The 288358-nt window shown below is 37.5% G+C and overlaps 2 long non-coding RNA genes across 2 annotated transcripts; both read right to left on the bottom strand.

Annotated features, from left to right (window-relative positions):
* Positions 1–19993: 19993 nt before the first annotated feature.
* Positions 19994–86577, bottom strand: LOC128627901 (uncharacterized). Its single transcript, XR_008392197.1, has 6 exons — positions 86526–86577; positions 85629–85687; positions 57082–57152; positions 46295–46451; positions 20681–20863; positions 19994–20085 (listed from the first exon to the last, which is right to left on the bottom strand). It is a non-coding gene; the product is annotated as an uncharacterized LOC128627901 (long non-coding RNA).
* A 3190-nt stretch (positions 86578–89767) lies between these two features.
* Positions 89768–168444, bottom strand: LOC128627882 (uncharacterized). Its single transcript, XR_008392177.1, has 3 exons — positions 168375–168444; positions 167116–167208; positions 89768–90777 (listed from the first exon to the last, which is right to left on the bottom strand). It is a non-coding gene; the product is annotated as an uncharacterized LOC128627882 (long non-coding RNA).
* Between the last annotated feature and the right edge of the window lie 119914 nt (positions 168445–288358).

Consider the following 288358-nt stretch of genomic DNA (forward strand, 5'->3'; position numbering starts at 1 on the left):
TCTGAATGAGAATTTACATTATAACAGGGGCAAGATCCGCAGGTGAACATCTACACACAAGGAAGTTTAATAGACCCTTCTTCTAAGCCATCATATTTATCAATTTTTATTCTTATTGTTTATGCTGTTATGGTTGTTCCTGCTTTTTCCCCTTATCCCCACCTCTGCCCAGATTTTTTAAGAAATTAAAAAATTAAATGTTTGCTAAAGAAAAGAAAAGAAAACATAAACAGGAAACTACTTCCAAACATTTTTCAGAGATTTATCATTTAAATTCTAAGCCCCAGTGGGAAATGTTTCAAAACTCAGCATTCTTCTTCATTAAGTGGAAAAATAAATAGATAGATGAATCAATACAAAAATAAAAAATGAACATTTCTCTACGACACCACTCAGAGAGGAAATCGCCGAAAAGATTTTCTCCTGCCACTTACACCATTCTAAGAAACAGTGAAAGTGAGTGAGGTTGTCTTGGGTTGAATAGAAGCCTTCCTCAAAATCATGTCCATTCAGAACTTTGGAATGTGACCTTACTTAGAAATAGGATCTTTGCAAATGTAATTAGTTAAAGAACTTGAGATAAAATGACTGTGGACTTAGGTGTGCCCTAGAACCAATGACTTGCAAGAAGAGAAGAGGGCACAGGGATACACAGGAAGAAAGCGATGGGATGGTAGAGACAGAGCAGAGTGTTGCTGCCACCGCCAGGGAGAGACAGAAGCCACCAGAAGCTGGAAGAGGCAAGAAAGAATTCTTCCCTACAGGCTTCATAGTGAGCATGGCCCTGCTGCCATCTTGTTTGGACTTCTCACCCCCAGCACCGTGAGAAAACAAATTTCTATTGTTTTAAGCCTCCAGGTTTGTGGATATTTGTTATGGCAGCCCCAGGAAGCTAATACAGAAGGCAATGACTTCATCAGTTATGTTCTTATGTCACCAGGGAGATGACCTGTCTTCCACTCTCACTACCAGATCCTCACCTGCATGGATGGGTATCAGCAGGTGCCATTGGTCAGGCTGAACCAGTTGTTCGTAGCAAACCCCCACTGCCATTGATCAGCGCTCAGCTGCTAAGTAGGACAGGTGTCTTAAATATCATCCCTGCTCCCAGGTATAAGAGGGATGCAATACTCAGTTACGAATGAATTACGCAGTTTAGCTACTTATCTATGATTGTGTTTGATATGAATGGACTGGTGCTGGATGGAACCAGCACCCATCTGGGTCAAAAATAAAAATGTTAGGTGAAAAAATTACATAGTAAAGACTTGGGTAAAGTTGGTGGTCTCAGCAGCAAAGGTCCCAGTAGATCATGATTACTTTTACTTTTTACCTTTGCTACAAAACAAATGTGAAAGACAGGAAGTGAGAAAGAGCTATTCCAGTTTATGGAAGGAGAGAGGAGGTAAGGGTTTTTTTTTTCTGTTTATGTGTTAAATAGATCAGGATCAGGATCATGGTTCAAAGGGTCTTCTGAGAACTCTATGAATTGGGGGAATTAATTAATATTTGAAGGAAGAACAAACAATAAATAATTTTTACATACCTCTTATCTTATTAAAATCATGATAGGCTATACTGGAGTGGGTGATCCTAGAAACTGAATTAGTTGGTAAGTTATAAAACATTGATTACATATAGGGGAGTTGGAGGTACAAATGTCTTGCAGGGCCCAGGAATATCCTGCCTTTCTTCCTTTTTCTTCCTAATTCCTCCCAAGTCACCAGTATAAACAGCATCTAACCAGAGATATAAGAGGGATAAAGAACCTTGAGGGGCTGTTGGGAAGAACAATAAAGCTTAACTATTATAAAACCCTAGTATTTAACACTCTTCACCTAGCTGATCTTGCAAATATAACCTAAGGCCCCACCTCACATATGTCATTCCCTGCAAAATGCAAGCAAGAGAAATGGAAACAGGTGTTCCCCATAAAGACCTGGATCCTTAGGGCACCACCTGTGTCCACATAAATCCAAGGCAAACAACATCTAGCCAAGTTGTGAGCAAGGTTATAGGTTTCATCACGTTGCCCTACAGGAAATGAGGACATGTAAGGTGGCCCTTTTAAACACAAAAGACACACTGGCAAATACACAGACGGGGACAAAATTCTCTTCCCTCCTGAAATTCTTCAGGAAAAGAAGTGGGCCTCCTGGCCAATACAAAATGAAACTTCTGAAGGTGCATTAAAAATATCAAATAGTTCTGAGTTCCAGTGACTCTACTCCATCACTTATGTCATTTAAGAATATGATAAATTATACACACCAAAAACCGAGACACAGCTCCAGGAATGGGCATATCGAGTTCCTGGTTGGTAGTTTCTATTTCACAGGACCCCTTCATCACCAGGGTTCATGGCAACATCTTCCTTTCCTTGGCAACAGACCTATAGGAAAAGTGGAAGGTCAAGTGTAGCCTGTATTTCTAGCTTCAGTAAGAGGACCCCGTATGGAGACATGGCAAAACTTCTTCTTTCCTGAACACAGCTTTGCAGCCTGAAGCAGGAAAGCACATAAATATCGCAGAGCAGGGGGCGGTGGATATGCAGGAAAGACTGGTTAATGGAGCTACAGGGTGGAGTGTGTCTGATCGGCCCCCAACAACTGTCTCAGCATCAACTAGAACTATTTTTTTCTCTTAAAGAAGACACACTCTATTAAAAGTCAATATTCCTCATAGTATTCTAGAAAGTTACATTTATGTACCTAACTTCCTTAGAGATTTTGCCTTCACTGAGTGAAAGCAAGATGTATTGTATCTCAGGCTGCCTGCTGAGCAGTTGCTTGGGTGCTGCAAATCTAAAAGCCTAAAAGGGGGATCATTATTTTAGTCTATAAAGAGTGCACGACAAATCTAGACATGCTAAAAAAAAGGCATTTGGAAATCACACGAAAAGCCAGAGCTTCAGCGAGAACACTCTGGCTTGGTGTTTTTGGATTCTGGCTACTACAAGTTAGAGTTATAATGTCCTAGGAGCAATATTTCTTATGAAATACGTCATTTCATTGATATTTTTGCATGCTAGATGACTGACATAATGCTGGACCTAACACCTGAGCCTCACTAACCCCATCGTGGCAAGGGTTAGTGAGTGCTTTACCGTCTTTGTTCATGTAAGGTGCCCCTCCATGCACACTCCTTGTACAGACCACACTCTCTGGGCCAGGTCTTCTGTATGTGGGGTGTCCCGAGGCCTGTTAGTGAATGCAAATGCTGTGCGACATAGTCAGACCCGGTGGTATAACACAAGAGTAGCATGTCCAAATTTTAGATGCCTTTTAAAGCCTTTTTAACAGTTCGAATCTGTGTTTGTATATAAAATATTTAATGCATTTTGTTCTTTACATTTATTTAACTCAGCAATATTTCATTTATTTAGATCATTTCTTGGCCTGCAAAATCCCCTTAAAATATAAATAGTCACAGTTTTATTTTTACAGAATTAACTTAGTTACAATGTCTATTGTTGTTTTTTATGGATTTTTAGGCAGCTCTTTCCCATAACAAAATGTCATCACATAAAACAAGCAGGCCAATGGTTTTCAAAGGTTTTGTCTTCGAGACCATAAATGATTTCTCATAGCACTTTAAAAAAACAACACTTGGATGATGACTTCCATGGCATATACAATTTACTTTGTGAAATGCAATTAAAAAACTAAGAGCAAAATGTGCTTGCCAAAACGATCACTGAATATTGCAAATTTAAATGTACAAGAAATTCAAGGCACTTAATATAATCAAGCAGGAGTGTCGTTTGTCGACCCCACTCCCACAGACTAAATGGCTAAAAATCCCTATTTTGCAAATCTGATTTCTTGCCCACAATGCTGCTAATAACCGGCTCCTGGGCTGGCATGCCCATTGAGATGTATGAAATGGCTGTTGGTGATATTTTGATGTCGAAAAGGGTCTGTCAGGTTTTTCTTCCCTGCAACCACTCACTTTCTCTTTGCCTCTTGTCACTCCCCCTCCCTTTCTCCTGCTCATTTTACCCACATTAAAGCTGTAAGTAAATAAATGACAGGCTGTGGCCTATCATCAGGTGACAGATCATCCTGCATTGGCTCTGAAGAATGGAGACGTTGTCATCTGTCTGTTCCCCTCACATTCCCTGTCAGCCTCACCGCATCCGGGTGGCATGTCACAGTCATCAGAGCAAGATGAATACAGCCGTGTAAACATCAGCCTGGGAGTCCAGTCAATCAAACACGTGACTCCAACTGCACCGAAGCCCTCACGCTGCCGGAGCAGGGAAGCATGCAGACAGAAACAAATGCCTTTTCGTGGCCCGCTTCTGCTTAATTGGAATTATTTAATTACGCGTAATAGTGTTTGTTGTTTTCAAGCTCAGGGGCAAAAGTCGTATTTCCCCATATTGAGAGTGAGGGGCATAACACAAATCTCTCCATTCTAGAGAAAATCAATAATTATTGAATTTGCTTAGTCATCCACAGAGGGGACCAATCAATGTCATGGTCCTGAAGCGCTCTCAGAGCTTATGCCCTCTCCCAAAATCCAAGTTCAGCCAAGTTCCAACGAGTGACACCGGAGGAGACAATGAAACATCTCATTGGCTGAGTCAACGTGGCACTTAGAAGAACTTTTGTGAGCACTGTTCCTAAACAAATAATGAACCACGCACCAAAATAAACAAAGTCATACCAAGATCACAAAGAATGCCACATAATGATTTCCCGGTGGGGGAAGAAATTCAAAAAAGGATAATGAAACCTCTTCCTAACAGCTGGCTCTGGCTCTCCCCCTGGATTTTCTATCTTCCCCCTACTTCCATGTGAGAAGCTTTCTGGTACTGCCACTTTAGAAGACCTCGTTCTGAAAAATAACTAAATAAAATTAATTATTTAAAAAAAGACAAAAAACTGTACTTGAAAAATAACTAAATAAAGTTAATTATTAAAAAAAAAAAAAAGAAGACCTCGTTCATGGCACACGAGGAACAAAACATAGTGGAGTGTTCCCCTGTTCCACTGAAAAACTCTGTCAGCCACGGCGTGGCTCTCCAGTGTGTTTGTGGTAGTTGGGGTGGGTACAGAAAGACTACCACAATGACAGCTACCTTCTGCTGTGGTCTCCTGGACATAGAACACCCTGACCCTCATGCTGAGCACATCATTTGAGGTCATTCAGTCAAGTGATGATTTCTGAAAACTAGCTAGTTTTGTTGTTTATCAAAAGCACTTACATAACTATTCAATAGTATAAAGCACCAAAGCTAAAGCACCCAGTGATTCCGAGGGTAGAAATCTTGCAGAGTCTATCCACTACATCAAATTAAAAGCTATTAAACACTGAATGCTAATATTCTCACATTCTTTGATCTACCATTAAAGAGTCTGAAAATTCTGGTTCTATCTTAATTTTTCAGCCATATTTTTAAAACTTTCATTTCTTTCCCACTGTGGTCTGAATGTTAGTGTTCCCTTAAGATTCATATGTTGAAATCCTAACCCACACTGTGATGGTATTAGCAAGTGGGGCCTTTGGGCTATGGTTAGGTCACGAAGTTGGAGCCCTCGTGAATGAAATTAGTGCCCTTGTTAAAGAGACCCCACAGAGCTCCTTAGCCCCTTCCACCATGTGAGGACACAGCAAGAAGGGGCCAGCCATGAACCAGGAAGACAGCACAGAATCTGCTGGTATGTTGATCTTAAACTTCCCAGCTTCTTGTAGGGAAATAAAGCTCTGTTGTTTATAAGCCACCCAGTTTGTGGCATTTTTGTTATAGCAGCCCAGGCAAACATCTTTTACCTTATTCTTCAGGCAAAGCATAACGGCCATTACTATCCCCAGTGACCAGCTCTTTCCCATGTCTAGGCTGTTTCTTAGGTTCACATATGGATTGACCTCAAAATTTCATTTCCAAAATTCATCACTAAGAAAAGGACTTTGTTTCAAGGATTTTCTTATCAGCATGTTTATAATAGAAAAAGCCCCAACAACCTAAATTCCCAACATTATCAGATTAGTAAATCATAATACACCTATAAGCAGTGTATATGGTATTTGGGCAATAAAAAACAATGCTATGGATTAACACTGATTTCCATGAATAATATTCATAGTAGTGTCTGGTAGAGAAAATGAGGTCACAAAACCAACATATACAAAATGGTTCTGTTTTTGTAAACAGAAACAGCTAATGTATGTATTAATTTACAAGTATATTTATACTTATAATTATATTCATATTAAAAGTCTAGAAACACAGACATACATATACACACAGGTTATCTATAAATTAGAGAATTATTTTGTGTGTCTCTGTGTGTATGTATACAGCTTAAATGTATTATATAATCTTTCTTTTTAAAAATATTTATTTATTATTTATTTTATTTATTTATTTATTTATTTATTTATTTATTTATTTATTTATTTTTTAGAGCGAGGGGAAGGGAAAGAGAAAGAGTGGGAGAGAAACATCAATGTGTGGTTGCGTCTCATGTGTCCCCTGCTGGGAACTGGTCCAAAACCCAGGCATGTGCCCTGACTGGGAATTGAACCATGATCCTCTCATTCACAGGCCCACACTCAATCCACTGAGCTACACCAGCCAGGGCTGTATTTTATAATCTTTCAAAAGTAAACATAGATTGCTTTGGTATTAAAAATGATTTTAGTGTGAAGCATACTTCAAACTGCAGTGCACTTTTACCACCCAAAGCTTTTCTCAAAACGTTGAGTTTTTGTTCTCAATTCTATCTGTGTCAATTTTATGTTGTTTAAATTTCAGCTTGAGTTACAGACATTTGTATATTATTAGAATATAAACTACATGAAAATAGAAGTTTCTAATTTATTTTTGCATACATGTTTGTAGCAAGTATTTAACAAACATTTTTGTATGAATCAATATTTTTGTCCTATTCAGTAATTCTATATTTAGTGGCAAATCAGAATTACTTGGAAGGTGCTTTTTAAGGGTACACAGAGTGCCAGGTTCATCCATACTGTGCCAAGGACACCAGTCACGCTTTGGGTCAGAAGCGGTCAATTTCAGTCCTCAGGCTACTCCTGGATTAATCAAAGCATCTCTCCTTCAGCCAGGCTTGCTCATTCTACCTGTCCACATATTGGGACTTTGGGTTGTTAATGCCCTGAATTAATTCCCAACCTTGTGAAAAGTGTATAAACATCCATTAACTGATCAGACTTCATAATCAAGGTGCGTGGAACATGGTAAATATTTAATGAATGTTTGCTGGAGAATGGTTATGTTCTCCTGTCATGTTCCTAACCTTCAGAACCTGTAGATTCCCTGACTTCTGACTTCTGCAGGGAGCTCTCTATCTAATTGCCTTGACATGCCCCTGTTCTGTCTCCTAGATATTCATCTCATTGTCTCCCTGAGCGCGGGCTGATTCACCTCTTAGTCTGATCATAACATTTTTGTAAGTACAGGTTTTTCTGCCAGCACAGCACAGGAAAATTAGAAAAGTGTGCACAACAGGGATGTATCAAGATCAGAACGAAAGGTTCTTGGGTGGGGAATAAGATTTGTGGTTATGAATATTTGGTAATGGACAAAAACCCTAATCTCAGAGGTGAGTTTAGGGCAGATAATGAAAATCATAATGTGACAGTAGGCAGATGGGAGGAAAAGTAAATTCACACTTGTATATTCCAACAGCATTAATTTAAGGAGGAAGCTGCACAGTAGGCAAGCAGGAATTCCATTAAGGAAATTACAGTAGGAAGATAGTTCAGTGAATTCTGCCAGATACCTTCTGTACCCAATACAAGGCCCAGCTAAGTGTTTGTCACTGTCACCTGTTGTCACTGTTGCTTATCAGCTTTGTTCTTTATTCACCATTTCTCCTAACCTTTCATTTGTTGGTCTTATATCCCAGCCACCCATCTGTCCTCTGTCATTGCAAGTCAAGGGCCAGTCCTGAGAGTGACTGTGTGTTTCTGACCAAAGAGATGACTGTTGAGGAGGAGGGTAGGTACAGGAAGAGACAAATATAGAATAGAACAAGAATTGGTCACTTAGACTATTGCATTGCTATAAACACCCTGTGTGACCATTATATTTAAACAATATAGCTAATAGAATATTATTGAGTGTAATGCTATCAGACTGCAAATTTTTCTCCATAGAGGTCAAATTTACCTATTCTGGATACGCATGAACTATAGGTTTAAAAAGCTACCATTAGCTTTACTGTCTGAATTTTTCTATTTGAAACCAATATCTATGGTAAAAAATAAGTGTCGATTTTTATTCAGTGGCAACAAAGAGTATAATTTGGTAATTGGAATGTGTGTGGATGTGTACTAATATCATTAGCACAATTTTTGCTTTCCAAAATTCCTGGTTTTAGTAGAAAAGAAACAGCTAACACACACTTAAGAAATCAGTTTAGAATACTTTTAAAGACACTTTTTTCATTAAAAAAGCTGAGTGCTATTATCATGATTTAATTATTTTTAAAAAATAAATTCTAGTAACTGTTAGATAAATGAACTATTTTAATGTTTCCAGAGCCTCTCTCTTCAACAGATTATATGGGAAATAATGTGTATAGACCATCATCCTCAAGATTTTTTCTTTAGCATGATTATTTGTAATTGATAGAAAGATGTGAGTTTCTCCTTTAAAACTTCAAATATCTACCTTAAATTATCCTTGGGTGCTTTCTCACTGTAGACCCCTTCTCTTGTATGAAGCCCCTGACCTTGATGAAGTGTGTGTTTGTGTGTACGTATGTGACAGAGACAAAGAGACAGAAAGACACACATGAGATGGGCAGAAAGACACAAAGAAAGAGAAAGAGACAGAAAATGAGAAAAGTGGAGAAAGAGAATATAGCATACGCATCAACATGAAATCCAGAGGACCTGACTAAAACTCAGGTCACACTGAAAAATGTGCTAGTTAACACAGTGTGCTCTCAGGCCTGGGGTCCAAAAAGAGGAAGCCCAAGAGACAATGCTGGTCAGTGAAATGATTTTTGCACAATTATAGAGACACTGGCTTAACATTTTGACCATGTTTTTCTTTCTTCTGCCCACGCTTACCTGGTCTCCATCCACACACACATACACACACACACACACACACACACACACACACACACAGAGTTAATACCTCAGAATAACAGAGTACACCTCCTGCATTTGGCCCACTTCCCATAAAATGAAGGACAATTGGACATGAGGAAACTTTCAGATCCGAGAGTTTCCTACTTTAAAAAAAGTCTATTATATAAAAATACAACTACAAAGTGTATATATTTGGAAGTATCTGATGACTGTATCCAAGAATTCTTTATATTTCAGGAGGATCTGTTACAGAATTCCCTCTAAGAAATAAATATTATGAGATTGTTTAAAATAGCTTTAATTCAAAATATATAGTTATACTTTATTTTTACTTATTTTTTCATTTTTGTTTTTCTTTATTATAGTTGACATACAATAGTATATCAGTTTCAGGTGTATACCCCAGTATTAGACATTATATACCCTACTAAGTAGTTGTCCTTATAAATCTCGCACCCATCTGACACCATACATGGTTTTTAGAATAGTACTGACTATACTCTCTATGTTGTCATTTATATCCACACCCCCCCAAATAAAGTAAAATAAAATAAAATTTCATTTAAAAACGACTTTAATGAAAACAGTTCATAAATCCAGACATGGCTTTCCACCTGTTCAGAGCACCTTCACTTTTAAATCATATTTCTCTCTAATTTTATAGAAAACCATGCAAAAGTTAACTCCAGGGGTAATGACACATATTTTTATAAAAATTCTCAAGTGTCTGTTTCAAATAAGTATTTTGACTCTATTCTGTCCTAGTGTAAAGATGTAAAAAGCTTACTCTGATAATTAAAATACTTAAGAGAAAAAAAAATTTTAAAGAACTTTCCTAAGGAGTAGCATATGTATGACTTCCTATTACACCCCGAATGAGTTTTCCACATTGTCAGAGTTATTTAGGCTATAATTAATTAACCAAAATTTCAAATTGAAGCCTAAAAAGTGTGGATGCTGCTCTTCTGTGTTGGCACGCAAAATTGAGCCTGCATCTGTTTCCATTAAAACAACGCCTCAGTGGGCACTTTACGTTGGCTCACTTCATAAGTAATTCAGAAGGTGGAACAGCAAAAGTATAAGAGGGTTCATTAAGTGATTGGAGTCACTGGAATTGAGCATTTTTCATAGCAAAAGATTTCAAGGAGAAAATGAGACTTACGGGTCATTTGGATACATAGTTTTTAATGTTAGGGGGAAGGAAGAGGTTGCAGTTAAATTAAGGAGGATTCTCAAATATCAGTTTGAGCAGCCAAGATTCATTTTCACATGAAACTTTCCAAAGTCTCCTGGGACTAGTGACAAAGACTTTGGAGCTAAACGTTTGATCTAAGAGTACTGGAATTGGCAGGAATAAAGAGACACTAAAGATTCCACAGCTTCTGTTCACATAGAAAACTTGCATCATGAATGATGCGTAGCCTCAAAAGATAGTTCTTCTGAGTTTGACAAGAGGTATCTTCAAGCAAGTGTGTCTGTCTTCCCACCCTGGCAACATATGCTCACTTCTAAACTCTTGTAATTACCAGTGGGAGAGAATTTCTTCTCCACCAGGGCAGCAAGGGTAAGGGGCGGCGCCTGCCGAGAGGCAAGATGTATTCAGTGACTTCTGCAACAAGAGGGAAAGGACTAGATATGTACCTGTGTATCTCAATTTTCACCATCCCATGAGTAAATTTATACACAAATCTCAGTGCTCTTGAGCTTTCCTTTCCTTAAGGAAGTTTATTACTTTAACAGATATTTCCTAATTTGTCCCTAAGCACCACCCAGGGGCCTGTGAATCATGTGTCAGTCCTATCTTTTGTGTATAGCTGTGGTTGATCACGTCAGGACTCTGTTGCCTGAGGATTCAAGTCTTTGCCAAGGAGGCTGGGCTGCACTTGGGATTCTTTCCTCACTGCCTAAGAGGCTGTCATCACTCTTGAGTAGGTGAGGAGAAGCTAGATAGTTATCATGGCTCTAGCTGATGAACCTGACTTCAAATGCTCCAAGGCCATTGTGAGTCAGAACATCACTGCAATTCGATGCTAGCAATCTTAATGATAGAGATTTGTACCATTGCTTTTGTGGAAAAAAAGAGTGCATTTTCTCTCTTACAGTTAGTAAGAGACCCAGAAAAAGCTGTTCAAGCCCCAGAACATGACAGAAAGCTAGTTACACAATAATTTTGACCCTGGGGTGGAAAATGTTCTTAGAAGAACTGAGTCAAAAAATTTTTATATTTTAATCATACCTCTGTACCTAGTATCACCACTGTCCTCTAACTGGGGATAAGGAAAATAACCGAATGGCCCAAGGTACAGCAGTATGGTATGTATATATTCATTCCCAGGAATAAACTCAGTAGACTGGAATTCAGAAATAGTGCTCAATACTCACACTGATCAATTTTTTTTAAAGAATATCTACCAGACAGAAAAATCTGGAAAGAGTCCAGGCAGAGAAATGAGACAAAAGACACAATTTTACTTAGGCTTTGTTCTCTGTCTAGCCCTACAGTTCCCAAACTATGTGCTGAGGCACCCTGGTGCTGCAATGAACTCACACAGACACTGCGGGATATTCTTCATTTTGAGGGAAATATGGTGTCATTTACCAAACACCACACGAGCTATTACTATAAAGCTAATTGCACCTTAGTGGATTTAGTAAAGGAATTTAGACATAAACTAAATAGGACTATTAGATATTTCTTTTGACCTAGGAACACTTTTAAAAAACTGCTGCAAAACTAGGGTGCTGTGCACAGAGTAAGTTTGGAAACCTCTGATCCTGCCAGTTGATCATGGCTGGTACTCATGAGGAAGAAAGACAAAAACAGCAAGCTCTGGTCTTCAGAATGGTTTGGAAGTAAGGTAATGCTTTTGAAAAAAGCTGCTTTTTCTTAATATGAAACATTTTTATTTACTGAATTGCATATATGCATTGAAGAAATATTTACCTTCTGTTTCAGCGGATAGGTAATACCTTCCATGGGTGCTGCTTCTTTTTTTTCCTTATTTGGTGAGTTAGAACTCAGAAACAGGTCAGAGTTCAAAGGTTGCCTAAATATTTTCTTTATTCCTCTTCCAAAAAAACTGGTAATTCTGTACAATGGTAGTATGCAAGAAACATGTATACCAATGAAAAATTGTGTTTCTTTGTATAGTAGGCCATGGTAGAAAGAGATGTCTCAGAGCATACAATACAGAATATTAAGAATCACCCACCTGAAAACTTGAAATATTACTCCACAGCCGTTTTTGATACCACCTGCTAACAATGAAAATACTATATAAAAGTTGAGAGTGTCAGTGAGGCTATTGAAAATATCCTAAAATATTACCATTATTTCTAAATTAAATCTTTCCAAGACATTTTTTTTATTGTAGGGGGTAATAATATAGGGTAGAAATATAATTTTCCTATAAGATGCCTCTGTCCACTCTGTTAAAAAACCATGGGGGATTGCAATGAGTCAAGATGAATAAGCATGAACTTCATTTCCTGGACTGATCTTCCCTGTGTGGTTCTGCGTAAAGCTAGAAAAGGAGGAATTCACATGAGATTTGGAAGCAGAAATGAAGCAGCAGCCACTGCTCTCTGAATGAAAATCATCGTGATCAGATTGGTGTGGGAAGTTGCAGATGCCAGCAGATTCCAGTTTATCCTCATTCTCCTCCATTCCGTGTCTGGTGAGTCCGTCCAAATTGACCCTGCTGACCAACAGGAGCCTGAGGTCCAGCAACAAATGCTGGGCAGCAAACCCACAGAGGCCTCGGCTACACACACAGGCAGGGTTCCCCAGCATTCCGTCATCTGCCTGGGTGTCTTGTGACACCTGGCTTCTCCCTCTGCTCCTCCAAGTCCCCTCTGGATGGGCACCAACCCCCACACTGTGGAATCTCTAATTCCTGTACTAAATCCCTTATCCCACAACTCACAGTACTTCAGCTTTTCTGACTAATACAAGCATACTATAGACATGCCAGGTGACAAAGAAAACATGGGAAAAATTCTCCAGTAAATATGATTTTTCTAGTAAATGATTTTCCTATGGGGACACTGAACAGTTAATCAATTCTGTTTTTAAAACATCCTAAACTGTTCCCCTTTAGATACTTTTTTTAATACAAAAAAAGCCTTAGGAGTGAAACATACAGGTATGGATGTATTGTCTAAAATGCATTAAAGTTACTCAAGTTTCTCATGGACCATTCTCTCAGAGGCAGAAGAAAATGTTTCCACAGTCAGGGAAATAGGCCTATTTGGTGTAGCTTTCTCTTTCAGTTATCCAGTTTCTCTCCAGATTTAATAAACAGCTTTCAAAAGGGGTATAAAAGTGTCTGCTGAAAAGCCTGCAGTCTGTTTTTTGTGGAAGCGCCTGTGGATTCACAGACCTGCTTCCAGAGGAGTGGATTATCATCTTGTGATAACTCGTTGCTCAGCACTGAGCAATACAGTTCTGTGGGCAAACAAAAAAGCCACTCTTTTTTTGGTGACAAAAGATGAAGCTAGTTATTAGCAATTTGATACAAAAGAAGTGAAAAGCACTGGAAATGAGGAGTCAAGCCAAGTTTGGCATCTATTATTCACACAAAACCTGCTAGTAATGACAACTACCCAAATCATAAAAAAAAGCCTATTCATAGAACACTTTTCTTGCCTCGTTGTCAAAAGTATAGATGATAGATAACTTCCAATGACTGTCAAAATTAAAATCAAATCATTTTTAATGAAAGAAAATAGACTACTTCTGTGTGTTGGTTCCAAAGAAAATGTACAATGATGAATTTCTAAAGTCTTTAATTTATCATTACACCCTGAAAAGAATCTATTTTTACAAACAATACCTCTCAATGCTGTCGACATCCTTTAAAAAAAGTATCTCTGCTTAACTGTTGAGCTCTATTTCTGAACTCTAGTCTGCTGGGTTTATTTCCAGAGATTTTTTCTATAGTATCTCATAGTTCCAGGCTTCATCAAAGGTCATCAGAACTGCTGATTTTTGTCAAAGTACCCCATGTTACTTCATCTGACAAATTGTAATGGGTGATTGGCCTTTTGAAATTTCAAAGGATGACAAACAATACATATAGTTTCCAGAATAAAGAACAGCAAATAAAAAATAGTCAAAACTCAAACAAAAAACAAAAGGAAAACATTAGAGTTCATAATTCAGAAGGTTTAATCTTACTTAATATTTCTATATTTCCTTTATTTCATCTTCAAATGAACATAAGACCCAATTCTCACCTCTAAATTGCTAACACAGGGAGTCCCAAACAGCATGTGTGATCATTTTCATGTGAATTTTTAAAACATGGATTTCTCTCATACCACAGGGATCACACACTATTCACAAACCTTGGCAGGCCGGGGCCATCATGCCTACATGAGATGTATCTTAGTATTCTTTTCAGTATTTCTGCTTAATTGTATGACACTACCATGGTCCTGAAGAACTCTAAAGGCCATGAATATATAGAGCATTTTTCTGTTCCTTGAAAACAAAACCACAGGATGACTTTGTATTGGGTGGCTGGATCCTCTCTTTGTTAGATACGCTTTATCATAGCTCATCTGAAGCCTAAGAAGCATTTTATTTATTAGGGATCATTATATCATTCAGGCTAGTACAACTCCAGGGCTAGGAGTCCAGTGCCGTCACACTCCCTCAGTATGTGTGATTGCCATGGTCCGAACCACATCACAGGCAGTCATACATACACACGTAGTGGCTCATAGAATGGATCAGAGAGATGCAATAACAAAAATAAACTAATTTGACCAATACCCCACATTGCCCTGAACCATCTAAGTGTTTTAAGTTTTCAAAAGGGTTTGTAGCATGTTCTTTAATAACTGCATCATTCTATTTCTATATACTCTCTTTCCCTGAAGCTTCAGACGACCTCAGAAGCTGCTATATCCTGTGCCTACATTGCTTACATTAAAGATGTAAGAAAACATTTGACTAGAAGGTGTTTTAGAAATAATTTATGAGTAAATATATACTCTAATGTATGTGTGATAAATTTTTTTTATTTGTTAGGAGTCTAGCAAGGGCATCAATGCTAGTGATTTAAAGACCTTGAGCTGCAGAAAGCTCCTATAAATCTCTAAGGATGACACTAGCACTTTGGTAGGAAATGGGAAAGGTTATTTGTTAATGGATCAGTTTCTCAGGAGGAGAAAGTACAATATAGTTTCTATGTTATTTTTCTATGTGGAAGTTATATAGAGAATTAAGGTCATTTTTATCATTAATCAAGATTGCAAATAGAATCTTGACATATTATTGAATAAGAAAGCAAAATTTTTTATTTTCTTCTTTGTTTCTCATTCATCCCTTTATTTTTTAATTGCTACAGAGAACCTAAGTTGGTTCAAATCTTCTGAATAATTGTTTAACAACATATACCCAAATCTTTCAAATGTCTATAATTCATGTGAAAATGAGCATTCTAATACACTATTAGTGGAGTATAACTTGTAAAAGGACAATTTATAAATAAATTTTAGTATTTAAATGTTTATGGCTACTGACTAAGTATTTCCACTTATAGAAGTTTATCTAAAAGAAGTGTCACAAATGTGTATAAATACATATTGGAAAATATAACAGCAATCTAAAAATTCATTATTAAAGGAAGTATTAAACTATAGTTCATCTATAGAATGGAATAGCAATATATCATTATGAAGGTGAAATACAAATAAGGATATTGATGGAAAAGTTGACCAATATATAAGAGGACAATTTATATAACAGTTTGCTAAATATAGTCTATTTCTTAAATTTAATACTAATAATATGTAATAGCATTTCTTCTCTGTAACATTTAAACTTTTAGCAAATTATATTTTACTTATAGTCAAGAGAAAATACATATACATGTATATGTGTAAATTTTTCACTCAGAAATTACATCTCTATAAATTTTCCCTGATAATAAATGATATACCCCCATTAAAAATAATGATTTAAATAGAAAATTAGCTCAATATTGCATGCATATACACAATTAAATTTTATTCAGTATATTAAAATGTTTAAAGGTATATATTCAATTTATTTTTTAAATTATTTTATTGTTGTTCAAGCACAGTTGTCTGCATTTACCCCCCACCAGTCCCCCCCACCCCAGTCATCCTCACTGTCCTCCCCTGCTTCCATCCATCCTTGGTTTTGTCCCTGTGTCTTTTATAGTTGTTCCTAAAACCACTTCCCCTCTCCCCCCATCCCCCCATCCCCCCAACCCCCATTATCCCCTTTCACTTCCCCTCTGGTTACTGTTAGATTGTTCTTAATTTTTTTTTTTTAATTTTATTTAGTTATTTTTCAAGTACAGTTTTTTGTCTATTTTTCCCATCCCAGATTGTTCTTAATTTTAATGTCTCTGGTTATATTTTGCTTGCTTATTTGTTTTGTTGATTAGGTTCCACTTTAAAGTAAGGTCATATGCTATTTATCTTTCACTGCCTAGCTTATCTCACTTAACATAATGCTCTTCAGTTCCATCCATGCTGTCACAAAGGGTTGGAGCTCCTTCTTTCTTTTGGCTGTGTAGTATTTCATTGTGTAAATGTACCACAGTGATTTGATCCACTCATTTGCTGATGGGCACTTAGGTTATTTCTAGCAGTTGGCTACTGTAAATTGTGCTGCTATGAACATTGGGGTGCATAGTTTCTTTTGAATTGGTGTCTCAGGGCTCTTAGAATATAATCCCAGCAGTGGAATTGCTGGGTCAAAAGGCAGTTCCATTTTCAGTTTTCTGAGGAAATTCTATACTGTTTCTACAGTGGCTACACAAGTCTGCATTCCTACCAACAGTGCACTAGGGTTCCCTTTTCTCCACATCCTCACCAATACTTATTTGTTTGTTGATTTGTTTTTGATGTCCATTCTGACCAATGTGAAGTGGTCTCTCACTGTGGTTTTAATTTGCATCTCTGATGGCTAGTGATGCTGAGCATCTTTTCATATGTCTCTGGACCCTCTATATGTCTTCTTTGGAGAAGTGTCTGTCCAAGTCTTTTGCTCATTTTTTAATTGGGTTGTTTGTCTTTCTGGAGTGGAGTTGTATGAGTTCTTTTAAAGGTATATTTTTGAATTAAAAATTTTTATGTCTTTAAATTTAGGTGAGTTATAAACTTTACGTGCAGTGCAACCTCACTTTGGCAAACAACTTCTAAAAATGTTCCTTATGTTTGTAAGCAAAATATAGAAATGAATACAGACTAACGTATGCACATATGCAAATAAGAATTTCTGGTAATATTTTTTATTGTTGTTCTGTTACAGTTGTCCCAATTTTCCCTCATTTCTCTCTCCTACCCAACCTACCCACACTCACAGTGAATCCCCCCTGTTGTTCATGTCCATGGGTCACATACATCTGTTCCTTGAATAGACCCTTCCCCTTCTTTCCAACCTTATCCCCCTCCCTGTGCCCCTCTGGTCACTGTCAGTCTCCTGTTTCCATGTATCTGGTTCTATTTGCTCATTTGTTTGTTTTGTTCATTAGGTTTCTCTTATTAAGTGAGATCATATGGTATTTGTCTTTTGCCAACTGGTTTATTTCACTTAGCATAATCTCTCCAATTCCACCTGTGTTGTTATAATAGGTAGGAGTTCCTTCTTTCTTTCTTCTGTGTAGTATTCCATTGTGTAAATGTACCATAGTTTTTGATCCATTCATCTACTGATGGGCACTTAGGCTATTTCCAACACTTGGCTATTGTAAATAAGCTGCTATGAACATAGGGGTGACTTAGGTTATTTTGGATTGGTGTTTAAATGTTCTTAGGATATAATCCCAGCAGTGGAATTGTTGGGTCAAAAGGCAGTTTCATTTTCAGTTTTTGGAGGAAATTCCATAATGTTTTGTACAGTGGCTCCACCTGTCTGCATTCCTACTAATAGTGCACTAAAGTTCCTTTTTCTCCACATCCTCACCAGCACTTATTTTTTATTGATTTGTTACTGGTGGCCATTTTGACCAGTGTAAGATGGTACTTCATTGTGTTTTTAATTTGTATCTTTCTGAGGACTAGTAATGTTGAGCATCCTTCACTATGCCTCTGGGCCCTCTGTATGTCCTCCTTGGAGAAGTGTCTGTTCAAGTCCTTTGCCCATTCTTTAATTAGATTGTTTGTCCTCCTGGTTTTGAGTCATATGGGTTTTTTATATATTTTGGAAATCAAACCCATGTCCAACTTATCATTAGCAAATATGTTTTCCCATATTGGTTGGTTCCCTTCTCAATTTGATGATGTTTTCTTTAGCCATATAGAAGCTTTTTAATTTGATGTAGTCCCATTTTAAAATTTTTTTATTTATTCTGTTGCCCTAAAGGATGTATTGGCAAAAAAATGTGATCTGCTTTGACTCCCTGTCTTCATATTATGAACTTCTGTGGTAGGAGACCTTTGGGACTCAGCAGTGAGTCTCCTTGACCTTCTGAGCTAGATTCTCTTGGTTGCCCTTTATGCCCTTTATGTGGGCTTTCTGGTTGTAATAGCATTTTGGTTCTTGTTGGGTCATTCTTTGGTGTGTCCTTCCCTCTGGCTCACTGACTGAGAGTCATTCCACCCACCATGTTTCGTGTGCTGCCAGAACAAAACCAAACAGCTCAGGAAACAAACCCATACCCATAAAAATAATCCCCAGCCACAACCAAAGTATTGAAAGCAAGTGAGACAATATTAATAAAGGTGTAAAGAGGTTAAGAATATTATAAGAAAGAAAAAACAAATATGAAATGACTAAAAAATGGTTTTGAGAGAGTACTGAGAAGAGCAATGATTAAGGAATAGAGACAAGGAAAAGAGAGAAAGAAAGTAAAATTTACATCATAAATAAAAAAATAAAGGGAAGAAGGCAGACTGGAATAAGAGATGGTAAGCATGTAGCATTGGGTTTAAGCAGAAATTAAAAATATACAGTAAGAGAGAGAAAAAAGTAAGAACCGAATGGAAGAAAAACATCCCCCGTGGCACTATCAACAACAAATTAGCAAAGATTAACACAGTTGGGATTGGAATAAAGGGGAAAAGGAAAGAAAGAAAAGCTTAAGAGGTATCTAGAGGAAAGAGAAGTGACTTTGAAAGGACAGAGGGGCAGGAATACTAAGAGTGAGGAATGAAAACCAGGCTAAAGCAGGGGAAAATTAATATTTAAAATTAAAAAAGGAAAGGGCAGGAAGAAGGTAACATGGAAGAAGAGGTGAATGATAAAATCTGAGATTTGAAATACAAAAATGGTGAAGATCTAGAAACAAAATTGAAGAAACGCAGCAATCACCATGTCCACAACCAACAAGCAAAGATGAATGAAGGTGGAGAGAGAATAAGGGTATTTTAAGAATGGGGAAAAGAATGTGAGATTATTAATGAAAAGAAAAATGGTTTTGAGAGGCTGGAGGGGGGAGAAATAGTGAGAGTGTGGAATGGAAATAAGTCATAGCAAGAGAGAAAATAAAATTTAAAATGAAAATAAAAAGAGGAAAGAAGGTAAAATGGGCCCTGCCTGGGACAGCTCAGTGGATTGAGTGCGGGCTGCAGACCAAAGGGTTGCAGGTTCAATTCCCAGTCAGGGCACATGCCTGGGTTGCAGGCCATGTACCCAGTGGGGGCCACGTCCCCAGTGGGGGCCACATGAGAGGCAACCACAGGTTGATGTTTCTGTTTCTCTCATTCTCCCTCCCTTTCCCTCTCTTAAAATAAATAAATAAAAATCTTTAAAAAAAAAAAAGAAAAAGAAGGCAAAATGGAGTAAGAGAAGGGGGGCAAAATATGAGATTTGAAATAAACTACAATATAAAAACTAGTGACCTAATAGGCAAAAACTTGAAGGATAAAAAAGGAATGTTAAAAGCTTAGAAGAAGAGAAAATAACACAAATCATGAAGAAGACCATGGTGGAATTCATCTCAGTATAATCTAGTGTTTACCACTTTCTTCTCTTTCTGGATCCACACCTGGTGATGTCACATGGTGTCCCCGTCTGGTGATGGCAGCCTGTTGGAGACAAACGTCAATCTATGGACTGTGGCTATTTACCTCAGTTGTTAATCTAGTCCATCTATAATCTGCAATCACGTTTAAGCACCTCAGGGTGGAGCAGAGTAATTCCTGCAGGTGAGTTTATTGCTTCCCCTCAGGCTGATGCCACTTAGAGGGGACTGCTCTGTCTAAGAAGATGGCTCCTGCAGTATGGGGACTCAGCAAAGGGGTCCTGGTGGCTATTCCCTCAGTTCTCTCCTCAAAGTCATCATCCCCAGACTCCCTTCAAGTGTCTCTACACCATTCTGCCCCCACTTTGCCTGAGCCCAGGGAAAGTGGCTGTGAATGAAATTTTATGCATTGGCCCTTTAAGAGGTTCTCTGTGTCTCCAGCCATCCCTTCCTAGCAGGTAGAAACGCCACCACTTTTCACAGATGGATGTTATCTGGGTTCCTTTCTGGCTCTGGTGCTGTAGGCTGGGGGAGTTAAGCTTTGGGTTTAGACCCCCCCACTTCTCAGGGGGAACCTCCCAGGCACTGAAATTTTCTTCTGGCACTTCAGCTGTGACCCATGGGTCACAGCCCTCTCATGTCTCCTCTGCACTCCATACCAGTCACGCTGTGGTGAAGTGGTTTCTTCTGTCTGTCCGTTGTTATAAGGCTTCTCGCCAGCTAGTGTTCAGTTAGTTATTCAGGATGGTTTCTCTACAATTTAGTTGTAATTCCAGGTTGGTCCTGGGAAAAGGATAGCATAGTGTAGCTTCCACTTACTCCTCTGCCATCTTGGATCCTGCCTGACAATATGTTAACAGTAGTTAATTTTGTATTATTGAATTATAAGTTTTTTCTCTCTTTAATGATAATTCTATTTTTCCTCAGAAGGCATATACAGCTTGACAATATAAAATACATATATTTTAAACTATATGTAGAAACATACATAAAAAGTAAAACTGGACCTGCCTTATGACCCGGTGATTCTACTTCTGGAGATTTATCCAAGGAAACCCAAAACACTAATTAAAAAGAATAAATGCACCCTTATATTCATTGCAGTGTTATTTACAATAGCCAAGATATAGAAGCAACCCAAGTTCCCATTAATGAACAAATGGATAAAAAAAGCTATGTTACATTTCCACCATAGAATATTACTTGACTATAAAAAAGAACAAAATGTTATCATTTGCAATAGCATAGATAGACCTAGAGGGTATTATGCTCAGTGAAATAAGTAAGTCAGAGGAAGACCACTGACATATGATTTCACTTATATGTGGAATCTAAAGAAGAAAATAAATAAACAAACAAAATTGTACCAGACTCATAGACTTAGAGAGTGAACTGGTGGTTGTCAGAGGGGCAGGGGTTTGGGCAACTGGGTGAAAAAAGTGAAGGGATTAAGAAGCACAAATTAGCATTACATAATAGCCATGGGGATGTACGTAAAGTAATGGGAATACAGTCTGTAATACTGCAGTAACTATGGATGGTGTCAGTTGGGGTACTGAAAAGACTGAGGTGCAGAATACTATGCAAAATATATGACTGTCTAACCACTAAGCTGTACACCTGAAACCAATACAAAATAAAATTGAAAGAAAAAAAAACTATGTATAGAAACTGACAATCACTGTAATAGAAATATGTATGTCCAATAAACAAGTAAAAAGGTTTAGACTCGTTAGGATAATCAAAGATGTATAAATTTGAAACACTAATGGAATGCACATTTTCACTATTAAACTAGCAAAGATTTTGAGAGAAGAGTCCCTGGGGCCAAGAGGTAAGAGATGGCTCCTTTATTGTTCATGAAGAATATGTTGGTGTGACCTTTTGGAAGGCAATTCAGCAGTAGTTAAGAACCTTAAAAAGGCTCACAATTTGGTCTAGTAACTGGTTCTAAGAATATATTTCAAGAAAGATATCAGAGTAGTAGTAAAGATGTCTGTCATTTGCCACTTAAAATTATGAAAAATAAAAGTATTTATTCATGGGAGAAATAATTAAACCACATTAATAATCATGTCTACAATATAATGAAGCCATTTAATATTATGATTTTAATAAACTAGAAAGTGCTCATGCTATATATAGTATGAGGTGGAAAGATAAAAGAATCGGAATGCTGAATTATATACATGGCCTAATTCCAAAGGAGAAAAACTCTAGAGAAAATATATAAATATGTAATACTTTTTAACTGTGAGAAAACTGCAAGTAATTTGCTTGCTTATCTGCATATTGTTTTCAGTTTTTTTAAATGTATATTTAAAAATTACTTAAAAATATGTGGAATAAGGAGCATAGACAAATTACAATATTTAACACATGATGCCAGCCCAAGAAATGGACAGCTGGGGGGCTTCCATGACACACACTGGCCCCTTGTAGAGCACCTCACAGATTTTTAGCAGAGTTGTGAAGGGAAGAATTAGTCAACAAGTAAGAAGAGCCCAAAGTTTCCCATTAAGTTTACAGCGTTGCTCAGTGGTTCTCGAAATGTGGTCCCCGGACCAGGAACATGAGCATTACCCACAAGGACTTCAAAATGCAAATTCTCAGGCCCTACCCCAGATTTATTAAACCATATATTCTCAGCATGGGGCCCAGTAATCTGTGTTTTAACAAAAGTCTCACAGAGATTCTGATGCATAATGAAGTTCAGAACAGATCTTGCTGATGCAAGAAATCTCCTGGCCTCAGGTATAAGTCACTGGTAATTCTCCATGTTGGCACTGGTTTGGGCCACAGGCATTGAAGCCAGAGGACTTGGTGGAGAGTCTGGGATCAGTCGATGGCAAACTGCTGGTGTGCCACAAACATCATAGTCTCAGATGATTGTAAACCACAGGCAAAATGTTGCTTATTGTGTTTGTAGAGTTTTGGTTCTGAAAAAAAATTTGCAGATGGTCTGATCTGCACATTTTTAAAGATGAGAAAAAAACTAAGCCAGGTGAAATGATTTAATGGAGTCTCATTATCAGCTAGAATCTGTACTGAAGTTGACTATCAGCCCACAAGTTTTACACCATCTTCGACTGTCCACAAAGCAAAAAATCATAAGAGGAGTCTTTCAAATTTATTCTGGAATTCTTTTATATTCAAAACAAACAAATAGGAACATTTATTCCATCAATAATATCTCCAATACATCTTCCAACCTTGCTATCAAACATCTGTCTATTTTGAATAGCCTTGGGAAATTATCTACTAGAAAAATAGCTAAACAGATTTTGCGAGTTGGAAGGAAACTGGGAGGCCAAATAATTCATGGTTTAGGAGGCTAGAATGCATGGAGATTATGAAATGATATTAATATTTTAAATTTGTGAGTCCTCTAGGATCTTGTTATTCCTAGTGTGGTCAATGATGGGCAGCGTGAACACCACCTGGAAGCCTGTTAGAACTGTGCTCTCTCAGGCCCCACCCAGATCTACTGTTCTGGCATCTGCATTTTGAACAAGTTCTCTATATGATTCTAACATTGGAATATTAGAAATATTGCTCTAGGAGTTTCCCATTTATCTTTAATGATAAGAAATTGTTGTTTCTTTGGGGGGAAATATGGTGCTTTCGATAGAGTTGGCAGTTTTTACAAGGACATGAATTTCTCAGAAGAAAGAGTATCAGCATGTCTGACAAGCATGTATTATATACAGATTTGGGAGACATTACAGAAGGAGAGTAGAATTACTCTTTGGGATATATATTAGTTAGGGTCATCTGGTCGGTAAGTAACAGTAACAAGTCAATCCATCACACATAATAATAAAATTTGTTGATTACAGAAGTAGAAGTAGGGTGAGGTGGGGTAGGATTCAGGCATTATGCAGTCAACAACTCAATTATGTCATCAAGAATTGAGATTCTTTGTCCTGGCTGAGTGGCTCAGTTGGTTGGAGTATTGTCCTATACACCAAAAGTCTGCAGGTTTGATTCCCAGTTCTGGCACATACCTAGGTTGAAGGACCAGGTGCGTATGGAAGGCAACCAATCGATGTTTCTCTCTCACATTGATATTCCTTCTCTCTCTCTCCCATTCCCTCCCCTTCTCTCTCTGAAATCAATAAACATATACCTTCAGGTGAGATTTTTAAAAAAGAAGAAGAATTGGGATTCCCTTAATCTCTTCACTTCCCAGACCTAAGAGTCATGGTTATCCTATGAGAAGTGTTCCTCATATTCTCAGGATGACTATAAACAGAGCTATAGAAATTTTTATTTACATTCAGTGGGAGGGAGAAATAAAATATCTCCCCCAGGAATGGTTTATAATAAGGATGAACATATAGTTATTTTCCAGACCATGAGGCTTTTAAGAATAAAAGGAGACACTATTAATAATCACACCAAGACAAAACATAAAAACCTTGACTGTCTTAGACAAAATTAAATACGTAGTCACTGGTCACCCTGTGTATTAGATCTGTAAGTTTTTCCCTCTCATCAAATAGGTCACATGCCTATCTTTTATTAAAAAAGGCTACCAGAGGAATACCACAGGATAATTGACTTAGACTAAATTTGAATCCCATTCTACAACTGGAAACAGGGTGGATGAATAAATATTAAAAGCCAGAAAAGATTTCTATTAGGGAGAAAAAATGAGACTAATAGGTATTAGGTATGGCTTTGACAGTGCTGATTACAGGAAGCCTTAGTAGAACCTACCAGCATTCCAAGTATAGATGGAGTGTTTGTGTTTAGCAACCATAGCACCATTAGCCAGGTGCCCATGGACACCGTGGTTGCCTCTGATACTTCATTAGTATACTAGTTTGGTATTAAAATGGCCTTTATCTTCGGCAATTATCCTGATAGTAGATGGTGGATGCATCTTTTTTCTTACTTGAAAACACAAAATTAGTCATCCAGTGTCAGCTGCCCCTATTTTTGTTTATAATTTCTACTGAGTACTGACATTGGTCAGGGCTCAACCATATAGGGTGTGATGGTAACTCTGATCTTCTCTAAAATAAGATATTTATTATTAACATTACTGTTGTGAGCAAGGGAGTATCTCTGAAAGTAGTCACTCACATGCATTTGTGTATTTTCACAGTGCCGGGTATATTAGGAGAGACCTTCCCAGTAGGCCAATAAAGTCACACAGAGGTTACACACAGAGAGGAAGAGCTTACTCAACACAAGAGAGCAGAGAGGTCATTTGGTATGAAGCCCCAGTAATTGGTAGCATCCACAGGTGGAGAGGCGGGCATCAGTCTCAAGCTATCATGCATTGGCAGCTACAATGGCAGCATGCATTTGGTGAGTGGAAGTCCCACAGGACACGGTGTGATCCACGGGACAGATGAGCTCAAGTGTTGGGTGGTCGGAGCTCTGAGATCTTATAGTCCGAGAAGGGGTAGAGGTACCACTCATATTGGTGTCCAGATGGAGTCCTTATCCAAGCGTCCAGCCTTGTGGTTTTGGGCATTCTAGTCTTCTTCTCAGGGTGTTCCTGTTAATCCTCATTATTTCAGTCTTGACATAGTGCTTGGCATAACTGTCATGGCTGAGAGTGACTCTATGTTGGATTGTCAAAAGTGTCCCAAAAGTTGGCTCTGCTCTTATTGTACACAATTATTATTATGAACCTTTTTTCAAAGTGATAAAAGAGGTCTTGGTAGCAATATTTAAGATTTAGAAATGAAAATATATTGTGTCAATTTCCTGCTTCCAACATAATAAACAATTTCACCTTGGGGATATTCCCTTCTAGTCTGCTCACGTGCATACATATTTTAACACAGAGGTAATCATGGCCTAACTGTAATTCTGAGTTCTAAAGTGTGGCATCACTTTAATGCCACATTGTAAGCATTCTAATTAGGGTGCCAGTCCTACAAGCAGTGCTCAGGGGAAAGATGTGATAGAAGTGAAACCCCTGAAGGAGCTGACAGCTACATGAAAATCTTCTGTTCAAGACCATATATTCTCAATCACTATGGGATCAGAGAAATTGTAACTTTGGCTTTAAATCTAGCTTTTATTGACAGCCCCAAACAAGTAATCATGGGTTAAAACCCCTAAAAACTATGGCACTGATTTTCAAACTAAAAATGTGAGTAACAAGAGTCAAATGGGCTTTTTGGGTAAAGACAAAATTCTCCTCATCCTTTCTTCTTATTAGGGATATTGTGATGACACTCAGTCTGCTATTTGGTGATGTCTCATGGATTTGACAAAATATTTGGCATTTTAGTTTAAATTGAATTATGTGTCAATACATACAGTTTTTAAATGGAAAAATGCTAAATAATTGACTGTATTAAGTCACCCCAATAGGTGGTCATAGGGCAGAGATAAGCAGCCATAAAGGAACTTGATATTTCCCTTTCTTTCTGTGCTCACGAGTGAACAGAGCACCGTCAGGATCTATGTGGAGGAAAGAGCCTCATGGGTGGAGTGAGGATTTTGCTTCCAAGTTCCTGAGCCTCATCAACTGACTGCCCCTCCATTGTCTGTTCCCCCTTTAGACTTTGAGCTCCTAAATCAGATGTAAGTTTTCAACTCTTTCCTATAATCCAAGCTCCTGGCATAGTTCCTGGCAATGAGGTGTACAGTGGATATTGCCTGATGTCTAAATTAACCACAAAATAAATTCCGTGGTATTTTTGAAAGCAACAGTGTTCATTGATGTTTTATTAAAGCTGTGCTTTCTATCCATTCAACCTCCTTATGATGCTTTCTTCATAAAAGGGCGCGTACCATATATTTCCCCTGTGATTCAGTGGGGCAATTTGTTAAAGCAGAAGAACACTGAAGCCACTGGAGCACCATTTCATAAATTGCCCCTCTGCTTCTGCTATGGAAGCTTCAATACATCTTCTTATGGGCATCATAGAGCACCGATTGTGTGACTTCATTGTTTCAAACTAACTAGTCTGGATTAATTGTGTGGTAGGATTGGAGGGAATATTTTCTGGGAAGTAGCCACTCCCGTACATTGATACAACTTTTCTGGGGAAGCTGGCAATACACACACAACAATAACAAAAGCCATGACTTTTTCATCCTAGAGAATGAAGCCTGTGCCTTTCTACGGAAAGGAAGAATCTGACAGATGGCAGAACCCTGTCCCTGGACCAGGATGTATGAAACACTGCGTTTGGGGAAAATGAGTGAAAACTAAGGTTCAGTATTACTAAAGCAATAACTACTTTTTCCTCTGTAAGTATGGTCCGCAAAGTCGAAAATATTTACTACCCTGACCTTTTCAGAAAAAGCTTTTTAACCCCTGCCTATAGCAGCATATGTTGTCTTAAAAACAATAGATGGCCTTTTACAGAGAACAAGCACTCTAAGGATTTTGCTTCTTTTGTTTCCACAGAGAAGCCCTATAGGAAGAAATGCATAAATCACAGCAGGAAAGAGGGAGAAAAAGCCTGCTGGCCTGTGCTAACCCCTGATCACCCCACAGGGCTGCACAGTTGCTGACTCAAGGGGTAGACAGCTCCTCTGGTCAATAGGCCTGTTTTACCCCACATCTGCCATTTCTGGGAAACCATCAGGCAATTACTATGAGTCAACCATGCCATTTCAATACGATATGGAACCACAGTCCAGAAAATCCTTGACTACTTTCTAGTTCCATGATGAAAGCTCTTCAAAGAAATCAAACCAGTTAAAACTTCCCATATGAAAAATGATCTTAAGACCTAAAGGGAATTCATTGACTTCAGAATGGTGTATGAGTCACATTGTATACTTTTCTTTTTCAATTTAATTTATTTTTTTAATTTTTCAGGTGCAGTTGAAATACAATATTATATTCATTTCAGGTGAACAATATAGTGATTAGACACTTATGTAGCTTACAATATGGTCCACCCAATGTCTAGTACCCGTCTGATATCATATATAGTTATTACAATACTGTCGACTATATTCCCTATGTTGTACTTTACATTTCCATGACTGTTTTTATAACTTGCAATTCGTAGTTCTTAATCTCTTCACCTTTTTTACCCATCCCCACAACACCCCTTCCTTCAATAGACCAACAATTCTTTTCTGTGTATCTGTAAGTTTGTTTCTGTTTGGTTTGTTTCTTTATTTTGTTTCTTGGATTCCATATATAAGTAAAATCATATAGTATTCTCCAATGATACATCTGATAATGGGTTAATATATAAAATATATAAGGAATACATACAACTTATCTGGTTAAAAAAAAAAACAAAACAAACTATCTGGTTAAAAAAGAAAATGAGCAGAGAGCCTGAATAGATATTTATCAAAAGAGTACATACAGATGGGCAATAGACATATGAAAATATGCTCAATGTCCTTAGTCATCAGAAAACGGCAAATTAAAACCAAAATAAGATATCACCTCACACCCATCAGAATGATTATCATTAATAAATCGACAGACAAGTGTTGAAGAGGATGTGGTCAAAGGGGACCCTTGTACACTTTTGGTAGGAACGCAGACCGGTGCAGCCACAGTGAAAAACAGTATGGACTTTCTCAGAAAATGAAAATTAGAAGTGCCATGTAACCCAGAAAGTCCATTGTCTATTTTCCTATATTGGATACTTCCTATTGTTATACTCACTTCTACTTCCCATCCCATTGTCCCTTTTCCTCAATGTGCTGTTTTTCCTTTAATTATTCCCACCCCTGTCTCTCCCCATCCAAAATCAATCCCTACATTTCAGTTCTCCCATATGTCTCATTATTTTACTTTTCCCACTCATACCCACATCTCCAGACACAATTATAAAAGCCATTGAATTAGAAAATGGAAGACCCAGGTTCTATTCCTGGGCTTTGCCACGATATTATTCCATGGTTGTCAGATTAACCTGTAACTGAGGAGATTGATTAAGGATCTCTAAGGCTTCTCAAAAAAAAAAAAAAAAAAAAAAAAAAAAGGTGGGTAAGATAAAATTTAAACCATTTGTTTCTCAGCAAGGAAAGTAACAAGTAACAGGTGTTTTAGATGCTCTGAGTGCAACATTTCACAGCAATACACCAGATGTATATGGGCAGATTATCTGCAAAGCTGCCAAGAAGATGCACAAAGACATCTCCATCTAGGATCACAAACCGTGTGCTAATCTCTTCTAGCCATATTGCCAGACATGCCTCCAGGGCCAAGAAACTGGGTCTGATTTAACTTAACCCAGCATCCCAATTTTCCACATAAATATATTTTTCAGTCTTTCATAGTTAATATTATCTAATTATATTACATATAATAATTATATGTAATTCATATATAATTATGATATGTTATATTAATTATATGCTATAAATATATAGTTATATAATACATACTAATATGAATGCACTTTACTTCAAATAGTTTTAATTAGCTTGCTGTTTTTCATGCATGCAGAAGAAGGCACAAATTGGACAAATCAGTCTTCCATTCCTGACATTCCATCTACTGTAAATACAATGTGTTTGTCCTGAGCTTCCAGCTCATAGAAGCAACTATCCCTTTGTGCAGGTGTGAATACTGATTGTACCAAAACTTCATTACTGAACCAAGAATGGCCCATCCATGGTTAACCAAACAACTCATGAGGTAGCCTGATTAAAAGTGATTAATCACCTCATCCACTAGTTTTCTTTGGAATTTTGAGAGGAGAATACGGCTATTCTCAAAGAAAAGAGAAACAAAGAAGATAAGCAGCAAGGAGCAGAATTGCTATCAGAGTAACTATATGAGCCCTAAAGGGGGGTAAGAGTTAGAATGTCACTTTTCTCCTTACAACCCACTGATGTTTTCCCACTGAAAGTTCAATGCACAGATCACTCCCCTGCCGAAAAGCTCTAATACACCTCTCGAAGCTCATCTCTGCCTATTGACATTTTCTGATTTCATTTTTGTTATTGTTGTCCTTCCTCTTGTCTTGGACTGTTGTGCTTCCTATTACTACCACCGAGAATAAACTTCTTGCATGGTTGGCTCATTTTTCTCATTATTCAGGACTCAGTTTAAATGGTACTTTTTCCCTAACCATCCAGTCTCCATTAAAATCCTTTCAGTCATTCTCTGGCCCATTGGCCAGTTTTATTCCTTTATTCCTTCCCCTTCTCTGACATTATGTTATTTCCTATTTTATAATCTACTTTCTCCTACCAGAATATCAATTCCAAGAAAGAAAAGGCCTTCACTGTCTTATATATTGGTTAATTTTCATTGACTGAGCAGTGAATGGCTTAAGTGCTTATAAATTATTTATGTAATAAACAGTGAGTGAAATTACTGGATAAGACCCTAAAACTGTCATATATCTGTGGAATTTCTGATTTCAGGTCCATGTCAGATGTGTAAAAACATTTTTTTGCCCTCGCTGGTGTAGCTCAGTGGATTGAGCATGGATGGGCCTGCGAACCAAAGGATTGAGGTTCGATTCCCCATCAGGGCACATGCCTGGGTTGCAGGCCAGTTCCCAGCAGGGGACTGACAAGAGGCAACCATACATTGATATTTCTCTCCCTCTCTCTTTCCCTTCCCCTCTAAAGATAAATAAATAATCATTAAAAAAACATTTTAAAGTGACTTGCAAAAACAAACAAAAAACATCCTTCAAGTGACTTGTATAACAAACAAAAACAAACTCAGATAAAGGGACTTGTGTCTCTGTTCCTTGCTACCACAGCACATAATGCACACGGGCCTGTGTGTGACTTTAAGCAGCAGGCCACCTGCTGCCACATGCTCCTGCTGGACCTTTTCCCACACCAGGCAGGTTTCATAGCCTGTGTTCACCCAAAGCCCTACATTGTTTTTTGGATTGTTTCACGTCTGGCAGCTGAGTCATCCCTGCTCGCTTTCACATTAGGGTTGTGTGAAGCACACAACTAGGCTCGCCAATTAGCAGAGAGAGGAGTTCGGATAAATCGGCCTTATCCCATTAAAAACACTTATTAGATTTAATTGTATTGAATTTAAGAGAGTACTTATGTAATGTTATAATTTTGCAGTAAAAAAAACACTATGTTCCCTGAGTTTGAAGAATCTATTCAATTTATTCAGTAGTGGAGGAATAGAAAATTTTTTCTGTGTCTCCACGGGTAACTGGAGAATTTGAAAGTAATACGGGACCTGACTAGTGTGTTGACAATGAATATGCAAGAGAAAAGAGAGAAGCAAGAGGTGCTGGGAATGAGAATGTCATAAAGACCTAGTTGTCATCTAAATCTCAGGTTCAATAGAGACAAATGTTAAAACAATGATGCAATATTTCCAGCTTGAGAGACTGAATGTTTTATACCACTGGCAAAGAGACAAGCAAAGAGGAGATAAATCATGAAAGGGGTTACTAGAGCCTATTATTTTAAAGTAAAACAAATAGCCAAATATACAGGCATACTTGTTTTATTGTGCTTCACTTTAATGCTTTACAGATATTGGATTTTCATCAACATTGAGGCAAGAACTTCCGCTGGCCAAAAGATTATGATTTGCTGAAGGCTCAGATAATAGCACTATCAGTGTTTAGCAATAAAGTATTTTTAAGTAGGGTATGTACAATGTTTCTTTTAAAAAAACATAATGCTATTGTACACTTAAGTTCTACAGCATAGTGTAAACATAACTTTTATGGCATTGGGAAATCAAAAAATTTTTACTCATTTTACCACAATATTCACTTTATTGCAGTAGTGGGACTGAGCCCACAATATCTCTGAGGTATGACTATACATTTAGTTGTGTAGTTTTTGTAAGTGTGGGACTGGTCAGAAATTAATGGATAAATGTCTTCATTTTGCCTGTTGGCTTCTGGAACCCCCTCTGACTGTTACTGTGAACTTCCCTGACACCTCCAGACCATGGCTGGTGTTTTAACCTACAATTCTTGGGCTATGTTACCATAAAAAAGAACTAAGGAATAAAATAGAAAAGAAATGTCCAATGAATTAAAATAACCAAGCAAGCACAGTGTTATGGAAACCAAAGTATGAAAGAACTTCAGGAAGGAGAGAGTAGAAACAGTTCAATGTGCAATGTGCTAAAGATTTCAAGAAGTACAACTGAAAAAATTGATTGCATTTGCAATTAGGAGATTACTGAATAATCAATAATTAAATACAGCAAGAGAAGAAAAATTGCTATAATTATAATACAAGAACCAACTGCATCTGCTTCTTCAGTCTAAGGTTATGGTATTATTCATTTTTGAGAGAAGATTCTATGCCTAAGAAATTACTTCGATGACCTTTTTGTGTGTACGTGTGGATGGGAAAGCCCCTCTCCACTTTTAGAAGAGGCTTTAGAAACAACATGTTTTCTGCAGAGAATAGTGAAAAATATTATATAAATACAGGATAAAGGACACAGGGTTCAAATAAATAATGGGACAAGTGAGAATGAGCTGAAAAAGAACATAGGAATAGAAAGCCCTAGCACCAAGGTAGGGGCCCTAAGCAGAGAGGAAGCTAACATCCTATTTTCAGATATGACTCATGAATTTTTGAGACTGTAATATCTAATATTAAATTAAAACCAATGTCTACATTGTGCTGTATATTTAATTTCCCAACATTACTTCCAACCTTTGGAACACACCTGCTGTACACAGAACCAACACTGTTGTTATTCATGAGGGAATGAAAAAACTGGGGTGATGTCCATGTGGGGGAGAATGGGCCAGCAAGAGGGGAGAAATCTCAGCCTGGCTAGTGTAGCTCAGTGGATCGAGCATGGGCCTGCAAACCAGAGGATCAAGGTTCGATTCCCAGTCAGGGCACATGCCTGGGTTGAAGGCCAGTTCCTGGCAGGGGACTCATGAGAAGCAACCATACGTTGATATTCTCTCCTTCTCTCCTTTCCTTCCCCTCTAAAGATAAATAAATAAAATCTTTAAAAAAAGAGGGGAGAAATCTCTATGTACTGTGAGTGATGCCTAAGAAGGAAATGATTGTGCAATTTCCAGCCAAGAGATCTCTATCCTCTTGAAATCCATAAGAAAAACAAAGCTATTTTCATACTGGTATGGGGTGGAGTCTCATCACCATATTTGAATACTAAAATGAAGGGCAACCTTCAAAACCTTAAGAATCGGCTGACTCTTAGAATACATTAGTTTCAACATTTCTGTTTTGTTCCTGATTAGAAAGCTGAGTAGACCAGGGCTTCTTTGGTGTCATTTAAGGGATATCATGGAATTTCTCTCTGCTTAAAAGTAACACCTTATACTTCCAGAATGTTGTAAATTACAGATTAATTTGGGGCTATCAATTATTCCCACATCAGTATAAAAACTGCCCTTCCTCTTAGAAGCTATCTAAAATTGTCTGAAAAGTTTGATGAGAGAAAAGAGGGGAAAGAGAAGCCTAGAGATATAGACCCCATCTGAGGCAGGGTGAAGGTTTGTGATCCATTAGGTAGAACTAATGCCCTACATCCTGGAGGTGGCCGGGCAGAGTGACAGGAGGCAAGAGTGACAGGGCCGGAGACAGTTCCATGTACTAACATTCAGAATTTTTTTAGAGTCAGATTGTCTCAAATTGTCTATGTACTTCTTTGTATCCTTCCTGCCATTTCACTCTATTCTTCCAAGGCCTCTTTGCTTGTTTAAGCTCCACCCACCCCTACTCTTCTTTTCTGGATGTGGAAACAAAGAGGAAAATTGTTCAATTTAAGCCATAGGGAAAGGAGGTGAGACAAACTGTGAGTCATCAGCTACTTGGCACTGTGATGCCTCAGTTCTAGAATCTGACTGCTTTTTCCTGGATTTAGACTCTACTCTCTGTTTGGGTCATGCATAATCTATCCACATATAGTCAACTCTTCAGTAATTACAACCAGAGGATGAGCTCTGAGACTCACCCAAGAAAGAGAGGGTTCCATGTCTCACCTCAGCTGTTTATTTGCTCTGAATAAAGCCTACTGGGTTTGAAAGAAAATCATTTCTCTCTCCTGAAGTAGAGAAAGCTATATGTCTGCTATGGCAATATGTCTGAGCCCTTCTTATCTTGAGTTTTAATGATTATTAGTGTCTCAATAATTTTTCTGTGTTGGTCTGAATCCTTCCTCTTCATGGAGACAATAAGTTACAGAACTTTACATAATGGCAAAGCTACTGCTTAGAACAGGTGTGAGAAAATTATAATCCATAGTCCAAATCTGCCCTCTTGCCTCTTTTCATAAAGTTTTATTGGAACACAGATGTGCTTATTTGTTTACGTGCTGCCTGAGCCTGCTCTCACAGCCCAATAGCCAAATGGAGCACTTGCAGCAGAGATCGTGTGGTCTTTACAGCCAAATGTATTTCTTATCTAGCCCTTCATAGAAGAAGTTTTCTATAAGGGGCTCCTGACTGCACATCAAATCTTCCAGTACAGACTTCCTCATTTGTATAGTTCTTTTTCATCAATCATGCTTAACTGGATTATGGCTAAAAGGATATGAATAGCATGGGAACTAGCTGAAGCACAGGTTAAAAATAAGTATTTGAAATATCCTCAAAATTGTAGGTACCATAGTCAGCTTGATGAGTCTCTCATTCCCTTTGACCATTTTTGAACAGAGCACAGGGCTTCCAGAAACCCAGATATCTTCAGTGGAGCGTGTTCCAAACATTACACAAGCTCTTCAAAGGTTTTTCAACTGTGACTTAGCCAGCCTGAAGCAATGCACTGTGATAATGAGGAAGGGTTTTGATTTATGAAGTAGTGCAGCAGAGCAAAAGGTATTACTCACATCTGTACCTTACAAGGCATTTATAACACGAGCACTGCCACCCCCAAATTTCAAAACCTTTAGACCACCACTTTAGTTTAGAGTGCATTTCAAATGCATATGTTCAAGATCAACATTCAAAACAACTTCGAAACATAAAAATTAGACACAAATGCATACTCTTTAAATTAGTATAAATACAGCATCTTGAGATCTTCAGTCACGCTTGGTAGTGTCAGACATTTTCATTTACTTAACATTTTCTATAAGCAGCTCCCTCGACCACATCCAATGTTCTCTCACAAAGGAACAAAGAATAATATTCCTTAAAGTAATATTCCTCTTTTATAGAGAATATAGTGATATCAGTTCTCTATTTTACAAAACAGAAATAAGACTGAATTATTTTGAGTATAAAATACATACATTTAGAACATATTTTCCTATGCTATTTGACATAATTCTTTAAGGTTTTTAGGCCTGTTCATCTGAAATTTTAATATGAAGACTTTATTGAAGACAGGCTTCCATGTCTATTTTCTAACTTGTTTCTAAAGGTTATTTAAGACAACATTAATGTGTGAGACAGGTTAGAGTTTGTATTTTTTGCACTCATTATATGTTGTAACAAATATATTGCCAGGTTTAAACATTCAGATTTGCTTTATATCTTCAAAAACTGATTTTAAAATAATTTCCAAATCCTAAGTCTGAAGAACATTCAACCTTTAATTTGATGTGTCTCACGTATCTAAATTTAGCAAACTATAAAACAGCAGTTCCCACTGGTTCCAAAGATGATCTAGTCCAGAGCTGGCTCTCTTCCCAAGGTGATATGCCAAGTCCTAATACTCTCTCTCCCTGCCTTGGGAGAAGTTGTTATTATGGTTTGAGGAGGATTTTCTGTGTTTAAGAACTTCCTTTTGACTGGTGTAAAGCAGTGATAGCCCAGTAATTTTGGTGTGACAGAAGCAACTTAGTGTTCATTTGCAAAGTCCTTCTATGTATATGACCTTATTCATTCTTGTTATTAACTTTTTTTTATAGATGTGGAATATGAGCTCAAAAAGGCTAAGTTACCAGTGATGTAGCTAGGAAGATACAAAGTTAGGGTTCAAACCTTTCTTCTAATTCCAAGATCAGATCTTACAAACTGAAAAAAAAGTGATTAAAGTTTGAGCAGATATCAGAAATCAAAGCTAGCCAAACAAGCAAGCTATGCTTATTTCAAATAAAGTATAAGTACAACTGCTACAAAGTCAGGTTACACTGAAAATTCAAAGCTAGGGAAAAACACAAACACCCTAACAATATAAATACTAAGAAATGCAGTAAAACAAAAGTCTGAACATATAGTAGGGAGTCAGGAAACACTCAGAAGTTGGGAAGGAAAAACAAAATTGATGGCCAAAAGTTCTAGAAAAGAGCCAGCAATCAGAAAGTTGCAGGAATTGAGGAAGCAAGGGAAAGCATCAGAAAAACACAGACTTCTCCGTTTATTTGTCAAGCCTTCATTGATTATCTTATTCCAGGTGCAATGCTAGGTACTGAGAATGCATTTACAAAATACCATCCTGGCTCTTCACAATTTTGTAGTTTTGCAAGAAAGATAGAAATATAAGCTAGAATAACCATACAATGATATAAATCATAAAGGGAAAGCCATATGCAAAGTTCTGTGGAAGCACAGAGAAGAAAGTATATGATGACACAATGGCGAGACAGCATCTGAATAACTGCTTCATGCCAGAAATTTTCACGTCATTTTGCAAAGGTGTTGGCAGTGGCTGCATGGAGAGGTGCAGAGCAAAATGGTTGGGAGCCCTTGGCTTGGTTTGTGGGTGGAGAAGGCCAATAGGAATATAGATGAACCAACATTTAACAGCAACCAGTTAACAACTAGCTGAGGCAGAATAAGTGAGAATAGCACACAGGTTAAAAGACCCAGAGGATGGAAAAGTATGTTGCCAGGAGGGAGAAATGGCAGTGTTCTGATAGATGATGCAAAAAACAAGACCCAAAGGCAAACGCCTCCCACTTCAAAATTTTGCTTCATATCAATTCAGGTGCTAATTGATTGGGATGATGAAATAATGTATTGAGCAAACCTGGTATGGAGATTACAGTGAAGATCTATTAATAATTATTCAGGGACACTGGATTAACACTTAACTTCTATCTGATATAACTCTATCTGGGGTAATGTGGCCAAGCCATCTTTCTGAGCCTTCATTTGAGTGGAAGCAATAATATGTGTTCCAGAGTTGTGAGCTTTTAATAAAAGAAAGAAGAAAGGGGAGAGAGGGAGGGAGGGAAGAAGGGAGGGAGGGAGGGAGGGAGGGAGGGAGGGAGGAAGGGAGCTAGGAAGATACAGAGTTAGGGTTCAAACCTTTCTTCTAATTCCAAGATCAGATCTTACACACTAAAAAAAAAGTGATTAAAGTTTGAGCAGATATCAGAATATAGGGAGGGAGGAATATCAATATATGGTTGCTTCTCACCTCCCAAGGGAGGGAGGAAGGGAGGAAGAGAGGAAGGAAGGAAGGAAGGACAGAAGGAAGGAAGGAAGGAAGGAAGGAAGGAAGGAAGGAAGGAAGGAAGGAAGGAAGGAAGGAAGGAAGGAGATCAAGTTATTGTAGAGAACTCAACAAATATTATTGATAAATAACTAATAAAATTAACTAGGGTCTGTCACAATTCCCACTTTGGCCTTATGTCATCAGTACACATTAACTGAAAGCAGAGACAACAAGAGTAAATACGACTTTTAGAAGTTGAAAAATCAGTCTCTGCCTTCCAGGGACTGCTAAAATACCCCGCTGGCTTCTGCAGCCTCCAACACAACACTGTAGGGCTTTGCTCTGAAAATAAAGGTCATCCTGAGGAAATTATTTTAGATACACAGCCAGACAGAGCAGACACATCACAGCAATAGCTTTGTGTTCAAGAGAAACACCAAGCAATTTGTAAGTTCTTAGTTCCCAACATCACAAGTGATCCTTTTTTCATGTAATCTTTTCCTTTGTTCATGCTTAGCATTTATAATGGTCATCTGGACAAGAGAGAGCAACTGTTCCAAACAAGCAGACCTTGTGTCTGCTTCTATGTTTTATCAGAGCTGCCAAGTAAACACTGTAAAATTATAGCAATAAGCAAGCAGACAGTTCAGAAAAGAAAAGGGAAGATATTATCTTCCCTATTGTAGGTAATGATTAGTTTTTGGAGGCCTTCTAGAGACCAGCAGAAATTGCACACTCGCCTCTTTTCCTTTTGATGTGTTCCTACACCTCGGTTTACAATATGGCCTTAGAGCCAGAGGCACGGTGTACAAAAGGAATATAATTAGTAACCTGTGGCAGTCCTAAAAACCCACACTTGCAGCCCAAATGCATTGAAGATGATTTTCATGCAGGCATCTCTCATTGTATTGTATATGTGTTATTATTACAGCTTCTGCTACTGGGTATCTGTTGACATTAACCTTGAGTCCACTGACCTCACAGTGTCTCAGCTTTGCTTCTGCCTAATGGCAAAAGTATTTCTCCTACTCTCTAGAACTGGTGGTATAAAGATAACATGGCTTTTTAAAAATTGCATGACTAAAAAATGGTAATAAAAAAGACCAGAAGCAGGTTTCAAGTCTTGTTTCTTCCTTTAAATGGCTAGATGGCCTTGGACAAGTCACCTTATTTTTCTGGGACTGTAATTTTTTACCTGTAAAATGAAGAGATTAGGCCACATGAGAGAATCTTGCTGGTTTTAATCATTCTAGGATTCCACCATTCCTAAAGCCAAGCCCCTCAGATAATCAGAGTGTGGGAGTGTGGCGTACAGGTATGCATTGCTTACATTCTGCAGGGATTTAAAAAACCACAAAGCATAGCTCTTTATTCCTAAAATGGCTAATAGGTCTCTGAGGAAGCACAACTGGGCAGATGTCCTCTCTTATGGATCAAAATGTTTCCCCTTATTGAGGTGCCTTCTTAAGTGAGCACTTAATTTCCAAAATTAGAATTGACCTCAATGAAATGAAACATTTTCACAAATGATAAAACACCAATGTATTTGATACAGGTTTAATAATATACAATGTTACTTAGTACCATTCTGAATAACTATAGAAAGTTTGCAAAGCAACATACAACACTGTATACTCCAGAGACAAATTTAATGCAATAATAATAATAATTATAAAAAGGAGGGGAAACAAAGATAACCACATATCAGTAGGTAAATTTTTTTTAAATTTCAAGGGGAAAAATGTAAACAATTTTATGTCATATATATTTTGAAGAAATACAAAAGTAATTTCCATTTTGATATAATACATATGATTTCATGGTTTTGCAAATATATACTACCTTTTTAGTTTCAACTATCCAGAGTAGGATGAAATCTCCATAATTCTTTAGCTTGATCTCTTGCTTCTGAGAACTACCCAGAGTTTGCTGAACAGAAAGCACTTGTGCTTAAAAACTAAAACTTTTGTCGTGGTACCAACTGAGTGACTTCAGGGGAAATTATACTTAATATATGATCTGAAAAATAACATATTTGAATGACCCAAGGCCTATATTCTTTAAGTCATTCTAGGTAGATGAATATCTCTGTTCTTTGCCGAACCAACTATAACCTCAAGAGTGCTGTCAATTACAGCAACAAGCATCCAGAAAAACATGTTCTATAAAACTCAGCTGCCATCGTGGACTGACTCAGATATAAAAGACTTTCTGAAACCTAATTCTAGTTCCTCAATTTAGTTGAAGTCTAGTTCTTTCCTCAGAGAATTAGGAAAGAACATAATGGCTAGTCCCCCTTAGCTTGTGCCAGGATTTTTCACACACAGAAAGACAGTTATTAGTGGTCTTAGCTTCGTCATTTGCATCTACTCTCAAGTAGAATAATTTTTTTAAGTCACATTTTTCCACACTAGAGATGGAGGCAGAGGAATGACAGTTTCTAGAAATACTTTCAATATTTGCAACAGAACGTTTATAGAAATTCCAAAGTGACTCTAAGAAAGCTAATACACATCCAAATTTTTTTGTTCATGATAATATTATGCTCAAAGACTGAGATTGTCCTTACCAATAATTTCTTATCATAGGTTCACTTAGAATTATAATTTAGAAAAATAATATTTCATAAGCCAACAGCATGCAAGATAGTACCTTTTAATAAGCCAGTGAAGAAATAATATACTCCAACCCAATGACAGATTAATTACGCTATTGTTCCCGGCAAAAAGGAGATTAAAAAAATGAAGTCTAAATTGAGTTGAGCTGTACCTTTCTACAAGATGATTCTCAGAACAGGTGGCTTAGCCAGCTAAGATCTGACATCAGCTGCCAGTGCAATCGAAAATCCCTTGTTGCAGGGGCACGATGCTTACAGAATGAAGGGCTAGTGTTGGCAGGCAAGGTGATCTCCTCGAGGGGCTGCTGCATGGTTTTTAACCCAGCTGGTGAAGAGAAGCCTAGCCACAGAAGGAGCCAAGGTTCCCAGGTCTTTGGAGAGCTGTTTAGATCAGCAAAGCATAGCCTTGCCCAAGCCAAATGTTCTCTTTAAGTCCTCGCAGACCCTTGGTACTTAAAATTTAAATGTCCGGTACATCATAGTCACTCTTCCACCTATTCAAATCGATAAGCACTCAGTAGCACAACAATTTTGATGATGTCATCCTAATACAGCCTCTCCAATATAAACAAATTCACTCTTCAATCAAAACAACTTCACTTAAGTCTTGAGCCAGTGGATATGAAATCTTAACAAACCAATACACAAAACCAACAAAATAAAAGCATGCAACCAAGTTGGTAAGATCATTTTAAGAAAATGGAAAATTCTGGATTTGGTTCATCTGCTTTCCTGGACTTTCTGTGTAGTTTCTGGTAGACACTTTGCACAGTGATACCCTACAGCCTCTGGAACCATTTGTCTATAGGTCACTTTCCTTCTCTAAGATTGGTCTTTGGCCAACAGTCTAAGGGTAAGCACATTTCTTCTGGCAGAAATTAATACCAGGAAAAGGAAGAAGCTAGTAGCTCCCCTAATCCTGCTCTCTCATTTCCAAAAGTTACACTGTCAACATGCCCTAAAATGCTGAATAGGTGTCATCAGCTTCACAAAAGAAAAAGTGGATTGGTGAAATAACAGGATGGAAACAACTCTGACGTTCCTGCCTCAGCCAGTTCACACGATCCATGGCATCCCACAGTCCATCTGACACAGAGATGAGGTAGGACAAATACACAAAGAAAGAAGGAAGACAATTGTCCCCAACCATGTTGACAAGAAGTAAGCCACACCTTTTAGTTGAAACCAAGCAAGGAGACAAATTAAATTAGCTATTTCTACAAAGCTGCAAAGTGAAGATTTTCAGACAAGGAAATTCTAAAGGTTCTATCAACTGGTAAGGCAACATTTTCCTAAACACAAAGTTGTTGATCTTTTTGGATGCTGGTAACATGATTTCCTGCAAGCATGCAATAATGCAACAGAAAGATCCTAGGCCCACTGAAAGACAAGGCTGCAAAATCTTATATTTTAGGATACTTTTGTAAAATATACTTCATTATATTATCATAAGCCTGCATAAATACACATCAGAGCCAACATCTTTATATCATGCACACATATTTAATATCTCACCAATGCTTGTGAGCAAAAGAATAAAGCCTTTGTGTAACAACAAAAGAATCATACTGCTTCCATCATACAACACCCACTTTTGTATATCATACCTTCTAATACCTAACCTTTTAATAAGCTACTTGCCCACAATTTATTAATAGAGATTCTCCAATTGCATCACTAGAAAAGAATGTGGTTTCAGAATTGCAAGAGTAAATAAAATAGTAATCCTCGTGTTATAAATTATGCATTTTTCATCTCAAAGGACAATAAATAAAGCATCTTTCATCTTTATGAATCCCAAAGCAGTTAACAATTTATAAACTAGCACATGGGGATCACTTGATTCATCACTGAAAGACATCCTGCCCTGGGATCCTGTGGTGTTTTTTTTAGCACACACAAAACATAATTAAAAGATGGGAAGCAAGGAAAGAGAACACCAGTGGCCTAGATTTGGGACATTTGAGCAGAAGAGATAGGAAGCTGACTGAAATATTCTCTCCTATTTGAACTCAGAAAGATGCTACTCTCAAGATTTCCCGGATACAGAGGTATAACCCTTCAAAGATTTTGTCAGTGTTCCCAGTTGTTTTCACCTGGATTATTACAATATGCTTTGTTGAAACAGATATTTGTCACATTATTTACATATTGACAAACTTGTCACTGTCCTTCACCTAGCATAAAAATCAAACTTCTTAGAATGGCATAAAGGATGTTCCACCAAGCTATTGATTATAAAAGATCCTTTGACATCTAGCTCCCCCACCTCACTCTGAGAAAAAAGTGGGCTCCCCAAATGGTTATCGCAGTAATACAATCGATACGACTAACACTTGATGTGAATGTCAGTACTAGGGAGGAAGTAGATATCTGTCTATACAACCCCATTATTTCGATGAACATGCTAAACCACAGGAAAACTTGATAATTTATCCAAATTCATATAGCTATACAGAGACAAAGTTGGAATGATGCTGGAGGAGTTAGTCTTGACTGGTGGTAGATTCAAATCCAAGTTAAAGATAAGGTGACCATATGCTTTGTCATTTAAACTATGACACCTATGAGAGAAAAAGGGCACACGCTAGTAACTGTTACACCAAGACAATGAGTAAAGTGGGAATGTCCAGAGAAGACTAGACCACAGCTCCTCTAGTGAGGAAAAGCACATTAGAATTTCTAGAATTTTGGCAGAGGGAGCTATAAGGAGTTTGATAAAACATATACATAGGGACTTCATAACAGAGTGTCTACAGCTGATCAACATACACTTGGCTGGCCAGGCTTCTCTAGAAGATAGAATGAAGAAGCTTTGAAGGAGTGTTTGACTGTGACTAGTTGCATAACACTGCTCTGGAGTCAGCCTGGCAAATTTCTCTCTGGGAGACCACCAAACTCTGTGAGCTACACTTGAAACCATGTGTTCTCACTTGAATGGGATAATGCATGCTTGTGAAGGGAGCTGAAAAAGAAACAGTTCTCCCAAGCCCTTGTCTTTGGCATTATATGAATCTCTCGATAGGGGCCAAAGGGTTTACAAAGGTTGTATTTTTCTTGTTCACACATTTGAGATGTAATATCATGGGTTATCATAAACAAGGGCCACATTTTCACCTGGCAGATATGGAATCTCCTTAATGAACTAGGTGTCTCTATCTATATTTTAGACCTTGAAATAAGTTGTGACCAAATAGGACAAATGTCATCTACAGAACTATTAACATTACAATTCCAATATTTATGATTACTTTAAAAAGACATCTTTTCAAATACACATGTGATGCTGAACCCCTGTGGTATCTGAGTCCAGGGCAGTAGGTTAGGTTGCTTCTGAGAAGTGCCTGGTCATTATCTTTTCTCCAGTGTTGAGTGATGTTTGGGTATTAATGTGTTCTGCTTTTTAAAAAAATATAAACTTAACTTGGGCTGCACTGCAATATAAAGTACGTGAAAGTACACACCTCTACAGAGAATAAGCTTCCTCCAAGTTTCCAAGTCCTAGATTTTGCAAATATTGACAATGTCAGCCCTGTAAGAGCCTTTACACATGTAAGCATTCGATCAATACATGGATTGATACTTAGGATGTGGTCTAGAGGAAGTTAAAAAGAGCAGTGTTTGAGAAGAGTGAGAAAGAATGACTTGTTTGCAGCCCTGATTTCTGAATACACTGCGGAGCTAAGAATAGGGTAGGTGTTCAATAAATATTTGCTGAGTAAGTGTTGAAATAATGCCTATAAATCTTTCTCTTCTCACAAGGCCTCAAACATATAAAGCAGAATGATAGCCCTTGGGTTAGGAAGGCTAGCCTGTGTGATCTCTCCATTTGCCTACCCAATTCCAGGTGGTGACAAAGCAGCCAGGCTGCCTCTCCACCCTTGAGCTCTTAGTTTTCCCGCAGACTTATTAGATAATTCATCTTTTTTTTTCACCCTAAAAAGATCCATTAACAAATGAATATGTCAAGGGGAAAAAGTAAGACTCTATGCATGGGGAACACATAGCTGGTGAGGGGCACGGATTAAGAGAAGCCAGCCGATTCTCAATATTCACGATTCTCTGAACCTAGCTGACCCACCAATGCAGACTCTGAAAGACGCTGGCTCTTCAACATTGCAGCTGTCTTTGTAAATGAATCCCAGGCCAAGACTACCACCTTTTGCCATACATGGTCACGCTGTACCTCCGCATCCACATAAAGCTTTCTTGCTCACGTGGAATGAAACACAGACCCCTAAGAGTACACAAATTCAGCAGTAACTACTATTACTCACTAAAAGACAAATCAACATCAGCTTAGGCCAGAGCAGATTTTTATACATCTGGCATTATTTTGGAACAAGGTGTTCCTGATTTATGAATTTGCCAGATAAATGGGTTAGGAAATGGCAGACTCTATATGCAGACCATATGCAAGGGACCATGTGTCTCGTGATCTGAATTAAATCTATAGAAGGAGGAAGTAGGAGTTATCAAAGGTAAGGAGAACTAAACCTCCAAGAATTCACAAAGAGATTGAGAGGAATGCTGGGCTTCCCACATAGGGATTTGAACAAATTTCATGTGAATCTCAAATGATGGGGTGACTCCAGGCTAACATTGGAGATAAAGAAAATTGCAAATTTGTAACTAGAATCAGGTGTTTTTAGCCAATCAGCAGCTCTTTCCAAAATCATTTTGCCCTTCACACATGTGATAATGTGCTCAATAAATTTGCCCAAGATTGAGAGGAATTTTTGGAATACAACTTTGTAAAGGGCAGGAGTTATGTTTTAACTATACAAAGAAAAATGGTGTGCTTTATATAATGCACAGCATGGCCTTTATTTCCTCCCTTCTTCATGATCGCTGCTAATCAGAGCGCTTTCACAGCACCTACAGTTGAGAAAGAAGATGGGCCGTTCACAGCCGAACAGGCTTGTTTCCACTTGCCACATAGGTGAGGAGCAGTTGCCCTGACAGCTGCCCTGAGATTGACTTCCTTTGCCCTGCTCCCCACAGCTGCCCCAGGCCCTTCCCACACCTCTGCAAGCCGAACTGCAGGGCTTCTTAAAGGGCCCTGAGGCCCCAACGTTACCTGGCAACCGCACACCTGTGAGTTAGGTCAGCCAGGCAGTGTTAACCTGTGTGTCAGGGCTTGCGGTTCCCAGTGTGTTCTTGTGCTTCCTTATTACAGCTTACCCCACCAGCCCGGAGGGGAGAGTGGGAGCTGATTGTTTTCCTTCTCAGTTTCCTAGATACAAACAGATCCACTGATTAGCTCTCAACTGAGTGTCCAAAAAGGCTAAGGCATACACCACAGCATTAACCTTGAAAATGTAGTTTTGAAGAAAGTGTCCAGTTTCATTTCTGGAACTATCTTTTTACCAATAAACCAGATCCTTAACTTGGGAGAATTAAGAAAAAAATTCTGAACGGCTCATAGTACATTATACTAAATTTGATTTAAAAGAGAAAAAGACTATGTAAAAATTATGTTTTTTTTTTACTTTGAATCTTTGTTTCTCTCCAGCTTCTTAACACCAGAAGGGGTTAATGGTGTCAAAATTCAAGAGAGTGATTGAGAGTTATTACTCTGTACTGGCCTTTTTGACCAGTTCAATGAGCAGCTTCGGGGTTGACCAGCAGGAACTCTCCAATGTACCTACAAGTTTCTGTTCCTGACCTGGGAAACCTGACATTGACCTCACTTCCTGTCTGCTGACCTTGCTAGGACACCTTTTCTGGGAGCAAATGAACATCTGTAAGGACAGAGAACTAGGCTGCTGCAGTGCCTCCTCCTTCATTGCCCCACAGGAAGTAAATCATGGCAGGGAAGAACCCAGACAGAAGTGGATGTCTGCATGCTGCTGGAGCAACCTCAATAAATATTTTGTAAATGTTTCTTCAGTCCTTCTTAGGGCATTAAGAAAAAGAATTATGTTCTCATTTTTCTACATATTATACCCCTAGATTTGTAGTCCTAGGCATGGATGACATGTTAGTAAAATCTGACTTCCTCTGCTAGTTTTATTTTCTTTCCTTTTTTTCTCACTTGTTTCTCTCCTCTCTCCATCTCTTCATATGTGACTTCCCATTTTACCTGGTTTCTCTTTGTTCTACTCTCCCCTCCATTATATCCCTCTTTGTCCCATTCTTTATCCATAGACCCCTCAGCCTGAAAATGGCCATTTCATCTGTTTAGGTCTCCATGAATCATCTTGCTTGTTTAAGAAGCTGGAATGTAAAGGTACCCAAATTCTAAAATAAGCTCAGAGTCCAAAGGCTTCCAAAGATTTCATTTTAGGGTTAGGTGACCCTCATTGTGAAGATGTAAATGCTGTTTGCTATTTTTTATATTTGGGGCATCCATTTCTGGATCACCCTGCTCTCTAAAATTTTTTGTTGTTAAACTTTGCCCCCAAGAGTACTTATTTCTCAGTTAAATTACCCATACCTCCTCCAGGATAAATCCGCAGAGCCTTTGATCTTCTGTAACTCAAGATGAATTTCTCCTCAAGGCTCTTTTACAAGTATCTGAGTGCAATGATGAGGGGCTAGCGGTGACATGGAGACGCCTTCCTTCCTGCCTTCTCACGAAGCCTCATTTTCTCCTGGTCAAAACAAATAAACAAACAAACAAAAAACCTGTTATGTTGCTATTGCTGATTTTTCAACTGGATTATTTTTTGTTAAATTTTAAATGTAGGACTGGAATACAAAACAAGCTGTTTTTTAAGAAAACTAAATTTCTCCCTTAAGGAGTCTTTTCTAATTTACTTTGTTTTCCAACATTGGGATTTTACAAACCTGTTTCTCTTGCAATCTCTCTTGAAAAAAAAACTTCAGCTCTTGCTTTGTGCTGTTAGGGTTGATTGTGTTTTGAGTTTTCTTGTTTTAACAAGGAACATTTACATGTTTTATGTGCTGTGTATATATATAAAAGAAATCATTAACAGCGCCTAAAGTTAATAGCCCAAGAACGTATGGCATAATATACTGCAGTGTCACTGATTGGATGAAAAAGATTTAAAATAGTACTGAGGGAGAGAAAGTATAAACAGTATGAAACTATTACTACTCCAACTAGTTCTGAAAGAGCTCAATGTGAAACCAACCAGAAAATGATCATTCCACAACTATAAATATAAAGCACTAAAAAAGACAAAAGTTCTCTGGCATTGCGAAAAGTCCATAAATAAAGAGCACCCCCAAAGGTATTTATTGGCAAAAGTATTTAATGTGGCAATAAAAAATATTTGTTTTCTTTATATTAATTGATTTTTGATGGAATCTGTACAATTAAACCCAATATAAGAAAATAACAATTGGAGTGAGTTTGCCACCTAATTGAGTATAGAATTAGGAAGACATAGACCCTGAAGAGGTTATATGCCTTTACATGTACTGTCAAGGTTACTTGTTATGTCTTGTAAACAAAAAGTGTTCTATACTAAAAAAAATCACTCTTTTAAGGTACACATACATACACACATACAAGAGCACACAATGTGAAAAACAGGGGTTTTTATGGCTTTATGTGTTGCACACAAATATTTAAGTATAAGCAGAGTAGCATTTTTAGGTAGAAAGCTCTACTCCATGAAGCCAATCAGGTCAACTTTCACGTCAAATATATTTCAGTTAAGGAATGTACTATGAATTCATTTTATTTTTAATATTCACTAGGTTTCATAAGAAAAAGTGACTTTTTTAAAAGATGGGGTTATCTGATGTCAGCTAAAAGCAATCCACATAGTGTGGCCCTATGTGGCCCTATTGTGGGCCCTAAGTACTAAGCACAAAGCACTCAGAACCAAGAAACAGCAAATTAAGGAACACAACAAATTACATATAATTATCATTTTGATTCATGAAGCCAAACACTTCCAAACTCAGACAAGCATTAGGGATTATGGCATTAATAATTTACCTAATAGCAATAACAATGAAAGTGGTTTTCATAAGCCCAAGTTACTAAAATATATGGGCCAGCTGCTTTGCTCCTCACACTCACCCTGTGGGAGACAGAAGTAACGAGAGTATTCTGATGTCCAGAAATCCCAGTAATGAAGACACAGCAGGAGAGGTTGGCATTAACCTTTGCTTCCATTTGAATATTATTAGCAAAAGACTTGCGAGTGCAATGTCAAGGGGAACTATATGCCCTTCGAATGTTTGAACTCTCCTGGAGCAATCTGAAAGGGAAGCTTTACCACTTTTACTCTGGACTATATGCTGTTTTCAACAGTTGCCCGAAAAAAAAGTCCCGCAAGCATAACAATTTTGTATGGATTTAAACTAAGAGCTTATCTACTTAGTACATAACTTGAGTCATTCAGGATAGTTTGCTTTTTGCAAAAGAGAGTTCCCAGCCAGTTCGACCCTACTTATTTCTAGTCTCTTCTCTCTGAGAGTGAGAAGATCTTCTGGGGGACACTATACCTGGTTATCTCAAAGATTAAATCAAAGTATGTCACTTAAAAATTTGTACAGGATTTTTGTGCATATTAGCCTCTGTAATTCTCACAACTGTCTTTTGAAAAGTCATTGCTATCAATCTTTTTACACTTAGTAAACCGAAGTCGAGAGTTCAATGACTTGATGGGGAGTTCAGCAACTTACCAGAGGGGACAGGGGCACTAAGTGGTAAAGCCAGGATTTAAGTCTCCTGTTTCCAAATTTAGTGTGCCTTCCACTCTATCCCAGTGCCTGTCTCAGGAACTAAAAATAGTTCTTTTAAGAACTGTAACGTGGAAACACTACAGTCTATAATGATTCTATAAGAAGGAAGATGAGTCAGAGAAAAGGCAGATCTAAAGCTGATTCCAAGTCTATAGTCCTGAGAGGATTTCTACTGCATTAAAATAGGAAAATCACAGTGGAGTTTGAAGGGAAAGATGTTAAGTGTATGTATTTTAAAGCTCAATGTTTAAGCTTTTGTAAATTATATGGTTGGAGGTGACCAACTGTCAGAGAGCTCAGAAAAGAGGTTGAGAATCAGGATGAGTTTCTTACGGGAAGCTGGGTGAGATCAACCAGGGAAAAGCCTACTAATGCGGGAGGGTTATCTACTGATAACCCTTATCAGTAGAATCTCAGAAAATCTGTAAGGTAAAGGGAGATCACATATATTTAGAAAGATGGAAAAAGTAGTCTCATTTCAAGAAATGGAAAATTAATCTTAAAATGAAGAAAATAATCACCCCTCAAAGATAAAAATAAAACAAAATGCATTTAAAGTCATAAAGAAATCATGAAATGGGAGGAAAATGAGTTGAGAAAGTGCATGTCAAATCATTGCAATGTCCTCACTAAAGGCAAGGAGAGGAAAGGGTTATTTCTCAAAAGTAAAATGTTGGGAGAGCTACTGTGAGGAAGTTACAAGAGAGGAACTAGACACAAATGCAAGCAAAACTGACCTAAGGGGAGGACCTAAGAGTTGTCAAACAACTTCACATGTAGTGGAAAAATCATCATAGTTACCACAGAATTCCTCCCAAGAGCAAAGAAATAGGAGAATTGAACCAGGTTAGGACCTAACAAGAAACATATGCTATAAGGTCAAAAGAATGAGAGAAATTTTAACATGATGTGGGAAGTTAGCTAAAATGGCTAAACATAAGTTCTAAGCTACATATTTAAGATAAAAGGGAAATTAAGTGAGAAAGATTGAAGTAAATTTGGACAGCAGCTTCCATATGTGTGAGAAGTGGGAGGGGCAAATACAAATATAATCTCTATGCTGATTCCATAGACTGGACATGTTACCTCAAATGCACCAGTTTTTACCACTTCCACTTTTATTTTCAGTCATTTACTTTACCTGCCTCTCCCTTGAGAACATTCACGTTTGTAACCATTTGTCAAAACTTTCTATCCATTCTTTTTCCCCCATTTGCTCCTGAATGCCCTTCGCATTCGTTTCCTGTGCCAGCTGTAACAAGTTAACACAAACCGGCTGTCTAAAAGAACATAAATTGTTTATCTCACAGTTCTGGAAGAGAGAAATCAGGAATCAAGGTGTCAGCGTGGCCATGCTCCTGGATGCTCTAAGAGAGTATCCATCCTTTGCATCTCTGAGCTTTTCTGTGGGCTGCCATGTGGACATACATTTGGAGCTACCATTCAGTTCACTACATTCTTCAACCTATGTCCCATCCACATCCACTCTCTAACACATACAGACACTCACACACAAACACACAACTCAACCAACCTTCATTAATAGCACTGATGGATGACTTCCTATAGGTCTCAAGGTCAATTTTCAGTTTTCATGAGATTTTCTTTTTTTTTAAAGATTGTATTTATTTATTTTTATAGAGGGAGGAAGGGAGAGGGAGACATCCAGGTGTGGTTGCCTCCTGTGTGCCCCCTACTGGAGACCTAGCCCACAACCTGGACATGTGACCTGACTGGGAATTGAACCAGCAACCCTTTGCTTCCCAGTGTGATGCTCAATCCACTGAGCCACACCAGCCAGGGCCAGTTTTCCGGAGATTTTCTACAATATCAGGCATCCTTAACAGCTGTGGACTTCTGCAAACGCTCTCCTTGCCGAACTACTAGGATTTCATTTTCCCTGATTTCCATTCTTTTCACCATTTATTTTCAGGCCCATTTGCTGCTGCCAGCTCCTTCCCTATCCACCTCTTACATGGTGGTGGAAACTAGAGAACTTCCTCTTCTTTTCTCACTTTTTACTGTCTGGGTAAATCTATCAACTTGTAGAGCTTCCACTACATCTTTGTGTTCAGTATGCCCAATCTATAACTCCACCCGACTTCTTGCCTGACTTCCACACCAGTGCTGTCCAATGGAACATTCTGCTCTCATGGACATATTCTGTATCTACACTGTCTAACGCAGCAGTCACTAACCAAATGTGGTTATTAAACACTTAAAATTTGGTCAGCTGCTGATAAGCTAAATTTTTAAGATTTTTCTTTTACTAAATTTAAATGTAAATAGCCACATGTGGTATTGGCTACCTATTGGATGGTACAAGTCTAAAGTCCCCTCTAGGTGCCATACCTAGGGATCTTCCTGTCATTCACACAATATGTCTTTCCACTGAGTGACTATTTTAGGACTCACCCACCAAGCCCTCTGTGAACCAAGTAACTCCAGGCTTAATTATTTGATTTCACTTTTGTCTTTCCATGACTCATTTTCCTTTAAATTATTATACATAAAGTTGTATATTATAATATATATAGTTTATTTACATATATCATTTTATAGTTGTTTATGCTTGTGTTATGATCTCCTTGAAAAGGGAGACTATTACCTTAACTTATTCCATAGTCTTTATAAGCCAACACGGGACCAACCGGTCTCATTGATTAAATGCAAAAATGAGCAACTCTACGTTGCTTGGAGTCCACCCTACATTATCAGAGATAACAAAGTGCAGGCTCTGAAAAGCAAGGACCTTCTGCTCACCTCAAAGTCCCCTCATGAGAATGGCCAAGTCCAGGTAATTCAAGAAGGATCCATATCCATAAACTAGATGATAGAAAATCTTGTTGTTTGTCTGTTTGGTTTGGGTTTGGTTTTGGTTTTGGTTTTGGTTTTTAATGAGTTGCAGTTTTAGGAGCCTTAAAAACTAGAAGTTAACATGGTTAACTGGGTTCATGAGCCATTTGGCTGTCACCCTTCATGCTTAAAGTACAAATCATTCTACAAATCACTCTTCTCTGAAATCTGAAATATGGTGACTTGGAGAATTCCAAATAGTGGTGCATAATTTTTCAAAACTGTAGTTTAAGAAAGAGCTGATATTTTTGCTAAAAGAGGAAAGGAAAGAAAAAGAAAAACTTTTCTCTGATTTTGGCTATAGGATGTGCGTGAGTGCGTGCATTTTTAATGAGTGAAGGGCAGTGTTAGTAAAGGGTTAGGCAAGCGTAGAAATTACAATGAAGGAAACTCACAGAAGCTTTTTCTGGTCCTGTGCACTCAGCCCAGCCTTCATTGCCTGTGGCTGCTCTTTTTATGAGAACTGGCGCACATTTAACTGCTATAGCTGTTGGCTTCTAGGCTTAGTTTTACCCACAGAGGAGGCATTCATTCAAATTTTAGCTATCATTTCCATTAAACCATGCAAGTACTAATGGTACCTAATCTAACTGGATAAGGCACAAGTAAATAAATATATCCCCTAAACACCCTAATTATCAGGCATCTAGAAGCATAGTGATGGTACTTACTGAAAGTAAGTACATTAACTGGAACCTTAAAATTTTCCTCCTTGAGTATATGGAAAAAACAAATCATCTTTGCACAGAAGGCCAGGAGTAGCAATTCCATTAAGATATCACATTTTTTTAAAGCTCTGGTCCCATTTTGTCTATTTCAAGCTCCATTTTGCTCATATTGTAACAGAGAACATAAGAGAACAGAGTGGGAGGAAGAATATGAGCAGTATTTCCTTAGAACTTTAGGTACATTTTTCTTTCCAGTTTTATCTGAGCATGCAGGCGAACTCTTCTTAATGAGGGACTTCAACTCCTCTGCCTTTTAGAAGTGTCACTAGTGTGCCCTGGGACAACAGTCTCTGATTTTAGCTTTTAAATATACTCATGATACAGAGTATTTTTCTTCTTAGTGCTATGCATTGTTTTACCTGCCTTAGTGGGAATTATGGGTTTGATTTGTGGGCTGAAAGGTTTGGTCCTTTTTAGATTCTTTATGTCTATTTCTTTCTAATGCACAACACATTCGACAGTCTCTGAATACTCAAGAATCATGACTGCAAGCAGAGTTTAAAATAGGGGTAAAATTAAAGTGAATCCATGATCCTGGCATTCCTGAGGACCATTTACATTATTCATACATACATGTATATGTTCAATCATATATTCATTTATTCATTCCACAGACTATTCAGCAGCAGTCATAATGTTGGGTATTGGAAAGAGTCTTTGGTGCTTTTAGATTCTACTAAACCAAAATGAGATGGTGGCCAAACATTTAGCTCTACTTTAAACTGTGTTCATGAATATGACAATGGAAATTAGAAAGTAACTATATCAGGGCTTGTTTACTGTTTTAATTTTGGTCACTGTGTTAATTAAATAGATAATCAGGAGACACCTGTGTTCAATGGATTACTACAAATGCATGACACATGCTTCTGATGAAACAAACTACCAATCTTGGAATCCACAGGTGCTACCAAAAACCAAAAAAACAAAAACCCACAAATAACCAGGCAACTAACCCTATGATCATCCCTGGGAGTGCACAGCTTTGAGTCAAACGTGCATATTTTTCACACTAAGTAGTTCTTAAAGGTGAAGTAATGCTCATAGGTTTGCTAAAAGACTCAAGGAAGAAGGATTATCTAAAAACACAAAGTATTGGGTGTGGGAAGTAAAATTGAAACACAAGATGTCAGTGAGAGTTTCTACTTGATTGATCTAACAAATAAAAATGTGCTATGTTGGCATGTTCACATTCTCATGTGCACGTACCAAAGCAGACAAGTATGTGAATTTCTTTTACCCTCGGGATGAGCAAATAAAATAATATTCAGCAATAGAATGGCTCTAACAGCAACTCTAAGGAAAATAGTGTTTTTTCTTCCATTTGGGCAAAACATGAATAAGTTCGCTAAAATACACTGGAAATTATTCCTGACTCATTCATATACGATCTGTGTGGTCCAAAAATAAAGACTACTGCTAAGAAGTCTATAACAAGATAGGGTATGAAGCAATGGTAACAGATTATATGCTTTCATGGTTCCAAACACCAACTCAGCCTATTCTGCCTAGTAAACATGAAAAGATAGGCACAAAAAATCTTAAAGTATAATTTTCTCACTAGCCCTCCAGTCCGGAATTTTAAAATTCCATTTGATGAAACCCAAGTACTGGTGATAAATGTGTGTATTCACTCTAAAATATAACCTAAGTATGAACTAACCTTTCATACTTATTGATGGCATATGAAGCACATAACAGCACTATAAAATATTCTGCTTAATCATACATACTCGTAGGTACATGCACCCAAGCTCATGCTCACTTCCCTCCCACCAATATCTCATCTGATTCTTAATATAAAAGAATTAGAGCACAAATCATGGTGAGTGTTAAGTTGATTACAAAGCAAAACTTGAGGTAATGCAACCAGGAAATATGTAAATATACTTCATAGTAACTATTATGTCATTCACATTTTGCCTAAAGGGGAAGCCATTTTCATATCAACTCCAATCAGGAAGTTATTCTTCATGCCAAAAGAACATGTTTTATATAAGCTGGCTAGAACATACAGCGCTCAGTTTCCAGAGCACTAGAACGGAGGGGTTTATCACATACTGAAACACGAGCAATATCTGTGATGAGAAGTATTTCCTGGAAAAGAATTTTATCAGATGGCCCTATAAGAGAAAAATGCCAACCAAAAAATATTATCAGCAATGGACTTTAAGTGGAGACAAAAGCTGAGCGTTGTAATTTTGTAGGAATAGTAAGGCATGGTCTGATAGCGGGCATCAGTACGTTACTGTAAAGAGCAAGAATAGCGTGAGGCCACACAAGAAGGGATAGACAGATACTGGAACAGTGGCTCCAATTTTCACCCCTGCCTTCATCATCACTCTATACTATGCCAACTTTCCTTCCTTCCTTTCTAGTTCCTTCCCTAAAAGGAGGCAAAAGATATTTCCTCACTATTCTTTTTTATTTCTGCTGTTGCTAAGAGAAGTCTTTTCTCAGGCTAAACACTGACTCTGACTGGAGAATAACAGATAATGTGAACCTGTGTCCACTTAGCGCAGCCACTGGCAGCCAAAGTCCTACCCACCCTCAGTCAGAGAGAATGAGTGCTGATTTTGTACACCACTAAAACGTCTGTGGTTACTTTTTATGCAGCTATAGTTAACTGATAGAGAGACAGCAATTATCTTTAAGTATATGATGAAGTTTCCCTTCTTTATGGGAAATGAGAAAGTACTAGAAGAGATTCAGATTAAAAAATAAGAAAGATTAGTATTATGAGCACCTTATTTTTATTATTGTTCAAGTACAATTGTCTCCATTTTCACCCCACCATGGCCTCCCATCCCACCCACCCCTGCTTCCCATTTTTTAAGAGTTTCAAAAATGAGAACAATAAATACTGGAGCTCAGTTAGCTGTTAGAAGAAACAAACCAAATAATCTTGGTTCCCTCATATGCATTTGATCCCAGACATAAAAATCACAGAATAAGCCTCCATATTATTAAAAAAGAGGCAGTTTCTGAAAATAGACAAGAAGTGTTTTCTTTATGCTAACTTACTCTATCATGATACAGAAAATCAATCTAGTACTTTTGATAAGACATATGGTTTATCTTGGTCTCTATTTACTTGCATCTAGTTTCTCAGAACAAGCATTCTCTTGAGAAATTAAGTAATAGAAACATTTCAAAACTAAAAAAAATCTTTTAAACTAAACTTGAGTTAAATTAAAAGTTTTTATTTTAGTAAATTATAAGTGGATGATGATGACCAAGAAATTTCCAGAAAATCTTGAGCAGATGAATTTGCTTCTATTTGCAAATATTGAGTATAGCCACCATTGTTCTTACTCTAGATTCAGAAAGATATATGTTTAGATTCCAGTTCTAACCACTTATGAGCTATCTGACCTTTGATAGAAAGTTAGTTCCTAAGCCCCAGTTACCAATGAAGTAAGAAAATTATACATATAGTAAGTGCTTGACAATTAGCAGCCACTATCACCATCACCGTCAATACCATTGTCCTTATCAAAATTTTCATCATCATCAAAATCATTGTCACGAAAAGTTTTGGGAAAGAGAGGATATGATCCAAGCTGTGCCTTAGGAGATTAGTTTAGCAAGAATACACAAAATGAATCAGAAAATGCAAGTGAACTAATAATTTTATTTGGAATATCTCTATCTTTTTGTCCCCCTCCTCTGGGATATTCCTCATATACACGCACCAGAGTTGGAATAGAAAACTGAATACTAAACCACAAGTAAGGCAATGCTGGCATTTCTGCCCCACGTGAGTTACATACAGCCAGAGATCCAGACAGAAATATTCCCCATCACCAGTTTGCCCAGAGGCTCAGGACTAATGGTCAGACAGACTCCAGGTTTGTGCCTAGAAATCTCTTCACCCTCAGCACTCACTTGTGATGCTACAACATGTCTCTTTGCTGCCTACACAGCTGACCATCTGTTAGAATGGCATAGTGCCAGCTTACGGGAGAGCTTGCTGGCTCTACTGCAGCTCAGGGGCCAAGAGATGGTTTTCCACAAGAAGCACTTATAAATCTTACAAGTGAACCTAGAGAGAGCTCCTGGTTCCTCTTCTTCTCCCCACACAGCAATGCTCATGGAGATTTTTGCTTCACATTTATTTCACCTGTTGATTTAAGTAGTTGGGTCTCCAATCTAAATCTTGAAATCTGGAGAGGAATAAACATGAACCATGTGCAGATAGATACCTGTGGCTGCCAAACAGACAGGTGCTGTTATTGCCTGCTTGTTGGCAGGGATAATGGGAAGCAGCAGGGTTTCCATCAATAGTGCTAGTGCCTCCTCTAATTCCCCAACGTTTTTCTTTCTTCCCATAATACCTCCCTCTTTCCCCAGTTTTGAAACTCTCTGTAAGACAGAAGAGATTTGTTTTACTTGTCTTCCACTTGTGTCCACACTAATTTACATGGAAAACATTAAATTGTATACATATAAGTGATTCTTAAAATACAGAAGATACTTAAATACATTTGGTGTTTTGAACTAATGCTTATGTGTGACTAGACTATGTTTTATAATTACATTAAAGATCATACATCCTTTGGGGCTGATAGAACAAGAAGAGTAAACACAAATACTACAAAACTACTCCAGCTAATCCTAATAATATTTATACCTCTTAGGGTCAAAGTGCAGAGCTAAGAGTTTAAATGTCACCCGATGATGATAACAATGATATTATATGCCAATATTCTTTCTTTCTTTCTTTCTTTCTTTCTTTCTTTCTTTCTTTCTTTCTTTCTTTCTTTCTTTCTTTCTTTCTTTCTTTCTTTCTTTCTTTCTTTCCTACATTCAACAACTATGGACTAGGCATTGAGCTAAAAGTTAGTGATCCAAAAACATATCAACCAGGACACCTCCAGTCAAGAATTTATGTATGTATATGTGACCAGAAAAACATAAAAGAAAACAGAAATTCAACAATGGAAATGCACACAGGTGTTGTGAAAACACTTACCCCACCCTGGAGGGAATTAGGGAAAACTCCCTGGAAGACATCAAAGGCAGTTTCATTAAAAGTGTGGATTCCTAAAACAGAGGAAGAACTAAGTATTACTTATCCTTACCTAACAGGTTGGAGGATTGTACACATCTATTTACTATTCAAATCTGGCAAGATTTCTGGGTTAAATTTTAAAAAGCTATGAAACAGAATTAATTTTTGTTTTCTGTCATCACAGGTAAACACCATTGTATAAATTTATGTCTAGTATTCCTTTTTCTCTACAATGGATCAAGAAAAAAGAGGAAAACTAAAACAAAAAAATTGCAAGAAATGTAACAAGTTTGCCTTTGCTGCTGTGCCCCAGTGGATTTAATGTTGGCTCATGCATCAGAGTCACTGGTTTGATTCCAGTCTAGGACACATGCCTAAATTGCAGGCCAGGTCCCCCAGTAGGGGGCGCATGAAAGGCAACCACACATTGATGTTTCCCTCCCTTTCTTTCCTCCTTCTTTCCCCCCTCTCTAAAATAGATAAATAAAATCTTTAAAATGAAATAAAAATGTAAAAAAGAAGAAATGTAACGTAGTCTTTTCTTATCCATTTCAGAAATAAAGTTTGCCAGATGATCATAGAATCTTAGCACCAGCAGTGGCTTTGTGAAAGGTCTTTTTGTCCACCTCTCTGGTTTTAGAGAGAAGACAGAGTCCCAAATAGTGAGCAACCTTGCCTTTTCCCTCCAACACAGATAAGGCTTCCTCCATGTTGGGGTTCCTCACTGTTTACATTATAGGTGGGATATAGAATATCAGAAAACTTGCAGGTGCTGGTTATTACACCAACTTTTCAAGAAACAATCAAATGAAAAGGACTTTCTAATTACAGATAACTATAATTGATATGTTTTCTTTTAAATAATTTGAGTTGCCTCCCGACCATTTATAGTTAAAGAAAGAGCTGTTTTGAAAATGTGCTTAGTCCCTGTCTGAACCAAGGAAGCACAAAGTTTTAGAGTGATTGAGAAAAACTGGACAAAATAGAAAATTGCTATGATATTATAGAGTATATTACCAATACCCAGAGGGGCAGAAAACCTAAATTGTGAAATTCAATGCGACCTTGATTTCTTCATCCGCTACATAAAAAGAGTCAACCCAGCAAATCCCAGGCTTCCTTCCAGCTTTCAGCCATTCAAACAGCTTGAACCAAGAAGCTCTCTCCATAAACTCCATTCACAGCACTAACAGTTTCTTCCACCGCTCTCATTGCCCCATAGAGTCTTCCTAATGCACATTAGAAGCCCATAATGGACCATAAACCTCCAACAGTCAAATGGCAGCTTTGTACTTTCTATTTTAATATTATTTATAATCTTTTAGTTAACTTATTATAGATAAAGGTTCTATTTAAATGTGGTCAAGAGGTAAATGATTATCTTTTATGAAAATACTAGTGTCTTCCTTCTATAATACTGCCTAGTATTATTTGGACTGATATTTTAGAAATAGAATAATTAAACATGATTGTTTCTCGTTTTAGAGTGTTGAAGAAGAATTAAGCTCTTGGATTCTATTTGAGTCAACATTTAGGATTAGTTATTTCTCAGAAGATGAGAGGGTTGTGGGGAGGTGATATTCCAACATCTAAACATTTTAAATGAAAAACATGTATATATATTCACATGTGTATCATCCCTGAGTATGTATGTATATTTCCCCCTGATGCATGATCTCAGTAAAATATCAGAGAGAAAAAAATATCAGACATACATAGCATAGCAATCAAGGGCTAATGAAGATCCAGGTATTAAATCAATTAAGAAGTATCAAAAGCTACCTAATCATCAAGGAACAAAATTGGCACCACAATATATAGTGAGTATGGGAAAGCCTAATTTACTAAACATACCCTGCAGTCACATAATTGCATGTAATTTTACCAGCATAATTAACTAATTTAATTACCACTTCTCAAGTGCATCAATTATTGACATTACAGAGTTTTCAGACAGCAGAATTACTGTGTGGTACATCCAGAGAATGCAAAATGCTTTGTACGCCTCTTTTCCAAGTCACAGTCAACTACGGAAGAAGAATATGGAGCTGGAGGGGGAAAATTCCTATCCTCGAAGGCTCAGTGGGGCCAGGTTTAAAGGATGGAGTACCACAAATGTGTGGGGCACGAGGCAGAGAAGGGGAGGAAGCCCCAAGACTATGCTCTTCGAAGCAGTTCTTTGCCAGGGTGCAGACAAAATGTGCAAAGCCCAGCCAGGGAAAGAAATAAAAGGCTCTCATATGTTTTTTTTAAAAAGCTATGCAACGCCAATTCAAAATGTGCCTAAGAATACTTGCAGGAAAGAAAGGAAATAAGAAGTTTGACCAAACATTTTATTAAAGAACTGAAACTTCCTTTGAGAACAAGGTTTTTCTAGTTCATATCATTCTTTTTTAATGTAACTGTTTCTAAAACATTCAATGACTGCTTGAGCTTTTCAGGTCAGAGAGATGTGGTAGTCCACTCAAGGATGGAGCACAGCTTCATGACTGTTTAAACAATGACAGGCAACATCAGTCGATATTGTTCTTATGTCACATAATTTGTGACCACTGATGGCTAAAACTCCTGGGAGCCTGGGTTTGATTTTGTGCTTCTTTTCACGTCAGCTCTTGCACCTGACCTTTGCAGTTGCATCGTCACATCCAGAGGTGGCTGAACGGGGGAACAGTGTTCCCATTACTCGGATATTTTAATGAGACGAGTTAATATGGACTAAAGGGCGTGACACCAGCACATGCGTCTCACTATTTGAGTCCTTAAACATCTACACTGTCTTTAGATTTATTTAAACTGGAATTTTATGTCCTTTATTGACTCTAGAATAAGAAAGGAGGTCTTTATCACTTCTGTCTTTAGAAGTTTACTATCACATCACTTTCTTTTTAAAGATTTTATTTTTTATTTCTTTAGAGGGGAAGGGAAGGATAGAGGGAGAGAAACATCAATGTTTGGTTGCCTTTTGTGCGTCCCCTGCTGGGAACTGGCCTGCAGGGGACTGGCCTGCAACCCAGACATGTGCCCTGACTGGGAATCGAACCGAGATCTGGTGGTTCGCAGGCCCGCACTCAATCCACTGAGCTACACCAGCCAGGGCCTATCACATCACTTTTAAGTGATTTAGGCAATTCAGGAATTAACACTAAAAAAAAGAAAATATGTTTTCGCACATATGGTTGAAAATCAGATTACCGTCTCAAGATCTGAATCTTGTATTGGGGGAAAACTTGCAGAGACTGAGAATAAGTACCGGCAAATTAATTGGGATGTACATTACAAAGAGTTTGTTTCTGTGAATCATATTTATTTACCTTATAGAATAAACATATTGGAACTGAGAGTTGGAGACCTAGAATTATTACCTAATTCTTGGTGTGCATCATTAAGCAGAGCAAAGTTGTTCAGTTCATGACGTTTCCTTTGAAACTTTCAGCAGTCTTCATTCCATATTTTCTACATAACGTTTCCCCCACTGCCTTTCAAAGACTAAATTCTGCTCCTACCCTCTATCTTAAAGTGGCTTAAATTTAAGTCAATGTATTATCTCTCATGGGGTATTTAATGTAAATTCTTTATGATTTTCTGTGTAATGTGTTAGATCTTTAAAAATTATTGCAACACTTTGATATTATTTCTAGAATCAATAATCAAGTGAGAAACGGTATTTGGGGGGCCAGAAGGAATTGGTAGAAAGCAGGGCTCCCCTGTGTTCCTACCACCACAACAGACTAGCAGCTCTCCTCTTCCTCTAAAAAGTCTGCTTCTAGTATTGACACACAGTCTTGTAAACCAAGTCAACTCAATTTTTCATTTCTCTATGAAATATATTAATATAGTCCAAAGAAGAGGCAATGAAATATGATCTGCCTTGGAAAAAGCCTTTTCATATCAGGAATGCCTATTATGAGAAATTTGTAAACTTAAGCGTAAGCCTCTGTCAAGAGGAAACCCCTATTAATTGGGCCTTAAATTAACGTCAGTCCCTAGTTCACTCAAACTATTGATATGTATTCTTTGATTCTTGATACCCTTACCACATATATTGTACTGTCTGCAGCATGGATCTACATGGGCAATGGTTCAGGAAGACCAGTAAAAAGGGAGACATCATTTTAATTAGCTGGTGCTAAAATAAGTCAGTTAGAACAAAAATACCTTTTACCTTCAACAAGAAAAAATATGTTACAGAAATAAGGACCATATAGAAAGATGTAATATACTCTATGGCTAGAAAAATATGTGTAAAGCATATTCCTTCCAATGGCACTCATACTCTGGCAAGGCATTCAGAGACAATGTGAATAAGAATAATACAAAAAAATGAGTCAATTTGCTTTAATAACTCAGCAGGAGACAGAACTGTTAGGAAGGGTCTCCAGAGATGCCTTCATGGGGGACATCTCAAAGGAAGCATAGAATTTAATACAGAGAGGTAAGACAGGGGAGTGGGACAATTGTAGGAAATGCCATGATAAAAAGTAGAGATGGAAAGCTTGTGAGAAAATGGGCAGTATTCAAGTGGCCTAAAGCACGATGGCCACATACAAAATCAAGAAAGCAGTGAGGTGAAGAGAAGGAAACGTAAGGGGCATTGAGATCTGGAAGCTCTAGTCCCATCCCTCCTACTAACAGTCATGAGGTTCAAAAAAGCTACTCCATCTTTCCAGATGTAAAATGAACAGGTTTTAGTAGGATGATCCCTATTATGCTTCCTGGGTCTACACAAATCTTACGAGTTGAAATTGAAATTTTCTATTTTTCATGCTTATAAATACTTCTAGTTTTTTTTCATTGTTGGCACACTGTCCTGGTATTCTTTATACCTAACTGTAATCTATTTCTCCTGCTGGATCAATTCATTTTATACCAATCAGACTTACAATAACACTGTCAACCACATTTCTGAGATAATTCCCCAAAGAGGATACCCAAATAACGGTCAGCTGAATTAAAGATGCCTGTGGATTGTTTTGGTCATCTAGCTTCTTTTTTTTCTTCTAATGCTTTTCAAACAAGTAGTTTGTCTATCTGATCTCCATTCTCAAATTATAGTTTTGTTCATTATAACCAGAGTTGGCTTCTGCCATCATACATTTTACTAGAACTGTATTTTCAGAAATTACTGGTGACTTTCTAATCCACCATTCTATGTGCCTTCTCTGTAGCATTTTATGTTGTTGACATATGGCTACAGGAAAATGATATTCACAACCCAGAGCCAGATAACTCATCTATTGGTCAGGACAGAGAGCTGAGGATAAGCAACTCTCAGAACTGGTGACTATTATTGATCAATTCAGCATCCTCCAGGGCCATGGAAAGATATTATTCTCCTAACACAAAATGCATGGCATCTTTTTGAAACACCAATCAATCCTCATATTTTCTGGACTGAGTGTCTAACAATTCAATTCAATTTTGAAACTGACCCAAAGTTAGCATCACAGACACAGGTCTCCATTCTACAGCACTGCTCCCATTTCCAACACCAGTGGTAGTGGGCTGCCCAGGCTTTCCACACTTCTGCCTGGCTGACCACAAATTCAAAAGTTCCCATCACCTCCTTCTCAGGTTCAATAATTTGCTAGAATGACTCACAGGACTCAGGAAAGTGCTTTACCTACTGTCACTGGTTTATTGTAAAGCATATGATCAGGAATAGCCAAAAGAAAGATGCACCTGGCAAGGTGTAGGGGTGAAGGGTGGCACAGAGTTTCCACGCCCTCTCCAGGTCGGCAGCAGTTCTGTGTGTTACCAACACAGAAGCTCTCCAAACTCCATTGATTAGGAGTTTTTATGGAGGTTTAATTATGTAGGCATGATTGATTAAATTGATGGCCATCGGTGACTGAATTAAATTTCCAGCCCCTCTCTCCTCACATAGATAGGGGACAAAGGAGGGGGATGCTGAAATTTCCAACCTTCTAATCACAGCTTGGCCTTTCTGGTGGCCAGTCCCCATACAGAAGTTCTGTAGTGGTTCCTGTAGGAAAAACCCTATTAGAGTATAAAATATATTCTTGTCACTCAGGAGATTTCTAGGACTTTATAAGATGTGTGCCAGCAACCAAGGACAAAGATCAAAAATTTATTTGTTATGCCACAACCACCCTATTTAATGGTATTAATGTCATTATTCTACACTCTGACTCTTAAATAAGCACTTATTTCTTGTGGCCCAGAATGATCCAAGAGAAATGTTATTTCTTGTGGTGATCCCTCTGTTCAAAACCGTATTTATTAGTTACTTGAAGTACCCAGAGGCATAACTGAGGTTGTTTGGAGAGCATTCAGTCCTTAGCCCTCTGCTCATTTGACTCTCTACATTTTCGTTAGACCTCATCTAACAGCAAGGTCCCCACTGTGGAAATGGTGACATCTATGAACAAAGCATCTCAAGTCCTCATCACTCACCCTCTCCCCTGAACCCAGGACTTCAACATCAATTGGCAGCTGTGTTAACTGTGGCATTGTATATCATTTTCTTCTCAATACTCCAAAGCTAGACATCTCACCTTTCCCTAAAATAAGATTCTTCCCCATCGCTCTTATTTTTTTAATTCTTAACTTCTCAGGTTCAAAATTTTGACACCAAACTTTAATCTTTCCTTTTCCTTAATCTCATATCCAAGTAGTCATCAACCTCATCAGTTAATTTCAGTAAGTATTTATATATTTTCTTCATTTCCCCATTTCTCTGTAAATCTCTAGCTATGAAGGCCAGCTCTACTCAGTTAGTGTTGGGTAAAGTGGGTTGTTTCTTTGTGGTGAGATAGTGGTTGATGTATTGCCGACCATTTCTCCATCTTGACCTAATTCCACACACCTCCATGAGAATAATTTTATTAAAGTAGTGCTCTCTTTATAGAAATTCCTTCATTAAAATTTTAATGGTTCCCATTGTCAAATTTATTAGTTTACTCTTTATGAGTTTGTAGTCTTAGTCTTACCAAGTTCTCCAGATGCTTTCCTGCTTCTCCTGTACATGAAACCTTCACTGAAGTTCTATTGCTCTGCTGCGGTATACTTGAGATGTTAAAGGACCTGAAATCGGAAGGCCAGAGTTCAAGTCCAGCCTCAGCCACCTGATTTCTGTGGGCATTTGAAAACTCATTTCCCTCTTGGAAAGGATTTTCACACACACACACAAAAACACAGGTAATGAATACCATTGTCATAAGGTTGTATTGATTATACAGGTAAACATCACATACAAAAAGAGTTCCATAAACTCCTTTATGCTATACAAATTAAATGATTTATTAGTTATTAGTAAATCAGGGAACAGAATCTGTGCCCCACTCATTGCTTTATATCCAGCACCAGGCAGGCCCAGTGCCTAATACACAGGCCCTCAGTAAATATTAGCTGAGTAATGGATAAATGAATGACGGTATAGTTGTCTGTTCTCTCCTGAGACTCATGAAGAACTTTCTCTAACATCATAACTTTCTTCCTCTGATTCATGCATGTATGGTCTGTTAAATTTTAAATACATTTTTATATGAATTTGACTTTTCTTCCGAACTAGGTCACAGTTGAAGGCAGTGATTTCATTGTATCCCTTTTTATTCTTGAAGAGTGCCTATTATCTTAAACAATAACTTTAAATCTCTTAGCAATACCAAAACACTGACATTTTCTCTAATACAATTTTTTAAATTACCACTGAGGGGGGCGTGTGTATGTGTGTGTATGCAGTTATATACACCATATCTAACTAGATCAGATACCTAATTAATTGGACTCTGAAATCAAACATCTCACCCTCATTAACAAGTATTTCCAGATGCAGTGTCTTCTCTGCTCCTAATTTGAGGAAAATACTTTCACTAATAAACCTTCATTGTTCCCATCAAAATGATGTCTCCGATGCCAGCCTTGGACAAATAAGCTCTTCATTATAATTTTCTACTTCACATGTGTTTCATTTAGTTGCCTTTTATTCCTAAGCATCTGAAATATTTAGTTGTATAAAAACATGAACATTTCTTACACATGGATCATAGACTTTGTCTGTTTGCTTGTTTGTTTGTTTAAAACTAAATCCATTTAGAAGGGATAAGGGACAAAACATTCAAACTGCAGTTTCTTAGAGCTTTAGGACAATGAAAAGATGAAAAATGTTCTCTGGGCTTGTAGAATAATATTAACAACAATCAATCTTATATCTCACAAATTGAAAATTTCATCCACACAACTAACTTCTTCACTTTGGCCTTTTATCGTCAACATGATAGATCTTCCAGTAGAAGCAGAACTACTTACAACATCTTGTATCATTGTGGCAGCTTTTCTTTTTTTCTCTCTCTTTTTTTTTTTTTTGAGGTTGGGAGAAGCCTAAGAGTTCATTTTAATGGAACTAATCAGCCCATTTTGACAATAGAGGGGAAGGAACAGGGACAGGTAGATAACTGCATGTTTGGACATCAAACTATTAACATGCAAATCATATGCAAAATCATGGGCTAGCAAGTTTGAGCCTTTGTGATTGGACACAGTTGCCCTCTAAATGGACAACAGCTCTGGTAAAATTCTGTGCAGAGAAGTATCTGATAGGCACAAGAAAAATATATAATGTTCTCTGAACATTGGTTTTGACCTGTTTGAAAGAGCGGTATTCCTTTCAATTTGACTTTATTGCCTGCTCACTGGCGGGGAGCACCGAAGCGTGGCAGGGAACAGAAGCCCATGTAACGCCCATGCTCTGTACACGCAGTAAATAACAGGAATGAGAACACAGGGCAGCCAGCACAGACAGTGTCCTTCACATCACCCAGAGGCCACTGCTGAGCTCCCAGGGACAAGCAGCATTAATTATAGACTAATGATGCCATTTGCATGCACATTTTTAAAAACAGTAGTGAATGTAGACCTAATAATTGAGGATGAGTGAGATGAGGCTGCATTAAAATGCTCTATTGAGTCTCTTATCTCATTTTTTTAAAAACACCTCTATCACCTTGGTGCTCGTCAGTATACATTAACATTGGGCAACCATGTGACATGGAACATTATGCTGGTTCTTTATAGATAAAATCACTTTACCAACCTGCTTTTAGAGTGTTTCCCCTCTCTGCAACCTTTTATGATCATCAGCTCAAGATTCTGGGGGCAAGCAGTGGTAAAAATAAAATATAACTATTGATGTACATGGGAAGAAAAAAATTTAAAAAATTGATGTAGGTGGGAAGAGAAGGATTCTGTAAATAATAAATCAGGCACTGTTTTATATTTATATTTGGATTATATTCTGAGACAATCAAGTACCTGTTTATGTGATTCAGGTAATTACAGAATTGGAGGACAGAAAATAGAAACTTAATTCAAGAAAGTAACATCTTTATCCACAAAGCCACGGTAGCCACAGCCACACCACAAGCTGAGACATGCAGCCTGGGAAGGTCAGAGGCCAGGAAGCCTCAGCTGAACATGGTTCCTGTAGGGTGTCTCCATCTATTGCTGGAAGAGCTGATGGTCTTGGCCAGGGATCCTTTTATGCACAGCAGTTGGTGTTCTGAATTGAGAAGTGTTAGACAGATAGATGGGCAGCTCCAGCAGATGTTTGCTTACTTTTAAAGTTTGTTTTATTTTCTTGAAAACTCATTTTATAAGACATGTTACATGCTCTTGTTTTATGTCATATTATTCACACTCAGATTTTGGTACAGAGCATTTGAAACAAGCAAGTGTTGCCTCTAAGCACATTTGGACAACATCTCTCACACTTGACTTTCTATTTCCCACACTTCCTTTATAGCACACTTTTTTATTTTTTATTTTATTTTTTTAAATTTATTTTTTAAAAATTGATTATGCTGTTACAGTTGTTCTATTCCCCCCTTCATTCCCCTCCACCCTGCCCCCCCATCCCCACCATTACCCCCCTTTAGTTTATGTCCATGTGTCTCAAGTCCTTTAGGTTCTGTATTTCCCATGCTATTCTTGCCCTCCCCCCATCTATTTTCTATCTACTGTCTATGCTACTTATTTTCTGTACCTTCTCCCCCATCTCCTCCTCCCACTCCCCTGTTGCTAACCCTCCTTGAGATCTTCATTTCTATATTTCCACTCCTGATCTAGCTGTTCTTTTAGTTTGCTTTCGTTTTAGGTGTGGTTGTTAATAACTGTGAGCTTGTTGTTCTTTCACTGTTCATGTTTCTTTAACTTCTTTTCCTTAGATAAGTCCCTTTAACATTTCATATAATAAGGGCTTGGTGATGATGAACTCCTTGAATTTGGTCTTATCTGAGAAGCACCTTATCTGTCCTTCCATTCTAAATGAAAGTTTTGCTGGATAGAGCAATCTTGGTTGTAGGTCTTTAGATTTCATGACTTGGAATATTTCTTTCCAGCCCCTTCTTGCCTGTAAGGTCTCTTTTGAGAAATCTGCTGACAGTCTGATGGAGAGCTAAGGGGACAATCACCTATAGCACACTTTTTTAAAAGATTTCTTCTCATGGAATAAAACTTCACTTTGCGAAAAAGTAATAGTAAATAAAATGACAACCCTTATTCTCATAACAAATATGAATATTTTAATGTTCTCTTAATATTAGTAAAACTGGAAACTGAATTATGACTGCTTAAATATTTACAACCCACAATTTCAATAAGACACTTTAATAAAAGTTATAGCACAAGGAACAAAGACCTGAGATATGCTGGACTTTTTACAGGAGGTGTTAAATAGATATTTAGCTAAACAAATATTAGACTGTCCATGCTATCATTAAAATGGGGCTCTGGGAATAAAAAATCAAGGGCCCTTCTATGCCTAGGCTATAAGAAAGTAAATAAGTCACTAGGATACACAGAAATGAGAAAAGCCAGACAGTTCATCTGTCACTATGCTCTCATTTTGAAGGTGAGGAACCTGGGATCCAGAGGTTATTACTTAGGAAGAATTACATAGCTTTTTAGGGACAGAACTACAACCAGAATAGAATTAACCTACATTCCACAGTTTGGTGTTGTTTTTCTTCTCCCATTAAAAAAAAAAGATAGGTTATATTCAATGTTTCCACGGGGCACAGTGGAGTTGGGGAAGCTTGAATTTCTTCAGTGTTTCACCACATATTTCTGTGGCAGTTCTACCAACCTTGCTGGGTATGTCTACACTATCAGGAAATAGGACTTAGCACCTCAAATAGGAAAGCTCTTTAGGGTTTATTATTATTATTATTTATTATGTAATTAACATTTTATAGTGCCATATAGGTTTATGCTTTTCTCAAAAGCATATACTTTCATGAGCCTCATTCATTCATTCACTGAGCTACTATGTCATAATTACTGTGCCCTCCACTAAGCCTTTAATCTATATTATTTTATTTAATTCTCATATCAAGCACATGTTATTAGTCCATTTTATAGACAATAAACAGGCCAACAGAGGTAAAGTAATCTGCTTCAGATCACTGTTAGAGGTCAACAAAAAAACCAGGTACCAAAGCCTGCTGTCTGTGAACACAAGCTCTTAATCACATTGCTAGGTAACCTTTGCAATGACATGTGTGCATCCATCTTGATTAGCTTACCTAAACATCACAAACATAGTAGAAGACCTATGCCATTTTAACCATCTTATATATCATTCATTCATTCAACAAATATATGTGACTGCCTATTGCAGCAAATACTCTTTTAGTCACGGGGTACAGAGAAGAACAAGAGGCATAAACTTCATGGCCTGATGAAACTAACTTTCTAGTCAGGAAAACAGGCTATAAATAAGCAACATCATTTCAGGTAAAGCCAAGAAGAAAACTGAGAAGAAAGAGAAGACAGAATGGCCCTTGGGAGGTCAGCATCTTTTAACTATGAAGGTCAGGGAAGGCCATTCACAATAGATGATCTCTAAGCAGAAACCTCTAAGATGAGAAAGAATGAGCTATATGAATCTCTGATTAAATAAAGCCTTAGAAGACTCTGATGAAACCAAACCATAGAAAAATAAAATTGCCTTGCCTAAGGTCACATAACTAGGAATGGGCAGAGCAAGGAGTCAAAGCCATGTGTCCAGTCCTGACTTTTCCCATGACAGCACTCAGGTAGTTCTGCAGGTCAGCCTTACACCAATCAATTATGTCATTTTCATTCTCTTTGATTGTCTTGACAAGTGCTTTTAAAAACAATGTTCATATAGAAACAAATAAAATATATGTTTTCCTTTTTGCCAGCTGGTTAACCAGAAAGAATTTATTAAACCCCTCTTATGGGGCAGACTGAGAGGACGTCAGACACAAGAATCCTGTTTTTACTAAAAATATAAGGGAAAAAAGACATTCTCATATTTGACATTCTTGAATACTAGTTCTCCCCACTGTTATGGCTATGAATGGCTTTTATGATATACCCAAGTATGTATTTTGTACATCTTTGAAAATGGACAAAATCTTGTTTGTGCCCTACATGCCAAATGTGGAAGGAAACCCAACCTGTGGCATATTAAAAGGACCTGCCCCCACTTCCCTGGGATTATCTGAGAACCCTGGGCTGATACAGTCCAAGAGCCCTGGGGAGGGGCCTCTGGCTTTCCATTCTTAGCAGCCTCCACAGAGATGCTCATTGCCGAAGTTCACAGGGCACACAAATAGTGGGATGGCTGTGGTGACAGTATTCATGCTTTTTAAGCCCAAATCGGCTTATAAGATCTTCACTGCCACTTCAAGGCCATACATGTGGTGATCTTTCTCCAGACATCCCCCCATGTCTCCTCAGTCTGTCACCTACTAGGGCACTATGTGGAAATGGGTGTCATCTGCCAACTGCCCTCTTTTCTGGGAGACAATCCAGCAAAATACACTTGGATGACCTCAAAACACAAAGACGATCTCCTCCTTCTCCACTTCTCAAACTTTAGAGTTCACAAAACTCCCTTGGAGAATTTATTAAAACCCAGATTGTTGGCCCCCATTTCAGAGATTCTGTTTCACTAAGCCTGAGGCAGGGCCCCAGAATGTATATTTCTAACAAGCTCCTACACAGTGCTAATGCTGCTGGCCGTTGGACCACCCTCCCTTTGAGTAGCCCTGCTTATGTTACCCTTGCTTAAAGAGGAGAGAGATTTACCTTCTCATTTTTGTATGTGAAAGAATGTAGGGCAGCAAAAAAGTTCAGGACCCCAATTAATTTCTTAAGAACTTACACTGTTGCACTAGTAAAGACAAAGTGAGAGAAAATAACAAAGGGAGTTTTATTTCCTGAAACACAGGTGTGCCATGCTTTTCTGAGGGGGGGCTTCACTGGCAGGACTTCCTAACCACTGCTGCCACCGCACACCAGATCTTGGCTTATAAATCCATTCTCAGAAGACCAGCTGCAAGAAACGAGGTGGGAAATTTCTCTCAGGCAAGTCCGGGCACCTCCTTTTCTTTACAAATAGACTAGCCACAACTGGAATGCTCAGCCATTCCAGCCAGCCCAGAATGCAATGCCCACAAAAATTCATTGTGAGACAGATAGTGTCTCTAATAACAACAAGAATTTTATATCAAGAGTGCAAGAGAGCCCTGGCTGGTGTAGCTTAGTGGACTGAGTATGGGCCTGTGAAGCAAAGGGTCACCAGTTCAATTCCCAGTCAGGGCACATGCCTGGGTTGCAGGTCAGGTCCCCAGTAAGGGACCCATGAGAGGCAACCACACATTGATGTTTCTCTCTCACTCTTTCTCCTTCCCTTCCCCTCTCTCTAAAAATAAACAAATATTTTTTTAAAGAGTGCAGGGGAAAACAAACAAAAAAAGAGAGAAAAATACATGTATGGATAATACAGTTCAAAATCCAAGAGATTTGTCTCTTGCCACTATGCATTTTCACACTTTTTTCTACATTACACTGTAATCCTGTGGGTGTTTGTCCTTTGCCTTCCACTAAAATACCTTGCTGAGGCTATTTTTTTATTGATGTTCTACTGAATTTTGGCAAAGAAGTGGCCTAGACTCTTAGGGGAAAACACATTTATGTCTAATGTCTCCCTTCATGACCGTCACCTTTACCAAACCTTGTTTAAGAAATGGTCCATGAGTTCTGCAAGAATTGCTATAGTAGCACAACACAGTACAAAGAATGAAAGAATTTGGGCAGAAAGCATGTCATATTATTTGGAAAGTTTGGTTTCTTTACAGTATATGTATAGTTTGATAACAAAGCTAAGTAAACCCAAATGAAGAGGGTGTTCTGGAGAGACTTAAAAAGCAACTTCTAAGTCATATCAGTTCTGAGTAGCTGTTTTCTCCAATGTAAAATAATCTCGCACTGCTCTGGGAAGCCTAAATTGCACTTAAAGGATATGGAAAGAAACAACCTGGAAAAATGTACAATGATGCACAGGTTAGGCTAGATGTCACAGTGTCACGGGATGGCTTCAAGATTGCCATAGAGCATTTAATGGGGCAGAAAGTTGGAGATAGATCCACCACAACCAACGCTATGTGCCTGGAGCAACTCTATATCATGGCAGAATAAGTCTGCAATTCACTCTCATCATGGACACAATTCGGAAAGAGAAAGACCACTTGCATTTTTCCTATCCGGAGGCTAGGCTCAATTTAGTTATCCTGTCAGGCAAATTCTGCACTTTCCCTTCTTCAGCAGCCTGTATTATAAGTGCACTAGGTATCACAATGCACACTCATTCACTTATTATTCAACCTTTCTCTCCAGTATTATCCCCATATGTCAAGAATCATCATGGTGCCAGAGAAATTCTTGACATATAGACTTTCCTTAGGAGCCCCAGGGTAACTCAGTTTCCCTCAACAACTTGGAGGAGACAGAGTAATTATCTATTCAAGAAAAAAGAGAATTTTTTTGTACTTAGAGCCAGTAAAACAACCTCCATACATAGTTTTCAAAAAATGGACAATTAGGAGCATTTCCTCTCACATATCAATGCAATCTTTCCCTCCAAGCAATGGTCATGACTTCATGTCCTCTCCATATGTGAGAAAAGGGAACTGGGCAGTTGAGCTATATACTTGTTCATTAATATTCTAACAAAAATGCTCTGCTAGAGATACTAGAAATCAAGTTTCCCACAAGACTGTCACAATGTTTTTAACCCAAAGCAACGATGCTTCGACTTACAGCTCTGAAGGTGTCATTACTGTCTGCTGTGTCTTCATTCTCCTTTGGAACCACTCCAATTTCCCTAGGAACACAGGTGGTTTTTTGAATAAACAGAACTAACATATTGAGCTCCATAAGCTCTATGATGTTATGCATTTCTCTCGTTCACAGCTGTTACTGGCACAGCTGGAGTAATGTGCAACGATAAGGTGGCTACTTAGTGAACTGGATGTTGCTATTCAGAGTATAATTTCATAGCAAAGCATCTTCAGGTAAAGAAGGAACAGAAAATAACAAGAGGTAAGAGGTGTTCCACAGGGAACTGTACCTCTTTCATTATCTATGCGAGGGAAATGAAAACGTGTGTTTAGGGATCCATTGAAGAATTGATGGTACTCATCCTACTTCGGAGGAATCACGTGCTGAGCAGATTTCACTTTATCATGAAATAATTGGTATAGAGGACCAGAGGCATGTATATACTTCTGGCACTTAATAGAACTCAAATGGTAGCTGTAATAAAAATATTTTATTGCTTCTTATTAATCTAAGACTAAAGGTATTTGGGGAATTCTTAGTATAATATAAATTCCATTTTTGACACCAGTGTCAGTGTTCAAAGATTTAAATAATGCAAGCAGAATATAAACTAAACAAGGACAATGATGTTTATACTACAAAGTTGTGATGTCTCAGCACACGGCAATCTAGAAATTTTCTTAGCTATAATTTCCCCTGAATGTAAAATTAATTATGAAGACTTTTGATAAGTTTATTTACTGAACTTCATCTTATTATTCACAATAACCCAAGGAAATGCTTTAGTAAATGAAATAATGTCATTGTATTCCACAAAGATGAGAGACTTCTACTAAGAAATAACAGTTAAAAAACTATTGATAACACACCTTTGTTATCAAAGGTAAACCTTTTATCAAAGGTTCTAAAATGACATATGAAATCTGAATTGGATTTTCTATTTAAGATAGCAAGTTAGACATAGAATGAACTCTCTTCCTCTCTCACAAAATGGGTACAAATGATAGAAAAGAGGTAAAGAAAATTACTAATTATATATTTATATTTGAAAACTAAAAGCTGAATATATCCATAGATTAGAAAGAAATACCTAAAAATACAAACCAAACAGAAAGCTACAGTGATAAAAAAGAGGCCAAAGTTTTCAAAACATGCTGCTGCCATATATGCATATATACATTTATGTGGTCATATGTGTGTACATAGATGTATACATGAGTGTGTGTGCATGTATGTGTGCTCATGGGAGATATTAATCAAATATACTATCTAGTTGCTCACATTCTAAGGGTTATTTAAAACTTGAACATAAAGAACAAACACACACAAAAACTTTGAACTTTTTAAATTATCAAGATTTGGGTTAGCTCTCTTACACTGTGGTCTCCTAAGGAGCCTGTTAGAATCCATAATGAGCCAAAAAGTAGTCATTCTTAGATAATACAAACACACTAGCAAAATACCAAGTATCTGGAAATCTAATATGATGGAGGGAAAACAAATCCACTTGTGGAAGAATTTAAACTTGAAAGAATAGAAATAATAGAGCAAAGTCTTCTGGCCAAGATGGAGGCACAGGTAAACACACTGTACCTCCTCGCTCAACCAAAATAAGGAAACAACAATTTAGAAACAAAAAACAACCAGTACCAATAGAAAATTGAACTGTATGGAAGTCTGACAACCAAGGAGTTAAAGTAGACATATTTGTCCAGACCAGGAGGAGGGGTGGAATCCAGCACCTGGTGGAGAGCAGTAGCTGCGAAGCAGTGGCTGGCAGACCAGGTGGACCCACATTTGCATGCAGATAAACCAGGTGAAACTGGGGATCAAGACAGACTTCGCAACCCAGGATCCCAGTGCAGGTAAATAAAGCCTCAAAACACTGACTGAAAACACCTGCGGGAGTTGAAGTGTCGGGAGAGACTCCCAGCCTCAAGGGAGAGTTCATTGGAGAGACCCACAGGGTCCTAAAACATACACAAACCCACCCACACGGGAATCAGCACCAGAAGCACCCAGTTTGCTTAGAGGAAGTGGGGGAACAGATTGAAATCACCTGGAACAAGCGCCATTATTCCCTCTCAGACCCCTGCTTCACATACAGTGTCACAACCCAGCAACTGGGTTGCCTGCCCTGGTGAATATGTAAGGCTTTGCCCCTCACTATGTAATAGGCATGTCAAAAAATGGCCCAAATGAAAGAACAGACCAAAGCTTCAGAAAAAATACAACTAAGTGATGAAGAGATAGCCAACCTATCAGATGCACAGTTCAAAGCACTGGTGATCAGGATGCTCACAGAACTGGTTGAATTTGGTCACAAATTGGATAAAAAAATGAAGGCTTCACTAAATGAAATAAAGGAAAATGCACAGGGAACCAATAATGGTGGGAAGGAAATGGGAACTCAAATCAATGAAGTGGACCAGAAGGAAGAAAAAAAAACATCCAATCAGAAAAGAATGAAGAGACAACAATTCAAAAAAATGAGGAGAGGCTTAGGAACCTTCAGGACATCTTTAAATGTTCCAACATCTGAATTATATGGGTACCAGAAGAAGAAAAGGAAAAGCAACAAGTGGAAAAGTTTTTTAAACAAATAATAAAGGAGAACTTCCTCATTCTGGCTAAGGAAATAAACTTCCAGGAAGTCCAGGAAGCTCAGACAGTCCCAAAGAAGTTGTACCCAAAAAGGAACACACCAAGGCACATCATAATTACATTACCCAAGATTAAAGATAAGGAGAGAACCTTAAAAGCAGCCAGACAAATAGAGACAGTTACCTACAAAGGAGTTCCCATCAGACCGTCAGCTGATTTCTCAAAAGAGACCTTACAGGCAAGAAGGGGCTGGAAAGAAGTATTGCGTCATGAAAAGCAAGAACCTACAACTAAGAGTGCTCTATCTTGCAAAGCTTTCATTTAGAATGGAAGGGCAGATAAAGTGCTTCTCAGATAAGGTCAAGTTCAAGGAGTTCATCATCACCGACCCTTATTATAGGAAATGTTAAAGGGACTTATCTAAGAAAAAGAAGATGAAAAACACATATAGTAAAACGACAGCAAACTCATAGTTGTTAACAACCACACCTAAAACAAAAGCAAACCAAGCAAACAACTAGAACGGGGACAGAACCACAAAAATGGAGATCATATGGAGGGTTAGCAACAGGGGAGTGGGAGGAGGAGAGGGGGGAAAAGGTACAGAGAATAAGTAGCATAGATGGTAGGTGGAAAATAGACAGAGGGAGGGTAAGAATAGTATGGGAAATGTAGAAGCTAAAGAACTTATGACACATGGACATGAACTAAAGAGGGGAATGTGGGTGGGAAAGGGTATGCAGGATGGAAGGGACTAGAGGGGGGAAAATAGGACAACTGTAATAGGATAATCAATAAAATATATTTTAAAAAGGAAATAATACAGCAATATAAAAATAATTTTTAAAAATATATCTTAACATCCAGGGCAATAGTAAGTGAAGATAGAAATACTTACATAATTTTTAAGGAATGCAGAAAATATTACCATTTTCTATTACTATAACTATTACTATAGTAATATTTATTGACTAATGCCTGACACATATTCACATATTAAGCACTCTATGGATGTTATCTATTATTTTCTCTCACAACAATATTGGCTTCATAAAGTCAGAGAGTTTTGTTTGTTTTACTGATGCTATGTTCTCTAGTACTTAGAAAAATTTCTTACACAGGGTAGGGCAAAAGTAGATTTACAGTTACGAGTATGTAATACATATAGTTTATTCTTGTATTGTTATCTATTAATTATATTGTCTTCCATATGAACAACTATAAACCTACTTTTGCCACACCCTGTACATAGTAAAAATTAAACAACTAATTTTAGATAAAAGAATAAATTAGGTAATTACATATGTGAAAAATTAACAGTAGTTTATTAAACAAGAGCAGTGGTTATGAAACAAGAACAAATTCTACCAAAAAAACTAATTAGATATCTTAGATATGAGAAGAACAATGATTACAATAAAAAATCAAAAGTTCACAATTAGTGTATCACAAATGGTCATCGCCATAGGTAATTTGCCTTCTCACAGTAACTAGCTCCTAGAAAAAATTACTCTTGGAGTTGTTGTTGGTCTTTCAGAAGTTGGCAGTGTTCTCTAAGGGAAGCCTTCAGAGAAATAAACAGGAGCACATCCCGGTATACAGGTTTCCGATGCTAACCTCTGAGGTAAGAGAGCTCAAGAGTCAGGTCAGGAATACACAGAAAATTAAGCCAGGAGCTGAAGCCACACAGTTGAGAAAATGCACTAGAGCATAAGGAACCTAAAGCACTGAGGAGCCAGAGAAAAACTAATTTAATGAAAATCTATAGTGTATAAATGAAAGACAATGTCAAATAAATGAGAAGATAAGTCATAGACTAGGAGAAAATATTTGCAAAAGAAACATCTGTTTAAGTGTTGCTATACAAAATATACAGAGAATATTTATACAACCCAATTAACAGACACCTCACCAAAGAAAACATACAAATGGCAAATAAGCACATGAAAAGATGCTGCACATCATGGAGGAGTTACTGTTTAATATGTACAGTACAGGTGGCAAACACAAGGCCTGCGCCCTTCACCTTGTTTTATCCAGCCTGGCACCTTGTTTCTACCCAGCAGCAGTGCCAAACTCTTGCTTGACTGTTAAGGAGTAGTTACATTTATACAGTCCTAAAATTACATTTGGCCCTTTGAAGGCAATTGCAAGGCTGATGTGGCCCCTGGTGAAAATGAGTTTGGCACCGCTGGTGTACAGTTTCATTTTGGGAATAACAAGAAGTCCTGGAGATGGATGGTGGTGATGGCTGCACAACATGAATGCACTCCCACTCCATGCCATTGAACTGTACACTTAAAAATGATTCAAATGGTAAATTTCATGTTATCTATGCTTTGCCACAATAAAAAATATTCATTGAAATGAAAAAGAGTTTAAGGGGAAAACAATCAGAGGTAAAGTACTTTAAAGTTCATGTATAGTTTACGATATAGGTTAAAATATTGTTTAGCTTAAATTTTATGTTAAATATGCATGGTAAAGTTTCCATGCTGATAAAAGATTAAAAATAGAATGTATAAAACTAAATAAAAGAAAAAGTTGAGAAAAATAATATCAAAAAATTTTTAATATATTTTATTGATTATGCCATTACAGTTGTTCTATTTCCCCCCTTCATTCCCCTCCATCCTGCATACCACCTCCCCCACCATTCCCCCCCTTTAGTTTATTACCATGTGTCTCAAGTTCTTTAGATTCTATATTTCCCATACTATTCTTGCCCTCCCCTATCTATTTTCTACCTACCATCTATGCTACTTATTTTATGTACCTTCTTCCCCCTTCTCCTTCTCCCACTCCCCTGTTGCTAACCCTCCATGAGATCTTCATTTCTATGTTTCCACTCCTGATCTAGCTGTCCTCTTAGTTTGCTTTTGTTTTAGGCGTGGTTGTTAATAACTGTGAGTTTGCTGTCCTTTCACTGTTCATATTTTTTATCTTCTTTTTCTTAGGTAAGTCCCTTTAACATTTCATGTAATAAGGGCTTGGTGATGATGAACTTCTCAAATTTGATCTTATCTGAAAAGCACTTATCTGCCCTTCCATTCTAAATGAAAGCTTTGCTGGATAGAGCAATCTTGGATGTAGGTCTTTGGATTTCATGACTTGAAATACTTCTTTCCAGCCCCTTCTTGCCTGTGAGGTCTCTTGAGAAATCAGCTGACAGTCTGATGGGAACTCCTATGTAGGTGACTGTCCCCTTATCTCTTGCTGCTTCTAGGATTCTCTCCTTCATTTTCACCTTGGCTAATATAATTATGATGTGCCTTGGTGTGTTCTTCTTGGGTCCAACTTCTTTGGGACTGTCTGAGCTTCCTGGATTTTCTGGAAGTTTATTTCCTTTGCCAGATTGGGGAAGTTCTCCTTTATTATTTGTTCAAATAAGTTTTCCACTCATGGCTGTTCCTCTTCCCCTTCTGGTACCCCTATAATTTGGATGTTGGAAGGTTTAAAGATGTCCTGAAGGTTCCTAAGCCTCTCCTCATTTTTTTGAATTTTTGTGTCTTTACCCTTTTTTGTTTGGTCATTTTTTTTCCTCCTTCTGGTCCACTCCTTTGATTTGAGTCCCAGTTTCCTTTCCATTACTATTGGTTTCCTGTGCATTTCCATTCATTTCAATTAGTTTAGCCTTCATATGTTACTCTAATTTGTGACTAAAATCAACCAGTTCTGTGAGCATCCTGATCACCAGTGTTCTGAACTGTGCATCTGAAAGTTTGGCTATTTCTTCATCAATTAGATTTATCAGCTCTGGGGCTCTGAGTTGTTCTTGAGCCATGTTTTGACCTGTTCGTGCCTGTTACATGTGAGGAGTGGAGCCTTAGATGTTCACCAGGGCGGGGCCACCCAGGTCGCTGGTTTGCGATGCTGTATGTGGGGGCGGGGTCAGAAAGGGATAATGGCAGTTCCCTCTGCTACTTCCTGCCACTGGGGCCTGGGCAGTCCATCTCACTGCTAGCTCCTTCAGCGGTATATCTGTGCGCAAATGTGTGACCTCCATCAGCCCTCAGTGGGTCCACTGCCTTGCGCTCTCAGTGGGTCCAATGCCCTGCACCCTCAGTGGGTCCGCCTGCTTCTCCACACCTGGGATCCACCCACGGCTGCTGGCGCACCTGGGTCGCACGCCAGGACCGGTCCAGTGGATCTTTCCTGCTCAACCCCGCTCTGCTGCTGGCTCTTCCCCTCTTACTGGTTTGGCTGAAGGGTTTGTTGTTAGACTTTCATGTAGTTCAATTTTCTGTGGTTTGGCTGCATTTTTGTTGCTAAAACTTTATTGTTTTTAAACTTAGTTGTGCTAGAAGGGGCAGTGCTTCCACCTACACCTCCGTCTTGGCAGAAGTCTATAAATCAATATCAAAAATTTTGAATCCAAAATAGTAAGAGAAAAAAATGGGGCAAGTAGAAATTAATAGAAAATTTTCACCATAATAACAATTAAGATAAACAATTGGACTAAACTGAAGTTTTTTAAAAAGAGTCATTTGATTTTTTTTTACAGGTTCAATTGGTTTAGTAAGTTTACCCCTTCCACTCCTGTCTGTACCACCTTATATTCCTTTGAAACACCAGACAGACCCAGAAGTGGCCGACAGTAAATTTCAGACCTGTAGAATTTAAAAGTTCAGGTTCTCTGAGCGTTCTGTCGCAGAGGCACTTGTCTGAAACTGATACCTCCCTACAGTTGAGAAACTTTATTTTTATTTTTTATTATATTTTATTGTTTATGCTATTATAGTTGTCCTAGTTTTTCCAACTTTCCCCTTCTCTTCCCTCTTCTTCAGGCAATCTCCACACCATTGTGCCCATGAATTTGCATATATGTTCTTTGGCTACTCTAGTCCATATGCTGTACTTTAAATCCCAGTGACTATGCTGTAACTACCAATTTGTACTGTTAATCCCTTCACCTTGTTCCCAGTTTCCTCAGAATCCTCTCTCCGCTGGTCACCATCCCAATATTCTCCATATCTATGATTCTGTTTCTGTTCTGCTTATTTGCTTAGTTTGTTTTTTAGATTCACTTCTTGATAGATATGTATTTATTGATAGTTTATTGTTCTTATTTTTCAAAGAAGAAGAAGAAGCTTTAACATTTCACATAATATTGGTTTGGTGATAATGAACTCCTTCAGGTTTTTCTTGTCTGGGAAGCTCTTTATCTGTCCTTTGATTCTAAATGATAGCTTTGCTAGGTAGAGTAATCTTGGTTGTAGATCCTTGCTTTTCATCACTTTGAATATTTCTTGCCAATCCCATGTAGCCAGAAAATTTTCTTTTGAGAAATCAGCTGACAGTCTTATGGGGCTCTCTTGTAAGCAACTAATTGTTTTTCTTTTGCTGCTTTTAAGATTTTCTCTTCATCTTTAACCTTTGGCATTTTAATTCTGATGTGTCTTATTGTGGTGTGCTTTGGGTTCATCTTTTTCTGGACACTCTGTGCTTCCTGGACTTGTATGTCTATTTCATTCACCAAGCTCGGGAAATTTTCTGTCACTATTTTTCAAGTAGATTTCCAATTTCTTGCTTTCTCTTCTCCATCCACTATTCCAGTTATGCAAATGTTGGTATGCTTAAAGTTGTCTTAGAGGCTCCTCACACTGTACTCTTTTTTTTTCCAGATTTCTTGCTTTTTGTTGTTCCGATTGGTTGTTTTTTGCTTCCTTATATTCCAAATTGCTGATTTGATTCTTAGCTTCATCCACACTACTGTTGATTCTCTGTATATTGCTCTTTATTTCCATTAGTGTACCCTTTGTTTCTGACTGAATTTTTTAATAATATGGAGGCTACCACTAAGTTCCTTGAGCATCCTTATAACCAGTGTTTTGAACTCTGAATCTAGTAGATTTCTTGCCTCCATTTAACTTAGTTCTTCTTAGAGCTTTGTGGGTTTGGGGGGTTTTGTTTTGTTTTATTTTATCTCATTTTGGCAGCCTCCCTGTGCTTGTATCTATGTATTTGCTACATCTCCCAGGCTTGGCAGTGTGGCCTAAAATAATAGGTGTCTGTAGATTCCAGTGAACTACCTCCCTTATTACCCAAGTTGGGTACTCAAAGTATGCCCAGCACATAGGCTTTTTATACTGTCTTGTAGTTGAGCTTTGATTGCTGTTGGCATGCTCAAGGTCAGCCACTGACTGTGTTCTGTCCAGGTTCACACAAATAAGCTACAAGGTGATCTGCAAATGGCTGCTACTTATTCTGGGCTTAAAGGTGCCCAGGCAAGGCCATGCTGTGAACCAAGGCTGCTAGTGATCATCCTAGGGCAACTTTACAAGAGGTATGGAGCTTGCTGAAGCCAGATGCAGCTTGTTTGAGAGAATTAAAAAAATTTTGAAGTACAGGCCAAGACAAGCCATTCCTATTGTAAAGCCACTGAAAACAGCTTGGGTGGGCCCTAAAGTGAGTGAGAAAGGGCCTCATGGAATCACAAGGGTAGGGCAAACCATGTGAGCCCAGTTTGATGGAGTCTCAGATAGGATACCTGCCTGCCAACTCTGTGGCTCTGTAGGGGAGAGCTCATAAAAGGAACAATGGTCTCTCCAGCAACCTCTTCCATGATGCCAGACAATTCAGTTCCTCCCCATATGTCTCTGACGTTTTTCAATCTGCTGCCCCCACACTGGAGCTCAGAGGGAGTAAGTCTAAGTCAGTCAGTGCATGGGCCCTTAAATAGGAATTGCCTTGGAATCCAGAAGTTTCTGTTTTCCACAGCCTCAATCCCCACTGATTTTTATAGCCAGAAGTTATAGGGACTTATCTTTCTGGAAGTGAGGCCCTAGGCTGAAGGGCACAGTTTGGGGCTGGAATCCCTCACTCTTCTGATATGTCTCCTGATTTTTGTCTGCCACACGAGGGTGTGGGACCAGCCCATTCTGCATCTCCACCCCTTCTACTGGTCTCAAAGTGATTTCTTCTTTAACTCCATAGTTGCTTTCTTCTTTAATTTCATTGTTGTAGGACTTTCATTCAGCTCAATTTCTGATGGTTCTGAATGATGGTTGTTCTATAGCTTAGCTGTACTTTTGATATGGCTGTGTGAGAAGGTGAGCAGGTTTACTTATGGCACCATCTTGACTGGAAATCAGAAAACTTTTACCATATTAGGTTTTATAAATGTGTAGGTCCTGAAGGACTTTCCCAAGTTAAGATCAAGTAATCAACTCACAAACAAAATTACCAAAATCACTGTTATTAGCATCAGTAAGTGTAAACAAGAAATAACAAATTTACACTCATAAAAACTGTAGATGTTTAATATCTTGCAAGTATTTAATAGCTGCATGAATAATTTAAAAATAAGATATTGTCTATAAAGCTGAGTATTTAGCCAAAACCCATTGGCAACAGAAAGAAATGTTTTAAAAAGTCTTCAAAAAATTTAAAAAAAATTAAATTCTGTGGAAGAGTTAAACATCACTTTGATGTAATAAAAAGAGTGCTCATTAACTGAGAGATATTCCCTCCAAAGTTATTCAGCATATAGCAAAAAAAAAAAAAAGATGTGAGACAATACAGAAGAGAGAAGTGAGAGTCTGAAACAGAATAATAAAAACCAACATAAGTCTACTTGCATCCCACATAGACAACTTGAAGTGGATGGAGGAAAGGCAATATTTAATCTCTCTGAAAGAATGAAAACTATGGATCCACATGCATCATAGTGAGCATGACTTTCCCCAAACAGGGTAATCCAAAAGGAAATAACTTGAACGGCTGAAGAGAAAATACAAGGTCATCTCTTGTATAGTATAAAAGTAAAGATATTTTTACATTTAAATTTTGTTGTATTAAATATAATGGTAAAATTTCAATAGCAATCAATAAGAGATTAAAAGTAAAGTGTTTAAAGTTGAAGGAGAGTACGAAGTTAGAGAAACAAATTAAAAATATTAAATCCAGAAAGGTAAGAGAAAAGAAAAAATAACACAAGAAGTAATAAAAAAGTCCAAACATATCAAGAATCAGAAAAACAAACTATATTCAGAATTTTTTTAATTACTTATACAAAATGGTATAAAACTAGATACCAACTAAACTAAAATTGAAAAACATTCAAACACATTGATATTAAACAATAAGTGGGCTAACAATGATTTCAAGGAAGAAATAAAAAGTTACCTGGAAACAAATGAAAATGAACACACAATACTGCAAAATTTATGGGATGCAGCAAAAGCAACTCTGAAAGGAAAGTTCATAGCATTACAGGCCTACATCAAGGAACAACAAAAATCTCAAATAAGTAATCTAAACCTACAACTAACAGAACTAGAAAAACTATAAATAAAGTGCAGAATAAGTAGAATAAAGGAAATAATAAAGATCAGAGAGGAAATAAATGACACAGAGACTAAAAAAGATACAAAAGATCAATGAAACAAAGAGCTGCTTCTTTGAAAAGAAGAAATAGATTAACAAAGCTTTCATTAGACTCAGTAACCAAATATATAAAAACAGAAATGAAAGAGAAGTAACAACTGACATAAAAGAAATACAAAGGAGTTTAACAAAATATTACAGAAAACTATATGCCAATAAATTGAACAATATAGGTGAACTGAATAAGTTCCTAGAAACATACAATTTTTCAAAACTGAATCAAGAAGAGTCAGAAAACCTGAATACACTGATTACAATTAATGAAATGGAAGCAGAAATCAAAACACTCCCAGCAAACAAAAGTCCTGTATCAGATGACTTCACAGGCAAATTTTACCAAACATTTAAAGAACTAACATATATGAAACTATTCCAAAAAATTCATAAGGAGGGAAGACTCCCAAGCTCTTTTTATGAGGCCAGCATTATCCTAAATGTAAAACAAGATACATGACCTCAAAAAACAAAATTATAGGCCAATATCACTGATGAACATAGATGCTAAAATCCTCAAAAAAAGATAAGCAAACAGAATCCACCAATGCACTAAAAGATCATATACCATGACCAAGTGAGATTTATTACAGGGATGCAAAGTTGGTATAATATTGGCCAATCAATAAACATGATACATCACATAAGCAAAATGAAAGATAAAAATCACATCCTCATATCAACTAATGCAGAAAAGGCATTTGATAAAATGCAGTAATGATTTACAATAAAATCTCTCAGCAAAGTGAGAATGATCACATCTCAACACAATAAAGGCCATATATAGCAAACCCACAGCCAATATCATACTCAATGGGCAAAAACTAAAAGCATTTCCCTTAAGGTCATGAACAAGACAGAGATGCCCACTCTTTCCAATCTTATTTAACATAGTACTGAGAGTCCTAGCCACAGCAATCAGGCAAGAAGAAAAAAATTAAAAAACATCCAAATTGGAGAGAAGAAGTAAAATTGTCATTATTCTCAGATGACAAGCTATAGTGCACAGAAAATTCTAAACACTCTACAAAGATTTAGCTCTAATAATAAATTTGGCAAAGTCCTAGGATATAAAAATAATATTTAGAAATTGGTGGCATTTTTATACACCAATAATGAACTATCAGAAAGAAAAGTTAAGAAAACAATCCCATTCACTAATGCAACAACAACAACAAATAAGGTACCAATGAATAAATGTAACCAAGGAGGTAAAACACTTGAATTTGGACAACTATAGGACATTGAAGAAATAAATCAAGGAAGATAAAATAAGAGGTAGCATATATTGTGTTCATTAATTAAAAGATCTAACATCATTAAAAAGGCTGTATTACCCAAAGCAAACCATACTATAAGGCCGTTGTAATCAAAACAGCCTGGTACTGGCATAAGAAAAGGTAAAAGATCAATGACACAGAACAAATAGCCCATGAATCAATCCACACCTTCATGGTCAATTGACATTTTATAAAGGAGACAATGTCATACAATGAACTAAAGACCGTCTCTTCAATAAATGGTATTGGGAAAATTGGACAAATACATACAAATAAGTGAAACTACATTACCAATGTATACCATACATAAGAATAAATGCAAAATGGATAAAAGACTTGAATATGAGTTGCAAAATAAAAAATAGAGTAAACATAGGCAATAAAATCTCAGACATTCCATAGCATAGTATTGCTATGCTCAGACATAGCAATATTTTTGCTAATAGATCTCCTAGGGCAAGGGAAACAAAGGAAAAAACAAACAAATGACACTACATCAAATTAAAAAGCTTTTGTATAGTAAAAGAAACCATAAACAAAATGAAAAGGGAACCCACATCGTAGGATGATGTGGACATGGGCCTGCAATGCCCGTGTCATAATGGATAAAATGAGACATTCACACAGACTACCGGGTCCAGTGGAAGAAAAGGGACAGCATGGCTTTTTCTCTCAAGGGGAGCAAAAGCCACAGCCCTCACCATGACAGGCCTTTATTGGGATTCTCGGCACATTACATTACGGTCCTCATTTACTATGCACTGGTTGCTTTAGGCGGTTACCTTTTACAGAAAACAAAGGAGCCAATGCCACTAATCGCATCACAGAAGAGGGATATTTGCAAATGAAAAGGGCAAAAGTGGCCCTGGCTGGTGTAGCTCAGTGGACTGAGCTCAGGCCTGGGAACCAAACAACCACTGTTTGATTCCCAGTCAGGGCACATGCCTGGGTTGCAGGCCAGTTCCCAGCAGGAGACCCACAAGAGGCAACCATACATTGATATTTCTCTCCCTCTCTCCTTCCCTTCCCCTCTAAAGATAAATAAATAAAATCTTTTTAAAAAAGGGCAAAAGTGTGTGGTTGAACCAGTTACACTCATCCTTGGAAGGTTTAGCATGGATTTTAGAAAGTTACCTTGCAGTAAATGTTTGCCACTCACTGGGGTCTGGGCCCACGCCATGCAGAATGGTATCCTGCAATGGGAGAACATATTAGCCAATGCTACATCTATTAAGGGATTAGTTCTCAAACTATATAAAGACCTCATACAACTCAACACCAGGGAGACAAACAATCTAATTTAAAAAATGGGCAAAGGATCTGAATAGACACTTCTCTAAAGAGGACAAATGGATGACCAATAGACATATTTTTTAAAAAGCTCAATGTCACTAATCATCAGAGAGATTCCCATTACAACCACAATGAGATATCACTTCCCACCTGCCAAAATGGCTCGTATCAATAAATCAACAAGCAAGTGTTGGGTGAGAATGTGCAGAAAAGGGAACCCTTCTATACTGTTGATGCAGATGTGTACTGTTGCAGCTGCTGTGAAAGACGGTATGGAGTTACCTCAGAAACTTAAAAATGGAACTTCTTTTTGACCCAGCAATTCCTCTTCTGGGAATATATCTGAAGATACTCAAAACACTAATTCTAAGGAACATAATGCCCTCATATCTTCATTAGAGCATTATTTAAAATAGTCAAATCTTTAAACCACCCAACTACCCATCAGTAGAGGAGTAAATAAAAAACTGTGGCACATTTACACAATGGAATACTACATGATCATAAAAAAATTTAAAAACTACCCTAGCTGGTATAGCTCAGTGCATTGAGCATAGGCCAAACCAAAGGGTCACCAGTTCGATTTCCAGTCAGGGCATGTACCTGGCTTGTGGGCCAGGTCACCAGTATGGGGTGTGTGAGAGGCAACCACACATTGATATTTATCTCCCTCTCTTTCTCCCTCCTTTCCCTTGCTTCTTAAAACAAGTAAATAAAATATTTTTTTAAAAACTTTACCTTTGCAACAGCATGGTTAGACCTGGAGATTATTATGCTGAGTGAAAAAAAGCCTGTTGGAGAAAGACAAGTATCATTTGATCTCACTTATATGTGGAATCTAATGAACAAAATAAAATGACAAACAAAATAGAAACAGAGGCATGTATACATGGAACAGGCTAACAGCTGTCAGGGTATAGGGGGTAGCAGGGAGTGAATGAAAGAGGGTGAAGGTTTTAGCCCAAAATCATAAACACAGACAACAGTGTGGTGATAACCAAAGGCACAAGTGGGTGGAGGCTAGGTGGAGGTGGGCAAAGGGGGTGGAAAATGGGGACCAAAAGAGACTTTGCTTGGGGCAATGGGTACACAATGAAGTGTACAAAATATTTTATTGAGTTATTACACTTGAAACCTGTGTGTTTTTCTGAACCAATGGTTACAGCAAGTAGTTAACTAATTATTAATAAGAAGGGGAGCAATGTGAATTATTCATTGAGATTAATAGACTGAGGAGCATAATCCTGTTTGTTTAACCAGGAAGTTACAGAGTCACACCCATCCCAAGGAACTACTGGTCTGTTCCCTGCAGGTCACTGGGGAAGGGACTAAGAAAGCAAAGGTAAGCACATGCACAATATAAGTCAAAATGGCTCAGGGGGTGGTGCTTGACCATGGAAGCCTGTCAATCTAACCTGAGAAAGTTATCATTGGCTAGGGGATAGACCCATAAGAAGCCCGCAAAATCTTGGAAAGTAGATTGGTTATTTTGGAAAAAGTTCCTGATTATAACCCAGGGAAACAAAGAAGTTTTCCTTTCTTTCACTCAGTGACCCACACTTGCCCCATTTATTTGCACATTCTTTCTCTTGCCCAGGAACACATACAACCATGTGGGTCTAGCTGCCATGTAGGCCCACAGCAGACTGTGTGGGCTCCAAAAGTTTAAACTTTAATAGGAAACAGAAATTCTGGACCGTGGCCTTTGTTCTGGCCTTGCTGTAGACAAGTTTGGGCTTTTTCCATGGCAGGACAGAGTAAGATGGGAAATTGGAAATCCAGGGGCAGATTTCTACCCGAATAAATCTTGCCACAGCACAATCTCCTGTACTTGGGTACATGAAATGTTTTTCTCATGATCCCATAGAACATTATATTGTGCAAAAAAATTCAAAAAATAAAAAAAATCCAAAATCAGTCATACTAGATTTAACAAATATATTCATTTTTCCATACCTAAAGACAATGGCAGCTGTGTGTACTACCCAACCTACCCAAACTTCCTTCCTAAAAAGTAATGAAACAATTACATACCTAAGAAAACACTACATAAAATTGTGCCCTTGTTATTTATAGTAGTCAGTTCAAGCTGCCATAACAAAATACCACAGACTGGGTCATTTAAACTACAAAAAATGAGGTGGAAGATGGCGGCCGAGTATATGGAAGCTGAAACCACTTGCTCATGCCCCCAAGCACATATTTTCAACCAGTCTTCCAATGAGTAACTTGAACAATCAATGGAATCTTAGCTGAAATGAACTTTTGAAGCCAGGCTGTGCAGAAGAGGCTTTGCACCATCCAACAAGAGATTTTACAAGTAGAAGGGGAAATACCATGAGCAACATTCCTGAAGCAAAGGAAAGAGCAGAAGAGAGAAAGTGCAGCTTAGTGACTCCCAGCCCTCCTAGAACAGGGGTTCCCGGTCCTGCACAGGGAACCCCCAATCCTAATCAAGAGAGACTTGGGAGGATTTACAGTCTAGGAGACTCAGGTTGTACTTACAATGCAAGCAGCATATCCAAGGCTGCAGCACCAACTGCAAGAGTCCAAAAGAAAAATTCTAGCTCCTAAGACTGACAGAGGCACCAGAAGGCTGTGGTGAGCCTTGACCAAGAAAGACTTTTTGCCTCTTGGGGAAACGGAGTGCATGGAGACCTGAGCAAAGGCTCAGAGCTGTAATGTGGGTGCCACATAGGGAGTTTTTTTAAGAGGGTAGCAGAGGTATGGCTGAGCAGGGACCCCACACACATGCAGCCACCCTAACAAAGAGGTTGAATTCAAAGTGCAGTTCGTGCCCACTGAACCCAGCTGGCCAGGAAGAGTAGAAGGCTGCACAGTGAAGGCATTGCAGGGCACAACCCAGCGCTGCTGGTGAGCAGGAGTGGGAGCTGTGTGCACAATGGAGGGTTTGGGTCCGAGCCTCCTGTGGGAGCTGTGAGCCATGAACTGGAAGGGCCAGAGCTGAGCACCTGGGATTCCTCACAGCCAGGCAGGGCCACCCAAACCATGGAAAACAAACCCCTGGGAAAGGAAAGGCATGCCCATCCTCTACCCACAGGATCAGAATCTCTGCAAAACAGTAAGGCCAGGCTCAAGATCCCACAGCCAGGTGCATATTGAGGGAAAAGAATAAGAATTTCCAAGGGAGCCCTTTACGAACTTTTATCAGACACTATCCTGGCTCCTTCTCAGACCCTATTCAACTGAAAACAGCAGAGGAGTGAGATTAGAAATTGGTGCAGCAAGAGGTAGTCAGCCCACCCATCCTCAGCTCTCACTCAGAGCTGCCATTGTCGCCAAGCAAGAAAGAGCTGACCCTTTTACAGAGATTGGTCCCACACGTGAAACAGACAGCTAATTCATCAGAAACTTTAGGGCAGCGGAAATAATCTGGGACAGACCATGATGTGCAGTTCAGGGGTGAGGAACACACCCACCATCTTCCCTGAAGGCTGAACAGTGCTGCCCAGGGGGTGATCCATGGATCCCACCTTCCTGATCACATGAGAGGCCCCCTCCAGATGCAGGTGGAGGTGGTACATGCAGTACTGTCAGATGTTAGGTGAACTACTCCTGGTCCTTGTGCTAATAAAACACCAGCAGGGCACAACAGAGTGGAACAGCCAAGGCTGAAGGAGAAAGCCACAGATTGCGGATCACTTGTAGCCTCAAACAAGCTGCCTAAAGCTAGACTGGGACACTAATTGATATAAGGGACAGATCCTAATGAAGACAATAGGCCAACAAACACTAGGCTCTGCCAAGCTGACTTCTACCCTGTTCTTTTCCATCATTTGCACTATTTTCTCTCCTGCTCACTTTTTAACATTGTTTCTTTGTCTTCAATTTTGTTTTTATTATCTAATTACTTTTATTGTATTTTGTATTTTATATTTATTTTTATTATTTTTAATTTTTATTTAAGTTTTAATTCCAATTTCATAAGTTTTACTCTGCCCTTCTCATGTTCCATTTTCCCTTCATCCCTCTCTTTTTTATTTTTGGTTTAAAATTTATTTTTTCCCTTTCTACACTTTGTTTCTATTCCCCATTTTTACTATTACTTCTCCCTCCATCCTCTCAAAACCATCTTTCTTTCCATTAGACATCTTACATTTTTCTTCCCTTTCTTATAATATTCTCATTGTTGTTCCACCTTTATTAACATTTGCTCAGTTATCATTGATATGGGGTTCTTGTTTCATTTCTTTAGTTTATCCCTAGATAGTCACTATTTTATTCATTTATTTTTTTATTTTTAAATCTCATATATTACTGTTCCCCTGTCCTACTTCATTTGCCTTCTTCTTGCCCTTATTTTCATTTTAATTTTCACCTTCTCCATTTCTTAGTCTTGTTTCTAACCTTTACACTTATGATTTCTTCTCCCTCTATCCTATCAAAATTAGTTTACTTTAGATATCTCACAATATTTTATTTTCTCTTCTTTCCTTTCTTTTTCTTATAACATTATCTCCCTTTCATATTTACCAATCTTTGTTCCTTTGTTGTGGATATCACTGAGGTGGTGGTTTTATTGCAATGTGATTCCTATTTTTTCACTCCAAATCTCATATCATACTATTGCCTTGTCTTACTCCAGTTTGCCATATTCCATCTCTATTTTAGTTATGTGGGAAATTTTATTTTCTCTTTTTTTAGCACCACGCTCTAACCAACTGAGCTAACCTATTTTCTCTCTTTTTTTTTTGCCTTGTTTCTATTCCTTACTCTTATAATTTCTCATCCCCCTACCCTCTCAAAATCATGTTTATTCCCATTAACTCATATTGGTTTTTTTCTTCTGTATAATATTCTCATTCTCTTTTAACTTTGTAAGTCTTAGCTCATTTGTTGTTGATTTCATGAAGTTGGAGGGTATTTTTGCTGGTGTGAATTTTGTTTGCAGGGTCGTCTTGTTTTCTTCTGGCAGCTCCTGTACAACAGCATACAAGACATGGTGGAGGTTGTGATCTCAATCAGCGAGCTGGGGAAAAAACACACCAAGGAATGAGCCCAAAACAACAAAAACCCAGTTACTACCAGAGAACTAACAAAAACTGAATGAAGGGCATTCCTAGAGTATCCAGCTCAGGAGTTCAGTAAACTTCACCATTGAGTCCCACAGGACTCCCACCACAGAAGACCACCCAATGAGATAGGCAGTCATAGCAGATCAATCTAATATGGAGAAACAAAAAGAGCCACTTAAAATGGGGATACAAAGAAACAACCCCCAATCAGCAGGAATGGAGGAATCCCCAGAAACTGTGAAAAATGAAATTCAGGAAAGCAATTTATCAGATATAGAGTTGAAACCAGTGGTTCTAAGGATATTAAAGTAACTCAGTGGGAATGACAAGGAACTTAAAGAGAACTATATCAGCATTAAAAAGGACATAGAAACTATGAATAAGAACCAGACAGAAATAAAGAATACAATATCTGAAATGTAGAATATACTGAAGGAATTACAGCAGGATAGATGAAGCACAGGATCAAATCAGTAAGTTGGAAGACAAGGTAGAAGAAAACACCTAGTCAGTGCAACAAAACAAAAAAGAGTGAAAAAAAACCAAAGATAGTTTAAGGGAGCTGCAGGACATGTGAAATGTAATAATATTTGCATATTTGGAATATTGCAGAAGAAAAAGAAAAGGAGCAAGAGGTAGAAAACCTGTTTGGAAAAAATAAGGACAGAAAACTTCCCTAACTTGTTGAGGGAAAAGGTCATGCAGGTTTAGGAAGCACAGATCAGAATTAAGATAAACCCAAAGAAGCCAACTCCAAGACACATCAGAATTAAAATGGCAAAATTTAAAGGTTCTGTTGAGAATCTTAAAGGCAGCAAGGGAGAAGTAGCTAGTAACATACAAAGGAGTTCCAATAAGGCTATCAGCTGATTTCTCAAGAGAACAACTACAAGCCAGAAGAGAATGGCGCAAAAAATTCCTCCAAGTAATGAAAAGCAAACCTACAACAAAGACTATTCTACCCAGCAAGGCTCTCATTTAAAATGGAAGGTGAAATAAGAAGCTTCCTCCCAATTGTTTTTAAAAGGCTAAGAGAGTACATCTCCACCAAACCAGCAATGCAAAAGATGCTAAAGGGACTGCTTTAAGAAGATAAAGGGCCCTGGCTGGTGTAGCTCAGTGGATTGAGCTTGGGCCTGCAAACCACACAATCACGGTTCGATTCCCAGTCAGGACACGTGCCTGGGTTGCAGGCCAGTTCCCAGCAGGGGACTCACGAGAGGCAACCATACATTGATATTTCTCTCCTTCTCTTCTTCCCTTCCCTTCTAAAGATAAAAAAATAAAATTTTTAACAAAGGAGATGAAGGAAGAGAAAGAAAATGAAATACAAACACAAAGGGGAAAATGGCAATGAATAACTACCTATCATTAATAACCTCAAAATTAAATGGATTAAATACTCCAACCAAAAGATATAGGGTAGCTGAATAAAAAAAAAACATGACCTACATATATGTTGTCTACAAGAGACCTACCTCTGAACAGAAGATTTACACAGGCTTAATGTGAAGGAATGGAAATAAAAATATTCCAAGGAAATCACATGAAAAAAATCTGGTATACCAATACTTATATCAGAAAAATTGACTTTTAAAAAAGGCTATAACAAGAGACAAAGAAGGTCACTACAACTCCTTAAGAGAGTTGTACAACAAGAGGATATAACCCTGGTAAACATATGCACACACCATAGAAGCACCTACATACATAAAGAAAATCTTAGAGGACTTTAGGATGCAGATTGACAACCATACAGTCATCTTAGGGGATTGTAACACCTCATTGTCTACAATGGACAAATCTTCTAAACAAAAAAACTAACAAGGATACTGGGGGCATTAAAAGACACTCTAGACCAAATGGACCAAATTGATCTTTATAGAGCATTCACCCCAAAGAAGCAAATTATACAATCTTTTCAAATGCACATGGATCATTTTCAAAGAAGGACCACATGGTAAGACAAAAAAGCAAGCCTCAACAAATTCAAGGAAATTGAAATTATATCAAACATCTTCTCAGATCATAATACCTTCAAACTGAAAACCAACCTCAAGGAAGACACTGAAAAACATTCAAATACATGGAAACTGATAAACATGTTATTAAAATAATGAATGGGTTAAAATGAAATTGAAGAAGAAATCAAAAAGTACCTGAAAACAAATGTAAATAAACACAAAACAACCCAAAACCTATGGGATACAGTGAAGGCAGTCCTGAGAGGGAAAGTCATAGCAATACAGGCCTACATAAAGAAGGCAGAAAAATCTCAAATAAACAACCTAACCCTACATCCACAAAAACTAGAGGAATGACAACAAAGCCCAGAGTGAGTAGAAGGGAGGAAACAATCAAGATCAGAGCAGAATTAAATGACATAGAGACTAAAAATACAGTTCAAAAGATAAATAAATCCAGGAGCTGTTCCTTTGAAAAGATAAACAAAATTGACAAACCTTTAACCACATTCATCAAGAAATAGAGAGAGGACCCAAATAAATAAAATCAAAATGAAGAAGGAGAAATAACTCCAATACCACAGAAATACAAAGGATCGTGAGAAATTACTATGAACAACTATATGCCAAGATTTGGACAACCTGGGCAAAATGGATAAATTTCTAAGAACATATAATCTTTCAAAACTGAATTAAGAAGAAGCAGAAAGCCTGAACAGACCAATAAAAAACTAGGAAAAATGAAGCAGTAAAAAAAAAAACAAAACTCTTTGCAAAAATAAGACCCAGACAGAATGGCTTCACAGGAAAATTTTACCAAACATTCAAAGAACAACTAACTCCTATTCTCTCAAACTACTTCAGAAAATTCAAGATTAGGGAAGACTCCCAAACTCTTTTTACTTTGTTATCCTAGGCCAATGTTATCCTAATTCCAAAACCAGATAAAGACAAAACAAGTAAAAAAAGTACAGGCCAACATCTCTGATGCACATAGATGTTAAAATCTTCAACAAATATTGGCAATTTGAGTCCAGCAATATACTAAAAAGATCATATGCCATAATCAAGTGGGATTTATTCCGAGGATTCAAGGACAGTTAAACATTCTCAAATCAAGAAAAGTAATATACCACATAAACAGAATGAAAGACAAAAACACATGTTCATATCAATAGATGCTAAAAAAGCAATTGATAAAATCCAGCACCCTTTTATGATAAAACCACTCACCAAAGTGGGAATAGAGAGAGCCTATCACAACACAATGAAGGCCATTTATGAGAAACCTACCGCCAACATCATACTCAATGGGCAAAAAATTAAAGCTTTCCCCCTAAGATTAGCTATAAGAGGAGTATGTCTGCTATCACCATTTTTATTCAACATATTATTGGAAGCTCTAGCCACAGTGATCAGACAAGAAAAATAAATAAAAGGTATCCACATTGGAAAGGAGGAAGTAAAGCTGTCACTGTTTACAGATGGCATGATAGTGTACATAGAAAACCCTGTAGTCTCCACCAAAAACTACTCAAACTAATAAGTGAATTTGGCAAAACAGTAAGATAGAAACTCAATATTCAAAAAATGATGACAATTTTGTATACCAACAATTAACTATCAGAAATAGAAACTAGGAAAAAATCTCATTTATTATAGCAACAACAAAAATAAAGCACCTAGGAATAAATTTAACCAAGGAAGTAAAAGACCTGTACTCAGAAAACTATAGAACACTGAAGAAAGAAATTGAGGAAGATACAACTAAATGGAAGCATATACACCCTTCTTGGATTAGGAGAATCAAGATTGTTGAAATGTCCATACTACCCAAAGCAATGTATAGATTTAATGCAATCCCTATTAAAATACCAATGACATATCTCACTGATCTAGAACAAATACTCCAAAAATTTCTATGGAACCAAAAATGACACAAAAGAGCCATGGCAATCTTGAGAAAGAGGAATAAAGTTGGAGGGATCACAATAGCTAATTTAAAACTATACTACAAGGCTACTGTATTCAAAACAACCCCTGTACTGGCATAAGAATAGACATATAGATTAATGGAACAAAATAGAGAGCCCAGAAATAGGCCCATGACTCTATGGCTAATTAATATTTGACAAAGGGGGCATAAGTATACAATGGAATAAAAATAGTCTCTTGAACAAATGGTGTTGGGGGAAATAGACTGGTCCATGCAAAAACATGAAACTAGACCACCAACTTATACTATACACCAGAATAAAATCAAAATGGTAAAACACTTAAATATAAATTATTATGCCATAAAAGTTCTGGTGAAAAACATAGGCAGTAAAATTTCAGATGTCCCATGTAACAATATTTTTGCTGATATTATCTCCTAGGGCAAGGGAAATAAAGGACAAAATAAACAAATGGGACTACACCAAATTAAAAGGCTGCATGGCTAAAGAAACCATCATCAAAGTTAAAAGGTAACCAACCATATGGGATAACATATTTGCCAATGATACATTGAACAAGGGTTTGCTCTCCAAAAAAAGATAAAGAATTCACATGACACAACACCAGGAAGACAAAAAATCCAATTTAAAAATGGGCAAAGGACCTGAATAGACACTTCTCCAAGGTGGACATACACAGGGCCCATAGACACATTAAAAGATGCTCAACATTACTAGCCATCAGAGAAATGCAAATTAAAACCACAATGAGATATGATCTCATCCCTGTCAGAATGGCTTTTATTAATAAATTAACAAACAAGTGCTGGCCAGGATGTGGAGAAAGAGGAACCCTAGCATACTGTTGGTGGAAACACAGACTGGTATAGTCGTTGTGAGACCTGCTTTAAAAATTTAAAATGGAATCTCCTTTAAAAGATAAAAAATGGAACTGCCTTTTGACTCAGTGATTCCACTGCTGGGTATATACCCTAAGAATCCCAAAACACCAATTCTAAAGAACTTATGCACCCCTACCTACATTCATAGCTGTGCTATATACAATAGCCAGGTGCTGGAAACAAGTGTTTATCAGTAGATGAGTGGATCAAAACACTGTGGTACATTTACACAATGGAATACTATGTGGCAGAATGAAATAAGGAAATCCTCCCTTTTGCAACAGCATGGATGGAACTGTAGAAATTTATGCCAGTCGGTGAAAGACAAATACTGTATGATCTCACTCACAAGAGGAATCTAATGAACAGACTGAGGGCTGCCAGAGGGGAGGAAGGAGGGAGATAATGGTGGAGAGAAATTGAAGGGACTAGTCAAAGAATGTATACAAATGACCAGTGGACATGTACAATGGTGTACAATTGACTGTAATAGTGGGGGTTGGATTGGATGGAAGAGGGTAAAGGGGGAAAAATCTGGACAACTGTAATAGAATAACAATAAAAAAATAAAGTGAACATAAAATATTTTTTTTAAATAATAAGTTATTTCTCACAGTTCTGGAGGCTAAAAGTCCTAGATCAAGATCTGGAGAAGTTTGTTATTGGGTGAGGGTCTTCTTCCTGGTTTACAGACTCCTCACATGTTTTGTCCTCACATGACATTTCCCCTGAGCACACAGGGAGAGGGCTCTCTGGTGAACCCTAATCCTATAGCGTCAGGGCCCCACTGTTATGACCTCATTTAATCCAAATACAGCCGCATTAGGGGGTTAGGGCTTCATATGTGTATTAGAAATTCAGTTCATAATATCAAACCCCGATTCGCCCAAATTATGTCTTTCAAATATACAAAATATACTCCTTACATCTCACAGCCCCAAAAGACTTCATTTATCCAGCATCAAATATAAAGTTTAAAGTTCAAAGTCTTATCTAAATATCATATAAATCAGATAGGAGTGAGACTCCAGGTATGATTCATCCAGAGGCAAAATTCCTCTCTATCTGGGAACTTATGAAACTACCCAAGTTATCTGCTTCCAAAATACAATTATGAGACAGGTATAGGATAGACATGCCCATTCCAAAAGAAGAAACGGGGGAAAAAATAAAGCTTAGCAATGCAGATTTCCATTAGATCTTACAATTGCAGAATAGCCCTCTTTGGTTTGATGCTTTGCTCTCCAAGGCTCTGTGAGGGCAGCAGTACCTCTAAGGCACTGGGCAGTAGCACCCTGGACTCTGAAAAAAAAAGGCCCAAATCTTTGAAACTGAGGAGGAAGTAGCCTGTGCCCTCAGGGGGCACGGCAGCCCTGTTCATCTCTGAATCATCTTTGGGGTCATTCTTGCCTTTCCTTCAAGGATGCTGCATGTTCACAGTGGGATAGTTCTATTGTCTGGTCCTGCGAATTCTAAGTATGACAACTTTCTTTCATTTTGTTCTATGTTTTCTGTCCTTTTTAGTGCCAGCTGGCAGTGTTCCTACTTGTACAATCTTATCTATTTCTGGCTTCTTTTGAGGTGGCTTTTTAAATTCACAGTTCACACCCACAGTAGTCTCCTTATCAAAAGGTTGTTCAGCCACACCTTTAACGGACTCACTAAAAGAAACTTCCTCATTTTTTGCAATATAGATAAATGGAAAATTTTCCAAAATTTCAAGTCTTAACAATGTCTTTGATTTATCTTACTTCTCTCACATTTTACCATAATAGTCAGGAGGACTCAGTCCACACTTTCAACATTTTGCTTAGAAATCGCATCAGCTACGTATCCAAGCTTGTCACTCACAAGCGCTCCTTTCCACACAACACTGGAACACAATTCAACCAAGTTCTTTGCCATTTCATAAAAACAATTCCCTTTCAGGAGGGGAAAAAAAAACACTCTGATGTCTCAGTTCAAAGGCCATCAGGCAGGAAAGAATTCTGTCTAATTTGTGGAGAGTCAGCTTTTTTGTTCTATTTGGTCTTCATCTGATTGGATGAGGCCCTCCCACTAGGACACTCTGCTTTATTCGGTTTATGGATTTAAATGTTGACCTCATCCAAAAAACACTCTCACAGAAACACCCAAAATACCTGGGCACTTCAGCAGACCACGAAAGTTAACACATAAAGTATATAAAATTAGCCATCACACTAGTACTTGAAGGCAAAGAATGCTGAAATTGAAAAAAAAAAGGTTGAGAGTAAAACAAGAAAATTCACCAAGTGCCTGTGCGCAATCTCTCTACCCCATCCCTACAGCGCCCAGCTAAAAAGGCTTTTCAGTGAACAAAGGCAGACTGGGGTGGGAGGGGGATAATCTAAAACAGATCATTTCCAAGGAAGAAATAGAAAATATTACATGAAATTATCATCCTAAGAAGCACCAAATCCAAATGATTTCACAATGACACTCCAAATCTTCAAACAGCAGATAATCTCAATGCAGAAGGAATTATTCAAAAGTACTGAAAAAGAAGGATTTATTCCTAGGTATTTTATTCTTTGTGAATCAATTGTAAATGAGATTGTTTTTCTTAATTTCCCTGTTAGTTCATTATTGGTATATAAAAATTCCACTGATTTTTGGATATTAATTTTGTATCCTGCTACTTTGATGAATTCATTTATCAGTTCTAGTAGTTTCTTGGTGGAATCTTTAGGGTTGTCTATGTACAGTATCATGTTCTTCCTTTCCAATTTGGATTCCTTTTATTTCTTCTTGTCTGATAATAAAATAATAATAAAGAAAAATAATAAATACATTTTAAAAATGAAAAGGAAGGACAAATCCTAAATTCCTATTTTGAAGTAAATATTGTTAAACCAAATAAAGACTGTGCACAGAATAAAAACAAATACCAATATCACTAATAGAGATAAATTAACACAGAATCCAACATTATTTTAAGAAAGTAATAAGCAATGACCCAGTGGGTTATGTTCCTAGAATATGTTGATTCAATATTATAGAATATATTAATATCATCCATCATATTAACAAATATAAAGGGGAAAACATGATTATCTTCATATATGCTGACAAAATCTTTGACTAAATTTAATGCCCATTCATTATTAAAATATTCAAGAAAATAGGAACTGAGAGATAGTTTTATAACATGATAATATTCCAATCTGTGTAGAGAAAGAGCAAGAGATAAAGATAGGAATAGAAATACTTATGTCCTAAAGCCAGAGAGGAATAGAAATACTCATGTCCTAAAGCCAGAATCTTATTTAATGGGAAAACACTACATCAGAAACAAAGCAATTACTTCATCTCCACTGCTATTCAACATTATACTAATCTATTATCAACATGATTAGACAAGAGAAAGCAATTAATGGCATATGAATGTATAAAGAAGAACTATATTTCCAGATAATATTACACCTATAAACTCCTAGAGAATCAGTGATAAAACTAACTTAAATTGTAAAAAAAATTAAATAACATGTCAGAGTATAAAATTAATAGCCTTCATGTACCTACACAATAAATATTTAGAAGACATATTGTAGAGAAAACCTCATTTACAATTGCAACAAAGAAATAAATACTTAGAATTAAATAATTAGAACTAAATTTTAAGAATTAAATAAATACTTAGAATTAAATAAATACTTTGAACCTGGAATTAACAAGAAATATGAAAAATCTATATGATGACAACTTTAAATTTTTCCTGAAAGATATAACAGTTGGTTTGAAAAAATGGATAGACAGACCCTTTTGGGGTATGATAACAACACTGTGGAGTTGTCAGTTCTTTCTAATTTAATTTATAAATTCAATGCAATCCCAATAAACACATCAAAGAGAGATTTCAAGTATTTAAGCAAATTGATACTAAAGCTCACATAGAATAACAAGAATGCAAGGTTATCCAGGAAAACAATGGAAAAGAGAAAATCTAAAAGAAAAACAACTACTCCTATCAAATATTAAAATATACTATAAAAACTCCACAGTAATTAAAACAGTATGATGTTGGCACTTAAATGGGCAAATAAATCAGTGGAACAGAATAGAAATCCAGGAACAAACCCCTAAAATAAAACAACCCGAATGCCATCGACTTGAGAATAGATAAATAAGTAGTGGTAAATACATAAAATAAAATATTGTACAGCAGGAAAATCAATGACCTACAGGCTCATTGACAACATGGATAAATTCCCGAATTCTAACAATGAATGAAAGGATGTCCCCAAAGTTTACATACACAAGTTTTAATAAACTACAAAAATAAGTAGAGAAAACATATATTTTATGCATATATCTTGTGTGTGGTCAAACTTTTTTTAAAAAGTAAGTGAAAAATAAACACAAAACTTAGCACAGGTGGGTTAGATAAACAGAGAGAGAAGGTAAGAAAGGAACATATAAATATATGTAAGTTACTACATATGTTTCAGTTATTGACTTGGGTAGCATATTCACTGATATTGATTGCATTATAAAAATAAATACATACTAAGTAAATTAAATAAGAAATGACACTAGCTAGAGCAATAGTCACTTGGGAGGTTGGACTAAATAAATTATTTTAAATGTAGCAAAAATATATAAGACAATAAGCTAATAAAATTTTTTTAATATTTGGAGTACGCACCCAAAATTTAATGTTCCTCTAATAATATTTCTAGAAGCAAATAACAGAAATAATGAAAGAGAGGCAGTACTACAAAAAATGGTAAATTATTTTTCAAAAATGGAAGAGGAAAAACATGAGTATTTAGGTTCACAGTGCTCACTAAGTGCTAAGAAGGAAAAAAAATAAATCTCACTCAAAATACTTGAACCGCAAACATAATAAAAAGGGAAATCATAATATGTACCAGAGAGAAAAGAACAATGAGTTTCAGAAATAATTAGAATAACATCAGATTCCCTATCATAAAATGCAAGAAAGCAGTGGGAAATTTCTAAATCCAAAAAGAAAATCACTTTGAACCTGGAATTTAATATACAAAAAGACTTAAGGGACTTCTGGCCAAGATGGAGGTATAGGTAGATACACTTCACCTCCTCACACAACCAAAAGAAGGACAACAAATTGAAAAACAAAAAATAACCAGAGCTGCCAGAAAAATCAAACTGTATGGAAGTCTGACAATGAAGGAGTTAAAGAAGAAACATTCATTCAGACTGGTATGAAGGGTTGAGACAGGCAGCTGGGGCAGAGAAGATGCTCAGAAAGGCAGCTGCTGGAGGACTGGGAATTCCCATGTTTGTGTAAAGATAAACCTGGAGGAAAAACAGGGGATCTGGGTAGACCATGAAACCCAGGGTCCCAGCACAGGAAAACAAAGCCTCAGAACTTTTGACTGTGAAAACCTGTGGGGGTAGTAGTGATGGGAGAAACTCCCAGCCTCACAGGAGAGTTCATTGGAGAGACCACAGGGTCCTAGAATGTAAACAAACCTATCCACCCAGGAATGAGCACCAGAAGGGCCCAATTTGCTTATGGATAGTGGGGGAAGTGAGGGAAAGCCAGCTGAGATAGCCAAGCAAGTGTCATTGCTCCTTCTTGGACCCCTTTTCCACATACAGTGCCACAACACAGTGATGTAAGTTGCCCCACGCTGGCCAATACCTAAGGGTCCACCACTTACAACATAACAGGCACACTGAAGACAAAAAAAAATGTGGCTAAAATGAAAGAACAGATCAAAGTTCCAAAAATAGAATTAAGTGATGAAGAGAGTCAGCCTGTCAGATGCAGAGTTCAAAACATTGGTAATTAGGACACTCACAGAAATGGTTGAGTATGGTTGCAAAATGGAGGAAAATGTAAAGGCTATGCAAAGTGAAATAAAGAAAAATATACAGGGAACCAACAGTGAAAAGAAGGAAATCAGGACTTCAATAAATGATTTGGAGCAGAAGAAAGAAAGAAACATTCAGCCAGAACAAAATGAAGAAGCAAGAATTCAGAAAAACAAGGAGAGACTTAGAAACCTCTAGCACACCTTTACATGTTCCAACACATGAATCATAGGGGTGCCAGAAGGAGAAGAGGAAGAGAAAGAAATGGAAAACTTAGTTTAAAAAATAATGCAGGAAAACTTCCCCAATCTGGTAAAGGAAGTAGACTTCCAGGGAGTCCAGGAAGCACAGAGTCCCAAAGAAATTGGACCCAAGGAGGAATACACCAAGGTACATCATAATGATATTACCCAGGATTAAAGATAAGGAGAGAATCTTAAAAGCAGCAAGAGAAAAGGAGACAGTTACCTACAAGGTAGTTTGCATAAGACTATCAGCTGATTTCTCAAAAGAAATATTGCAGGCAAGAAGGTGCTGGAAAGAAGTATTTAAAGGCAAGGACCTACATCCAAGAAGACTCTCTCCAGCAAAGCTATCATTTAGAATAAAAGGGCAGATAAAGTGCTTCCCAGATATGGTCAAGTTAAAAGAGTTCATCATCACCAAGCTCTTATTATAAGAAATGTTAAAGGGACTTATTTAAAAAAAAAAAAAAGATCGAAACTATGAATGGTAAAATGACAACAAACTATCAATAACCAAAACTTTAAAAAACAAAACAAACTAAGCAAACAACCAGAACAGGAACAGAATCACAGAAATGGAGATCACATGGAGGCTTATCAGCAGGGAGGGGGGAGGGGGAGAATGGGGGAAAAGTGCAGGGAATAAGATGTATAAATGGTAGGTACAAAACAGACAGTGGGAGGTTAACTATATAGAAAATTGAGAAGCATAAGGACTTATCTCTATGACCCATGGACATGAACTAAGGTGGGAATGATGGTGGGAGGGGGGTACAAGGCAGAGGGGAATAAAGGGGAGAAAAAATGGGACAACTTTAACAGCATAATCAATAAAATATATATTTTTAAAAAGCTTTTTTGCTAGATGTAACCTAAAATAGCAGTAATTAAAAAAATAATAATAATAATAAAAACAAGATTGAAAAGTAAAAGTAAGTTATTCAAGAGCAAAAGTAAAATAAAAGTATTTTAATATGTTTAAGCACTCAGAAATTTAACTACCTAAGACTCTCATGGAAGTAAACTTCTAAAAGATTTATATCTGATTTAGTTTTTAGAAACAAAAAGAGATTAAATAAATTAATGTTTTTACAAAACATGCAAGAAAAGGAATAACAAAATAAACCAAAATAAAACAATGGAAGGACATAAAAATAAAACCCTAAAATGATCAGCAAACAACAAAGAACAGAACTGACTAAACAAAATGAACAGTGCCCACTTAAACACCAATAAAATATTTCTTCAACTATATTAAAAAACATGAAATGATAACAATGTTCAAAATAGAACACATGTAAATAAATGTAGCTACAAATAAGGATGGTTTTTTATTTATTGATTACAACAAAACACTTCAAAATTGCCAGTAAACTGGGAAACTTGTATAAAATGGATAATTTTCTAGAAAAATATAAATTACCAAAGAGAAGTAGAAAACCTGAATAGACTAATGAGCACAAAATAAATTGAAAAAAATTCCAGGGTTCTACTGTTCCGGTATTACTAGTATCATCAAATAAGGTTTTATCTACCTAAATACACTTAACCTTATACTGTACTAATTTCTAGTAGTAAGACCGTTGACACTAAAATGAACTAAAAATAGAAATTTTAGCAGTTCCCAAAATTCATGCCTATTTTAAATTAATATCTGGGGTGTTTTTTTTTGCACATATGGCAGCCTTTCCTAAATTTGTAAAGTTTTTTTAATGAAAAACTATAACAATGGATGTAATAAAAATTGCCTTTACTTCCAGTGGCATGCTTACTTAACCACACTAAATTAATAATTTCTTTTGCCTTGGAATTGCTTATTATTTGACAGATATCTTGCTTTTTAGATTTCCATATATAATAATAAATGCCCAAGTTGTACTTGATGAGAAAATTATAAGAGAATAAATTTACAGAAAGCTATAGAAAAACTTTTAATTTCAGTATGCCAGGTATCTAATGAAAGAAAAGGTGAGAATGAGATCGAGATGAAAGTAACTACAATTAACAATAAACTATTGATTCTGATAATCGCTGTTGTAGGCAGAACAAAGGACGCCCAGAGGTCCACACCCTCCTTATTCCCTGGAACACCAAATGCATTCTCTTACTTGGCAAAAACAAATAAACAAAAACAAAACAAACACACACAGACACAAAAACTTGCCCATGTCTTTATGGTTAAGAATCTTAAGATAGAGAGAGGAGCCTGAATTATCCAGGGGTTCCAGTTTAATCATATGGGTACTTAAAAGCAGAGCATTTTTCTGGCTAGAGGCAGAAAGACACAGTAGAAAAGAAGGTCAGAGATATTGCAAGTGTGAAAAGGATTTGACACCCCATTGCTGGTTCTGAGATTCAGGGGGCCACATGCAAGGGTGGCAGAGAGGTTCCCAGGAGCTAAGGGCTGCCCCTAGCTGACCACCAGCAAGAAACCCCCAAGAACTAAGTACAAGACAGTCCTACAATCAAAGGAGCTGAATTCTGACAACAACCTGAATGAGCCTGGAGTCCAGCCTGCCATCACCTTGAGTCCAGCCTGCCATCACCTTGTGAGATCCCAAGTAGAGAAACCAGCTAAGTCACACTGTATGCAGACTTGTGACAGAAAATGTGAGATGAGAAACAAACAACAAAAAATGGGTGCTGTTTTAAGTCACTGAATTTGTGGTCATTTTTACAGCAATAGAACTAAACAACAACTAAAACAACTCACACCAACAACTAAAACAACAAATGTAAAGATACAATGACCTTGCCCTACACACACAGAAGAGTAACTCAAGCCTTCCTAAGGCCGCCTCCTTGATCTCACACCTTCCCCAGCATCGAACTCACCAAAATGAAGAACTTTCCATGAATATGTCGGCCATGTCCTTACTTTTATGTTTCAGCAAATTATGATGAAATGAAACCTTGTTTTGCTCTACTGGCTTTTCACCATATGGTAATGAATCTATGTTTGCTGTTACAGGCCAGATGGCACTGGGACACCAACTGCTTACAGTGTCATCCAAAACATAGAGGCAAGCACAAATTAAGGAATCCCTGATGTTAAAATTGGAGACAAGAAATTCCATGACCAAATTAAGGTCCATGATTTTTTTTATTTGAACTGACCATGGGCCTGTTCTAGGATTTCTGTCCAAATGTGAGTCTGTGCCCTAAATTATACCACCACTACATAGTATTGAAATCATTTTTACTCTCTATGATGCCTCTACCTGTCAGTAAAAGCAATTTAAAAGACTGAGGCTGTCAGCCATTTGTCAGTAGAAATGTCCAATTATATTATGCAACTTCATTGGAAAGTTACATAACTTCTGTAGCTCACATCTACAAGTTGATAAAAAGGTGCAGGTTTCACCACATGACATTTCATATCAGTTTGTATCATGCCAGGTGTACAATTAGAAAGGCAGAGAAACTTCCTAAGAAATTTAAGCTATTCACCTATCATCAACGCATTATTTGCCATGAATATAATTTTTAAAGGTATGTATTATTACAGACTTTAGTCATCACATTGTCTTGGTGACATTATATGCAAACCATCCAGGGACATTTTTGAACTGGATGCTCTTCACTTTGTCTGGAATAGGCCTGGCTATAAAGATGATGTAAACAAACTAGTTCCTGAGGTGACTTAGTAGAGGCTGCCAAACATCACTATGTGGCTCAGTAATCAAGAACAGGAGCCAATCTTTCTGAATTGACTTTCAAGCCTTGACAGACTTAATCAATAGAGTGCTGGAGGTTCATGAAAAAATCCAACACCCACTCGGAGAACTTTGCAGGATTCCTTCACTATTAGGAAACTGGGTTTCTGCCTCAATACTGGAGGGTCCCAAGTCTCTCAATCTTGTCCAGAACACAAAAGTTCTAGTCTGAGATTTCTGCTTATTATTTGCTAATTCTGAATTAAACTCTCCAGAAAATGAACTACAGAGCCATTCTTCCTGAAGTAAAGAACTATAAGAAAAATTTCTATTAAATTATCTGGCATTGATTTTTTTTCAGCAACACCTCTTGAAGATTAAGAACCCATGAGAAGGTGACACGTACGCTTAATTTTCAAGTTAGAATATGGAGTCACTTGGGATTTCTATACTCACAAGCACAGCACCAAGACAACCTAATAACCAAGTACAGACTGACTGGTTATGGCTTGCTGTTACTTTTGGGGACAGGGTTGTGTGTATGTTAAGAAATGCCACTGGTCAGAGTATGTGCTTTTATTACTTTTGAGTTACTGCAGTGAGCTGATTAGCCAAGGGCAATTTTGCAGCAAGAAAATGGTGAATTGTTAAAGAACTCTTCTTTTATCACCATTCCTTAGCAAATTTGGAGAGGTACCTTCTGGAGTGATAAAACCTGAAAAACTTTATTCATTGTTTAAAAATATTTTTGAATGCTTACCATGTACCATATGTTGTAAGAAAAAACTAAAAAAGAAAGTTTACTTTTACAAATAGTAGAATCTTGCAGCTCATAAAGAAATTCTGCACATGCCTTTATAATGAACAGTATTTACAGAAATGTCTCTACTTTTTTATTGTTGTTCAAGTACAGCTGTGTCCATTTTCACCCCATCATGCCCCACATCCCACCCTTGAACCTACACCCTTTAACTTTGTCCATGTGTCCTTTATACATGTCTCTTAATAGCCCTCCCCCTATTATCCCTCTTCTCCCTCCTCTCTGGTTACTGTCAGTTTGTTCTTTATTTCAGTGTCTCTGGTTGTATTTTGCTTGCTTGTTTGTTTTGTTGATTAGGTTCCACTTACAGGTGAAATCATATGGTATTTTCCTTTCACTGCCTGGCTCAGACAAGGGTTTGATCTCTAAAATATATAAAGAACTCACACAACTCCACTTCAGGAAGACAAACAACCTAATTAAAAAATGAGCAAAGGGCTTGAGCAGACTCTTCTCCAAGAAATACGTCTCTATTTTTTTTTTATTTTTTTATTTGTTTAACTTTTTCATTGTTGTTCAAGTACAGTTGTCTCTATTTATCCCCCACCACTCCCCCTCAACCCAGCCATCTTCACCCCCCTCCCCTGATTGCATACCCACCCTTAGTTTTGTCCAATGTGTCCTTTATAGTTATTCCTGAAAACCCTTCCCATTTCCCCCTCATTACCCCCTCCCACCTATTCTCTGCTTACTATCAGTTTGTTCTTAATTTCAATGTCTCTATTTTTGACAAGTTTATATAATTACTTTCTTATAGACCAGTCCACATTTTTATATTTCATATTTTTAAAAATTATACCACCCATCATCATTTCCACATGCTTCCAAAGTATGCAATGATTTTATATTTTAGAATTATTTTTATAGCATATATTTTAAACAGGTTTATAGCAAAGAATAAAACAGATAATTTACCATATTTTGCTGGGTATAATATGTACTTTTTGCCTCAAAATATGGTAAATTTTTGAGGGAAAAATAGGGATGCACATTATACATGGGTATAATGATTCCATGCATAATGCACACAAAAACGTGGGTGTTCCTTATACACAGGAGTATATCATTCACAGAAAAATACACTAATCAGAATACTCTCAATCATATAGGATAGATACATTCCATGGAAATATTCTGTAGAATTTCTCTGTTTGATACTATAGTCACTAATAGAACATGGCTACTTAAATATGAATCTTTAAAATTAAAAATACAGCTTCTCAAAAAATAAATTTAGTTTTTCAGTTGTACTAACTATATTTCAGGTGTTCAAGAGCCAACTCTGGCTAGTGGCTACCACACTGGACAGCACAAAGCATTTCTTCATCACGGAAGGTTCTAATGGATAGCACATTTACAGTCATCACTGTAATTATCTTTATTCACCAAGGATGATATTTTCTGGACTTCATATCTTAGTCTTTTTTGTACAGTTGTAGACTGTAAAGGATTTCTGAGAACATACATGCCAATGTGTATTATTACCTGAAAAAAAAAGTAGCTCTTAGAAAGCTTTACGTGACAGAAAACTTTTACTCTGGGGCTGGTGTTATTAGCATAGTCAACCAGCCTGCGCTCAGATCCAGGGTGATCAATGGACATTCACTTACTCAGTTCCTGGACTGGCTGCTGAGGGTATACTGCTTCCACCACCACGGATCTGCACTGGCCCTTGTGGTTTCCTGCGCAGGAACTGAGATATCTGGAGGCACATCTGGCTGACTCGATCTTCGGCCCAGACCAAGCCATGATTCAGGAAATAAAATGGATGAGCCAGATCCTGCTAACGGTAAACATAGTAAACTCTGGGAACTTGGCCCAAATCACCACCTTCGGATACCTTTGGACGGCCATGTGTATGCAACAGGTGAGGAGTTGCTCCTTGACGCAGACACCAGCCCACAGCATCCATGTCATTATGGATGAAATGAGACATTCACACAGACTACCGAGTCCAGTGGAGAAAAAGGGACAGCATGGCTTTTTCTCTCAAGGGGAGCAAAAGCCTCGGCCCTTGCCGTGACTGGCCTTTATTGAGTTTCTCGGTACATTACATGATGGTCCTCACTTACTATGCACTGGTTGCTTTAGGTGGTTACCTTTTACAGGAAACAAAGGAGCCAATGCCACTAATCACATCACAGAAGAGGGATATTTGCAAATAAAAAGGTAAAAGTGGTTGAACCAGTTACACTCATCCTTGGAAGGTTTAGCATGGACTTTAGAAAATTACTTTGCATTAAATGTTTGCCACAAATCCAGGTGAGGGAGTTCCCAGCAAAAAGTAATACTCAAAGTGGCCTAGGCATATTGCAGGCCTGATTCCCCACAGGAGAACCTATCCGTGGGCGTGGGTCCTGTGCATCTCCAAGTGAAAGCTGGGCCCATGCCACACAGAATGCTCTCCTACAGCTCCTGAGCCTGGCATCAAGGCATTGGGAACATTGTGCCCAAGATGGCAACATGAAACCACTTGAGGAGTTCCTGAAGACCTGTGTCTGAGGTCCCTGGACTTCCCAGAGTATTGTTGCGTAAGTATCATCAGGAGCATTATGAGAACAGACCTGCTTCTGCTACTAAAGTTAAAAAGAAGCAAGTGTCCTCAAATATCAGCATTCTTTCTCCCTTTGTCATGATGGATAGTGGTTTGATTATTTTGCTGTAAATATGAGTGCTATTCTAGTCAAGAGATTAATTTCTTTTTTGTCCAATGGCAGAAAGATGTTTGCTCACTTAAAATTAAGCAAATTTACAAAAAACAGAAAACATCACTCTTGAGGTTTTTCTCTGGCTTCTGAAGTTCATCTTGCATTGAAATCCTTGGCCTTCTGGTCTCTGACAGGACCATGGTGGTTGATTGACATCTAGGGCTTAGATCATCAGAATTTCTCTACTATGGCAGTGCTCATTTATTTGTAATAGCTACTCGATTCAGGCTCCTGAACTCAGAGAACAAAAGTGGTGTGATATATTCATGATGACTTGCAGGTCAGGAGTCGATGTTTTGCTTGCCAGGCATTTTCTTTTCTTTTTCTTCTTTCTTTTCTCCCTTCTTTTCCTTTCCTTTCTCTTTCCTTCCCTTCCTTCTTTCTTTCCTTTTATTGAAGTAACATTGCTTAAAAACATTATATAAGTTTCAGGTATACAACATGACAATTCAATAAATGTATACACTATACCATACTCACTACCGAAAGTCTAGTTTCCATCCGTTACCATACAATTGGCCCATTTCAGCCTCCCTCACCCCCGTTCCCGCTGGTAATCATCACCAAGCCTTTCCTACCACTCAAAAGCCTTAGCTAGCAACAAATAAACACACACATAGTGATGAGATGCACATACGTGAGTAAAACAATTTTGAAGTGGGCAATGGTGTATTTTATATCTCCTAGACTACCTAAAAACCACTCCTCAGCTTTGGCTCAGTAACTTTAGAAGGATATAGATAAAACTCTGATGATAAAAGGAAAAAGTTTAAATTACTCTCTTACACATTCCCGAAACCCTGAATAAGCTAGTCTACCTGCTCTCCATCTTTTATAAGAGATATGAGTCTTGTCTGCACTAAGAAAAACCTCTTTGGAATGGGTCTGAGAGAGAAAATATAAAATAACCTCCTCAGAGAGTCTTTTATGGAGAAAATAAAATGTCACCTCTTGCAGTAGCTTAGAAATATGTTTTCCTGGAAATCAGGAGACACATGGAAGGATTTCTGCAGGCCACATGATTCTGCAGTAGTCTCTGGAGAGATTTAAGAAGTACAATTTCTCATTCTTAGAATCGTCCCTGTCCATTGCATAAATTCCTAGTGCACTCTGTCCCTAGAAAAATAATGCATTATTGTGCTCACAGGAAATGCAGTCTGAGATCCGCTTTACCTCCAATTTCCTGTTTGAGAGGTTAAATTTTATAAAGCAGATTTCCAAGCTTATCCATCTAAATCTCATTGTTAAAAGCTCTGGCTCAGTCACTGTGAAGTTACACAGAGCTTGAGTCCAGTTTGAGAGTTGTCCGGAAGACATGCTTCATTTTCACTTCTCTATACAATTTTGGCCACTTTACTATTGGCCATATTTTCACAGAAAAGAAGAAAATATAAATATATTTTTGTCTTTGTTAGCAATGCTCATAGAATATATTGGTTAAAACAGAAGGCTCTTGGATGAACTGTGTTTTTTCAATAATCAGTGTGAAGTTGTTTTCTATTTTCTGGGATACCATATCAGAATTTGTCGTATGAAAAGAGAGATTGTTTGTGAGGCCAATACTTTTAAGAAAAAATTCTCCAGGAAACCTCAATACATAATGGAAGACTTGCTTCCTTTATTATGATCAGGAGGACCACATTTACATAGAAGACTAAAAATTGAAATAAATAAAGAATATCTAAGGAAAAAATTCAATTAAAGTCATTGAAATGCTTATATTTTTATGATTTTTTGCTCTAATTTGTGATTGGCAGCACAATTCACATTAGCACCAACCTGCAAATCTTGTTTTGATTAATTTCTTCAGACAGTTTATCCATTCACTGACAAGAATATCTTTGATAACTTAAGACAAACTAGCAAGTATGAACCCATGGCAAAGTGGCTGCTGGCTGAATAAGTGGCCTCCCTGTAAATTTTAAACATATACACTAGTTACAAAACAAGAGAGAATATCATACAGTGAGGCTCAGCCATTATACCGAGACATTTCAGTATGCACAAAATGAGTATCTGATGGCTTAAGAGTATCCCTTCAAAAAATCAAAATATAAAAAATAGGAAATACAAAACAGTCCTTTAAAATAATTTCAAAATGAAAAAATTAACAAAAATATCCACCGAAGAACAAAGACAAACAAAAAGGAAGTTGTATGCCCATTCTATGAAATTTTATGCAGCTTCTAAAAGGAATATCATAGTTATTATCTTATGTGAGAAAACATCAAATATATAAGAAACAGAAAATGGTCTCATATAGAAATTTATATTATACATAAAGTTTATATATAACTGGAAAATTCTTTTTTTTTAAAGATTTTTATTTATTTATTTATCTTTAGAGGGGAAGGGAAGGAGAGAGGGAGAGAAACATCAATGTATGGTTGCCTTTTGTGCATCCCCTGCTGGGAACTGGCCTGCAGGGAACCAGTTTGCAACCCAGGAATATGCCCTGACTGGGAATCGAACCTTGATCCTCTGGTTCGCAGGCCTGTGCTCAATCCACTGAGCTACACCAGCCAGGGCTGGAAAATTCTTTTTTAATGTATGCAAAATTTAATATGTTTCATTTCTTTTTTGAGGAGCAGATCCAATTAGGGGTTTTTTTGTTAATTTTATTTTTCAATCACAATTTATATTTGATATTATTTTGTCATAGTTTTGGGTGAATAACATAGTGGTTAGACAATCATATACTTGACAAAGTGATCCCCCTGATATTTCCAGTACCACCTGGCACTACACATAGTTATTAGAATATTACTGACCATATTTCCTATGCTGTACTTTACATCTCCAGACTATTTTGTGACTGTCCATTTGTACTTCTTTTTTTTAAAGATTTTATTTATTTATTTTTAGAGAGAGGAGAAAGGAAGGAGAAAGAGAGGGAGAAAAACATTAATTTGTGGTTGCCTCTCACACACCCCCATTTGGGGACCTGGCCTGCAGCCCAGGGATGTGCCTTGGCTAAGAATCGAACTGGTGACCCTTTGGTTCTCAGGACGGCGCTCAATCCACTGAGCTGCACCAGTCAGGGCCAAATCACACATCTGAATCCCTTCAACTTTTTCATTTAGTCCTCTAACCCCCTCCCTTCTGGCAAACTTCAGTCTGATCTCTGTATCTATGAGTCTATTTCTATTTTGTCTGCTTGTTTGTTTGTTTATTTTACTCTTTAGATTTTACTCTAAGGGAAATTATATGGTACTTGTCTTTCTCTGTAGGTCCATTCATGCTGTCACAAGTGGTAAGAGTTTATTTTTTATGGCTGAGTAATATTTTCTTTCTCCACTCCTTTATGGATGGGCACTTGGGCTGCTCCCATGGCTTGGCTATTGTAAATAACACAGCAATGAACACAGGGGTACATATATTCTTTCAAATTAGTATTTTGGGGTGGTTGGGTTTTTATTTTTTTTTGCATATAATTTCAGAAGTGGAATTGCTGGGCTATAATGCAGTAAGGTTAGAATTAGTTCTGATACCCAATACATATATTTTTTTCAAAATAAGAAATATATGCTAATGAAGTAGTAGCATTCAAAAGATGACAGCTTCTTAAGGAACTTTGAATTAAATATTTATTATACTCTTATTCCAAATAAAGCGCTGATCACTCTCAAAAATTAGTTTCACCTTAAGCAATTTTTTAGTACATTTCTTGTTATCTATTTATGACAGTCTTTATACAGTATTATATAAACCTTCTGCCATACTACCAAGAGACGAAAGGCAAGCTAATAAGTGATTTTTAGTTTTCAGTACTCCACTGGTCTTTTTATGATAGGCAAACTACTGTACCATCATCCCCGAATCTCTGTTCCTACCCATATGTTCTAATTCACTGTTCCCATAAGCTAGGGCCAAGCTACTTAGCTTGACTCTAAGGAGAAAAGAGGGGTATTGGCTGTGGAAATGAATTTGTTACATAAGAAAGGCCCCTGAAAATGAGAGAAACCTTTTGAACAATTCATCCTTGTATTGCATCTTGATCAATGCACCTTTTAACTCCACAAAGTAAGGGGTTTCACAACCATTCTTTTACTGTAATTTATGTTTTGGATTTGAGTCAGAAATTATCAGAGAATTACTAGAGCTATAAGAATTAGAAGTATACTTTTCATTTTATCAATAATCTTAGCCATAATGCTAGAAAGTTAAACTTAACATTTTTAAGCCCTGGTTCATAAACTTGTGCGATCTTGATGCTTTAATAATTAGGTAAAATATTTGTTCCTCTTTTTTATACGGGAAGCACCTATTTATGGGCATTTTAATTTTCATTTTCATAAAATATTTTGATAAATGAGCTATTAACCTAGAAGATTTAGATGATTATTAGGCTGTTTCCTAAGACTTTCTGAGGCCCTAATAAAATACTAGAAAATGAATTAAATAAAACTGTAAAGGCATGATAAACAGCCTAGTGTTTGTGAGTTGGTGAAGTAAACAGCAACCGAAGATTTATTGTGTTAAGAGAAACCAAGACAGTCCCTCTTCTCACCTTTTCCTCTGTAAAAAAAAAAAAAAAAAGCATAGATGCATAGATATATTTACATACCTCAAAAATGCATGTTGTGAAAAACATAGGAAACAATGGAACAAGCTGTCAAGAAAAGTTACCTTTGAATGGTAAAGCTGTGGACAATTGCTATTTTCTTCTCTCTTTTTTGTATACAGTCCTTAAATTTCCTATTATTATAATCAGAAAAAGTTATTTTGATACCACTTATTCGTGTCTATTAATAGACCCTTGTATGTAGTCTGCTTGAGATTTTTAGCAAGAAATAATATTAAATACTTTTAGCAAGCAAATATATCTATGGCCTAAGTGCCTGTGAGCAGGAAATATGAAAAGTCTGAGCTAAATATAGAAAAGCTGAATTCATATGCAACAGAGAAGACACTTAGAACAAAAAAAATTGTATTCTAGTCAAAACTGATGGTTGGTGGGCACAGTTTACATTTGGTAGTTTATAGTAAGAGACTGTGTTTTGTCAACTTTGCAAGACCTTTTCATGACATGATGTGATGAACAAAGTGATAAAAACTATAAATTTCCCATTGAGAATTTATGTGATAATTAGAAGAAATCAAAGCAGATGTGGTTATTTATCGCACTTTAATATATTCAGACAACATTGTGGATATTTGTTGAAAACATTCCCTAAAATGTCTTTGTCAAATGAAGACTTTTTTTTTTAGACTCAGGGTTTTCAAAAGCCCAATTTGGAGTATCCGTATCAGCTTTAAAAATGCTTCCTGATGTGACAAGGCATCTGAACAAAATGAAATTGAAACTGTTAAAAACATAAAAACACATGATTGGGTTTCGCAAACTGTGAACGTGTTCAAACTCAGCATGGACACCTGGACTGAGCCGGTCCCCACTCCTTCCTCCTGTCATCGCTGCATTTGAGATAAATGAAACCACATTCTTAGAAAAATTGCAAAACCATGTTATGAAAATTAATTAGCAATTTCGGAAGAGAGTTTTAGGAGAAAAAAAATTAACTGGTTCTTCAATCTTCTACAAAGCGTGAGTGCCTGACTGAGAAAACTGAAGGCCAGAGAAACTGAAAGATGGAGAGGCGGAGTCCCGGAAGCCAAACGACCCCCTTGTGTCTGAAGAATACCATGGACCCCAAATCAACAGGCTGCAGGCACCTTCTCAGACAGTACGCATCTTCTTTTGAATCATTATGAATGACAAAGAAGAGCAAACTTTCTGTTGCGATTTGTGTCACAGGTGTTTGAAACTTTCTTATCATTGAAGATCTTATCTGGAAGTCTCAGAAGGAGGAAATATCCACGCCACAGGATTATTTAGAGGGAATTTTGAACATGTATTGACTATATTCAGATGTCTCTTGTTTTCTTCTCCTTTCTATTTTGGGGTGGGTATACCCCCAGAATAGGTGGGGTTTTTTTTCCACAGCAACCATTTATGAATATCCAGTATGTTAGATGTTTTACATCTGTTTTGATTACATTAATCCTCTTGAGGTAGCAATTATAGCCTATTTTTTTCAGATGAAATGTCTGAAATCCAAGAGAGTAAAGTAATATGTTTTAAGTGTCACAGATTGCAGGTGGGAGAATTGAAATGCAAATCTATATTTTCAGCCATAAAGTTCTTACTTTTCACATATACCATACTTCTCAGAGAAGTTCAAGTTTTACCTTTCTGTTAAGGCATGACAGCTTCTTATCACACTAGAATAGCGCCAGGATTTCCATCTACCTATATATCATGGTAGTGATGAATCCATTGTTTCTAGTTTATGAAGAACTCTTCATGAGGAATGAATATAAAATGTTGTTAAGTGTTTTTTTTCTTTGTTTTCTATTTTTTCTATTGTGGAGAATGCTTATATGATTTTTCTTCTTCAGTTTAAAATATGAGAATTATTTTCAGATATTTACTAATATTGAACAATTCTTAAATTGCTGGCATGAACACCACATGGTCAAGGTGTTTTTTTCTCTATGTTGCTTAGTTTGACTTGTTTCTATTTTATTCAGGATGTTTACATTTATCCATAAGTGAAAATGGTCTGCATTTTATTATGTTATTATGCAAAGATTTTTTGTTTGCAACGTTCACTTTTTAAAGTCTCTGTCCATGCTTCTTAATACTTAAAATAATTGTGGAATTGTGGATTCCTGATACTGGTGAGAAGACCCACTGAAATGGGGAAAAATGGAGGCTTCTACAGCTAAAGAGCATAAATCTTACCTTTAGTTTCCATTGTTGTCTTTAATGAGCAAACTTCCAGATGGACCTGGGTCATGGAGCTCCTGTCTTAACTTCTCAGCCTAAACTAAAGAGTTAATTTATCTCAAAAAAAAAACAAGAACCACCAAGAAGGAACAGTATCCCTCAAATTTTAGAGACAGGTATATGCACCTCAGATTTGGAAACTCCAAACTATCTGGCTAAACAGCTAACCCCTACCTGTCTCTGTAAAAACACATTGTTTTTCATAAACAAAGTGTTCCAGGTATAGTGCAGCTCACTACCAAGAACCCAGCTGCTGTGACCTTTCCACTCTGCCTTTCTCCTTATGTTAACAAGATGCTACAGCAGCGACGACTGTCACAGGCGTCATGAGAAGGGAGGTATTTCCCACCATTTGCCTATCTTATTAGGTAAAACATTCCTCAGGACAACCTAGTAGGCATCTCCTCTAGTCTCTTTTACAAGGATTGGATGTCATGCCCATGTCATAGATGCAAGAGAGATAAGAATACAAGTATCAGGCATCTTTGGCATTTATGGTGTCAGTGTGCTCTCACATCAAGCATTAAAGGGAAGAGAAAGAGCTGTTCTGGAGGCAACCCACCAGTTTTGGTCACAGAAGAATAGGGGAGAATGGGCTTCCCCATAAGTCCCATTGCAAAGGGAAGAAAGAGGAATAAAGAAGGCAATATTTGGGTGCAAAAGACAAAACATTGTTCAGTTCTCAGGGTTGACTTAGAATTGTATTGGAGGGTGTAGTTCTTTTAGTATCTTGCTTATAGTAAGTAGGCTTTGAATAAATTTTATCAGTCCACTAATACTCGATTTCACTATGGGGATGGGAATGACTGACAGATATGGGAACAGATATTATTTATTGTGGAAGAAAAAATGCCTCCAACATGGCAATAAAGAGTACGCATTCCTTATAATTCTTTGTATTAGGTGTGTTATTTAAGCTTACTACAATCTGTGTTTAATCAACTTCCTTCATACTCTCTCCATGAAGCCTGAGATGCACATATTAAACACAGGAGTTTTTGACAGCTCCTCCTTCCCTAGGGCAAGATTGCTCAACTAATAATAACTAAGGTATCTTTTGACAAGTGCAGCTAAGAGCTGGTAAAGCTTAGTCAATCTACATCAGCCTGGTTGGCACTTTCTTTCCACTTCACACCCATATTGCCTTGAATGATGGAACCTGGAGAACGGCTGCAGAAGCTATAAAATCTAAGAGAGGTGATGGATATAATTGAGCAGGGAGGACGAGTGGGGATGAATGCAAAACCAGACTCATATTGATCAGGGGAAGGAAAATACCTTTTCTAACTACAAATGCGGCTGAAACCCATAAATTAGATGATTGAAGTAATAAGACATGTGAAATGGCTTTTAAGTCCACTACCCGATCTTTGTAATAAATTTCAAATGACACAGAGGCTTTTAGTGGAGAGAATGATTTATTGCCATCTGCAAGAGGAAAGCTTTCAGGGATTATCTCTAAAGTGGCAAAACACTAGTCCAAATTTGACAAAATTAGTACAGCTTAGTGAAGCTGGATGACTGAACTGAGAAGCAAGCTCAAAAATTTATAATGGAACAAAAAATACTGCAAATAAGCACTCTCACATACTAATACTTAGACTTGTATTATCTCCTAAAAATAATCCAAATTTAATATTAAATGAAAACTTTATTTAATTTATTAGAAAAAGTGTCCAGAGAAAATTTGATTTGTTTATTATCTTTAATATATGTATATATATTCCAAAAAGATACATAGAAAAGTGTAAATGTATTCTGACTCACTTCCAGCATGGAATGGACTAAATCCTAAACTGGCTTAACTTTTCTTGCTTCAAGCAACACCCTCCATGTATCTCTTCACCTGGAAATATCTGAGACAGTTCAACCATAAAGTACTCGAGCAAGGGATGCAGAGGACTACCACAGAGTTAACTTCACATCTGTTCTTTTAAAAAATATGTGTGATTAGGTAACTCAGATAAAACCTGAGTTCTTAAAGAAATGCATTAGTTGCCAAGCAGAGGTTTGAAAGAAAATGATAGAGAAATCCGAGGATGGAGCATGAAGCAATGAGGATGATTTGGTGAAGTCTGGGATGTGAAAAGATTTCCTGGATCTGGGATCTATTCTTTATTTGTGCTTTCCTCTGTTTACAAAGAATCAGAAAGTCAGGAATCAAGAAATATACTTTTTCTGCAATGGCAAGATTTCACTGTCTGAATTTCAGATTCTAGCAATATGATGATCCCAAGAGATTTTTTCCCTTTTTCTCTTTGTGCTGGTCTAGGTCCAGCAGCACCTGGTAATTGAAGGGGGCAAAGTAGATTTCAGTGCCTTTTGTCCCCGATAGCTCTGCTGCTTCCCTTCTTTAACCACCAGTCCTCTTACTTGCCTAGGACATTTATTCAATTCTGACTTCAATATAATTGGCATCCATTAATTAACCGTTTCCTGCATCTTCTTGTTTTCCTTCGATGTCACTTATTTTACCACCACACAGACTCAGATTTAATTATCTCATCTGTCAAGACTACTGTCTAAGAAAGGAAATGTTTTGGATATTAACACAGTCTCTTTTCCCCCCTCCATGTTTAATGGAATTGTATTCCAATTCTTAATGATTTCTCAATTACTGTAAAATAGAAAAATGGGAAAAAAGAGTGCCTCTTTTAATTCATATAATTAAAATGAGTATCTTCCTTACACAATTTTCAAGTTGCCAATTTAAGAAATGTACATGGTTTAATTGTTAGTAAGTGGTAGAACTAATGACTAACGCAGAAGGGAACTTTACAGTTTAATGTTGCATTTTTCTGCAATTCTTTTTCATATAGACAAATTCTTCCTGCAAATGATAATTAATGATTAAAAGCCACACAAAAAAACCCACATATACTTGAGGTACCCAATGTCTCTGAATATGGCGAGCCACACTCTCCTACTAATCACTGACTAAAATGTTGTGTCTCACAGATTTATATGAATATCAAATAAATCAGGTCTTTTCAACATTTCCATCCGCTGAATCTGAAGATGAAGAGATGTAGTTCCTATCAGAAAAAATGAAATATTCCTAAAACAAGTAGATTCAATGTTATATACATAGGAAAGTAGTTCAGTCGGAGACTGACTCCCAAATCCCTGTGATCAAAATTCAGATATTAATGAATGACTAAATATTTTCTGTTTCTGTGTTAACTAAAAAACCTGCATGCAGGAATACCAAACCTTGCCATAGATGCTATTCAAAAATAATATAATTGATTGCAAAGTTTTTATTTCTTGAAACTCATCTGTTCTAATTATCTGTTGCTGTGTAACAAACCATTCCAAATTTAGTGATATGAAATAGCAAACTTTTCTTATGGTCATGGGTTCCTGAGGTCAGGATTCTGAACAGGGCACATCGGAGCACATCGGAGATGGTTTGCCTCTGCTCCAGGGCAACTGGAAGGCTCCATTGGATTGAAGGTGACTATGCAGGGCAGGAGCTGCAATCAGCTAGAGGCTCCTTCATTAACATGTCTAGTGGCCAAGTTAGGATCCTCTCTGCACTGGGCTCAGTGAGGGCCGTCAACCAGTGCACCTATATATAGTGTCTCCATGTGACTTGGGATTAACACAGCGTGGCAGCTGGGTTCCCGAAAAAGCCCTCTGAGATGGAGCAACTGATAAATGAGTATTCCAGGAGATCAAGGCTGGCACTGCTTGGCCTTTTCTGGCCCAGCTTCAGAAGTCATGCAGCATCACTTCCACCAAATTCTGTTAGTTATAAGTGAGTCCTGAGGGCCAGTCTAGTTTCAAAGGGAGTGCAATGAGGCTCTTCTTCTCGATGGGGAAGTTTCAAGGTCACTTGGCTGACAGGCATGCAGGATGGGAAATATTGTTCCAGCTGTATTTAGAGTATATAATCTGTCACACCCTCAAGGAAGAAGATAAAATATGAAATGCATCAAACATCTTTTATATCCCATTATCTATGCTGGGCTATATGCTCATAATATCACTGAGTTGCCAACTGCTCCATATTTCAGTCCTAGAATTTTCCACATCCTATTGAAAACATCTGTTTTTAATCTGTCTCCCTCACTAGTTGGCAAATTTCTTCAAAGCAAGAACTTCATTTTCATCCATTTCCGATATCTTGTATACCTGGTATATGATAGCTGCTCAAGTATTTGTGAATTTTTAAAAAATCATCTCTGTAATACAACTATCACAAGGTAGTAATTATTCACTTATACATGTTTTCTGTGCTAAACACTGCCATTGCTGACTCGGACTTTGTTTGATCTCTGTACTTAATCTGCCTGGCACAGAGTACATTCTCAATAAATATTTATGAAACTGAACTTTTTTTTAGAGAATAATTTTTTTCTTTTTAAGATTTTATTTATTCATTTTTAGAGAGAGGAGAAGAGAAGGAAAGAGAGGGAGAGAACTATCAATGTGTGGTTGCCTTTTGTGTGTCCCCTGCTGGGAACTGGCCTACAACACAGGCATGTGCCCTGACTGGGAATGGAACCATGGTTGTTTGGTTCACAGACCCATGCTCAATCCACTGAGCTACACCAGCCAAGGCTGAACTTTTTTTAAATAAAGATGGCCCCATTATATAAAAACCAATAATAGACCTGGTATGAGGTTAAAGATAATTAACCACATTCGTGGTTTTATAGTAATAGAGACCAAAATAATTCATTTTCCTTATCTCATTATTTTATAACAAACCACTTCAAAAACTATTGACTTACAATAACAGATTTTTTTTTATCATTTGAGACTCTGTATATTGACCAGGAAGTTCTGATATTGACTGAGCTGTAGTTATTTGAGGACAGTTGATCAGAAAGCACTAAGGTAGCTCCCCTAGCTAGATGCTGGCTATTGGCTGGGAGCTCAGATGAGCATCCAATGGAAATTGCTGCACAACACCTCCCTCAGTGGCTTGAGCATCTGACAGCATGGGAGCAGGTTCTAAGCAACAGTATCCAAGAACAAGCATCCCACAAAGGAAAAAATGAAAGCTTCTAGTCCTCAAAAAAACTAGACTCAGAATTGCCACACTATAGTTTAGGCCCCATTCTACTGGTTAAATGGTCACAGCACCAGTGAAATTCAAGGGTAGAGGAAACAAGTTTTACTCTCAAAGGGAGCAGTCAAGAATGTACAGTATCTTTAGCCACCACAGAATGGGAAGAGTGAAGGAAGAAAAGGAATCGAGACTACTTTGTTTCAATTTCTGTTGAAACAAATAATTAGGCTAATCAGACACAACACAGTTGGTTAAGTGAAGCTCAAGGCAAATGTTCTGAACTCTTCCTGCAGAGTTCAGAAACAGAAAACTTGATATTTCTTCAATTGTCTAGTAGGGCTGGGTGCTCTACAAAAAGTGTTTATAGTATTGTTTTTATGAAGCATCTGATATAACCTATGTGAGGAGCACAAGTTTATTGGACATATGAGGTCTATTCAGAAGATATCCCGCCATGTAATATGGAAAAATAGAGATATTTATTGAAGAAGATACAAGAAACATTGTACATAAGATAATAATGCCTCAGTCCCTTTCAAAGTAGGCAATTTGAGACTTCACACAGTTCTCCCAATCACCATCAGCTGCCCCAAACTACTTTCCTAAATTTCATTGAGGGTCTGAAATCTTTTCCTCTTCAAAGGTGATTTTGTTTGGGGAAAAGCCAGAAGTTACAAGGCACCAAATCTAGGCTGTAGAGGGGCCGAGTCACCTGGGTGATTAGATGTTTCACCAAAAGCCTCTGCATGAAATGTGATGCATGAGCAGGCAGGTTGTCATGATGAAGCTGCCAATCACCAGTTGCTCTTAGCTGCAGCTTTCTGAATCACCCAAATAGTTTCCACAGAGAAATGTTCAAGCTTTAACACAAAATCTGATTTAGATTTATTGCTCTACTTGCTCAGTCATTTTGAATGTGATGGCCACACAGTACACATGCTCACTCAATGGCATCTACCTTCTCCACTGATTAGTACAGTGAAGTCGTCATTGTTCACTCATGTACATTCCAGTCCACTCTCCTTGGCTGCCAGGTTACACTGATGTCATGCAAACTGGTCTCAATATATTAACAATGGCTGGGCTTTTTCTGGACAGATCTCATATACCAACTAACACCCTGAACATCTGCCCATTTATTCTAATTAATGCACATTGAAAAAAAAGGTTGTATGAGAAAATAGTCATAAAGTCAGTTAAAAGAGGAGAGAGATAAAAGCTTGTAGTTATAATGCCATTCCAATAATGTTCTGATTCTATGTAAATGAGTTGATGTGTTGGCATTTAGTGCAATGGTGTATGAAAACTAAAATCTATTATCTTTTGCTAAATGTAGAAGAGCTTTCTATACATCCATAGGGAGCATCTGTGGATGCTTAGAGACTAAATAGCAAGGCTGGAGATTTCTTACTCCTGGAAACTTAAATGCTGTTTGTTGGGTCCTAGGGCCTTGGACCTGGTTATCTTAAACATGGAGTTGTTCAGATGAGCCTTTAAATATTGTGATACAAATGAATGGGAAGGAAAGAAAAGCTGGGTATTTCTGAGGGTTAAAGGATAGTGTGGCCTGGTTTTGGGATAGACAAGCAGCAGTTAGAAGACTAAAGCAATTCCTCAGGATCATGAGAACAGAATGTAAAGGTTGCGAACCCCTTCAGTGAGACAGTCTAGATGGCAACTCTAAGGGTGCTCAGAGAATAAGTTACAGGTGGCAGGACCTCCAAGCGGAGTGTGTGGAAGGGCCACTAAAAACAGAGGATTAAGCTCCATGTCTCCGGAAGCCAAAGCAGGCCCCCACGGGGAACAGGACAAGGGGCTCTGGGAGGCACAGTCTCTAAATAAACTGGAGAGCAAGGGCCTTCCTAGTTTCCTGGTTTGTAGAAATTCTGTTCAAGCCTAAGAAAAGAAACTGCTGAAAATAACTATGACTGAACTTCAGTCCTAATGAGTAAGAACAATGTCAGATGAAATTTGATTGTATCACGTATTAAGAAATGTGAGATTCCTATTTTCTCAAGAGCAATTTAGACCTTTGCTCTCTATCACCCTCTCACTTTCTCATGCATATGTGCACACACACATACACATACGAAGAATACAAGAAAATTACTGTAACATGAATAGTCATTATTTGTATATCATTAAGTTATGGCTGAAATTGTTTACATTTTCAGGTTTCTTTTTTTTTGCAGTGAATATATGTTAACTTCAACACTGCAAAAACATCTCGTTAAATGACTAGCAAAAATCCCAGAGTATATCCTACTCCCCAGTAGCACCTCTTGATCTGTAATCAAGCACATGGCTTCAAGCAAAATCCAAGAAAATGAGTTTGTATGTTCAAAAACAGAGCAGAAAGACTGTAGCCAAAATAGTTCTCCTATGTAGAGAGGAAGTCGCCGGCCAGCGTTTACAAATGCTGGCATGAACAGTGGAACAGCTCTTATTTTAGCATGCTTGCTATCTGTTTTCACTGCTTTCAAAAGACAGAAGATTACTCCAAAGAAGACTCTTCAAACGTGTCTTTACTTTTATTTCAGTTAAATTGAGCTTTCTATTGAATAAAGAAAACAAAACATTTGGAAACAGGATCCATGTCGCTTTTACATCTCTGGAAGCAGTGAGTTCTGGAGTGAGGTGAGAGGAAGAAGGCAACAAAGAAGAGTGGGAATAGTCTAAACATTTTTTTTCTGAAAAAAATAACAAAAAGAGGAAAGAGTAGGAGGAAGTGATAATAACTTGTTGAATAGCAGTTATATTTTGGTGTTTCATATGCACTAAATTGTCTGGAATATCTTCCAGTGCTGCTGATGTGGGGTGAGCACCTTTCATAACAGTGGTATTTCCAACCCATATTATAGTAACAATCCAATACAATTTCACTTTCAGAAATGAAAAAGAGAAACAGCATAGAGGAAATATACACTCTCTTCCATCATGCAACTGAAGGCTGAGGGCAGGAATGGCAGGGGATTGGGATGAAGACTGAAAACATGGCACAGAGATTTCTGAGCTCATCAACTGGATTTTAAAAGGATTGCATCAGAGCTTAACTATGATAACACAATTGAATTAGTCAGCTTCTCTGGAGAAACAAAATCAACAGGGTGCGTGTGTGAGTGTGTGTGTTAATCTATCCAGATTTATTTTAAGGAATTGGTTGACACAATTATGGGGGCTGACAATTTCAAGAGCTACAGAACAAGTCAGCAGTTTGGAGACTCAGGGAAGAGTTGATGTTGCAACTAGAGCCCAAAGGCAGTCTCTGGATTGAAATTCCTTTTTCCTCAAAGACCTCAGTCTTTTCTGTCAAGGTCTTCAACTGCTTGGATGAAGGTAATCTGCGTTAGTATTAAAGTAGTAAAAGTAGGCTCAAAGCCTACTATTTAAATGTTGATAATATCTAAAAACCAGCTTCACAGTAACATCCAGACTGGTGTTTGACCAAACATTTGAGTATCACAGCCTGCTCACACTGACACAAAATTCACCATCACAAAACTAAACACTTGAAAAAAACAGAGAGAGAACCCAGGAGCACATAAAAGATGAATCATTCAGATGATGAAGTAGTGGCATAATAAACATATATTTTTTAAATATACCACTCATTAACAAAAGTTGGAGCAACAATGCAAATATAGTTATTTCATGGTGGATGAAAGTTGAGCTTCCTGTTAAAAAGAAAGGTATCAGATTCCATCTGTTTTTTCAATCAGGTAAACATTTAAAAGTATGTTTTCTTCAAGCCAGCTTTCACTGTGACATGCTGTTTTTCTAAAATGACCATTAATTCCTGTGGCTACCTTGTTGTTACTGCAATAGACCTAAACTATACCTGAGTCTCAACCAAGACCCTCATCCCTCGGCCATCACACTTAACCTGATTTCCTTCAATTCTTCAACTGCAACTTTGTCTGCAATCAATACATCACTCTGTTATTCTACAGACACTCTATACTATTTATTTATTTATTTATTTATTTATTTATTTATTTATTGTATTTTCATCTACAATGATTTTATGTTTTTAGTGTGCCTATTAACTGCTCATACCAATCCTTCACAGATCAGGATAACCTCTATCCACCTACTAATCAAGTTCATATATGAATTCTCTGACTATACTTGCCAATAGTAAGTGCTTAGTAAGTCTTTTTTAATTTAATACTTATAATATGATAAGGTAACAATATCAATGCTACTGTTGCACTAAGTTCAATCCCATTATTTTTTTCTAAATTTTTCTGATACAAAAAGAAGAATAGTAATATATCATCCAGAGAACTGCATTGTTGTTTAATGAGTACACAAATGATTTATAATTACAGAATCACAAAATTTTATTTTCAATAAACAAAATATCCATTGAATTTATATTATCTGTACCAAACACTGGGCTAGGCTCTTCAGATAACATCAGAGATGTGACTACAATCTTGTAGGGAAAAAAAGTGAGACAAAAACCTAACACATTCTCAATATAACATATCTGTAGAATACATGAGCAAAATGTTTACAGACCATCTCACACAGCTCTCTTATTTTAAAGCCGAAGACACCAAGGTTCGTAAAGAAAAAACAGCTTATGCACAGTTACATGTACATTTAAGTTGCAGAACCTGGGAATGAACCCCAAGCCATCCACTGGTCGCTTCAGCTAATTAGTCTTTAGAGAGAAAATTAGAAAACTATCTACAGAGAAAAGTTTCACCCAAATAACATAGCAAATCAGTACCACTCCACATTTCACATGGAAAACATCTCATCAAGCTCTCAGGATTTTTTTTTAAGAGAACTGGCCCTGCCCGGGAGCAATAGAACATTAATCTCACCATTAAGGCCCTGACATTGCTGAGATCTTTACCACCAGTGAGCAGCAATTATTTTTGTAGCAGAGGCCATGTACAGAGAATTGATTCTGCAGTGCATATGAAGATCCCCTATTAGCCCTACTTGATAAGTGGGAACTGTGCTTACACCAGCAGTGGAAGCTACAATTGCCCAATCGAACAGCCTCTCTTCATGCATAAACATCACTCCTGCTATCGCTAATGGGAAAGGGTTCCACAGTGCTGCAGAAAAGAAAGCCCACAGTCTTGTGATAAATCTGTCAAGTGTGTCATGCTCTATGTGAAGAGCAGCACCATGGCTGATTAAATGAGCAACCCAGTGTACAGTAAAATAATGCGTCAAAGCACTTCAGTGCGAACAGCTTGTTGGAAGCTCAGGGAGACAGACCAGGACTTAAAATGAGTCCCAGGTAAAAATGTCCCTACTTAAAAAAGTCACAGTCTTTTGTTTCCATGCCCTTCATCTCCCTTCCCTTTCCTGCCTTCTTTTGGTCACTCTCCTAGAAACAAACTTTAATAAGTGTGCACAAGGTGTTCTATAGCACATATTAAAATGACAAACTAGAGACAAAAACATAGCTTATCTGTGGCCTGGGTAGATGAAAGACAGGCTTACAACCTATACCTGGCTGTCCTTCAACATCGTGACCACAAGACTGGCCATGCCTGAGAGAATGCTCACAGGTCAAAGCTTTCCCTCAATTCTCCCTGCATTCTTTTGCACATCTTTCCAACAACACATTGCCAAATATGTATAAGAAATACATATTTGGTCTTTGTCCCTGGTTTCTTGCACAGTGCTCTTAAAATCCTTGGAGTTTCTTGAGTGACAGAGGTAAGAAGAGCATCTTTTGGTGTTCAAAATAAGCCTATTTCAACCACACCAGAGTTTGTGCTGAGATGACTTTTAAAGTATGTGGGTGTTACCACAGGAACCAACCATGTGATTGCAGGGTTGGAACCTTCAGCCCCACCTCTGACTTCTGGGGAGGGAGAGGCCTGGAGATTGAGTTCAGTCACCAATGGCCAATGATTTGATCAATAATGCTTACCTACTGAAATCTTCATATAAACACCTAACTGATGGGGTTGTGAGAGCTTCTGGATTACTGAACACAGTGAGGCACTGGGCTGCAGCTGACACCTCCCACCAAAGAGAGCATGGAAGCCTTATTCCCCTTCCCCATAACTTGTCCTGTGCATCTTTCCATTTAGCTATTCCTGAATTGTATCTTTTGTGATATACCAGTAGTAGCAATAAGTGAAGGCCTTTCCTGAGTTCTGTGAGCTGTTCTAACAAATGATCAAATCTGAAAAGGTGGGCAAAAGAACTCCCCAATATACATCTGGTCAGTCAGAAATACAGGAGGTCTAGACTTGCAATTGGACCTGAAGTGGGGATCGGTCTTGTGGGACTAAGCTTTTTTAACTTATGGGAATTATGGCAACTCCAGTAACTGTCAGAATTGAATTAAATTGTGGAATACTCAGTTGGTGTCCATAGAGAACTGAACTGCCTGGTATGAAAAATCCAAACATTTGGTGTCAGAAACATTGTGACTAATAAAAAAAATCATTTTTTGTTTACACATGTACCCTGGGTTCTCACACCACTTCATAAGTTCCACCTAAAGTCTACAGGCTCCTCTCTGAGATCCTGCCTCTCTGGCATCTGCCCCAGGGCCTTGATTTGTGTCTTGCCTAACCTTTAACCTCCCTCTTTTTGCCCTCTCTTTGTCCTCCAGCAGGATAAAACAGAAAATCACACTGTCCTAGAAAATACACATGTACTGTTACAATGACCACCTGTATAAAAGTATTTTCAGGTAAAAGAACAGAAAATATGTCCAGATGGTAGTAATATGAATATAAGAACAAGTGGAGGGTGAAAGATTGATTAATATGCAAAAGACATTTCAGTTCTGCTTCAGATAATACACCATTTACTCCAGCAACTTAAGGTGGGCAGATACAGTTAAAGATTTCTTGCAAACAATGCACAAAAATAAATTACAAAGAAAATTTGGAAAAAAACAGTTTTTAAAAAAAACAGGTTGTTCATTTACTTATTTGTTTATTCATTCATTAATTCATTCATCTACATAACCTACATTTAGAGTTCACTGTACAGATATTGTGCTAGACTCTGGGAATCTAATTTCTACTAGAATATACAATAGCCCAAAGCCTATGGGACACAGAGAAGGCAGTCCGGAGAGAGAAGTTCATAGCAATACAGGCCTACCAAAGAAAATATAGAAAAATATCAAACAAAGAACTAAACCTACATCTATAAGGACTAGAGGAACAACAACAAACAAAGCCCAAGAGAGTAAAAGGAAGGACATAATGAAGATCAGACCAGAAGTAAATGATATAGAGACTAAAAGAACAATTTAGAAGATCGATAAATCCAGGAGCTTGTTCTTTGAAAAGATAAACAAAATCAATAATTCTTTCACCAGACTCATCAAGAAAAAAAACAGAAAGGACCCAAATGAATAAAATTAGAAATGCAAGAGGAGAAATTACAATGGATACCAAGAAATGGATAAGAAATACAAAGGATTGTAAGAAGTTACTATGAAAAACTATATGCTAAGATTTGGACAACCTGGGCAATATATTCTAGAACCATATAATCTTCCAAAAGTGAATCAGGAATAAGCAGAACACCTGAATAGACCCATAACAACTAGTGAAATTGAAGCAGTAATTAAAAAAAGAAAAAATACTCCCCTCACACAAGAGCCCTGGACTGGGAAGCTTCACAGGAAAATTTTACCAAATATTTAGGAAAGAGCTAACTCTTATCTTTCTCAAACTATTCCATAAAAACTGAAGAAGAGAAAAGACTCCCAAACTCTATGAGGCCAGTATTATCCTAATTCCAAAACAGGTAAAGAAACAAAAAAGAAAAAGAAAGAAAACTACAAGCCAATATTGCTAATGAATATAGATGCTAAAATCCTCAACACAATATGGGCAGTTCAGATCCAGCAATACATTCAAAAGATCATACACCATGATCAAATGGGATTCAGCCCAGTGATGCAAGAGTAGTATAATATTTGTAAATCAATAAATGTAATATACCAAAAAATATACCACAAAAATAAACAAAAGACAAAAACACATGTTCATATCAATAGATGCTGAAAAAGCATTTGATAAAATCCTGCACTCATTTATAATAAAAACACTCAGCAAAGTGGAAATAGAGGAAGCCTATCTCAACACAATAAAGACCATATACAAGAAACCTACTGCCAACATCATTCAATGGGCAAAAACTAAAAGCTTTCCCCCAAAGAGCAGGAACAAGACAAGGGTATCTGCTTTCTTCAGTCTTGTTCAACATAGTATTGGAAGATCTAGCCACAGTGATCAGACAAGAAAAAGAAATAAAAGGCATCCAAATTGGAAAGGAGGAAATAAAACTGTCATATTCAGACAACACAATAGTATACATAGAAAACTCTATAATCTCCACCAAAAACTCCTCAGCCTAATAAGTGAATTTGGCAAAACAGCAAGATACAAAGTCAATATTCAGAAATCAAAGGCATTTTTGTATATCAACAATGAAATATCAGAAACTAGGAAAAATCCTATTTGCTATAGCAACAAGAAAAATAATAAATCTAGGAATGAACTTAACCAAGAGATAAAAGACCTGGTCTCAAAAACTATAGAATACTAAAGAAATAAACTGAGGAAAATACAAATAAATGGAAGCACATACCCTGTTTATTAATTGGAAGAATTAACATACTACCCAAAGCAATCTATAGATTCAATGCAATCCCCATTAAAATAACAATGACATATTCCACAGATTTAGAACAAATATTTTAAAAATTTACATGGAACCAAAAAATATCCCAATTAGCCTCAGCAATCTTGAGAAGAACAACAAAGTAAGAAGGATCACAATGACTGATATCAAACTAATAAAAGGTCATTGTAAACAAACAGTTTGGTGTTGACATAAGAAAAGACACTTAAATCAATGGAACAGAATAGAGAGCCCAGAAATAACCCCAAGTCTCTATTGTCAATTAATATTGACAAAGGGGGCAAGAGCATAGAATAGAGTAAAAAATAGCCTCTTCAACAATTGGTGTTGGAAGAACTGAAATGTTACATGCAAAAAAATGAAACTAGACCACCAACTTACACAACACACCAGAACAAATTCAAAATGGATAAGAGACTTACACATAAGCTGTGACACCATAAAAATTTTAGAAGAAAACATAAGCAGTGAAATTTTTGTTATCCCATGAACAATATTTTCACTGATAAATCCTCTAGGGCAAGGGAAATAAAGGAAAGAATAGTCAAATGAGATTACATCAAGTTAAAAACCTTCTGCACAGCTAAAAATACTACCTACAAAATGGAAAGAGACCATTTGGGAAAACATATTTGCCAGTGATACCTCAGACGAGGGTTTGACCTCCAAAATATGTAATGAACTCATACAACTCAAACCAAGAAGATAACCAATCTGATTAAAAAGTTGCCCAAAGACTTGAACAGACACTTCTTCAAAGTAGGACATACAGAGGATCCATAGGCACATCAAAAGGATGCTCAACATCCTAGACATAAGAAAGATGCAAATTAAAACCACAATGAGATAACACTTCACACCAGACAGAATGGCCATCATTAACAAGTCAGCAAACAGCAAGTGCTGGTGAGGTTGTGGAGAAAAGGGAACCCTACTGCACTGTTGGTGGGAATGCAGACTGGTGCAGCCACTATGGGAAACAGTATGGAATTTCCTCGAAAAATTAAAAATGGAACTGCCTTTTGATCCAGCAGTTCCACTGCTGGGATTATACCCTAAGAATCCTAAAACACTAATTCAAAAGAACCTATGTACCCCTACGTTCATAGCAACATTATTTATAATTGCCAAGTGCTGGATACAGCTTAAGTGCCCATCAGTATAGGAGTGGATCAAAACACTGTGGTACATTTACACAGTAGAATACTATGCAGCAGAAAGAAAAAAGGAATTCATACCTTTTGCAACAGCATGGATTGAACTGAAGAATATTATGCTAAGTGAAATAAGCCAGTCGGCAAAAGACAAATACCATATGATCTCATCTATAAGAGGAATCCAATGAACAATAATGCTTCATCCAACAACAATAATCCTTGAACAAACAAGAATAGTAGAGCCAGAGGCATGGAAACATGGAACAGATTGACAGTGACCAGATGTGATGGGGGAAGGTGACAAAGTGGGAAATTAGGGGAAGGGTCTATTAGAGGAACAGGTATAAATGATCCATGGACAACAGGGTGGGAATTGACTGGGAGTGGCAGGTGGACAGGGCAGGGGAAGGCAATGGGGGATAATTAGGACAACTGTAATAGAACAACAGTAGAAAAAAAAAAAAGGTCTGCTAAAGATATCCTCTCTTTCCTCAAGAAATTTATGGTCTGCAATAGGATCTCAGCACACCTTTTTTTTAAAGTCTACTAGTAAATATGTTAGGCTTTGCAAGCCATTGGGTTTCTGTTGCAACTCCTTAACTGCCATTGTAGCACCAAAGCAGCTATAAAAAATATGTAAATGAGTTAGAATGACCATGTTTCAATAAAATCTTGTTAGGGAGCCTGCAATTTGAATTTCATATACTTTTCACAAATCACACAATATCATTCTTCTTTTGATTTTTTCCAGCTATTTAACAATGTAAAAGTTCACAGGCCATACAAAAGAGGAGGTGGGCTGGACTTGGCCCCAGGGTTCCAGTTTGCCAATGCCTGGTGTACATGGTGAGGCCCAGGAGTGAGCAGACCTTTCTTTTTCCATTAGTATTGACAAGAAGAAAAGTAGTTGATGTTAATTATTGTGTTGGTGGTTCAAGGCAAACTCTGGGGGTGACTGTGTTATCTATCAAGAGAAAGTCACAGTGTCACTAGGGGTCCCAACAATATTTTTCACAGAAATGAACACTGTTCTTGGTGGCATTATTCTTCATCAATGAAATGAGATTAAATCTCCTTCCCTCTTACTGTTCTTGCTTGGATTGGAAATAATGCTCATAAAGTACCTAGCATGCTGCCAGAAATAGAATTCATTCTATATTAGCTGCTGTACAAAAAAAGTTGACTTTGCTGCTAGGGCTGTACAGCGTACTTGAAAATTTGTTCTTCCATTTTAATTTGTATAAGGGCACTCCTTTTTGTCCTTCCAACATAGGTTTACATTTGATTCATTAACTGGTTGGTCAATATTTTCAAGTTAAAATTTCATCATCACTATAATTATTACTTTAACATCTACTACCCCTATTTAATTTTGACTGTATGTTATGCTCATTAACTCTTTTTTTCATTATTATTAGTATTTCAAATAGAAACAGAAAAACCATGTAGATGGGGGTTAGTCTTGCACATAGCTTATGCCCCAAAGGAGAGATTATATAAATATAAATAGTATTTCTCTCCACTCCTTAGAGTGCCACTACCCTAAAAAGATCTTTTTGGATTGTAGTAGGATTCTGGGCCTAAGAACAACACTTTTGCTATATAAATTGAATATTTGTACCCTACCCCCCCCCAAAAAAAATCCTATGTTCAAACCTAACCCTCAATGTAATAGTATTTGGAGGTGGAGTCTTCAGGAGATGATTAAGTCATGAGGTGGAGCCTTCACGAATGTGATTAGTGCAATTATCAAAAAGACCCCAGAGAGCCCTCTTTCTACCATGTAAGGACATAGCCAGAAGACAGCCATCTATGAACCAGAAAAAGGGCTCTCACCAGATACTAAACCTGCCAGCATTTTGATCTTGGACTGCCCAGTCTTCAGAACCATGAGAAACAAATTTCTGTAGCTTATAAACTACCCAATCCATGGTAATTTATCATAGCAGTCCAAATGAACAAAGAAATCTTTCCCTGTGACCCAAGATGGCAGTGAAGTAACTGGAAGCTACACAAATCTCCTCCCAAGACCAATATGGAATTACAACTAAACTGCAGAGAAATCATTCTGAAAAACCTACTGAACATGAAATGGAGGGTAGCCTTATAACCAAGGTCAGACAGAAGAAACTCGTCACCACAATGAGACTGGTAGGTAGTGAAGAGGAGGTGTGAGAGGGCTGGTCTGGCTACCAAAAGCCTCAGCTGAGGTTCCAGAGGGATATTTCAGTGGCTGGGGGTGGTCCCCATGAGAAGTATAGGGTCTAAACACAGAGCTGGGCTCCCTAGCCTACAATACCAGCCAGGAAAGGAATCCAGATAACATCCAGGTATGGAAAACACTGGGTTTTCTGTCTGCCAAGGAGAGATAGCTGGAGACTCAGGGAGCATCTTAAAGGGCCAATGCACAAAATTTCATTGGCAGCCATCTACCTGTGACTCCAGCAGATTGGGGGCAGAATGAGGGCAGAGTAGACTAGAGACATGTGAGGAGAGTCTCGGGCCAGTGGCTCTGTGGATACAAACTAAAGGAACAGCTGCCAGGATCCCTGTGCTGAGTCATTCCCCATACTGCAGAGGCCGTCTTTCTCAGGCAGAGCACTCCCCTTCAAGTGGCATCAGCCTGAGTGAAAGCAATTGCCCCACCTGCAGGAATTACTCTGCCCCACCATGAGGTGCTTAAATCCAGCTGCTGAGTACCACCTGAGGCTTTATTACTGATTAAGTTTAACAATTAAGGGATTGCTAGAAGCTTTGAGACTTAGGCCGATCATACCCCTGGGCCTAGTGCTGGTAGCAGCTGGCTTTTAGTGCAGAGTGTGGTTATTTCTGCACATGAACAGGCCCAGCAGAGGGACGCACATGATGTGGATCACTGATAACTCCAAACAGGTTGCCCAGGGCTAATCACAGGCTGGATTTGACATAGGCCTGGCCTAGAGTCTCTGTAGATCCACCTAATAGAAACAAATACAAAGAAGCAGCCAAAATGAGAAGATAAAGAAACAGACCCTAAATGAAAGAACAAGAAAATCCTCCACAAGAACTAGATGAAATGGAGGCAAGCAATTTATTAAATAGAGAGTTTAGAAGTAATGATTATAAGGATACTCAGCAGCATGAAAAAAGACATGAGAACCATTAAAAAGGACCAGTCAGAAATAAAGAATGCAGTATCTGAAATAAATATTACAGTGGAAGAAATAAACAGTAGATTAGATGAAGCAGAGGATCAAGCCAGTGATCTGAAGATAAGGTAGAATAAAACACCCAGGCAACACAGCAAAAAGAAAAAAGAATTCTAAAAAGTGAGTAGAGCTTAAGAAACATTTTGAACAGCATGAAACAAAGTAATATCCACATCACAGGAATACCAGAGAAGAGAGTGAGCAAGGGATTGGGAACCTATTTGAAGAAATAATGACCAAAAACTTTCCTAATTTGGTGACGGAAAGACACACACAAGTCCAGGAAGCTCATAGAGTCCCAGACAAGTTGGACTCAAAGAGGCCTACACCGAGACACATCACAATTAAAATGAAAAGGCTTAAAGACAGGGAATCTTAAAAGCCACAAGAGAAAAGCAGGTAGTTAATACAAGAGAGCACCAATTAGACTGTCATCTGACTTGTCAACAGAATCATTTCAGATGAGAAGGGAGTGGAGTGAAATATTCAAGGTGATGAAAAGCAAGGACCTACAACCAAAGCTACTTTACCCAGGAAGGCTATCATTTAAAATTGAAGGAGAAATAAGGACCTTGCCAGACAAGAAAAAGTTACAGGAGTTTGTTAACATCAAGTAAGTATGCAACAAATGTTTAAATTCTTCCTTTAAGAAAAAGAAAAAGAGAAAGAAAAAAACAGGAAAATAGTCTAAGAATAAAATGGCACTAAATGCGTACCTATCAATAATCACTTTAAGGCAAATGGCGTAAAAGCCTCAACCAAAAGATATAGGGTAAATGAATGGATAAGAAAACAAGACCCATATATATGCTGCCTCAAAGAGACCCACCTCAGATTGAAAGATACACACAGACTAAAAAAAGGGATGGAAAAAGATATTTTATGCAAGTGGAAAGGATAAAAAGCTGGGGTAGCAGTACTTATATATAACAAAATAGACTTTTAAATGAAAGCTATAGAAAGAGACAAACAAGGACACTACATAATGATAAAGAGAACAATCCGACAAGAGGATATAACCTTAATGAACATTTATGCACCCAACATGGGAGCACCTAAATACGTAAAGCAAATCTTGATGGACATAAAAGGAGAAATTGACAGAAATACAGTCATAGTTGGGGATTTTAACATATCATTGACTTCAATGGATAGATCTTCAGGCAGAATATCAACAAGGAGACAGTGGCCTTACAAGACACACTAGATCAAATGGATTTAATCAATATCTTCAGAGCATTTCATCCCAAAGCAGCAGAATATACATACTTTTCAAATGCACATGGAACGTTTTCTAGGACAGATTACATGCTGGGACACAAACTAAGTCTCAATAAACTTAAGAAGATTGAAATCATATCAAGCATCTTCTCTGACAACAATGTTATGAAACTAGAAATGAATCATAAGAACATTGAAAAACATTCAAAAACATAGAAGCTAAATAATATGTTATTAAACAATGAATGAGTCAACAATGATATCAAGGAAGAAATCAAAAAATACCTTGAAACGAATGAAAATGAGGACACAACAATCCAAATCTGTGGGACACAGGGAAAGTAATCCTAAGAGGGAAATTTGTAGCATTACAGGCCTAACTCAAAAAATAAAAAGCTCAAATAAAGAATCTAACTTTATACTTAAAGGAACTTGAAAAAGAACAACAAACAAGGCCCAAAGTGAGTGGAGAGAAGGAAATAATAAAGATCAGAGAAGAAATAAACAAAATAGAGTCTAAAAAAAATACAGAAGGTCACTGAATCCAAGAGTTGTTTCTTAGAAAAGATAAACGAGATTGACAAACCTTTAACAAAACTCATCGAGAGAAATTAGAGAGAATATAAATAAATAAAATCACAATGAAAGCGGCAAAATAACAACTGACACCAAAGAAATACAAGCAATTACAAGAAAATATTATGAACAACTATATGGCAACAACCTGGATGAAATGGATAAATTCCTAGAAACATACAATCTTCCCAAAATAAATCAAGCAGAATCAGAGAATCTAAATAGACAAATTACACCTAGTGAAAATGAAGCAGTAATTAGAAAATTCCCAAAGAACAAAAGTCCTGGATTAGATGGCTTCACAGGTGAATTTTACCAAACGTTCTGGGAAAAACTAACACTTCTTCTTGAACTATTTCAAAATATTAAAGCTCATGGAAGGCTCCCAAGCTCATGTTATGAAACCAGCATTATTCTAATTCTAAAACCCGATAAAGACACTATAAAGAAAGAAAAGTATAGGCCAATATTTCTGATGAACAAAAATATTAAAACCCTCAATAAAATATTAGCAAACAGAATACAGTAATGCATCAAAAAGATCATACGCCATGATCAAGTGGGATTCGTTCTGGGAATGCAAGGTTAGTACAACATTCGAAACTCGATAAATGAACAAAATGAAACAAAATGAAAGATAAAAACCACATGATCATATCAATAGATGCAGAAATCACTTTATAAAATCAAGTACCCATTTATAGTAAAAATTCTCAGCAAAGTGGGAATAGAGGGAACATACCTAAACATATTAAAGACTATTTGTGACAAACCCACTGACAGTATCATACTCAACAGGCAAAAACTATATTAAAGACTATTTGTGACAAACCCACTGACAGTATCATACTCAACAGGCAAAAACTACAATTGTTCCCTTTAAGATTAGGAACAAGACAGGGATGTCCTCTTCCACCTTTCTTTTTCAACATAGTACTGGAAGTCCTAGCCACAGCAGACAAGAATAAAAGGCATCCAAATTGGAAGGAACAAGTAAAATTGTCTTATTTGAAGATGACATGATGTGACACTGTACATAGCCCCAAAGACTCTACCAAGAAGCTACTGGAACTGATAAATGAACTTATCAAAGAGCAGGATACAAAATTAATACCCAGAAATCAATTGCATTTTAATATGCCAATAACAAAAAGGGAAATTAAAAATACAATCCCATTTACAATTCTTCAAAAAGAATAAAATAATTAGTAATAAACCTAACCAAGGTTGTAAAAGACCTATACACAAAAAATCATAGGACACTGAAGAAAGAAATTAAAGAAGATACAAATAAATGGAAGCATATACTGTGTTCATGGATAGGAAGAATTAACATCATTAAAATGTCCATACTACCCAAAGCAACCTATAGATTCAATGCAATTTCTATCAAGATTCCAATGATATATTTCACAGAACTAGAAGAAATATTTCAAAATTTATATGGAACCACAAAAGGCCCCGCATAGCAACAATGATCCTGAGAAAAAAAGAACAAAGTTGGAGGAATCATACTACCTGATATCAAACTATACTTTAAGGCCATAGTAATCAAAACAGTCTGGTACTGGTATAAAAACAGACACATAAATCGATGGAACAGAATAAAGAGCTCAGAAATGAACCCACACCTTTGGAGTCAATTAATATTTGACAGGGGAAGCAAGCACATATAATGGGCTAAAGTACTTTACTCAATAAATGGTGTTGGGAAAATTAGCCAGACACATGCAGAAACAAGAAACTAGACCACCTCCTTACACAAGAATAAATTCAAAATGGATGAAAGACTTAAATGTTAGAACTGAAACTATAAAAATTGCAGAAGAAAGTGCAGGCAGTAAAATCTCAGACATTGCTCATAGCAATATTTTATTTGCAAGGGAAATAAAAGAAAAAATAAACAAATGGGACTACATCACACTAAGTGTTTGCATAGCAAAGGAAATCATCAACAAAATAAAAAGGCAACCCACAGAATGTGAGAACACATTCACCAATAGATCTGAAAAGGGATTAAAACCCAAAATTCATAAAGAACTTACAAAACTCAACACACACACACACACACAAAAAACAACCCACAGTTAAAAAATGGGCAAAGGACCTGAATAGACACTTTTCCAAAGAGGACATACAGACTACAGACAGTCAATAGACATAAGAAAAGATGCTCAAAATATTTCATTATCAGAAAAATACAAATTAAAACCACAATGAGATATCATTCCATACCTATCAGAATGGCAGTCATCAATAAATCAACAAACAAGTGATAGTGAGGATGTGGGGAAAGGGGAACCCTTCTGCACTGTTGGTAGGAAAGCAGATTGATGCAGCCACTATGGAAAGCAGTATGGAGATACCTCAAAAATTAAAAATGGATCTGTGTTTTAACCCCGCAATCCTACTTCTGGGAATATAGCTGAAAGACCACAAAAATGCTGATTTAAAAGAACATAAGCATCCCTATGTTCATTGCAGCATTATTTATAATTGCCAAGATAAGGAAACAGCCAAAGTGTCCATCAATAGATGAGGGGATAAAACTATGGGATATTTACACGATGGAATATTTCTCAGCTGTAAAAAATATGAAAATTTTACCCTTTGTGGCAGTATGGGTGGACCTGGAGAACATTATGTTGAGTGAAATAAGCCAGTCGGAGAAAGACAAATACTGTATGATTTCACTCAAGTGTGGAATCTAATGAACAAACTGAGCTAACAAGCAAAATAGAGACAGACTCATACATAGAAAAAAGGATGACAGCTAAGAGGGGCAGAAGGTTGGGGGTAGAGGGACTGAACAAAAAGGTAAAATGACACATGAACATGGACAACAGTGTGGTGATTGTAGGGGGAATTGTCATGGACCCAGGCTCATGGGGTCTACGGCATTGCAGCTGAGGCAAAACAAATGTACATGGATTACTGAATCCTGTGAAGGAAAAGGGACAGCATGGCTTCTCTGTCAAGAGGAAAAAAAGCCTCGGCCCTTGCCTTGATGGACTTTTATTGCTTCTCTGGGAACATCACATGATGATCCTTATTTACTATGCACAGGTTTGCTTCAGGTGGTTACCTTTTACAGAAAACAAAGGAGAGGATGCCACTAATCATATCACAGAAGAAGGATATTTGCAAATAAAAAAGGGAAAGTTGTTGAACCAGTTACACTCATCCTTGGAAGGTTTAGCATGGATTTTAGGAAGTTACTTTAAAGATATGCAATAAATGTTTTCTGCCTTAATTCAGGGTGAGGGAGTTTTAGCAAAAGCAAGTCTCATAGCAGTCTAGGTACAGTGCAGGCCTGATTCCCCACAGGAGAACCTATCTGTGTGGTAGGGGTTCTGTGCATCTCCAAGTGGGAGCTGGGCTCATGCCACGCAGAACCATCTCCTATAGGGAGTATGGAGGGGACTAAATGGTAATGGAAAAATAGAATAAAAAATTAAAAAGAAACCTTGCTCCTTCACCTACACACATATACACACTAACTATCCCCCAACAGAACATTAAATTCAGCCCTAATTACATCAGAATATTCCTGAACCTCTAAATATTCCTCATATCACATACATGAAACCTAAACTTTATGAGGGAAAGTTTCTACCAGAACCAGCTGTCCATTGTCCAAACTTTTAAAACCTCAGCTAACACCCAAAGAGTTTTTTTTAATGGATGCATATTTTTTATTGTATTTTTTCATTACCATTTAGTCCCCTTTTACCCTCTCTCCCTGCCCATAGTCACCACATGGTTGTCCATGTCCATGAGTCCTTTTTCCTTTTTGCTCAGTCCCTTTATCCCCTACAACCCCCAAATTAAATAGGGTAAAGGCTACAGCTTTATAACTCTTCTTTTGTATTTTAAATAATTTGATATGACTCATATGAATTGGCTGAAAGCACATTAATCCTTAGAATTACACAATTATCACTTCCCTTCTTAGGTTGATACAATGCTCTTATTAAGACCAGCTTAGGATAATGTTAACAAATAGCTAAACCTAGTGGTTAATTATCAGAAATAACAGTGGCATTAGCCACATTGATATAAAACTAGTGTATTTCACAAATATTTTCCAATTGAGCAGGATATTTTAAAATAGAATACCTTACTCAGTTATCTTGGAGAATATTTTTACATGTAATCATTATTTTAAAAAGAAATATTGACTTGACAGTGTGGCTCAGTTGGTTTCATGTTACTCCACAAAGCAAAATGTTTGATTCCCAATCAGAGCACATGCCTAGGTTGCAGGTTCATTACCCAGTCCCAGCACATACACAGGGCAACCGGTCAATGTTTCTCTCTCCCATCAGAGTTTCTCTCCCTCACTTTCTACCTCCCTTCCCCTCTCCCTAAAAATAAAATTAAAAAAAAAAATTTTAAGAGGTATTGAGTATCTAATTTCATACTTGGCATTATAAGTGCATGATATACATAATTCTCACCTAGTACTTTAGAACCAAATTAGCACTATTGTTTTTACTATGTAGATAAGGAAAATTTTGGAATAAAAGAGTAACTAGCCCACATTTCCACAGGTAATAAATGGTAAATCTGGGATTAGAATTTTGGTCTGCCTCACTCAAGCACAAATGGGGCTAATGGGTAAACATTCTTTCTCATGAACAGATTGGTGCCAATGAGCCCAAAAGAAAGACACAAAGTTTTTCTAAAGACAGATGCTCCAGGGCTCTTAGGTAGTGTGAGTGGACAATTGGTAATGACAGTGCTTGCAGGTTTGGGGTTTTTTTTTAGGTTAGAACTTTCATACTCTACATCCAGAATGCTCAGATCTTCTCTGAGTAATTGTTCAAACACATTAAGAGATTAATTATTTTATGAAATAATAATAGCCATATTTATAACTATTCTCACAGCTGACCTCCATAAGTAAGAATAAAAGTTGTATCTAAATATGTCTGATGTCCAAAACATGTGAACTTCTTTCTAATACAATGCAAGAGGCTCCCCTTTTCATCTAGTTAGATAACTTAGTGATAAATTCACTTTGATACTGAAGTTGATTAGAAATCTAACAACTGAACTAGAGGAGCAAGAGAAAACTTTTTCACCGAATTAAGTTTAGTTATTAAAAACAAATGCATCAATTCTGTTTAAGCTGGATTTTATGAAAATGCCTTCTCTGAATTACAATTTTATGTTACAACTTCAGCTTTTATAGTCAATATATACTAGCTTCCATTTTTGGAAGGACTTTGCATCTGTTCTAAAATAACCGAATGCATTATTTATCAAGTTACCTAATACCCCTTACACAGAGACCCAAATGATAGATTCCTTCAAGAATTTGTTTTGTAGTTCTCTTTCCAGTATAACTTGTAGCCTTCCTAATTACTATTCAATAAATAACATCTAACCCTCTAGGTTTTCTATATTGTTTTTATTCCAAGCCTATACTGTGCATTGTCCTTTGTGAAGTACAGAGCCAAATTTAGTCACAGCTACAGGAACCAACTAATCACAAGTGTCTTTTTAAGTTCTCCTGTTTTTCTAAATGATCTTAGATATAATCTGCTTTTTTTTCTTTTTACAGTCAACCTCACATTTATATTCTAATATCGTAAAATATTGCTTACACTACAGGGTAAGATCAATAGATAAATAGAAGACAGATGGGTGAATAGCTACCCATACATCATAAATATACACAGTCACAAGTAGTGTGGTGAAAATGAGGTTGAAATGGGAACTTGATTGATTAGTAAGCAATTATCTTCACAGAAAACAAAACAAAACCAAAAAAACCCTCTTCTTCATTGTTTTATGCTGCCTGATGAAACACTGACCAGTCATTTGCCACAAATAAAACAAAATTGTTTGGGCAAGTATGTCCAAGCCATCACTTCATTGGGAAAGCAACTTAAAATGTGAATCGCATTAATTAGTCTTCAAAGAAAACAAACTGAAAGGCAGTAAATGAAGAACCAGCACTCTCCTGTCCAACTGAGAACACTAACAGGTGTCCCATAAATATGGGGAGGTGCCACTATCGATATCTGTGTCACTCTTTGAGGATGAGACTAAATTGTTTTCACATGTACAAAGTTTTGTATAGATTACTGAGTCAGTGCTCAGGCCATACCTGCCAGTCTGTATTCCCTTATTTTAGCTTAAAATAAAGGTCAGATCTGAAAATAAAGAAACAAGTTCTAAATCAATGTGATACATTTGTCACTGTTACACAATTGAGTTTTAAAATGTGCCCTATGTACCATTCAGGTCACTTCTGCCAAGTGGATGGTGGTATCTATTTAAAATAGAAAAATTTCAACAGGTGGTATTCCTCCAATTGTAGATAATTATGGGAAGAGTAACAGGTGAAAGAAGAGTAGCTGGCAGGATATACTTAGTTACAACACAAAATATAACATCTTGGGTAATAGCAAAATAGAATAGTCAACTCTAAAAATATGAACAAATAAAAATATACATTGAGCAGCAAGATCCAAGAGCTATAGTACATTGAACTACAATGGGACATTGCCTCCCCCAACTATTTCTTTCCATTTATTTAATTAAACAAATTTAACAAACTGCTGCTGTCCATGAAGAATTTTCTGGACAGAAAGAACACAAAAAATAAGTTAAACAGTCTCATCTGTCTTCAAGGATTTTGTGAGTTGTATAGATTTTTTAACCATGCTATGTACAAATGTCCATAATTTTAAGGTAAGAAGCCTCTGAGTCTTTACCTGGCTCTGTCCACCCTCTCTTAGTTCTACGCTGCTACCTTATTCCAAGTTTGACTTTGTTTTATCCATCCTACTTTTTTAGTGTTTTACAAGATTCTATTCTTGTTCAGAGCAAGAAGCTTTATGCTTATTTCTCCCTTTCCATTCTTTGTCTCTTTATGGCCAATTGACAAGAGACTTTCAGGAAATCATCCTCACTGTGGTCTGCACTGCTGAAGTCAAATGGCAGCACCCCACTTACTCCCTAGTGGCTTTTCTATAGACCTGGAAATCCATGAAGTGGCACTGCCTACACAATGCTAAATGTTTAACATGAACAACTGGATGCTTCTGACTTTATGACACTTTTGTCTTCTTTTTTAGTCATTTTAAGAACTGTTTTAAAATAAACTTGCATGATAATTATTCTGTATGATGCAATGAGCAGTTTTTGACTTCTTTTGTCATTTCAGACAATTAAACACACACTCAAGACTCCATTCCTGTTTCACAGGTGTGCAAGTTAACACTAAAAATAGAAAGTACAGGATTTCAGAGTTTATGAAAAATTATACATTTTTTTCTGCCAACCAGATTAAGTCCTATTTAAATCATTGTCATCCACATGTCACCTTATCTCAGAAAGGGTACACATATGGGGGAAAAAAAGAAAGGGAAAGAATTCTCCAAACCCTGGGTCAGCCAAAAGGGTAGCTTAAAATGTGGTGACTTTATTCTGTTTGTTATACATCTAGATTATTCATTATTGGGACATAGGGAAAAGTGCGCAAATATTCAGTTTTTATGTCCCTATGAGCTGTGATTTGAACCTCTGTAAACTTGAGCATGAAATAATATACAACTACTTACTAATAAGATTATCCAGTCTGCAGATTGTAAAGGTGCTCTGAAATCTATTTCAAAAGAATTACTATTGGATCTCCAGTTCTAGCAATGTGGCCAACTAAGTCTGAAAGCCCTCCCAATGCAATTTCTTAAAAATAGTTGATAAAAGATAATCAAAAAAGCCTTTTGAATGAGTTAGCTGAGCTTTCAAGAATTAGAAAATAATCTCAAGGAGCCAAACATAAAAAAAGACTACAAATTGAAATGGTAGTACATGGGCTTACTCTGTAGAGAGCAGTCTATCTTGCTCACCTAGGGACTGGATTTTAGTATCCATGTGATGATTGAATGTAAGGTCATCCCTTATGCAAAAAGAAAAAAGGAAGTTAGGAAAGAAATTTGCTCATAAAACTAAACTTCTTAAAGAGTATACAAGGGAAAGAATATGAGGAGGAAATGTATGCCGATAGACACAGGGAAGGAAAAAGAAAGACCATGGAAGATTGGGCAAAACAAACAAACAAAAGGCCCTCTTGAAAATACAAACCCACCATGTGATATCCATTTTTGTGATTCTGTTCATCTTCTGGTTATTTGCTTAGTTTGGTTTTTTTATTGTTTCTTAAGTTCACTTGTTGATAATTGTGAGTTTGTTGTCATTTTAATGTTCATAGTTTTGAATATCTTTTTCTTACATAAGTCCCTTTAACATTTCATATAAGGTCTTGGTGATGATGAGCTCCTTTAACTTGACCTTATCTGAGAAGCACTTTATTTGCCCTTCCATTCTAAATGATAGCTTTGCTGGATAGAGTCATCTTGTTTGTAGGTCTTTGCTTTTCATGACTTTGAATATTTCTTACCAGCCCCTCCTTGCCTGTAAGATTTCTTTTGAGAAATCAGCTGATAGTATTGATACAGGGTGCAGCCAAGGCAGAGGCCCCAAAAGGGTTTTGGAATGGGGTCCAGAACTCAAGGTGTCTAGGAAATATTGGAGAGACATATAAGATGTCCCCACCCCTTCCCCCACAAGTGTGAATTGGTGGAAGGGACACATAGAGCAGGAACAGCAGGGCTGTTCTGTACAGCCACAGCCTTGCAGCATCCACGGCATGGTCATTTAACATATCTATAGCCTTTGGTGGGTCGCTTGGATATGTTAAAAATGGCTGTGGCCAGGCTTGGAGCCAGAAGGATGAAGTCACTTCTCCCCATGGCGTAACTGGGGGGCAGGTTCCCCGAGTTACAGTGCCTGTGTGGGAGCTTGGAGAGGATTGGCTCCAGGACATGGGGCCATACCTACCCAGACTCACGATGGCAGCCCAGTAAACTTATAATAATACAGAAATACTGGCAGGTGTAACTGATTTTGGGAGGAGTGGGAAATAGGGGTACAGAGAAAGATTGGCATGGGAATTTAAACTCAGACACGGCAGCCATTGAGGGAAGAACCATGCGCTTTTGGCCAGAATGGGGACTCCTGCAGCCATGTGAAAGAGAATCATCATGTAGCTTTAGCAGGGAGAGCCACATGGTTTTAGCAGAGTGAGGACCCTCTCTTGGTGAGGTGAAACTCCCCTTAGACCTCTGTTCTGTAACAGTATTATGGGAATTCCTTGGTAGGTAACTCTACTTTTCTCTTGTTGCTTTTAAGTTCTCTCCTTATCTTTAATCTTGGGTAATTAATTATGATGTGTCTTGGTGTGCTCCTTTTTGGGTCCAGTTTCTTTGGGACTTTCTGAGCTTCAGCAGGGAGGGTAAGGGGAAGAATGGGGGGAAATGGTACAGGGAATAAGAAGCATTATCGGTAGGTACAAAGTACATAAGGGAAGGTTAAGAATAGTACAGGAATTGGAGAAGCCAAAGAACTTATATGTATGACTCACTGACATGAACTAAGGGGGGAAATGCTGGTGGGAGGGGGTTACAAGGTGGAGGGGATTTAAGGGGAGGAAAAAATGGGACAACTGTATGAGTATAATCAATAAAATATATTAAAAATAAAATAAAATAAAAATAAGAAACAAAGAAAATATACAACCTCAGACAGACAGAAGAATCAGCTGCAGCACAACCTATCTGGTAAGGAGTGTGTTAGAGATTCAAGAGAGCCGGCTGGGTGACCATAGGCAGCAGCACTGAAGGGGTAATTAGCAGCCAGTTGGATCCCTCTGAGAAGAAGGATAGCTAAACCCTAAACTAGTATTCCCAGACTAGAGCACCAGAGCCCCAAAAGTATACATATAACAACCAGTGACAAAAAGCAGCAGGGTTGCAGAGACAAGACATCTGGAGATGCAAGAGCCCTTTAAAGAGCCAACACACCAATTTTCATTTGCAGCCTCTTACCCTGGGCTCCGACAAAGAAAGGGAAGCAGAGTGGGCTAGTGACACTTGAGGAGAGAACTGAGAGAATAGATGCTGGGATCCTGCTGTGAAGCCAACCCCCATAGGGCAGCAGCTATTCTGCTCAGGCAGCCCATTCCCTTCCAAGCAGCAGCAGCTTAAGGGGAAACAATAGCCTCCACCCCAGGAGGAATTCAGCTCTGCCCTGTGGTGCTTAAACCTGACTTCTGAGTGAAGTGACTAGATTAACAACTGAAGGAGACAGCCAGGGACAGTAGATCTCTGGAAGTCTGGAACAGGCTGCCTAAGGTCAGACAGGGTCAATATTCAACATCGCCAGAGGCAGATCCAGAAAGAAAAAAAAAAAAAAAACAGTGGTGAATACGAGAGGCTACTGAGACAAAATCCACTGTGGTCTTCTCCATGATTTGCAATTTTTTCTTTCATGTATAGTTTTTAACATTCATTTCTTGTCCAGGAAGTTTGCACATATTAAGTCACTACATTTTATGCTATAGTGTATTTCAATTCACATTTTTTGCCCCTCCCTTCTCCTACCTATTTTACCTTCCTTTTTCCTCACATTATTTTCATTTCAAATTTTGTTTTCTCTCTTGCTGCAACTTTTTTTCATTCTGCACTCTTACTATTTCTCCCCTGTCTAGACATGCAAAACCAATTGTCTTGTCAATGGTCATCTCACATTCTTTTTCCCCACTTTTATAATACCTCCATTCTCTCCCCACCTTTAGAAATATTTACTTGTGGGTAGATAGTTATCGTTGAACTTTTTTTTTCAATTTTACCTCCAGAGCTTCACTAATTTTGTATTCCAAATATCAAATTTTACTGGTTCACTCTCCTACTCTTTTTTATCTCAAATTTTTAATTTTCCTATCTTAGCCTATTTTTGCCTTCCTTCTATTTCTCTTTCATCCTGCCATTTTACTTTTTTTCTTCTCCATTTCTTTTCTTTTTTCTTACATCCCAAATTTTAATTTTTCTTTCTCTTAGCCTGGTTTTTGTTCCACACACTTAGTATTCCCTTTCCCTCTATTATTTCCAAATCATTTTCCATTTTCTAGATATGTCTTAAAGTTTTCTTTGTTTCTTTTTTCCCTCTTATTCCCATTTCACCTATATTGATTTTTAGCTCATTTGTTGTTGATAGTACTATGCTGGATATTTCCAATTTGGCTCCTACACTTTTATTAATTATTTACTACCTTTTCCTTCCTTTTTCTTTCTCTCACTTTATTTTCTTTTATATTATTTTAATATCTGCTTAAACCCAATATTATATGCCTCCCTTCTCATATTCCATTCCACATTCTTCACTCCCCCTTTTTATCCATGGTATAAATTTTACTTTCTCTCTTCACATTGCTCCAACTCCCAAGTATTAATATAGCTGCCCCTCTACCCTTTCAAAATAATTTTTGTTATAGTACAGCACCTCATATCTACTCTACTTTCTTATAATAGTGTTAATCTCTTTACACCCTTATTAATACTGGTTCATTGCTGTTGAGAGTGGGATTATGGGTAAGAGTTATTTTTGCAGGTGTGCATTTTTTTCCCTGGGATTTATAGTTTTGTTCTGGCAGCACCTGCACAACAGCACACAAGATGTGGTGGACAGAGTGACCCTCAGTCAACCAGCTGTAGGGAAGAACTCACCAAGAAATACCCAACAACAATCAAAACCAAATTACACTGAGAGAGCCAACATAATGGCATAAAGGGCATCCCAAGAGCATCTAGTTCAGGTGATGAAGCAGACTGCACAACTGACTCTCAAATGTCTCCTATGATAACAGTTCACACCACAAAGTCAGTAAGTCAAAACATATCAATTTAACAAGCAAACAAGAAGAGTCTCACAAATAATAGGAAGTCAAAGAAACAACCCCTGTTTAAAAGAAAAGGAGGAATCCTCAGGAAGTCAACTATCAGATATTGAGTTCAAAACAATGCTTACAAGGAAATTCAATGAGCTCACTGAGAATTACCAAAAACTACAGCTAAACTATGAGAAACTTACTACGAACTATATCAGCATAAAAAAGGACATAGAAACAATCAACAAGGATCATGAGGAAGTGAAGAATACAATTTCTGAATTGATGAACATAGTAGAAGGAATCAAAAGCAGTCTAGATGAAGCAGATGATCAAATCAGCAACCTGGAGGACAAGGTAGAAAAAACTCCTCAGAAAGAGCATGAAAAGAAAAAAACTGAAAAAAAAAATGAAGAGGGGTTAACAGAACTGTGGAAAACATGAAACATAATAATATACATATAATAGGGATACCAGAAGGAGAAGAAGAGCAGGGAATAGAAAACCTGAATGAAAAAGCAATGATTGAAAACTTCCCTAACTTGATGAGGAAAACAGCCACATGAATCCAGGAAATGCAGAGGGTCCCAGTCAAGAGGAACATGAAGAGGCCTGCTCTCAGGTACATCATAATTAAAATGGCAAAATTCCAAGACAAAGAGAGAATCTTAAAGGCAGAAAGAGAGAAACAGGAAGTAACATACAATGGAGCCCTGATAAAGCTAGCAGTTGATTTCTCAAAATAAACATTAGAAGCCAGAAGGGAATGAAAAGAAATATATCAAGTAATGAAAAGCAAAGCCCTGCAACTAAGATTACTATATCCAGCAAGGCTCTCTGTTAAAATAGAAGGTGAAATAAGGAGCCTTCCAGACAAAAGAAGGTTAAAAGAATACATGTACACAAAACCATCATTGCAAGACATGCTAAAGGGACTGCTTAAAGAAGAAGAAAAACAGTGAGAGAGAGTAACACAGGTACAAAAAAAGTAAAATGGCAATGAATAAGTACCTACCAATAATAACCTTAAATGTAAATGGATTAAATGTTCCAATCAAAACACATAGGGTAGCTGAATGAACAAAAAACATGACCCACACATATGCTGCCTACATGAGACCCACCTCGGAATAAAAGACCTACACAGATTGAAAGCAAAGGGTTGGAAAAAATATTCCAAGCAAATGTACAGGAAAAAAAAACCAGGCTTGCAATACTTAGATAAAATAGACTTCAAAACAAAGTCCATAAAAACAGACCTAGAAGGACACTTCATAATACTCAAGGGAAGAATCAATCAAGAAGACATAAATTTATAAACATATACGCACCCAACATAGGAGCACCCAAATACATAAGGAAAATCTTTAAGGACTTCAAGAAAGATATAGATAGCAATATAATTATAGTAGGGGATTTTAACATCCCATTGTCAACAATGGATAGATTTTCCAAACAAAATATCAGCAAGGATATTGTGGAACTGAATGATGCATTAGATCCAATGGACTTAATTGTGTGTGTGTGTGTGTGTGTGTGTGTGTGTGTGTGTGTGTGTATCCTTTCATCACAAAGAAGAAAAATACATATTTTTTTTCAAATGTACATGGAACATTTCCAAACATAGACCACATGATAGGGCACAAAACAAGCCTCAACGAATTCAAGAAAATACAAATCATATCAAGCATTTTCTTGGACCACAAGAGCTTGAAACTAGAAACCAACTGCAAGGAAAAAATTCAAAAATATTCAAACTCATAGAGACTGAATAGCACACTATGAAACAATGAATAGGTTAATAATGAGTTCAAGGAAGAAGTTAAAAATTGGCAACAAATGAAAATGAACACTCAACAGTCCAAAACCTATGGAACACAGTGAAGGCAATCTTGAGAGGGGAGGTCACAGCAACACAGGCTTACCTAGGAAAGATAAAAACATTTCAAATAAACAGCCTAACCCTACATCTACAAGAACTGGAGGAACAACAACAAACAAAGCCGAGAGTGAGTAGAAGGCAGGAAACAGTCAAAATCAGACCAGAATTAAATTGCATAGAGACTAAAAGAATAATTCAAAGGATCAATAAATCCATGAGCTGTTTCTTTGGGGAAAAAAATTGACAAGCTTTTAACCAGATTCAGCAAGAAAAAAAGAGAGGACCCAAATTTAAAAAATCAGAAATGAAAAAGGAGAAATTACAACTGATAACAAAGAAATACAAAGGATAGTAAAAAATTACTACTAACAACTATATGCCAAGAAATTTGAAAACCTGGGTGAAATGGACAAATTTCTAGAAAAATTAAATCATTCAAAACTGAATCAAGAAGCACAAAGTTTAAACAGACTGGTAACAAGTGGTGAAATTGAAGCAGTACTCAAAAAGTCCTGTCACACAAAAGCCCTGGACCAGATGGTTTCACGGGAGAGCTTTACAAAACATATAAGTAAGAGCTAACCCCTATCCTTCTCAGACTATTCCAAAAAGTGCAAGAAGAGGGAAGATTACCAAACTCTTTTTATGAGGCCAGCATCATACTAATCCCCAAACCAGATGAAGACACAAAACAGAAAAAAACTACAGGCCAATATCATTGATAAACACAGATGCTATTATAATACTGGCAAATACTGGCAAACCACATCCAGAAATACATCAAAAAGATCATACACCATAATCAAGTGGGATTCATCCCAGGGATACAAGGATGGTACAATACTTGCAAATTAATACATGTAATACATCATATAAACAAAAGGAAAAACAAAAATCACATGACCATATAAATGGATGTAGAAAACTCATTTGATAAGGCACACCACCCATTTATGATACAAACACTCGGCAAAGCAGGAGTACAGGGAGCATTCCTCAACATAATGAAGGCCATGCATGAAAAATGTACAGCCAACATCATACTCAATGAGCAAAAACTAAAAGCTTTCCCAATAAGATCAGGCTCAACACAAGAATGTCCACTTTCACCACTTCTATTCAAAGTAGTATCGGAAGTCCTAATCATAGCACTCAGACAAGAAAAAGAAATAAAAGGTATCCAAATTGAAAAGGAGAAAGCAAAAGTGTCAAACTGTCACTGTTTGCAGATGGCATGATAGTATACGTAGAAAACCCTATAGACTCCTCCAAAAAACTACTCTACCTAATAAATGAATTTGACAAAGCAGTGGGATACAAAATCAATATTCAGAAATCAGCCCTGGCTGGTGTAGCTCAGTGGATTGAGCATGGCCCTGTGAAGCAAAGGGTTGCTGGTTCGATTACCAGTCAGGGCACATGCCTGGATTGCAGGCCAGGTCCCCAGTAGGGGACATGTCAGAGGGAACCACACATTGATGTTTCTCTCCCACTCTTTCTCCTTCCCTTCCCCTCTCTCTAAAAATAAATAAATAAAATATTTTTAAAAAGAAATCAAAGGCATTTTTGTACACTAACAACAAAATATCAGAAACAGGAATCAGAAAAAAATCCCATTTTCTATAGCAACAAGAAAAATAAAGTACCTAGGAATAAACCTAACCAAACAGGTAAAAGATCTATACTCAGAAAACTACACAACACTGAAGAAAAAAATTAAGGAAGACACAAATAAATGGAAGCATATACCATGTTCATGGATTGGAAAAATTAACATCATTAAAATGTCCATACTACCCAAATCAATCTATAGATTCAATACGGGCCCTATTAAGATAACAATGGTGTATCTCTCTGATCTAGCACAAATACTCCAAAAATTTATATGGAACCAACAATGACCCCAAATAAACACAGAGATGTTGAGAAAGAGGAATAAAGTTGGAGGGATCAAAATACCTCATATCAAACTATAATAAAAGGCCAGTGTAATCAAAACAGTCTGGTACTAGCATAGGAACAGATACATGGATTAATGGAACATGATAGAGAGCCCAGAAATAAACTCATTTCTTTATGGTCACTTAATATTTGACAAAGGGGGCAGGAGTATACAATGAAGTAAAAATACTCTCTTCAATAAATGGTGTTGGGAGAACTGAACTGGTATATGCAAAAAAAAAAATGAAACTATACCACCAACTTACACCATACACCAGAATAAACTCAAAATGGTAAAAGACTTAAACATAAGCTGTGATACCATAAAAGTCCTAGCAGAAAACATAGGTAGTAAAATTTCAGATATCCCACATAGCAATATTTTTGCAATATATCTCCTAGGGCAAGGAAAATAAAGACAAAAATAAACACATGGGACTACATCATATTAAAAAGCTTCTGCATGGCTAAAGAAACATCAAAATTAAAAGGGAACCAACCATGTGGGAGAACATATTTGCCAATGATACAATGGAGAAAGGTTTAATCTCCAAAATATATAAAGAACATACACAACTCAACACCAGGAAGACAAACAATCCAATTAAAAATGGGCAAAAGACCTGAATAGATCCTTCTCCAAGGCAGACATACATGGGGCCCATAGACATATGGAAGGATGCTCAACATCAGTAGCCAAGAGAACTGCAAATTAAAACCACAATCAGGTATCACCTCACTTTTATCAGAATGGCCATCATTAATAAATCAACAAACAACAAGTACTGGCAAGGATGTGGTGAAAAGGCAACCCTAGTACACTCGGTGGGAATGCAGACTGGTACAGCTACTGTGGAAAACAGTGTGGAATCTCCTCAAATAAATTAAAAATGGATCTGTCTTTTGACCCAGCCATTCCACTGCTGAGGATATACACTAAGAATCCCAAAACATCAATTCTAAAGAACTCATGCACCCCAATGTTCATAGCAGCTCTATTTACAACAGCCAAGTGTCAGAAACAGCCCTAGAGCCCCTCAGTGGATGAGTGGATCAAAAGTTTGTGGCACAGTTACACAGTGGAATACTATGCAGCAGAAAGAAAGGAGGAACTACTTTTGCAACAGCATGGATGGAACTGGAGACTATTATGCTAGGTGAAATAAGCCAGTTGACAAAAGACAAATGCCATATGATCTCCTTTATAAGGGGAATCTCATGAACAAAATAAACTTATGAGCAAAACAGAACCAGACATGTGGAAATGTGGAACAGACCAACAGCAGCAATTAGAAACAGGAAGAAAAATAACAGCAAAAAAAAAAAGGAGAAATGACTAGACAGACAAAGAACATGCATAAATGACCCATGGACATGGACAATGGTGTGGGGATTGACTATAGCAGCAGGTGTCGGGCTGGGCAAAGAAAGGCAAAGGGGAGAAAATTGGGTCAATTGTAATAGAATAATAGTAAAAATCCTAAAAACATAAAAATAAAACATAAAAAAGAAAAAATGCATGGCAACTGTTCATACAAGTTTATTAAGAGTAGCTTGCTCTCGTGGGCCTGCAAGCCAGACAAACGCGGTTCAATTCCCAGTCAGGGCACATACCAGGGTTGCAGGCCAGTTCCCAGCAGGGGACTCACAAAAGGCAACCGTACATTGGTGTTTCTCTCCGTCTCTCCTTCCCTTCCCCTCTAAAAAAGATAAATAAATAAAATCTTTTTAAAAATTTAAAAAAAAAAAAAGAGTAGCTTGCTCTCAGAAGGGACAGAGAATAAACAAGGGTGAGATTTTGGGTATCAGTAGAGTTCTACTTGTATAAGGAGTGAAGGGGAAGAGAAAAAGAGAGGGAGAGTGGGAGGGAGAAGGGGAAGATCTGAACTAAATATGGCAAATATTAACAACTATTTTATCTTGATATTGTGTATATTTGAATTTTTTCATAATTTTTAAACAATTTCTTAATAGAAACAAAGCATTTCATAAATGTTTAAACAATGTCAAAATTATTACAATGCACATTTATCTTCCCAAATATATCCATTAAAGAGCAACACTCATTTACTCAACATGCTTCTGAAAAATAAACTATTGCTATTTCATATATTCCCCTTGTTTAAAGACTGGAGTAAAACACTGAGCTTTAAACATATAGTTTAGAATTTCCCATGAAGGTAGTGGGTTATAAATTGAGATTAAAACTATATCATTTGAGATACTTCTCTTTGATATTCTTATATGTGTGTGTGTGCATATGTATATATGTGTATATACATATTGACTATTAGGTATTATGCAATTTTTTCAGTAAATATCAGGTCGATATTCTAAGAACACATCTTTATTTTGCCTGAAAAGGCAGAGCCTAAGATAAAGAAATAGGTTAGAAATGGAAACTTAAAGAGAAGTCAAGGTTCTAATTGTGTGGCTTCCATACTGATGCCCAAAATTTGTCAATGCTGCACCCAAGAAATGATATTCAGAATGGTCCTCACACTTCTTCCACTCCCAGCAAGATACCATGAATTATTTAATTTTTTCAATTCCTTAAGCTTATTTTTACAGAAAAAAAGTTCTTCCTCTACTGTGACAGTCATATACTTTGTTTTCTTCCAGTGCCTTCATGAAGCTCTTGATGTGAAAGCGTAGCTTTCCGAGACAACTGTTTATCAAAATGAAAAGCTGCCTGGGTCTTGTCAGCCTCCATCTTACACTATTTAATTTTCACTCTGGAGTTCACAAAATGGCCATTTCTATAATGCATTCCATGTTTCCAGATAGAAAAGATTGCCGGCACAGTAAATATACATCTAAACCATCTTTCTCATCAGTGAAACGCATCATTTGTAGTACCCACACATCAACAGAACTTCCTCAAGCCTGCCACTATTGCTTTTTCATAATTATATTTTATAATCCTCCTTTACACACGAGAGCTCGATTCACTTCCCCCTACAATGCATTAACATCCTCTTCAAATCCATTAGTGGTATCACAAGCTCCACAGCATCATTCCCTCTTCAAAATATTTTGTTATTGAGTTATTGTACTGCGAGCTGGGAGTCTATGAATATTTAAGCAAGGCATTGAATGTTTATGTATATTCTTCCAAGACAAAAAAAGTCTATTTGCCCTAATATTTTGGCAGCAGTTTAAAAGTGCTATGTTTTTTAAAAGACATGCTTGCTTCAGTTTAAAATGATTGATATAAATAATAAATAATACATTTTTAAAAAATCTTTGATGATTTAAAACTTACTTGTTCTTCCATCTGCAAATAAAATGTCAATTTGAGTTAACAATGGGGTAGGAACAGGCAAACTGACTCCAGGGCTGCAAGGACCCTGGACATTTCCTTAGCGCAGCTGACTCATTCCAGAGGTGCTGGCTCTACACTCACGTGTTAACAACTGAAACCGATTATCCCTAGAACTCAGTGATGGTTATGGTGACGTTTCCATTATCACTCATAGTTTTCTAAGATACACCACTCTCTTGAGTTATCTGAGTGTATGTACAGATCTTAATCATCCATTCATTTCATCCAAAATAAAATTAATTACATAATTTGTCACATTGCATATTTGAAATGCGATGACAAAAAATGTCTGAAATGTCCATCAACAGATGAATGGATAAATATATGTAGTATATCTATATGATATAATATTTTTCAGCAATAAAAAAACAAAGTACTGATGTACAAGATTGATAAAACTGAAACTATTATGCTAAGTGAAAGAAGTTAGTCATAAAAGGTCATATATTATGTGATTCCATTTATATAAAATATCTACAGTAGGCAAATCTATGAGACAGAAAGTAGATTAGTTGTTTAGGGCTGGTGGGGAACAGAGGTATAGGGGATAGGCCGGCAACGACTACGGAGTGCAGGGTTTCTCTCTGCGTAATGAGAAAGTTCTAAAATTGACTGTGGGAATGGTAGCACATATCTGTGACCATACTGAAAACCACTGTACAATTTAAATGAGTGGCTTGTATCCTGCATGAATTATATCTCACTTAAAATGTTATTAAAATGAATAGTAGTAGTAACCTCATTTCTCTTCATAAAAACGACATATTCATTCATTATGTCACATCAGACACTCATCAGCAGCCCCCCAAGTTGTACATGGAGACAGAGGTGGGATTAGAGGGACATTGTTTAATGTAAATGGGAAGTGCAAGGAAGAGGATGACCCATTACGAAATCATCTTGGAGTTTTTCAAAGTACATATTCCTTTTCTCCCAACAATCGTGCAGTCCCCGCCCCTACACCAGGAGCCACAAGTCTATGGGGAAGTATTGAATGGTAATGAGAGTGAGTCCTCTACCTTAAAAGTCATTGGAAACAACCACTCTAAGTGATGGCATCAAGAGGGCGCATAGAAGGATAAACAGGTGTGGTGGTGAATATTGGATTTATTTAAGGAAACACACTACCATGTTTATCATTTAACAAAGATAATCAGCAGCCTTCCTCTTCAGCAATGTTATGCTTCATTCTCTATAGGTTAATATTGATAGTAAAGAGAGGCAATTAACATTTTTAGACAAAATAATTGAATAAGATTGGAAATATTTGTTTTGTGTCAAGACAAATCTGCTGTTAAAGTTCCAGAGGAAAAACGATGTGGAGAGTTGAAATCATGTATTGAATACATAATTATGAACTTCGTAAAAAAACTGTTATTATGTTTCCTTCCCTGTTTGAATAACTTCTGTTTTGCCTTTGACCTCAGACACTTGGCCTGTGTCCAGATTGCAGTACCAAACAGAAGCAATTTGGGACAAACTCATTATTGTTTTTTACCTGTTAACCCTCCTCATTTTTCTTTATATTTGACACTGTCCTTCTTGAAACCATCCTCCCTTCCTTTCTTTGATACCGTATCTGTGTATTGCTGCTTCTTTTTAAAATGACATCTGATGCTTGCATAGTACTTAGTATGTGTCAGTCATTGTTTTAAGCACCTTCTATATTTACCCCATTTAATCTCAACAACTCTCCAATATAGTGCTACCACTCCATCTTTAAGACAAACAAATTCAAAGACAGAAGTTTAAGAAACGTTCACTTTTATTTTTTTCTGTCCTATCTGTGGTTTCCGACTCCTTCACAGAACACAGGAAAAGAGTTAAGTTTTCACTCTACAGATACTATTGTGAGTTGGCATCCTGCACTCTTGAGTCAGGCAAGTGGTCAGAAGTATGTGTTTAATGGATCCTTTCCTGAGTTCCTAGGAGATTCCCATCACTGAGAGAATTTTCATCTATAGTTTCTCTTGAAGCCAGTAATGTACTGGCTCACTAACTCCCACTGTCTCTGCTTCTGAAATCAAGGAATTAGATTCTGTTTGTTGAAGTCCATTTGCCTCTTTAGAAATGATCTGATTTTAGATGGAATTTCAGATGAACCCAGCCTGATATTCTCTCTCACCTGGCCCAAATTTAGTCCCAAGGAAATGCTCACATACATTTCTTTCAGCAGCACTAGATAATGAAGGCTGTATAACATGACAGTCACTTCTCGCTAACTTGTCCCAAGGGAGCCAGCAGCGTATTTCATGCCTATTACATTTCTTAGGCAGGAGTTAGACCAACCACTAGTCTCCCCGCTGTGGAGAACATATGTCAGCTCCCAGGATTGTCTCAATGAGAGCCTCTTTAAGTTGAGGACTTTAACTCAATTCATCTCTTTCATTGTGCTGAGGTGGGAAAGAACTCACAGAACACACAAAGATCTCTCGAAAAATTCTTTCCGCCTATTCTCTTCTTTCTGTACACTTTTATATTTTTTATTTGGTACAGGAAGTTAAAAGTTTTCCGAATGACTTTTGCCACATTCTTTTAAATCTTGGTCTAGCATCAACTCATTTTGCAACTCAGTATCTGAAATGTGTGTGCATGTTTGTGTATAAAGATATCTTCGTGTTTGTTTCTGATTCCTCTACAGAACTATTAGCCTTCCAATGGCATTGAACAGGTCTGTTATATTCACCACAGTATATATAGCATTTATTTCAGTATGTGGCATTTGATAGGTGTTCATACAATATTTGTATGGTGAATAAATGCATGAACACATGTTTTCTTATTAATGAAAATATATTAAGACAGTTCGAAAAGATCCCATACTCAGCTATAACCATGAAGTCATACAGGTCCCAAAAGCAATTACCATTTTTCCAGAAGAAATATTTTTTCATTTTTGAATCTTGCCTAAAAATGGATCAGTTAAGTAATAAACATTATTTCTAGAGTTCTACACAGTCCTGCCAAAATGTCGACTGTGGCATGATACAAACAGGCATTTTTTTTTAATAAAGCAATTTACAATACAACTGTATGCTAAGTGCTATAAATCCTCAGTTCACTACACAAAAAGATCAGGCCTCACTGCTAATGAAATGAATGAATATAATTGACAGTTATGAGATCTCATCATAATGTACATGATATGATACATCTGGTTACTAGACATTCTGTGGTCCACTATTTTAAATACATTAACTAATTACCTTGGAGTCACCTTATTTTCAAATGCCTGGTTGGGACCTTTGATACAAATGTACCCCACATACGCAGTGTATTCTACTAGGTCCTTTCCAAACCCAATGCATATGACCAGAAGAGCAAGAACTTTACAAAAGCCTCTGTCACCGTCCATTGCCAGTTTGTAACAGATGTTGTGGTAATAAAAATGCCTGCTTGAAACAAATAAAAAGACTTCCCATATTAGCCATTCCATGGTGCCTATTCCGGATTAGTAATTCCAGATCAAGTAAAAGAAAACCAACTCTCAACAAAACAGAACCACACAAAAATCAATAACAAAAAGTTAATCTCCTGTGTGAAATTAATTTGCTAACTGTGTCATGAATGAGAATTCATTCATTTAACTCTGAAAATGTGAGGGTTTAATTTTGTTTCATTTTAAGAAGAGGAAAATGAGGGTCTTGTTTTCCTGCTGTAGGTATTTTATCAGCAACACCCTCACAAGATTTATTGACAAGAAATCTTGGTCAGGGTCCTCAGGAAACTTGAGATAAAATCATTCAAATTTTTGACCAAAGGAGGAAGGGACATTTCTGAACATTTGTAATCTACAGTATTCAGAATATCTATCATGAATCAATTAAAATAAAAATATCATTCAAAATACAAATGTAAGGATTACAAAGGGAAATATTCATGTTTTAATGAACCTATTTTAAATCGGGTTACTTGTCTTTTCAGTATTGACTTGTAAGAGTTCTTCATTCTGCAAACAAGTCCTTTATCAGATACATGATTAGCATATTTCTCTCAGGAGGGTTGCCTTTTCACTTTCTTACTACTGTCCTGAGAAGAACAATATTTTTAAATCTTGATGAAATCCAATTCCTCTATTGTTTTCTCTTGTTGTTTATGCTTTCAGGGGCATCATATCTAAGATAAAATCACCTAATCCAAGGTCGGGAAGATTTGCAACTACGTTTTTTTCTAAAATTTTTATAGTTTAACTCTTTGAATTAGAAATTTGACATGCAATTTTTACATGTAATGTGAAGTAAGGGTCCAACTTTGTTTTTCTGCCTGTGGATGTCCAGTTGTTCCACCATGTGCTCAATACATTTGTTGAGAAGACTAGCCTTTCCCCTGTGAATGGCCTTGGCACCTTTGCAGAAAATCAATTGTCCCTAAATGTGTGGCTTTATTCCTGGATTCTCAATTATATTATAACAATATATGTGTCTGTTTTTATGCTGATACCACACTCTCTTGATTGCTGTAGCTTTCTATTAAGGTTTGAAATTAGGAAGTGTAAGCCCTACAACTTTGTTCTGTTTTTCAAGATTGTTTTGGCAATCCTGGGACCTTTGCATTTTCATATAAATTTTAGAATCAGTTAATTAACTACTGCCAAAAATGAAGTTGAGATTTTTTATAAAGATTGTATTGTATCCACAGATCCATTTGGGGAGTACTATCATCTTAATAATGTTAAGTTTCCTTATCCATAAACACAGGATGCCTTTTAATTTATTTAGATCTTCAATTTCTTTCAATGGTTATTTTATAGTTTTGCTGTATAAGCATCTTGGTGCATTTAAGTTGCTATTACAAAATACCACAGACTAAGTATCTTATCAACAAAAACATTTATTCCTAGTGTTCTGGAGGCTAGAAGTCCAGGACCATGGTGCCAACAAGCATTACATTCTGGTAACAGCTGTCTTTGTGGTTCTTAATCGGTGCCTTCTAGCTGTGGGCTCACAAGTAGGAAGGGGCTATGGATTTCTCTCTACTGGAGCCTCTTTTATAAATCACTAACCCCATTCATAAGAATTCTACCCTCACGACTTAAACACTTCTCAAATGCTCCCCCTTCCAATATCATCCCACTGAGCATTTGAATTTTAATGTAAAAATTGGGGGGGGGGGGGATGCAAACATTCAGACCATGGTAACAAGTCTTAAAATTCCTCAATTAAATTTATTCCTAAGTACTTTATTTTTTGATGTTATTATAAACAGAATTGTTTTCTGAGATTTATTTTCAGGATGTTCACTGTCAGCATACGGAAATACAGTTGACTTTTGTCTACTTGATCTTGTATCCTGCAACATCAGTGAACACATTTATTAGTCTTCACAGCACCCAGCTTTGTTGTGGTAAAACTAGTGATTAAAATGTCTATATTTAAGGTATACAACAGGAGGATTTGAAATAGTTGTGAAATAATCACCACAATCAAGTTAACTAACATATTCATCACCTCAGATAGTTATCATCTTCATGCTTATGTGTGTCTAGACGAAGTTTAGAATGAACTTATTTTTAATTTGTCAGTCATGTCTTTAGTAGTGTGTAGACATATTTTGAGTTCAGATACCAGGCAGTGGAAGGAACAGAGAGCAAAGGTTAAAGAGAAAAAAGAGAAGACCAACAAAATGTTATACCATTGGGATAAATATTACATATACATGTGTGTGTTACATATATACATGTGTAACATGTAATATGTATATATTAAACCTGTAATGTGTATGTGTTACACATGTAATATGTATATATTACATACATGTAGTGTGTGTGTATCGCCTTAAAAAGGGAGTGAGTACCTGTGGTTTGCAACAATGTGGATGAACCTAGAGGGCATTATGCTAAGTGAAATAACACTTAGCAAAAGGCAACAAATACTGCATGACATCACTTATATGTGGAATCAGTAAAGAAAAAGGTAGACTTCATAGGGTAGATGTCCCAATTTGTAATCCACAATAGCCCTCTTTAGCACATGGTTTCAATGCCACATAATGCTAACATGACAGAATTCATAAAAACAGAAAGTAAAAGGTGGCTGCCAGGGGCTAGGTGGTCAGGAAAATAGAAAGAGGTTGGTAAAGGGCATAATAAACTCACAGTTATAAAGTCTGAGGGTCTAATGTATAAAATTGTGCCTATAACTGATAACAGTGTTATCAATTAACAGCATTATCAATTGAAATTTGTTACTATAATTGACATTTGTTAAAAGAGTAGAACTTAAATATTTTCACCAATAAGGGGAGGATAAATCTGTGGGTGATAGATATTTTAATTGACTCCATAGGGAGAATCATTTTGATGTATACATGTATCAGATTATTACATTGCACATTTTAAATGTCTTATCATTTTATTTGTCAATTATACCTTAATAAAGCTTAATAATAAAATAAAAAACAAATTTCTAGTCCCAGATGAGGTTTACTGAATCAGGCTTCTAAAGCAGAAGAGCATTGATTCAAAGTACATGTAAAACTTCTGAGAATTTAAACATGCTATTTTGACTCTAATCCAGAACTACAAAGATACTATATCTCCAAAATTCCCCAAATCTATCCATATAATATCTTGCAACATAATCTGCTTTCATAGTTATTACTTAAATATTCTATTTTGTTGACTAGAATCCATATTATTTTTAACTGTGTGTAGAGTGTTTTGCTCTTAGTTTATTTTAAACTTGTTTCATCATGTAAACATCAGAAAACTGGAAAAAGTATACATATCACATATGGTGTGGAAAGATAAATGCTACATCTTAAAAGTGTGACTCCTTTTAGCCTATATTAGTTTAATTACATTCTGTTTGCTTTAAAAAAAATAACTGTTCCATGTGCAAAGTGAGACTGGTGTTAGAACTAGAGCACAGAACTCCCAATTCGTAATCCATGACCACCTGCTTTACTACAGGGTTTCAATGCCACATAACACTAACATGACACAGACTTGAGTATTACACAAGTTAGAAAGATTGTGTCAGATGACTAGCGTTCAGAGGCAGAGAATATCCTTTGAATGGGTCCCTAATTCTCCCTAAACTCAGTTTCTTCATCTTAAAATATTCCATACCTTATATTCTAGTTTTATAAAATCCAATAAATTAACGCATAACACACTTAGCCCAGTGCCTGGAAGTATTATAATTCATTGAATGATTTCTTCTTGAAATGACCAATAGAATTTCAATAACAAAAATAATACTTGGTATAATGATATAATCTAAAAAATAGAAATTGTTATATTTCTGAAATCTCCATTCTAAATTAATTTAAATCTATTTACATATCTAATAAAATTTTATTATATGATGTTAATACTTTGCATTTTGAACTAGTCCAAAGTAGGATGCTTAGGAACTTAACTCAAATTAACACTAGTGTTGCCTCTTCCACGGGGATGATATAAAAAGTTACGATGTTACTAAAGACTCAGCTGGATTCCTGTCAGTGCTAATAAGCTTCAACTTCATCATTTATTAGTGCAATTAAAAAGTCCTTTCAACATTTCCTGACAAACAACACCTTCTCCAAAATAATTTGTCTTGATCATTCCAAGCTATGTCTTTAGCCTTCTGACTTTATCACCTCATCAGATTTAATAGGACAAACAAGGAGAGCAGCCTTGGCTGCTCCCCTAGTCACATACCAGTATTGCATCAATATGCAGAGCTCTTGTGTTCTCCAAAAAGAAATCAGAAAGTTTATTTCAAAGGAAGAATTCCCAGGACCCTAGATATGAGACCCCCTCAGTGGGTCTCCAATAACTACAGAGAAGATTAAACTTTATTTCCTTTCACTTTTTCTAAATCCATCATCAATTTTTTAAGGCAAATAGAGTGTGTGCTATATAAAATTATTGTATTGAGGAAAGAGTCAATGAAGAGATTACCACATAAATAATGATGGAGTTATCATTTCAAAAAAATTAAGTGAACAAACTCGAGTAACAAACAAAACAGAGATACATTCATAGATAAAAGCCGATGACAGCTAGTCAGGGTGGGGAATGAGCTAGAGCAAGGAGAGATGGGGCAAAAAGGAAAAAGGACTCATGAACATGGACAACAGCGTGATGAATACTAGGGGGAGGAGGGTAAAAGAGGACTAAGTGGTAATGGAAAAAAATACAATAAAGACTAAACTTAAAAAAGAAATCAAGCCTTGACACTAGGCAGTTCTGAATTTTAGTAAATGTGATGAAAGTATAAAAATCAGATATCTCTATGCAGTAAATTTTATGTTGTCTTAAAAAATTCCCAATCTAATCCATTGTGACAAATCAGAAGACAAGTTTGAAGATACACAGAACACATTAAATATAACAGTAGTCTGACTTTAAATAAAAATTTTTTGACTCAAAAGTAATCAACAATAACAATTTAAATGTGATTGATCATTAAAACCATCAAAGTCACAGTTCAAGACTAAAATTTTTATCACTCTGCAGTAAAACCAGTCTTAAGAAACTAAAGTTATGAAAAAAGACAATTAAAATATTTTGGTTCTCTTTGGGGATATATAAATGTAGGTTAATATATGCTAGTGGTCAAAAAGAGGCTAATGCCAGGTCTATACTTACTCAAAAAGGTGCATGAGAGGTTATAATGATTTAGAGAGCATGAAAATAATTTCTGGACATCTCCCAACCTCACCATTTTCTCAAATCTTGAGAAAGCTTTCAGATTCTTCCCATAAATGCCACTTTTACAAAGAAGCAGAGCCTTTGAAAGAAAAATATTTTTGGCTGTTAATGCTAGTGTATTCTTCCAGCCCAGTATTCAGAGTGCAAGACTGGACAGGCAATTACATGCAAATTTGTTGGGAGCTAGGAGGTTCATTTACTACATTCAACCCCATAGAGGAAGATCAATAGAAGTGCAAAACCTAATCCTAGATGAAAGCACCATGATCAGGTAATGGTTATAGAGCTAAGGCCCTCAGAAAAATGTTGGGAATCAAAGGGCATGCTAGAGAAAAGCATTATGCATAGTGCTTTTTTGAACCATATGGGAAAGACAACAGACGAAGTGAACCAAAGAGTTGGAACACAGTAAGGTAGACATGCAGTTCAACACAAATTGTTAGGGTGTTTGAAAAGATATGAATGAGGATTGAACCAATTAAAAATGGTTGCCTCGAAAACCTTTTGTTGGCTCTTTCAAGAATAGTGGTTTGCAAACTACTGCTCAAACTTAAACCATGCAAGACATGCTTGCATTTAACTCTTAAGAGGAGTTCTTTACTGCTAGTTTTCTTGTCTCTAATTTTTTTTTGGGGGGGAGCAGTTTCTGATATTTTCCCCTACCCAAGGCCACATAGTCTGTTGACATTTAGTAAAACTTAATAAGTATTTCTTGATGAAAATTTAGAAAAGTATATGTTGAAAGTTATTGCTGATTTCATGGAAGGAAGATAATGACAATGAACAGAATGGGAACTGGTACAAATTGTAGAGGCTTGTGGTTGTTTTGACTGACTGTTAACTAATTTGAATACCACCACTGGGTATGAACAGATATGCAGCCAGCATTATGAAGATAGAACAATAGTCCTTAAAGCATAATTGGTGTTTATCAATGATGACTATCAGAGTCTTCAGAATGTATTGAGGGAATACGTGACCTAGTGCATGATGAACTTTGGAAGAGATGCAACTGGTTTCCAAAGTTCCCACGCAACTGCTAAAATTGCATGCATGTTTTTATGTACATCTACCCTGTTGCCATTTACTGGAGAAGGAAGTCTTTAATGAGAATCTTATTTTTGAAACAGAAATAAAATCTCTAGAACTTTTAATAAATAAGAAAATTGGTCGGCAATTTCTGTGTTAGTCTATGTCCTCTAGGAAGCAGATGTCAAACAGGATTAAGCATGCAAGGATTTTATCAGGGGGAATGCCCATGAGAGAAAATGAGGCAAGAGCATGGGAAGATGGGAAGAGCCATCAGACCAATGTATATGTCTGACCCCAAGAGAAGAGAGAAAAGGAAGCATCCTAGATTGCCCTGTGGTCTAAGGAAAGTTGGGCAAGGCTTCTTGATGGGGGAGTTCTAGAACTAAAATTACCCACCAGTGGAGTTATGAGACTCATAAGAATGGGTCAGCTTTGGTCTCTCTGCTACACTCAACCTGGGAGAGGTTAGGAGGATAGATGGTCTCAGAACAAACATGGTTTCAGAGCCCAGCAGCTGGGGCTATGAGTCAGTTTTGCCTACTGTAGTTGGAAGTCTGCAAGGCACATGTTTGTGGCTGTCATTCTTTGGTCACATTGTTGGTCAAATCTGCTCTCCAACCTGCTAAAAATCTTGTTTACAAAATGAGACTAAATTACACAGTTTTGAGCTAGTCATTTAATCTCGGCATGTTTCATTGTCTTGATCTGAATAATAATCCCCATTTAAAACTTATTTAGAGCTTTAATCCATTAGTACACCCCATGTATACCACCAGTTTATATTTTCATAGATTAGATTGCTTTTATTTAAAACTAAAAACAAAATATTTTTCTCTTTTTCCACCTAATGGAATTAGTCATTCACAAGCTGAGAGTTCATTATTGGTAAGATTCTACACTAGGTGTGGTATAGAATATTATTAAATATCAGAAATACCAGATTCAGCTGTGTTTTAAATTGAATGAAGACCAGAGGAAAAGCATGACCAGTAGATAAAATTACATAAGGAAATTTGAGCAGCCACAACCTACAAACATAATGTATATGCCTCGACAGGATTATTTTGGATCACAATGTCATTTCAGAAAACAATCATCACATAATATACCACATAAACAAAACAAAACACAAAAATCACATGATTATATCAATAGATGTGGAAAAAGCATTTGATAAGGTACGGCACCCATTTATGATACAAACACTCAGCAAAGTAGGAACAGACGGAGCATTCCTCAACATAATAAAGGCCATATATGAGAGACCTACAGCCAACATCGTACTCAATGGGCAAAAACTTAGAGCTTTCCCACACTAAGATCAGAAACAAGAGAAGGATACCCACTTTGACCACTCCTATTCGCCATATTATTGGAAGTCCTAGCCACAGCACTCAGACAAGAAAAAGAAATAAAAGTCATCCAAATTGGAAAGGAGGAAGTAAAACTGTCATTGTTTGCAGATGACATGATAGTGTACATAGAAAATCCTATAGACTCCTCTAAAAAAAATATTTGACCTAATAAATTAATTTGGCAAAGCAATGGGATACAAAGTCAATACTCAGAAATCAAAGCCATTTTTGCACACCAAGAATGAAACATCAGAAACACAAATCAGGGAAAAAATCTTATTTGATATAGCAACAAAAAAATAAAGTACCTAGGAATAAACCTAACCAAAGAGGTAAAAGACCTGTACTCAGAAAACTACACAACACTGAAGAAAGAAATTAAGGAAGACGCAAACATGGAAACATGTACCATGCTCATGGATTGGAAGAATTAACATCATCAAAATGGCAATACTACCCAAAGCAATTTACAGATTCAATGCAATTCCTATTAAAGTACCAATGATATATTTCACAGATATAAAGTAAACATTTCAGAAATTTATATGGAATCATAAACAACCTCGAATAGCTGCAGCAATTTTGAGAAAGAAGAAGAAAACAGAAGGGATCACAATACCTGATATCAAACTGTATTATAAGGCCACTATAACTCAAATAAAAAAGGCACATAGACCAATGGAACAGAGCAGAGAGCCCAGAAATAAATCCAAGTCTCTATGGTCAATTAATGTTTGACAAAAGGAGAACATGCATAAAATGGAGTAAAAATAGCCTCCTCAACAAGTGGTGTTGGGAGATTTGGACAGCTACATGCAAAAAACATGAAACTCGATAACCAACTTACACCATACACAAAAATAAATTCAAAGTGGATAAAAGAGTTAAATATAAGTTGTGACACCATAAAAGTCCTAGAGAAAAACATCAGCAGGAAAATTTCAGACATTCCACACAGCAACATCTTCACGAATACATCTTTTAAGGCAAGGGACATAAAGGAAAAAATAAACAAATGGGACCTCATCAAATTAAAAAGCTTCTGCATGGCTAAAGAAAACAGCATTAAAATGAAAAGAGAACCAACTATATGGGAAAACATATTTGCCAATGATATCTCAGACAAGGGTTTAATCTCCAAAGTACATAAAGAATTCACACGACTCCACTCACACGAAGACAAACAACCCAATTTAAAAATGGGCAAAAGACTTGAACAGACACCTCCAGACACTTCTCCAAGTAGGACATACAGAAGGCTCAGAGACATAGGAAAAGATGCTCAGCATCGCTAGCCATCAGAGAACTGCAAATTAAAACCACAATGAGATACCACCTCACACCAGTCAAAATGGCCATCACCAACAAATCAACAAGCAAGTATTGGAAAGGATGCAGAGAAAAGGGAACCCTAGTGTACTGTTGGTGGGAATGCAGACTGGTACAGCCGCTGTGGAAAACACTATGGAATTTTCTCAGAAAACTAAAAATGGAACTGCCTTTTGACCCAGCAATTCTACTGCTAGGACTACACCCTAAGAGCCCTGAAACATCAATTCAAAAGAACCTATACACCCCAATGTTCATAGCAGCACAATTTACAATAGTCAAGTGCTAGAAGCAACCTAAGTGCCCATCAATAAATGAGTGGATCAAAACACGGTGGTACATTTACACAATGAAATTCTATGCAGCAGAAAAAAAAGGGAGCTCTTACCCTTTGTGGTGGCATTGATGGAACTGGAAAGCATTATGCTAAGCGAAATAAGCCAGGTGGTGAGGGACAATTACCATATGATCTCACCTTTAACTGAAACATAATCAACAAAAGAAAAAAGCAAACAAAATATAACCAGAGACATTGAAATTAAGAACAATCTAACAATAGCCAGAGGGGAAGGGGAAGGGGGAGGGGACTGGGAGGAGAAAGGTTTTCAGGAACTACTATAAAGGACACATGGACAAAACCAAAGGGGAGGGTGGAAGCAAGGGAGGGAGGTGGGTTTGACTGGGGTCGGGGGGAGTGGTGGGGAGAAAATGCAGACAACTATAATTCAACAATAATAAAGTAATTTATGAATAAAGAAAAAAATATTTTAAAAAGAAAACTATTATCATATTACATTGACAATAATGCATATACTAAAGCAAAAAAAATTCTACCTAGAAAACTTTGGATTAGTATCTTTGAACTAATTTTGATTTTAGAGATTATACTAGTATATTTAATTTATACTACTCAGTGGAACCTATCAAAGACAATTATTTCTCTGAGAATATTATCTGAAGCTCTTGCTTAATTTTACACATTGAAACTTAAAAAGGAGAATAAAGGAATCCAAGAGCAGCATAAATATGATTAAAAAGCAAATAACAAACTAGAAAATTACAATATACACTGCAAATCCTTAATTTACAAGAAGCTTTCACAATCAATAATTAAATGAATGTAACCATTGAAAATGGGCAAAAAATTATGAGTAGAAAATATACAGACAAAATACACATATCATATATAAAAATATAAACATCACTTATAGTGAATTAAATGCACATTAAATAAACTTCCATTTTTCTGTAATATAGTTAATAATGCATAAAAAGGATAAAATTGACCATTGGCAAGGGCGTTGGGAAGCAGGTCTCTCATGTAAAGAATTTACAATTTCTCTCAAAGCCAATATAATATAATATACTAAATACCTTTATAAACATGTTAGGGTGTTTACATAGCAATAACAATGTTCAGCAAATGCATTCATAACTATAAATACATATAAAAGGCTTCACATAAAGGCTTACTTAAGGATATTCATTAAATAAAATTTTATACAGCCATTAAAGCATGTTTAGAAAAATCATTAACATATGAAAGTGTTCATGATAAGTTTCTAAGTGCAAATAGATTTCATTTTTGTTATGTATTTGTGTGAGAGTGTACATGTGTGTACTCAGACATACATACACACTACTTACTGCTTTTGCAGGGCAGCTCCAAGATAAGGCCAACTTGATGGCAGCAGACTTCTCTTGGTTTGGATTTATAATTCTACTGTAAAATCAATAGTTTCATGTTTATTATTTGAAAAATATGGATTGCCAGACCACAGACATGTGACAATGGACTAACACTTATTTCACCGAAGTTAAACAACATGTAGGCAGGATTAGTACTGAAATGCTTTAGTCATGATCTAACCTCCAGCAAATGGTAACCTAACAATATAAAACAGACTGTGGGCAATAACCTAAAATTAAGTGTTTAAAAAGAGGGATCAATAAGTCCTGGCAAAAGAGAGTGAGGGCCAGCCCCAGTCCTGCATCAAAAGATTCCAGTCTAACCTAGTTCTGCTACCGTCTGAATTTGGGCCCAGGACAAATTTCTCTGCCTCTCTAGGCGTTAGTTGGCTCACTGATTAGTTAAAGATACTACTTGCCTTGGATTTCAAGAAGATTAGACATGATGATTGTAAAATTCCCACTCTGCATATATCTGCTGTAGGGTTCTCTCCCTAAAGCAGTGGTGATTTTTGCCATCACTGATGATCTCCACAAAACCAGAAATTCCTACTTAATTCCTACTGGAGCCACAATTTAAGAATGACACAATATTTTCTAGCCACACCTAAATGACAAATTCACAAGACAAATGTTTACTATGCCCCGAGAAAACCAACGCTTAGAGAAAAACTTCAAAATTCATTTGTGGACCTATACAATTAATTTAGTTTTATTTAGGATCCATTACCCTGTGACCCTCATCTAGACCAGTTTTTCTTCTCATTGTTTTCAGAAGAAAAACTCTCTAATGGCCCATCATTGTCTATATAATAATAATAATAATAATAATAATAGTAACTACTATGATTTTTAAGCAACTAGTATATGTAAGGCCCTCAGATCCTGTAAGTCCAAAATCTTATCTATAACACCCTGGCAAAGTATGTACAGTTCCCATTAAAAAGATAAGAAAATGGTGTCTAAGGAATTAAAAATCCTAACACTAATGACAATAGTGAAATAGTCTTGAAAATATACTGATTGACCAATCCTCTTGATGCACAGAGAAAAACATTTTGCAGGAAAACCTGGATATAAATGACTCAGTTGGAAAATAACACAGAAGTGTCAAACTCAGAATTGAAAAATGTTTTGGTGATACCTTATTTTACTTCTATTTTATATATTTTACTTCTATTTTCCTTTTCATGAAAGTATAAGAGTAATGTGTGATTAAAACATCTATGTCTGGAGTCCCAGCCAAGATGGAGGTATAGATAGAAACCCTTTGCTTCCTTGCACAACTGAAAGAAGGACAACAACCAATTAAAAATCAATAAACAACCAAAAGCACCAGAAAATCAAACTGCATGGAATTCTGACAACCAAGGAATTAAAGAAAAAATCAACTAAACAACCACACTGGTAAGGCGCGGGCCAACTCAGAAAAACCGCAGGGACATGGCAGCCTTGTGACTGGGGCTGGCTGCTGAGCTCTGAGAGCTGCACCATAGGGGCTGACTTAAGGGAACTCAGAGCTGACTATGGGATGTGGCTGGGGTCGCCACAGGGCAAGATACACCCAGTCTGACACTAGAATCCAGTGCTAAGGACAAGCAGGGGAAATGCATTGTTCCCTCTCTGGCCCCTCCCCCAGAGGCAGTGCTGAAGCAAAAGAGTTGCCCTGCCTGGGTGAATACCTAAAGCCCTGCCCCCTTACAACCTATCAGTTGTGCCAAGACAAAGAAATATGGCCCAAATGAAAGAACAGACTATAACACCAGAACTAAGCAATGAGGAGACCACCAACCTAGCTGATAGAGAATTTAAAGCCCTGGTAATCAAAATGCTCGCAGATATGATTGAGCTTGGTCAAAAAATGAAAAAACAAATGAAGGATACCCAAAACGAAATAAAGCAGAATGTTCGGGGAACCAACAATGACAGGAAGGAAACCAGGACTCAAAGCAATGATTTGGAACAAAAGGAAAAAAATAAACATCCATCCAGAAGAAAATGAAGAAACAAAAATTCAAAAAAATGAAGGGATTCTTACAAGCCTCTGGGACAACCTGAAACATTCCAATATCAGAATTATAGGGGCGCCAGAAGGAGAAGAACAACAGCAAGAAATGGAAAACTTATTTGAACAAATAATGAAGGAAAACCTCTCCAATCTGGCAAAGGAAATAGACGTCTAGGAAGTCCAGGAAGCCCAGAGAGTCCCAAAGAAGTTGGACCCAAAGAGGAATACACCAAGACACATCATCATTAGGTAAGCCAAGATTAAAGTTAAGGAGAGAATCTTAAAAGCAGCCAGAGAAAAGGAGACAGTTACCTACAAAGGTATTCCCATTAGGCTATCAGCAGATTTCTCAAAAGAAACCTTGCAGGCAAGAAGGGGCTGGAAAGACATATTTGAAGTCATGAAAGGCAAGGACCTATATCCAAGATGACTCTATCCAGCAAAGCTACCCTTTATAATGGAAGGGCAGATAAAATGCTTCCCAGGTAAGGTCAAGTTAAAGGAGTTCATCATCACCAAGCCCTTATTATATGAAATGTTAAAGGGATTTATCTAAGAAAGGAAGACAAAAAATAGGAACAGTAAAATGGCAACAAACTCACAACTATCAACAAATGAACCTAAAAGAAAAGAAAAACAATGAAAACAAAGACTAAGCAAACAACCAAAACAGGAACAGAATCAGAGGAATGGATATCACACGGAGGGATTTCAGTGGGGAGGGGAGGAAGGAAAAAGGGGGGGAAAGGTACAGGGAAGAAGAAGCATAATTGGTAGGCATAAAATAGACTGGGAGAGAAAAAATGGTATAGGAAACAAAGAACTCTAAGAACTTATATGTACAACCCATGGACATGAACTGGGGGGAGGAGAATGATGGACGGTCAAGGGGCAGGATGGAGGGGGGGATAAAGGGAGAAAAATTGGAAAAATTGTAATAGCATAATCAATAAAAATACTTAAAAATAAAGCATTTAAAATATAAAAATATCTGTGTCTGAATAAGTCTAAACAGTTCTTTGAACTATATGAAATAAAAATTTTTAAATAATATGTACACATTGTATCAGGATTTAATTAACAGCATTTTATTTTTTTCTGTCTTGGTCCTTACAGAAAAAATAATGGTGTACTTACAGTGAATGGTGCTTTAGAGTCAATGAAAAAAAGTACCGACTGAAGAATACCTTTAAATGCTTTGAAACTCCTTAATCCATATCAAAAGAGGTGTAAAATTTATTAATAACAGTGGCCCATCAGCTAGAAAACAGACTACTGCAGAAATTATATAGTATAATTACCCATCACTGCAACAGCAGCAGACTGTTCCTTTAGCCCCAAGACGGGTAAGCCTATAATGAATTTACTCCAAAGTATCCAAGGTGAGTGAGCAATTCTCTTGTAGCAAACTATTTGCTACTATGAGGTAAATGAACTCTTCTCAACACCATTTAATAAATCGCTTCTTACAGAGCACTAAATTGTTCCCTGATGTTCTGAGAAGTCAATTTGCCACACAGGAGAATTTTTCTCCTAGAGGGTATTTTATTCCTCTCACCTCACATCGATCATGTAGGGGCAAAGGAAGTCATCTAGATTACGGTGACACTTTAAAGTTTTGCCACTTGAGGGAAAAGCACAATGAGGTTAATAACAAATATGAATTCAATGCTATTAGGGAGCTTGCTATAATTTCTTTCAGGCAATAATATCAGGGTTTGGTTTTGCTTTTTAAGGAAAAAATATTTGTTAGGTTTAGGGTTGGTGGCTTTTTTTTACTCTAGTTTTCTATAGGTTCTCTGTTTTAATGTTTGGTTACTTCTCCTTCTGTTGCTAAGCAGATGGGACATGTTGCTATGTGACATTTTACACAACCACTTTTATGCAGCTTCAACGGTAATGACCAGAGGTCATGAAAACATAATCACACACATTGAAAACTGGAGCATTTGCCTTTTTGTTCCTGGAAAACCACAGAGAATGTACCAAAAATGTTTTTTTAGAACATAATAATAATAGTAACATATTTATTCAATAAGTTTACTTCTATTTTACCTCATTGAAACTCACAAAAACCCAGTGAAATATTAAGGGAAAGTGTCAGCTCCACTGTCATCATCATCATCATTATCATATTTCAGGTGAGAAAAATGAGGTTATGAAAGGTCAGGTCAGGTGGTAAATGCATGGCAGTGATGGGAAATGAGGTCTATTCATTTGACTTCCTACTCAGAAAATAACAAAATGCTCTCTGAAGCATATGAAAGCTAGAGGTTTCACACTTGTAATAAAAGCTCATTTAAAAGTATAATTTTACTTCCCATAGGTCTATATGATAACCAGTATATTTTTATAAAACTATAACAAATATTATGTAAAAGTAAAATATACATATTAAACATAATAATTAAAATAATAATAATATAAAGAGCTATCAGTTGTCTGATACTAAGTTCTACTAGCATCCAAATAAGTGCTGTCCCAACACCAACCACAGAATCCTCACAACAGCCTAAGCATTTTGAAGAATCAAAGGCTCAGACAGTAAATAACATGCCAAGGTCAATCATTTAGTCCATAGTGGAGCAGAATTAAAACTCGTATGTCAGACTTTCAACCCTGCACCTCTAACCATTACACTTACTGTCCCATCAGCTACCTTTTCAGATTTTTCAGAAGATTCTTTTTTCCACTGTATTACAGGGTGATTTTTGTAACTCGAGTTTTAGTTAATGTTTTTCATTCTCAAGGAACACAGTTCATAAAGTAATAAAAGGTTTGCATTTGGAAGGCATGGCAAATTAGCTGGGTGATTGAAAACTGGCAGGCAACTATCGCACAATGGCAATAATGTGAGTATATGTGTGTGTGATTACTTGCTCCATTATACGTAGAATAAAGAAAAGCCAGTGGCCATGTACATAAAGCACCACGATGAGCACTGAAACAGGGATTAGAAACTTGGTCTTTAGTTCATTTTTTTAAAAATTGTTTTTTTAAATATTGACTATATGCAAAAGAACACTTCATAAATATTCATGCTATGAAGAATCACAGTAAAATTAAGACCTATATATTCACCATCCAGGTAAAGAAATAGAGCATTATCATTATCTTTGGAGCCCCTCCTTTTCTTCCTCCAAAGGTAACTACTCTCCTGAATTTCATGTCTATCATTTCCTTTGTTTCTTTGTACTTTTACTACACAATTTACATACCTGAACAGTGTATATAGCTTAGTTGTGCATATTTGGGAACATGTTTTTTTTGCACTCATCTGCAGTGGTATGTGACTTGCTTTTTTCACTTAGCATTACATTTATGAGATACTTTAAGCTGTTGCTTATAGTTGCAGTTTATTCTTTTCAATTGCCCTAAGTATACAAATACATTGGTCTTTTGTATGATTATATCACAATGCATTTATCTGAACTAATTTTAATGGGCATCTGTACTGCTTCAATGGTTTTTTGTTCTGTTCTGTTTTCTTTTGCTAGTATAAAAATTATCACATTCAAGACTTTTTGATCTTTCTTCTGGTGCAAGAATTTCTCTAGAATATATACCTACAAGTGGACTGGTTGGCTTATAGGATATGCCTATCATCAGCTTTACTAGATAATGCCCAAAGATGCTCCAAAGTGCTTGTACAAATGTACACTGCTCCTGCAGTATTTAAATGTTACGGTTGTTCCACAGACGTACCAAAATTTTTTATGACCTCCTGATTTTCTTCTGTCTGCTGACTATAAAATGGTGTTTCATTTTGTGCTTTTAATTTGCATTTCCTTGAAACCAATGAGATTGGGCATCTTTTCATTTGTTTATAAACCAAGTTTTCTTCTGCACCTATTTTTTTTAAAGATTTTATTTATTTATCTTTTGAGGTGAAGGGAAGGAGAGAAGGACAGAAAGAGAGAAATATCAGTGTATGGTTGCCTCTCGTGTGTCCCTTGCTGGGAACTGGCCTGCAACCCAGGCATGTGCCCTGACTGGGAATCGAACTGTGATCCTTTGGTTCACAGGCCCGCGCTCAATCCTTTGAGGTACACCAGCCAGGGCTATTCTTCTGCAACTATTTAAGACTTTTGTTCATTTCTGTACCAGGTTGTTTGCTTTTTTTCATTCTGATTTGTATGTATTTTTATGTATTACGAATGTACAAAATAACAAAATGTAAAACTGCAAAAATCTATTTTTAGCTCTCTGTGCTAAATATCTTCTCTCAGTCAAAGGCTTATATTTTCACTTTCTTTGGGGGGTGTTTTTATGAACAAAAGTTCCAAATTGCATTGAAATCAGAATTTTTCTAGTTTGTACTTTTGCTTCTTTTGAAGGAAATATGTCCCTACAATAAGATCATAAAGATCATCTCCAACATTATCTTCTGAAAGTTGCCTTGCATACTTAGGTCTTCAATCAACTTGGAATATATATCTGCATATGGCCTGAAATGTGAGGTCTAATTTCATTACAGTACTATATGAATATAGTTCCAGAGTCACTGTGGAAAAATTTATGTTTTCCTTGGTGCCCTGTAATGACAACTGGATCACAAACCAAATTTCTATACATAAAGGTCTGTTTAAAGGTTCTCTGTTTAATTCCATTATTCTCTATTAGCCTATTTACTAGTTATCATATTGCCTTAATTATTCTGTTTGTATTAACTCGTGATATCCAGCAAAAAAGTTTATTCACCTTTGTGTCTTTGGCCAAAATTTTGTGTCTTTGACTAATATCTGGGCTTTTCTGGGCTTTTTCAATTAAATTTTAGAATCAGCTTATAAAGCATCACAAAGAAAGTTATCTTACAATTTTTATTGGAATTGCTGTTAACCTATACATTAATTTTTGCTAGAGTTTACATCTTAATGACATCAAATATTTTAATATATAAATATATGGTATGCCATTTACTTAGGGCTTTTTCAATATGTTTGCCATGACAATTTAAATTCTCTCCATAAAAGTCATGCATTTTTATTTTAGATTTTATTCCTTAAATGCTTTATGTTTTTTAGACTATTATAAATTGTATTTTCTTTTAAAATATTTTCAAATTAAAAAAAGTATAAATAGATACATATGTTGATTTTTGTACACTGATTTATATCTATTCACCTTGCTAAATTATCTTGTTAATTCAAATAAATTATGTGTATGCCATAGAGTTACAAACTTATTTATTATTTTAATGTGCTAGATAGAACTCCTAGTACAATGTAAAAAAGAAACAGTAGTAGCCTGAATTTATCATATTCATAATCTCAAAGAAGATAATTTCAATATTTTTCCATTAACTATGAATAAGTTTACTAAAGTGTATGAGTTTTTCTTGTCTTAACTACTTCAATAAGGTATAACAAAAGTACAATAAGATGCACGTATTTAAAGTGAGCAATTTGATACATTTTGAAACCATCACCACAATTGAGATAATAAACATCAACTGTAACTTCCAAAAGTCTCCTTGTGCCCTTTGTCTCTGTTTGCGTGCCTCCCCCCATCAACCACTGTTTTGCTTTTTGTCACTACAAATAATGATATATAGTATTTTTTATTTTGTTCGGCCCTGAATATTCTAATTTTATTATAATGTCTCAGTTTTTTTAAGGACTTTATTTTTTGAGAGAGGGGAAGAAAGGGAGAAAAAGAGGGAAAGAAATATCAAAGTGTGGTTTCCTCTTGCACACCCCTTACTGGGGTCTTGGCCCACAACCCAGTCATGTGCCCCAAATGGGAATCGAACCAGTGACCCTTTGGATTGCAGGTGGGCACTCATTCCACTGAGCCACACCAGCCAGGGCAATGTCTGCTTCTTAATATATTCAGTTCATTTTTTTATTAAGTGTATGGGGTGGCATTGGTCAATAAGACCATATCAGTTTCAAGTGTACATTTCTATGATGTCATGATCTGTATATTGCATTGTGTACCTACCACCCAAAGTCAAATCATAATGTCTCAGTTAACCCATGCTTTTATTATAAAATATTGCTTGATCTTCAAATATCTGTAGTTGGGTGTAATTTGTCTTTAGTTTCTAACTCAGTTGTTTGTGATCAATAAAATGATCTCAATGACCTCAATTCTTTGAATTTGTTGAGCCTTATTTTAGGGCTCAGTATATGGTCTATTTTTTTTCTATAAATAATTGAGATATATATGAGGCTAACAGTTGTTAGTTCTGCTTTTTAGAGCTTCTCTATCTTTAGTGATTGTTTTATCTGATTGATCTAACAATTACTAAATAATATAATTTTAAATCTCCTATTATAATAATAGACTTAGATAACTAGACATTTTTATTTTGCATAATCATCCTTTACCACTATTAACACTATTACCACTATTTAACTCAATGGGCATTTCATCTGACATTAATAGAACTATCTCAACTTTCTTTTAGCTTTTATTTATCTGGTTACTGTTTAATCTTATTTTTCAACTACAATTTGCATTCAACATTATTTTGTATTAGTTTCAGGTGGATAGCATAGCAGTTAGACAATCATATTCTTTACAAAGTGATCCACCGATAAGTCAAGAACTGCACCTGGCACCATACATAGTTATTACAATATTGTTGACTACTGGTTACTTCTTTATGTATAATCTGCTTCTGTTCACTTTTAGTATCTTTTGCTTGTTCCTGCTGTCATGGATTTGCTCTCTAAAGTCTCTCTTTAGAGGTGAATTTAAGTATCCTGTGGCATTTGTTATGAACTCTGGCTATGAAGACTGGTGACTTTAAGAGTTCTAGAAAATTCTCAGTTATTATTTTTTTATTATTGCCTCTCCTTTATTTTCTTTCTCCTCTCCTTAAGAATTCCAATTTCTTTTAAATTATCTTTCTTATTTTTCATGTTCTGTATTATAAATGCTCTTCAAATATATTACAAAATTATACATCTTAATGTGCATAAATGCAATCTTGCTTGTACCAAATTTGTTGAATATTTAATTTCAAATACTGCACATTTTTTCTAAAAATTTCAGTTTTTAAAAAAACTGCTTTATCATTGTTAAGGCTCGTGTGCCTTTTCAATCTCCTTTATATCTCCTTAAGCATACTGATGGTATATATTTTATTCTCTGATAATTCCAATATTTGGAGGCTTTAGGATTCTATTAACCTTTGTTTCTGCTAACTCTCATTCATAGTATCATATCACTTTGTATGTTTTATGGTTGTATGTGGACTTACATTCCTTGAATGTTAATGTATAGGAATTCTCTGAGACCTAGGTTAAGTGTGAGATTTTTCCCAAGGGATTTGCCTTTGCTTCTTGTAGATGCCTGGTTAAATTATTGATCTGAGTTTGTTGAGAACATCAAGATATATAACTCAAATATAAACTCTCAGGGTGGACCTCCTCCCTTTCCTCCAGCCAACACTAAGGTTTTAGATAGAAAATTTTGATTGCTATCATTTTTACCCTCTTCCACACCTACAGTCCAGAACATGGACCAAGTTTAACTCTAGTTCCCTCCCCAATGAGAATGTAGCCTTTGGGAATCCTAATTTTATTCAGTGGATCTCCTATTTGATTCTCTTCCCCTCCTCTCTTCTGGGAATAGAAAAGCCAAAGCTCAAGGTCATCTGGATTCAACAAATACCTTCATTTGCAAAATCATCTTCAGTTCTACTTTACTTCTTTGTATTCCTACTCTACTTAGTTTTTAGCCTCCAAGCAGGTTGTCCAATTTAGCAAATAAAAATACAGGATGTCCAAATAAATTGAATTTTAGATAAACAGCAAATAGCTTTTTTAGTTAAAGTATATTGCATGCAATATTAGGGATATACCGAAAAAATACTCACTGTTTATCTAAAATTCAAATACAACTCAGGTTCCTGTATTTTACCTTGCAACACTACACCAGTGGAATTCCTTATTTTCTTACTAGTTCATCTATGCATCTAAACAGCCTTTTAAAAAACTATACTGAGCAGCATTTATAGTTGTCCCCTGCAGTCACATTATCAACGTATTAAGTTTGCCACATTGCTGAAGCAGAACTAGCTCTTGTCCTTCTCTTCCCACCTACCTACCTTTATGAAACTAGAACAGTAATTTACTCCGTGAACCTTACTCACACACAATAATTCTTTCTGCAGATCCTGGAATTTGTAAAGGACCTTGAAAATCATCTCCTATAATCCCCTTATAAAATATAAAGAAAATTAAGATTTGGATAAGTAAAACAGGAAGACCAATATTATACCCAATATAGTAGCAGAGGGAAGAGATAAAGACGCTGTCTCCTTGCTCCTTCGACACCCTTCTGGCTCCACCTTGTTGACCATGAGGATCAAGTGAGCTACATGATATTGAGACAGGCAAAATGTAAAGTACTGAAAGTATGTAAAGTATTAGAATAAGTAAAAAAACATATTAAAAATTATTTTGATTACATAGTCTAACAAAAAACTGGACAGCTTAAAAGTGAGATTTACTATGAAATGACATTTATGGAAGAAATCCCATAGAAATACAATAATATATTTATACAGACTTTCTATTTAGGAATCCTAAACGTACCAATGAGAATTTTCTATGAATATTTAAAGAAAATAAATTAATGATATCAATATAAAATATCTGGCTGGAAATGTAGGACAAAAATTTTTGACCTACAATATAATATATTCTCCATAGCAAATAATAATAAAAAACCCAAAACTTAATTAACAAAAGCCCTTACTCTTTTCCTTCCTCTTTTCTTACAAAGAAATGCTTTCAGAATGCTTAAGACTCTCACCATGCTACTTTCTTTGCTACAATCAGTGCATGATTGCCACTCAAATTGCTATACTGGTCCTTTTTCCTCTAGCTCTGCATAAAAAGAAGATGCAGATGAATGGATTTTCTGTGGGTTAATTTATTAGGAGTGCAAAGCAATTATCAGCAAGGTAAATCATGGAACATGAAGTACACTATTACATGCTGGTTGCTGTATAATGTAGGTCCCTTGGCCACCAATGCAATTAAAGTGTTATATTTTATTCCTTTTAATTTTATCTTCTAGTCTATCCTATGCTTTACCCAGAGAAGTTTGACTGTACATATATAGGTGGTCAATAAGTAGAAATATATAATAACTACCACAAAAATTTATATTTTTGATGCTATGGAATATGTTTTAATGACGTGATAGCATAAATCTTCAAAATGAGTGCTGAAGAATTTAACTGTGGGACTCAGTTCCCAGGGCATCAGGTTGTCAGTCTCTTGTGTGGCTATAATCGGGTGAAATTATATTACTGTCATGTGACCAGAGACTGATGTGAGGTGAATTAAGCAGTGCTTGCAAATGCCTGTCACATTAATAGTATCTAAATCTTCTGTTTTTCATTTTAAAGGGCAAGTCCTAAGAAAGCCATGCTTACTAGGCTTTCAAGGCTCATAAAAGAAATTCTTGACAACAAAAGCAAGCCCTTTTCCTGCACAGACCAGTGCCATGTGAATAATATGAAAGTGATAGAGAGGTAGTGTTTCAACAAAGAGACTAGGACTAACATCCCTGCTCTGCACTTATCGGCTAGATTTAGGTTCCTAATCTCTCCTTGCCTGACTTTTCTCATTTATAAAATGGGAATAAAGACCACTACCTGGTGGAATTTTTAATAATGTATAAAAGACTTTAGCATATAGTAAGGGCTCTATAAAAGGAAGTGATCAAGATAATGTTGGTTATTCCTTGTTTACTAAGAACTGCAAGCCAATAATGATATTGAAAATAGCACATCCAAAACAATGCATCAGGAATACAAGCCATAAAACTTGCAGAAAGCAATGAAATTGTACAGAAAATGTGAGAGATCAGGAAGAGTAGGGTTAGAAAGAAAAGATGGTTGGTTAAAATTGAGTCTATATTCTGAAATCACGGATGCAGATCAGAGGAAAAAGGATGGCAAGCATGAAACTACAGTGCTGTGTCAATTAACAATGGGATACATTCTAAAAACTATGCCATTAGGTGATTATGTCATTGTGCACCACATCGTGCACTTACCAAAACGTACATGGGACAGCCTACTATGTACTGAGTCCATACAATGTAGCCTATTTGCTCCTAGGCTGTAAACCTGTACAACATGTTACTGTATTGAATAGTGTAGGCAATTGTAACACACTGGTAAATATTTATGCATCTAAGCATAGAAAAATACAGTAAAATACAGTATAAAATATAAAAATGGTACACCTACCGTTACTATGAATAAAGCTCACAGGTCTGGAAGTTGCTCTGGGCAAGTCAGCGAGTGAGTGGTGAGTGAATGTGAAGGCCTAAGACACTTAAATACTGCATACTTAGGCTACACTTAATTTATTTTTTAATGTTTCTTTCTTCAATAATGTATTAACCTTAGCTTACTGAAACATTTTTACTTTACAAACTTTTACATTTTTAACTTTCAATTTTTTTGTAACCACACGTAGCTTAAAACAAAACACATTGTACAGCTGTATAAAAGCATTTTCTTTCTACCCTATAAAGCTTGTTTCACAAGATTTTTATCTACTTTTACTTTTTATTATTTTTAAACTTTTTTACTAAAAACTAAGACACACACAGAGCTGTCATCTCCTATGATAACAATGCCTTCTCCAGGAACCCAACCTGAAGGACCTGTCTGAGGCTCATCTTGAAGAAGTGTGATTCTTTTCAGAAAAATGGAGACTTCCGCCAGGATAGAGGCACAGATGGAAATTATTGTGCCTTCTCACACAACCAACTTTAAAAACAACAAAGTTTTAGCAACAAAAATGTAGCCAAACCACAGAAAATTGAACTATATGGAAGTCTGACAACAACGAACCATTCAGCCAAACCGGTTAAAGGGGCAGAGCCAGCAGCAGAGCAGGGTCGGGTAGGAAAGATCCACGGGACTGACCCGGGTGCTTGACCCAGGTGCTCAGGTAGCCGTGAGCAGATCCCAGGTGTGGAGTAGCAGCAGGCAGACCCACTGAGGGCACAAGGTGGCAGACCCACTGAGGGCTGACCACAGTCACACATTCGCACACAGATAAACCAGCGAAGGATTGAGCAGTGAGACTCACTGCGCAGGCCCCAGCAGCAGGAAGCAGCAGAGGGGACTGCTATTGTCCCTCTCTGACCCTGCCCCCACATAGAGCATCACAAACCAGCGACCTGGGTGGCCCCGCCCTGGTGAACACCTAAGGCTCCACTCCTCATATGTAACAGGCGTGAACAGAGCAAAACATTATGGCTCAAGAACTCAAAGCCCCAGAGCCCATAACTCTAAGCAATGAAGAAATAGCGAAACTTTCAGATACACGGTTCAAAACACTGGTGATCAGGATGCTCATAGAACTGGTTGATTTTAGTCACAAATTAGAGGAATATATGAAGGCTAAACTAATTGAAATGAATGGAAATGCACAGGAAACCAATAGTAATGGAAAGGAAACTGGGACTCAAATCAAGGGAGTAGACCAGAAGGAAGAAAAAAATGGCCAAACAAGAAAATATGAAGATGATAGTGTACATGGAAAATCCTATAGACTCTACCCAAAAACTGCTCAAACTAATTAATGAGTTTGGCAAAACATCTGGTTACAAAGTCAATATCCAGAAATCAAAGGCATTTTTGTATACCAACAGTGAATCAGCAGAAGCAGAAATAAAGAGAAAAATCCCATTTGATATAGCAAAAAGAAAAATAAAATATCTGGGAATAAACCTAACTAAGGAGGTAAAAAACCTGTATGCAGAAAACTACACAGCCCTGAAGAACGAAATCAAGGAAGACACAAACAAATGGAAGCATATACCTTGTTCATGGATTGGAAGAATTAACATCATCAAAATGTCCATACTACCCAAAGCAATATACAGATTCAATGCAATACCTATTAAAGTACCAATGGCATATTTCACAGACATAGAACAAACACTTCAAAAATTTATATGGAACCATAAACGAGCCCGAATAGCAGCTGCTCTTTTGAGAAAGAAGAACAAAGTAGGGGGGATCACAATACCTGATATCAAAGTGTATTACAAGGCCACTGTAATCAAAACAGCCTGGTACTGGCATAAAAACAGGCACATAGACCAATGGAACAGAACAGAGAGCCCAGAAATCAACCCAACTCTCTACAGTCAATTAATATTTGACAAAGGGGGCAGTAACATCAAATGGAGTAAAGATAGCCTCTTCAACAAATGGTGTTGGGAGAACTGGACAGCTACATGCAAAAAAATGAAACTTGAGCACAGACTTACACCATACACCAAAATAAATTCAAGGTGGATAAAAGACTTAAATGTAAGTCATAACACCATTAAAGTCCTAGAGGAGAACATTGGCAAGAAAATCTCAGATATTTCACGCAGCAACTTCTTTACTGATATGTCCCCTAGAGTAAGGAATGTAAAGGAAAGAATAAACAAATGGGATCTCATCAAAATAAAAAGCTTCTGCATGGCTAAAGAAAACAGTATTAAATTAGCAAGACAACCAACTGTATGGGAAAACATATTTGCCAATGATACCTCAGACAAAGGTTTAATCTCTAAAATATACAAAGAACTTACACGACTCCACTCTAAGAAGACACCCAACCCAATTAGAAAATGGGAAAAGGACTTGAGCAAACACTTCTCCAAGGAGGACATACAGAACATTCAGAGACACATGAAGAGATGCTCAATATCATTAGCTATCAGAGAGATGCAAATTAAAACCACAATGAGATACCACTTTACACCAGTCAGGATGGCTATCATAAACAGAGCAACAAACAACAAATGTTGGAGGGGTTGTGGGGAAAAGGGGTCCTTAGTTCACTGTTGGTGGGAGTGCAGGCTGGTACAACCATTATGGAAAACAGTATGGAATTTTCTCAGAAAAATAAAAATCGACCTGCCTTTTGACCCAGCAATTCCACTGCTGGGATTATATCCTAAGAATCCTAAAACATCAATATCAAAGAACCTATGCACCACAATGTTCATAGCAGCACAATTTACAATAGCCAAGAGTTGGAAGCAACCTAGGTGCCCATCAGTAAATGAATGGATCCAAAAATTGTGGTACATATACACAATGGAATTCTATGCTGCAGAGAGAAAGAAGGAGCTACTACCCTTTGCAACAACATGGATGGAACTGGAAAGCATTATGCTGAGTGAAATAAGCCAGGGGTTGAAAGACAAATACCATATGATCTCACCTTTAACAGGAAGCTAAACAACAAAACAAACAAACAAGCAGAAAAAAAAAACAAACAAAAAACAAAGACACTGAAATAGAGAACAAGGGATAGTGACCAGAGGGGGAGAAGGAAGGGAAGTTAAGGGGAAAATGGGGGAGGGATTTGGAGGAACAAATAGGAAGGACACAGGGACGAGAACTAAGGGGGTGGAAATGGGAGGGAGGTGGGGAGCAAGGGGCGGGGGAGGCTGGGATGGGAAAAATAGACAAAAAACTGTACTTGAAAAATAACTAAATAAAATTTTAAAAAAAAAGCCAAAAGTGGAAACAAAAAAAAAAATGAAGAAACAAGAATTCAAAAAATGAGAGGCTTAGGAACCTTCAGGACATCTTTAAATGTTCCAACATCCAAATTATAGGGGTACCAGAAGGGGAAGAAGAACAGCCACCAATGGAAAACTTATTTGAACAAATAATAAAGGAGAACTTCCCCAATCTGGCAAGGAAATAGACTTCCAGGAAATCTAGAAAGTTCAGAGAGTCCCAGAGAAGTTGGACCCAAGAAGGAACACACCAAGGCACATCATAATTACATTAGCCAAGATTAAAATGAAGGAGAGAATCCTAGAAGTAGCAAGACATAAGGGGACAGTCACCTACAAAAGGAGTCCCCATCAGACTGTCAGCAGAGTTCTCAAAAGAGACCTTCCAGGCAAGAAGGGTCTGGAAAGAAGTATTTCAAGTCATGAAAGCCAAGTCAAGATTGCTCTATCCAGCAAAACTTTCATTTAGAATGGAAGGACAGATAAAGCGCTTCTCAGAGAAGATCAAATTCAAGGAGTTCATCATCACCAAGCTCTTACTATATGAAATGTTAAAGGGACTTATCTAAGAAAAAGAAGATAAAAAGGATGAACAGTGAAATGACAGCAAACTCAACAGTTATTAAGAACCACACCTAAAACAAAAGCAAACTAAGAGGACAGCTAGATCAGGAGCAGAACCATAGAAATGAAGATCACATGGAGGGTTAGCAACAGGGGAGTGGGAGGAGGAGAAGGGGGGAGAAGGTACAGAAAATAAGTAGCATAGATGGTAGATAGAAAATAGATGGGGGGCAAGAATAGTATGGGAAATATAGAATCTAAAAAACTTGAGACACGTGGTCATAAACTAAAGGGGGGAATGGTGGGGGAGGGGGTGTGTAGGGTGGAGGGGAATGAAGGGGGAATAGAACAACTGTAATGGCATTATTAATAAAATATATTAAAGAAAAAGAAAAATGTCCATGGTGTTTTGCTTGGCTTGTTGTTTTTTTTTCATTCTAGATTTACTTGCAAGCAGATAATGCACCATGAGTATTTGTTTCTATTAATGAAAATGTTTTTGTGTTAGATTCCCTGTTTCCAAATTTTTTAAGGAACTTGTAAAGGTCTGCAAAAGCTTCTGATAACCCTTTACTGTGAATTTACTTGGTGACTCTTGTTGTTCTTCTCTTGCAGTTCTCCTTTTCTCTTATCTCTTCTTCAGCTGTGTGCTGCTGTTCCAATTCCTGCTCATTAGTTCCTCATCCACACTCAGGTTTGCTCCTGCAGGACACCAGCAGTGTGTGCTTACTGATACACTTGAAGGCCCTGGGGCTCTCCTTGTGCCAGATCACAAAGGGTTTCAATTCATACCCTGCAATATTGCCCCCAAGCAAGACTATTATCCTGTCCCGAAAAGCCTTGAAACCTGGCATTGACTTAACTGCCTTTTGGATGAAAGTCCTTCCAGGCATCTGTTTCCAGATAGGGATATTTCATGCATATTGAATATTTGCTCTGGCAAATAATTTTCCTCCTTTATCAGCTTATCTAGAATTTCCAATGATTCTGCAGGTGCCTTCACATCAGCATTAGCAGATGATATGACCAATAACAATTCTCAATCAATTAAACTACCCAGAGCTACCAGTAAATTCAAGATTGTGGTTGAGTCCAGCTTTTTTCTTTCAGTATCACTAACAACTTTTATGCTTTGCCCATGGTCCTCATGGTGCTGAAAGGGATACTCCTCTATGTCTGCTCTTCAATCCAGGTCTCTAGAAGTTTCTCCATGCCCAATACAGAGCCTTCTCAAATTTTTGGTAGTTTCATTGTCTTCAATGAAGTAGATCCTTTAACAGCTTCTGTTATTTTGTTCTTGATCTCCAAGGCTGTAGCTATGGTGGAATGGGGCATGCCTGGCTGGCCAGCAATTACTGCACTGTCACTGATCTTCCATCTTTATAGTCCTTATTCACTCTTATTTCTGTTTCCAGGTCAATCACTTGATTTGGCCTCTTACTGGCAACATGAGCAGTAGATTTTATATGCTTAGGGACCCTGATGAACAAAGCAACATGGAATTAAGCACAGAGAAAATGATGCAATCAAGAGACAGTAAACATGAGATGTTTGAGACTGCTACTGGTGTAACACAACATATTCTCTTACAGCAAATTTTATTTTAATAAGCAGAAGGAATACACTCCACAGTAATGATAAAAGTAAGGTACAATAAATACACAAACCAGCGACACAGCCATTTATTATCATCATCAAAAAGTATGTATTCTACATGATTGTATGCGCTATACTTTTATACTATTGCCAGCATGGTAGGTTTGTTTACACCAGTATCACCACAAATACTTAAGTAGTGCCTTGCACCACAATGTTACAAATGACTAGGCAATCAGAATTTTTCAACTACATTATAGTCTTATTAGCCCACTATCACACATACAGTTGATCATTTTGTCATCATGCAGAGCATAACCATATAGGGGAACACTGGAATTTAGTAAGTGTTGGCTTAGACAGTGTAGAGAAATAAGAATGAGATGGTGATTCAACTAATTGGAGAAGAAATTTCAGCTATCACTAGGTCAAAACACTCCCATTTGTCCCGATAGACAATTAGAAAGAAACTCTTGAGAATTCTGGAGCAACTGAATGAGGCAGGGATTAAAATATTATTCTGACACGTATGCTTATACAGTTTTCAGTTTACTAGGTCTTGTCATGGTTAAAGGCTTAAAAATGAAAAGACCAACCAGAAGGCTATTATTGTAAGACAGATAAGCAATGATGAAGGCAGTAGGTACAGCAGATGGCTATGTCCATGATGAGCTCAGGGTTGAAGGAAGATCAGCCTCTGCTAGTACTGCTTCTTCTCTGAACAAGCTGAAGCCTCGATATTCCAGTCAACGCCGTGCTTTTTGTTAAAATCTCTGCCCCTAGTGATAATGTGAATGCTCCGCACAGAGAGAGTTAAAATCAATCTTCTCACATTTTAGCACCTCAATGTGAATACATTTGTTTGTTTTTCCTAGAGCAGATGTCTACAGGGACTGTAAAGAAGATGGTACTATCTCTGAACCCCAAGTGGGTGGGCAACCATAGCTAAAGCAGGGAAAGAGTTATAGGGGGGACTAAGGGTGCCGAATATTGGTCTTCTGCATAGTTTTGCCTGAGGCTGGCCCTGAAGATGATAATGATGGTGCTTATAATATTCTATAAATTTAATGTGGTCGTGGGAGATTATATTAGTTAATTTGGGAATGAAAAGCTAATGTTTTGATGTAATATGCTGTAAATAAAGTGATGTTAAAATAATGCTTCCCCAAACTCATTCTTTGCTTTTTTGAAAATTCAGTCCTTATGTACGTCCCTACTCCTTTGTGAGAACAAAATTTAGCTTCAACCCAGTTTTGTGTTGGACTTGTATCACACAAGTGTCTTTGTAAATTCATCTCCCTTTCCTCACCTGAGATAACCCATCATTATTGTCTCAGCTTGCCTATGAAACATGTGTTTTGTGTTTAACTTACATGACCAAACCGAAGTGGGTTGTCAGCATGACTGTGGACTGGTACATTTTGAAAAACACACGTGTGGTGACATTGCTTCGTTGTCATAAGCACCCTCTTTGCATCTACAGCCACCTCCTCTACTACTAAATTATGTTCTTTTGAATAATTTAACAGTTTTGCTATTTGAACTGTGATGTATTCATGCTTTGTGTACCCAACTCCCGTAAAAGCTCTTAGATCCTTATTCACCCCTGGTCCCTCACAGTACCCACATTAGTCTGCATTTAGGAAGACTTAAATTTTCTGGGCTTAACCATGAACTCCTGGTCATGGGTAGAATTCTTTTTTCCTTCTGGAACTGATCATTTTACAGTATGGGACACTTCAAGTAATTATGTTTACACAATCAATTAATGGTGGGGGCTAGGGGGATGAATGCATAGTGAAACATGATTAAATTATTTCGCAGCTTTGGAGTTGGTATAAACTTTGAATATGATTCATCCCTGTAGCTGTTGAGTCCCTATTTGTCAATTCATGGTACAAAATAAGGTCTCATATTCAAAATGAATTGTTTTGAAAACTGTGCCCTCCCCATGCTGTCGTAGCTGAATTCCATCCTGCTCCTAAGATGCAACTCTCTAATTAATTTCTGGGGACCTCAAGGAATTAGTCACCATCACTGCCTCTGTCCTTTCCACTGCTTCCCTTTTGCCTGCTGTCACATAGTTTCCACCAGTCTTTTTGTTGCATGGACCACAGACAGAATCATGACATCAATAGGACCTGTTACTACCACCTCTGGAGTCTGGGCTGCAACTACCCTCCTCTTCTACTCTTCTTCTCCCACTGTTCCTTTACACTATGTGCTTTTTCACACAACTATCATGGCATTCAAATATTAATCACATCATATAGGCGGTTCTCTCTGCCCAGGGTGACCTTTCTAACCTATATGCCCTTGTACACATGGACAACCATTTACATCACAGCTTATTTCCTCCATCACCTTATCCCTGACTCCCAGAATTAGCCATCTACCCTTCTTTCTCCAATCTCTACAGGGATCCTCTACTATGACATGTATCACACTGGATTATAACTGCTTCCTTTCATGTTCTTCTCCTTACTAGACGGATCATGGGATCCTTAATGGCACTGAATGGAGAATAGCTCCATAGGGATCTGTACTCAGTTAGGCAGACCTATTTAGATATTTTACCAGCTCATCAATAAGCAAGCTTTTTGTTCATTAGTTAGGAGGGCGGGGGTCATATGGTTCTTAATTAGAAATAGCTTTATCCCATGATTAAGAATTTGACCTTGACTCTATCCAAACTACATTCTGAAAAAAAAAAAATCTGCTTGAAGTGAAGTATATTATGTGGCTATTTAAATCAGTATATTTGGGAACAGCAGAGAGGATATGGATATGGATATTTAAGGCCAGTTGTATGAAGGATAAGAGAGGCGGATACAATTAACTTACCTATTTAAATGTTCCAGAAAATTTGAAAAACTGAGCTGTCAAAAAAGAGAGCGAAAGGGAGCAAAGAACTCATACATTGCTACTCAGCATAATTTTGCTTAGAAAATAGCATTATTTCTGCTTGATTTGATTTCATGTGGTTAAGTTTGCAGGAAATGTTATTTATTATATACACAGCTAAGTTTATGTAATTATCTGCAAATGTTCTAGTGTAGTACATACAGCCAACAACACTGCTGCTTGTTGTGTCAATTTGGAAAAGAGAGGAAAGAATTAGCCATGTAATAGTTAATTCAATTTATAAAATTAAATGTGTATTGAAAATATGTCTGGTAAATATTATGCCATCTGCACATGCTCAAACAGTGAGCCTGGTTAATATTTTATAGTTTATCTGATAAAGTTAACAGAAGAATTTAGTCAGAGTGGAGACATACACTGAATATTTCATCACCTTCTTAATTGCAGAATACAGACAAGACATTTTTTTCCCTTTGGGAAAAATAAATGTTAAAAGTTATTACAGATGGAATCAGTTTGGCAATTAGGTTGAAATCCAACTGAAACCAAGCAGAAATTGATGGCTGCAAACATCACAATACCAAAGTATTTTCAGCCAACTCCATCAATTTACATGATGAAGCAGAAATGTTGATACAAAGCTGTGTTATTCGGCTAGCAGAGGTTATATTAACACAGAAGAAAACCTGGCTTTGTGCCTTTTTCCTCAATAGTTAATTCACAGCCATCAAGAGCTGTCATTCTTATGCACAGCAGACAATATGATATACCTAAGGCTTTTCATTCTGACTTCTGATTTAAAGGTCTTCAGCCTGTGCTGTGGACCTTAACCTTGAAGCCAAGTGCAAATTAGCTTTAAATCAATGAAGCTGATTAAAGCTCCATTGTGGTCGAGCCCTTAATAGAAGAAGGGAGGGGAAGGAACCACTTGAAAACAGCAAAAGCTTGGCCTCTCTTAACTTGGAACATATGTAATGCTTTTCAGCTCTTCCCTACCCTGACAGAACCATGAATGGTTTTAAGGCTATTTACCTGCTAAGAGAATGGAACCAAATTTTCCAATTCAGTGGAAGAGGCCAAGTGAGAATCAAAGGTATTTTTGCAAGCACTAGAATATAAAAGGTTATTTTGAAAAGAAGAAGGGGAGCATCAAAACATCTCCTCAGTAAAGGCCAAGAGAATCCAGTTTCTATCAGGTGAAAAAAATTCTTACATTTAAAAAGTACTTTGGGTTTCTGTTTGTTTTTCTTTTGGTTTTTGTATTTTAAGATACAGCATTTCTCAAACTACAAGAGTACTGCAAACTCCTAACCATCTAAAAAAAATTTTTTTCCCTCACAAATAAATATGTCTCCCAGGAATATGCCTGGAAGAAGTAGTCTGTTTTGAGAGCAGCCTGAATAACCCCCAGCCAGCAGGCAGCACCTTCTGTTTATCTACAGCTCACCACAGATTCTTCCCCAATTGCCCCAGGGCTACCAGAATCTAGACAAATTCAGTTAGAACCAAAAAATGATTCTTTCTCTAACATCTTCAGAAATACTAAAAATAATATTCTAATAGAAAAAGGCTGATTTTATTGCCTAATTTAATTCTTTAACCCTGCAATTTAATCTGCCCTTTATGAGAACACCATCCCACTGTAATAGCGACTTTCTCAACCCTGTTTGATGTGTAGATAAATCCTTACCCTTATATTTCAGGTATGAAGAATTTGAAATTGTGGAAAAGAAATTTTTACAAAGAACCTTAGGGGAAATAAAGCAAGTATAAAAAGGCAGAAACTAAGGACTTCACAGAGTACAGGTAATTTAATAATAAAGAGTTCTCCATGCCTACCTCCTACATTAATGTTATATAAAGTGTTTTCAACAGTGTTTGCCATATAGCATGTGCTCAATGAACATAAGCTATTGCCTATTATTCTACTGGTTTGGACAGATACACTTGACCTTCACAGAGCCCTTGATCTTTCCTCGTACCTCCCCTTTAAATGTACCCATCCCAAAAGCTCTACCTTGAAACCCTCAAGATCCTCCTATTCCAATTTTGATAAAACCTTAATGGAGGGAGGATAAGGGAGCTGAACTAGAAAATGAATCAGTCACTTCCACCTAACTAAGTGGCTAAATACATGCTAATATTCACCAAAGGTAGAGAAACATCAATTAATAATAATAAATAAAACAGGTACCCTAAAAACAGAGCAAGGTACATCCTTCCCCTCTTTAAAGTTAAGGAGCTATTCCCTACACACATCTGTGGCTAGTTTATCTTGTACAATCTTCCAAGGCAAGACAGACTAAAGAAAACAGAGATCTGAGCTGGCCAGTGAAAATAGAAAAAAATACAGAGAATGGAGATGGGGGAGGCAGTGGAATGCCGGGAGAGGAGAGAGAACAGCAATGAAAAATTTTCCTGGCCTGTGTGGTTCAGTTGGTTGGAGTGTTGTCCTGGAGACAAAAAGGTCACGGGTTTGATTCCCAGTCAGGCACATGCTCAGGTTGTGGGTCCCATCCAAGGTCAGGGCATGTACAAGAAGGCAACCAATCAATGTTTCTTTTCCTCTCCCTTCCCCTCTCTCTCCTTTCCTCCTCTCTCTCTAAAAGCATTTTTTAAAAAGTCCTCAGATGAGAAATAAAAGGAAAATTTACTGAGAAAAAAAGGATGAGACAACAGACAACCAGAGAACGAACTGAAATCAAGTGTAATATTTCCTAAGATGAGGCTGGTAGGCAATTGATAGTAGACAGGCAGCCCTGCTCTGCATAGACTTGGGGTTGCATGGTTCCTTTCATTTACTGAGCTGTGGCTATACAACTCTCAGTGGAGAAAAAGGGCAAGGGGAGAAAGCTGAGACATCAGCAAGGCTAGAGAGCCAGAATGTAGAACAGGATAATGACCATGATTTTTTAAACCACAACTGCCCTCTGTCATCAAAATGTTGTGAGAGCAATCAAATTACTGGTCAGGTGTTGACCTCGCTGGAAAGTTATACCATTTGCAAGCAAACTGTTATTATGGATGGCAATGGTGGTCGTGGTGATGATGATGACGACTACAGAAATGGCCTCCATTTGGGATCTCCTTAGCTAGAGCTCTCTGCCTCAGTGAGGCCCAAGCTATTTTCAGATCCCATTAATGTTTATCTGCAATTTAACATCATTTAAAATGACCCCTGGAAAGCATTTTAGAGGTTGCTGATAAAATGAAAGGAAAATGAAATGATTAAGAGTAACTTTCACCTGAACATGGGAAAGTCACAGGGAATGTTGATACCCTCATTTTGTTTGGTAACAACACCTTTCATTGGAATACATCATATTCATGACTAGGAACTAACCTTACAAGTAGATAAAAACAATGTGCCAAAATGGTACAATTCAAAAAAACCTTCTTTGACCCCAATTATCTCATTTGCCCAGACATAAAAATAAATACCCGCCGATTTGTCATTAAAGGTCTGCTCCTCTGGCTTTCTCAGCAACCAGGTCTGCATTTGTAAGGTGCAAATGCTCCTAGATTTTATCAAGAAATTTAGCTATCTTTGTATCCTCAGAGAACAGTGGCATTGTCATCTGATGTTTTGGGGGCACTTTGAGGAGGGGTCCCTGGGTACATAAAATGATGAGTCATTTTAAAAATTGAGGTGGCACCGAGCAGACTAAAAGGCATTTTAAAAATTAAAACATAAATGAAAAGGAGCAGCAAGCCCCCCAAACAAAAGTCATTCATTTCAAGATTTTGCTTAAGACTGACTAACTTTGGGTGGTTCTAAAGATCCATCACTAGAATAGGCAAAACTGCAGACTCAAATGGACTCAAAATCGAGCATCTTCTGAAGCTCGAAGGAAAAACAGCATCCCAAGTCCCAGTAGTCAAGTTCAACTTTCTTCTGCTACCATACAAAGTAGAAGGGATGAATGGTTTGTCTCTTCCTGTTTTTCCTAGATCTCAGTTTTGTAGCCCTAGAATTGCAGAAAGGAGGCAGTTCTGGAATTTCCAGCAGGGGGACCAGAGCCTGTGGAAGAGGAACTTAAACACACACCCCCCCATCTAATCATTGGCACCTCATCACCAAAATTCCTCCTTCATTGCCAAGTTGTTCCTCTACAGAGTTGCGGCCCCACACATCACAGAGGGCAGAGAGGGCAAGCATCTTTCGAAGGACCTGCTGTACTTCCTTCCAGATGAAGGTGCCAACAAGCTCTCAGCAGTTTTCTTTAAATTCCTTCATGCATCATAGAAAGCAAAGAGAAACTTGTTTGAGGCTTGAACTCCTGGAGGGGAAATAGGCTAGTCTTCCACAGACCTGGATAGAGTTCAACACTTGGTTAGAAGACAATTATTTATTAGTCAGCTTCACAGGCCAAGATGGATCACCAGTCAGCCTAAGCTTCTCACCTCACACAGACCACCCAAAATCCACCCCCAAGCACAGAGCAGATCCCATGGCTCAGCCACCCTGCCACTGACAAATATGACAAACAGTATGAATGTATGTTCTGCCTCCTTTTCTTTAGCATCTGGAAAATCCATGTGAGTCACCACCAAGTGGTTGTTTTGTGTGTGCATGTGTATAAATGTGTGTATGTTGATATCTAAACATATGTATATGTGCAGGGGGATAGAAACAAGAATATCCCCAACAGGACTACTTACCACCTCACATCCCACCAGTACTGCGAGGCCATTGTGTGTTCCTGTGTAACATGCACTGCCCAATGAAATTAAACTGAATCATAGCAAGGGAGACATCATTTCAAGTACCTTTATGTTCATAATTAACAAAGTTTATGTTAGCAAGGGTAAAAGATGATCTCATCTTTCCATATTATCTACAGCCCCATAACTCATCACTTCCCCTATCACAAGTGGCAAACACAAGGCCTGAGGGCCGAATCCGGCCCTCCACCTTGTTTCTACCCGGCAGCAGCACCAGTTCCTTGCCCCTACTTAAGGAGCAGTTACATTTATACAGTTCTAAAATTACATTCAGCCCCTTGAAAGGCAACCACGAGGCTGCCATGGCCCCCGGTGGAAATGAGTTTGACACCCTTACCCTACATCACAGAGATCTGTGCCTCTCCCCATGTCTGTCATTAACTCAACCTAGGACTTAAATGTTCTTGCACAGGCTTCAAATGTGGTTCAATTGATGTTGAAATACACATGGATTCTCTCTGATTTTGCATCTCTCTTCTGTGGTCCACATTTTATCGTCCAAGTTTCTGCTGAAAATTTCAAGTGTGTCAGTCAGCATTTAGCTTCCAACTTTGAGAAATCTTGATGAAGCCAGGATGAACTAAAATCTGATGCGCATGACAGATCACCTGTCTCCTTTCCACAGTGAGACAAGTTTACGGATCACAAAGGCCACCATCCAGGGAGCAGCTTTTTGAAAGCAGCAAAAGGATCACACAGGAAGTTGGTGACTTCGTCTCATATTCTACCAGATGGCAAAAGTGTGGATTGCTCTTGGTAGCCGATCAGGTTGGATGGCATTTCACTTAGACTCCTCAGTGACCCTGAAGAATGTGTGGACTTCTATCTACTCTCTGAATAAGGGTCTCCACAAATCCTCCGTGAGATAATGTTTTTAATGGTTCAAATGCACCATCAATCTGCTCACAAGACTGTTTAGAGTCAGTATGTATGTACTCTGGTCTATGTGATTCTTTAGGAACAAGGGGTCATTTTTAAATACAAGGTACCTGACAAAATCTCTTACCAAGTGGTTTATGAAAAGAAAGGAAACCAACTAAGAGGATGTTTCTTTTATAAGTCAGCCTTAGAGAAAACAACAAAAGCCAAGTTGATTTTCAAAGATAATGCTTCTAGAAAAAACTGAGTATGTACTTATTGGCACAATATACTTTTTGGCATACTCTTAAAATTACATGAATAATAGAGAGGAAACATTAAATCAGAAAGCCTTCCTTCATAAATGCTACTTAAGAACCTTGAACCCGAGAATTAAAAGTTAAATATGTTAATGCCTTTTTATATCCCTTGGTCTCAACCAAGACTTTAAAAAAAAAGTTGCTGTGAGACAGAAAAAGATACCATTTAATATCAAAGTACCTCAACTTACTGTAAGGATATATTATTGTTTATTAGTTGATTAAATTTGGTAAAAGATTTCTTGTGAATATTTGATTGTTCTGTTGGCATTCATTAGTATCGAGTAGGAAATTTTCGATGCTCTTTAAATGTCTTCCAAATATTTAAAATAAGTTTGAATCAGCTACAGATATCAAGGTTGTTAATGAGTTTAAACACAGCATACATCATGGAAAATAAAACTACTTATATCCTAGACTCCATAAGATGCAGAGGTACCTCAGAAATCTAAAAGCGCTAATTGCTTTACCCTGATTCGGGAGACTGGTATTTGCTCTCCCCACACTCCCGCCCAGCCTCCAGTCAAAACAGCACTTAAGATGAAGTGAACTGCACTGGAAGTAGAGCAGGGTGCAGAAAGTAGTTTGGATCGTTTTTCCCTCAGTTTCTTCAAAGTGTAGGTCAGTGAAATCATGTCTCATTCATTTTTTAAATAATTTTAAGGAAGTTAAGAATTTGACCAAAACCCACATCTGCCCCATTGCAATTTAATTGTCATACAATAAAAAAAAAAAACTATCACATTTTATACAAGGCAACACATAGGAAACATCTATCAGAAAAAAACAAGACTGAAGAAAGGTCTATGTTTAGAAAATGTATAACCAATAAATTCTGCAGCTGAGAAGAACATAACATAGGCTTTACTTCCACCCACCGCCCCTCCACCCCCACACCCCGGAATTAGTGATCAGCCTCTAGACAAAGTATCCCAAACGCTTCCTTTATTTTCTAAAATGAATATTCTTGGTACTCAAACACAAGTCCATCAGGAAAGCGTATGCTGACAGTATGAGAAATGTGAAGAAATTAAGCTTTCTGATTAAAATCCTGTCCTCTGTAAGAAAAACAAAAGTGCTTGGGGGATGGGAAGAAGAAAAAAGCCCCGGTGAGTTTAATAAGTGCCATGATTGCTGAGAAATCTAAAAGGGTGACAATATGAATCACCAGAGAAGTGCAATAGGGCAGCTATTTGAAATTTGTTTTTCACACATTTAGTGCAAAAACAAAGGCTCTCGCAAGAAAGGTCAATCCTCCCACACGTTAATCTACAATCAAGGAGCACTTTAAGAATCCGAATGTGATTGCAAATCTCTAGCATGCCAAGCAAGATGAAGGCGTTTTTCTTTCAATCTATCTATTGCTACCAGCATTTTACATTCATTATGCTCAGGGGTTGAAGTGCACGCTAAGTATTGGCTGGTGCTGAATTCCAGCACTTCGCTCATTACACTAGAATAGAATTAACATATGAACACACACACACACACACACACACACACACACACAACTGTGCTATAGTAACAGTAAGCATCTGACTTACCCTTGTCCAAGTAATGAGATTCAGACTTAAGGCTTCCTCTCCAACCTTATTTCATCCTGTATAATTATTGCAGGGTCTCCCTAGCATTCCATAGCTTGCCTCATGTGTGGCAATAATACAACACAAATGATGCAATTAGCAGAGGCTGTCTTTTCTTTTATAAATATAAGTCATAGCCTAAAACTTTCTGCACATCAATGCCTGTGGTTGTGTCTTAATTTCCTTTTAAAAAACAGCTCAAGTACTTTATTTTAAAATTGTCAAATATAGGACCTCTGGTCAATATGGCAGCATAAGCAGACATAGCTCACTTCTTGGCATGAGCACATCAAAATTACAACTAAAATATTGAACAACCATCACTCAGAACCCTCAAATATCAAGTTGAATAAGGTCTGAAAAATCACAGAATTATAAAAAACACATCCATCCAGACTGGTAGGAGGGGTGCAGATTCAGAACAGGCTGGTCACACATCCATATGTAGTGGATAAAAATTCAGGAGAGACATCTCAGGAACAAGGAGTCCCAGCTCCACACCAGGCCCCCTAGCCCAGGGTTCCAGTGCCAGGAAGATAAGTCCCCACCACTTCTGGCTGCAAAAACCAGAGGGGATTGAGTCAGTGGAAACTCCTGGAGCCTGAAGCACTTCCTCCTAAAGAACTGGCACACAGACTCACCTACTCAGACTCACACCCCTGAGGCTCTGGCACCAGGGTGGCAGCTTGAGGGACATCAATGGCGTGCAAGGGGAGGAGGTGTCTGGCATCAAAGCAAGCAGAGGCCATTGTTCCTTTTCTGGGCCCTCACCCCATAAAGCCTGCAGGCTGGTGCCATATCTGAGACTCCATCAGCCTGGCTAACACTGTTTGACCTGCCTTGGAGATCCCTAGAGACTTCGCCCCACCCAACATATGGGCCCACCCAAGCTGCTTTTCCATATGAATAACTGGTCTTGTCTCCTGTTTCACAACATCCTAAATCCTCTCCAACAAGCAACAGCTGGCCTCAGTGAGCCCAGGACTGGCACTAACAGCAGCCAGCCTAGATTCACTGCTTGGGTTCCTCTAGAAATCTCCAAGCCCAGCACAAGTAGAAGCCATCTCAGATTGCCTTTATTGCTCAGGCAGTGTGGGCCCAGGCAAAGCACAGGTGTGGGCTGACCTTGGCCTGCACCACCTGGGAAACCCCAGAGCCAGTGCACCCAGTGGATAGCTATAGACCACATCAGAGCACCACCACCTGGCCCCTGCACAGCTGATCCTCCTCAGAGGGCAGAGGTTGGTGGACAGTGGTCACAGCCAGTCCTTGCAGATGACTGACCTGGGTAAATACTTCCCATTGATCTGCCAACAGCAACCAACACTCAACTACAAGAGGAAGGTGCACTCAACCCACACGGAGGGTACACAATGCGTTCCCAGCTTAGGTGATGTGGGAGGCTGTGCCACTGGATCCTACAGGAAACCTACTACATTAAGCCACACTACCAAGTCAGGGAGTCATAGCAGCTCTACCTAGTACATAGAAACAAACACAGGCAGATTGCCAAACTGAGGAGACAAAGAAACATGGTCCAAATGAAAGAATGGATCAAAACTCCAGAAAAAGAACTATACAAAAGGGAGATAAGCAATCTATCAGATACAGAGTTTAAAACACTGGTTATAAGAAGTGTCAAAACACTTGGCGAGGACCTCACCAATATAAAAAAGATAAAGTTAGAAATGAAGGATACACTAATTGAAATAAAGGAGATTGTACAGGAAAACAATAACAGAGTGGATGAAGCCAAGAATCAGATCAATGATTTGGAACATAAGGAAGCAAAAAACAACCAATCAGAACAACAAGATAAAAAAGAATCTAAAAAAACCAAGGATAGTGCAAGCAGCTTCTGGGACAACTTCAAGCTTTCCAACATTCGCATCATAGGGGTGCCAGGAGAAGAGAAAGAACAAGAAATTGGAAATCTATTTGGAAAAATAATGAAAGAAAACTTCCATAACTTGGTGAAGAAAATAGTCATGCAAGTCCAAGAAGCTAAAAGAGTCCCAAACAAGATGGATACAAAGAGGCCCACTCCAAGACACATCATCATTAAAATGCCAAAGGTTAAAGATAAAGAGAAAATCTTAAAAGCAGAAAGAAAAACAAAGTTGGTTACCTGCAGAGAAGTTCCCATAACTGTCAGCTGATTTCTCGAAAGAAACTTTGCAGGCTAGAAGAGACTGGCAAGAAATACTCAAAGTCATGAAAAGCAGAGATTTACGGCTGAGATTGTTCTACACAGCAAAGCTATCATTTAGAATCAAAGGGCAGATAAAGAGCCTCCCAGAGAAGAAAAAACTAAAGGAGTTCATCATCATCAAACCATTATTATATGAAGTGTTAAATGTACTTATTTAAAGAAAAGAAGATCAAAACTATGAACTACAAAATGGCAAAAATACATATCTATCAACAATTGAATCTAAAAAACAAACTGAGCACACAAGAAGAACAGAGACAGAATCATGGATATTGAGAGCATTTTGATAGTTGCTGGACTGGAGCTGGGTATACAGCAGGTGACAAACACAAGGCCAGCAGGCCAAATTGGGCCCTCCACTTTGTTTCTACCCAGTGGAAGCTCTCACTTAACTGTTAAGGAGTAGTTGCATTTATACTGTCCTAAAATTACATTTGGCCCTTTGAAGGCAACTGAGAGGCTGATGCAGCCCCCAGTTAATGTGAGTTTTGACACTGGAAGGTGGAGGGTGAGTAGGGCATGGGAGAGTAATTGGGAGGAAAAGGGGACAACTGTAATTAAACAACAAAATATTTTTAAATAGAAGTACAAATATGTAGTTATAGAATAGCCATGGGAATGTAAAGTATAGTATAAGAAATAGCTAGACAAAGAACATATGTGCATGACCTGTGGACATGAACAATGGTGGGGGGATTGCCTGAGGGAGTAGGAGGTGGTGGGTGGAGGCAAACAAAGGTGAAAAAATCAGGGCAACTGTAATAGCATAATCAATAAAACATAATTCTAAAAAAGAAAATAAAATAATAAAACATGCAGCTCACTCTTAAACAATGGGAATTTGAACTGAACAGGTCCCCTTACAGACAGATTAGATACAATGAGCTCTTCATATTTCTGGGATTTGCATCAACAGATTCAATCAACTGCAGATGAAAAACCATATTTTTGCATTTCCAACCAAAGATTTCCAACCTCTGATATTCAATCATGGGTTCACAACCTTAGATTCATAACCACAGATTCCCTACCTTGAATGAAAAATACTGTCTTCTACCAGTGGTGGTTGAGTCCACAGATGCACAGGGCCAACTGCAGAGTAAAAAGTTACAGGGGGATTTTGAAGTGTGTGGGGGGTAAGTGACTTTAATACCCATGTTGTTCAAATGTCAACTCTACATAAAAAAATGTACACAAAACAAATGTACACCTTAATGAACTATTTAAATAAAAAGCAACAACAAAAAAAGCAACATAACCTGCACTCATGATAAAATATAATATAACAGAATCTCAGGCTTGTCTCTTCTTGAATATAAATCCTTCCTTCCTACAACTATAACCAATATCCCTGAATACATATCTACTTTTTTACTTTCTTTAAGTTTTATTATATAATTATATAAACCTAAAATATGGTTGAATTTTTCCTATTATTGATATAATTAAATTCATTAGACTATTTCATTGTTTATGTCTTCTGCTCAGTAGATATTATATCTTTAAAAGATTGATCCACATTCTTTTGTATATTCGTAGTTTGTTTTCTAATTGTTGCCTATCCCAGTGCTTGAACATATCATAATTAATTTATTAATTTGAATATTGATATGTTGATGGACATTTTGAATATACTTATCTGACCCACTACAAGGCAGCTTTGAAAAGTCTTGGACCTTCTGATATACATAAGCAGAAATGTATGGGGGGGTATATATACCTAAGAGTGGGATTACTGGATTATAGGGTATTTGTACCTTCAGCTTTACCAGAAACAGGAAATATTTTTCCAAAGTTTCCATCCCACCAGCAATTCATAAAAGTTCTTACTGTTTCTCCTTCACCACACGATTAGTTTTTGTTGGTTTATTTGTTTGCTGGTCTGGTTGACATTCATTTCCTTTTTAAATAAAGTAGTTTAAAAGATAAGCCCTCATCGAACTTTCTGAACCCTTTCTAAAAGTCATCAGAACTTCTTCCATCTTGTCACTGTGCACTGTTAGAGAGCCCTTTAATTTAGAACTTATAATCAATAAAAAAAAATTTTAAAAAGAACTTATCGAGATAATAAACTATATTAGTTCTAAAAGATCTATTACATGTTTAAAAATCTGGAGAAAAGTTCAGAGAAAAAGAGACAAAATTTATCAAAGATGCAGTAAACCTATAACTTAAATGAGAGAAGAACAAAGCAGTTCTGTGTTATCTGCGAATCAAATAAATACACAAACATCAGACTTAGTCACATCTTATTAATGTGACTCAAAAAGTTATTCACAAAGAAAAATAAATCTGAGAAAAATGGTGTGGGAACATAGGAATTAAATAAAGAAAAAGTCTACTTTTCCTTAATTTCTACTTCCTCCTACACACATATACACACATTATTTCACTCACCACCTCCAACACTAATTAGTGAGTGACTTCTCTCCCTTGAAATGCTAACAAGTTCCAGCTGAAAACATTTTAATAAAAGAAAATTAAAAATTATTTGCATATGATTTAATATTTTTTCCAAGAATATGCTTCTCTCTTGACTGAGTTCCACATATACAGAGCTATACCAAAACAGGCATTTTCTTCATAAGGTTCTTATTAAACAGGGCTCTGTATGAGGGTCAGAAATATGTTTTCTAGACAACTCTTTTCTTTTGTACTCATAAAAATTATAAGAACAATAAATTTTCATGTAAAGGTATAGAAACTTGATGTAATCAATGGATACCTCTTCATTCTTGATAAAACATTTGAGTTGTGGGCTTTCAAAGTCAGGACTATGACTTTCCTCACCTCCATTTATTTAGACATAAGAATTAATAACAAATTCACTTTAGTCCTTATTTTGGAGACGATTTACTAATGTGTATTTCTTCTCTCTGGCAAGCTCTTACATGTGTAGGTTAGATCAATAGTTAACTGGGAGATGGAATATTGTGAATTGATTGCCCTTTTGACATGAATTCATTTATAAACACAAGAGATTTTAGGTGGCATTAATAGAAAATGGATCAGTGCTCCACAATTATCATATTTATCTAGAGGAGCTTTTACAAGTACAGATATTCTAAAAATTCTCATTTAATAATACTGGAGTATCTATTTAATTTTAAAATTTACCCTAGTGACTCTGAAACCTAGCTGATGTTAAAAACCAATGAAATCATGAGGAAGAAGAAAGATGAAAAAATCCAATGCCAACAGACCAATCTCGTAAGTTTCAGTCTTTTTTTTATATTAAATTTTATTTAGTTACTTTTCAATTCTATGCAGCAGAGAGAAAGAAGGAGCTACTACCTTTTGCAACAACATGGATGGAACTGGAAAGCATTATGCTGAGTGAAATAGGCCAGGCATTGAAGGACAAATACCATATGATCTCACCTTTGACAGTAAGTTTCAGTCTTTTTAAAGGTTATTAACATGGGAGTCAGTATTTCAATTTATGGTCTGATATGCTCATAATATTCCTTCCACTTTTTCCCTTCTATCTCCCAGCCACAATAATAAAGAAACATGGCATGAGTTTGCCAGTTTGAACTCTACTTCTGTTCATAAGGGCTATATTTTAGTTGAGCTTTCTTCACATTATTAAATGCATTCTGCTATGTTCTGGTTTATAACTTTGTTCTACATACACCAATCATTTCTAAACATTTATACTTTTTCAAATAGGAAAGAACAAAATCGATCAAGTGTTTGTTTTTAGAAAGCCACTATAATTTTGACATACCTCTTTCTTTGAAGAAAAATATTACCGTGAGTTCTATTAAGAGCAGGACAGTTCACAATAGAAACAAACAAATATTGAGACGCAACCCTGTGTATTTTAGCAATTTTGCAAATTATCAAAATTTTATTAGGATAATATGTACTGTTATCAAGTGATGTGAAACCAGAATCCAAATTATATTTTATTCAAAACAACTGAGACTCAGAGACTCCCCTAGACACACACTAAGTTTTGACCCAGACAGAAGCAATGGATATGTCTAATCCTGTCCAAACAGACACCAGGCTACACACTCCAAGAGAGAGAGAGAGATTTATAAAACTATTTTCTCATAACAATGAGAAAAAATAAGGCACTGAATCCAAGCTATAAAATAATTCACTATAGTTTTGTATTTTACCTTTACAAATAATTAATATGTACTTTATCTTCTAGACCAAATTCTATGGTTTCTAATAAACTAGCATAAGCCAAAAATATGGTCATTCTAAAAGACTATACAGATTAAATCATCAAATGAAAGCTATATAACCAAACTAGAATTTTATGTTAGATTCTTTTTTTGAAAATTTAAATGATTTATTAAATCACTTTATTGTTATTCTGTTACAGTTGTCCCATTTTTTTCCTCTTTGTCCTCATCTGCCCATCAGTTCCCACACTGTTGTCCTTGCCCCTGGGTCATTCATACATGTTCTTTACCTAGTCCATTCCCCTTCTTTAAAAATAATAATTAATCTTCTGAATTCTAAATGACAGATACTACATAGAATAAGAAAAGGCAAAAAATTTATTGATAACAGATCATTAATAGGCAATATGATTTTATTGAGCAATAGCAAAATATCATTTCCTTCTCACTAAAAACAATGAAACTAACCCTGGCTGGTAGGGCTCAAAGGACTGAGCACCAGCCTGCAAACCAAAGAGTTGCCAGTTCAATTCCAAGTCAGGGCACATGCTCCGGCCCGCGGAGCAATCAACTGGGGCTCGACCACCTACCTAGAACAAATGAGTTGGGGGGACAAGAGGCGCGAAGAATGGCAGCAAGACAAAAGATTCTGATCAAGCTGCAAACTTTATTTTTCCGAACTGGGTATATATATAGGGGGGGAGGAGAGGAAGGAGATTAGGTTGCTTGCTATTGGCTAGCTTGAGACAAAGAAGGGCCTGCTTATTGATTACTTGGGTGCAACTGGTACTCGTGGACATCTCATGTGCCTGTAGCCGATTGGCTTGGGGAGCGCATGCACACCTCATGTACCTGTAGCCGATTGGCTTTGTGGAGCGCACAGGTTCCTGTAATCAATGCAATGTTTTTAGCTAGAAGCCAGGTGTAAGGTTCCCAACATCTGCTCCCCCTTTTTATTACTTTGAGGGCGAGGAGAATGTGGGTAGGGTAGACTTTAACCGGCTGGGGGAGGCAGAGGCCTGACTCCTCCTGGGCTCATTCTGAGCTTTAGGGTACCTTTTGGGAGGAGAGGAGTTGGGTACCAACCTCTTTGCAAGTCAGCTTACCTCTCAGGAGACTCGAAGTGGCCGTATGTACAGGCCTCTCCTTGCAGTGCTTTGCCTTGCACCCAGCGGTGTCTATCACAGCTACTTGGCTGTGAAGTATACCTTCGAGGGTTATGTTGCTCCCGCAGGAGGGGAACCTGGCAGGAATCGTGGGCTAGCACCCCAGCGGCTGCACGGCTCAGAGTCCACTCCATGTTTCAGCATTTCTAATTGTTGATAGTGCACCTGAATAGGCCTTCCTAGTACACTGTTAAGTTGGTCTTTGGCTAAGTTGGTTACACGTCTAAGAATCCAGGGGGCAAAAGAGAGGATGAGGGTGATAGAAACTAAAGGTCCTAAGAGGGGAAGGAGGTAGGGGAGAATTCCGTTGAGTCCACCCCAAAGGGGGTGTTCGGAAAGTTCTTTTCTTCTTTTTTCTAAGTCTTCTTGTTAACTGTTTTATCTTGTCTCGGACGATGCCTGGTTTGTTGGCATAGAAGTAGCAGTGTTCCTGTAAAGCCAAACAGATACCTCTCTGTTCTGCAGTAAGTAAATCTAGACCTCGTCTGTTTTGAAGGACAACTTCTGCTAGGGAGTCTACTTGGTCTTGGATGTCACTAATGGTACTGGACAGAGCCTGGACATCATCAATTAGTTGTTTAGAGAGCTTTGTGTATGAATGGACTGCGACTCCCAATCCTGCAGTCCCTGTGGCAACTGCTCCAGAGACGCCTAATTCAACTAATAAGGGTATGAATGTAAATGCTCTTTTTGTCGCCCCGCAATATGGTCTAAGCTGGGAATGGGGACAGGCTCGTCTCCGGGGAGAATATCTATATCTGGTAGTAAGGTAGCCAAGACACATAGCCCGGTCCAGTTAGCGGGCAAGGCTGAAAAGGCTAGGTTGTTTCCACAAACGAATATTTGTCCATGACCTGGGCAAAGGGGGTTACTATAATTGGTTATGCTGCTACAACTAGTAAATTCTATAAAGCCGACAGGAATGTCGAAGCTATTATTTTGAGCTATGCCTTGTAAGCACGGGAGGGTGGAAATATTGTAGGTTGGACTTTAAAAGGTAAACTAGGGTTACATTGTGGCTGTGATTCATTAAGGGTGGATATATTGACAGGAATAGCTAAAGGCATGGGGGTGCCTAGGCTCATACATAACCAGCAATCCTCGGCTAGGTGAGGGTTAGATATGTTAAGAGCTTGATGTGTGACTATTAAAATGTCAGCACTCTGGGTATCTAGGTCTACTCCCCACGGTTTGGGGAAAGCGAGTAATTCAGTGGGGGGTGGATATGGTTAAATTAGTGAATTTTTTAGCCACGGCCTTGATTTCTCGAATGAGAATTAAGGCTTCTTGAATGGAGGTTTTTTGGAGAAGGGGTTTTTGGTGGATTGTTGGTGGCTTGGGATTGTTTAGAATGGGGGCCAGAATACGGTGGCCGCAGGCGGTAGGTTTGACGGTGCATGGAGGGTAGCCGAAAAGCTGGGAGATCTTTAAGTAAGGGGGCAGAAGAGAGAGGAGGCCAGTCAAGGTTATTGTAAGAAGCTGCCTCTTTTTCGAGTTCGGCCTCTTCTGCTGGGTTTAATTTGTCGACATGGTTATTTGAGGAATTACGGGAAGGGTTAGGGGTTTTTTTAATCTCTTCCTCTATGTTAATAGAAATTGAAGGGCAAATTGAGGGGGCCCTCGAAGGGGGCCGAGATTGATTTTTTGAAATTTCTTGTCCCTCTTTACAGAGATTTTGGGCTGAAGGGGCCCTCGAGGGGGACCGGAATTGATTTTTTTAGAACTTCTTTTTCCTCTTTACAGAGGCTCTGGACATCCAGAGAATGCCCATGAGTGACTAAGATTTCTTTAATAAGATTAAAATAACTGAAGGCCTGGGGGCCAAAGACTCGATAATAGTCATTAAGGCAATCTCCAACCCGGTTCCAACACCGCGGGTCAATCATCCCCTTTTAGGGGAACTAGGGGCACATTTTGAATATAAAGTCAAAAAATAAAACTAAATCCTTTTTCTTAACTCGAGTTCCTCGCACCTTGAGAGTTTGCTTTAATCGACTTATAAAAATATCACTTTGTGAACATGCTTGTCCCATGATTGGGGGCCTTACCTGGCCGAGTTCGCCGTCGAGGGGAGGGGCTCCTGGATCTGTCTCGCGGTGAGTAGTCGCGGCGATCCAATCTGTGCGGGGAAGTCACTGGCGGGACGGCGCTTTGTTCCGGCGGCTATCGGGGCCCCACGTTGGGCGCCACTTGCTCCGGCCCGCGGAGCAATCAACTGGGGCTCGACCACCTACCTAGAACAAATGAGTTGGGGGGACAAGAGGCGCGAAGAATGGCAGCAAGACAAAAGATTCTGATCAAGCTGCAAACTTTATTTTTCCGAACTGGGTATATATATAGGGGGGGAGGAGAGGAAGGAGATTAGGTTGCTTGCTATTGGCTAGCTTGAGACAAAGAAGGGCCTGCTTATTGATTACTTGGGTGCAACTGGTACTCGTGGACACCTCATGTGCCTGTAGCCGATTGGCTTGGGGAGCGCATGCACACCTCATGTACCTGTAGCCGATTGGCTTTGTAGAGCGCACAGGTTCCTGTAATCAATGCAATGTTTTTAGCTAGAAGCCAAGTGTAAGGTTCCCAACAGGCACATGCCTGGGGTGCAGGCCAGGTCCCCAGGAGGGGGTGCACAAGAGGCAACAAGACATTGATGTTTCTGTCTGTCTCTTTCTCCCTCCCTTTTCCTCTGTCTAAATATAAAGTAAATAAAATCCCTTTAAAAATAAAAATAAAATAAACAAAAACAAGAAAACTATTAGCTAAAGCATTATTTGAATGGCCTATTAAAGCCAAGAAACTAATAAAAAACATGAGGTTATTATTTTCATTGATTAAAATTGCCACCCATTATAAATATGTCCAGTAATCTGAAGTCACTTTAAAGGAAATCGGATATGCATACCATTTTCCCAGAATGACAGCTGATTTCTCTTCCTTTACTGCCAAGGTACTTTCTATTTTATAAATAATCTCTTCTTTTTCACAACTAGAGAAATAAACACAAACATGTGAAAATACCTAAAAACCACTGGAATGATGAGCAGTCTTAAAGTTAACAATGTCATTTTTAAGCAACAAGACATTCAGACCTTCTGGGTAAAATCATTCTCATCCCTTCCCTTTGTTCTACACATTAAGTATACCAAATCGAAGCCACTATAAATAAAATAAGGTAAAAAATTTTTCAAGATAAAAATTTTATTCTCATAGTTAAAATATGAGTTGGGTTTTCCCTGGCCAGGGAATAGTTCTAAGTGCACTGTTCTCCTGTGGTTGGCAAACTGGGGAAAGCTTAAAATTTTTTCAGCTACATTGAGATTCTTAAGGGCCCTCTCTACAATACTTGGAAACAAACATGTCATAGCTCCTTACCGTCCTAAATTTAAATAATAGTAAAACATCTAAAAAATAGTTTTCAAGTTGTTGTTACAAAATGTTTTTGTCACCATAAGTGTAACTGTATAAACCAGTAGCTAAGAGCTAGTGAATTTCTTTGAACCATACAACATAAATTCAAGTCTTAATATTGGCTTTTCACTTTGTGACTATTTCTTTAAAGAAAAGAAAAACCTTAAGAGTATGGCACAACTGAATATCATAAAAAACATTTCAGGTACATAAATATATATTTTAAATATTTAAATACATAGCTCAATTTTGATCTTTTTTTTTATGGTTATCCCCAAAGACTGAAAACGTCTAGAATCTTGAATCCAGAGTTAACCAAGCACTGAAATAAGCAATGATCATAAGGCCATCTGCCAAACCATTATATCATATAGCTCCTTTCTTCATGGAAGGCAGGAGCCCAAGCCTAGAGTTGCTTTCTGGAATAAATGTTAGATTAGATCTTCCTATAACTAGATAGCAAAAACATAGTAAACTAGGAGAAAAAAAAAACCTCACACAGGAAGATGGAGTTGAAATTTGTCTATTAGTTTCTTTACTTGGGACAGAAAGGGTAAAGTGCTCATTGAGAGTCTGTAATCATAAACTAGTGTCCGCGTATTATTTGGGCTAGAGTTCTTATTATTTGTATGAAATCTAAAAACCCCAAAGTAAAAGTTATTTTTAAGGAGTGCTTAATTTTTCATGACTCCGGGAACTTAGTTTAAACAAAGGTAAATCCTCACTTAGAGGAACCACATCCAATGAGGCCGACTGGAACATCCACAGTCAAAAAGGCTCCCACAATTAAAAAGAAAATATCACATTGTACCAATCACGAACTAGCACTTGGACAAAAAACATAAAGCAAATCAGACTCACAAGAATAACATATTGAAATTATCCAATACAGAGTTAAATATAAATTAATTATATTTAACATGTTGAAACAATAAGAGTGCACTGTAATTATTTCAAAAGAATGAGACACTATCAAATAAGCTGCATTTGAAAAATAATGATATGCATCTTATAGAAATAAAATATATAATAACTGAAATTAAACATTTCATAAACTAAATGGCTGGAAAGACAAAGCTAAAGTCAAAATTAGGGCACTGGAAAGTAAATAATAATACAGAAATAATACAGAATGAGGCTATAATGGATAAAGAGAAAGAAAATATAGAAGAGCTAGTAAAAGGAATGGGAAATAAAAAGAGATAATCTAATATTCAACAACTGTCATACTAGAAAAAAGGTTTGTTTTAGGATATGTTTTAAAATGCAAATTCTCAGATTTCCAATATGTCCAAAGTAGAATAAATAAAGAGAAATTCATCTCTGGACATAATACAAAAATCTACACAGCGTCAAAGACAAAAAAAGATCTTTAAAGAAGACAGAGCAAATTAACAAAAATAAAAATTAGACATACAGCTGATTTTAATAACAGAAACCAGAAAAGAACTAAGGACAAATAATGCTCAAGCTAGTATTCTGTATAGAGCAGTGTTTTTCTAATTTTTTCACCTCATGGCACATATAAACTAATTACCAAAATTCTGTGGCACATCAAAAAATATACTTTTTTGCCAATCTGACAAAAAATAGGTATAATTTTGATTCATTCAAACCAAATAGCTATTATTGTGTTGGCTATTGTAATTTTTTTTTTGAGAATCCAAGGGGAAAAGGTCAGTGCCCCTGACTGAACAGCCAGGCATTGCATGTTTTTAAAATTTTTGCAGCGCCAGGTTGAAAATCGCTGATATAAAGTTATAATTTAAGAACACAGTGCCTCTCTCAGGTCTTCACTTCCAAGATGACCAAGAAGAGAAGAAACCATTGTGCAGCCCCCAAAAGGCCAAGGACATGTGCAGCCTATTCCCTGTACCAACTGTGCCCAATGCATGCCCACGGTCAAGGTCATTAAGAAGTTCATCATTCAGATACGATAGAAGCCACAGTTGTTAGGGACATTTATGAAGTGAGTGTCTTTGATGCCTGTGTGCTTCCCAAGCTGTATATTTAACTACATTACTGTGTGGGTTGTGCCATTCACAGCAAGGTAGCCAGGAATCAATCTCATGAAACCCAAAAGGACTGAAAACTCTCCACCACCACCAATTTAGACTTGTGGGTGCTGCCCAGCTACCTCCATCAAAGCCCAGCTAAGACGGAGTTACCTCCAGAAAGACTGAAGAAAACTTCTCTGAAAAAAAATAATAAAACAGAAATTATACTTTAAAAAAAGAACATGAGCAAAATAAAAGCACCAAACATTGAATATGTATCATTAATAGAGGCTCAATAAAGACATACCTGTCAGATTTAATTTAGGAAACATAAAATGAGCAAAAAAGGAAGTCTGGGAGACAAGAAAGGTGAGAAACTTAAAAAGAGAAAAGAAAGTAGAGAACATGGGTTAACATTTTTATAAAGACATTGAACATATAAAACTATAATGTCTATTTTGTGGAGTTTATTTAAAAGCCACTGGAAACATAATATTTTGGCAAATCATCCACATATGGTTTAAGAAAATAAGCATCTACCAATTATTTGGCATAGTTTTATGTAATTTATAATATTGAGGTTGTGTTCTATATTCCTAATCACTTCCTTACTTGTTTATTGAGAAAGGTGTTTTGAAATCTCTTGTTATGATGAAATATTTGTCAATTTACTATTATAGTTCTCTAAAGTTTTACTTTATACATTTTGGAACCTTATTTTAGGTACACTGATGTTTAAATTATTATATCTTTTGGTGATTTGAATCTTATATACTATTGTGTTTGCCTTATTTCTGGAATATTTTTGTCTTAAAGTATGTATGTAGTTTCTGACATTAATACAGCCCAATCAATTTTATTTATTTTTTTATTATCTTATATAAACATTACATAGATTTTTTAAATTTTAGTCTGAAATACATTGATTTTTGACATGTCGTTTACTCCATTTGAATTAGTTGTGATTAAGATACATCTTGATTTATTTCAAGTATGTTATTGTGTATCCTCCATTTATTCAATTTTTATGCTAGTGTTTCTTTTGATTTTAGAGCTTAACTTAATGATCTTATTTGTTTCTCATCTAATAATGTAGTTATCTTAGAATATTTGAACTCTCATTGCTTTTCTATTGTCTCACTTGCTATTATTTTTCCAGTGGCTTTTAACACTGATTTAAAGTTATTAAACTGAAGTGCCCATCAGTGACAAAATTGAAGTGTCCATTGGTGATTATGAATAGATAAAGAAATTATGATATATATATATATGTATATATATACACACACACACACACACAATGGAATATTATTCAGCCATAAAGACAAATACCATACCATTTCACCTGTAAGTGGAACCTAATCAACAAAACAAACAAGCAAGTAAAATAGAACCAGAGACATGGAAATAAAGAACAAACTGGCAGTAACCAGATGAGAAGAGGGAGAGGGATAATGAGGGGAAAGAAAGGGAAGGGATGTCAAGGAGCATGTATAAAGGCCCCATGGACAGAGACAATGTAGGGGAGGGCAGGACTGAATGTGGGAAGTGGGGGTGGGAAAGTGGAGGAGAGTAATGGGGGGGCACAGATTGGGGACAACTGTAACTGAAAGACAATAAAAAAAATAAAGTCTTGCCATTTGAGACAATGTGAATGGAACTTGAGGGCATTATGCTAAGTCAAATAAGTAAGATAAGAAAAACAACACTGTATAATTTATTATATATGGAATTTTAAAAAAGGCACAAACATACACCAAAAAAAGCTTACACAGAACAGATTGGTGGTTGCCAGAGGCAGTGGGTGGAGGGTGAGAGAAATGAGCGAATCTTTTTTAAATTTAAATAAATTTAAAATTTAAAAATGGGTAAAGAACTTACATTATCTTCAAAGAGGATGTACAAATTGCCAACAAGCATATGGAAAGATACTCAACAACACTAATCATTAGAGAAATGTAAATCAAAACCACAATGAGATATCACCTTCACTTTACAGAATTACTACTATCAACAAATCAGATAGTAACAAATGCTGGGGAGGATGTGGAGAGACAGGAAACTTTCTGCATTGTTGATGGAAACGTAAAGTGGTCCAGCATTTATTGAAAACAGTATGGCTGCTCCTCAAAAAATTAAAAATAGGATCACCATGTAATTCAGCAAATCCTCTCCTGGATATATACCTACAAGATTTATAGGCAGGATCTCAAGACCTATTTGCACTGCTGATGCGGACACCAGCTCGCAGTATCTGCATCATTATGGATGAAATGAGACATTCACATGGACTACCAAGACCAAGTCCAATGGAGGAAAAGGGACAGCGTGGCTTTTCTCTCAAGGGAAGCAAAAGCTACAGCCCTTGCCGTAGGCAAGGGTTTCTTTATTGGGTTTCTAGGCACACTACATGAAGGTCCTCATTTACTATGCACAGGTTGCTTTAGGTGGTTACCTTTTACAGAAAACAAAGGAGCCAATGCCGCTAATCACATCACAGAAGAGGGATATTTGCAAATGAAAAGGCAAAAGTGGTTGAACCAGTTACACTCGTCCTTGGAAGGTTTAGCATGGATTTTAGGAAGTTACTTTGCAGTAGATTTGCCACTGGGGGCTGGGCTCTGGCTGTGCAGAATGGTGTCCTACACACTGCCACATTCACAGTAGCACTATTCACAACAGCCAAGATGTGGAAACAATCCAAATATTCACTGACAGATGGGCGACTAAAAAAAATGTGATATGTACATATGATGGTATATTATTTTGTTTTAAAAATAAATTTTGACACATGCTACAACATGGATGAACCTTGAGGATGGTAACTGAAATTAAGCCAGTCACAAAAAGACAAATGTATGGTTTGTCTTATATGTGTATATTTTCATACTAGATGATGCCATTTATATAAGGTGCCTATTGTATTCAAATACATAGGAACAGAAAGTACAAGGGTAGTTGCCAGGGGCTTGGGAAAGAGGAAAAAAAGAGAGTTGTTTAATGGGTATAGAGTTTCAGTTTTGCAAGACGAAAAAGTCCTGAGATCTGTTTCACAATAAGAACATACATAAACTGTATCCTTAAAATGGTTCAAATATTAAATTTATTAAAAATCAAAATGAGGTAAAATTTTACCATCTTCAAGTTGACAAAATTTTAAATGCTGACAATGCAGCATGTTAAGAAGAAAACAGGGCAACAGGAAGTCTTTTACACTGTGGTAAGAGTATATACTTTTCGAAAACAATTTTGGCATTAGCTTGCAAAGTTAAAGAGCTGCATACCCTTCAACTAACAATTCTACTGTGCAAACCCAGGGAATCAGTTTAGGGCTTACTATTTTGTTAGTAGAACTTATAGACTAGGCAGAATAGATCTTAATAATACATCACAAATGGGAGATGCCCTAGAGATAACCTAGCACTTTCACACCAGAAACCAGCAAAATAATGATCACAGCAACACTATTTGTAATATCAAAAACAAATGGAAACAACCAAAATGTACACCAGCAAAACTGGTAAATAATCAGATATACAACAGAATAAATTAATTCAATCTTTACTGTTCTTACTAACAAAGTACCACTGTTCTAGAGGCCTCTACTCTAGTTAATTTTTCCTTTCCTTCTGGAGAGTAAAGTTTGTTATTTCCGGATATCTACCCTCTACTCTGTATTTATATATATTTGACCTACTGGATTCAAAATGTGGTTTTATTTCAGAACTAGAAAATACCCTAAAGCCTTATTTATTCTCATTTCCTACTTCTGTTTTATATATGATTTCCCACTTTCATTTTCTGGGCTCACAATACAGGGACACACACACGCAACACACACATACCCTCACTCACATTTCTCGTTACAGTCTCCATTTGACTTCCCAAAAGTTCAAGACTTAAATACCTGTGGCAACATCCACTGCCTCTCTGTGATGACAGTTTAATGCTCTTAAAACCCCAACTATATTTAGGACCAAGAAACAATTTTTCAACACCTGAACAAGATTAGAGGATGATTAAGACACAAATTTCAAATGCTAATTTATTTTATTTCTAATTATATTCTTAGTAAATTATGTTAATATTTAATAGGAATGACTTTGCCACTCATTGTTTTGCCCAATAAAATCCAGAGCCCTTAGCATTTTATTGGCACTAAAGCAGTCATCTGTGACATAGGATAATGGCAAGGGTAAAGAAATTCTGCTCTGCCCCTAAATTAAATGTCTCCTCAATGACTTGAATGCTCAAGCAGAAATAGCAGTTGCTCAAAGGAATTGACTCCTTCATAATGAAAAACAATCAACACAGCATTTCCCACAAAACCAAGGAGACTGTAACATATGCAGTAGAGATCGCAATAATTTTAAAAGGTGTTGACAATATCACCATTAATAGAGCCACCTGTTTAAATCAATGCTGACCTTCTTGCATGTGTACATATTATGTGACATAAGTAAACCAAAGCAAATGCTATCCATGTAATCCAGAAAGACCCATAAAGGTTAGCCACCCCTGTGCTGGCAATGAGGCAATGATTTACTTGAGAAAGAGTACCTCAAAAACATTGCGCTCTCTAGCCTCAATACCCAGTGTCACAGAACTAGTTACTAGGAAGCACTCTGGTCTCCCAAAAGAGTGTCCTCCACCATGTTATGAGACCTATGAAACAAAACATCAATTTTAGGTGCTTATTTATTTTATAAAATTATTTACATATTATTTTTCAGCTATATATTTCCTTAATGTATGTAAAAATATGATGATGAGGGTTTCTCCTGTAATTTAAGTTTATCACTTATTTCTCAACTGGTACAGCATTTCCATGGTCAAATGGCTAACATATGTGACTTTATAGAGAAGATATATTTTTATCCACATAGTATAGCAGCATGTAAATAAAGCCTAACTTGATGTTAAGACACATTAAGGAAGCATCCTCATCATCAAAATAATTTGTTTTTATGCGTCTAGTTCTGTGTGCCTCTATATAAAAGTAAAAATTAAAATATCCCCTTCATAAAATATGCAATTTGTTTATTTAATATTTTATTAATTATGCTATTACAGTTTTACCATTTTTCTCCCCTTTATTCCCCTTGCCCTGCACCCCGCCTCCTACCAGCATTCTTCCCCTTATTTCATGTCCATGGGTCATACATACAAGTTTTTGGCTTCTACATTTCCCACACTGTTCTAAACCTTCCCTTGTCTATTTTGTACCTACCATTTATGCTTCTTATTGTCTGTATCTTTTCCCCTGTTCTTTTTCTTCCCACTCCCTGCTAATAACCCTCCATGTGATCTCCAGTTCTGTAGTTCTGTTCCTGTTCTAGTTGTTTGCTTAATCTGTTGGATTTTTTTTCAGGTTCAGCTGTTGATAATTGTGAGTTTGTTGTCATTTTACTGTTGCTGTTTTTTATCATCTTCTTTTTCTCAGATAACTCCCTTTAACATTTCATATAATAAGGGCTTGGTGATGATGAACTCCTTTAACTTGACCATGTCTGAGAAGCACTTTATCTGCCCTTCCATCCTAAATGATAACTTTGCTAGATAGAGCAATCTTGGATGTTGGTCCTTGACTTTCATGACTTTGAATACTTTTTTCCAGCCCCTTCTTGCCTGCAAGGTTTCTTTTGAGATATCAACTGACAGTCCTATGGGAACTTCTTTGTAGTTAACTGTCTCCTTTTCTCTTGCTGCTTTTAAGATTCTCTCCATATCTTTAATCTTGAGTAACTTAATTATGATGTGCCATGGTGTGTACTCCCTTGGGTCCAACTTCTTTGGGACTTTCTGAGCTTCCTGGACTTCCTGGAGTCTATCTCCTTTGCCAGATTGGGGAAGTTTCCTTCATTATTTTTAAGCTAAATTTTCCATTTCTTGCTCTTCTTCTTCTCCTTCTGGCATCCCTATGATTCATATGTTGGAACATTTAAAGTTGTCCTGGAGGTTCTTAAGCCTCTTCTCACTTTTCTGAATTATTGTTTTTTCATTCTGTTCTAGTTAAATGTTTCTTTCTTCCTTCTACTCCAAATTGTTGATTTGAGCCTCAGTTTCCTTCCCTTCACTGTTGGTTCCCCGTGTATATTTTTTATTACACTTTGCATAGCCTTCACATTTTCTTCCATTTTTCAACTATACTCTACCATTTCTGTGAGCATCCTGATACCAGTGTTTTGAACTCTGCATCTGATAGGTTGGCTATCTTTTTGTTGCTTAGTTCTCGTTCTGGTGTTTTTATTTATTCTTTCATTTGGGCCATAATTTTTTTTGTCTTGGAGCCCCTGTTATGTTGTAAAGCACAGGGTCTTACGTATTTATTAAGGTGGGGCAACCCATGTCACTTCATTGTGGCACTGTATATGGGGGGGGGGTAGAGAGGGAACAATGCCCCTTGGCTCTTAGCCAGCTTTCAGTCACCTCCCCCACTATCTATAAGCAAACTGGGCCCTTCTGGTGCTGATTTCCAGGTGGGTGGGTTTGCGTATATTCTAGGACCTTGTGGGTCCCTCCAACAAACTCTTGTATAAGGATGGGAGTTTCTCCCACTGCTGCAATCCCCACAGGTTTTTAAAGTGAGAGATTTTGAGGCTTTCTTTTCCTATACTGGAACCCTGGGTTGCACAGTCTGTGTTAATAAGAAAGAAGGAGCCTATAGAGACTTTCAGAGAAAAAGAGCACTTCAGAAGAATACAAAGCATAAGGTAACTGATGAAAGGGGTATGATTACTAGGATGGCCAGGGGACAAATTCAGGGCAGTGAAGATCCATGTACCTGAATATCAGAAAACAGATATATTGGGTTGACCAAAAGGCCTGTATGCTTTTTTCTGTAAAATAAAGGACACATTTTTCATTTTCATCAATAATGTTATTGATTTGGATAGTTTGAGTATGTTCGCTATCTCTTGTAAGGTATAATGTTGATTATTCTCAATGTCTTAACTTGATTGCTATCAACTTCAACTTGCTTACCTGATGGTGGAGCATCATCCATCAAGAAATCTCCAGAATGAAACTTCACATGCCACTTTTGACACGTTTGAACAGTCACAGCACCTTCTCCATACACTGCACAAATCTTTTTTTTTTTTTTGCATTTCAGGTACATTTTTACCTTTCTTGAAACAACAAAGCATAATATGCTGAAAGTGTCACATGTTTTTTATCATCTGCAATCTTAAAATGGCTACAAAAGAATTCACCAATTCTGATGCTTTTTTAAATGCATATTGATATGACAGCTGTCACAATGCAATCTAAGAAAATTGTTTTGAATTAAGTTAAAGACAGTTAAGTACTACTAGAGTCAACTTACAGAAAATTGGCCAACCCAATATTTCACTAACACCACAATCCCCTGAGACACATTCATCAAGCTTGCAGGGACAAATAGTGTTTTTCTAAGGTTCATCTATTTAACTTAGGAAGACTACTTACTTTGAGTTCTTAAATAAGTCAAGCCAACACTCTTTAAAACCTACATTACAGAAATAATTAAATTTAAGAATAGTTCCTCAATCTTCCTTAATCCCTAGCATGGATGGTTCAGTCAGTAACTACTGTTCTCCCTAAGCTATTCTTGCAAAAAGAAAACTCTTTCATCATATTGGTTTCTCTCAAAGTTACACAATTTATTATTCATTTAGGCTAGTGGTTCTCCAAGCCTGGTTCTGAAAGAGGATATCAGCACCTCCTAGCAACCTGTGAGAAATGGAAATTCTTGGGCTCCACCCCAGACGCAGTCAATCAGAGACTTTGCAAGTGAGGCCCAGCCATGTGTGTTTTAACAAGAGCCTCATGTTCTGCTATACACTCAAGTTGAAAATGATTCCTGGTAAATACAACATGTCTAAGGGCTAAACTGCTTTGTACCTATGAGATAGTAATACATGTATGCCTGTCCTGATTCCACTGTCAGGACAGGCATTTCAAACCACCTGTAGAAATACTGCAATATTTTTTAATGGTTTTGTAGCTTAAGAGTAACATTGAACATGGCATCTTTATGATGGTCAATCAATACTCCAGAAAAATGGGATAATACTACGTGCCCATGAATGTTCCGTGTTGTTGGCCTTGTAGACTGTAGTTATACAAAACATTTGCCAACAATATATTAATGAAGCCAATACATTTAATAAGTTCCCATGGGTCTTCATCTTCTCCTGAGTCTCATGGTGACAAGGACAGTAATAGGCTGTGAGATCTCACAACTCTCATATAAGAGAGACTTGTGCCTGTCAAGTGGGAGGCAAGTCCCAGGAGGAAGGTGTGGAGAAAGTCTCCTGGACCAGCTCAGAGTAAAATAAGAGAGAAGGGTGTTGTTATTATTGTTGTTGTTACCTAAAGGGCTAAGATTTCTTTGTTGCTCGTGATTACGTCTTGGGGGTGGTCTTACCCTCAGCCCCACCCTTACCTCTACCTTTACCCCCACCTGCCAGGCAGACCTGAGACACCGCTGATGGGCCATGTTCAGTTCTCTCTATCACTGTCTGGAAATTAAATTAATGATTTTACAGGTCATGAAGTCTCCATCTGATACCCATCAATAGTACTTAAAACCACACAACTCTTTTTGAAATGTCCAATAATCGAAATGAAAATGAACTTTTTAAATAGGTATATTTATGCATGTTACGCCAATGCCCCACCAAAGTCGCTGGAAAATTCTCTACCTGCGTTGGCCTCAGCCCCGCCCCCATCGTCCTCGGTAATGAAGACCTTCCTACCTATCACTGACGCCAATTACCTCTCACCAAACTGCACCGTGAAAGAGGAGGGGGGAGGGAGAACATTGGTCATGTAGAACTCCTTCCAAAACAAGTCTACAGCGTAACATAAATTGGTTTTCTTTGTGATCTAAAACTGACTTGCAATTCACTAGTTAGAAACTAGTTGCTGAAAGGCCTGAGCCTCGGAGCTTTAGGATCTTGCCTGCCTTTCATCGTGTAAACAAACGCATCAGATTTAAAGCTTTCCCATAATTGTTATGCTAACCTTGGAGCGAAACCTCCTATTTGCATTTGAAGGAGCTAAATATTAGGCAGGAAAGAAAGTGCTCTTTTTGAAAGCCTGAGAAAATGTCCCCGCTCGAGGCTGCCTGGCCATCTGGGCCGCCCGCCCAGTGCGGCTCCGCCCCCGCTCCTGGCAGAAGCGCGGGGAGAAGGGGCACAGGCAGGGCCCTAATCTGGCCGGAGAAGAATGCAGAAATGCCTCCGAAGCCTGAATGAGCAGGGCTCCCTCACTTGGGGTGGGGGAGGCCTGGGGACGTGGGAGCGAGATCTGCCTGGGGACAAACAGCGCGTCCCTGAGGTCCTCTCCCTGGTCCCGGATCACAATCCAAAGGCCCATTGCTACCCGGCCACTCCAGGCTGCAAGGTGAGGGTCTCCAGTGCGTGTGGGTGCACACCTGCGCTCAGTTGGAGAGATGCCTATTGTTCAAGTGCCCTGGGTGACTTTGAGCACCCCGGTACAGCCCATCTAATCAAGGCTCAAATTGTAAGCACATTCATCTTGGAGTAATTAAAAATAAAAATCCTGCACCTTTGAGGATTTTTAAGAGGAGAGGGAAGGCTCCCACTTCCCATCACACTGTTCTGGGGAAATAAAGAAAAGCCAGGCAGCCCTCTCTCCTTTCACACCACCTGAGCACAAAGCATGTCTGCGGTGAGTCACAGAGAAATTCCTGGGAGAATATCTAGGGCATCTTAATATCTGGAAGAACAGAGCTAGAGGGGATAAGATGCTGTTCGATTCAAAGAATATAATTATTTTCTTTCCACACTTCTCATTTTAATCTCGTTTCTAATATAATTCAAAGGTGCTTTGATTTTCAAATGATTTTACTGCTGTCAGAGTTAGCATTTTTCATTAGTCCTAGGAGACATTCCAGAGAATGGTTTTTTATTTTCCTCTTTCCCCCTACAGTTTGACAAAGGCTTCTCATGCATCGCTGGGCTGTGTTACAAAGTTAGGGGATTTTTCCCTCTCTCAAAGGAAGATCATTGAGGCTGCAAGTAACCCTGGTAGCTGCTAGGAGATGGAATTCCTTAGGCTAGAACTGCATGTTGCACAAATAATTGCCAAAAAGAGGAAAGCAGGACAGCACAGGGGGCCAAAAGGGTATAACAGTGGCCCATAGTCTGTAGGGGGACAGAGATGAAGTTTATTGAATTTCCTAGTCATAAATTAAATATCGGTGTTTTTGACAAGTCCTTAAAATGCACCAGTTGCCATTTATTCTGTTTATTTCATAAGTATTTATTCAACGGCTGCAAGTTTGGTTTGTTTGTTTGTTTTGTTTTTAAGAATCATGACCTTGATCTTTAAAAAAATCCCTGTTCTGGCTTCTCACACTTTCTATCTTGGTGGCCCTCATCAAGTTACATACCCTTTCTAAACCCCAGTGTCCTGGTCTGTAAAATGGGTGTATTGTGCCCATCTCAGAGGCTACCACCAGAAGTGAATAAGCACAGTGCCTGACACATAGCCAGCACTCTATAAGTCATAGCTGTTGCCACGTCCGTTATCATCATCTTCATCATCACTTTCGTCATTGTCTTTTCTCTGAAGACTCTAAAAAGAATCTTTAAAATATGTGACATGAAGCAAATGAAAGGGGGCATTCAAATATGTTTATTTATTGCCAGGTTTTGTTTTGAGTGCTAGAGATACTTAGAAGACAAAGTTTCTTTTGCTCATGGAGCTTATGTTCTTGTCAGGGAGATAAACAACAGATCAGAAAAGTGTTAAATATGCTCATTGCAGACACAATACATTCCATGAAGAAAACGGACAAGGGAATTGGGAGGGGGGGCGATCAGAATGGGTGCCAGAGGAGGAGGAGGAAAGGCCTGGTTAAGATAAAATGGACAGAGCACTTTCAGAAGTGACAGTGATGGAGGTCAGCCAGGCAAAAGCAGGTGGGAAAAACAAGCAGGGCTGGAGCTTGTAAGAGCTTCAAATTCTTCTCAGAGAAATGAGAGATCATGAGGAAGTTTCAAGTAAGGGAATGACATGACCTGATTTATTATTTAGAAAGGTCACCCTGGCTCCCGCATGGAGAGAAGACAATGGAGAGTGGCTGGGAGCACAGCAGAAAAGCGGCCCCCACCCTGGTTGCACCTGGGAAGCTGTTACAAAACCAAGCCCCACCAGCATGAATGGAGTACAGCCCAGGCCTTTTTATCTCTTGTTTTGTTTTGGTTTTAAACTACCATGTGATTCTCGTGTACAGTAAGAGTTCAAAAACACTAACTTAGACACTATCACAATTGTGCAGTGAAAGATGATGTGATAGAAGTTAGATACTAAGAGGTGGTCATAGCCAGGATATGTCTTAGAGGTAGGAGCAAATCTACCTGCTAATGGATTGGAAGTGCTGGGGAAGGGGTGGGGAGAGAAAAATAGGAGTCAGAAAGAGTAGTTGGACAATAATATAGCCATGGAGTCTGCTTACTAAGATGGAAAACATAAAACCAAAACAGACTGAGAAATGAGAACCAGAGAACTGAAGACTGGGATCAAGAATACTGGCCATGTTGGCCCTGTAGCTCAGTTGGTTAGAGCATCATCTCAATACAAGATTGTAGATTCAATGCCCAGTCAGAGCACATGCAAGAAGCAACCAGTGACTGCATGAATAAGTGGAACAGCAAATCTCTCTCTCTTTCTTTCTCTCTCTCTCTCTCTCCACTCCATTTCTCTCTCCTTAAAATTAGTTTTTTAAAAAATTACATCAAGACGTCCAAACACTCATTCCGCTTTAAAAAAATAAATAAAAGAAAAAGAATAGTGGCCATGTTATGTGTACTATGTCTATTCGAGAGATATTAATATACTAATAATCTAATTATTCAGTGGAGGCACCTAACCAGCAGTTAATTTGAAAGAGAGGAGGACAGAATTTTAAATGCCATCTGTATCACTGCTGCCCAATCGAATTTTCTTTGAGGATGCAAATGTTCTATATCTATAATGTCCAAATTATTAGCTACTTACCATGTGTGGACATTGAGCAATTGAAATAAAACTACACTAGTATTACTGAGAAGCTGAATATTTATTTTATTTTAATTTTAAATTTAAACAGCTATATGTGGCAAATGGCTACTCTATTGGACAAAGTAGACACATGTTGATGACTCTTACATTTACATATCTGGCCTGAAGCTCTTTCAGAATCTGACTTCTCACCACTTCCCCTGTTCAGATGAAAGCCACTGTCATCTCCAGCTTAGATATTAGAACCACCTCCTATCTGGTCACATGAAGAGGGGTTAAGTCAGAATAAAAAGTGAGGAATTAGATACAATGAATATAGACAACCCTTTCAAAACTTTTGCTGTGGGACATGAGATGATTGCTGGCCAATGAGAGAGAAAAATTTTAAGATGGGAGATATTTTGATAGCTGAAGAGCATAATCCAAGAAAGCCCCAAATAGGAAAGTATAGGCGAAATACAAAGAATATAGGAACATAGCATTTTAAACCTGAAAGGCCTTTGAAGTTTCGGAGCTCTGAGATCCAAACGGCTGAAGGACCTGTCAGTGTCACAGGGCAGAGCTGAAACCAAACCCAGAAGCACAATCTCTGAACAATGCTGGCATAAACTCACTTCTGCAGAAGCAAAAATTTGTGTGCTATATATTATCCAGCTGGTGTTTTACATATATTGATATGAATCTATACAAAAACCCTATGATGTAAATTGGTGTGATTATACCAGTTTTACAAAATTTGGAAAAGAGGATTTTGAGAATTTTAGCTATTTTTTATTTTTTTTAATTTATTTTGTATTGATTATGCCATTACAGTTGTTCTATTTCCCCCTTCATTCCCCTCCACCCTACCTCCCCTTCCCACCATTACCCCCCCTTTAGTTTATGACCATGTGTCTCAAGTTCTTTAGATTCTATATTTCCCATACTGTTCTTGCCCCCCATCTATTTTCTATCTACCATCTATGCTACTTATTTTCTGTACCTTCTCCCCCCTTCTCCTTCTCCCACTCCCCTGTTGCTAACCCTCCTTGAGATCTTCATTTCTATGTTTCCACTCCTGATCTAGCTGTCCTTTTAGTTTGCTTTTGTTTTAGGTATGGTTGTTAACAACTGTGAGTTTGCTGTCCTTTCACTGTTCATGTTTTTTTAACTTCTTTTTCTCAGATAAGTCCCTTTAACATTTCATTTAATAAGGGCAGGGTGATGATGAACTCCTTGAATTTGATCTTATCTGAGAAGCACTTTAACTGTCCTTCCATTCTAAATGAAAGTTTTGCTGGATAGAGCAATCTTGGTTGTAGGTCTTTAGATTTCATGACTTGGAATACTTCTTTCCAGCCCCTTCTTGCCTGTAAGGTCTCTTTTGAGAAATCCGCTGACAGTCTGATGGGGACTCCTTTGTAGGTGACTGTCCCCTTATCTCTTGCTGCTTCTAGGATTCTCTCCTTCATTTTAATCTTGGCCAATGTAATGATGATGTGCCTTGGTGTGTTTCTTCTTGGGTCCAAATTATTTGGGACTTCTTTAGCTATTTTTATACATATATTTTCTCAGATCCAAAAATTTTAGTCTTATATGTCATAGGCCTTACCATCATAATTCTTTGACCTGGAAACCATCCCTTAACAAGAGAAAATATACAAATTTCCCAAGTGATATATATTCAAATTGATAAAATACCCACATGTAAGACAAGTACTGCTTCTCCCAAGTATTAGTCTGTCACCATGCATCCACGGTCTAAACTTAAACTGAACTTTTAACTACAACAATCTTATAGTTTTGAGCAAGAACAGTGACAAAATCCAAGTGGGGTTTGCCTATCAGTTTCCTGGAATCAAGCAGGCTGATTTCCCAAAGAAAAATCTTATTGAGTGAGAATTTTGTTATGTGCCACAGATAGAGAATGACAGAGTGTCTCCTTTGGAATAGCTTTAATAATTGTAAGTGCATTGGGTAATATTTAATGAAAAGATTCACCTTCAAAGACAAAAGCACCCCTCTGCACTTTATACCTAAAAAGCTCATACCCATGACTAACTACAGCTGATCTTGGGTAGAAGAAAAACCAACTCCAAGTAATCACTTTTTCCATGTACAAATTTAAGTAAACTGGAATGCTCAGAGAATGATGAAAATGAGAGGTTCTGATTAAATTTATTTTCTGCTTAAACTGAGGTCAAAACAAATACTTTGTATTCCAACCCCACTAAAAATCTTTTTTAAACATCTAACCCTTCTTTACTTACTGTGTAGGAAACAGAACATAATTTGATTTTTTAAACAGTTGAATGTTTTTCAGTGCCTCAGGGTATCATAACATTTTAGAATATCTTTGTAGGACTTTAGATATAGATAGAAAGTAAACATAGGGGAGAAAATTTTACAAAGTATATTTTCATGAACTTTGCAGGAATATGTTTAAGATTTGCCTCTTTTTGAAGGTTGGGTAAAATAAAACTTCAAGTAATGAGGTTATCTGTTAATTCAAGTGTTATCACCCTGTTTTTATCTCTTGTACACTAAGATCATACAATACTGCTAACTCATAAACTGTAATGTATATTAAGGGGGTTTGGTTTTAGGGTTTTGCTCTTGCCGTGACATTACCGATGGGTTTGTGACCTTGCCATAACCCTCACTTAGAAATTGTTATGAACAATTACACACATTCATAAGATGCTCAGTCTGGGATGAATCAGTCTGCAGCCGCAAAGAGGCAAACTTTCAGATATAAGTGGGATGAGTAATTACCACTACACTGTGATGTAATTATTAAATAACATGAGCTGCTTAACAATAGGGATCGTGGTGTTTTTACCATTGTATCTACATCGTCCAGCACAGTACTTATACTTAGTAGGTGTTCGACAAATGTATTGGAATTGAATGGCTTAGTGGTGACCTCAGTCCAAATGAGATAACAAATCTGGTCTATTGAGCTGATCTTCATTGTCTACTCCTGTTGACAGGTGTCCTCCTAGACAGGTGGTTTCTGATGTCAGACACAGGATGTGTCTTCCTGGTTTATAAGGAGGGGAAGAGCCCCGGTTTTCTTCATTATTCCCAGGAGAACAAATTGCATTATACAACTATGGGGCCAACAAGCTTTTTGAGGAAATACTTTATTGATCTCTTCAAATCTTGTCTCTCCTGTTCTTTCTCTGAGCCTGCCTGCCCCTTTTCAAAAGTGAAAAACATCACAAAGCCTTTTTATAATCATATGGTATATGTCATCACATTAGCCACAGTTATAATAAAAGTAACTACATAATCAGGTTATATTTTGCCTCATAGCCACAGAAATAATGATGTTTTATCAAGAAATTTCTATAGCCAAATGGAAATCCACTAATATAATAGGAAGTTATCAAACATAATATCATTCAGCAGTCCCAAACTGCTAGTGTCTCAGTAGGTGAAAGGAAAAAAACTCTATTGTATTGTAACGAAACAGATTCATTCATGCTTATTTTTTTTGTAAAAATGCTCAGCATATGTCCTTTTTCTCTTTACATAATCATTTCTTGTTTTGTTTCATTTTGTTTTTACTTGGATGCTTTTTATGGAAAGTCTATCTGAATATCAAAAAAAGTAAAACCGATCTGCGATGGGGTTTTAAAGTAGAAAAAGTCATCTAAATTTTTAAAATATGGACTTATACTTTCAAACTGCTAACAGAGTTTCCAAAGCCCTTTTTAAAAGGTAGTACATTAAAAAATTATGTACCCATGTATTGTGGAAAGTGACAGGCTTTTTACTCATGTGCATAAACTAATGAGCAGGAAATTATATAGCATGTCAAATAGCCAGTACTCAAATTCTATCCAAACTTTTACTTCAATTTCTGTGTAAAAACAATGAACAAATATGAAAAATCTGTGTAGTTGCAACTTTTGCCCTTACCAAACAATAGTTTTATGATGGACATAATATTATATTCAAAGAAAAATTTAAATGGTTTTTCTGCTTTATAATAAATAAAATTCTTGTTAGAATTCAAAGGAAGGATGATGAGTTTCTTTTTTTTTTTCTCCAAAAAAAATTCCCTTAGTACAGGATTAGGAAAAGAGTGACTAGATAAAAGGGCATGACAGAAATACTGTTCAAAAACATATTTCTTAGGCTGCTATCCGTAGATATGTGTATATGTTATTAGACACTATATATGTGTTAACCATAGGTAAGTATTTAGGTAGGTAAATAACTTGATGGTCTCTCATTCTGAAAGCACTGGAAGGGAGATGTTTAATTTATCTCTTTAGTAGCCTATTCTATTGAGAAGTACCTACTTCTCTCTCTGACCTGAACCACAATAATTCCAACCACAATAATTAGATAATAATTGTGAATTATAAAAATGCACTTAAGATAGACTAGAAATCCTCATTTTGGCTACTTGGGCATACACTTGACCCTTGAACAACACAGGTTTGAACTGTATATTTATATGTAGATTTTTCTCAATAAATATGGACAGTACTGTAAATGCATTCTTTCCTCCTTATGATTTTCTTAATGATATTTTCTTTTCTCTAGCTTAATTTATTGTAAGAATACAAATTATGTACTCATTGACTCTTTATGTTTCAGTAAGGTTTTTGTTCAGTAGGCTATTAGTAGTTCAGTTTTTAGGGAATCAAAGTTGTATGTGGATTTTTTTACTGCATGTAATGTGTGAAGAATGAGTGCCCCTAGTCCCCACATTTGTTCAAATGTCATCTGTATTTGCTAATATGTCCTTTTAATCTGTGTTTACTAACCAGTTTTTTCCCAACCAGAATATTCCTGCTTTTCATGTACAGACTCTGATTTGTACTTGGGGACTACAGGTGTGCTCATCAGCACCTGGCTCCTCTTCCACAGGTGACACATTCTCTCCTCCAGCATCTAAATGCAGTGCAAAAGGAGGGTGGGGACTGGTAATAATAAAAACAGATACAATTACTGACGATTTCTAAGATCATGCTTTCCAAACACAGTGCAACTCTATTTTGTGGCATGGTTTTCCCACGTGTCACAACAGAGATTGGTGGGGGTGTCTGCACAATACAGAAACAAACAGGAGCCAACTTGGGATGGGGACACTTGGTGTTAATTTAAAATACATTCTTAGAAAAAAATCATCTTGGTCTGCAGTTCAAAAACAAAGCTAAAGGAGTAAACAAACACTACAGGAAGCATATTTGAAACAAACCCTGCAGAAGCGAGACACAAATCCAGTTTTTCATCCTTCAGAACAATCCTTTCATTCTAGCAAGTGGGAAATAACCAAGGTTCCATAAAGTGTCCAATGTCTCCAATGGTGGTTTGACAGCTCAGCTTCCTTTTTCACTTAAATATATTTCTGTTCAGACTTGTACTTCCTACCCTTCTTTACCTACACATTGACCTGTTTCCCAAGCTCAACGAGGAAGAGAGGAGCCACATGATAACTCATGCAAGTAACATGTTCTCATTCACATGGTACTGTGATTGAACACCATGATGTGATGAAGAGAGATTTGTAATGAATCACTGTACCTTTAATAATACTGGCTTTTTGTATCTCAACTACAGAGGGTTTTTAATTTTTTATTGTTCTTTTTCCATTATTATTTTGTCCCTTGATAGCCCCTACCCACCACAATTTCCACACTGTTGTCCATGTCTGTGAGTCCTTTTTTTCTTAGGGGGTGGAGGAGTTATCAACTTCAGAGTTTTGAAATTCTTGTATGAGTAACAAAAAACTGAAAACCATTAAATTCCTAAAAGGAAATTTAGGGAATAAACTCTGTGACTTTGATCTTGGTGATGATTTTTTGGAGTTGACAGCAAACACAAAGGCAGCAGAAGCAAAAATAAATAAGTGGGACTACTACGAACTAAAAAGCTTCTGCAGAGCAAAGAAAATCATCAACAAAATGAAAAGGCAACCTATAAAATGGAAGAAAATGTTTGCAAATCATATATCTGATAAGCAGTTACTATCCAAAATGTATTAATAACTCACACAACTCAATAGTAAGACAATCTGATAGATGAGGATCTGAATAGACATTTTTCCAAAAAAGACATCCAAGTGACCAACAGGTACATGCACATGTGCTTAACAGTACTGATCACCAGGAAAGTGCAAATCAAACCCACGATGAGATGTAACCTCACACCGTTAGAATTGCTATTATCAAAAAGACAAAAGATAGAAGCTGTTGACAAGGATGTAGATAATGTAAATTGGTGCAGCTGCAGTGGAAAATAAGATGGAGGTTCCTCAAAATAATAAAAATGCAACTACCATATATTCCAGCATCCCCATATTTGGATATATTTCCAAAGGAAATAAAAATTGATGTTGACTATAGCATTATTCTTGGCAATAGTCAAGACATGGAAACAGCTTAAATGTTTATCAACAAAGGAATAAAGAAATGTGATATATACACACACAGGCATAGATATAGTATCTATAAATATTACTCAGTCATAAATAAAAGTCTTGTCATTTGCAGCAACATGGATGGACCTTGAGAGCACTATGCTAAGTGAAATGTCAGACATAAGAAGATAAATACTGTATAACCTCACATACATGTGGAATTTAATAATAATAATAATAATAATAATAATAATAATACAAAAAAGACCAAACTGCTCTCAGAAACAGATTGTAAGTTGGCAGTTGCTAGAAGGGAGGCAGAACAGTATGGGGAAATGGGGGGAAGGAATGTAATGGGCAGCTTGGCAACTGGAGGTAATAATGCTGTCTAGTCTAGTTGAAAGTTGCTAAAAGAATAGATCTTAAAAGTTCTCATCACAAGGAAAAAATGTTTTAAATGAGGGGCTGCAGTTAACCATACTTACTATGGGGATCATTTGCAATGTATGCCTATATCAGATCATTATGCTGTATACCTTAAACTAGTACAATATAATATGTCAATTTTAACCCAATAAAATCAGCAAGAAAAGATTACAGGCAGAGAGAAGTCCCAAGGACATAGACTTCTACCTTCCTGCCTTTTTGTACTTTGTGCAGTGTAAATTCCTTTAGTACAGAAATAAGGACTTCCTCCAAGATGGAGGCGTAGGTGGAAACACTTTGCGTTCTCCCGCAACCAAATCTAAAAACAATAAAGTTTTAATGATAATAAACATAGCCAAGCCACAGAAAATCGAACAATATGGAGTCCAAACACAACAAACCGCTCAGCTAAACCGGTGAGAGGGGTGGAGCCAGCAGCGGAACAGGTTGGGCAAAAAAGATCCCCCAACCAGGCAGCCAAGGGCACAAATCCCAGGTGCAGGGTAGCTACGGGTGGACCCAGGGAAGGCGCAGGGTAGCTGGCTGATCGTGGTCTGGTATTCACACGCAGATAAACCAGTGAAGAGATGAGCACTGAGACAGATCGAGCAGGCCCCGGCGCAGGGAGGCAGGCTGACAGCAATCGCATATTTGCACGAGGATAATCAGGCGGGGGGGGGGGGGGCAAGTGGTGAGGCAGACCGGGCGGGAGGGAGTAGAGAGGACTGCCACTGCTCCCTCTCTGACCCTGCCCCCACATACAGCACCACAACCCAGCAACCTGGGTGGCCCCACCCTGGTGAACACCTAAGGCTCTGCTCCTCAAACGTAACAGGTGCGAACAGATAATAACATGGCTCAAGAAGAACTCAGAGACCCAAGGCCCATAAATCTAAGTGATCAAGAAATTGCCAACCTATCAGAGGCACAATTCAAAACACTGGTGATCAGGATGCTCACAGAACTGGTTGATTTTAGCCACAAATTAGGGGAACAAATGAAGGCTAAACTAATTGAAATGAATGGTAATGCACAAGAAACCAATAGTGATGGAAAGGTAACTGGAAATCAAATCAAGGGAGCGAACCAAAAGGAAGGAAAAAATGACCAAACAGAAAAATATGAAGAAACAAGAATTCAAAAAAATGAGGAGAGACTAAGGAACCTCCAGGACATCTTTTAACGCTCCAACATCTGAATTATAGGGGTACCAGAAGGGGGAAAGGAACAGCCACCAGTGAAAAACGTATTTGAACATATAATAAAAGAGAACTTCCCCATTCTAGCAAAGGAAATAGACTCCCAGGAAATCCAGGAAGCTCAGAGAGTCGCAAAGAAGTTGGACCCAAGAAGGAACACACCAAGACACATCATAATTACATTAGCCAAGATTAAAATGAAGAAGAGAATTCTAGAAGCAGCAAGAGATAAGGGGACAGTCACCTACAAAGGAGTCCCCATCAGACTATCAGCAGATTTCTCAAAAGAGACCTTCCAGGCAAGAAGGGTCTGGAAAGAAGTATTCCAAGTCATGAAATCCAAAGACCTACAACCAAGATTGCTCTATCCAGCAAGGCTTTCATTTAGAATGGAAGGACAGATAAAGTGCTTCTCAGATAAGATCAAATTCAAAGAGTTCATCATCACCAAGCCCTTATTAAATGAAATGTTAAAGGGACTTATCTAAGAAAAAGAAGATAAAAAATATGAACAGTGAAAGACAGCAAACTCACAGTTATTAACAACCACACCTAAAACAAAAGCAAACTAAGAGGACAGATCAGGAGTGAACCATAGAAATGAAGATCATATGGAGGGTCAGCAACAGGGGAGTGGGAGAAGGAGAAGGGGGGAGAAGGTACAGAAAATAAGTAGCATAGACCATAGATAGAAAATAGACAGGGGGGAGGGTAAGAATAGCAGGGGAAATATAGAATCTAAAGAACTTGAGGCACGCGATCATAAACTAAAGGGGTGTGCAGGGTGGAGGGGAATGAAGGGGGGGAACAGAACAAATGTAATGGCACAATCAATAAAATAAAAAATATTTAAAAAAAAAGAAATCAATCCTTGAGAATCACTGCCTGGTTATCAATAGCCCAGAGATTTACAGTATGGGCTCTTCAATCATGATGCTTCACTTTGGTACCTGGCTTAAGAGTTTTCAGGAGACTAGATCTTGGGAATTTTACTTAAATTCCATAGACGTCTGTTTTCTTATCTAGAAAAGGACAGTAATAATAAATGTCATATCGGTTTACTGTGAATATTAAATGAGTTAATATTTGTGATGTGCTTGACACAGTGCAGGGCAAATAAGTAGTGAATATTGAGTATGATAAGAAATTATATGATGTATTGCTAGTTAATAATGATTAACAATCAATATTATGTGCAAATGTATTATTAAATTGATTTTCTTTTAAGTTTAGCATCATCGCTCAAATATTTACAGTCTTTCTGTCACTTAAGCCATCACAAGGGGTATATTTTACATTTCTGAGGACAAACAAATAGATGTTACAAACAGCTTTACAGAGTCACATATTGTGGTAATAATTTCCTATCGTTTCCCCTATGTCTGTAATTTTCTAAAAATCTTGTCAGCGGACCCATGTCATATCTGGACCCCAGTTTCCCCTGGTCCCCCAGGTTTTTTAATCACTGTGGTTTATAACAGGCACAAGCCTCTGAGATAGAGAAAATACTAGCTCTTTGTTTTTAAAAAATGAAAGTGTATTTCTCTGCTCCCAGATAGAGATGGGCTCAAGTACAGCAGGAAAACCATGGACAGCAGTGGCAGGAATACGTGTAGGCTTCCCCTAGGGGAAGACAGCTGTCTAGGAGACTGAGAGAATGGGACACAGGTGGGAAGCATCCTAGAGTCACAGGCTTTCAGCAGGACCTGTCCTTGGGAGATAAGGTCATATAGCTAGCAAAGGGGTTCTTATGCAAAACTAGGAATAGGGAAAAGGTGGTGTTATTAGACATTAGACACTTCAGTTGAACATATTGAGCAGCTGAGAAAGGCTCTGATGAAAAAAGACAGAAGCATTTGTTAGACAGTTAAGCTAATTTTAAAGTGACTAAGGGGACAGTTAGTTCTTGGATCTTGGTTTCAAATCTGGGACATTGCCCTGTCGGCCCTGTGACTTGCCTTTAGGGTGCTCTGTTACTCCATAGATGAGTGTGGCAACAATTCTCTATACAACAGTTTTAATCATACATTCTGAGAAGATTCCCAATCAGTGACTGAGAACCAAGTTTTAGTTCTATTTGAAGATGGTGGGAGTGATTACTGAACTGTAATGCTGGGGACTTTCCATTTGGCATCAAATGCTCTACCGATGTCAGACATATTTTTCCTTCCTTACCTGGAAAAAAAGTGCCAGGAGGCATTCATGCCATCAGTTAAGAGCTCTTCTTTTCTTCATCATTCATGATGTGTCATTAATGTGTCATTAATGTGACACATCATTTAAATGTGTCATTATTAATGGCATATTTAAAAATCAAACTCATGTCTATAATGTCAGATCACAGCAGGCTTCATATTTTTCCATGGTTCTTCTACTATAATCTTCATTAAGGACACCTGTGGCTTTCTATTGAAGAGATTCTTGAGATTTCATAGTTTGTTGGATTGTAAAGGGGAAATGAAGTCCAAGAGTAATGGGGAGAGCTGAATATGCGTGTTCTTCCCACACCCTTCACCATGTCATTTTCCATCCCACACTTTCTACTCATAAAATGAGCTCGACTATTATGACTCCATGCGAATGTCTCTTTATGCTTCATGTGAAGACCTGGGGAAATATGTTGATTACTTTGCAAAACACTTTGGCAAGTTTACATTTGTTGCTTTCCATAACTTTTAAGAATGAGTTTTCCTAAATCCCGAAGCAGGGTTTCCTGTTTTAGGAGACCAATCACAAGACTGCCCCACATTTTAGCCAGTATAAAGTCTTCAAATTCTTATTTACTCTCTTGAATGGCATTGGAGCACTGTGCTTTTAGGAGGAGGATTTGGAGAATATTTAATGGTGGATGATGAGTCCAGATCTGGACTCATAGGAGCAAACTTGAGGATAGCCTATCCTCTTTCTTTCAGAAAATTTTGTAGTCAGTGTCATTAAGTAAGTGTGATTTGTTTTCCTTACGAGCAACACTTGGCATTTCCAAGAGCTCTCACTGCTGCTGCTGCTGCTGCTGGGCTTTTCAGTCTCAAGATACAAAGCAGTTTTTCTTCCCAGTCTTGCTTCACTGGTGCCTGGTGTGTTGAAGTCTTCAGTAAAAACTGGATTGTCAAATTTGGAGTGCTCATGGAGTCAGTAAGGACAGAAGTCATTTTGTAGTCAAACAGATCCCCATGGCAACCATCTACTTGTAACTAACACAGGAAGACTGCCACTGCACAGATGGGGGTCACTAGGTGTCACCCTATTTTTTGATTCAACATTTATCAAGCATCTAGTATAATTGAGGCAATGTGGGACATATAAATATGACAATTTGTTTTTAGAAAAAACTAATATTTTAATAAATGACTACTGCGTACCACATTTTACATTCATAACCCCAACTAATACTTTCAGCAACATTTGGGGCTTGGAAATATTATCACTGTTTGACAAATGAAGAAAACTGGGCCTCAAAGAATTTAAGTAACTTGTTCAAAATTCTACAGTTGATAAGTTGTAGATATAGAACTGTCCTGCATCATGATATAAAGTCATCTTAGTGAGGTTTAAAAGATAGTTACTTGGATAACTACAATTCATAGCAATATGTGGAAACCATAACAAGGAGAAAGAAATAAAAAATGTCACAAGGCTTTTTATTATTTCTTTATTTATTGATTATTTTGCAAGAGGAGGAGGGGAAGAGAAAGAGAGAGAGGAATATCAATTTGCTGTTCCACTTTTTGATGCACTCATTAATTGCTTTTTGTATGTGCCCTGTTGGGGGATTGAACTCACAACTTTGGTATATTAGGATGCTGTTCTAATCAACTGAGCTATCCAGCCAGGGCTGTCATAAGATTGTGAAGGAAATAGATAAAACATGATCTCACAAACATAACGACCCCCTTCTTACCCACTGGTTTCCATAGAGCAGAAACATCTTAGAAATACATTGGAATATAGTGTTACACTTACTTAGGTTAAAAGTTGGGGGGCAAGATTGTTCATATTTCTATGCATAGACACTGTCACGCATTGCTGCATCACTTCTCAAAACTCCCAGTGCATGAGATCAGCTGGGGCTTAATGGGGCCAGTCCAGTATAAACACTTCTTACCCCCAAATGGTTTTCTGTTCTCAGTAGCTAATTCTGTTTTCCCCTTCTGGAAAACAGGTATCTACAAACCTGAAGAATAGGTATTTATCTTCCACCCCAGATGAAGCGATTATTGGCAACTAGGTACTAAACAATTTGCTATGTGAAAAAAATATGCAAAACATTAAATGTACTAATATGAAGTCACTTTTCCCCATTCAGTAGCAAATGTTAAATAGCTTGCATCTTTTGATACCTAGTTTTCATATCTGAACCCAAAATAATACAACAATGGAAAATTTTTATAGTATATCACAGTATAATGTAGTACATTTGTTCTCCCACTCCCTCCAAGATAAGTAGGAGTTATTTTTCCCATATTAGAGATGAGAAAAATGGCTCAGAAAAAGTATATTTCCAAGGTTCAAAAAAAAGGTATTATTCCAAGATTACAGAGCTAGTGAGTACAAAGCTAGAATTACAGCCCAGATCTCCCACTTGCGAGTTGCAAGCTCTCTCTCTATGTGACGTGATTTTTCAGTATGATATTGATGATGCTTCATCATCAGAGGGGACACTCTGAGAAGGCAATCTCTTCACCAACCTCGCTCTCAGTAAAAGTCACCTTAATTAGCATATATCTCAGCATTTAATTCTTCAGTATGGAAGCCTTGCATTTTACCTGACTCCATCTATATTACTTAATTCCCACTATCATGAGTTTTGTTATTTTCTGCAATCTGTTGTTCTGAATTTGTTATTTTCATAATTTAAATATTTTCCTTCTATCTATACTAGATAAACGTACATAGGAAATGACAAGAATGATTGGAAAAGCTGGACCTACAACTAGTGAGTTATTATTTTAGTACTAACCTTAGAAAGCTTATCCAAAAAAAAAAATCACTTAAGAAAAGCTTAGTTTATTCACCTAAAATACAAATTAAGCAATAAGTTTTTCAAATATCTGAAATAGTAGTATCCCCACAGTTCCTAGGAAAAGGAAACAAGTGGGTAAAGTCCACGTATATAAATTTGCATGTGCAAATAAAAAAATCTCATAGACTATATGGCCAATTTTTAAATAAAAGTTGTATTTAAGGTGTACAACATAATGATTTAATGTACATAGTGAAATTTTTACTATAATCAAGCCAACCAACATTATCTTCTCATATAGTTACTGTGTGTGTGTGTGATAAGAATAGATAAACCTGTTACAAAACTTCCAATTTTAATACAGTATTATTAATTATATTCATCATGCTGTATATTCAGTCTCTAGACTTATTTATCATATATAGCTGCAACTTTATACCCTTTGACAAATATCTTCCCAACTCCTTATCCCTGGTAAACACCATTCTACTCTCTGCCTAAAATTCCTCATATTTTCATTTATAACTATTTTGTTGAGAACCATTGTGAATGGATGTTGAACTTTGTCAAGTGCCCTTTCTGTATCTCTTCAGATGATCATATTTTTATCTTTTATTTGTTTATGATCTATTTTTAATATTTTTTAAAGATTTTATTTATTTTGTTTAAAGGAGGGAAGGGAGGGAGAAAGAGAGGGAGAGAAACATCAATGTGTGGTTGCCTTTCAGGTTCCCCCTACTGGGGACCTGGCCCGCAACCCAGGCATGTGCCCTGACTGGGAATCATACTGGTGACCCTTTGATTTGCAAGCCAGCATTCAATCCACTGAGCCACACCAGCCAGGGCCAGTTTTTAAATTTCTTATTTTTTATTTATAGAACTCAGTATCACAAAATCATTGAACTATATTCATGAACATTATACAATAAAAATATTTATGAAAACTTAATCTTATTTAAAACATAGACTTTTCTCCATATGAATATCATCATACTGTTAACATGAAATTTATGGAGTTTCTTCCCTGACTCCTACCCTGCCATATTTTGGGAAAACACTTATGTTCCCAAGATATTTGACATCTATATCTTTACTTCTTCTAATGATATGTATTGGGTTTAGCAATCAGGCTTATCAATTAGAGATAGTCTAGAGGGCAATTAAAATGGCCAAGTTTATGCAAAGCTGCAGAAAGGAGAAACAAATTGCGGGGAGGGGGAAATTAAAGAAAAAATGACGTTTTCAATCCCTCTTCCTTCAGCTACAGGATTCTGCAAAGGCTACAGGAACTCTGCTCTTGGCTCTCTAATCCTGGGCTTTAGCACATTCAGAATGGAGAGAGAAGCTTAGATTATAATAACAAGGTTTATGAACATCATATTGAGCATGTCCTGTTTGTCAGGGACTATGCAGTCTACCTATAAACAGCATCTCATGTAGCAAATAGCATAAAAACTCAATTTGTGAGGGCAGATCTGCGGTACAGTGATATTCATGGAAATAGGGTAGAGATAGAATTCCCACTGAATGCAATTCATTAGTGCCACCCACAAAGGTGACCTCTGGGGAGACAGTTAGCACCTGGGAAATACAAAGTATGATAGAAAAGTGTGGGGTTGTTCAAACCCTCCAACATTTGACAGATTTAGTAATTGAAGACTGACATTTACTGTAAGAGTTTGTGACTTGTCACTCTTCCTACCATCTTGTCATGGTAAAAATAAAAATTTAAGAATCTAAAACTAAGTATGTAAAAATAACTTACTTTTCCTTTAACTCATGGAAAAATGTTTAAAAAATGTATTGTTGTTTCAAGAAACTAACTAAAAATAAATAATCAAAAACACCCAACATGTTGATTATAACTTTCTAACCCCTGCACCTCAGTTTGCCTGTCTTTAAAGTGAGGTTAATGATGTTGTACTACGCTTGTTGGGGAATAGAAATTTAATAAGCCTTCTAAACCTCTCCTTTGTAATCCTCAGAAGAAAGGCACCATGTACATATAATATAATCTTAACTTTCTGCCTCATTATCTGGACTAATAGTAACTGTAGAAAAGTTATGTCAAACAACATAAAATGAATATTGGGATAAAAGTGCAGTTTGATTTTGTTATTTTACCATTTATATTGGCAAGTGAGGATAAAACAAGCATGAAGGAGAAATAGATGGCAAACAGTCTGATTATATTATGTCACCAAAATTCCAAGCTAGAAATAATATTTAATAATAACATAGCATAGTTTCTGGTCCTGCCAACTTCTAAAATAAAGACCAACTCAGACGGAACATGCTAACTGAAAAATATGTAATAACAAAAAATAGGCTCCAACCTACTCTCACCATCATAAAGCAATCCTGATAATCGTCCAGTACCATACATTTCTTTTGCTACTAAAAACACATCATTAGCAAGAGTAAAAGTGTCAAGAAATTCATGTTGATACCCCTTCCGTTTTTTGTGAAATGGTCAAGTGATTCTCACACAAGGACAGCTTACTCACTAACTCTCATGGTCATAGGAGCAAACCGCAACAGTGCCTTGACTGGTTGAAAATATTGAGCAGAAAAGGAATAGTGCCCACATCTCAGGACTGTCTAGTTCATGTTTCATTCTTTACATATTTGTTTTGAATAAGCCTCAAGTCCCTTAGCTCAAGGACAAAAACCTGAGCTTTTGCAAGTCAATCTGCAAAATCCAATCTGAATTGAAGCTCATCCCAATACACAACAAGCAATCTTTTGTGCTGCTACATTAACGCTTTACAAACTTTCTCCAATTTACCTCTTTCAAAGCAGGGGAGTAACTTATTTAACTCAATTCTCCTTGTGCTGATAGTGCCAGGAATGTTAAAAAATAGCAATTATTATTGTTATTTAGTTGGAACCCTAATTCATTAATCTCATTATAAACCAGATTTTATCTCAGGTTTGAATAATAACTTTTATACTTCAGTTTAAGTCTTTTTTTCCTTTTTTCAACATTTTTTATCTTTAGCTTATCCATAGTTCCTTAATTGTCTTAGAAGCTTCAAAAGTCATCCAAACTCTTGCAGGTTTTTTCTTCACTTAGGATTTAGAAACCCAAACAAGGGCATTTAACACTGTGACTGCTTTCTGCTAACTCAGCAAAGACTTTAGTTTAGATCAAATTTCCCTGCACTCCTAATTGTTCGCTGAGCACCCAGGATGTTTTCAAGTCCTCGGCCAGAAGGAAAATACAGTCAGTGGTAATGGCCATTTACAAAAGGGCTGGGGGAGTTTCCCAGTAGGATATCTTCAGGATTTTCCTCCTACAGTCAAGATATTTTCCTCTACCTAACCACACCCTTCCTTAGTTCCTTGTTCAGGAAGGCAGAAATCCTATTGTCTATATATTACATCAGATCTTTACAGTTATTTTATGAATCACTAACCCCCAGGTGCCCTTAATAACTATAACCATCTTCTAACTTAAAACCCTACTTCTGAATCTAAGGAAGGAATAATAAGATAAACATTTTTTAAGTGTTTCTTACTATCATCATAAATAACTTATTAAAGACTGCTGCTGTGTGCAACTGTGCCAAGAAGTATTCTGAGACCAGATCAAAATCATAGATGGCTGCCAACCTGACCGAAGACCAGATTATCCTCAGGAGTTCAAAACAATGTAAGAGCACTGGATGAAGGGCCAAGAGATCTGGTTTTAAGCATAAGTAGAGAGTCTCTCAGCCTACTTTCCTTTTCTATCTATCTACCTCCAGGGGCTGGTATGAAAAGCTGAGTGAGATAGTGCAAGTGAAATTAATTTATAAGTGGTAAAACTTACTCTCGAAAGACTTTTACACAATACGTTCTCGTGCACATATGTTTACACTAACAAAGAGATACAGGTAGAAGCAAAATACAAAAGAAAAGAAAACGTTATAGGTCTATAAAAGTACATCTCTGAACATTTCCTTCAATATAGTTCTTCAGCAATATATTCTACTGTCTAACAAACATTTCTTTCAGAAAATTTGTCATCTCTAATCCAAAGCCCTCATCGTGAAATAATATTCAAATCATAACTAGGGGCCACTTCATGGTCTTTACAATAAGCTTCCAAATATATTATAACCCTAATAATACTTGCAATGATGGGCAGATATTAGCTTGGTTTGTAATGACCAAGGATTGTAACACTTACTTGGTAACTTTGCCATACTCAGCAGTACTTTTTTACCCTCAGGCCTCCAAATTACTTCTTCAAACACTGTCGCCCTCTTTGGCTGTAGGGACTGTAGAATCAGAATGAAACCGGAAAAGCCAGTGTTCGTGCTTCCTGTCACCTACCAGACTCAATAAGTACAGACAGGAATTGAATCTTTATGGGCATTTTAGTCAGATGGCGGGCATTCTGAGAAGATGGCAGGTTTGTACCCTAACAGACATCTTACATTCCATTTTAAACTGATACTTTTTATGAGAATAAAAGTGTAGGTAAGGGGTTTGGGATGCAGGGGAAAAGTTAATCAGATAAAAGCTACAGCATTCTTTCATCTGTGTCCTTGAAGATGGTCTTTGTGTCCTGGACAGTGGGCATCTCACCCTGGAGTACAATGGCTCAGATACCATCTCGATTACTTGCAGCCCTCCTGAGGCACAAAGGTGGAACTGCTTATGGTCTCCTAGAGTCAATGTGGGTCATACCTTCAGTTCCTGGAACCATAGTTTTTTACAGGTATTGATTACTAAGCCTATTAGCTATTACATGAAACTAAAAGTTTTCCAACATTTGAGTCCCCCATCAAGAACAACCTAATCTAATTCCTTCTTGGTAACAAGTGCTAGTTCAAGGTCAGCATGTCCCATAGGACGTAAAGGGTCTCTGATCTACTAGGAACACATCACCACATATTTTATAAGAGAAATTGTAATCAGAGACTTAAATGTGAAAAGTTTGTTTTCTCAGTAATGTGATGTAATGGAGGCACCTAAGATTTTCTAAAGCAAGTTCACAACCCTAAAGTTTTGGCCTTATGAACGATTTGTCTTTTGACTTTTTTCTCAGAGGTGTCCTGGAAAGCTGAGCATGTGGGAGGATAATAAAATTGAGTATATGGGGATGGAGGACCCCCACTAGGGAGCTGGCATTTAGAGATAAATAGACTGTGGGAGGGTTACTGTAATTGCATTATTTTTCACTGGCCAAGATTTTTTTTCAATGGACTAGCAACATAAAATAAAATGCAATACAATGGATGCGAAGGATTATTTGTAGGAATAAGTAGGACAGAAGACAGATTTACATGTGCTGCTTTTTCCATTGCAGATTAATAAAAGAGACAATTATCTAATAAAAAATTTATTGTTAATTGCCACCATTTAAGTACTACTACTGTTAGTACTATTAAGTACTATTAGTACTAAAGAGATTTATTTCACCTTCCCCTACTTGGAAATTTGACATTATTCCTGGCTTCTACCTCCCCCCCCCCCCAATTACAATCCACTGGAAATGAGAAAGTGACAAGAGCCATTTAATGTGTCACAACACAGAGTGAAGGGAAGAAGTGCTGGAAGTGGAGGCTTTTCAAAGGGAGTGGAGGAAATAATGCAGCATGATGATTACAGATTATGTTTTTTTTCTTTTTTCTCCCTCTTTTCTGTATGGGTTCATTTTGTTTGTGATTTTTTAAATCATTTTATGGGCAAAGCGTTGTTCCGAAAGGGTGTGTTCTTCAGTTTTATGGGTCTGACTAATGGAATTGTTCTAAACAACATTTTGATCTTGTAAGGTCACCCAGAGTGCTATACCTTTCCTTTAATGATTCAGGTCTGGACCAGGCATTTCCCAGAATTGAGATGGTAATGAAGTCATTAGTTTCTTCCTACTTGAAGCCCTGGCTAGAAAGCAGAATTCTATGGGCAAAGTCTGAGTGGGCTTTTTCATAAATCTCACACCCAGCTGAGCTGTAACACCTGTTACATTTTCCCAGGAGCTTGAGCCATAAGACCATTTCCAATCTATTTGCTCTTCTTCTTCCACAGGACACTGACAAAGGCAGGGGTTCCTGTTTTCTAAGGCACTGCTAATTGAAAATCTCTGGCTGGTGCAAATGTGAACTCAAACCCACAAGAGTTCCAAATAAGGCCCACATGATTATTTCCTCCTCTTTTTAAAAATAGCCTTTATAATGCAGGTTATACAAGATTAATTTGTTTGAGGGAAAAATAGTCATTGAACCCCTTGCCCCCAGTAAACTTTTGCATTCCATGCAGTTAAAAAAAATAGAAAGAAAGAAAGAAAAGAAAAGAGGGGAAAATAATAAAACTCAGAGATCAGCTAACCAACCCCACAAGCCCTGTTTGTGTGAGAATTGGAGGGTGGGGGTAGGGAAGCATTAATGTGTATTTGCTTCTGTTGTGTGCTTTTAAAATCTTTATTCATTTTCAACAAGGATGTAGAACAAAGTTAAGTCAGATGATTGAGCAAATCTAAGTTGATGACAGTGGCAATGGCAAGTTTAAAAAACTCTTACCAAAAACTGAATAATTAAAAGAGGAGACAATTTTCCTGTAGGATCCTTGAAAGGAAAAAAAGAACATGGCATTCATCTCTACAAAAGATGGGCATTTGTGGCCCAAATAACAGTCCTTGAGAAAAACCCTGAAAAAAAAATAAAGGACAGACTTAGGAGAGACAGCTATCAGGTCTCAAAAGGCATTTGAAAGAAAAAACAAGTATTAGAAATAAGGTTGACATCAACACATTCGCAGTTCTATTCCTCTAGGAGTCAGAACACCTGTGTATTCGAGTCTTAAAGGCATAACTTCAGGGACCAAAGCCCTGAAGTTGTAACATAGCCAGTAATCAAGCTGTTTCCTGTGATCCCTCCAATGGCATTCTTCATCCAAATCCATTAAAGGTACAAACCATTTTTTGACTTCTGTATTGCACTGCATTGGTATTTTGTGGATTGTTGGTTCAAAGTTTTGTTGTTTTTAACTATATGACTACGTGTGGCCATTGAGCTAGTACCTTCCTTTGTATGCTTCATTCTTAAGGCACACTTTCATTAACTATGCTCCTCCTAGTTCAACAGCTGAGACCTTCTGTGGTTCCATATACATTTTTGTGTGTGCCTTTACTGGGGATTGAAACTGCAATCTTGGCGTATGGGGATGATGCTCTAACCAATGGAGCTAACCGGCCATCATTTCACTGACAGAGGAAAATATAACTAATAAGTTTTTAAACAAATGTTTAATGAACTTCATTTCTATGGAATGAGTTGTTTTAGTTCTACTGTAAAATCTGTATGAAGTTATCCAGTCCCAAAAAGAATTAAGACACTCAGAACTTTCAGAGAACCCCTATTCGAATAGCTCCTAAACCATATGTGAAATCATTAAAAATGGATTTGGATGCCTATTTATTGAAAGGGGAAGAGGTTCACAATATATCACTGAGTGAAAAGCTTTTAAGTTGACTCATATGTACATTGCCATCTTTGTTAATAGGCCAATGATCATCAAATATCTGCAGTTTTATATTTCAACCTAAATACCCCATAAGATAGTGTAAATATTATTATTTAATATTGTTTTTATTTAATGTATGCTCTGAAAAGTTAGCAGCAGTTATCCCTGAAAGGAGGATTATGGGTAATCCATTTCTTCTTTTGGCTTACCTATATTTTTCACTTTTTTTGTAATAATCTCAGAGTTTCCCTTGGAGCTCCAGACTGAAGCTTAAAGACTTGAGAAAGTGTTGCCATTGCTGTTTGTCAGCTGGCAATCTTCATCCCAAATGTCAATCTACTTTCACTATACAAGGGCATGTGGCAAGATCCACCTATATTTCACCAATTCTGGCGTAACCATAGAGTCAAATAATTAGCAATTTAGGAATCAAATTGGATTAGTGAACAAATCTATAATTGACCTTGATTTCTTGTTTTCCACTTAAATCTCCTGTAAAAACAATCAGTCTCTTTGGCCTATGCAGCCAGAACATCTGTCACTTGCTTTTATTCTATTTAGCTCTTGGGGTAAGTTGGTGAAATGCAATGCTCTACTGAACTCAGAAGGATTCTGAACATTGCTACTTTTCAGAGTTGAAAGATTTTAATAAAAAATGCTTAGAGAAGAAAACAAATGACAGTGTCACAATTCTAAAACATTTTATGTTTCCATCCACCGCACTGTAAATTAGTTATGCTCCCACAGAGGAAAAGTCAAGCAAAACAAAGTCTCTCAATAAACTGAATCTAAATTTCTAGGGAAAAAAAATACAGTTAAAGTGGTGGACAGTTATTTGTGAAGAAAGACCAGCAACACTTACTCTGTTGTATATATCTCCTCTCATTTCCAGAAGTCTGTGTTATTTTTAAGATTCTTCTGTTTCTTTACCATAATCTCCTTCTTTTGACTTTATGCTTGCCAAGTGAGTAACTCAGCACTGATATTGCCAATTCCTACCCTTCCTCCTTTTATTTTGTTATTTATATCCAAGAGAACTGAACTTTACCTCCTTGTTTCGCCAATAGGTTATGCCATCTACTGCAATATTTTCTGATATTATTACTTGACCAGTTTTCTATTTCATATGTGTTAGCAATAAATATTAATTTTCATAATCTTTCTAAGAGATGAAAATTAATTTTAATTTTATTTTTAATTACTGCTTACATTAAATATCATTTCATATTAGTTTCAGGTATACAGCATAGTGGTTAAATAATCATATACTTTACGAAGTGATTCCCCCAATATTTCAAATACTAGCCTGGCACCATACATAGTTATTACAATATTTTAACTGTATTCCCTAAGCTGTAATTTACCCCCTCATGACTATTTTGTAACTACCAATTTGTGTTTCTTAATCCCTTCACCTTTTTTCACCCAGCCCCAGCCCTTCAACACCCTCCTCCCTGCTGGCAAACCTTAGTCTGTCCTCTGCTATGTCTGTTTCTATTTTATTTATTCATTTATATTGTGCTTCAGATTCCACACATGAGTGAAATCATATGGTACTTTTCTTTCTCTGCCTGATGTATTTCACTTAGCATAATATCCTCTAGGTCTATGCATGCTGTCACAAAGAGTAAGATCTTAGGTTATTATGGTTGAATAATATTCCATTTTACCTGGGGTGGGAAAAAGTAGGTTTATAGTCATGAGTATACAAAACACCGATTTTATTCTTGTGTTATTATTTAATAATTATTGTATTAGTTTCCATACGAACAACTGTGAGCATACATTGCCTACCCCTGTATGTATGTGCCACCTCTTCTTTATTTACTCTTCTGTTGATGGGCACTTGGGTTGCATCTATATCTTGGCTATTGTAAACAGTGATGCAGTGAACATAGAGTACATATATTCTTTCAAATTAGTTTTTTTGGGTTTCTTCACATAAATTCCCAGAAGTGGATTGCTGGGTCATAAGGCAGTTCCATTTTTTTTTAAAGATATTTATTTATTTATCTTTAGAGTGGAAGGGAAGGAGAGAGGGAGAGAAACATCAATGTATGGTTGCCTTTTGTGCATCCCCCGCTGGGAACTGGTCTGCAGGGAACTGGTTTGCAACCCAGGAATATGCCCTGACTGGGATTCGAACCTCGATCCTCTGGTTCGCAGGCCTGTGCTCAATCCACTGAGCTACACCAGCCAGGGCCCATTTTTAATTTTTTGAGATAACTTCATACTGCTTTCCACAGTGGTTTCACCAATCTGCCTTTCCACCAACGTGCAGGAGTGTCCTTTGTTCCATGTCTTCACCAAGACTTGTTGTTTGCTGATTTGTTTTTTAAAAGATATTTATTTATTTATTTATTTATTTATTTATTTATTTATTTATTTATTTATTTATAGACAGAGGGAAAGGGAGGGAAAAAGAGGAAGAGAAACATCAATGTGTGATTGCCTCTTGAGCACCCCCTACTGGGGACCTCACATATGCCCTGACAGGGAATCAAACCAGCAACTCCTTGGTTCGAAGGCCAAAACTCAATCCACTAAACCACATCAGCCAGGGCATTTGTTGATTTATTGATGATAGCCATTCTGGCCAGTATAAGGTGATATCTCACTGTAATTTTAATTTGCATTTCTCTGATAATGAGTGACATTGAGCATCTTTTCATATGTCTATTGGCAATCTGCCTATTCAGTTCCTCTGCCCACTTTTTAATTAGATTTTTTTGGGAGGGCAGATATTAACCACTTAGTGGATGTATCATTGGCAAATATCTTCTTCCATTCGCTAGGTTGTCTTTTCATTTTATTGATGGTTTCCTTTGCTGCACAAAAATTTTTAGTTTGATTTTGTCCCATTTGTTCAGTTTTTTTTTCTTTTATTTCCCTTGGCAAAGAAGAAATGTCAGAAAAAAAGTCATTAAGAAAAATGTCAGTGTTTACAGTCCATGTTTTACTCTAGGAGTTTCATGGTTTTGAGTCTTATATTTAAGTATTTAATCCATTTTGAATTTATTCTTGTATATGGTGTAAGAAGGTGTTCTAGTTTCATTTTATGCAAGTATCTAATTTTCCCAACTCCATTTATTGAGTACACCATCTTTATTTACCCCATTGTATGTTCTTGCTGCCTTCGTCATATATTAACTGACCATATACATGTGGGCTTATTTCTGGGTTCTTTAGTCTGTTTTTATGCCAGTACCAGGCTGGTTTGATTACTGTGGCATTGTAGTATAGTTCGATATCAGGTAATGTGATACCTTCAATCTTCTTTCTCAAGATTGCTGTGGCTATTCTAGGTCTTTTGTTGTTCCATATACATTTTTATATGTTTTCTGACTGAGAACCAAACCCACAACCTTGGTGTATAGGGATAACACTCTACAATTGAGCTACCTGGCCAGGGATCTATAATACGCTTTTTAATTATTTGTTCTAGTTCTGTGAAAAATGCTGTTAGTGTTTTGTTAGGAATTATAATGAATCTGTAAGTTGCTTTGTATAGTATGGACATTTTAATAATGTTAATTCTTCCTATCTATGTGCAAGTTATATTTATTTAAATCTTCTTCAATTTCTTTATTCAATGTCATAATTATCTGAGTATAATTATCTTTTACCTCCTTAATATTTATTCCTAGGTGTTTTATTTTATTTTATTTTGACTCAGTTATAAATGGAATTGTTTTCTTAGTTTCTCTTTTTGATAGACTACTATTGATGTATATTCAACCAATTTCTAAATATTTGTTTTATATTCGGTTACTTTACTGAATTCCTTTATCTGAGGATTTATCTTAAAAGAAATTATTAAATGATTTAGGTTGGTAATGCCAATCTATATTTTAAGTAGAGAAAGCTGAGGAAAAAATAATTTTAAATCCCACACCACTAGGGTAGGCAGTAAAAAGAAAATTGCCAGTAAGTTAAGGTTATAGCCCCTGTTGTACAACTAACTGTAATTTTGAGCATGTCACTTAACCTCTTAAGGTTATCCTCTCTATTCATACTTCTGTATTGACTCTAATTTCATTAATTCATAAATGTTCTCTGAATTCCTATGTGGTTCTGATGCAACATCAATTTCCTACAATGACCAATAGGGAAGACTAGTTGAACCATCCACCAGTCTTGGGCTCTCACAGTTCTGGGACTCAGATCCATCTTCCATTGCCTGAGCACCAAGATATTACTTTTTTTTTCTTACTATTTCTTCATGGCTCTTGTGTTGTTCAAGACAAAGACAGAACTGTGCTCCTAACAGATGCCTCAGTGGGTACAGGTAACCCTGCTAATCAACTCACCCTGAGAAACAACTGATAGATTTGAATTTCAATACGTCCATTGATGTTCTGTACCATATTAAGCATTTTCTCAGACTCTCCTCCTTTCCTAAATTCCCACCCAAACTGCACCCCAGTGGAATAGGAATGGAAGTTAACTAAGAATGCTGTCCAGAATCAAATGGGAAAATTTTCTCAGCTTCAGGTAATAAAAGTAAAAAAGCAGGGTGATCTTTGAATTTTCCTAGAGAAGATTAAAATGTTCTGTATTAGTTGCTACAGGTACCCAGGAAGGCATTCCATGCCCCCCGCTTTTATTAAATAAGAGTTTCTTCTTCCCTACACAGCCCTTTTAATAGAAGTGAAAAATTCCAAATTCCTCATTTGTTTAGCCTGAAAATCCCCTGCACATTCCCACAAACTACTTCCTTTTCTCTCTTTTTAGCAAGACTCCCCTCTCTCTCTTTAATGAAGAGAAGTTCAGAGGGTTTTTCCCATGAATAGATGGCAGGCACCTGGGAGTTATGAATTTTAAAGTGATCATTTTCTTTCAGCCATGCCGGACAATGGGCATCTCCTTTTGACTCACTTTCACAGCTTTGAGAGGCTCTCAGATCAGCCACATTCCAATCGGACTGGAGTCAGATCAGAGCTGTGCTGGACCGCATCAAGGTCTTGCACAGAAAGACAAGGAGCAGATGGCCGGCACCGAGCCCTCCACCCCCTTTCAGCGCGTCAAGGCAGGCAATGTGGGAAAGCGCTCGCCCTGCATTGCCTATTGATCCCTGAATAGAACCACCGCATGCCACCAGCCTGTAGGTATGAACCTCTGTTAACAGATGGTGAGATCATTATGAGCAATTAATTCCTTTAATGTATCAGTGGGAACATGTTGGAAAGGATGATGCAAGCACTGAGTGAATAGTGAACTTCTCACTACTGGGGGGAGCAGTGAGCAGGAGCTACCTTGGGGGGCTGCAGAGAATATCTTCCCAGGCTGCAGCAGCCTTATGGCTCTGGACAGAAGCTGGGAACTGACTGCACAGAACTGAGGTGTGGTTTTCATTAACTAATTGGGAATCCTTCCTTTACTCATGATTAATGCCAGATTTGTCTCTGGGTCATTTTTATACACAGGAACCATCCAAAAATATAAAGACAAACAAAAACAATGTCAGTAAGTCCGAGATGCATGGGGAATTAATTCACAGAAATCAGCAGAGTATCAGGTCATGAGTCACTTTTGCTAAACACAATTGTAGTGACAGTTCTAAATTTAAAATTAACATTTCTTTCAACACAGATAAAAGAGTGGTAAAACTATGCACATCCCAGTGTTTGAGTCTGAAATGTGAATGTTTAGATGCATTATAAATGGGCAGATTTAAAGGAGGATATTTTTATAACAAGAATGCACATATATAGTGAATTTGAGCAAGTGACATTTGTAGCAAATTCCTGCCTCTAGTATAAGGTGAAACACTCTTAAAATCTCAGTACAACATAAAAAAGACTGTCAGTGGCCCAGTAGGAAAAATTGGCCCCCTCTTATTTATATATTGCTCTGATTAATGACCAATAAAATAATGATAATTTTACATGTTTCTGTACTTTTTAAAAAATATTTTGTAGTGGGAGTGGTTTTTTTCACAGAAAAAAGAAAAATCTTAGTACACAGTGTGCAGATCATTTGGGTAGCCTTAGATTTTAAGAAAATAGTAAATGCAGGAACAGGAAATTCTGGCAACTATTCACTTAATTCATATTTAAATGACACTTTTTGCTTGTAATTAAGACACTCAAGTAGTGTCTTCGTTCATGAAATTTACATAACTGTACAATAGCTTGCCTAAATGAACAGCAAATGGCAGTTAACCTTGAAGTGTATTATCTTAATTGAATAAACCTGGCTTTAATTCAATAAATTAAAAACATAGAAATAATATCACAAAAGACTTTTAAAAACAGACTTGCCATTCTCCATAAATACAGCATGGTACCATTCCTAGCTGTGCTGGAATGTTCAGGCATTTTCCAGTAAGATCAGAGAACTCTAAAAGCATTCTGGTATATGTTCACTATTTTCCATCATTGCTTCCCAATCAAATAAATGTCACTTTCTGGGAATTATTATCCAAACACTGAATCAAAATAAAGAAGCACTCTTATTTGAGATGGTTCCTGATCTGGGCTTCCAATTTCTGTGTCAGTCACCATGGGAAATTCGTCCTTCCCTTTTTTCCAACTCTCTATCACTGTGTGTTCTATGACATGGAAAAAGGCAAAGTAGAGGAAAATAGATTTCTCACGTAAGAAAGAGACATTCCCCCAACTTTTCCATTGAAATCAAATTTACATGGACTGTAAAACCCTTCAACCTCAGGGAAGTGACAAAAGAGGCTGAATGCTCCTCTCCCAAAGTTTGTTGCATGAATCAGCACAATCATGTTTCAGGGATTATATCCTCATGGAGAAAAAAATCATTCAATATGTTTTCATTTGCATGAAATAAGTGAATGAGGCAACACCTGTACCTTGTATTGGTTTACTGGGAGGGGAAAGCAGGCAAACACAGGTGTCCTGAGAACATTGTGGTAGATTTTATACATTAATTTTAAAACCCCAAAACCTAAAATTATCTATCAGAATCCATCAGTGCACACTGCTAGGGAATCACCCATACACACACAGACACAAAAATCAGTGTGAGGAAATTCCTGATTCCTTGGCTAGCAAGGGGGGAAAAAAGCTGTAATTCATTCTTTCCTCGTTCTCACAGTGTTCACTATTGTACCATCTGCAATATACAATGTACATGCTCAGCCATAACCCGTACGGCTGGAAAAGAAGCATTCACACTGTGAATTACCATTTTTCCCAGCATCTAGCTCTAGTCAAAGACAGCACAATAATAAACTAGAAGCTCCTTTGTCTGTTAAACATTGTTCGTCATTACTACATGAAAAGCAAATTGTCTTTGTATAGAGGAAGAGTGGCACATACAGCCCTGGGAGTGAGGGGAAGGGATTGCCTTGCTCACTGACCACCTCCCAGACACAGAAACCACTCATCGATCTTTCCCCGCTGGCCCACCCAACTATGTCTTCCCACTCATTTCATCTGCAAGCACACTGGGGAGAGATACCTTGTTCAGTTGAGAGAGACAGTGGAATAGAGACTCACTGGATTCTTGTACACTGAGAATTCTGAAGCTTACATTCACAGATTTCTTTTAAATCACTTCAGTGTGTCCCTTTTAATGTTTGGAAGACTTGAAGTTAATCAGAAACCTTTTTTCCTGCAGCTAAATACACTCAGCAAGTTATTGTGGGTTATTTTGGCTCTCAAAAGCCAAATGAAAAGGAAGCAAACATTTGGAGCAATAAATGTATATATAATACACATACATAATAATATATACACAAAAATAATATATATGGCTAGTACACAGTAATAGTCATCTGAAAGTTAAGAAAATATATAGATTAGACCAGAACTACCCATTCACAGAAAGGATCCTTATCATGGAAATCAGTTACTTACAAGAAATTGATGATTTTGAAATTTTTTCTTTTGGATGTAATAAATCCCAACAAATTGTGCGACACAATAAGCTTGCTTGCAAAAACTTTAATAAATTCAAGGAGCATAACTCCTCGTTTTGAAGCCAATGGCCAAACTCCAGTTCTTAGTTCAAATCTCAAAAGAATTACCTCTTAGTGGCATCCGATATGACCCTCAAATAGATCATTTCCGTTCTGTATTGTGTTGCCAGACAGATCTGCCAGGAGAGGCTGAAGGGTCCTCTACTGGACATGAAGTGGGCAGCCAAAATCACGTCTCTTAACTCTACTACATCGAGACGAGCTGCACAAAATAAATTGCCTGAATATCAGTCCAAAAGTAGTTCCGTTTGTATATTTACTGCTAAAAAAAGTTGAGATCTCATCAGAGACTGGTAAAAGTCACTGAGGGGAAAACGGCCAAAGGCCAGCTCTGGACATAAAGCAGCTGTTTCTATATTGTTCCATTTGCAGTGCAATTTTGTTTATGATTGCTAGTTTTTCTTGCTTGAATATGGGAATAATGACTGGCTCACTGAGTTATCATGACACTTCAAAGGAAATCACATCATAAAATATCTACTATGGCTCTCTCTATATAGTAGTTTCTCAATAAATGCCAGCTGGTTTTCAGGTATAGATTAACATTTGATTTTAATCTAGGAGGAAATAGTCTGTAGTTGCCAACTAGTATATGTACATTTGTTCTCTCCCTAGCATAGACACAACTTTTGTTTATTTTAATGTGCAATGTTGAAGTGACAACTTGAGAAATTGTAAAATGTTTGTGTAAGTAATTATGACAATCCTTTTCAACTCTGAATTTCTATCATCCTAGAGCACCCTCACATATCTAAAGTTCATATACTCAATCCAAAAATCAAGTCCATGCGCCTAGAGCTTACAACTACATTCAATCTAAAGAGAAAGCTGCCTATGTATTTGTACCAACGTACCATATGACCCAGGGCTAGTTTTGACTTAGTCAGGCTCATCCTGGGTAAACAAGGTATTGACATCACCAAGAGAGAGAGAGGAATAAACTTAGTCCATGCCCATGAGAAACTGGTAAAAATGCATGAGTCACATCAGAAACATCTGTCTTTAATCTCAATTTAAGGACTTCCCAGGCTAAGGGGCAGTCTGTGAATCACATGATCAACTCTCTAGTTTAAACTATGTTCATTTGTCTCAATTCAGCTAATATGTAGAAGGATAACTAATGATTCCTCTTTTTAAACAATGCTGCTTTTTTTAAAGTTTGCATACTGGTATCCAAATTATTGTAATAAACATATTTTTTCTTTTAATTGTCAACTTGAATGCTCTCTTCTTAACTTGGAATGACATTTGTTCCTAAACTCATAAAACAAGCATTTAACTAATAGTCATTACAGGTCTGGTTTTTCTCACTTGCAGAAAAAACATGTTGAACTTCCTGACTGTAGCGCTTCACATTAAGACCCTCCCTTTCCAATATCATTTCTCTCTCTCTCTCCTTCTCTCTCTCTACTTTTTCTGTATTATTTCAAAACATACAGGACACATCAGTTGAGAGCAGTCATTTTCGACTCTGGGCAATTTGGCCTCCAAGGGACATTTAGCAATGTTTAGAGGCAATTTTGGTTGTCACATATGGGTGAAGGAGATGATACTGGCATCTAGCAGGTAGAGGTCAGGGATGATGTTGAACATCCTATAATGCACAGGGCAGTACCCATGCCAGCTTCACAATAAAGATTAGTGGGCCCCAAAGGTTGAGAAACCCTGGTGTAAAAGGAAACCACTAATAAACTACTTTTATATCATTTTGTGTCAACTCCCATATCTATCCTTTCCTTCATTGCCGAACTCTTTCAGTACATCTCCTCTGTATTCATTGCCTATTACTCTCTTATTTCATAATCAACCACAGTTCATTTTCCTTCTAAACAAGTCATTGCAACTATTCTCTTCAGGGTCACTAACCTCCTGATCTGTCAAAACTCACAATCCAATAAACACTTTATTGTCTTTTATTTTGACATCTATATTGCATTTGAACTGTTGACCATTTTCTCCTTCTTACAACACTTTCATCCCTTGATACTGTTAACACCATCCTCTTCAAGTCTTCCTTATCATTATCATCTCATCAATCAGCACAACTGCTAACATCTCAGGCCCCACTTCATTCTGTTGTCAGTTTAAATTTCCTCCCGTCACAGAGGTTTCCTTGCCTGCCCTACCCTAAGTCACACTGTCTGACCTTTCTAACCCCTTAACTTGCTTTGTTTTTTCATAGCATTTACTACTGATATTATATTTTTATTTTTATTGTTTTATTTTTAAATTACAGTTGGTATACAGTATTATAATAATTTTTGGTGTGCCACCTTGATTAGGTATTTATATAACCTACCAAGTAATCATTCAGATGAATCCAGCACCCATCTGACACCACACACACTCATTACAATATTATTGAGTATTTCTATGCTGCACCCTACTTCCCCATGACCACTGTGCAACCCACCAGTTCGCATTCCTGAATCCCTCACCACTTTCCCCCATTCACCCAACCCAACTCCCATCTGACAACTATTGAAATGGTCCCCAAATGTGCAAGTCTGCCACTTTTCTGCTTGTTTTATTTATTTTGTTTTCTAGATAGATCACGAAATAGACTTCTAGAATCGAAATATAATCAAAATCATCTGGTGTTTATCTCTGATTTATTTCACCTAACACAATACCTTTTAGGTTTATCCCTTTTGCCGCAGATGACAAGTTATCATTCTTGTTTATGGTGATTCATATTTGATTGTACTACTTCTTTATCCACTCATCTGTTGATGGACACTTAGATTGCTTCCAAATCTTGGCTACTGTAGTCTATGGCCATACCACCCTGAACGCGCCTGATCTCGTCTGATCTCGCAAGCTAAGCAGGGTCGGGCCTGGTTAGTACTTGGATGGGAGACCAAATCTTGGCTACTGTAAATAATACTGCAATAAACATATCATATGGATGTATATACCTTTGATTTACTGTCTTGGGTTTCTTTGCATATATACCCAAAAGTGGAATTGCAGGGTTGCTCTTTGTCTCTTCTTATAGACTTTGTTTTAAAGTCTATTTTGTCTGGTATAAGTTTTGCAACCTGAGCTTTTTTGTTTTGTTTTGTTTCCATTTTTATAAAATATCTTTTTCCCTCCCTTTACTTTCAGTCTGTATGTGTCTTTCAAGCTGATGTGTGTCTCTTATAGACAGCATATATAAGGGTCTTGTTTTCTTAACTATTCAATCACTGTATGTCTTTTGAGCATTTAACCCATTTGGATTTAAATTGTTGCTAGATATGTATTGTTATTTTTAATTCATATTTTTATCTTTTCCTTTTTTTCTTCTTCTTAAGAAAGATCCTTTAACATTTCTTATAATATAGGTTTGGTAGTGATAAAGTCTTTCACCTTTTTCTTGTCTGGGAAGCTCTTTGTCCTTCCATTCTAAATGATAGCTTTGCTGGGTAGAGGAATCTTGGTTGTAAGTCCTTGCTTTTCATCACCTTGAATATTTCGTGCTAATCCCTTCTGGCCTGTGAAACTTCTGTGAGAAATTAGCTGACAGTCTCATGGCAGCTTCTCTGTAAGTAACTAACTTCTTTGCGTTTATGGCTTTTAAGATTCTCTCTTTGTCTTTAAATTTTTGCATTTTAATCATGATGTATATTGGTATGGGCCTCTTGCTGTGAGTTCATCTTGTATGCAACATTTTGTGCTTCCTGAACTTGCATGCAAATTTCTTTCAGGAGGTTAGAGAAGTGTTTTGTCATTATTTTTTCAAATAGGCTTTAAATTTCTTGTTTTCTCTCTTCTTCTTCTGGCACCCCCATGATGCAAGTGTTGGTATGCTTGCAGTTGTCTTGGAGACTCTTACACTATCCTCATATTTTTTTAATTCTTTTTCTTTTTGCTGTTCTGATTGGGTGGTTTTGCTTCCTTATACTCTAAATCACTGATTTGATTTTCTGTTTCATGTACTCTACTTTGTTTTCTTGTAATTTATTCTTCATTTTAGTTTGTGTAATTTTCATTTCTGACTGGTTCTTTCCTATGATTTCTATGTCCTTTTTTATGCTGTTGAAGTTCTCACTAAGTTCCTTGAGCATGCTTATAACCATTGTTTTGAACACTATATCTAGTAGGGGTTTTTTTGCCTCCCTTTTATTTGGTTCTTTTTCTAGAGTTTTGTTCTATTATTTCATTTAGGACATTTTTTTGTCTCCTCATTTTGGCTGCTTCCCTGTCTTTGTTTCTACATATTAGGTAGAGTACGTCTCCTCAATTGGTAACGTGGCATTGTGTACCAGGTGTCCTGAAGGACCCAGTGGCACAGTCCCCCCAGGCACCTGAGCTGGACATTTTAGGTGCACTGTCCCACTGTAGTTGAGCCTTGATTGCTATTGGCACATCACTGGGAAGTATTGACTCCCAGGTTGATTGGCTTCAATGGTCGGCTACAAATATAGTGGAGCAGCTGCTGTCAGTGGGGCTTTGGTGCCATTCAAGTTGGCCTCTTGAGTGTGTCACTTGTGGAGGTGGTTGGTTCTTAATCCGGCCTGGTCTGAAGATGTCCACACAGTCCACTGTCTCTGGGGCCTCTCTGTGCAAGGTCAGTCAGCACCTGTACCCTGACTAGGGCCACCTAGCATGAGCTACAAAGTGATTTACAGATAGGGGCTACTTCTGCTGGACTTGGAGCTAGCTAGGAGAGGCCAAGGTACAAACCAAGGCCAGCTGCCATTTGTGCCAGGCCTGGAGCCACTTAGCAAGAGGTACAGGTTATGCAGAGGCCAAATGCTGCTTGTTTAAGAGATTTTAGGAAAGTCTGAAGCATGAGCCAAGATAGGTTGTTTGTATGTAAAAGCCACTGGAAACAACCTAGGTGGGCCTGCAAATTGGGTTGGGTAGGGTCTCAGGGAATCACCAGGACAGGTGAACAATGATAGCCAGGCTGATGGAGACTCAGATATGGCACTCACCTGGTAACTCTGTGGCTCTGTTGGGAGAGGACTCAGCAAAAGATAGCCTCAACAATGGCCTTTGCTAGCACTTTCGTCTGGGAGAAAGCTGTCTCTTCAGCCCTCACCCTGAGGCCAGACAGTTCAGTTTTTCCCCTTGTGTTTCTGGAGACTTTTGAGCTGCATCCCAGCACTGGAGCTCAGAGCAAGTGAATCTTATTAAGTCCAGGTGTGGGCCCTTTAACAGGAATGCCTGGGGTTTCAGTAGTCCTTTATCTTACTCAGCCACAACCTGGGTTTTCACAGGCAGAAACTAAAGCTTCTGTGGATTTCTTTTCCCAGCACTAGAATCTTGAGCTGGGAGTTCTCCGATGGGACTGGGACTCCTCACTTCTTAGGAGGAATTTCCACAGCTAAGATATACCTCCCAATTTTAAACAGCTACATATGGATGTGGGACTAGCCCTTCCATGTCTTTCCTACCAATCTCTATGTGGTTTCTTCTTTATAGCCTTATAGGACTTCTGTTCAGCTAGATTTCTGATGTCCTGGATGATGATTCTCTCTCTTCACCCCACTCCCTTTTCCCCAAGAATATAAACTTTGTGAGGGCACGAAGACAGTGTTTGTTTGTCTACTTATATGTGATCACTACTTGGCACTTAACTACACATGCATATTTGTAGAATGAATAACTGAATAAAAGAATAATGAGTGAATAAAGGAATTAATGAATAAATGGTGGGGGAACCTATGAAGTACTTTCTACTCACCAGCACTGTGCTTAGCACCATGTACAATACGGGTAGTACCTGTTTACTTAAAACTTTTTGCCTTGTAAAACATTACCCTAAGCTGACATTCCTATTTCCATGACCATTTCTCAGTCTCCTTTGATGTCTTCTCTGGCTACTGAACTATTGCCAACGTTCCTTCCTCAATGGCATGCCCTCCCCTTGCTCTGCATTCTCCTTGACAGCATGCCCAGTGGCCCACCTGAGGGACTCTGATAGGATTCTGTGTGTCCTACTCCACCTCTGTAGAACAAGCTGTATCATGGCCAGTTCTGGCAGACCAAACATATTCTAGGTCAATGCTGTTGCTGGTGAATGTTTCAGCAATGTATAACATTTGCAAAGTTCTTGAGGAAGGAAGGAACATTGATTGTTCGAAGAAGTGAAAAAAGCCTGTATGGATGAAATGAAAAGACCAAGGGTACGATAATGATAAAATATAATTGTAAAGAAATTTTCAGTGGGGGCCGTGTTATGTGCATTTCATTGTCCAAGATATGTGGACAAAGAAAGTACTGATAAACTGAGGTCCCCTCTGTTGCTAAAGTTCTGTGATTTTGTAATCACAAGCACTGTCTGACCATTGCTGATGTCTGTGTCCTCATCAAACACCTTTATTTCACCTCACACATCCCCCTTTCCTTGGCCTTCTTTTTGAGGTTCCCCAAGGTCAATTCCACTATTCCTGTTTACTTGAGAAAACAAGTTCTCAGCTTCATTTTTTCAAAGAATGGTCTGTATTTAAGATTAATCAGAACAAGTAATTTTATTCCAAAACTTATTCCAAAGTTCTAAGAATAACATGGAACTTAATTTGTATGTAACAAAGAAAAACACAAGTTTGGAAGCAGTCATAAAACTGAAAGAGATGTCACTTGCTTTTCCCACTGTTGCGCAGCTATGTTTTCCTCTTCAGTTGTTTTCCTCCTGCTCGTTCATTTCCCTTCTATCCAGGCTCTTTGCATGTGTGCGTGGACATGTGCCGACCACGGAAGTATCTGTGCACAACCCTGGAATCTGCGCTTCAGGGTGTTCTTAGATGTCATCTACTTTTTAAATTTCAAACAGATGAACCCAACAAGCACTAAATAAAGAAAAGAGGACTTCTATTATGAAGATTCAATCACTACATTGATTATTTTTAAAACGTTTTGCCCTGGCTAGTGGGCTCAGTGAACTGAGTGCTTCTGAACTGATGGGTTGCTGGTTTGATTCCCAGTCAGAGCATGTGCCTGGGTTGCAAGCTGGGTCCCCGGCTGAGGGCGCGTGAGGGACAACCACACACTGATGTTTCTCTCCCACTCTTTCTCCTTTCCTTCCCCTCTCTCGAAAAATAAATAAATAAAATCTTTTTTAAAAACCTTTTGAGAAAAGCAGATATTATGAAGAAGAGTGGGTTTAAGCTCTTTGGAAACTCTGAAACATTAGACAAACACAATATATTATTGTTATTAATAAGTAATTGCTTATTACCTGGCCAGGTGGCTCAATTGGTTGGACCATTGTGCCATAAGCCAAAACAGTTGTGGATTCAATACCTGGTCAGGATTTAAACAGGATTATTGGGAGCTACTTTAAATGTGAGTGGGAAGTAAATTCTACAGAGAAACTAGAAGGAAAAAATTACTTTTTTCTTTGTGAACTTTTTCCTTTCTGTCTTCTATATTAATATATTTAGATATTGAGTTACAGATTTAATATTCTGCTTAGAAAGAATTTTATATCTGCCATATTATACAATGAATTTAAGTGATTAATGAATTAACCAGCTAGAAACACTGAGTGTTTCTATTACCAGAGTGTATTTTAGCACATTTTCAACTAAGAGGAATAAAAGAGGTATCAGAGACCACTTGGGAATCACTAATAATAATTGCATACATTTAGTAAAGAATATTTGATATTAATTATCAGAGAAAATAGTCAAAACCTTGCAATATTTTCTAGGAGAAGGTACAATGGGTGGAATTCAGAACCTTGCTTATCCGACTAGTCTGTGTACTGCACAGTTTAAGACCCATCTTTGTAGAAAGCACTTGGTTTGCAAAATTGTCAAGGGACTAAATGACTTGATCAACCTTTGAATTTTTATCTGCAGTCAGTCAAAGCTTATCATCCACAAACCATTCAAGTGATGGCCCCCGACTGAACAGAACACTCGACTGGAGACAACGTGAGTAGCCTTGTCTCCTGGGAGGGGAATATTCACAAACGTTGCAGTGTTTTTGTTTTTTGTTTTTACCTCCAACCTTTACATGTAGAAACTTAAAAGCCATTTTGAACATTATCTCATCATTCCTTCATTTTTAAACTGGGAGTTGATTACCCTTGTTTTAAAAGAGAAAACTGTATTGAAAAGTAACCCCATTTCTCTAATGTTACATACAAAGCACTCTGAGGGGCTAAGAACAGAATTCAAACCCTCCAGTCAATCCGGTCATAATTTCTCCTCGGCGTCAACATTTACATAGCATAGCATAGCATTAGCACTGAGGCCCTCTCTATTTTTGAAAAATATGAGATATTATTGACAAACAAAAATGTTTTTATGTACATTTGAAATCCCATTTCTTAAATCAAAGGTGGCCTTTTTTGAAAGAGAAATAAATTCAGACATTGAAACCTAGCAGGGATTGTATTTAACTTATTTATTTTTCCAGTAAGAAAGCTATTCTGTTTACTAAGAGCCCAAAGGAGTACATCCTTCAAAGAGACAAACTAAGGTAACCCTGATTGTTTTGTTGACTTTGCTAAAGGCAATGGCCCAAAGCATTAGTAATTAAAACCCATTTAAAATTAAATTAATTTCAAGAGCTTCATGAACCCGTAAATCAGACACATGCAAAATTAATAGCTACAGGTGCGTTTTGAAACTAATGGTTTTCAAAGCGAACACAGAGACAATGGAAGGAAGGAGAGTGCAGGAGAGAAAAGGGGGAAATCGGGAGTGACGGTGAGAGAAGAGAAAGTGCTCCATATTAGCCGGAGCAGCCTGCAGTCAGGCCTGTAGCCCACGGTTTCAAAGACAGGATTACATCACTGAGTAGTTTCTGGTTGCTGAAGCATCATTCTCTTTTTTCCCCAGAATGAAACCTAACCGGATGGAGACATTTGAAAATATTTCTCCAGGTAAACATTAAATTTCCACACATTTCTCAAAACTGATCAATGCTTCCATTGACTATAATTTTAACTTCACAGAAATTAAGCAACTACTTCCTGATGTGTTACCCAGGCTTCATATTGATGCACCTTCTATGTTCTCTTAAGACACAAGAATTCAGATTACAAATGTCGGTGCTTGGGAGAAGTGGTGAATATATCTAAACACTGGCCCCACTCTTATTTGAAAGGGAAATTATGGAAACTGACCTGTTCTGGTGTGAAAAACAACGTCGTCTATGGTCCATTGCAAATAGGGGTCTGAGTCTACAGGTTAGAGGTGGGGCAGGAGTGTCAGAGAACAAAGGGAATGAAAATAAACTTATTTTCTAAAGTAAAGTTTCCTTCTCTACTTCTCCCTTTTCTTTGAAAAATATATATTTCTAATCAAGTGAGTGCCCTGGTACTGAAAAAAGGATTGCCTAAGGGAAGATTTAGACTCTTTACAGAACCCTATTCTTGGAAGATACTTTAGAGCAGGGTGTCCAACCTTTTGGCGTCTCTGGGCGACACTCAAAGAAGAGTTGTCTTGGGCCAAGCACAAGTACTAATGAAAACTGATGAACAAAAAAGGAGTTTAAGAAAACTTATAATTTTGTTTTGGCCCACATGATAGCCATCCCGGGCCGAGGGTTGGACACCCCTTCTAAAGGGACCCAATCCTACCTCCGGTTATGCGAAGTAAATTCAACGACACCTCTTTGTCTGTGATGTGCATTATCTCTCGCCAGCTCCCTTGTAGCTAAGGCAGACAAGTCTATTGTTGAAGACTAAGTCTTAGAAAATTCTTCTTCTAAATCCTAATGCTGTTCTCTTGAGCAACATAGGATATAATACTGCGCTCCGCCATCTGAATGCAATAGCAAGGTGGTGTGACATGGAGCTTTGAGGTGACTCAGGCTCATGCCCAAGGCTAACAGGATGCTTGTGAGGGTACAGGTAGGTTATTCAACCTCTCTAAGCATTGGCGTCCTTACCTGTAAAATTTCCTGTAGCTTTTTTGTAAGGATGAATGAAATAAAACACTTAGAACAATGCCAAGCATATAATAAACGCTTAGCTAGATTAGCTATTGTGGTATTAAAGATGTGGGCTCTGGAGTCACATGGTCCTGAGTTCAAACCCCAGCTCCACTCTTTAGTAGCTGTCTTTAGATTAATTACTTTCTCTGAGCTTCCATTCTCTCATTTTTGACATCTGCCTCACAGGGATTATGTAATAATTTAATGGAAAAAAAAACATTGAAGTATTTAACAAAGTCTGGCCCTAATTTTTTATTATTATCATTTCCATTGCTGTACACTTAATCAATATTCTCCTTAAAACGTGGTGCTAGGAACTAATAAAACATTCCCCATGCAGTTGGTAGCAGCACAAAGGATAGTGTGAAGACTGTGTCCCTTGACCTAAATATGATCCATTTATTAGTGCATTCTAATGTTGCATTTGCCTTTTCTCCTTCTGCCCCTTAGAAAGAAGAGTATGAAAGAGAAAATAGACACTTAGGATCTACTGGTTCTAGCCTACTCATTCAAAGTCAATAAAGCAATGTATACTGTTCTGGGAGGCAGGGTGTAGCACAGTGGGGTGGGTGGCCTTATAGCCTGCTACTAGATTCAGCTAAATTGTCACTTGGCACTCACTGATAGGGTTTCGATATAAGTCTAGAAGCAATTGACTTATTATGGTCTCTGCAGTCAAGCCGCTCTGCTAATGATGATCTGTATTTGCAGCCCCTCCCCAGCACCAGCATCATCACCTCAGCTCCACCTCAGACCATCAGGCATTAGATTCTCATAAGGAGCACACAGCCTGGATCCCCCATGTGTGTAGTTCACAGTAGGGTTCACACTCCTATGAGAATCTAATGCTGCTACTGATCTGATAGGAGGTGGAGCTCAGAAGGTAATATGAGTGTTGGGGAGTGGCTGGCTGTCCATGCAGATGAAGCTAGCGAGCTCACCCACTGCTCACCTCCTGCTGTGCGGCCTGTTTCCTAACAGGCCATGGACTGATACTGGTCTGCGGGCCCCCAGGAGTTCAGGGATTCCTGGGACACAACATCTTCCTGATACTCCAAGATTGTGGGTTCGATCCCCAGTCAGGGACATACAAGAAGCAACCAGTGAATACATAAATAAGTGGAACAACAAATCAATGTTTCTCTCTCTCTCCCTTCCTCTTTCTCTCTCTAAAAATCAATCAATAAAAATATATATAATGTGTACCAAATTAGAATGTTTCCAGTAAAGGTAAGTCACATGACAATTCTTTTTAGAGAGAGACATACAGACATACCTGTACTTACATCATTTACATTCTGTTAATTGTCCCACAAACACTTGTCAAATACCTCCCAACTGCATCAGATAGAGCCCTGCCCTTGTGGGTCTCATGGTTTAGTGGTATCTGGGATCCAAAGACCTGTTCAATTGAATACGATTTCTCTTAGATGGTCTTAAAGTGTCCTGTACATGATTCATTCTACATAATCATTTCATTCATGTTCCCCAGAAAGGTAAAATGATCTACTTCTTCAAATTCCAGGCGTCAAATTGCAATGATAAACTATCTCTATCAAGATGATAGCACATAAAGGGAAACTGTACTGCAGGTTCCGACATAACTGACCAGTGTACAGATCATTTAGACTCTGTTCATCTATAGAGTAAGGGCACTATACTAAATAATATAAAAAGCCCCTTCTGGTCTAGTTCTAAAGTACAATAATTACACTATTCCATCACTAGACTTTCCTGTAGCATAAATTATCCAGGCTATATATATAAGTCACTAGGACACATCTCGTGGATCAATCATAGAGGAAAACCTCAGTGAAGGTTCTTTTTAAAACTCTCAAACAAATATTCCAGAGAAAATTCCTGACATCCCAAGATATATGTGAATAGCCTCAAAAAAAAACTTTTGCAGTGCACACTGATGCTTCTCCCGCCAGCTACCTCCCCTTTCCTCTCTTATTTCTTCCAAGTTACAGAAACCTATTCTGTTCATATATTCACTCGCCATGTCCCTCAAAGGAGTCTAGGCCCTTACTTGATCCCAGAGGTTAAGTGTTCACATCTATCGGCCAATTATCATTATCCTAATCCCTTTGTCAGTGATTGGTTTAGGAATAGGCAAGTGATTGCAATTCTGGACAATCAGATATGAGAATGTAACATGAGGGAAAATCATGGAGGTGGCTTCTGGAAAGTTTTTCTTTGCTGTTGAAAAGCCATAGGGGAGCAGAAGCTTCTTTTTTTTTTCTCTTTTTTTTACCCTTTCACTCAGCAGGGCGAGATGATGCCTGGAGCTTCTGCAGCCATCTTGTGACCACAGGAGGATAAATCTGAGTATAAAAGTAAGCATACTTAGCATAGCAGAGTAGAAAAATGGAAAACACCCAGGAATGGAAAAAATCAAGGCCCTTTTTGACACTGTTGAGTTGCTGACTTAACCAATACTGGAACCACTTGCTTCTACTCTACTTATTATCTGAGATTTAATCCTTGTTTAAAACCGTGCTTCTCAAACAATAATGTGTATACAAATAACTTGTGTATCTTGTTAAAATGCAGCTTCTGATTCAGATGTTCTGGGCTGGGGCTACAGATTCTGCACTTCTAGCAAGCTCTCAGGTGAGGGTGATACTGCTGGTTCTGACCCCAAACTTTTGAGTAAGAAATGTTTAAGTCATTTTAGATAGCTTTCCTGTTATTTGTGGTTGAAATCACATTAAATGATATAATCCTCAACTCTCATCACCTCTTACCTGTGTTAATAAAATTCAGCCAAGGACTTGAAAATTTTAACATTAATTTCAATTGCCATCATCCCACAGTATATTCTTTGACTCAGTTCCACACATTTCTGTACCTCACCATCACCTTCTCTTTCTCTTCTGCTTTAAATAAGGCATTCATGAGCCCCAGCACCAAGGGTGTGTGTGACAAACGCCTCTTTGAATGCTGGGTGCATTAGCACTGCTCACCCACCGCCTAGAGCTTGCCAGCACACCTGGCCCAAAGGTGAAGCAGCTGCATGCACCTCCATTTCTTCCCTGCCACCTCCGGCTCTAAAGAGAAATGCTTGAGCGCTTTTGCAAATCAAAACCTTTTCATCCTGAATTTGGTGATTCACCCTGAATGGCGTCTTCTTGGAAAGTCTGCAATGCACTATTGTGTAAGATGGGTAAAATTGGCCTGTCTCATTGACAACACTCTTCTTCTCATGGCTCATGCTGGGCTGGGGGAGGTGAAAGAGTCACAGTAAAAAGGGTTCTTACAAACGGCCTCCCTCCCCGGTGCAGCCATGGCTGTGTACCTGCGTGGGCTGTGCTGTCTGCCCCATTGCTATTACCACCTTCTTTGTTCATTACATAGCCCTTGGATGAGAATTAGGTTTCAGCAGGTATGAAGATGCTGCTTGTTTTTAACAAGGCAAATTTACAAAGCTTCCATGCTTTAAAAAAAAAAAGTGTGGAGGAGGCAGACATTCAACAGCCATGCCAAATTTGCTTTCCCCCAAAGCAGGGAGAGACAAAGGAACTCTCAAGCATACCTCCCAGACACAAAGAACATGTGTTTACCCTCCAAACTCAAGCAAGTGAACTCAGCTCATTATCCCAGGAACTGGTCACTAATTATATCCAGTTAAAAAAAATACCTACACTCCCATTCAAAAAGTGAAGAATTGTCTTTGTATTTAGGGTCAACTAACATTTCTTTGAGCACCAGGCATCTCTACATTATGAAATCTTATGTATATTCTCTTATTTAATCTTTTCAATAAATCTGTTGGGTAGATATTTGAATCAGTAAGAGAAAAGTCCAGAGTCTAAAATGTGTACATTGAGCCTAAGAGAATTTCATAAGAGGAAAAGATAAAACCATTGTGGAAAATTATATTAAACAGTTAAAGAGCAATTTTAGAGTGTCAATACTTTGCCCCCAAACAGCTAAAACAGACCTTTCCTTGGCTTCTGCCTCAGTAGTACAGTCATACTCTTTGTAAACAAAAGGACTAGTGACCAGGACCTTGGCCTGGTACCTCACATCCCTGGATTTATATACAACCCATGACTTTACTGCTGGGTCAGGACTGTTCACATCAGAGCCTGTAACCAGCCACCCAGAAGGCAAATCCAGCTCAGAGTGGCCTTTTGTGTGGCTCTCTCAACCTTGTTCATTTCTGGTATTTTAAAATGTAGAAATTTCATGTAAAAATATGGGGTTTTAATTTTCCAAGGAAATCAGAAGATGTGTCTACACTGGGCAGTGGGACAGAAACTCTCTTCACTGCTGAGCAGCGGGAGCCCCCTCTTTTTCAGAGAAGGTGGTCCCCTGAAGCTGGCACACCGAATCTCTCCCCGCTGTCTTTCCAACATGAGGGCCAGTGTCACTACAAAATACAGCAAATCCTCCCTCAGATAACACTGCTTTGTTCAGCACAGTTTCGTCATAACACTGACGAGAAAGAAAAGTTGATGTATACCCAGGGCCATGTCTGTGCAGAGTGGGCATGTTCTCCCCATGTCTGCATAGGTTTTCTCCATGGACTCTGATTTCCTGCATCCCAAAGGTGTGCAGTTAGGTGACTTGGTGTGTCTGCATTGCCCCAGTCTCAGTCTGAGTGAGTGTGCCTGTGGGTGTGAATGCACGCTGCCAAGGAAGGGTGCCCTTTCCAGAGTGCCCTGCCTGGTGTCTTGAGCTTCCAGGAGAGACTCTGCCCACTATGACCCTAAACCAGAATCAGTGGGTTGGAAACTCATTATCTGAGTTGTTTTTAATTCACCCTTCTTGAATGTATGCCTTATATTTATTTCAATATTTAATATTGGAAGTGTTTTGGGTCTTCATTTAGACATTTGGTGACATGTTTGCAACCAGAAATTTGTCCTAGGGACATAACTCCTGTTTCTGTCAGTTAGTCTAGGGCAAAGTTGATTGCACTATAAGTCAGTTTCCAAGAACCTATTGATGATGCTAAGTGAGGACTTGCTGTATATGTCACTCTACAAGAAGGTTCTTCAACCTCAGAATTATAGGCATTTTAGGTCGGCTAATTACTGATTGTGAAGGGCTGTCCTATATATTGTAGGATGTTTAGCAGCTTCCTTGGTCTCTACTCACTGGATGCCAGTGGTACCCTCCACCCCTTACAACAACTGAGAAGGTCTCCAGACATTGCCAAATGTTCCCTGGGCAGCAAATGTCCTCTAGCTGAGAACCATACCCAGGCCTCATCATAAATTTAAGATACTACTAGTCAAGCCCCCATCCTCATTAGAGTCTGGGTCTCTTACTGACTCCATATAGTCCCTCTTACCACTAAGGATAAAAAGTCTACAAATACAGCTCTGCCTAGTGTGGCTCAGTGGATTGAGTACCAGCCTGTGAACCAAGGGGTCTCAAGTTCAATTACCAGTCAAGGCACACGCCTGGGTTGTGGGCCAGGTCCCCAGTTGAAGGCACATGAGAGGCAACCACACTTTGTTGTTTAAAAAAAAAAAACCTACAAATACATGCTGATTTCCTTCAACTTAAGGTTTTGAATTTCCTTTAAAATGAGTATCAGTCCAAGGGAGCTAATATATTAACTTCAGTCATTTATATCTTAAGAGTTTCCAGATCCTTTCTCAGGGACAATTTTTTCATAGGGAACAGGATACAGGGAGCATAATATCACCATGTCCTGAGGGAATGTTGATAATAAAAAGTGATTTTAAGAAGAAAAGGGGACAGAAAAAGAGTAACAAACAGGCTACATTACTTTCTTAACCACCAGCCCAGCAGGCAACCACTTGAAACAAAGCTTTCTGAGGATCACCTATGCTCATGCTGAACTTGACTGCTTTGAGTAGAATAGATTTATGCAAGTCCCACCTCCCTGCATTGCTCAATGACGCACTTCATCAAATCCTGATAAAATCTAGGTGCAATCACAGTCTAGTTTTAACTAGTTATCCTGGCAAGGGGTCTTTCTCAGAACTCTGTTCCTCATACTGGCAACATAGCTAACAAAAACACACCCATTTGCCAGCTCCCCTCATTGTCTGCCCTAATTAAAAGGGATGCTGGTGCTTCTTTTAAAACAGCAGTGGAGGGCAAGGGGCTGCTGCAGGGAGAGTGACCCACCGCAGGGGGGATTGATCCCAGTGTCCTCTTAGTGGGGACAGGAGGATCTAGAGAAGGGCTTTCCCATGATGGGACCTGAGGAGAGTCATTGGGAGAACTTTGTGGTTAGATGAATCTAACTTTATAAGTTATTAAATAACTGGGCAACCACAAGAACCTCATGTACCAAAATCTATAGAATGTGGCTAAAGCAGCACCAAAGGAAATGTATAGAGACTTAGACAACACTAGAGATCAAGGGGACTGAAATTAATTAATAAACTCAAAACCTGGAAACAATAAGTAATTTTTTAAATGGAAAAAATTGATGAGAATAAAAGCAGATATTAATAAAATAAGAATCAGTAAACTATATTTTTTGAGAAGCATTATAAAAAAAGAGATCAGACTTCTGGTCAAGATGGAGACATCGGTAGGCACATTTCATCTTCTCACACAACCATAGAAAGAATTACAATCAGATCTCAAAACAAAAAAAAACCCAGAACTGTCAGAAAATTGAGCTGTGTGGAAGTCTGAGAAGCAAGGATTTAAAGAAGCCACATTCATCCAAATGGGTAGGAGGGATGGAGTTGCAGAGACAGAGTAGAGAGGCAGTGCGGTACAGAGAGGTGGCGGCAGCAGTGGAGTGGCCGGTACCACATTCATGTATGGTATATAAAAATTGGAAGGGGTATCTAGGGAGAAAGTGATCCTAGCCCCAGGCCAGACTGCACAGCCTCAGGTTCCAGCAACTGAAGATAAATATCCCTTACCTCTGGCTGTAAAAACCAGTGGGGGTTGGGGTGGCAGAAGAAACTGCTGAATTTTCAGTGCTTAAAGGGCCAATGTGGATTTAGAAGGTACCAAAACCAACCCATTCTGGGTTTCATCACCAGGGTAGCAGCTGAAAGGGCACTAGTCATATACAGGAAGTAGACAAAGTGACTGGAACAGGGCAAATGCCAGACAAACCTTCAGAAGTCAGGCAGCAGCACTGTGCCCTCTCTGAGTCCTCCCCCTACACAGAGCCACAGCAGTGAAGCTGGTTGCCCTGCCCTGGCAATTACCTATGGTTCTTCTCCACACAACATACCCATGCCTTTTCTACTATAGGCTACACTACTAAGACAGGGAGTTAAAGCAGCTCTACCTAATACACAGAAACAAACGCAAAGAGGCTGCTAAATTGAGGACACAAAAGAATATAGCCCAAATGAAAGAATAAAACAAAACCCCAGAAAAAGAACTAAACAAAACAGACAGCCAAGCTATCAGATACAGAGTGTAAGAGACTGGTACTTGCACTCTGGATGCTCAGAGAACTCATTATGTATGCCAAAAACATAAAGGAAGAAATGAAGTTTACACTAAATGAAATAAAGAAAAATCCATAGGGAACCAACAGAGAAGGGAAGGAAGCTGGGATTCAAATCAATAATTTGGAACATAAGGAAGAAATAAACTTTCAACCAGAATGGAAAGAAGAAACAAGAATTAAAAAAAAAAAAAAACAAGGATAGACTTGGGAACCTCTGGGACATCTCCAAACAGGCCAACATCCAAATCACAGGAATGCCAGAAGGAGAAGAGGAAGAGTAACAAACTGAAAACATATTTGAAAAAATAATGAGAGAAAACTTTCCTAATTTGGCAAAGGAAATAGATACACAAGTCCAGGAAGCACAGAGTCCCAAATAAGTTGGTCCCAAAGAGGACCACAGCAAGACACATCATAATTAAAATGTCAGAGGTTAAAGATAAAGGCAGAATCTTAAAAGCAGCAAGAGAAAAAGCAAAAAGTTACCTACAAAGGAGTTCCCATAAGACTAGCCCCTGATTTCTCAAAAGAAACTTTGCAGGCAAGAAGGGACTTGGATGAAGAATTCAGTGTTGAAAAGCAAAAACCTACAACCTAGATTATTCTATGCAGCAAAGCTGTCATTTAGAATGGAAGGGCAGATAAAGTGCTTCCCAGATAAGGTAAAGCGAAAGGAGCCCATTACCACCAAGCCATTATTACAAGAAATGTTAAAAGAACTTTTTTTTTTTAATAAAAAGAAGATCAAAACCATGAACATTATGCCCTGGCTGGTGTGGCTCAGTGGATTGAGTGCTGGCCTGTGAACCAAAAGGTCCCAGGTCAGATTCCCAGTCAGGACACATGCCTGGGTTGCAGGCCAGGTCCCCAGTAGGGGCGTGTGAGAGACAACCACATATTGATGTTTCTCTTCCTCTGTCTCTCCCTCCTTTCCCCTCTGTCTAAAAAGAAATAAATAAAATATTTTTAAAAACCCATGAACATTAAAAAGGCAACAAATTCACGACTATCAACAATTGAATCTAAAAAGAATTAAAAATTTAAAAAACTAAGCAAACAACCAGAACAGGAACAGAATCACAGAAATGGAGATCATTTAGAGGGCTATCCCCTGGGAGGAGTGGGAGAACAATGGGGGAAATGGTGCATGGATTAAGAAACATAATTGGTAGGAACAAAATAGATAGCGACATGTTAAGAATAGCGTAGGAAATGGAGAGATCAAAGAATTTCTACATATGATTCATGGTCATGAACTAAGGGGAGAATTGCTAGAGGGAAGGGGTATACCAGGTGGACAGGGGCATGGTGGGGGGAAATGGAACAAGTGTAATAGCACAGGTAATAAAACATACAGTACATGAAAAAGGGAGCTCAATGTCATAAAGTAAGAAAAGGGGCACATGAGTGTATTCAGAAGTATAAGACATAAGAAATCCTATCTATTCTGTACCAGTCAGACCTGACCTGAGACATTTTGCTTATGTCTTTACAAGAGATAAACAATTCTCCCACAATATTCCATGCATATCTCTATTACAGCATATTACCATATCTATTTTTTCATTTATCTTACCCACTAGCGCCAGAACTCTTTCATGGAAGGGACTCTGTTTTATTTTTTTTCTGTACCTTAGAAGTAGGCATGTCTGACATACATGTTAGTGCACACTAAATATTTGATAAGTGAATGAATTCAAAGAAGAATTACAGGATGATGAAAGGGCTGAAATTTTGTGAGGAGGGATGCTTGAAGGAACCAGGAATATCTGATCGTCAAAAGAGGTAGTTACAGAACACACTATAGCTGCCTTCAAAAGTGTGAAGGGGAATCATGAGGAAGAAGGATTACGTTTTTCTAAATAAACCCACAAAATAGAACTTACACCCATGGACACAATGAAAACAGGTAAGATTCACGTGGCGGCAGAACCAACCAGATTTTTTGATTTATAAAATACCCCTCTTCCCAGAATGTTTCTATTTAACTTGGTTAAAGGTAAGAAGTATGCCTGAATTATTTTAATTTGATGGTAGATCTCCCTGTCTTTTTTCCCATATACCATTCCCCTCCTTACCCCCAAATCATGGATGGACCCTAACACAGTGGATGGTCAAGAGCTGTTTGGCCAGCTTCAAGTCATAACCATGAACATACTACTTCCTACATCTCTGTCAGATTTTTTCCAGTCTGGAAATAAAGCTTGTCAGGTTGGTATGAAGCCTAATTCTAGCAAGGCTAAGTGTTCCACTGAGCTGCCTGCCAGACACTGCTAGTATCAACATTCTGTTCTTCACTCTGAATTGCAGTTTAAAATCAATCGGGCTTTTTCCCAAATAGCATGGCCACCTGTTTAAACCCTCATTTCCTCTATGCCCAGCATGAACACATATCTCCAAAAATTTGAATTAATGATTTTTCTTTATCAACTTCATTAAATGTGAGGATTAGACTGACTTTTTCACCGGATCATAGCTCACCAGCTATCTGCTAGGGTTTTGTTCTTTAGGCAAACAAACTCTTGATATGCTCACATATAGTTATATTTTTCGATGAATACCACCTTCAGACAAGAAATGAAATTGAAAATTGCATCTGATATTTGTAATTACTTAGGTCTCTACCCGCAGTGAATTGGTTTCACACTTAGAAGAAATGCAAATTACTTTAAATCCAGGTGGAGGAGCATTCTCAGAGGGCTTTATTGAAAAATCCTACAGCACAACAAACCTAGAATTAGTAAAAGGAAGAAAGCTGCAAAATTATTACTTGCTAAAATTTAAGATATTGCTGTGTTTTTCCCATATACAATATGCTGCAAATACACACAAATGTGTAATACACATTCCTTATCTAGAACAGCATGGCTGGCTCTTGCCATACACTTCTCAGACTGTTTTCCTGGAAAACCAGTTCTGCTGGCACGTCTATTCCTTCCCTCCCCACCTGATTCCTCACAATGCCAAAGCTTTGGGGAGTACATGAAATATGCAACAAATGTGTCTGTCAACTCTCTTAGTGTCATTGAAAACCCAAAGTCACTAGAATAAAAGTTAGTTGATAGAAACTTATGTTTAATGAGCCAACTCAACAAACAGCATATAAAGCTGATATTCCCCTGTCACCAAACTTGTTTTGTTTGAAGAAATGGCAGGTCTTGCATTGACTTCTCCTTATGTATGTTCCTTGAGGCGGGGCCCTTTGTTCACCCCAGGGTTTTGTAATGAACATCACGTGCATTCCCTACAGAGATTACAGGCAACTCCATAGCATGTCTCAATTTTTGTACTTTGTGACTGGAGTTATTTGGAAGGGTGCTGTTCATTCTTCATAGTCTTAATGAAGGGGAAAATGAGAGAAGGCATTGTTTTCTTTTGGGGATGTTCTATTTTCCTTTTGCATGCATAGTGATTTTTAAAATCTATTTCTTGTTTACAAGTTTTTGATTTGTAGAGTGCTCTCCTTTCTCTTGGAATTTGTGCTTCTAATCACTCCACTGGATACAGACACAAACACACTTTTCCAGGGTAGCTGCTATATCATATCGTTGTTTTACTAAGGGAAACACTTGGACCTAGTGTGAGATAGATAGATTTACTGATAGGGAAATGACAGATAGGTGGAGAGAGAGAGAGAGAGAAAAGATGATGATATAAGATGATAGACATAAATCATAGATGATAGATAGATAGATAGATACAGAGATACAGAGATACAGAGATACACAGATAATTATGTATCTTCCCCTGAAAAGCTTAAGATTCCCTAAAAATTTGCCTGACAGGAAAAAAATAAACTATTTGTGAGTGGTTGGTGCTTTCATCAGGAAATAACCATAGTGTACATGTGACATTCCTTTCTGCTGTCCAACATCTGAATCTCTTTCCTAGATATAGACAACTTCACTGTATGAATTTTTATAGGAGGCAGAGCATACCTCCTCCTACACTAAAAGGCCATTTTTCTGCCATATCCACCAAACCGGCTGTTGTTCATGATCACAAGATCAAGTCTCAGACAATCAGACACCAACAAACAACACCCAGGGCCTGGTGACCATGACAGAAGGATGCAGGAACAGTGGAGAATGTGTGCTGCCAGTAATGTCCTGTGGCGCTGTGGTAGCTAAGGTAGAGCCACTGGGGCTTGCACTGCCCAACAGAGGGAGCAGCACTGTCCTCACCAGGACACGTGTGTTCCTGCCCAACTACCAAGCAGAGCTATCCAGTATTACTGGAAGTTCTATGAGATAACCAATATCATTTTCTTTTCATTTTCCCGTATTTTTTCTTTACTGTAAAGATTTATCAATGCAATGCATGTGTAGGGTTTAAAAATTAAGTAGATATAAAATATCTATGAGAAAAAACAACTGTTCCCTGCTTGCTGTCTCAGCCCCTCACCCCCTCCAGCCATGTTCCCCAGAAGCATCACTTTTACCTTCTTATCTATTTGTTCTGGAGTTTATCTCCATGTTCTCCAATAATGTGACCCTGTGAGTCCTTGATTCATCAGTGTCAGACATTGTCTACTGACTTCCTCTTGTGCTAGATGATGAGTTCCTTTGCTCTACTTTCCCTCATCCATCCTCCAAACACACTCATAGGACAATTTTATTTAACCCCACAGAGACTATTAGCACTATAAGGTGTAGAGAAAGACAATGTAGTACATCCTGGTGATTTTTTCCTACCCCGTTAATTTTTGTCACACTTTTTTTAGAGTTGCACAGTTTTCTATGTAGCAGTCATTAATATATTTTCCAAATGCTTGATTGTGCAAGAATTTCAGTAGTTTGTTTCAAGATTGCCCTCTATTTTTCCTGGGGATCCAATGTTTACCTGGCTGCTCTCCAGTTGGGTCCTTTTTTCTCGTGTTTGCAAGTCCATTGGCAGTCTATTCATACAGCAAGGGCCTAAAACCAATGGGAAATACAGTGTGTGTGGGAGGGCCCATATTCTCGTAGGTTTCTCTTTAGAGTGAATTGGGCAGGTAGGTGGTGGGGGGGGGGTACAGAAGGAAAGACCAATATACACTGGTGAACTCCTAAGTCCATGGGAGTTCTTTCTTGGGGCTGGCCAACATCTCCAGAATATTCCCTACCAATCTCCCTTTCTGCAGTATAATTCTAGCTGCTGACTCTCAGGGAGAGAAGCAAGGCATCAAACAAGGGCTAGCTACATGAATTGCAGGGCCCAGTGTCAAGTGAAAATGTGGGCCCCTGACTTCAAAAGCAGGAAAAATGCCATTAAATTTACTAAAATGTAAATCTTCTTTTGAAATTCTGCGATCTCTCTCTTGATGCTATTTAAATGTCTAAGTAAAAACAAATTAAATTTTACATCATTAGCATGAATTTCACTGTTCATCTTTATATTATGCAATGACAGTTTTAAATGCAAATATAAGAATGTTTAATTTTTAAGCAGAATCACTGAATTACATAATTTTTCATAGCTTGTATCAATACTTGCATATACATTTCATTCTTACCAAAGCAATGGAAATGTTACACACAAAAAAAATGTTTTTATTTCACTTTTTTTAATCCTCACCTGAACATATATATAGAGAGAGGAAATATTGATATGAGAAAGAAACATGCTATGCCCACCTTGTACACATCCAGAATAGGGATCAAACCCAAAACCAAGGTATGTGCCCTGACTGGAATCAAACTTGCAACCTTTTGGCATATGGGTCAATGCTCCAACCAACTGAGCCACCTGATCAGGGTTCATTCTTCTTCTTTTCTTTTCTTTTCTTTTCTTTTCTTTTCTTTTCTTTTCTTTTCTTTTCTTTTCTTTTCTTTTCTTCTTCTTCTTCTTCTTCTTCTTCTTCTTCTTCTTCTTCTTCTTCTTCTTCTTCTTCTTCTTCTTCTTCTTCTTCTTCTTCTTCTTCTTATTATTATTATTATTATTATTATTATTATTATTCTTTTATTCTCCTCCTTCTTCTTCTTCTTCATTTAGTCTTTTTCAAACTAGTATTGTAATTTTCTTTCCTTTCTTCCACATTCCATGTACAAACTACAACAGTACTTATTTTTTAGTGTGGGGAGGGGTAGAAATCTTTCCTTTTATTTTTTAATTATATTTTATTAGTTTTTCTATTACAGTTGTCCCAACTTTTCCCCCTTTGCCCTCCTCCACCCACCCACTACTCCCTCAAGTAATCCTCACATCATTGCTCATGTCCAAAGATCATGCATAGGTTCCTTGGCTACTCTATTTCCTATAATGTACTTTACATCCCCATGGCTATTCTGTAACTACCTATTGGTACTTCTTAATCCTGTCACCTCTTCGCCTATTCCTCTATTCCCCCCTCCCATCTGACATTATGACACACTCCATATCCAGGATTCTCTCTCTGTTCTTATTTGCTTTGTTTTTTAGATTCAATTCTTGACAGATGTGTATTTATTACCATTTTATTTTTCATAGTTTTGATCTTCTTTTTCTTTAATAAGTCCCTTTAACATTTCATATAATAATGTTTGGTGATAATGAACTCCTTTAATTTTTTCTTGTCTGGTAAGCTCTTTATCTGCCCTTCAGTTGTAAATAATATCTTTGCTTGGGAGAACAATCTTGGCTATAGGTCCCTGCTTTTCATGGCTTTACATATTTCTTTCCAATTCCTTCTAGCATACAAAGTTTCTTTTGAAAAAATAGCTGACAGTCTTATGGGAATTCTGATGTAGGTACTAACTGCTTTCCTCTTGCTACTTTTAAGAGTCTCTCTTTATCTTTAACCTTTGGCATTTTAATTATGATGTGTCTTGGAGTGGGTTTCTTTGCATCTTCTTGTTTGGCTCTCACTGCACTTCCTAGACTTGCATATCTATTTTCTCCACCAAATTAGAGAAGTTATGTCATTATTTTTTGAAATAGATTTCTAATTTCTTGCTATTTCTCTTCTTCTGGCACACTTATGATGTGAATGTTGGAATGCTTGAAGTTGTCCTAGAGGCTGCTTACACAATCCTTCTTTTAAGATTCTTTTTTTCTTTTTGTTGTTCTGATTACTTGGTTTTTGCTTCCTTATGTTCCAAATCTTTGATTCAATTCTCTGCTTGATCCACTCTACTGTTGTTTCCCTGTAAGTTGTTCTTTATTTCAATTAGTATATCCTTTGTTTCTGCCTGGATCATTTTTATGCTGTTGAGGTTCTCACTAAGTTTCTTTAGCATCCTTATAACCAGTGGGGGATTTTTATTTATTTTATTTTTTTTAAGATTTGTATTTATTTATTTTTAGAAGGAGGAAGGAAGAAAGAAAGAGAGGGAGAGAAACATCAATGTTAGTTTGCCTTTCACGTACCCCCCACTGGGGACTAGGACTGCAACCCAGGCATGTGCCCTAGACTAGGAATGATCTAGATTTGTAGGCCAGCACTCAATCTACTGAGCCACACCAGCCAGGAATATAACCAGTGTTTTGAACTCTGTATCTGACAGATGGCTCATCTCCATTTTATTTAGTTCTTTTTCTGGAGTTTTGATCTGCTCTTTCATTTGGGCCATGTTTCTTTGTGTCCTAATTTTGTCAGCCTCCCTGTGTTTGTTTCTATGTATTAGGTAGAGCTGCTATGACTCCCTGTCTTGGTAGTGTGGCCTAATGTAGTAGGTATCCTCTGGGTTTCAGTGGCACAGCCTCTCTTATCACAAGCTGGGTACTTGAGGTATACCTTTCATGTGGGCTGAGTACACCCTCCCCTTGTATTTGAGCCTTGATTGCAGATCAGTTAGAGGGACTTACCTGGGCCAGTCAGTTGCAAGGACTAACCCAACCTCTGCCCCCCATGGAGGATCAACTGTGTGTGGATAGTGTGGTGGTGCTCTGATGTGCCTCTGGGGTTTCCCAGGCGGTGCAGCCATGGTCAGCCCCCACCTGTGTTTTGTCCAGGGCCACCCTGCCTGGTCTATAAAGCAATCCGAGATGGTTGCTACTTGTGCTGGGCTTGGAGATTCCCAGGTAAAGCCAAACTGTGAATCTAGGTTGACTACTGCTAGTGCTGGGTCTGATGCCACTTAGCAAGAGGTGTGAGAGCTGAAGGCTGACAGAGGCCAGCTGTTGCTTATTTGAGAGGATTTAGGAAGTTGTGAAGCACAAGCCAAGACCAGCCATTTATATGGAAAAGCACCTTGGTGGGTTCATAAGTTGGGTGGGTCAGAGTCTCAGGGAATCTCCAGGGAAGAGTAAGCAGGGTTAACCAGGTTGATGGGGTCTCGGGTATGGCACCAGCCTTTTGGCCATGTGGTTCTGTGGCTGTGTGGGGTGAGGGTTCAAAAAAATGGATAATTGCCTCTGCTAAACACTTCAGTTTCTCACTGTGCCGCTGGTGCTTTTCAAGCTGCTACCCCAATCCTAGAACTCAGAGAAAGTAAGCCTGAGTAAGTCTGTGTGTGGGTTCTTTAAGAGGAACTGCTTGAGACTGTAGGAGTTTCTTCCACTGACTCAATCCCTGTTCAGTTTTGCAGCCAGAAGTTATTAGAACTTATCTTTCTGGCACTAAAACCCTGGGCTAGGTGGACTGGTGTGGGGCTGGGCCTCCTCTCTCCTGAGATATCCCTCCCAAGTTTTTATCTACCACACGTGGACATGGGACCAGCCTATTCCACATCTCCACCCCACCTACTAGTCTGGTGGATGTGGTTTCTTTAATTCCATAGTTGTCGGACTTCCATTCAACTAGATTTCTGATGTTTCTAGAGTTTTGTTGTAATTTTGATGTGATTATCATCATTTTACTTCTTGATAGGCATATATTCTACCAACATTCTCTGCCTTTGGCTTACTGATGAGTAAGTTAGAACTCAAAAGAAAAAGAACTATGAGTTTCCCTATCTTACCCTTTCCTTCTATGTCTGAATTTTCATTATGATAGTTAGGCTGACACAAGAAAGTAAGGGAAGAAGAAAAGATGTGATAGGGTTTCTTGGTGGTCATGTTTCTTATAATGCAACTGAATTTTTTCTCTATTTGAAATTTCTGACTTGAACAGAAAGCATGGTTCCTGGGGCTATCAGTGCCTCAGCAAACTCACTTAGAGTCTTAACATGCTTACCTTACACTTACTTTGAGTCTTGCTAAACTACCACACATCTGCGTCCTCTGGAATTCTGTGCTCATGGAGCATCACAAACGCTATTTTTGAATGGGCAGCAAGGAACAGTGGACACACATATTATGTGTATCTCCTCTGCTCACATTCATGCTGCATCATCCTATTGAACTTCACATATAAAACACAAGTCCAAATATAAAATTATTAAGAATTTCAAGATGGCAACAGAGGAGCATTAAGTCAAGCACAGGAGTCTTCTGAGCCCTGGCCTATGTTTCTGACACTAACCCTATGTCCTATGCATTGTTATGCAGACTTTCCCTCAAGATCCCTTTTCCAACCTATTGCCTTACCCTCTCACATATGGCGATGCTTGATTTCTCTGAGTTGCAATCTGTCCAATGTTTTTTCACAGGACAAATCTGTTCCGTGTTTAAGAACTATACCTTTAATGTAAAACAGATCCATAAGGTATGTGGGGAACAGGTTCTACATTCTGAGGGTCTCAGTGGAACAAACATTAATAGAGAATTGGGTCGGTTTCTATAGGCTGGGTGGGGCCAATACAGTGGGTAATGAAGTAGAAAGGAAAGGGCATGAAACACCAGACCAGTTAATGTTCATCAAGGCTTAGAAAAATGTTATAGACATGTCAACTTCTTTATTTAACTGAAGATTATTGTTCCCATTAATCACTATTTTGCACCTTAAAAATATCTTTGTTAAGTCTGACATTGTGAAAATGTGTGATTTTCCCAAAGTGTTTTGTTTTGTTTTTGTTTTTGGAGTGATGAGAAATACTGGATTTTGGAGTTTTACAGTCCTGGCATTGAACCCTGGTTCCAGGGCTCCCCAAGTGTATCCATAGATAAATTACTCAGTCTCATTGGATTTTGCTTTTCTCTTCTAAAGATAATGAACATACCAATATCTAATCTCACACTATGGTTTCAAAGATAAAGTGAAAGCTTAAATTGTATAATATAATGACTAACACATTTTTGATGCACAATTAATATTAGTTTCCAGACTTGCTTTTGATAATATAAATTCTCTTATATCATCTCTTAATATCATCTCTTATGATGATATTTAAGAGAACTAAATATTAAGTTTAGAATGATAGAGGGTGACACAGATTTCTTGCCCTCCATGGATGACAAATAATAGATGACATGTAAACATACAAATTTCCTCATTATATTAGTCACTTCACATTTACATGTGGAGTTAAATAATAGTATATAGCTGGCTTTCATTTATACATGTGTGCATTTAAATTTGACTGGATTTGAACAATAAATTATTTATTTGGTTTTTTGATGAGCTTTTTAAAAAAGATAGTTACTCTTTCTAATTGGATATTTCTGTTTATATCTAGCATTCAGTAGTTATAATTTATTATTTTAAGGTATGCCCCAAGTGTCCTTAGAGTGTTCATTTTGATGTTGCTGTTTGCAGCTATCCCATCTCAGGTCCTAAACAATGGTTACATGGGGCCGTGTGGTCAATCTTTTATCCACGGCCACATTGGGTACCAGCAAGCATGTCTTCAGTGTTGGTACGCTGGAGGCACCCCAGATCCTCCCTTTCAGCAATCGTGTTTTGCTTTTGTTAACATTAATGGCTATGATGGCCCGGATGCTAAAGAAACTAATCTCAAGGACCTGCATGTGTACATGTGATTGGTTTCAGGTTCGTAATCAAGTAGAGGATTGAAGCAACATAGGTGTCAGACTTTCAGTTTGACCAGAAGAATAAATCCTTGTAGAAATGTCATGATTTTACATGCATATTCAATACAATGTAAAATGGTAAAGAAGGTAACAAACAACATAAGCCAATGCATGATTAAGTGCCAAGTATTTGATAACAAGTGTAGGGATGTTAGAAGGTCATTGTTCTCAGTATGGAACTAAGAGAGGAACGTGGGCAATTGGCTAAATAAAGAAGCTAAGACAAAGTCACTACTCAGTCGGGAGACTACCCACGTTATCTCATGGGAAAGCCTTAATGATTCTCAAAGTTAAGTAATCTTGTAATACATATTCTTTATGCACAATGAATTTTAATTTTGTTCCTTGCATTTGGTATTATGAAAATCTCTTATGAGAAATCATGCCTTAAAGTGCAAGGAATAAGTAGAATGGAAATACTTGACTCTCACTGGAAAACATGAGAAAGTTCATTCTGCTCTTGTCCATCCCCATCTGCTCTGCAGGAAAATAAATTTCCTTGGTACTGTTACTAAGTGTCTTCAAAGCAATTTGTGAAAGGGAGAAGAAAACTTTCCAGATGTTCCAGAGCTTCAGAAGGAAATGTATATCATGCCTTGCCAGGAAAACAGGACATTAAGTAAAAGTCCAAATAGGAAAGATTCCAACTAGGATGACCCATGAAACCATGAAGCAAATTAGAATCTCTCTGTTTAATTTTGACAATGGGAATAATCTAGAGTTTGCCAGCACTTGCCTGTGAAATCATTACCATGTTTCAATATATTCTTGGATCCAAGACTCCCTTAATAGTAGATGGAATAAGTGATCAACTAGGAGTTGAAGCAACTGGAAATGTTTCCCCTACCACTTGTAACTGCAATTCTACCACTGGAAATTCCTATCTTTGGATTTAGCTCTTCAGCAAGAGATAACAATAAAACTTGAATGCTATCTAGAGGGCTATCCAATGTTGGTGTTGGCTAACATTCAGAGGAGACTGCCCTCCTCTTGTTCTTTAAGTGAGAGGAGAAATTAAAATGAGTCTCCACGTTGACTGAGAACCAGAAGAACAAAAGGCTCCAGAGGTAAACAAGTGAGGATGATCAAGAAAACCATGCATCTCCTTCACCATGCTCTAGAAACAACCATCCATAGACCTCCTTTTAAAAAGAGGAGACATAGACTTGCTTGTCTTCTAGCAGTTAAGCTTACTTGAAGATATTTCCTGCAGACATCTTGCTTAACAGTAACTCCATTTCACTAAGAAACTCTCCAACAGTCCTGCTGTTACCATTCACTGCACAGTGTAATAACAGGCCACAAAGAAACTCCTGCCTAAAATGGCAGAATTTATCGGAAGCAAAAACACTACCGAATTCCCAATCCACAGAGCAGAATCTCCCCTGAGTAGAGGAAGTGTCAGTATAACTTTCAAATTCTGTTACTGGCCCTTGCTTTTCAAATAGCTTTCTCGGCACACCAGTTTACAAAGAAACATGGCTCCCATTGCGTGTGTGCACACAACAGTATGGGGAGTCATCTTGTTTTTAGTTTCTTCATTATAAACAAAAGCAGCCGTGCCTAATACAGTGAGAGGCAACACCAGCCTTTTGTTCACTCTGGATAGTCTACTGTCATTAGTTGAATGATTTTTCTTTTAAAAGACTGGCACAGTCTATCTTGTATTTGACTCACTGGAACTAACAGTATTTTCTTTGGTTGAGGACCAAATGGAAAACTATGCTTGGTCTCTGACACACAAGAGCTCTATTTTGAGAGGGAATCAGACACCAAGAAACTTAACCAGTTCTCAGGCAATCCTGAGTGAGATAAGCCTTTTCTTAAATTTCCAATTACAGCCCAAACTAAACTTGTCTAAAGTTTAAGTCAGTGTGAAATGTGTGAGGTACCTCTTCCTTCCAGCAGCCTTGTCACTTGATAAGGTAAAAGCAGGAAGACTAAGTGTATAGCTGCTTCTCAGAAAATATTCAAGAAAATCAAGAGAGCAGTAGATGTCAAATATAGAAAAAGTGGAGGGAATTAGGATTCTTACATCAGGAAAAAAAAAACCAACGTAAATGAGAATTTAATTCTTAGGTTCCTTACATATGAAAACAACTACAACAACAACAATCTTCTTATGATTAAAAAATAATTCCAATGAACATATGGGGCAAACAGTGTTCCCAAGTCCTGGCCAGCAGCTCAGGAAAGGCACAATGAGGAGCCTGAGTAATAGGACTCTAGTTGAGAATGGGATGGTTGTTACATCTTGGTGGGAATTCCCCTCACCAAAAAATTAACAAACAAACAATAATAGCCAATGAGGTGTTAATCTTTGATTATGTAAGAAATAAACATTTGCAGGATGCCATCTGATTTTCTGTAATAAGGGCAGAGCAAAAACTACTACATTTATAATGCTATTACATAATAAAATAATGCAATGAGGAAAATGTAACTGGAAATTAAATCAGGACTCATCATATCTCTCTTTCAACCAAGGTACCAGTATTCTAGGTATCAGATACACAAAAGAATGTGGAACAGCCCTGGCCCAGCAGCTCAGTTGGTAGGAGAATCATCCCATGCACCACAGGTTTGTGAGTTCAGTCCCCAGTCAGGGCACATTCAGAAGGTAGCCAGTCGATAAAACAGATCCCCACATGCACAGTTCACAAAAAGAATTTCTCAGAATTGATTGTGTAACTCCTGCGCCCTCTCAATTATTTTGAAAACATTTTAAAAAATGGACACAGGGGAGAGAGAGAAATAGCAAAGAGATTGTGTGGAGATGGCAGTTGTTCCGCCTTCAGTGTGCCTGGCCCAAAAAGGAGGGGAGGGGGATGAGCCCCACCTCTGACATCTCAGCCGACATGGGTGGCTTCCAGAGGACCCATCGATTATCTGGAAATGGGTTAGGCTGAGTCAGGTGATACAGAGGACTGGTTCCTGCCTCAGCACTGAGAAGGGTGAAACAGTCCAAGGAGGGAGGATTGAGGTGATAATGCAATTGGCCTGCATTCTCAAGCAAGGGATATGCAAATTTTCCCTGTGGTGGCGACGTGAGAGTTTGCATTGGGCCCTGCACACTGGGGTAGAGTCTGGGGTGGCACAAGGAGCAAGGCGCCAGAGATTACACCCACTAGAACTGCATCGTGACTTCTCTTTGCTTATGAAGATTAGAGGAAAGACATCCTGGCTTTGAAAACTGAAACAAAAGTAAAAGATTAAAAGTAAGACTTTAAAAAGAAGGAAATAACGTGATCTTAACAGAGCAAGAGGAAGAAAAATTGGTTATAAACTTCAATGTAAGGTTCTATACTACTGACAGAAAGAGAATTAAGAGTTTTGAGGCAAAACCAGCTGTCAGACAGTTAGAAAATATGATGGAGCTCTTGAGAAAAGAGAATCTCCTGGAACAGATGGGCGCACCTCTGAGCTTTATAAAGCATTAACTAGCTGTTTAAATAAGTCCTTAGCAGATGTTTTCAATGTAATTTTGGAGGTGAAATGAAAAAAAAAACAAAGTCCAAGGCACAAGGGGAATGGATATCACACATAACAGACATCTCAAATTCAGAGTGCGAGTTATTGTAAAAAGTTTTTCTTTTTAAAACTAGCCAAAGTATTATGAAATTGAAGCATAGTACCAAAATCTGCAATTAAATTAATGCATACAGATGTTACACCACTTTGCTTCTACAAAAGACCTACATTAGGAGATTCTAACATTTTCTAACAATGTTAGATGGAAATATCTTACCCCCTCCCCAGCTTTTGATTGATAAATATTAAAAACCTACAGAAAAAAAATGAAAAGATAAAAGACCTACATAAGTGCCTGGTTTTGCTAACCAAAAAAAATCCAATGAGGATTTTCACTTTTACAAAACAAGACAAAAAGCCAAAGCATCATTCAGCATTTGTCTTGCAATGAGCTATTACAGGGGCAGCAGGCACCCCGAGCAGTGAGCGTGGCACCGCCAGACTCCTTCCCAGGGAAGACCACTCAGCATCTCAGCATCAAGTCCCCGTGGCTTTGAACTTTGTCAGCGGCTATCTGTGCTTCATCGCCATTCATTCTACACATCCATTAGCAAGGTGTGTCCAAAGGTAATTGATTACTTTTTTGCTACAGAAGTAATTTTAGCTTACAAAAGGTTTCATAGGAACACGCTATTTTGGGCCTGAAGGAATGTGAAGGAAACTATATCACAGTATTTGCCTTTAAAAAGTAGAGTCATATTTAAAGAAAAGAACAGTTTATACTGGGAGCTACATGATATATATAGCTAATGATATGAGACCAAAAATCTGAGCAAACATCCATCTCTGCACTGCTGCATGTATAAGAGGTATATTTTTGCAATAGTACCCTGTTTATAATGACTATATAAGAAATTATCTTTTTCAGTAGGAAAAAGATAATTCACAAAGGGAGAAAGGAAAAGATGCTCATGGGTCTGTTTAAATGTATTGATACTCAATACTGTGTTAAAATATACTTTTTAAAAAAAGAGTTCAGTACATCACACAGAAGATAAAGGGGGCAGTGAGTTTTCTAGTAAGATGGCTCGCATACCTACATACTTAAGATCAGCAAACATTTATCAAGTGCTGTAGGGGCCAAGGAGTGGCCGAAGTGGTGCAGAGGGGAGATAAATAACACCCACTCCCACCGTCCAGGAGTGGCTGCTGTTCTCACCTATTATCTGACTTCGCATACAAGTGCTACACATACCCACACCTTTAGTCACCAACCAGCAGGAGTGGGGGAGGGGGATTGAAGGTGGGAAGCTAGAGAGGTGAAGCGGAGTACCTATGAAGACTCAGACTTCACAGGAGAGAGGCAGGAGTGGAGAATCTGGAAGGCCATCATGTCACGGGGGTGGAGACCCATATACCTAACGACTCAGCCCATTCACTTCAGCACCATGACTACATGCCATCACTTAGGGAGGGAGGAGTGGAGGATGGGGAGAGGGGAGGGAGCAGAGCATCCATGCCTGTAAAATCTAGGCATATGTATTGAAAAGTGATGTGAAATCATCCAAGGAAGAAAAACATAACAATGTAAGGGTAAAAGAAAGAATTAACCTATTTAAATTGTTCTTTTCACAAAATTTGCATCATACAAGAGGACATTAAATCCTGCACAGCAGCTCAGAACTTGGGTTTTTGCCTCTAAATAATAACCCAAGATGGAAGCCAAGGCTTTGCCACTCACTAGACATGTAATTTCTGATGTTCATTTTTCTCATCTGCAAAATAGGAATGAAAACAGCATCCACAAAGTGTTGCTATAAAAATTAAATCAGATAATGATGCAAAGTACATGTATCACAGTATGTGGTACTTACAAGATCTCAACAAATGTTTTCCACTATTATTATTGTTGTTCCCATTGCTGAAACTGCTTACATTGGTGGAACTTTTTTTACTTTACTGGCTAGATCTATCTTTCTGAATCCTCAAGGCATCTTGTTTGCATGGCACTGCATGATTTATCATCAGTGCATCCAGAGAGTAGTTACTGAGCATCAATTTGGGAACAAACGTACTAGGAAGGAGCAGGTCTGTTTTCTGCCTTCACAGAGCTCAAAGTTTGGGAGGAGAATTACTCTAGAAATGTGATGTTATTGGAAACATTCTTGGCATCAGAAAAATTTCAGAAGAATCCTCCAAAACTCACATTGGGTCAAATAACCCCCACAAATTGGGTAAAAAGATCCTCCTTATAAGAAAACTAAAAAGGAAAAAAGTGAACCTAAAACATGTGAGCCTGAGATAGGTGGGAACATTCACCTGACACTAGATGCTCCTGATTAATTTGATTCTGACGACCACAAGCCTTGCTAGTTCACACTTGACTTTTCTGATGGTTCCACGCCTCTTTACCACCACTGGCACTATTCTAGTTTTTCCTCATCATCTCCAGCAGGTACCATCCCTATAGACTCCTGAGTGAGTGAGCTTCTGACATCTGGGCTTAGCCCCCTCTAGTCATCCCTTCCACCTCCCCTAACAGAGTCTCTCATGGTATTTCTAGTCATCTCAGTCCCCTGTTTAAAACTCTGCAACACATTCCCATTGACAACATGGCTTTCCAGAGCAAACAAAAAGTGGACAGGAACCAGCTAAATAAATGCTGCCACCAAACTGTAGGCAGGCAGTTTGATCGAAGCCAAGAAGTCAGTAGATTGGGTGATTGGCTTCTCATCAGTCATGTGACTTGAGGGAAGCAGCTTAACTACTCCTTGCCTCAGTTTTCTAGTTGTAGTGAATGACTCTTATTGTATCTCACCCCTTGCCCTTTCGCTGCCAAAAGTTTTATTTGTTTTAATTCCTAAAAGATTTCAAAATTACCACATTGTTGATTGATTCTGAGACTTCCGCCAAGATGGAAGCATATGTGGAGACACCGTGCTTTCTCACACGACCAAGTTTAGAGACAACAAAATATTGGCAACAGAAAACACAGCCAGAACACAGAAAATTGAACTTTTTGGAAGTCTGATAACAATGAATTCTTCAGCCTGACCAGTAAGAGGGGCAAAGCCAGCAGCTGGCAGAGCGGGGTTGCACAGGAAAACTTGGTCAGAGGGACTCAGGCGCACGGATCCCAGGCCTGGGGTTGCAAAGGGCGGACCCAGTGAGCAACCCAGTGAGCAACTGGCAGGGCGGCGGGTTGACTGTGGTGGCGCATTCCTGCGCAGATAGACCAGCGAGGGAGTGGGCAGTGAGATGGGACCGAGCAGGGAGGCAGCAGAGAGGGCCACCATTTCCCAGCGCTGACCCCACCCCCACATACAGCACACAATCCAGCGACCCCGCCCTGGTGGCCCTGCCCCACCCCTAAGGCTCCGCTCCTCATACTTAACGGGTGTGAACAGACCAAAAATGGCTCAAGAAGATCTCAAAATCCCAGAGCCCATAACTCTAAGCAATGAAGAAATAGCAAAACTTTCAGATGCCCAGTTCAAAACACTGGTGATCAGGATGCTCACTGAACTGATTAATTTTAATCACAAATTAGATGAAAAAATGAAGGCTTCACTAAGTGAAATGAAGCAAAATGCACAGGGAAACAATAGTGATGGGAAAGAAACTGGGAGTAAAATCAATCGAGTGGACCAGAAAGAAGAAAAAAACAACCAAACAGAAAAGAATGAAGAAACAAGAATTCAAAAAAAAGAGGACAGGCTTAGGAGCCTCCAGGACATCTTTAAATGTTCCAACATCCGAATTATAGGGGTATGAGAAGGAGAAGAGAAACAGCCACCAGTGGAAACCTTATTTGAACAAATAATAAAGGAGAACTTCCCCAATCTGGCAAAGGAAATAGACTTCCAGGAAATCCAGGAAGCTCAGACAGTCCCAAAGAAGTTGCACCCAAGGAGAAACACACCAAGGCATATCATCATTACATTAGCCAAGATTAAAATGAAGGAGAGAATCCTAGAAGCAGCAAGAGATAAGGGAACAGTCACCTACAAAGGAGTTTCTATCAGACTGTCAGCTGATTTCTCAAAAGAGACCTTACAGGCAAGAAGGGGCTGGAAAGAGGTATTCCAGGTCATGAAATCCAAAGACCTACAACCAAGATTACTCTATCCAGCAAAACTTTCATTTAGAATGGAAGGACAGATAAAGTGCTTCTCAGATAAGATCAAATTCAAGGAGTTCATCATCACCAAGCCCTTATTATATGAAATGTTAAAGGGACTTATCTAAGAAAAAGATGAACAGTGAAAGGACAGCAAACTCACAGTTATTAACAACCACACCTAAAACAAAAGCAAACTAAAAGGACAGCTAGATCAGGAGCGGAAACATAGAAATGAAGATCTCATGGAGGGTTAGCAACAGCGGAGTGGGAGGAGGAGAAGGGGGGAGAAGGTACAGAAAATAAGTAGCATAGATGGTAGGCAGAAAATAGGGGGAGGGCAAGAATAGTATGGGAGATAAAGAATCTAAAGAACTTGAGACACATGGTCATAAACCAAAGGGGTGGAATGATGGGGGCGAAGGGTGCAGGGTGGAGGGGAATGAAGGGGGGGAATAGAACAACTGTAATGGCATAATCAAAATAAAATTTTTTTAAAGATTTCAAAATTACCTCATTATCTCTCACCTCTCTGTTTCCCACATGCTGGCACCTCTGCCCAAATACCCAGGCCCCTGTGCCCTCTATTGGGCTCCTCTCATGTTATTGTGGCTCCTCATGCCTTGATTTTAAGAACCTTAATGGTTTGTCCCTCTTTTTTCTGCTTTTTGTATCCATCTCTGCACTGGACAGCAAACTTCCGTGAGCAGTCTAACACTTTCTATTTGGGTATCCCCACATCTATAATATTGCACAACTCAAAGTAGTTGCTCTATGGAAAGGTATGTTTTTTCACACGCATTATCTTATCTGACACGTACAGACACTGTGCTTTCTAGAAACTATGTGAGATGGGGACAGCTGGTTTGGCACTTTTGTTCCATTGTCAGTTGGTAAAAACAAAGAGAAGAAATATTCAGAAGTAACAGTACAGGATCGTGTAAATAGAAATAGTACAAGTTGTTACTTAAATTCTCGCATTGTCTTTACATTCTCTCTTCTTTCTACTAGTCCACATGACCTCTGGGTATAGAGATGTGAAACAAGAAACTGATTGAATAAAAGTAATTAATAGAGCAAGAAAGCAGAACAAGGGATTTTTAGATGTGACCCAATAAATAAATCCAAATCATGACTCTCCATTTGTTAGTCAACACTCAAAAACTTGACTCCAAAAGAATACTTTTCTCCACTGAGTCTCCACACTCAAGCCAAACAAAAAAACTTTCATAATTTATAATTTACTCACTATTTAAAACCTGTATTCTTTTGCTATTTGTAATCCTCAACTTCAAATTTCCAAAATGTCCTCAAGTATTAAATTTATATAGCAAACCTACATTCCAGGTAGGACATTGCTGAGGACTCATGCTTGGTGATGCCTGGGTGATCCAATCAGGAGCACAATATTGCTTTAAGTCACCTCAAGTCTCAACAGTGTCACTGGTCACGGGTAGAGGAAAATTCATGAGCAGCATCGTGGGATTTAATGAATGGTTGGCCAGATGGTGCCTGTCAGAAGGTGTTGACTCTTTAGACAACTGGGACTGTTTCCTGGGAGGAAATGAGAGGTGTGGCAGAAACGGATTGCATCTCAATCACACAGAAGCAGACAGATTCACTGTGGTGAACATAATCACATAGCCAGGCATATTTTTTCTCTTCTGATTTTGTTTGTTTGTTTCCCACAGTAGACATGGAGGAAGGGCTAACTGAAAATATAATCTTCATATTAAGTTATACTACGGAGTAAGTATGAAAAGCTACATATATAAGCTGTATATTAGTATTTTAATTGGGAAGTATAAAATAGAACGAGTAGAAAAGATCTGTGAAATAATGATAAGCTAGCCCAAAATTAATAAGGATATTTCAATTACTATGATGTGAGCTGCTTAGAAAGAAAGCAAAGTTGAAATACAATGATCTGCAAATGTTACTGAGAGGCATTCAAACTGGTGGAGCCTGCTAAGAACGTGATGGCACTTTGGACTTTCCCACATAACGCACTGACATAAACCTCTTTTCCCACCTTGACCGTTTTCATTTGTTGCTTAACTCAACTGGTGATGTTTCCCTTTTACGTGCTCACTGACATCTTTGACAACTAAACCCTAACATTCAATACTAATCTTTGCAGATATAATCAGTAGAAAGCTTCAATGTTTTTTTATTGTTATGAGAAAACACTACCTGTACATATCTGTCTGTTGTGTACCTATTAGGTGTTGCATAAAATCAGCTGAATAAACGGAGTCACCAAACTTCAGGTAGGCACACTGATCTAAGTAAAGAAGTCCACAGATTAAAAATGATCGCCTAGCTTCTCGTCAGCTACATGACCTTAGGGAAGTTGCTCAGTCTCTCCTTGCCTCAGTTTCCTAATTGCAGTGAAGAATGTAAGACATGAATGAAAAGAACTTGACATAGTCGCTGGCATAAAGTTCGTTTTCATATTAATTGCTTCTCTTTCTGACTACAAAGAGCACTCGAGCAAGCTTACTCATTCATTCTGTTCTTGTGTTTCCATTCTCTTTGACTGCAAACTGGGGCTGCCTTTAACCTTTCATCATCCCGAATTTTGTCACCCTTCCAGAGATGTGTCCAGAAATTTGCCTTGTTTGTTACCTATCAAAAGAAGCCAAGACTACATTAGTACAGAAATTGAAATACTATATATCTTACTATCATTTTTTTGCTACTAGAGTCAACACCCTCAGCAGGGGTCAATGTCATGGGTTTTCAAGTATAATTTTCTCTGTGCTCAAGATTAAGAATTTCCTGGGGGGAGTGGGGCAGAAGTTTCTTGCAGAGATTTTAAACAATTTAGCAGAAACAGGTGGTTTCATATCCCTAGCACTAACCAAAATATATGTCATTTATCTTTTACACATAATTTTTTTTTATTTCTTGCTTGTGTAAATGCATC

The sequence above is a fragment of the Artibeus jamaicensis genome, unplaced genomic scaffold (genome assembly GCF_021234435.1).
Source record: "Artibeus jamaicensis isolate MK-2021 breed Jamaican fruit bat unplaced genomic scaffold, CSHL_Jam_final contig_482, whole genome shotgun sequence".
In the NCBI taxonomy this organism is placed as follows: Eukaryota; Metazoa; Chordata; class Mammalia; order Chiroptera; family Phyllostomidae; genus Artibeus; species Artibeus jamaicensis.